This window comes from Oncorhynchus mykiss, chromosome 13 (assembly GCF_013265735.2).
Source record: "Oncorhynchus mykiss isolate Arlee chromosome 13, USDA_OmykA_1.1, whole genome shotgun sequence".
Taxonomy (NCBI): domain Eukaryota; kingdom Metazoa; phylum Chordata; class Actinopteri; order Salmoniformes; family Salmonidae; genus Oncorhynchus; species Oncorhynchus mykiss.
The window spans coordinates 38,272,168-38,553,829 of record NC_048577.1 but is presented as its reverse complement, the minus strand read 5'-3'; the positions used below and the strand labels follow the sequence as shown (position 1 = coordinate 38,553,829).

The following is a 281,662-nucleotide window of genomic DNA, read 5'->3' as shown; positions in this document are numbered from 1 at the left end:
AAAATCTCAAATATGCCTCTGCCCTCGAAAAAATTGCTTTCCCACTCTCAGTCCAACTTTGGAAACCGAACAATTATGACATAGCCTAACCGCAGTGGTGTAAAGTACATGATAAAAAAAATACGTTTTAGTACTACTTAAGTAGTTTTGGGGGGGTATCTGTTCTTTACTGTACTATTTATATTGTTGACCACTTTTACTTTTACTTCACTACATTCCGAAAGAAAATTGGGTACTTTTTACTCCATGCATTTTCCCTGACAGCCAACAGTACTAGTTACAATTTGAATGCTTAGCAGTACAGGAAAAAGGTCAAATTCACACACTTATCAAGAGAAAGTCCCTGGTCATCTCTACTGCCTCGGATCTGGTGGACTCACTAAACATAAATGCTTCCTTTGTAAATTATGTCTGAGTGTTGGAGCGTGCCCCTGGCTGTCAAAAAAAGTAATAAAAAATGAAATTGTGCCATCTGGTTTGCTAAATATAAGGAATTTCAAATCAAATCCAAATCAAATGTATTTATATAGCCCTTCGTACATCAGCTGATATCTCAAAGTGCTGTACAGAAACCCAGCCTAAAACCCCAAACAGCAAGCAATGCAGGTGTTGAAGCACGTTGGCTAGGAAAAACTCCCTAGAAAGGCCAAAACCTAGGAAGAAACCTAGAGAAGAACCAGGCTATGAGGGGTGACCAGTCCTCTTCTGGCTGTGCCGGGTGGAGATTATAACAGAACATGGCCAAGATGTTCAAATGTTCATAAATGACCAGCATGGACAAATAATAGGTCTGTGACAGGTAGCACGTCCGGTGAACAGGTCAGGATTCCATAGCCGCAGGCAGAACAGTTCAAACTGGAGCAGCAGCATGGCCAGGTGGACTGGGGACAGCAAGGAGTCATCATGCCAGGTAGTTCTGAGGCATGGTCCTAGGGCTCAGGTCATCTGACATAGAGAAAGAAAGAGAGAATTAGAGAGAGCATACTTAAATTCACACAGGACACCGGATAAGACAGGAGAAGTACTCCAGATATAACAAACTGACCCTAGCCCCCCGACACATAAACTACTGCAGTATAAACACTGGAGGATAAGACAGGAGAAGTACTCCAGATATAACAAACTGACCCTAGCCCCCCGACACTGCAGCATAAATACTGGAGGGTGAGACAGGAGGGGTCAGGAGACACTGTGGCCCCATCCGATGATACCCCCGGACAGGGCCAAACAGGAAGGATATAACCCCACCCACTTTGCCAAAGCACAGCCCCCACATCACTAGAGGGATATCTTCAACCACCAACTTACCATCCTGAGACAAGGCCGAGTATAGCCCACAAAGATCTCCACCACGGCACAACCCAAGGGGGAGCGCCAACCCAGACAGGAAGATCACATCAGTGACATTTACTTTTACTTTGTACTTTTACTCAAGTAGTATTTTACTGGGTTACATTCACTTTTACTTGAGCCATTTTATATTAAGGTAGCTTTACTTTTACAATCGAGGACTTTTTCCACCTCTGCCTAACCATAACTTGATTTGAAAAAAAGAACTAGCCAAATCAAAGAACATCTCTTTGAGGACCAGTGCACCAAATATGTTTATTGGATATTGATATACAAATGTGTATATGATTATATTATAACCAATTTTAACTTGTTGTTCGTTCAATGGGTTCAGAAGGTCTAAAGGTTTGAAGGGTGATTTGTCTCCTCCAATAGATCCTGAAGGAGAGAAAAAACAGTCAAGTAACAGTCAGGGACCCTAAATTGATCATTACAAACACGTTGTTATTGTACAGTGTGTGTGTCAAAATGATTTCCTGGATAGAGCCCAATAGTTTGTTCATTTATCCCTTTACTAAGCAGGTCGACTCGACAACTCGCTCTTACTTAAAATATGCCTGGGTGTGTGCAGCTTCACCATCTTGCCACCAGAGGCCACTAAGACACAAATCATTTGCAACGAGATAGCGGCGCTGCGTAAGGAGTGGGGTTGTTGTGGGTGCGAGCGGGACTGCAATCTGCATCGGATGGTGTGGAGGTTGCAGCGTCGTAGTCCCCTGAACACTTCACCGGATTGTTGTTCATCTTTAGTGAATGAACAGGAATAGTTTACTTTAAACAATTTAGCAATACAGTAAAAGACTTGGTAGTCATCAAAGCATTAAGGAAAATTGAAGAAAAGACAAAGAGCGCAAATGGAACTGGAGCAACCACGGATATATCCGCTAAGCTCGTTAGCAAGCCAACTAGCCCGCTGCTAACTTGATACACGAGTAACAATCAACTGGCTATGACTGATAACGAGGAAAGGACAGTCAAATTGTAATCCAGAATGAATTATTGAGAATCAAATCAAATGTTTTAGCTACGCATTTTTTCTTACGAAAGTATTTGAATGGATTGGATGCGTTCTGTAGAATTGCTCAACAACAATAGTTAGCCGGCTAGCTAGCCAAGGTTACTTGCATGTTGAGTTGGGAAGCTATCCCGTTAGCCAAATAACGTTACGTCATCTGTACAGTAGTTAATAACTAGACGGCCAGGCAACTACAAGGTGGATGGACGGTCATCTGCGTGGGTGTGTTCGTGAAGTTAACGTTAGTTGACTGGGCAGCCCATTATTCCTCCTTCGGCTTTTTTCGACACAGTTTAGTATTACACATGACAGAAGTGAACATGTGAGTGTTATAGGGCAATGGATATAGTTAACTGCCGGTTTGTTAGTACCGTAGGGAAGAAGTGACAACCGATATCTCAGGTACAGTTTAACGGTGGACCACAATGAATTAGGTCTGACGTTCTGCTTTCGGACATAGGACTCTCTGGTTTGCTGGACCGCTTGCTAACAAGAACTTTATGACGTGGGCTCAGTCCTTTATTTAATTATTGACTGACCACACAGGTCACCGTTAACCTAAAGCGTCCACAGCCCTCATACCATGGCAGCGGTTGTCAACTACTCACCGCCGTGGTGGGTCAACCTGCTACACCGACTCCCTCATTTCAACCTTCAATTCGAACAAACAAGCAGCGATTTTCGCCCGGAGGACTCGTCCTATCAACAGGTAACTTTATGACATACACTTACTTGAACTGTGCATTGTGAATCAGAAACAATAAATGTCTGTCAAACATTATACGTTTGTAAACAAGGGAGTTGCCAGTGGGTTGCTGGTGTTTGAGGTATGATAATATTCTGGGGTGATGCAATTGATTGTGGATTTTGGGACAGTCATCAGGACAGACCAATGCAATGTTATACCCCTGTGCACTGACAATGCAATGTTATATCCCTGTGCACTGACAATGCAATGTTATACCCCCGTGTACTGGCAATGCAATGTTATACCCCTGTGCACTGGCAATGCCTATTCAACTTGTTTGGGTCAGAGCCTTTGTAAGAGTACTCAAGACTCCTTATTAACTGTGGTTCCCTAGGCGGTGTACAGTACATAGACCTAGACCCTACTGAGACTGGGGGGTGACGGACAACTACTCTTGCAGGCTATATTTCTCAAACTGTTATCATGTTGAGTTCCCATTGCAGAAACAGCCACTGTTACATTCTGACAAGACATGACATGTTTGGATTCCAGGGATGGGTGGAGATGGACTAAAGACAGTGGTCTTTAAATCGAGTCATAAATTGCCACATAATCATAGCTACTCATCTAGGCCGGTTCTCCTAATTAAGTGTGTGTGAGGGGCAGCATAATGCCCATTTACTGTGTGGCCGTTATGGCTTTGGCCTGTGCAACAGCAAACAGAAACTATGGACATTTTTAAGTTCGCTAATCACAGGAGATGGGGATTTCCAAAATGAGCTTGTCTACTTCCAAAGTGTATGGAGGAGGACAGGATTAACAGATGGCTTCCCCTTCCCTGTCAGCTGCTGTGGGTATCACGACGACAGTTGTCTCAACAGGCTCTAAAAAGAGGGCTGTATTTTCTGGCACAGGGTGTGACTGTCAGTTGAGTGCTCAGGCAGAAGGGAAAGGGAGATTGCCAGAGCTGCTCATTCACAGCTTCTAGGACCAAGATAACCTGTCTGTTATCAGACTTAATACTGGGCCATGCATGGGCCTGCAGTCCAAACGCTTCATCCAGCCGACACTTCATCCAGCCGACACATCTCAAGATAACCCCAGATTAAGTCATGCTGAAGGAATTTAATGTACTATCCCTGACCTACATAGTTATTTCTCAAATTTACGGGATAACTCTGTCCTGACCAAAGCAAGCTGTGGGCCATGTCATTGTGAATGAGACTCAGTTATGTCTGTAATGTGCCATGTGTTAGCTGATGATTAGTATGTTAGGCATTATTTGCATTCTTTTCTGCATTCTTGTCATACTGTAACTCTGTTCTTCGGGTGACAGAGCCCAGCACCAATATGTCATTGAGACCTTGAGGTATGACCTTTGACCTGAGGTTGTGACTCCAAGGTCGTCTGGCTGCCCGATTTTTTTTCATTTTAGTCACTTAGCAGGCACTCTTATCCAGAGTGAATTAAAATTAATGCATTCATCTTGAAGGGGAATTTCACTATTTAGGACCCTAATCTGTATTTTTAGGTTCCAGACAGTTTTATTTGCAATTTCACTTGATTTGGAGAAACTTATCCCACCAGCAATTGACTTCCTGAGCCTTCTGGGATTACAAGGCATCCAGAAAACATGAACTGATGCTCCAAATACGTCCTTTTACAAACGGCAAAGCTCTCATTATCCTGATGCAGGTTTTTAGATGTTGTACACATTACATTTTGTCATACTGAACTTTATCCACAGCTTTATAATATATATATTTTTTTAACTCAAGCGGTAATTTCTAGTGTGCAATATTGGCGTGCATGCGTCTACTTCCTTGTTCCTCTTGCTTCTGCCTATACCTCAGTGACTACTGTGTGCGTATAAGTTGGGGCGGGGGGAGCGTGTTTCATAAACACCCTAGCCAGTCCACAACAACGTGTCCACTGTAAACGCAGAGCTGCTAGCTAGCTGCCGGTCGCTAATCTACCAAGCAAGCTAATTATTTTTTATTTTTTTACTATGCTACCAACATGTCTGACTAGAAAATACGAGGAGGAAATGTTCGAATTTTCAGGTGAGCCTTATTTACTTGAACCGGCATACACAGACGATCTTCAACAGATGGAGGATGACCGAGAAAGGAGAGGGCGGGACGGAGCAGGCAGGGGCTCAGGCAGATATTCAACCAGCAGCTGAGATGCGACTCAGGACCTCTGGAAACTGGTGGTATACCTGTGGGCAATGCCAAGCGATGCCGACTGTTGACAAGTGTCTTTGCTGCGCAGAGTTGGACCTGCTTATACCAGCTTTGGAAAATCTATACTGAACAACAATATAAACGCAACAATTTGCGTTACAGTTCATATAAGGGAATCAGTCAATTTAAATAAGTTAATTAAGCCCTAATCTATGGATGTCACATGACTGGGCAGCGGCACAGCCATGGGTGGGCCTGGAAGGGCATATGCCCACCCACTGGGGTGGCAGACCCAGCCAATCAGAATGAGTTTTTCCCCACAAAGGGACTTTATTAAAGACAGAAACACTCCTCAGTTTCATCAGCTGTCTGGGTGGCTGGTCTCAGATGATCCCGCAGGTAAAGAAGCTGGATGTGGAGGTCCTGGGCTGGCGTGGTTACACGTGGTCTGCGGTTGTGAGGCCAGTTGGACGTGCGGCCAATGTTGGGGGTAGCTTATGGTAGAGAAATAAACATTAAATTCTCTGGCAACAGCTCTGGTGGACATTACTGCAGTCAGCATGCCAATTGCACACTCCCTCAATACTTGAGATGTGGCATTGTGTGACAACTGCACATTTTAGAGTGGCCTTTTATTTTCCCCAGCACAAGGGGCACCTGTTACATTTTTCATATGCAAAAAAATATAATTTCTCTCAAATTCTGCCCACAAATTTGGTTACATCCCTGTTAGTGGGCATTTCTCCTTTGCCAAGATCATCCATCGACCTGACAGGTGTGGCATATCAAGAAGCTGATTAAACAGCATGATCATTACACAGGTGTACCTTGACGGGATCCTGAGGCCCATTGTCGTGCCATTCATCTGCCGCCATCACCTCATGTATCCGCATGATAGTGCACGGACCCATGTCGAAAGGATTTGTACACAATTCCAGTTCTTCTATGGCCTGCATACTCACCAGACATGTCACCCGTTGCAATGTTCTGGATCGAGGTGTACGACATCGTGTTCCAGTTCACACCAATATCCAGCAACTTCAATGGCTACAGCCATTGAAGAGGAGTGGGACAGCATTCCACAGGCCACAATCAACAGCCTGATCAACTCTATGCGAAAGGAAATGTTACGCTGCATGAGGCAAATGGTGGTCACACCAGATACTGACTGGTTTTCTGATCCATGCCCCTACCTTGTTTTTAAGGTATCTGTGACCAACAGAGCTCTGTATTCCCAGTCATGTGAAATCCACAGATTAGTGCCTAATTTATTTATTTCAATTGACTGGTTTCTTTATATGTACTGTAATTCATGAAAATCTTAGAAATTGTTACATGTTGCTTTTATATTTGTGTTCAGTATACATCTCTGTCTTAATGTCCTTATGTGCTGGTGCAGCTAATTGCTAGATGCGTGGGAGTGTAGAGCGCTGTAGGCTATGGCATTAGTAAAAATCATGTTTCATCTGTGGACTTTCTTTTATACAATTCATGTTTTCATTGCTTGCTAGTCATTTTATATAAATCAATCTTTAAAAAAAGGGTTAGATGTGTCTAATTCATTATTTGACAGCAGTCAACAAGGTTGTTCTGGCTCTGAGGCCTAATGTTGTCTAATGTGTTGTGGTGAAGCTGACTTAGTAGCTCTCGTCACAAACGATTATCATTTATTTCCCCTTCTAAATTGTTTAGGGCGTTCATGTTTCTACGTATATCTAGTAATTAATTTATTCTAAATGTGTATACTGTTTCCTCTTTTGCCAGTGTCGTGGTATTTACCGTGTGCAAGGCTAATTATGTGTCGAGGGAATGTTTGGTCGAGTTACATTGTGACTCGTTTCATATTTAAATGCAGTTATTAACCATTTTTGCAATCCTCCCAGTGGATGCGATGTTCAGGTGCCCACGAACACTTGCTACACTGGCGAGAAATAAGTTTCTTTCCATATTAATGTGTCCCGTGTTTTGAGGTTATGCATGTCTCGGAACTCCATGTCTTGTTGGTTTTCTCCATGCATAATGGGAGTGTAACTCCTAAAGTAATGTTTTGAGGTTATGCGTGTCTCGGAACTCCATGTCTTGTTGGTTTTCTCCATGCATAATGGGAGTGTAACTCCTAAAGTAATGTTTTGACAGTTATGCATGTCTCGGAACTCCATGTCTTGTTGGTTTTCTCCATGCATAATGGGAGTGTAACTCCTAAAGTAATGTTTTGCCTCCTGTCGGCCTGCAGAACTATTGTTATGAATTGTGTGTTCATTAATGGACAGTATTCCCGCATATTATTTAGACAGATTATTTTGATGTAGGTATAATGAGGATGTCTGTTACATGATTTAATATGCCATATTTGGGTTAATGGTAAGGTTCATAGGAGGGGCCATAGGTGTAAAGGTACCTATTTCACCTGTGAGCTTCAGTTATGTTGTAGCTCTGCTATGTGAGCTGTGTGGGGAGGCTGTCCATACACCCCAACCTGCTATAGTTGGTTTGACAGGGTAGGCCTGATTTGAGGCTTAGGTTTTTGATTCATATTTAAAACTGTATTTTGAGTCTGTTCACTTTGTAAATATCTTTTGTACGTTATGTACATTTTCATTGCATTTCGTCATTCACCGGAAATGACCTGTCACTGTTACAAAACTGGACACTTTTTTGCACTTGATCCTACTACTGACTGCCCTCAACGCTGCTCCAACATGTGCCTAACGTTGTGTCAAATGGACAAAGAATGCACCAATCCTCTCCAACTTGGCATGGTGAAGTTTGATACGGAATATTTTCTTAATTTATAGACTAATCAACGGTGGTCAGGCCCGGTCCTGGCCGATATGTCGCCCTAGGCGGAACAGCAACAAAAACTACCTCCCTCCTATCCCCGCAGAGTAGAATAGTAGCCTAGGCTATACTGTCGGCCTGCATTTCACTTTTTTGATTGTCCGTGTAGCATACCGTTTGTAAAACAGGCAATTTACCATTCATTTATGTTAATACATGTATTAATACATTTTGTTTGCCGAGTTCAAAACCTCCTACACTTGTGAGAAACAACTTTTGGTTTATTTCATAACATTATTGACATGCTCCATATGAGCATGTGTCTGGTTTCTCTGTCCTGTTAATGTTGACGGAGCACGCATAGAAGTACCTGGCTTACTTCTGGCAAATGTAAAATGTAGGAAAGTGCCCAGCTGGGCTTTTCAGTTTTTCTTCACCTCACACAGTAAGTCAACAAAGTCTGTTTTTTAAATGTATTTTAACATCCATTCAAATGTATAGTAGTTCCTCACTGCATTCGAAAACTCCAACACTCTCCCGCTCGATAATAAGCTATGGACATTGGATGTATTCGTTTCTATTTTAATGATGGTCAATTTAATCTTCGTACTATAGCAGAGATGTCGCCATTCATACGCTAATTGTCAATTCATTATTTTAGTCTACTTTCTAGAAAGCCTAAGGTAGGCCTAGGTTTTTTAAGACGTTTTAAGGAAAGGATATATATTTGCTCTTGTGCCTGACATACGCCAGTGGCTTTGATTGACGGGTACTTTTACGGGGGTGTGTGAGTACGCTGATTCTCTCTATAAGCCTTTATGTCCATTCAGAAAGTTTCCTAAAATAGCCTGTCTGGACTCCATCTCTTTATTAAGAGTCAAACGCTCCCGTCTTGATTGAATCTTGTAAACGGCCTGCTTCCGTTAGCTTAGGCTACATTATTTCTCTCATTACAGCGTCCTCTCATTGAAGAACGTATGCCACTGCCATCGAATGACAGCAGAAGCAGGGTTTGTGACGTTATGTAACTATTACGGGAAAGGTGGGAGAAAAACCTTCGGACTTCGCTTGAATGTTGTTGTGCATCGAAATAGGATCCGTATTAGAAAATGTTATATGCAGAAAAGCCAACAGACAAGGCAGGCATAGATCTTTATTTTGACTTGTTCAATTTGTGTCAATGTCCTCTCCAACCTGGCATTTCTTAATTTGTTGATTTAATATTTCTAAGTAATAGCCTGAAATAATAATTAAATGACATGATAATAACAAAGTCTCAATTAGGTTTTTATTAAGATGCATATCTATGTCATCAAGTGTACAAACAATTGTTACCTCTCCTTTTTTTTATTACAATTTGTGTGGTGGCTGAGTTGGCACCAGAGTGGGAATGTTCATTTTGTCCTTTTGGAGCGACGGTGGTAAGGGGCAGGAGTCCGCTACAATCTGGGCCTTGTCTGGTCTTGGAACACTAGCTATGTTCTTGGGTGGTTGTTTTGGAAGTTGTACATTGGAAAGTGGGACCTTGTACACCACTGTCTTGTGGCACAGCTCTACCAGGTCCATCCGGAAGGTCTGTTTTGTTGGCTCGTAAATGTTGAGCAACCCATGCTTTGTTTTTTGGGGGGAGAACCTTACTGTACCTGGGTCTGCCTGAGGAGAAATGAAACCCCAATTAGCAATTTTCTCACTTCCGCATAAGATTTACACACTAGTCTGCCTGGTGTGTAATTTCCTGAAAATAAGATTCTAAAGTATGCACAATGACAGTAACAAGCATTACTGGAAAGAGTGACATTGTGTAACTTTCAAGTCTACAAAGACATGAAAACAATGACAATGTGATTAGCTTCTCCCTAACCCTAGACCGTGTCTCCAGTGACCATGGCCTTGTATAGAATCCATGACCTCTCCATTACAGAATCCATGATCTGTCCATTGAAAAAGCATCACATTTTACCTGCAGCAGTGGTTACCTGTCAGGTGTTTTTGTCCGGGGCTGCATTAAAAATGTGTGGTGTGGGGGGTTAAGTGTGACCAGAGTTGGGGAAACATTGATGTAAGGTGCAAATTAGAACACGTGTTAAAATCCGAAAAGCTTGTGAGAGTACAATGTAATCCACTGACTTGTGGTGCAACTTAATGGGTTGGTTCTGGATGACATGGAGCAGTGGTCAATAAACGTGAAGTTTCCTGTGACATAAAATCCCCTATAAACAACAAGACAACAATGCCAAATCAGTCTTTTATACAAACTCAGCAAAAAAAGAAACTTCCTCTCACTGTCAACTGCGTTTGCTGAAAATACACTTAACATGTGTAAATATTTGAATGAAGGTAACAAGATTCAACTACTGAGACAAACTGAACAAGTTCCACAGACATGTCACTAACAGAAATTGAATACTGTGTCCCTGAACAAAGAGGGGGGGGGGGGTCCAAATCAAAAGTAACAGTCAGTATCTGGTATGGCCACCAGCTGCATTAAGTACTGCAGTGCATCTCTACCTCATGGACTGCACCAGATTTGCCAGTTCTTGCTGTGGGATGTTACCCTACTCTTCCACCAAGGCACCTGCAAGTTCCCGGACATTTCTGGGGGGAATGGCCCTAGCCCTCACCCTCCGATCCAACAAGTCCCAGGCGTGCTCAATGGGATTGAGATCCAGGCTCTTCGCTGGCCATGGCAGAACATTGACATTCCTGTCTTGCAGGAAATCACACACAGAACGAGCAGTATGGCTGGTGGCATTGTCATGCTGGAGGGTCATGTCAGGATGAGCCTGCAGGAAGGGTACCACATAAGGGAGGAGGATGTCTTCTGTATTCTGAAAAATGAGGGGGTAAGCAGCGTTCTGTATAAGATGAGGTCGTACTCTATGGATGCTGTAGAGCATGCAGGAGCAAGTTACTGGTTGGATATTTGCAGAGAACAGTGTCCAGGGTCACACCAAGGTTATTTGCACTCTGAGAGGGGGACACCATGGAGTTGTCAACTGTGATGGAGAGGTCTTGAAGCAGGCAGGCCTTCCCCGGGAGGAACAGCAGCTCTGCCTTGTCAACGTGGTGCGTGGACATCCACGTTGAGATATCTGTCAGGCATGAAGAGACGCGTGTTGCCACCTGGGTGTCAGAAGGGGTTAAGGAAAAAAGTAGTTGAGTGTCGTCCGCACAAGGTGCACCTGTGTAATGATCATGCTGTTTAATTAGCTTCTTGATATGCCACACCTGTCAGGTGGATGGATTATCTTGGCAAAGGAGAAATGCTCACTAACAGGGATGTGCACAACATTTTTGAGAAATTAGAAATGTTGCATTTACATTTTTGTTCAGTATTGTAAATTACAGATATCCCCAAAAACAACTCAAGTAGTGCTTTAAAGTATTTTTACTTATGTGCTTTACACCACTGGATGTTAGACAGTGTTAGCAGGCCTTGCTTCATGTTGTCCAGCACACTCTTCACTAGGCTAAAATGTACTTTCAGTCTTCAAATGTCTTTCAGCGTTATGGGACAGCTTTTGTCTTGGGCCAAGTATGTCAGGGAATAATTAGACAGTCGGACAGATTATTGATGCTGACATTCTTGCTGTCCCTGGTGACTAAGGTCTTACCCTCTCCAACATCCCTCACTCCAGTCTTTCTTGACGCCTCCTAAAAATATTCTACCCATCTTCTACTCTCCAACCCAACTCTTATCTATACTTACATATGCCATACCTCACACCTGTAAACGTGATTTAAACATACAGTATATGACCATCAGTATCCTACCTAATTTCTGCACCGGCAGAGTTCTCTCTAGTTCAAGCAAGGTAATGGCAACGAGGCATACTACTGTAACGAGTAAATCCAGATTTTTGTTGAATACAGTGTGGGTGTAATGCTTTAGTTGATAAATGTACTAATAGGAATATAATTTACATTTTCGACTTTCAAATGTTACCACATAGCTTATTGGAGATCCACACATCAGACAATGTTTACTTGAATGGATATAATAAATATATATATCCTCTGTAGGAAATCATAGAAATATAGATACTACATACAATAGGCATGATCATTTAAATTGACATTGCACAGTGGGTGGACCGATGGCCATCTTTGTGGCACTAATTAGAAGTTAAAATTGCAATTCACTTAAAATGTCAAAGGTGTTGCAGTGGTCTGAAGGGATAGGTCCATTCTATGAATTCTATTTCTAGGAAATGTATTCAACAGCATGTATTCAACAGCATGTTGTGTCTCAACCGATGACCGGCACAACACTAAAACCTCAGAGAATCTAAAGTAGAGTTCAAGCTAAAAACGTATGCGAATATTTGAAAAATCGGACATTATCCGTTTTTAGATCAATTACATTAAAAGTTAAAAATGTAATACATTTTATTCAACAACAAATAGCAAATGTAGAATTTCTGAAAGTTTGACAAACCTGTTTTGTAAGCTTTTAAACAATATCAAACTCAAGTATTTATATTTTCCAGTGAGGAATACATGGATCTCATGATATGGTGGGGTATGCAGAACTTTGAGTACCTCGATCTCCTGGATGTGTTGGCCTTCAGGTCCAAAAAGTCACTTCTTCCATGGGCAAACATGTATGGAAAGTTTTTTTGTTTTGAATCAAAAGAGATGCTGTCAAAAAGTGATATATATATTTATATGGATTTACCCTAAGGTCATTTGCATGCAAGAACTGCCCTGGCTATTGTCCATCACCAAGTCCCACTACCATAGATTTAGAGGTTAAGCCAATGAGTGTGTAGTAGAAGATGAGTGAGTGCAGCAGCCCAGTGCAAGCGAGCTGCACAGCTGAAGATTGGGGAGGGGAGAACCCCTCCTGCACTCTGCAGCATGGCACTTGTTCAGAAGGTCAGAATTAATGGATATTCTCAGCTCATTTAGTTGAGGGTTTCACTCAACCCTCCCTGAAGTAAAATCCACTGTGTCCTTGATGCACTGATCAGTGAATTTTTTCCCATTTTCTCTTTTTAACGGCAAGTGCTAAGAATTTAGTGTTGAAGTGGATTTCAAAATGAGAGATAATTGCCAGTCTGTCGACAGGGTACGACAAGAGCCAGGATTTGTTTTACCCCCCCTTCAAGTGTCCACACATTTTGAGTAGGCCTATATTGCCAAGTACGCCAATTTTCCCCTTAACCTCTGATTTGGCCCACAAAGGAGATCTATAGGCCTAACCAGGCATATATGCAACATTTGTCCTGAGGCATACATACAGAAATCACACCTTTCATTCTGATATCCAATGATGTCTTAATGATGACAGACAGTCATCCAGTTTCTTCATTGGTGCTTTATAAAGGAGTTTGAAACGATTTGGCAATAGTGAGAAACGAGTGAAGATGGCTGTCTGACAAATTCCTTCTCGTCAGAAGGACAACATGGAGGGGGGGTTGTCAAGGGGCAGCTTTTGTAAGTTGTGGACCAGAGCCAGGGTTGGCGAGGTGGAAGAAGAGAGGCAGTCTGTTGCCATTGTGATGGATGGGAGTGGGACTGGAGCTGGGTTTGTTTGGGTGTGGGCAGACTGGGGTGAGGAGAGTAGACAGAGCCAGCATGCTTTCAGCCTCCTACCTGGGTCAGAGAACCAGGAGAGAGCCCATGCTAGCCTGAGGAGTGGGACAATATATATTCTTTAGATGTAGACCATACTTAGCCATAAATATATTTTTTAAAGTAGGCTACTTTGGTTAGGGCAAATATGTTGACATCCACACTGCCGATAGCACAGTGAGATATAGGTGTACGGGAGAACCGATTTTTATGTACCTGGTGTGGTGGAGTGTGTTGCACATTAGCCAAAAATGTTCATCAAGCAGTTAATTTTGAATGTGGGGAATTTGACCTGGAAGTGAAACCTGATTGTAAAGGACAAAGTGGACAGTTGAGTCAGCATGTGTTACTTCCTCTCCTCTCTTCCCTTCTTGTCTTGTGATTTGGGTCTGCTATTCTTTCATGGCAATGTGTCTAATTCAAAGCCATACTTAAGTGCCCTTTAATGGAACACAGATGTACCACGATTTGCTCTTTTGACTACCGGTATGTGAAAAACGGAACTCCCATTCCTGATATTTGAATCGCAACATAAAACAAGGACCATTTCCTTTTCTTGACAATGGGGAGTGAAAATTAAAGAAATCTAAAAGGTAGAGAAGGACTTTTAAATTTTAAGGTCGTTATTAGTCAGCATTGAATTCCCATTGTCTTGGATCAGAAGCTGGGAAGATGAGAAGGGGTTGTAACAATGCCAGCATCCTGTTCACAGGATGGTACGGCTCCTCTCCAGCCCCTTTGAACTTCACTTAGTCAGACAGTGACATTGCCTATTTTCCATTTATTTAACCACTCACTGTATGAATTTTCCATACTTGCATTTCAGCATATGTACAATTTTTTAAATGTTTGCACAGTGTGTCCATGAAATAGTGGTATAATATCACTAGGTAACACAGATGGCTGCCCAGGAGATGGAGCTCAGTGAGATACTGTAATTTGAGTTCAGATTTTGTTTCTCCAGGGTGGGGAAACGGTCTCGATAAAGCGCTTCAATGGAGAGGCCTCTATTCACCAAGAGCCCAGGGGCAGCCTGTTAGGCTGATCTTACTGAAAAATGCATCTGTTTAGAGAACCAGGGTGCCGGTATTTTCCTGTTTTAATATATCCGCTTCTAGGGGAAGAAAAACGGTCTGGATTGAAATCTGTGTAATTACAATGAACTCCCAGCCTGTGTGAACTACATATGAAGTGCCTGCCCTCTCCCTATGTGCTGCAGGTTGAAGTATGGGACTGGTGCTGGACCTACAGTACTCAGCAATAGACCCGTTTCTTTAGCACAATACCTAACAGGCCGTGAGATGCATTTGATAATGTGTTATGCTGTTTCTGTTTGATCATATTTAGCCTAAGCTGGGTCACTTAAGCTATTCATTTTGTTAGTTCACTCACTGACACGCCTTTTCATTACTTAAACACCTCGCATTTTCACGTGCTCGTGCTCTCTCTTCACCTCTTTCTTTTTCTTTCTTTCTAGCCTAGTGGTTAGAGCGTTGGACGAGTAACCGAAAGGTTGCAAGATCGAATCCCCGAGCTGACAAGGTAAAAAATCTGCCGTTATGAACCTGGCAGTTAACCCACTGTTCCTAGGCCGTCATTGGAAATAAGAACTTGTTCTTAACTGACCTGCCTAGTTAAATAAAGGTCAAATAAAAAAATTCAATTCGAGAGGCTTCATTGGCATGGAAAACATATGTTAACATTGCCAAAGCAAGTGAAGTAGATAATATACAAAAGTGAAATAAACAATTCAAATGAACAGTAAACATTACACTCACAGAAGTTCCAAAATAATAAAGACATTACAAATGTCATGCTATGTGTATATATACAGTATTGTAACGATGTACAAATGGTTAAAGTACAAAAGGGAAAATAAATCTCTTTGAAACACACACACGTTCACCCTAAGACTTCCAAGGTTCAGCAGATGGGTGCCTTTTCACATCAAAGCTCTATATCGTAAGATCTGATCCCAGACCATATGACATCTATCTACCTTGCAGCCTAGCCAGAACTTTATGTCAGTATTGAACCCACTTTCTTATCATTTCGATCCACTTTACCTGTGGGTGAATAAAGTGTCCTACTCCTACATTAATTGTCTTGCTGATATGATTTTACACTCCGAGTAGAGAAAGCTACACCGCCAATAGAGAAGACAAGCTCTTGCTATTCTTTCGACATTAGGCTAAATCAGGGGAGCAGGCATATCTTCATTGACACTGGCCGTGTTCCCAGATTGGCTTGTTTTAGCTGCATTCCTGCTCAGTTGCAGCTTTCCGTTTCCCGTTCACTTTTGCCTTACTTTTAAACCAGTTGGCAGTTTCCACATAGAACCTTGTTTTCTTTTCCTTGTTCTGAGATGAGGCGATGTGAGAGAGGTTCATTTGCCACTATAGCACACTCCAAATCATGTCTTGATGGTTGATTCATGCTTTATAAAGCTCATAACTAGCTCTGCTCAGTTGGTTACAATTATCAAATCTAACTTTATTTGTCACATGCTTCGTAAACAACCGTGAAATGCTTACAACGACGCAGAGAAAGTAAAAAGAGACATTATAGGAAAACTTGGTTGTATACACTGGGTGAATGTGCAGGGATACGATGTAACTGAGGTAGATATGTACATATACGTATGGGTAAAGTGACTAGGCAGCCGGATAGATAATAAACAGTAACCCGAAACTCATTTAACACCATCCAAAATCATTTGTTAATTTAAGCAGCAAGGCACAGGGGTGAGTGGTATATGGCCAATATACTACGGCTAATGGCTGTTCTTAAGCACGACACAATACGGAGTGCCTGCCAATCAGCTGTCAGCCAATCAGCATTCAGGGCTCAAACCACCCAGTTTATAAAAACGGATAGTTACCAGCTTCTGTGAATATCCTTTTTCATTTAAGGACTGTGAATTATTTGTTTTCCAAACAATCTTTACTTGGCATACAGTTGGCAGTATAAAGTCTCTCTTGTTTTTCCTGTGCAAGAATGAATGCCTTTTTGCCTGAGATTTGCTAGATGCATCTAAAAACTCATTAAAGTTATGAAGTCTTAATGGATTTACTTCGAGAGCCTTCATTTCCCTTTATCTACTGTTCCATTTTAGGGAGAATGCTTTTTTTTGTTCACTTTTCACTGTCCGCACGCATGAACAGCAGACTGGAGCCCAGGCAGTGCCTAAAATTAGATCCTTATTTAGCATTTGCCCAAAGGAGCTGGGCTGTCTTGCATTTTGGAAATAATTTCCTATCTCAAAGGAGCTCAGAGCGGCTGTTGTTGAGGGAACGTGCGGTAATACTGGATTAATTCTCATTTTAAGGCGTTACAACAACAGGAAAAGGTGGAGAAGAACAAACCAAAAGACCATTTCCTATGCACATTTATTCTCAACTTGATATCCATGAGTAGTGAAGCCAAATAATTACCACTGCTATCTGGGCATTTTAATCATATACAGTATTGTAATGGGCGATTCACTGCAAATGTACATCTGACAGCAGTAAAGAGCGAGTGAGCGGTGCTAAGCCCAAACAACAGTTGCTTTCCCCTCAGTCACACCAGGGCCCTGGTCACTCAAGACTTTGACTGTGTCACTCCACTCCAGACATTTCTCTCTTCCCTCTGGTGAAGTACTCTGCCTCCTCACACGAACCCTGACTATCTTTTACCCCACTTCCTATAAAGTCACAAGCTCTCTGATCTGGCCTGAGCCGACACGACGCTCTCTCCAGCACCCCGTACTGGATGCCCACACAGAGTAGGTGAGACGAACTTTGCACACGCTGCAAGGGAAACGATGGCACCTTGTGAGCGTCAAAAGATTCCAGTCATTTTGAAGTGCTCACATGGAAACAGGAGTTCACTGGGTCCACAAAAAATCTAGTTATTTGATATCGAGCCCAAATTTCGTACAGGATATATCCATTACGATGAATCATGAGACTGAAGTTACTGTACAGCAGACAGATTGGGAGCATAATCTGCTTTACAGTAACTTCTGTTTTTATGATTCATCGTAATGGATATATCCTGTATGAAATTTGGGCTTGATTTGAAATAATTGTGGCCTTCCCCTATATTATGAGAACTGGTTTTAAGTGAAACTTCAAAATGAGGCCAGGGAAACACACACTTTATTCATGTGTGATGACGTTCGGGACTAGGATTATATGGTTTCTATGCGTTTCAGTAGGCTTTGTCAGAGTATGCGTCTTGTGGTGGTGTGTTTATGCTTGTTCATGATGGGGAGTTTTAATGAGGCTTGAGGTTTTTCTCCTCTGCCTTCTACGTTATTCTCAAAGTTATGACGATAGCCCTTAATTAACTGTGATCTGGTGTAAATGAGCTATGACGAGCCAAAGGGCATAGCTAATAAACAGAGAGACCATCTCATTACCATGTGATTCCTCTGGGTGGTCAGAGTGTGTATCTGCTTTAATAGCCTCTCATTCCTTGCAGACTGGATGCGCAAGATAGCCTAGCGGTTAGAGAGTTGGGCCAGTAACCAAAAGGTTGCTGGTTTGAAGCCCCGAGCCGGCAAGGTGGAAAAATCTGCCGTTCTGCCTTTGATCAAGGCAGTTAACCCCCAACAACAAATGCTCCCTGGGCTCTGATGATGTGGACGTCCCCTGCACCTCTCTGATTCAGAGGGGTTGCGTTAAATCGGAAGACACATTTCGGTTGAATGCATTGTTGTGCAACTGACTAGGTATGCCCTTTCCCCCAATATCATTCCAACAGGCAACAGCTATGCAGTACAAATAATAATAATAAAATGGTCTAAATTAGTTCTAGGACCACAAAATGGATCCTGGATGCTTGGCTCCTGTATCTCTACATTCTACATAGTCTCTCTGAAAGCTTACACACAAACAACAGCGGTTGTATGTGTGTAATAACCACAAAGCGTTCCGTTGCTATGAGTCATTATGTGTGTGAGATGACGTCTCATCGCCCTCTTGTTCCCCCCCCCCAGTCCATCCTGCTGCTGGGAGGCGTGGCTCTAGCCTGCCTGGCCCTGGACCTCCTCTTCCTGCTCTTCTACTCCTTCTGGCTGTGCTGCCGGCGGAAGAAGAGCGAGGAGCAGCCCAACGCCGACTGCTGCTGCACCGCCTGGTGTGTCATCATCGCCACGCTTGTCTGCAGGTGAGTCCCGCGTGGAAAGACGTAAGGCTCTGATCACTCATTGGTTCACTACCCAAAATACAGGCCTCGCTGTAATGAGGTGGGTCATCTCTAATTTCAACATGTAAAGCCTGGGACTGCAGATAACAATGCAAGGATTAGCCATGTTCACCATTACCCCTTAACCTCCTCGGAATAACCATGTTCACCAGCACCCCTTAACCTCCTCGGATTAGCCATGTTCACCATCACCCCTTAACCTCCTCGGATTAGCCATGTTCACCATTACCCCTTAACCTCCTCGATTGGCCCTGTTCACCATTACCCCTTAACCTCCTTGATTGGCCCTGTAAGCGCATTTCATGCATGATGGAGCAGTTTGTGCCTTTTTAATCTCCTTGATGCCTTTATCTAACACATTGCCAGCAGTCTTGCTCTGAGATGAATGAGCACCACCCACAGTGTCATACGTGACTGGTTTTAAGACCTCACGCATAGACTGCTGGAGGGAATTTATTAAGGGTTTAACGGTACATGTATTCGTACCGAACCGACCTACGTCTCTTGAGTACATTTCAGGCTATTCCGTTAAAACAGCTAGAGCCTTTGCTCACGTGTTAATCAACATTTTAATTTTAATTGGCGCATATCGAACTGTCCTTTTGTGAGGCGCTTAAGTTAATTATTTTTGTATGATGGCGAGTGGTGGGGTTGATTAACCAGAATTGGAGGATCTTCATTCGTTGTTTAAATCTCCAGTTTGGGAACATTTTGGCTTCCCAGTAGATTCCAGCGCCGATGGACAGAGAGTTGTAGATAAATGCTTAACAGTATGTCATTCTGCTCAAGGAGAATAGCCTATGCAGTTGCCAACACCTCATGTTGACACCCCAGTATACCGGAGCAAGACTGAAATGCTAAGAAACAACAACAACATCGTCTCCCCTCTGCATTCAAGCATTCTTTGGCAGCTGATTCTGACCTGGCCAAAGAAATTCCCAGAACGATTGGTAGACTGTTTTATTTTTTGCTGTCTTCGGTTTATAACCCCGGACATGCGCCCATTCACGGTGGTTGAGAATGGGGGGTTTTCAGCCCCTCTTAAAAAATGCTCGAGCAACTATCATGGTGCGTTCAAAACCAAGAGGGAAGGGTATATTTTATATTTACGGCGAAGAATCTACTTGAAGGGCCCTCCAACTGGTAATTAGTAGTTGGAACATTGTGAATGCTGAACATTGTGAATAGCATTTAATGTTCCCGCTGTACCGAAACCAAACTTAAACGTGACTCCAAAACCTCAATACGTACCGAACCGTGGGTTTGGGGGACCGTTAGACCCCTAGAATTTATGGATAGTTTACTCTGCCGGAGGCTGAGCTCTAAGGAGAGCAGAGCTGTGACATTGACATTGGACTTCACAAACCATGGGTTGCATGCTGTGGTCTGGGGTTGACAGACAGGACCCCCACAATTCTTCTGAACTTTGACCTGTAAACTTAATCCCATTGAGAAATGATTCTGTCTTTGTGTAGGCAAACAACTTCTCTGCAGTGGAAGGGATGTAGTGTTTAAGTTTGTGGTAGAGTGTAGCGTCTGAAAGCTGCTGGTTTAGTGTCTAACTACTGTGGTGAGATGGTATTCTCCTTACTTCATTGGAGCTCTCAATTGGAGGGTACTTGGGCACTTGCTGCTTTTCTTTAACCCCTTCCTTATCTGGTGTTCGCATTTTTTTTAAAACAATCTTGCATCTGTAAAATCTGCTGAAGCAGAGAATGAGAGGTGCACAGGGTTAAAAGGCTTGAAACCACAAATCCCTCTAGGTACTTTCTGCAGTCTGCCTCAAATGAAATAACCCTCAGTCACGGATACTTTTTTATGTCTAGGCTATTAGCTTTCCTTTCTTAGTCTAGGTTATCTAACTATTATACTTATATATTATATATCAACAGACAACGCTGCAATAAAAATCACATATGTTTAGTCTAACTAGGCCTAATCAAGGATAAGCCAGGTCTTTCTGGGATTCTCAATGAGTTTCTTGTGACTTCCTGGATTAACATATGTGGATTAATTATAGTGGGAGTGGTATTGATTTGTTTAAAGCTGATGAAGTGGTTGTTGTCTGACTGAGAGACGCTGTTATGAAGATGAGGACATATTTGATTCTATTTCTGGAGTAAGTTGATGCCACAGAACACTGAATAAGTGGAACGAGGAAGTTGGAGAGGCATTGTTGTGTCATGTAATCTGTATGATTATGAACAGTGAAGAGTTCACAGAACATTTTTTGTGGTCATGTGATGGGTCTCAGCTGTTGAACGGGTCTCAGCTGTTATTTTTATTTATTTAATTTAACTAGGCAAGTCAACTGTTGAACAGCTCTAGACTGAACCACAACTTGTTTTAATGGCCAGCCATCCATATTTAGGCTTTAGTTTGCGTCATTGGTATACGCACGTTCCTGTGCTGCACTGCAGTCAAAATTGCCATAGAATCATGCCAGTTTTCAGCGTCTGTCTGAAATGTTTGTTCCTTACCAAACACCATGCCAACGTCCCTATGCTCTGGGATAGACATGATAGCCATGAGCTTGTGAGGCCTCGTCTCTGCAGGTAGTCCTCAAGCAATGTACTGGAAAGTCATGAAAAAGTTAGGAAAACAAAGGATTTCCCACATTCAAACTGAAATCATGTGACAAATGAGGCCCCACCGTAGTTTCCATGGCAACATTCTCTCCGGGGCCAACTCAGGACACAGAAGAAGACCCAGAGGACTGGCTCAGAGCAGGCAGAGGGATACTCAAGGACTCTGGTGGTTTGGAGTTAGAACCCTTTGAATGACAATAAAGTGGTGGTGTATTTTCAGGAATTAGGCTACTCCAAGAATTCTGCAAAAGTGTCAATCTTGCAGAGCTAATCACACTAGATGACCTATATAGTATACAAGATCCCAGACATATTCCATACGCACAAAAAGCTTATTTCTCTCAAATATTGTGCAGAAATTTGTGTACATCCCTGTTAGTGAGCATTTCTCCTTTGTCATGTCAAGAAGCTGATTTAACCAGCATGATCATTACACAGGTGCGCCTTGTGCTAAGGACAATAAAATGTGCAGTGTTGTGTCACAACACAATGCCACAGATGTCTAAAGTTTTGATGGAGCATGCAATTGGCATGCTGACTGCAGGAATGTCCAACGGAGCTGTTGCAGGATAATTTAATGTTAATTTCTCTACCACAAGCCACCTCCAACATTTTATAGAATTTTTCAGTACTGTGCTGAGGATTATTTATGTCTGTAATAAAGCCCTTTTGTAGGGAAAAACTCATTCTGATTGGCTGACCATGGCTCCCATGGCTGCGACCCTGCCCAGTCATGTGAAATCTATAGATTATTTATTTATTTATTTCAATTGACTGATTTCCTTCTATGAACTGTAACCCAGTAAAATCTTTGAAATGTTGCATGTTGCGTTTTATATTTTTGTACAGGATACTTCAATGGGATGGCAAAGTACCACATTAGGGTAAATGCTAAGGACAGTATGCCCTTTCACTATCAAAGAGTAGCTCTGTGTATAGTACAGTGGGAAACCAGACCAAACTGTTGTCTGTTTCTGAGTCCTTCCTTCCAGAGTCCCCAACCAATGATTTACACGGCTGTCTGGAAGAACGACAGGCGAGTCCACCCACAGTCACACAGACAAGCTTTGGAATCCCTGGGTCTCACAAAGGGTCATGTTCTGAGTGGCAGTGACAGATAAGGGAATGAACAGTGCTGTCTGTCAAAATAATGGACCTAGAATTCCTAGAAAAACCTTCCTTTTTGATTATGCAGCCCCTTTGTGAGTGATCTCTGAAGACAAAGCTATTGGCCAGAATGGAGTGGCTGAGGTCTGGGGCACAGCCCCGTATTTATGACTGATGAAGGGTTTTTCGTCTTCTCACCTCAGGCCCATCCGTCTGTGGGATAGGCACTTCCCAGCCTTCTGTTTCAAGGTGCTGGGACCCAGATGGAGGATGGTACCTCTCCCTGAACTGTAATTGCATCTCTGGCTGAATCTGAATGATGGATATCTCGCCTCCCTGAACCCCCAGTGAGTAATGACAGTCTGCACCTGCTGCTGCCATAACAGTGAGCTTCTGGAGTCTCTCTGCCTGCCTCTCTGGCCCTGCCCCTCCTGTGAGAACGAATCCATCCACATGATGCAAGTCTCTGCAAGCCCAGGCAGCTGAAAATATTTCTTCCCGGCTGTGGGAGTCTTATCGACTCCCATCTATGCTTGTAGGGAGATTTACCGAAAACTCACTTCGCCCTGCCCTCCTTTCACAGGCTGAGAGGGTCTCTCCCCATTGGGAAGGAGCACAACCCATAATAAGCAGCAGAGGTATCATGAATTGAGCAAGACTACGCTCTGTGCTTAATGCTATTGTATAATTCATGTGGTCTGTGCTAGGGAAGGGCCCGATTTAATCGCTCAAACGTTAGTTTTTGATTATTTGTGAGTGTACATTTTTTGCTGCAAAAAAGGTATAGGCCTATTTTAACATTGAAAAGGCTTTGCCTGAATTAACTCAAATGATCCATGATGTGACATTCCTACATACAAGTATATACCGTGACATTCGACATTCTTCATTTAATAAAACAAACTTTTGAATATAGTTTTTATGATGTGTGCACTATAAAAAAAGAAACCCCGGTAGCCTTCACACATTTCACGCGTGTAAATCGGTAGCCGATATGAACAAAACCTTTTAAACAGGTCAACATTCACAAAGCTGCTGGGCCAGACGGATTACCAGGAAGTGTACCCCGTTCCGCTAGCGGAACCCCTCGCCAACAGCCAATGAAATTGCAGGGCACCAAATTCAATCAACAGAAATCTCATAATTCAAATTTCTCAAACATACATCTCATAATTCAAATTTCTCAAACATACAAGTATTAGACACCATTTTAAAGATACAATTCTCCTTAATCCAACCACAGTGTCCGATTTCAAAAAAGCTTTTCGGCGAAAGGTCAGCAACTAGTCACAGAAAGCATACAGCGATTTCACTGTAAAGTCTAAATTGTTTAGTCAGCCACCAGTATTTAGTCAGCCACCAATTGTGCAAGTTCTCCCACTTAAAAAGATGAGAGGACTGTAATTTTCAAAAAAAAATCCAGAAAATCACATTGTAGGATTTTTTATGATTTTATTTGCAAATTATGGTGGAAAATAAGTATTTGGTCACCTACAAACAAGCAAGATGTCTGGCTCTCACAGACCTGTAACTTCTTCTTTAAGAGGCTTAAGAGGCTCCTCTGTACTGCACTCGTTACCTGTATTAATGGCACCTGTTTGAACTTGTTATCAGTATAAAAGACACCTGTCCACAACCTCAAACAGTCACACTCCAAACTCCACTATGGCCAAGACCAAAGAGCTGTCAAAGGACACCAGAAACTAAATTGTAGACCTGCACCAGGCTGGGAAGACTGAATCTGCAATAGGTAAGCAGCTTGGTTTGAAGAAATCAACTGTGGGAGCAATTATTAGGAAATGGAAGACATACAAGACCACTGATAATCTCCCTCGATCTGGGGCTCCACACATGATCTCACCCCGTGGGGTCAAAATGATCACAAGAACAGTGAGCAAAAATCCCAGAACCACACGGGGGGACCTAGTGAATGACCTGCAGAGAGCTGGGACCAAAGTAACAAAGCCTACCATCAGTAACACACTACGCCGCCAGGGACTCAAATCCTGCAGTGCCAGACGTGTCCCCCTGCTTAAGCCAGTACATGTCCAGGCCCATCTGAAGTTTGCTAGAGAGCATTTGGATGATCCAGAAGAAGATTGGGAGAATATCATATGGTCAGATGAAACCAAAATATAACTTTTTGGTAAAAACTCAACTCGAAGTGTCTGGAGGACAAAGAATGCTGAGTTGCATCCAAAGAACACCATACCTACTGTGAAAAGCATGGGGTGGAAACATCATGCTTTGGGGCTGTTTTTCTGCAAAGGGACCAGGACGACTCATCCGTGTAAAGGAAAGAATGAATGGGGCCATGTATCGTGAGATTTTGAGTGAAAACCTCCTTCCACCAGCAAGGGCATTGAATATGAAACGTGGCTGGGTCTTTCAGCATGACAATGAGCCCAAACACACCGCCCGGGCAACGAAGGAGTGGCTTCGTAAGAAGCATTTCAAGGTCCTGGAGTGGCCTAGCCAGTCTCCAGATCTCAACCCCATTATAAATCTTTGGAGGGAGGTGAAAGTCTGTGTTGCCCAGCAACAGCCCCAAAACATCACTGCTCTAGAGGAGATCTGCAGTGAGGAATGGGGCAAAATACCAGCAACAGTGTGTGAAAACCTTGTGAAGACTTACAGAAAACGTTTGACCTCTGTCATTGTCAACAAAGGGTATATAACAAAGGATTGAGAAACTTTTGTTATTGACCAAATACTTATTTTCCACCATAATTTGCAAATACATTTATTAAAAATCCTACAATGTGATTTTCTGCATTTTTTTTCTCATTTTTCTCTTTCTTCATAGTTGAAGTGTACCTATGATGAAAATTACAGGCCTCTCATCTTTTTAAGTGGGAGAACTTGCACAATTGGTGGCTGACTAAATACTTTTTTGCCCCACTGTATATATATTATATTAATTGAATAGTGAAAATATCCATCCCTAGTCTGTGTACATGGAATCCTTTTTGGAAGGGGAGAAAACAAATCCATTCTTCCATTAATTATAGAAACAGTAACCAAAGTAGTGGGTGGTTTTGTAACAGAGACCCACTGTGGAGCCAAAGTGAATCTTAACTGTCATATGCACTTTGTGTTGTGTGTTTAATAATCTGCCAATAAAGATTTGGGAGGATGAGGAAACGGCTCCTTCAGCTTTAATTTAGAAGAGCTTTGTGTTGTGGGTTCAGCCCCCAGACCACCCAAACAAGTAAACAGTTTAGTCTGTTTCCTATTTGTTTAGTACTTCTCAGGTCATGGCATCATTGTCTACACAGCCAGGAGTCTCAAGGCGCTGAAATGGAAGTCGTTCTGCTCATCTAGGGACGCACAGACGGACACACAGACAGCAAAATGTAGACAGTCACATAGATGATCAAAGCGGAAATAGGAAAGCAAACGCAGAGAAAAATGGCCTCGTGGCAGGAGAAGGAAGGAAGGACAGACAGACGGAGAGATATTAAAAAGGGCCGATATCTTCTGCTCATGATCTTAGTCAGTGTTTTCCTGTTCGTCTGTTGACCACATGGAAAAAGAGGCCTCGGCTCTTCACGGATCCACCCAAATAAATGCAATGAGTCAGTTTAATGTATTGCGCTGCGTTCAAGGACACCTTTTTCAGAATCCAACCATCTGCTTTGTGCAGTTTATGTTCAGCATTGTGGAGGTGTGAAAACACAGCCTTAAAAAAAAAATCCACTACAAATCTGCCTGGAAACAAAGCCTATTCTCTCATGTATAGATGAGACCATCATTGTAAATAAGAATTTGTTCTTAACTGACTTGCCTAGTTAAATTAAGTTAAAATAAATAAAAAAATATCTATAATAATTACTATTTAAGTAATCCTCTGGAATTTGACTGTTAGGCCAGATACTTGTATAAGCATGCAGTCTCAGAGGAGTCATGAGAAAGGGAAGAACAACATGAGAGCAGAGCGAAGAACTCCCACGCATACAGAAAACTGAAAAATGTGGAGGATGCCCAAGAGAGAGAGACATTAAAAGCTTCCAAATCCCCAATAAAGAGTTAATTTATATGGGAGAGCTTGTGAAATCCAAGCATGAGCTTCTTTGCTGACTCAATTGTGGAATCTTCCTGTTTTTGTCACTGTAACACTGGGCTTCGCCAACTCCTGTTTTTACTTCCCCTGAGTTGGATCAGTTCAGAGCCATCTTGTTGGATTCAACTGAAATCACTGCAGAGCGGCGCACAAAAGCATGGAGACTTGATGAGCATGTGGGCTGCATGACAATTACTCTCTCCGTGTGTGTGTGTGTGTGTGTGTGTGTGTGTGTGTGTGTGTGTGTGTGGTGAGAGCGCGAGCAAAGTGGGATTAGAGCAGTGAGTAAAAATGCCCCGTGCGGTATGTCAATTCAGTTTAATGCAACATGAATGACAGGCAGTGTAAATTTATGGTCCAACTGTCAAGAAACCTGAGAGAATCTTGATGCATTTTTTAAATCTTTTTTTCTGAAGTCTTGCACAAAGCTCATGATTTGAGGGAGTCCTCACAGTCACATGCCCATCCTCTCTCACTCCTGTTACGTTTTGGCTGCGTAACTTGAGGTTGTTGAGATTAAAGGAGTTGTTGCTGCTTGCCTAATTTAAGATGATGGAAAACCCAGGCAATAGCCTAGGAAGCAGAACTGCCTTTCATGTAAATCCGTTTTTAGGCTTGACATTGAGTATGCGATACCATCTCTCTGGTTTGTCTTCAGCCTACTGTAAACGCACTGTGCTGGTCGATGACAGGGAGATGGAACTCAGATATGTCATTTCTGGCATTGTCATTTTGAACACCCAAACGTAAAGCACTTAAAAAGTCATGTTACAAGCTCAAACTATCAGGGCTAGAAGTCGACCGATTAATCGGAATGGCCGATTAATTAGGGCCGATTTCAAGTTTACATAACAATTGGAAATCTGTATTTTTGGACACTGATTTGGCCTAATTCAATTTTTTTTTATTTAAAATGTATTTAACTAGGCAAGTCAGTTAAGAACACATTATTATTTTCAATGGCGGCCTAGGAACGGTGGGTTAACTGCCTTGTTCAGGGACAGAACGACAGATTTTCACCTTGTCAGCTCGTGGGATCCAATCTTGCAACCTTACAGTTAACTAGTCCAACGCTATAACCACCTGCCTCTCGTTGCACTCCACGAGGAGACTGCCTGTTACGCGAATGCAGTAAGCCAAGGTAAGTTGCTAGCTAGCATTAAACTTATCTTATAAAAAAACCAATCAATCAATCATAATCACTAGTTAACTACATATGGTTGATGATATTACTAGTTTATCTAGCGTGTCCTGCTTTGCATATAATCTGACTGAGCATACATGTATCTGACTGAGCGGTGGAAGGCAGCAGCAGGATCGTAAGCATTCATTCAAACAGCACCTTCGTGCATTTTGCCAGCAGCTCTTTGTTGTGCCTCAAGCATTGCGCTATTTATGACTTCAAGCCTATCAACTCCCGAGATGAGGCTGGTGTCGCCGATGTGAAATGGCTAGCTAGTTAGCGTGGTGCGCGCTAATAGCGTTTCAACCGTCACTCGCTCTGAGACTTGGGAGTGGTTGTTCCCCTTACTCTGCATGGGTAACGCTGCTTCGAGGTTGGCTGTTGTCGTTGTGTTCCTGGTTCGAGCCCAGGGAGGAGTGAGGAGAGGGACGGAAGCTATACTGTTACCCTGGCAATACTAAAGTGCCTATAAGAACATCCAATAGTCAAAGGTTAACCTCTAGTGACACCCGTGAACGGGACCGGTGTCATTATCTGACACTAATTAGCATAACGCAACGGACATACATCTTCCTAGAAAATATTCCTATTCATGTAAATCACAAGTGAAATATATTGGAACACAGCTTAGCCTTTTGTTAATCACCCTGTCATCTCAGATTTTCAAAATATGCTTTACAGCCAAAGCTAGACAAGCATTTGTGTAAGTTTATCGATAGCCTAGCATAGCATTATGCCTTGCTAGCAGCAGGCAACCTTGTCACAAATCAGAAAATAAATCAAATTAAATAGTTTACCTTTGAACTTCGGATGTTTTCACTCACGAGACTCCCAGGTAGATAGCCAAAGTAAAAAAAATTCCCAAAATAATATTTTTGTAGGCGAAATAGCCCTGTTTGTTCTTCACGTTTGGCTGAGAAATCGACCGGAAATTGCGGTCACGACAACACCGAAAAATATTCCAAATTAGCTCCATAATATCGACAGAAACATGGCAAACGTTGTTTATAATCAATCCTCAAGGTGTTTTTCAAATATCTATTCGATAATATATCAACCGGGACAATTGGTTTCTCAGTAGAAGCGATTGGAATAATGGCTACCTCTGTATTTTACGCAATAATTTATCTTGGAGCATCAGGCTCAATGAAGCCGCCTACGGGTATTCTTCAACATAAATGCGTAAAACTACGTCACAATGCTGTAGACACCTTGGGGAATACGTAGAAAGCGTAATCTGGTTGATAGGGCATTCACAGCTCAATAGGCACGCATCGGAACGCAGGGCTTTCAAAAGATGAGTCACTTCCGGATTGGATATTTCTCAGGCTTTCGCCTGTAACATCAGTTCTGTTATACTCATACTCTTCTGTAGACTATATTTTTACAGTTTTGGAAACTTTCGAGTGTTTTCTATCCTAAGCTGTCAATTATATGCATATTCTAGCATCTTGTCCTGACAAAATATCCTGTTTAATTTGGGAACATTATTTATTTATTTATTTGAGGCTAATTGATTTTATTTATGTATTATATTAAGTTAAAATAAGTGTTCATTCAGTATTGTTGTAATTGTCATTATTACAAATAAAAAATGGCAGATTAATCGGTATCGGCTTTTTTTGGTCCTCCAATAATCGGTATCGGCTTTTTTTGGTCCTCCAATAATCGGTATCGGCGTTGAAAAATCATAATCGGTCGACCTCTAATCAGGGCGGTCGAAGAGAACACTAAACCAACAAACTAGTGGGGCTGTTGTGTATTTAATCCCTGTCTGTTTTTCCTGTTTGAAGTTTCCACCACAGTTTACCAGTCCCCAGAGGGAGATGTGCTTTGTTTGCCCTGATCACAAACCCATAGCTCCAGCTCACCTTTCCATCCTTCAGAGTATGAGAGGAAGAGATTGCCCTAGTTAGCAGCAGATCAGGAAATTGCCAATCCCATCCACTCATTGGATGCAGGGTGAAGAGGAGTGGACTGGCTCCCATTTTAACAGGAGGTGTTTCCCTGGTCAACATGCCATTTGATTTAATCCCCTCTGACGTCAGATGCTCTTGTGTAAAGAGGACTGGGAGAGGGACTGGGGATGTTATGTCACAGGCATGAAGGGGGGTGGTTAAAATCTATAGATTTTATGCAGGGGGTGATTTAAAAGTCTTTCTCCAGGTTTGTTCTGAGGTAGTTTACCTTGCCTTATGTCTATAATGATTGACTCTGCTTCTTTCTCTCCTCCCTGAGGTAATTGTCGTATTGTACAGCTTTAACTTTGCTCAAAAGTGGTTGCCATGGCAATGTCATAAGTCATTGATGGTGCGTCAATGTGATATCACTGTTGCTGTGGCTGAATTGTAGAATTCAGTTCGACTCTGTGTTTAGAGATATTCTCCTCATCCGTCCTTGAAGATTCTCTACTTCAACTGAGACATTATGTTGAGTAAGCCTAGTGTCTGTTGATGTAGCCTAGATATTGCTGCAGCCTTAAATGCATGACACTCAAACTTCTCTTTTGAAATGTTCAAGGTTTTGTTCAGCACCATTGGTGCTGAACAAGCTAGATGTTTATCAATGCCAGAGGAACCCTTTGTTTGGCCTTACCCCAGATTCACACCCTATACAGATCATCCTGGCAGATGTACTGCCTTGCAGGAATGATGGGAACTCTGCTACGGCTGCAGGAAACCATGTAACCATAGCCTTAGGAAGATCAACTGAACGTACCTGCTGTTAACATACTGTAGGATAATGACAGTGAAGCTTTGAAATCCTGCAATACAATGTTAAAAGCCAGTCTGTTTGACCAGAACGTCTCTCTTGATACATTGCCCTCAGACCTTCCATCTTGCTTGTACAGTCCCTCCAACTGCCGTATAATGATGTCATCATGATATCGGCCTATTTGCTTTAGTTTATAGCGCTGAAGGACTCTCTGTATGGAGCCTGTCCTCCATCTGATGTCACGTGTGTGAACTGTAAATGGACTGTCCTTCACATGGAACTCTCCTCCAGTTTGCATGTGTTCAGCTGAGAGTGACCATATGGTCAATAGGCTATTGTTTGGGCTGGCTGTGTGGCTCGGCAGTCTCTCAGTTAGCAGGGAGGCAGGGATTGTGACGCCTATTCAACTGCTCACAATGGGACGGAATTAAAGAATATTGATTATTTTATTTATGTTAATATTGTAAATCTCCAAAGTAAGCTTTGGCAATATGTGCATTTTTACGTCATGCCGATAAAGCAAATTGAATTGAGAGAGAGATATAGTGACCCCTGGTGGTGAGGTATTTGTTTCCCAAAGGGGAAAGAGGTTAAAAGTAGTGACAACTCCTCCTTAGACAAGGATACCCCCTGATATCATTCTCATTATTGATTCAAATAATTACCCCCCACACATGTATTGAGCAACAGTCTCACTCTCACCAGGTCTTCAGTTCCTTACGAGTTTCTTGGGTTGCATTCTAATCTAAAGGACAACACAGACTTCTAAAAGCCTACTGGTAGTAGTTTTTAGTAGGTAGCTAATATTTGGAATGTTAATGTAAGTAATTAGATATTCAGCGTTGGATATTGCCACCTCTAATGCATTTGATTCCACTTGTTTATAGGTTAGCTCATTGGTCCCCATGCCTGTCTTGACCAGTGGTTCCCAACCTTTTTTGGCTACGGTACCACCATCTGAATTTTGCTCTGCCCAGAGTACCCCTGAAGTATCCCCTCATGTGCATTTTACCAGTAGACCTATGGTCTCACGAGTCTTCTCAAGTACCCCCTGTGGATAGAGCAAGTACCCCCAGGGCTCCTGGTAATCCTGGTTGGGAACCACTGGTCTAGCACTAGCTGGGAGGCAGTAGGTCTTTGTGATTGCCAGGGCGGCTCCCCCTATAATCTCCGGCCTCCATGAATGGGCAAGGGTTGATCTCCTGTGTCAGTACAGCCTTTGTCAGCTCTATGGTGGGGCTCTGGGCATTGCTGACCCATTCCTCTTGGTTGCTATGGATTCTGTATAGAGAGGCTTTCTGCTGGAGCTCAATGCTGCCTGTTCAGTGGCATCTATCCCTGGCAGGAGTTGACGCAGGGTTCACATGCCTACCCGCTTCGTCTGTCTGTCTGCCATGCTATGCCGACCTCTCTTCCTCCTCCTAACCGCTTTCTCTCCTCCCCTTTGTCTCCCTTCAGCGCCGGCATTGCTGTTGGTTTCTATGGGAACGGTGAGACCTGTGATGGAGTGAACAGGCTGACGTACTCCCTGCGCCACGCCAACCGCACGGTGGCAGGAGTGCAGAAACTGGTAATACTCAGAACTCTGATTGAAACAATGACACCCCAGCAAAATCTCTACTGTCACAGCCATAACATGGGCTGGGTCCACCATTCACAGTCATCATACTGTTGGTCACTATAAGGAGCAGTGATTCCCCTGCTAACCCCACGTAGATACGATATAATAAACACTATTGATTTTGTCTATCCCCATAAGGAGTGGGTTGTTTGTGACTTTGGGTGTCCCTCCCTGTGCCTACTACCTAGGTATCAGACGGCACGGGCTCCCTGAAGCAGACGGTGGATGGCAGTCTGGGGCAGCTGGAGGGCCAGTACGCCAAGCACACAGACTATCTGTCTATCATCCAGAAGCTGCAGGGCCAGCTGGACGAGCTGGTGAGGCAGATGGTGGAGATCCCCTTCTGGGGCAACAGAGAAATCTCCCTGGAGGAGCTGGCCGTCAACATCGAGCTCTACGACTGGTACAGGTGAGAGATGGACAGACTTGGGAGGCTCAATATATGACATCTCAGGACATACAATTTCTATTGTTCACCAAAATAGTTACCAGAACTGGGGCCTGTTTGTTTTAGAACATCGTTTGTCTATTTTAGATGAATGTAGTTGGAGTTTGTTTTCCTGTCTTATTGTATTATACATTGTTTGTATTTCACGTTGGGGATGAGGGAGTTTTTATTATTAGCTGCTTTTGCTGCTGCCTCATTTACATACAGGAGCTCACAGCAACCTGGGTTTAATGGAGTGTGAACAGAACTACACAGCTTCCACTCTGAGAGGAATCCTGCACTATAGGATTAGCAATTTACGCAACCAGTACGTCATCCCTCATAGATGTATGTTTATGCTGGTGTCGTGCTGCAGAATTCCACTGCTAGGCCTTTTAGAGAGAGAATCATCTCAGTTGATACTCAGAAAAAGCTAATATGAACCATATCAGAGCTCTGATTTTTCTGAGAAAACCCTTCGAATGAACCACGTAGTGGGAGGAGACACTGGATGAAACACACAACACAGTCCTCCCTCCTGTAACTCGTGTTAACAACCCTGCAGTGTAAGATAGTTTATATATCCTCAGTACATTTCACAGTTAGATAGTTAATCTCTCTCCTGGTGAGGCCAGCCAGCCAGCCAGTCAGTGATGGTTGGATCTGTATGAATGTAGTTAACGGAGACGGCTGCAGTCAACTGTGGAAACGCCTTTACAGTTAAATCAGTCTGATTCAGCAGCCGGCCCTCCCTGCTACTTCCTCTCGACATCTCAAACACTTCCTCCCTCAGCATCTCGCAGGGGAAGTGGTCTTCAGATCACATGTTTTTGTTTGATGTATGTTTGAAGCCATCCCCATGTTTGTATCCTTTTGATTTCTTTAGCAGTACCGATGTAATTTGTACACTGGTCATAGATCATTTTTTCTTGCTGTACTGTGCTGCGTTTGTCAGCAGGTGTTGGGGTTTCTTCAGTCAGTCTGTCTATAGTTCCGTTGTGTTTGTGGTTGAGTGTTGGTTTCGTGACTGTTGTTGTTTCCCACCTCAGGTGGCTGGGCTACTTAGGCCTGCTGCTTTTCAACATCCTCATCTGCCTGCTGGTGCTGTTTGGCCTCATTCGCAACTCCAAGGGAACACTTATTGGGTGAGTCCTACCATGTGAGGGAGTGAACCAAAAAGAACTGTGGGGAGCGGGACCATATTCTGCTAGGCCATATATTTATAGCAATTGTCATGCTATTGAATTATTTAAATAAAATGAAAGCCTCCAATGTGTCAGAGGTTTTATCTCATGTATCACTTTGTACGCCCGTTGCAAATTACGTTTGACTGTACGCTGAATAACCTTGTCATTGCGATTATGTGAGACGAATTCACGCTTCATAAAGTGTCAGCCAGTCACAGTCCATTTGGCACGTGCTTTAAAACTAACCTCTCAGAAAACTCTGCAGGACCGTATGTTAGATCCTTTTTGAAAGGCATCAAGGACACAAGCTCAGCGCTGCCTGCCCTCCTCTTCAGTCCCTCCCCTTCTATTTCATTTAATGATCTGTGACTGTGGATACAGTGGGGTCAGTTTGGGTGGCTCATTGTCATGTGAGTCAGTTCCAGAGCATTGGGCTTCATGGTTACCCCAGCCAGGTCCCCCTCTCCTATCCCTCCTATGTCCTTTCATCTCACACATCCTCAGTGAATCAGACCCAGGTCATCCTCAAGCCCTGCCCAGAGACCAATGAAGGGGTACTTCCTCTGACATAATTAACCCTAACTCTCCTTGTGAGATGAGGGAAACATTATCCCAAGTCCCTGTGGGTGTTTAGGGTTGAAATCAAGGTTTCCTTTTTTATAGCTCAACATTAAACCCACCAGCATTTTATTTAGATCAGTCAAAATGTGTAATAGCCTTCGTTTGGGGTTAAGGCTAAGCAACTCCCAGTCTCATGGAATGAAGGCCTGTATGATAGAACAGGTATTTCAATTGTTATTCCATGCTAAAATGTGGCCTTAATGGAAGGCCAACATTATGATCAAACAGCCACAGTAGGCCACAAGTAGCCCACTTGGCCACAAGTAGCCCACTTTTTTTTGCGGCATTGAGAACATTTTTGTCTCCTTGGTGCAAACTTGAATGTTTTGAAAATTCTGTGCAACTTCCAGTGCGTTTTTACTGTGTGAACTGAGGCTGTACCCAGTTTTTTGGTTAATTTTAACAGTGGCCAAGTGGGCTACTTGTGGGCTACTTGTGGCCTACTGTGGCTGTTTGATCATAATATTGGCCTACCATTAAAAAGAACTATGGAGAAAATGTGTCCAAAAACATTTTAGCATGGAATAACAATTGAAATACCTGTTCTATCATACAGGCCTACATTCCACTTTTGAAAACATGCAGGGCTTGACATTAACCTGTTTTGGTTACTTGTCCTTCAGACAAGGAGGTGACTGAAACTGTTGTTGTATTGTGTTTGATGCAAAAGGCCACTTTACAAAATAAAATGGATTATTATTCCCATAACATTATTATTGTTATTATTTCAGAGGATCAGACAAATATGTATGCTACCCTCTGCAATATTGCCTACTTAGCTTATTCAAGCCTGTCTTAAAATACAATATTGAAGACTTGCTTTTCAAAGAGTGCTAGAAATGTACACATTTTGTGAAGGCTGGGAATTGCCAAGGACCTCACGATACAATGTTTCATGGTTAGGTGCCTATGTGATATGTATTGCGATTCTCACGATTCTATATGTATTAGTGATTCGATACTGTCATTTTATTGCGTTCAGAACATATTGCTCACAAGGGAGAGCCATGAGAAAATGAGTTTTGAACAGTCATGGAAATAAAAGTGCATAAAACAAATGGGCTCCCTGTTAATAAAGAAGATGGAGAATCAGCTATGAAGGACAAGTACTGGAGTTGTGCAGGTACAGCCAACTAGCGCAAAAAGAATAATTGCGATTGTCAAAACGATACGAAATATCATAAATAATATATCGGTTATGTAACTCTTATTGATTTTTTTTTTTTTTTTTTCCCCCCATCAATAGTTTTGTGCTCTTGTAGGAAACAATCACTCCTTCATTGCTTACCAAAAATGTGCTACAGTATAATTTGGCAAAAAAACTCACTAACTATCAAAGTATAGGCCTATGAACAAATGTGCTAGAGCTATCCCCAAAGGGGGAAAAAAAATAAAAAATTATTATAAACTTTGTTGCCCGAGAGTCGTCTGTTCTTTCGACCAATCTATTGGTCAGAATATTTAAACATGTATTTTTCATAAATAGACACATCCTATGTGTGTTAATCAAATCAACGATATGCACTGAGCTTGTCTGATGCTTTAAGCACACTGTTTCATTAAATAATTAAGACACACAAATGACTAGAGGGAGTCCGACCGCAATTGATTTGATTGTGCCAGACTTGCTGCTCTAACATCAACAGAGTTTATCGATCTGTCCATGTTGTTGAAGATGCAACATAATTACAACCATTTCTGACTGAAAAGTTCTGTTACCTAAATCCCTAATTTGTTTCGGAAAAACATTCCCTACTTGCTTGACCCTTGCTCTTAACGTGACACGTGTATGCATCGGATGCATGTGACCAATAGGGCCTAACCTATAGCATATCATAATTACATCAATCAATTAGTTATAACAAACTCCGAACACCGTAACACGTGACAGCAAAAGGGATGCAGAGGACGTGACAAATAAGCTTGAAACAGGAATGTTTACTGGTTGCTCAGGAGGTAAAGGGGAAGTCAGATGTGTGGAATAAATGTGACTAGTTGTGGAAAATACTAGAGATCAAGAAAAAGAAGGTAAGGAGCAAGCACTGAGTGCTTTTATTTAATTTTTTAACTCAAATGCTTGATTGCATTTCAAATAATTAATGACCTGTATGCTGTGCGATGACATGAACAGCTGAATGATTGATTGATTGATTGATACAGTACTGTAGCCTATTTAACTATTGAAATATAGTCCTAAGTAAGTTACGGTATTAAGACTAAACAGGAGGTGCTCTTAGGCAAGCATTCTAATGACATTACTTATTATTATTATTATTATTATAATGATGATCATAATAGTAATAATAACAGGGAGATCAAGAAAAGGGATGGTTGTTATTATTATGATTATAAATGTGATTTTCCTGACAATTTGGAACTGTGTAAACACTAAATAAATGATAAATAATACCAGAGAGGCTGTTCTAACGGAAAAAAATATGTAAAGACTTTATTACAGCATAGCAAAGATTAAAAAACAGCCGGATCTGTGAAATTGTTTATCCGACTTGTTGTGGTTGCGTGAGGCTTGGTGCTAACGGAATCAGTAGGCTATTAAGCAAACACTCAAACAGGCAACAGAAACAGGATCTGTCTTATTTATGTGTGTGTGTATATATATATATATATATATATATATATATAAATCATCCATATATATATATTATTTATATATATATATATATATATATATATATATATATATATATATATATATATATATATATATATATATATATATATATATATATATATATATATATATATATATATATATATATATATATATGGATGATTTATAAAGCCTTTAACATTTAGGGCTATTGATTATAGACCTAATTAAGTTTCCTCTCTCCTCACTTTTCTTAGTCAATTAAGGCAAGAGCTGTTTTCTCGTCTCCAGACTCTGCTGCTGCCTCCCACATATGCTGGCTAACTTTGCTATTATGCACATAGCAACAGGGTTTAGGAAAAGCACCAATTCAACAGCGTACTATTTCAGAACCACGGACAGCAACCACTATCCAACGCGGGAGAAAGAGCATTTGTTATAAAGTAATATTATTTTTATTAGTGTTGCATCATTGTTCTTAGGTAATATAACCATATACAATTTCAGTAGCACGTCTTAGTGATGGACTGTGCCATCCCCACTGATTCCACAATGGATTAGTCCACACAGACAGGTGCCAATCAGACAGATGTCTTGTAGACAATGATGATAAATAAAAACGAAAGACATCTCGAAAGAAATCCCGAAAATGTGAATGCGGATACATGCGATTCTTCACTTTGATCTCAAAAGTGCATCAACTTGAGGTCGCTGGTGCCTGTCAATGCAATAGAATCCTCCTCCGATGCGCTCTGCCTATAACAAAATCTCACTTTTTTTCCTGGTATGTTGCATTGAAAGGGACATATTATGTTGATTCGATCACAATTCCCACAGTAGAGGGAAACGTTGCAATTGTAAACTAACGGGGTGATTCTGTCGTAAAGTTGAGTGAAGTTGAATCTCGTGCTCCTCTGTGCGGGCTGGTATGTCTTCTGGGCAGCAGTCCTGTTCTAACCTCTGTCCTCCCTCTCTCTGTCTCCTTCCCCAGAGTGTGTCTTCTTGGCATCCTGGCTCTGGTTATCAGCTGGGCCTCCCTGGGTCTGGAGTTGGCTGTGTCTGCCGTGAGTGTCTCCATGGGAACATGGCTCTATATCTCTATGTTGAGGCTTGGAACCCAGAGCTCAGTCCAAGTAGTGTGGGAGTTAGAACCTGTACAACCCTTTACCTGAGTCACTGCAGTGGGCCAGCTGACACTGAACAAAAAATAATGTTTGGCATGAGGTACTATTATCAGTATGATTCATGGAGTTAGGTTTGTTAACACTTGCCAAGTTTATCTAGGGACAATTGCGAGGCAGACTAGCTACTACAATTTATAGCTGGTACAGTGTGTCGTTCATTGTGCGCGGCATGCCTTTATCAAATATTTAGGACCCAGTGGGATCTGTCTTTATGCAAATCCCCCTCCCACACCATTTCAAATGGATAATTCCCTCCCCTGCATATGAATCAGAGATGACCCCCTGCCTCGTCTTCCTTCCGGGACACAATGGTGCATGTGATCTTTATTATCTCCTAATGGAATCCTCCAGTGAGACTGATTATCCTACAAACTGAGCATTCTCATTATTCTAACTACTGTGTTGTTGGGGAATGTCCTGTTGTGCTTTCTGACTGTTTGGTTTTTCCTACCGTGTGACTGTGTTTTACTCCCTCTCTGCAGACCTCCAGTGACTTCTGCGTTGCTCCAGACATGTTCGTCACCCAAATGACCGAACAGTATGGAGTGCTCAATAAAGGTATAGATTCATTAAGAGGAATCGCCAGTGTCTTAGATTTGTCACGTTTATTGTTTATTTTATTTTATTTTATTTTTTTTATTTCACCTTTATTTAACCAGGTAGGCTAGTTGAGAACAAGTTCTCATTTGCAACTGCGACCTGGCCAAGATAAGGCATAGCAGTGTGAACAGACAACACAGAGTTACACATGGAGTAAACAATTAACAAGTCAATAACACAGTAGAAAAAAGGGGAGTCTATATATACATTGTGTGCAAAAGGCATGAGAAGGTAGGCAAATAATTACAATTATGCAGATTAACACTGGAGTGATAAATGATCAGATGGTTATGTAAAGGTAGAGATAGAGATATTGGTGTGCAAAAGAGCAGAAAAATAAATAAATAAAAACAGTATGGGGATGAGGTAGGTGAAAATGGGTGGGCTATTTACCAATAGACTATGTACAGCTGCAGCGATCGGTTAGCTGCTCAGATAGCAGATGTTTGAAGTTGGTGAGGGAGATAAAAGTCTCCAACTTCAGCGATTTTTGCAATTCGTTCCAATCACAGGCAGCAGAGAACTGGAACGAAAGGCGGCCAAATGAGGTGTTGGCTTTAGGGATGATCAGTGAGATACACCTGCTGGAGCGCGTGCTACGGATGGGTGTTGCCATCGTAACCAGTGAACTGAGATAAGGCGGAGCTTTACCTAGCATGGACTTGTAGATGACCTGGAGCCAGTGGGTCTGGCGACGAATATGTAGCGAGGGCCAGCCGACTAGAGCATACAAGTCGCAGTGGTGGGTGGTATAAGGTGCTTTAGTGACAAAACGGATGGCACTGTGATAAACTGCATCCAGTTTGCTGAGTAGAGTGTTGGAAGCAATTTTGTAGATGACATCGCCGAAGTCGAGGATCGGTAGGATAGTCAGTTTTACTAGGGTAAGTTTGGCGGCGTGAGTGAAGGAGGCTTTGTTGCGGAATAGAAAGCCGACTCTTGATTTGATTTTCGATTGGAGATGTTTGATATGGGTCTGGAAGGAGAGTTTAGAGTCTAGCCAGACACCTAGGTACTTATAGATGTCCACATATTCAAGGTCGGAACCATCCAGGGTGGTGATGCTGGTCAGGCGTGCGGGTGCAGGCAGCGAACGGTTGAAAAGCATGCATTTGGTTTTACTAGCGTTTAAGAGCAGTTGGAGGCCACGGAAGGAGTGCTGTATGGCATTGAAGCTCGTTTGGAGGTTAGATAGCACAGTGTCCAAGGACGGGCCGGAAGTATATAGAATGGTGTCGTCTGCGTAGAGGTGGATCAGGGAATCGCCCGCAGCATGAGAAACATCATTGATATATACAGAGAAAAGAGTCGGCCCGAGAATTGAACCCTGTGGCACCCCCATAGAGACTGCCAGAGGACCGGACAGCATGCCCTCCGATTTGACACACTGAACTCTGTCTGCAAAGTAATTGGTGAACCAGGCAAGGCAGTCATCCGAAAAACCGAGGCTACTGAGTCTGCCGATAAGAATACGGTGATTGACAGAGTCGAAAGCCTTGGCAAGGTCTATGAAGACGGCTGCACAGTACTGTCTTTTATCGATGGCGGTTATGATATCGTTTAGTACCTTGAGCGTGGCTGAGGTACACCCGTGACCGGCTCGGAAACCAGATTGCACAGCGGAGAAGGTACGGTGGGATTCAAGATGGTCAGTGATCTGTTTGTTGACTTGGCTTTCGAAGACCTTAGATAGGCAGGGCAGGATGGATATTGGTCTGTAACAGTTTGGGTCCAGGGTGTCGCCCCCTTTGAAGAGGGGGATGACTGCGGCAGCTTTCCAATCCTTGGGGATCTCAGACGATATGAAAGAGAGGTTGAACAGGCTGGTAATAGGGGTTGCGACAATGGCGGCGGATAGTTTCAGGAATAGAGGGTCCAGATTGTCAAGCCCAGCTGATTTGTACGGGTCCAGGTTTTGCAGCTCTTTCAGAACATCTGCTATCTGGATTTGGGTAAAGGAGAACCTGGAGAGGCTTGGGCGAGTAGCTGCGGGGGGGGGGGGAGCTGTTGGACGAGGTTGGAGTAGCCAGGCGGAAGGCATGGCCAGCCGTTGAGAAATGCTTGTTGAAGTTTTCGATAATCATGGATTTATCGGTGGTGACCGTGTTACCTAGCCTCAGTGCAGTGGGCAGCTGGGAGGAGGTGCTCTTGTTCTCCATGGACTTCACAGTGTCCCAGAACTTTTTGGAGTTGGAGCTACAGGATGCAAACTTCTGCCTGAAGAAGTTGGCTTTAGCTTTCCTGACTGACTGTGTGTATTGGTTCCTGACTTCCCTGAACAGTTGCATATCGCGGGGACTGTTCGATGTTAGTGCAGTCCGCCACAGGATGTTTTTGTGCTGGTCGAGGGCAGTCAGGTCTGGAGTGAACCAGGGGCTATATCTGTTCTTAGTTCTGCATTTTTTGAACGGAGCATGCTTATCTAAAATGGTGAGGAAGTTACTTTTAAAGAAAGACCAGGCATCCTCAACTGACGGGATGAGGTCAATGTCCTTCCAGGATACCCGGGCCAGGTCGATTAGAAAGGCCTGCTCACAGAAGTGTTTTAGGGAGCGTTTGACAGTGATGAGGGGTGGTCGTTTGACTGCGGCTCCATAGCGGATACAGGCAATGAGGCAGTGATCGCTGAGATCCTGGTTGAAGACAGCGGAGGTGTATTTGGAGGGCCAGTTGGTCAGGATGACGTCAATGAGGGTGCCCTTGTTTACAGAGTTAGGGTTGTACCTGGTGGGTTCCTTGATGATTTGAGTGAGATTGAGGGCATCTAGCTTAGATTGTAGGACTGCCGGGGTGTTAAGCATATCCCAGTTTAGGTCACCTAACAGAACAAACTCTGAAGCTAGATGGGGGGCGATCAATTCACAAATGGTGTCCAGGGCACAGCTGGGAGCTGAGGGGGGTCGGTAGCAGGCGGCAACAGTGAGAGACTTATTTCTGGAGAGAGTAATTTTCAAAATTAGTAGTTCGAACTGTTTGGGTACGGACCTGGAAAGTATGACATTACTTTGCAGGCTATCTCTGAAGTAGACTGCAACTCCTCCTCCTTTGGCAGTTCTATCTTGACGGAAGATGTTATAGTTGGGTATGGAAATCTCAGAATTTTTGGTGGCCTTCCTGAGCCAGGATTCAGACACGGCAAGGACATCAGGGTTAGCAGAGTGTGCTAGAGCAGTGAGTAAGACAAACTTAGGGAGGAGGCTTCTGATGTTGACATGCATGAAACCAAGGCTTTTTCGATCACAGAAGTCAACAAATGAGGGTGCCTGGGGACATGCAGGGCCTGGGTTTACCTCCACATCACCCGCGGAACAGAGAAGGAGTAGTATGAGGGTGCGGCTGAAGGCTATCAAAACTGGTCGCCTAGGGCGTTGGGGACAGAGAATAAGAGGAGCAGGTTTCTGGGCATGGTAGAATATATTCAGGGCATAATGCGCAAACAGGGGTATGGTGGGGTGCGGGTACAGCGGAGGTAAGCCCAGGCACTGGGTGATGATGAGAGAGGTTGTATCTCTGGACATGCTGGTTGTAATGGGTGAGGTCACCGCATGTGTGGGGGGTGGGACAAAGGAGGTAACAGGGGTATAAAGAGTGGAACTAGGGGCTCCATTGTAAACTAAAACAATGATAACTAACCTGCACAACAGTATACAAGGCATATTGACATTTGAGAAAGACATACAGCGAGGCATACAGTAATCACAGGTGTTGAATTGGGAGAGCTAGCTAAAACAGTAGGTGAGACAACAGCTAATCAGCTAGCACAACAACAGCAGGTAGAATGGCGATTGATTAGGCAGAGAGGGTCGGGTTAACTACACACAGAGCCTAAGTGCGGCTGGGGCCGACAGATAAAACATAAACAAGCAGAATGAATTACCGTGATTAATGGACAGTCCAGCATGCATCAGCTATGTAGCCAAGTGATCAGTGTCCAAGGGGCAGCGGTGGATGGGGCAGGGAAGCTGGACTGGCGAGTGATATCCAGGTTAGAAAACTAACAATGACCAAATAGCTTGTAGCCAGTTAGCTGGTTAGCTTCTGGAGGTTCTTGAGTGTGTTCTAAAAATGTAAAGATAATAGCGGTTCCGTATCACATTGGGTGAGGCAGGTTACCGGAAGGTATAAACAAATCAATAATCGAAAAGGGATAGAAAGTAGATATGGGTTCAGTGAGTGTTTGGGACGCGGCGATTCAGACGGTTAGCAGGCCTGTGCTAACAAGCTAACAGTTAGTAGACGGTGCTAAACACGGTAGCAGTTAGCGGACCGGGCTAAACAAGCTAGCAGTTAGCAGGCCGAATTTGCAAGCAAGGAGATAGCAAGGGCTAGAGAGTTAGCCTTTGGGGACGTCGCGATGGGGGTATCTGTTTATTCCTCTTCATGCAGTGACATCGATGGACCGGTCGTGGGTCTGGATATTGTAGCCCAGGAGCTCAAAATGTTCCGTTTGCGATGGGAATCCGGGGATGAAAAATAAAATAAAATAATAAATAGGTCCGTTATGCTCTGGTTAGAGTCGCGTTGTTCGAACTGGCGAGAGCTTTCCGAGCTAAAGGTTAGCTGATGACCGGTTAGCTGAAGACCGCTAGCAATGTTTTGCTGAAGCCGGTAGTTCGTTGGCTAGCTTCAGTTGAGGGGTTCCAAGGTCCGAAGTAAATATAAATACTTTAGGAAAAATAGCTACGTTGGGTGAGGCGGGTTGCAGGAGAGTATTTAGAAGAAGTTGAGGTTCAGCAAAAAGTTTTAAAGATATGTGAAGAAAAAAAAACGAAAACAAACGATATATACAAGGGACACAACACGACAATACGTCCTACTGCTACGCCATCTTGGTTCTGATTGTGAGATCGATCATAAAGTGAAATACAGACACTGCTCTCTGTGAGATTCACATCTTACGCTACTTTTTAAGTTGTTTGTGCAAGAACGCTGAGAGGCAAGTGTTTGTTAAATTTCTCGGTCACAAGCTTTCATGTCCTGTTTGTTTTGGAGGAGAACCGTCTGCTGACTATGAATTGCGTTCTCTCTTCAACTTGACAGAACACTACAGCAGTTGTAGTAAATCGTTGGAGGGGGAAATGCATAACACCAATGACAAGTCTGGCTCTAACACTCTGTCTGTCTGTGATAAAATATAAGTGTTTATTTTTGTCGTGGGGTACTGTCATCTGGATGTTTTTGATAGCTCTGACAAATGATTGGATTCATTCCCTTCAGTAGCATACACACTGGGATATGATGCGGAAATAATGACAGAGCAACGACACAAATGCCAAAAGCGCTTTAATATGTGCCAGACAAGCCCAATCACTGTGATGCTCAATCAATCCCCCATCCCACCCTGGGGAGAGAGATAAACCTGTTTCTATTCTCTGGCCAGTGGTGAAATGTATTGCTTTCAGATTTATGGACCTGGGCTGGGGTGCATGAGCTACCTCCTCAAACCTGTAATAGGACTCAATAAATTACCTCCAGAGCATCAGTGGCCGGGCAGACAAGCCAGGGGTGACGGGCTGCGCTGCGTTTTAAGTGTCTAATACAGCCCGTGGCGTAATTGGCCAATCTGGTCCCATGATGAGGAGAGAGAGATGGAGCCAAGTGTGTGTGAAGTAGTGTGTGTGTGAATGAGGTAAGACCAGTGGAGGAGGGGGGTGAGGAGAGACATGTTATGGTGCGAGAGGAAGGCCGGCAGTGTGCGCGCGTGTGTGTATGTGTGTTTCTACTGCAGTCGACGGTATCTGTGGATAAGTACTGCGTAATTTAACACAGTCACCAGTAGGGCTGGGAATTGCCAGGGACGATATAATCACGATACTTAGGTGCCTTGCGATTCTCACAAGGGAGCCATGAGAAAACAAGTTTTTATCAGTCATGGAAATAAAATGTGCTGAAAACATGTTGGCTACATTTTTCATATAAGAAGCTATGGAGGAAAAATACTATAGTTTTGGTGCAGGTACAGCCAACTAGCGCAAAAATAATAATTGCCATATTGTCAAAACGATACATGGTTAAAAATACCCTGATATGTAACTGTATCGATTAACAATGTTTTTCCCCCGACACTAGTGTCCAGTTAGTGTCATCCTCTTTCTAAATCACCACTCCATTGTCAAGTCATTGCTGGAGAGAATAGAGCTCTCTACCCTGTCATTGTGAATGCCTCTCTGTCTACTCTCAATAGGAATACTAGAGGAGGGAGCTGAACATTTATATGGCATTGCGAGATTTTAAATTGTCTCTCTCTCTCTTCAACATGGTGTCCAGTACATGTTTGTGACCCTTAAGAATGACCTTGCCTTCCGCCCCTAAGTTTGTTGTTCTCAATTCGCAAACGGCAGCCTTTGAAAAGGTCCCCCTTTTCGTTACCTTTATTCCGTTCTGTCCTTATTTCAAACCTGAAAGTGTCCGTCCTGGACAAGCCGTTGGTTTTATTACTGCACGCGAATTCCTGTTTTATTTTACCCTGGTAAATGAACCCTACAGGTTATACTTCACTCTGCAGCAGCTCGGGTTCCATTCTTCATCTTATCTGTTGTTCCTCGCTGGCTGTAATATGTCTGTCTTTACTGCCCTGTCTGAGCCCCAACAGAAAGGCTGTTCTATTCTCCCGCTTTCTGCTTAATGTTTTCGCCCGTTGTTTCTCTTATACATCACTCTGCCGTTATGGTAGTAAAATCCCGAACCAAATTATTGAATCTTCCACAAAGATAAGTTATGAGTCTGTCGTCTCTGACTGGCTGCTTTAAACACTATTACAAGCCGTAAATGAGAGGTCTTCTATTCAGCCTGTTGTATCTGGCCATCCAAGGATATCATTGAACGAGCAGTTCATTTCCTTCGTCAGTGCCATAATTACACTGTTTATGAGTTTAGAGGAGCTATGGCAGATAGCTGGCGCATCCATAACCAGAGCAGACTTGTTCTTCTCTCTACCACTCTCTGTGTGCCCACTTGACTGTGTGGTAATCAGTGAACGTCACAGGCCAGTGTGGCATCAGAAATAGGATGCCATGTGTTATGTTGGTGATGCTGGTGATATTCTCTGTGATTAATACTGGGGACCAGAAGGAGAGCCACTCTGATTCAAACCTCTGCTGTGCTGTGTTTGAGTCACACACTCCCAAATATCATTATTTATTAAATGTCATGAGTGTGTGTGAGAATACATGTCTCCTTCTCACACCGTCCCAGATTGAGTTCCCTAAAGCAGGATACTGTTAATCCTACTGGTACAGTGTGCCTGAGCGTGCTGCTAGCTAACCCATTAGCATTGTTTACGGAGCTCTGAACTGTCCCCATCGACCCAGGTTCTGTCCCAAATGGCACCCTATTCCCTATATAGTGCTCTACTACTATTGACCAGGGTGAAGGGTAGGGTGCCATTAGAGACGCAGCCCCAATCTCCTCTCCTCACGAGCCCCCGGTCTCCTCTCCTCACCAGCCCCCGGTCTCCTCTCCTCACTAGCCCCCGGTCTCCTCTCCTCACTAGCCCCCGGTCTCCTCTCCTCACTAGCCCCCGGTCTCCTCTCCTCACAAGCCCCCGGTCTCCTCTCCTCACAAGCCCCCAGCTAATCAGCAGCCATTGATTACTCTGCAGGCCCTCCCAAAGATCATTATTCACCCTCCTTCAGAAAAGCAACCCCAAAAAATAACCCAATCTCTGTCCGTCTCTCTCTGTCTCTGGGGAAGCTGACCTGAGATGATACCACATCACTGTAGGTTATGGGGTTCACCAGCTGACATTCAGTAGCCTGGGCACTGCTTCAGGCAGTGGCATATAAAGGCTATGGGATGTCAAGGTCAGGGAATAGAAATACCATCCAGTAAGTCACCATGGTGGTGAATGACAGCTCCCACATACTGCAGCTTCTAAAGGACCTGCTTTCACAGGGGGAATGGTTGGAGAGAAAACATGATGGCCCCTGTGAGAATGTGTTCATGCAATTCACCTTGTAGCAGTGACTGTCACCGTACTACAAGAACTAACTAGACTGAGGTTGTCTGTGGTACTTTTCACATCATCTGATCCAGGCCTGTTGTGTGTGTTTTTCCACAGACATTTTGCAGTACTACATGACGTGCAGTGTGGGCCAAACCAACCCATTCCAACAGGTAGGCTACTTCAAACAGACTTTTTACTGGCCATCATATTTTAGCGAAGCGCTTTCATATAGGCCTCACAGACACCAGGGATGTGTTGTTTTTCTAACATGTTTAGTATTCATATCTTTTTCAGTATACAGTACATGCGTGATTCAGGCTAGCCTGTACCTTTGATGCAGGTTATATAATTTATCCGATCTAATGAGGCTGAACCGTGAGGTGACTCATCTAGCTGATGCGTCTCCCCACGTGCGTACATTTGTATAATGTATGCACATATCTTCTCTCTCATCTATGACCTCCGAATGACCTCTGCGTGTAAATGAGGCGATCCCATTGGACGAAAGGAAGGGAGATGGTGATCATGCGCAGCCTTTATAGATTCCTCTGTGGACTTCCGTCCCAGATTAGCATTTCACACCAACACCTCGGACCCAGCGGGCGAAGTTGGTGGAAATGACGTCATTAGAACCTGTTCTGGCTGAAAATACAGTCTTAAGAGGAGTAAGACTAGTCAACAACCGCTATTTCAGAGGGAAAATATTGTCTTTCCACTTAGACTTCTCAGTGCAGCACAAGCCCAGCCTAGCTATCACAGGCACGTCTGTTAAGAAAAAGGGTTGATACGTAATGAATGTAATATATCTGACGGGTACCGGGGTGTGAATGTGCCGACATTGGGTTGAGTGTAAAGGGACATATTTGACTATCAGAAAGGACTAGAGTTTGCTAGCAGGGTTGTTTTTTTAACATTTTCTGTGTTAGGGTCAGGAGTTTTTCTTACCGAAGACATTGAACAAGTAGCGCAGTACTCGGTGCCATGTCTGAAACAGGCGGTCGTGTTTCCCCTCTTGTGTTATAGAAGTTGTCCGGGAGCCACAAAGCCTTAGTGGAGATGCAGGACGACGTGTCTGAGCTGCTCCGCTCGGCCACCAGAGAGTACCCCCAAACTAAGGTGAGCGTCCTGACTCCTGACATCCGTCACTTTACTTCCTGCTGTGAACGCCACCTGCCAGAGTACTGATACTGCTGTATAACCTGCTGGCTCAGTCACGCCACACAAACACACCCAGCCTTTTCCCCCTGGTCTGAATACACCGGCTGTACCATTGTAGCAGTTCTAAGGGTTGAACAGTCCACTGAATGGAACCAGTGGACCAAGAGGCAGAGAGAGGGAGGAGACGAGTGCACCTGGCCACAAAAGGTCTACTGGTACTTCACCTTTGCGTTATGCTCATGTTACTTTCACTGTCGTCCTCTGTGTACAGCCCTGTGTTGTATTGTCCAGCGCTGATCTTTCCGCTGTGTGGAAAGAGCAACAAATGGGGCCTGACATTTGGGACGTGTTGGAAAATCGAGGCCTACTTCAGTGGCAGAGTGAAGAGAGAAAATGCTGAGTTCATGGGAACATTTCACATACTGTTGGGCTACCAGAGATGGAGAACTCCATCAACACTCATCAGCCCTCGTGTCCCATTTAGTCATTTAAAATAGACGTCTGGACAGACGCTGTTCTCTGCCGGCCGTTACAGTCCATAGGAGAATCCGGACGTGGTTTGTTATTACACCTCGTGCAGACAGACGGCGGTATAGGCTAAGTTTGAGGTTTCGGAGGAAGTTTTTATTTTTTTATTTTTTTTTAACCTTTATTTAACCAGGCAAGTCAGTTAAGAACAAATTCTTATTTTCAATGACGGCCTGGGAACAGTGGGTTAACTGCCTGTTCAGGGGCAGAACGACAGATTTGTACCTTGTCAGCTCGGGGGTTTGAACTCGCAACCTTCCGGTTACTAGTCCAACACTCTAACCACTAGGCTGAGTACCCTCATTTCAATGGAAAAACCTGGAGTCTGTCTGCACAAGGCTTCAGGGTTGCTGACTCTGTTCTGGTTTGGGAGTTTCCTCAAAGTTTCGCCGACTCTCTACTTTTGTTAACGTCATACCAACCTTTACTAGTTTAAGTAGGACACAAAAATGAAGTACTGCCAGTATCTCTCTCATACACTCGCACACACGCTCACTGAGACAGTGGTCTGGCCTAATTTGCTGTGTTAAATGTCGACTTGGCCTTGTTTTAAAGCGTTTGTGTGTTTGTGTGTGTCTTGCAGGGGAATCTAGAACAGATCCAGGGGGTGCTGAACACCACAGAGATCGGCCTGCATCAGCTCACTGCCCTGGTGGACTGCCGAAGCCTTCACATGGTGAGCTGCCTTCCTGCCTCGGACACCAAGGGGACCATGGCTAACATCCTTACTCCATAGGGGATGTCGTATGGTCTCGGTGTTGCGTGGTCACGGTCTACATGTGTACGTATCCCTCTCTGGGATGTGGTTGTTAGTATGTACGGTACATTGTGCGGTACATTCGGTGCATGTCCAGTCCGATGATGTTTGCAAGCTGTGTCTAAACGGTCCAGTGAGTCGTTGTGTGACCCGCAGTTGGCTTTCCCTCTGCCTGTGTGATGGAGAGGACCACGTTCACGGTTCACACTCCTGTGCACGTGCGTTTGTGCTCCGCTCAGCTGAGCTCAACTCTGCTCCACTGCTCTTGGTTCAACCCTGTATTCAGACCTGCTCCTCTCTGCCTGCAGTGCATCCGTCGCCCTGGGCTGAGCTGCATATCTCTCTGATCTGTAGTAGCAGCCCTCCCTGACAGCTCTTCACGTCCTCCTCTGTTAACCCCTATGTGGCCGGTGCCCTGGGCTGAGCTGCATATCTCTCTGATCTGTAGTAGCAGCCCTCCCTGACAGCTCTTCACGTCCTCCTCTGTTAACCCCTATGTGGCCGGTGCCCTGGGCTGAGCTGCATATCTCTCTGATCTGTAGTAGCAGCCCTCCCTGTTAACCCCTATGTGGCCGGTGCCCTGGGCTGAGCTGCATATCTCTCTGATCTGTAGTAGCAGCCCCCCTGTTAACCCCTATGTGGCCGGTGCCCTGGGCTGAGCTGCATATCTCTCTGATCTGTAGTAGCAGCCCTCCCTGTTAACCCCTATGTGGCCGGTGCCCTGGGCTGAGCTGCATATCTCTCTGATCTGTAGTAGCAGCCCTCCCTGTTAACCCCTATGTGGCCGGTGCCCTGCCTGGGTCTCACTGTTCCTACTGTCACTCCCACTCTCACCCCCACCACTCACAGCGGAGGGCAGGAGAACCTGAGCCAATCAAGCAGTAGCCCAGGAGCTTACGTTCGGCCTAAACCAGGGCCACTTTCAGTAGCACATAGAAATGTCATGACGTGAATAGAGCTGACATGGCTTGTTCTTCTACAGAGAGGGATGTTTGTTCTGCATCGTATATTTCTTTCTGAACATTGTGCTGAGCGTGGAGGATGGTGTAACGCGCCTGCCTCTACATCACATGTAAACATGCTGTACCTAGAGGGAACAACCAAGACGTCTCTCAGTGCAAATGTAGGAAGCAGAAGCGGTCGTCATGAAATGTTTTCATTAAAAGCTGGACAATATTATTCCCAACTTACTCTGCTTTGGTCATGTTGAATAGCACTCCCGGGTATTGCGCATGTTGTCGCGCTACTTCCTCTCGATAATGACTGTACTTTGCTTGGCTCTGAAGCAGCACCGTCTTGGCCTGCTTTCTCACTCCTCCACGCCATGTATCATTAAATAGTCATGTCTAACCTCCCTCCCCCCAGCATGGGTGTCAGATAGGGCGCTGTGTACAGTAACCCTGTGTGGCAGGCAGGCAAAATGTAGCATCTGTTTGGTAGGTTAGTTGTGTCTCTATGACGTGATGTGAACCTCTAGCCTGTGCACTAGTTGTCATGGATACATGTATATGACATGGCAACCAGACGGCAGTGATGAGAGGAAAGTTCCATGTAGTTACATAACGGGTTATTATTGTTTGAAGGTATAGCTCATAGTTTTCACAATATCGCAATATTATTTTTGCGCTAGTTGGCTGTACCTGCACCAAAACAAACTCCAGTATAGCTTGTTCTCCATCTTCTTTTTAAATAGAGAGCCCATTTTGTTTTCAACTTTTTTAAGTGACTTGTGATCAATTCATTTTCTCATGGCTCTGTCTCGTCCCTCTGCAGCAGCAATATTTTTGAATGATCGACTCGCAGTACATATTAGAATTGTTAGAATCGCAATACATATCGTATCGGCACCTAAGTAACGCCCTACTAGACAGTGGAGTGTACTATGTGCAGACAGATCTGTGACCGTGTTAGTGGTATTGTATCCAGGCATTGCAAAACTTCACATTTGCTCATGCACAATTGCATCACTGTCCTGTCATACAGGCCTACTATATATGTATGTGTGTGTGTGTGTGTGTGTGTGTGTGTGTGTGTGTGTGTGTGTATGTACATTTCAAATACATTTCAACTAATTTTTTCTGACTCACAATTCCTGACAAGGCGTCATGAGGAAGGAAAATAATGTGGATGTATTCGCATTCGTATTGTGCCGCTAGAGGTGAAATTCTTGGACCGGCGCAAGACGGACGAGAGCGAAAGCATTTGCCAAGAATGTTTTCATTAATCTGTACGTACAGTTGAAGTCGGAAGTTTATATACACCTTAGCCAAATACATTTCAACTCATTTTTTCACAATTCCTGACAAGGCGTCATGAGGAAGGAAAATAATGTGGATATATTGAAGCAACATCTCAAGACATGTCAGGAAGTTAAAGCTTGGTCACAAATGGGTCTCCTGACAAATGTCAGGAATTGTGAAAAACTGAGTTTAAATGTATTTGACTACGGTGTATGTAAACTTCCGACTTCAACATGTCTGTTTGTATGACATCTACTAATGATCTAACGTCATGCACCATCACATAATTGAAGAGACTGATGCACTGTACCACCCTGTGCATACCGTGATCATAAATAATGTCAGGTATCATTATAAATTACTTGTCTGTTGCTGTGTTCCAGGCTATAACAGGCTTGTGTTGTGTTCCAGGACTATGTCCAGGCTATAACAGGCTTGTGTTGTGTTCCAGGACTATGTCCAGGCTATAACAGGGTTGTGTTGTGTTCCAGGACTATGTCCAGGCTATAACAGGCTTGTGTTGTGTTCCAGGACTATGTCCAGGCTATAACAGGGTTGTGTTATTAACTGTGTTATTGTGTTCCAGGACTATGTCCAGGCTATAACAGGGTTGTGTTGTGTTCCAGGACTATGTCCAGGCTATAACAGGGTTGTGTTCCAGGACTATGTCCAGGCTATAACAGGCTTGTGTTGTGTTCCAGGACTATGTCCAGGCTATAACAGGCTTGTGTTGTGTTCCAGGACTATGTCCAGGCTATAACAGGGTTGTGTTGTGTTCCAGGACTATGTCCAGGCTATAACAGGGTTGTGTTGTGTTCCAGGACTATGTCCAGGCTATAACAGGGTTGTGTTGTGTTCCAGGACTATGTCCAGGCTATACCAGGGTTGTGTTGTGTTCCAGGACTATGTCCAGGCTATACCAGGGTTGTGTTGTGTTCCAGGACTATGTCCAGGCTATAACAGGGTTGTGTTATTAACTGTGTTATTGTGTTCCAGGACTATGTCCAGGCTATAACAGGCTTGTGTTGTGTTCCAGGACTATGTCCAGGCTATAACAGGCTTGTGTTATTAACTGTGTTGCTGTGTTGTGTTCCAGGACTATGTCCAGGCTATAACAGGCTTGTGTTATGATGGACTGGAGGGCCTGATCTACCTGGTGCTCTTCTCCTTCGTCACGGCTCTCATGTTCAGCTCCATCGTCTGCAGCCTACCTCACACCTGGAACAACAAGAGGTCAGAACCCTTCTCCCGTACACACCACTATCCTCCAGTACCACATACAGTCCGTCCAATTGGACCTCGATGCTATTTCTGTTTCTATGTTAGTGTTCCATGTCTATGAGCAAAATGGTTCAGAAAATAAACTGTTTTAAGTATTTCATGGTTAGAGAAACTATTTAGAATTGCTTCCAATAGAACTCATACATTAGTTAATAGAGCTTTTGCCTGAACCACGGACTGTAGCCTCTTGACTCCCATTTTTACATTACACAGAAATGACTCAAATGATAATGATTTGCCTGTAGACAGACAGAGACAATACTATTATAGAATTTAATCGTTTTTTTTTTCTGAAGAGTTTCTAAACCCCTGACTAAATGTGTTCGCTGCTTTACGTCTTCCGTTGCTAGTGTGTAGAACACTGGCAGTGTGTTCCATCAGACCTGGCCAGGAGGGCCCAGCTGCTTCCCCAAAAATATCACTTCCTGTTATCCCCCTCTCCCTAATCGTGCAAAGCTTTGCCTAAATCTATTGCAACCATTGCATGGAGTGGTGTAATTTTGGAGGTTGACGTTGTACTTTATGAAATCCATCTGATTTCCCTCCGCTGGGTGCCCCTATCAGCAGCAGATGGATAGGATGAATCATAATGCCTTGTAAGAGAGATGAGAGTTAGCTGTCCCAGGCCACGCCTCCAGTTTAACTCCACTATGTAATTAGCAGAGTTCTGAGGATACTGGCGGATATGTTATGTGCTGCAGTTTGATCTCAGCTCGCTGTTCCTGTTATACAACAAAGGGTTTTGCATAGGAATGCATCTTCTAAATGACATAGTTGTTTGAGTAATAACTCATTGTTTTAATGACGCATGTAGTTCTTAATAACCCAACATTAAGCTGTACTGCTTTTAATGCCATAAGCCATTCCATTGGTATGTTTTATATATGAACACCCCCCCCCCCCCCCTACATACTGTTTTTGTAATGTTCTGTATGGGTGAATGCGTGCTGCCCTGAATGGGATGATGTCATTAATTAGCTGTGTGGAGGAGAACGCTGTGGGTGGTGTGTTGAACACTAGAGGGAGACAAGCACCACCATGTCATCATCATCATCAGCGCTATTCACTGCAGCGCCACAAGGGCTATTTTTTTGTCTTCTTTTGTGGTCCATGTTTTATACCCTGACCGTTGTGCTACAGGGGGAAATGTCTTTGTTTGTTGGAAATGTGACGATGTGGGCTTTCAGTGGTGCCCTTGCGCTAGTCACGATCACAGCTCCTGTTTGAACAGAAATGGCAAAGTAAAACCAAATCCATATTGTAGCAGATCAATCTGTAATATTTGTGTGGAAACTGAATACATGTTTATCTTAGTGGAGCGTGATTTTATTCTTTAAGCTCAGTGGGGATTTGCTCATTTCCCTTTCTCAAAGAGAACACACTTTCGTCTCCCCTTGGGCAGTGAAGAAATTGACTAGAAACGTGGCTGTGGATGAATGCAAAACGTGACTGTGAATGTGCCTGTTATTGTGCTGCTGCTGCTCTCCCCGTCAGTGGGAGAGGGGCTCCACCTTGTGGCCGTTTGTCACTCTGCAGGGTTGAAGTCAATTCCATTGCAATTTGGAAATAAACTGTCATTCCAATTTTTGTCCCCCACGATGAAATTGAGAATGGGACTGTGGATGTGTCCTTGTCTGTTTGTACGTTCGTCACATGCAATAGCCCGAGTTTGACAATTTGGGTGAATGATGCGTCTTTCCATAGAGATCTGACATTTACAAAATGACACTGATTTGCCCAAGGCCTGAGCTATAGTAATTAACTGAAATGTGTTAGTCACATGTAATATCTCAATTGGTCCAAGCAGGGGGTGCTGCATCCTTAGGGTATGACATGTTTTCTGTTGCCTTTTCCTCAATGATTTTCTATGAGAAAATGTGGAAGTCAGATTGGAATTTCTGTTTTATTCCTGAATTGAAATGGAATTGACGCCAACCCTGGTAGTATGTGTCCTGGTGGATGTGTGACTCAGCAGTGTCTCTCTCTGTGTCTCTATAGGAACGAGGCGGACAGCGAGGACGAGTCCGTGTCCCACGGCGGCAGACTGCAGAACCACGACAACCTGTACCGCGTCCACATGCCCAGCCTGTACAGCTGTGGCAGCAGCTACGGCAGCGAGACCAGCATCCCTGCTGCAGCACACACCGTCAGCAACGCCCCCGTCACAGAGTACATGTGAGTACAGTAACACCAGTCCCGTGGAACACTCGTCTCAAAGAGAATCGCTGGGCAACAGTGGGTGCACTTCCCCTCCACTTTCTCAGTGTTGAAAGGTTCAAAGCAGGCTGTGGTGGTGAGGGTTGAGGAATGTGAGATACCATGTGACCCAGGGCTGTACTAGCACAGCCTCCACGTTTAGGGCACTGCTGAGAAAGAGAGGAGCGGTGCTCTGCTCCCCCGTAGAGGGTCACATTCTGGCGGCCATGAGTGATGCAGCTGTTGCTCTCCAGCTGTGGTTCTTTGAAACCCAACAGCCTTATGAATGGACCTCTTAGGATTTAGGATGGGGCCTGGGGGAGGGGATTTGTTGGTACTTCTGGTTTTGGTGGATTGTACAGTACAGCCATGGATGTTCTGTGGGGATCTGTGTCTGTGGTGCCTGTAGCGGTTTAAATGGTATCATGAACTATTTGTATATGTGGGTGTACGTGCTTCTGTGGCATGGAAAGTATATTTTGAGGGTCAGTAAGTCATGTACGTGTTTGTGCACCTGTTTCTGTGCGTGTGTGTGTGCGCGCGCACAGGTCCTGCAGCTGTAGTTCCATCCCCGCCTGTGTTTAACCTTGGAAGTGTGTGTTTGTTCTGTTACACAGGACCCAGAATGCCAATGCCTTCCAGAACCCGCGGTGTGAGAACACCCCACTGATAGAGAGAGAGTCCCCTCCTCCCTCGGTAAGTGTCCCAATGTCTACGTTATACACTGATGGACAGAACACCTCCACTGACTGGGTCATTTGGCAGCCATTGTGTAGGACACGTAATGACGATAATGAAAGATCTTTCCGACGAGATCTTGTTTTAAAGTAAACCGTCTGCCAACGGGGCCTGGTTTTGGAACTGATGTCTCGGTGTAGTCGGCGTTTTGTTTTTGCCTCTTATTTTGACATATTCAAGTGAGTTTGGCTCACAGTAAGAGCTAGAATCAACATGACGATCCTAGCTACCAGTCTCCACAGGTTGTGTGTTGTAAGTCAACCTGAATCCCTCTGTCAGTGGTCCCTGGTCCTCCCTGGCCGGTCGCCCTCCTGTCCTGGAGGCTGAGCCCCTCCTTGGTGTCCGTGTGTCTGCTTGGGCCTAGACTCTGCGCTGTGTATCTTCTCTATACTGTCTTGTCGCTGTTGTTTTCTTTCCTGCAAACCCACACAGTTGTATTTGACTGCCGACATGGACAGTTACAGCCGCAACAGCTGGCAGTTAAAGCCCTCGGCGAGTGAGAGATCGTTTTGGTAACCTCCTCCGCTATGCTAACAGGTACAGACAATTCCCACCCACCCACCCACCTTCACTTACTGGCCTGTGTTCCCCCTAAACCAAGTCTACTCCCCCCCAACCCCAACCACCCACGCCCTATCCAGAGTTACCTGCCACCCCACTGCCCTCCTGTGTCTTGCTAGTGTGACCCCTCACCTAACGCGTGTCCCCTGACTGTGGCCTTGGGCAGCATGCCTTCCTATCCCCCAGCACTGCAGCTGTTTTAGGTGGTACACGTCACGTTCTTGTCCTGCCTCCAGGCCCACCATGGCCTTTCTTTCAGGAACATTTAAGCCTACGTCCGATAGAAAACGGCATTCACGTAACTGCGTTGCAGTCTGCCGAGCCCTTCAGACTATTGCATTCCACTTTCCACCGGAACCAGGGAGGGTCTGGTAAGGAGTGGACACTGTGAATGACCTCTGAGTGGACTTTTTTAGGGATTGACGGTTTTGAAAATGGAACGAGTTAATTACTATAGAAGAGAACAACTTTATCCATTTTGTTGCCAGGAGATTCCCCTGGTCCAGGACTTGTACTGGTTCATTTTGGAAGTCTTGAGTTCTTCTGTGAGCCAGAACATCTTTCTGCTATTGTCAGGTTGTTCCACCTATGTGTCCGTCTCTCTCCTGGCCTTCAGAGCTCATAGATGAACACTATAAAGGGTAGAATGGCTACTGAGTGTGGAGTGGGATGATCTCCACCTCACTTTACCTCTAAGTCTAAGAGACTCCCATTGAAAGTCACGATGATCTGGCAAGGCCACTTTTCAGTACAACCGTGTGCAGGATATAACGTCTGGTTCTATCCAGTTGGCCGAGCATGGCGCTGGCAACGCTGATGATCATAGGCGCACACATGACTGCAAGTCGCTTTGGATAAAAGCTGAATGGCATGTATATTCTATAGGAGTTATAGGCAAGTGGAATAAGTCCTGTTTGTTCTGTAAACCTGTCACATCCTTTCACAGAGTATGTACTGCAAGTGCACCTGGTTTTGTGTCTGCTCCTTCCTTTGCAATAAATACATTGTAATGTACACAGATGTGACAACCCAACCCAATTCCAGTATGGTTTATTATCTCTAAGTACAGTATGATAAGCCCTTACTTTCCCATGTAGAAACATACTATATATACACTGGATAGATGGGTGGGTAGGTAGGTGCGGTAGATACGGTAGATAGGTACAGTTGAAGTCGGAAGTTTACATACACTTAGGTTAGAATCATTCAAACTCGTTTTTCAACCACTCCACAAATGTCTTGTTAACAAACTATTGTTTTGGCATGTCGGTTAGGACATCTACTTTGTGCATGACACAAGTAATTTTTCCAACAATTGTTTACAGACGGATTATTTCACTTATAATTCACTGTATCATAATTCCAGTGGGTCAGAAGTTTACATACACTAAGTTGACTGTGCCTTTAAACAGCTTGGTAAATTCCAGAAAATTATGCCATGGCTTTAGAAGCTTCTGATAGGCTAATTGACATCATTTGAGTCAATTGGAGGTGTACCTGTGGATGTATTTAAAGGCCTACCTTCAAACTCAGTGCCTCTTTCCTTGACATCATGGGAAAATCAAAAGAAATCAGCCAAGACTTCAGGAAAATAAATTGTAGACCTCCACAAGTCTGGTTCATCATTGGGAGCAATTTCAAACGCCAGAAGGTACCACGTTCATCTGTATAAACAATAGTATGCAAGTATAATCACCATGGTACCACACAGCCGTCATATCAGGAAGGAGATGCGTTCTGTCTCCTATAGATGAACGTACTTTGGTGCGAAAAGTGCAAATCAATCCCAGAACAACAGCAAAGGACCTTGTGAAGATGCTGGAGGAAACAGGTACAAAAGTATCTATATCCACAGAAAAACGAGTCCTATATCAACATAACCTGAAAGGCTACTCAGCAAGGAAGAAGCCACTGCTACAAAACAGCGATAAAAAAGCCAGACAATGGTTTGCAACTGCACATGGGGACAAAGATACTTTTTGCAGAAATGTCCTCTGGTCTGATGAAACAAAAATACAACTGTTTGGCCATAATGACCATCGTTATGTTTGGAAGAAGAAGGGGGAGACTTGCAAGCCAAAGAACACCATCCCAACCGTGAAGCACAGGGGTGTTGGCAGCATGTTTGGGGGGTGCTTTGCTACAGGAGGGACTGGTACACTTCACAAAAAATATGGCATATTGAGGAAAGAAAATTACGTGGATATATTGAAGCAACATCTCAAGCCATCAGTAAGTTAAAGCTTGGTCGCAAATGGGTCTTCCAAATGGACAATGACAACAAGCATACTTCCAAATTTGTGGCAAAATGGCTTAAGTACAACAAAGTCAAGGTATTGGAGTGGCCATCACAAAGCCCTGACCTCAATCCTATAGAACATTTGTGGGCAGAACTGAAAAAGCATGTGCGATCAAGGAGGCCTACAAACCTGACTCAGTTACACCAACTCTGTCAGGAGGAATGGGCCAAAATTCACCCAACTTATTGTGGGAAGCTTGTGGAAGGCTACCCAAAACGTTTGACCCATGTTAAACAATTTAAAGGCAATGCTACCAAATACTAATTGAGTGCATGTAAACTTCTGACCCCCTGGGAATGTGATGAAAGAAATACATTCTGAAATCAATCATTCTCTCTCCTATTATTCTGACATTTCACATTCTTAAAATAAAGTGGTGATCTTAACTGACCTAAGACAGGGAATTTTTACCAGGATTAAATGTCAGGAATTTAGTTTAAATGTATCTACCTACAGTATCTACCACTAGTATCTACCTACAGTATCTACCACTAGTATCTACATACAGTATCTGCCACTAGTATCTACCATGAGTATCTACCACTAGTATCTACCACTAGTATCTACCACTAGTATCTACCTACAGTATCTACCTACAGTATCTACCACTAGTATCTACCACTAGTATCTACCACTAGTATCTACCACTAGTATCTCCCACTAGTATCTACCACTAGTATCTACCTCTAGTATCTACCTCTAGTATCTACCTACAGTATCTACCTACAGTATCTACCACTAGTATCTACCACTAGTATCTACCACTAGTATCTACCAATAGTATCTACCTACAGTATCTACCACTAGTATCTACCTACATTATCTACCACTAGTATCTACCTATAGTATCTACCACCAGTATCTACCTACAGTATCTACCACTAGTGTATATACCACTAGTATTTACCACTAGTATCTACCACTAGTATCTACCTACAGTATCTACCACTAGTATTTACCACTAGTATCTACCTACAGTATTTACCACTAGTATCTACCTACAGTATCTACCACTAGTATCTACCTATAGTTTCTACCTATAGTATCTACCACTAGTATCTACCTACAATATCTACCACTAGTATCTACCTACAGTATCTACCACTATTATCTACCACTAGTATCTACCTATAGTTCCTACCTATAGTATATAGGTAGATACTGTAGGTAGATTTCTGATCTCACACAGACTGTTCAGAGCCAAATCTGAGGGTAGGGGAATCTGCGATATTCTGAACATATTGCTGATCCTAGGTTTCCACAATAGGCTGTCCAAATGACTCCCAGGGTGACATTCCCACAATGCAAAGCCCCGGTGCTGTATCGCTAATGTACTCTGCTCAGTGACTCAATTTCAAATGAATTAATGGAGACTGAATGTTTTCTCTGTTGGTGTTGTGATGTGTGGAGCTTGTTCATTTCTCCAGCCCTCACAGCCAACCCCTCTCTATTGATTTGTTAAGGTGACCTGTTGTTCTCAGCTTGTTACATTAGTCATGCTTTTTTGATGTCAGGGAAAAGACCTGCACTTTCAAACATAGAACATATCAAATATACACCCCTGAGGCAGAGGCAACATGTAAAGACTTCTGTCTTCATTACAATGTTTTCCGGAGGCCCTTTCATGACTTTTCAATTTTTATATAGTTCTCTATTGGATGAAAATGTTTTATCTGTGAATACACGGGTCATCCCCTGCTGTTTTGTTACGCCTACATGTCTCTTTCTCTCAACAGTACACCTCCAGCATGAGGGCCAAGTACCTGGCCAACAGCGGACCGGGTCCCAGTACCTCCACCCCCGTACCTCCACAGCACCCATCACAGCACCAAGAACACGACTCTGCACACCACTCACGACAGCACACTCCACACCGCCCACCACATCACCCAGCGGCGCAGCTCTAGACAACACCAGGGGCGTGACCCACCAACAGACACACCAGTCTGGAACCACCTAGCCTCTGGAAACTCTTCTCCAATGCCCCTCAACATCTCTGTGACGTCATCGCCATCCTCATCCAGTCTCCTTTCCTCTTCGCTCTTACTAGCCCTCTCCCCCAGCAACAACTTCAAACATCTGAGCCAAATATGTCTTTTGAAGTGTGCTTGATGGCAGAGCAAAGAAAGGAACGCGAGGAAGACGCATCGTGTAAATAGTTCTGTCGTCATTACAATGTTTTCCGTAGGACCTTTCATGATGTTTCCAGATGGCCAGTCTGGGCTGGGCCACAGCAGAGCAGCTAGCCAGTGCAGGGTGAGGGCCAATGGGAGGTTATTTCCAGCATCGTGTGATCTCTGTCATCTTCTTCATGGGCTGCTAGTGGACTGACTGAGTGGTGGCCCTTGTTCCCCTGCTACCCCCTACCACCGCCTCGCCTCAGTGCTGGGCCACAATACAGACTAATGAGGCAACTGGCCTCCAGCTCTTCGTGAAACATCTCTGCTCCTTTTCCACTCCTCTGTCTGCTCAGTCCACCAAATATCATCTTGAACGGAGTGATATTGTCTTCCGTGAGGATATGTTGCTCAAACAACATCTTTTGGTTTTATTTGTCTGCCACTTGTGGGGTCTTCCTGTATTTGATATTGTATGAAAGAGACATCCACCATCAAATGGTCTCCATGTTACCCACTGCAAAAACCACTGGTTATGGTGCTGTGAAGGAGAGAACACCTGAGATAATGAAACTAAACCCCCATTGCTTTGGTGAGGACTGAGACAGTTATGGGAATATCTAGCACTGATTACTATTGATAGTGATTTTGTTCAATATGTTGCTACGTACTGTTCTCTCTCTCTCTCATTGCTGTAGGATATGTTGAGCAATGCCTTACACAGAGAGCTGTGGAAAGGCCTAGAAACTACTGTTCTCTCACACCTTTTTACAGAACTTGGCCTCTGTCATAGCAAGTTGGGATCCAGGCACGGTTCCTCAACGGCCGGATGTACCTCAACAATACTATGGCCCTGATATGTCTGAACGACAAAGACCAGTGTTTCTCAAGCATTCCGTGTTCCGGGTTCTTCATAATAGTGAATCATCTCAGTTCCTCATGTAATCCTGTTATCTGGAGGACTTGCAACACGACCAGTAGAACGCCGGATCGAGGAAAGGGCATTAACATCAGTGGTATTATCCGTTCTCTCAATCCATGTGTCTGACGAGATCACACTGATATATCGTTACTACTGTCTAACCAGCTGAGACTGCTGATTTCTTATCCACGTAGACATCAGCTTGTTATTGCATTTGTCTCAGACTGTGAGTGGGACCAGTTATCTCATTTCATAATGTCTTATAGTAGTAGGTCTATGACTGGAAAAGACTGGGACCTCTTAACTCTTACATTAGTCCTGACCTGCATGTTTGTGGCTGGGGGAGTGATCTAGTATGCCACTATTCCTGAAAAATGACTGAAGCTACATGGATTTTGAACTGGAGAGTTTTGCTGTGGAAAACAAGTTTATTTTCGATTCCAGCGTCTGCTCTTGGATGGTGTGAACTGAAAAGACGGATGGCGCTCACTAAAGAAGAAGAGCTGTGAACGGTGGGACCCGCTGTCCTCTCATCAATACCACAGACTGCTGGTATCAGAACTGCAATTCTCATTACATCCAAGAGTTTGGTCAATTGAGGATATGCTTAATAAAAGGTCCTTATGAAACTAACAGAAGCACAAGCTTTTTTTTTTCAACAGACAGATATGAGGACTTGTTCCAGGTTGCTGAGAGACCAAACAAAATAGGAGTTTTCCTCCACCATTATAAGACTCATTTAAAAGATCATTTGCAGTGCTCTTCTGTTAGCCAGGTATCTTGTGCTGGTGTTGGTGTTCGTCTGCGTACAGTGGTCGGTGTGTTTGCTTGCCCAGTCTCCTGTCCTCCCAACAGATCTCTGACCGCCTCGCACAGTTCTCCTCTGCTGAACCCTATGGATATAGTCACAGACTGTAACATCACGTTACATCCAGTGTCTGGAGGCTGTGTACATGTATTAGTCTGTATTTCTTCTAAAGAGGGGTAGAATTCATGTGTTCTAGTATACGGTTATGCATGTTACAACAGCCAAGACAACTGCGAAATGGACGTCCTAATGCACCAGCATTTCATGGTCACAAAGATGTGTTTTAGCATAAAGAATGATTTTGGAGAGAGGAAAAAAAATACAACTGCGGTAGTTGTTTCACAATGGGTGAATTGAAGGAATGCTGTGGTGACGCGGGTTCACTTGTACCATTTACCTTTTCAGCAAGAGCATCCTACTTTCCTGTGGACTCTTAAAGCATGGTGCCCCTTCAAACGTAGAGTGAAATATTGTTGTACGTTGTTGCTACCGACGCTTCTCTTGGCGCCCCTTCGTCCTGCGGTGTGATCAATATGAGAGGTGTGGTCCTTTCTTCAGACTGTGCCAATAACCAAACACAACACCTTACCTTTACAAGGATCTTTTTAAATGTCTCACGTAGGCCTGTTTGTACAGTTCACAGCACTGCGGTTGCCTGAGCAACCAAACGAGGAGAATGAGCCCTACATTTTGAACTGAAAATGAATTGTTCTTTTATTCCCTGTGTGAAAGACCATTTATTATAGTAACGATGCATTTTTACTGTGTTTAGAGTAGTCATATTCTCTTTGTTAATGTTGTAATGCTAGACCAATGTACAGACTTTAAAGGGATACTTCGGGATTTTGGCTATTAAGCCCTTTATCTATTTATAGTCAGATGAACTAATAGACCACCGTCTCTGCATCCAGTATGAGTTAGAGGTAGATCTGCGAGCCAATGTTAACTAGCGATAGCTGAATGAGTGGAAGTGTATGGTATCTACTAGCAAATGCACTAACGCTAGTTAGAAACTTCCTTCAAACTGCACGCAGAGACAAAAAAAATTGATATACCAGTGCATCGGACTATGGGGCAGTAGATAAAGGGATTCGTTGCAAAAATGCTGTAGTATCCCTTTAAAACATGTTTGCTAAATGAGCTGGTGAAGTTGACATTTCCTTTGTCATTGTGATGAAATCTTTTTTGCTTCATTTAAAAAAAAAAAAGTAATTTACCATTGATTATTTTTAGTGCTCATTGCATATATTACGATGTGTAGCAAGCAGAACATTTGTGTTGCTTTTATGGGAATACGATATAGTTTTTGTCTTTCATTGCTTTGTTTTGATAACATTTCCCTGTTGATTTACTCATTTGTTTTCATATTATTTTAAAGCAATTACTAAAATATTGTACATGTTAAACCTGTGGTTTTATTGAGCTTGAACTCAGTGTTTTGAAATTAAACCAACCTTAACTGTTGAACCCTGACTTGTCTTTACATGTAGTGAAGAATAGACCATGTTGATCATAACTGTTTTCAAATGGACAGAAATGCATGATTTATATGAGAGTTTGATTTTAACTCAGGCTTCCACTGTAAAATAATGTAGGCTATGGGCAGCTACGAATGGTGAACAAAGATAAGATTTATTGCTCCACTTGGCTGACATTGTGACTAGTAGCACTAGGTAGCAGCAGAACTGCACAGTGTCTCAGTAAATATATCTGCGCTATAGTACTCTGAGGTGATGGTTGTTTGTTGATACAAGTATTTTGATATACCAACACAGCAGGCTTTGTTACAGGCAGTAATATAGCTCAAATGTATTTCTGGGCTGTGCTATTGTTCTCTGTAGTGTGCAGATTGAAAGGCTATAGGCCTGGATGTCCTGTTGACTGGAGGAGAAAGGCTGTGTTGTCTGTGTAACCTCACTGGGCCGACGGCAGGCGAGAGGCCAGTGTCACAAACAGGACAGAAGTCCAGCATTGTCTCCTTCCTGTAGGGCAGAACGTCAGGCAGCTGCTGTCTCTACAAGACTGGCGTCCTGTCTAGTCTAAGGGGGGTTGGAGGGATGGGAACGGGGATGGATGAGTGAATGGTCCCTCAATCCTGAATGATCATGAGCCAAAGTACTTTAATCCTAGTATTTTGTTCATACCATTTTACTACAAATGTGACGTTAGGGACTCAGCCTTTACGATACATGAATTTAACAAACATGACAGAAATGTCCAACAAATCCTTTTAAATCAAATCGGTTTTGTCACGTGTTCTTCCAACATAGTATGAACAAAGAGAACTGGTCAACACTTCTTCCTGGGTCGTAGGATGATGATAAGTGAACAGCTGGAGAAGTAGATGAACTCAGCAGCTGTCCATTCCTTCTGGCCACTCACTGCACTGTCATCAGTTTGGAAGGTCCATTTAGTATCTCGCACCAGATGTGAACTTTGGTAACTCTTTAGGGTATACGTTAAGTATGCATGGAGACAACGATGCATATCAGATTATCTTATTTTGGTCTTACATGTAAATGGTTAATGATGCTTAGGATATTCGATAATTTTTTTTAATGACTTTTTCTAATTCTTGTCTGAATATGCAGCAATCACATCTACCTCCTTCCTTCCCTGCTTCTCAAACGTTTCAGTTTGACTGAGAAGTAAAGAAACTAAGCAGAACGGTGTTTAAATAGTCTTGTTTCTCCTGAAGAGGCAGCCAAGTTTTTCACAAATGCACCGGAAATGTATTCAGCGAGAAAGAGCGCGCTAATGAAATTTCACACAGTCTTACTCTTGAGGAAATTGAATTACTCCCCTTTGTTGAATTGGAGGAATGCATTGCTAATGCATTGAGGTGGAGGGCTGAATGACGGAGCTGGGCGAGATGGTGCCAGGGCCCTCTGACCCCCAGCAGATACTTCCTGAGTCGGGCCTGGGCGCGCAGCCAGATGCTCCTACACTAGCACAGCTCTCTCTCCTCTGGAGGATTCTAACCCCAGCTATCTCTCTGGAGGATTCTAACCTTAGCTATCTCTCTAGGACTCCGAGCAGCTGCATGACAGACCAGACAGAAGAAGCCTATTAGTGTAGATGCCTCTCTAAATTGTCATCCATTTTAGCTTGAATTAGAAAAGTCTAATTCTAGAGGATGTCTCGGTGTATTCTGATTCACTCTTTTTTTTAACACAATGTACAGTAGTGTCCTTTGGGACTGAGCCAGGCAGAGAGCAGTGAATGCAGGTCCCAGGCATCTGACTGGAGGGACGTCCTACCAGGCACATTGTAGTTGGAGTCATGGGAGGGCCTGGGAGTCAGGGAGACAGGGTGTGTTGCTTGTCCCTCCTTTGTGGCTGGACTCAAGAGAGAGGCATCTGTATCCTGGGGGGGGGGGGGGGGGGGGGGTGTCTGTGTTGCTCACATCCCAGCAGCTCTTTTACACACATCCCCCACACACCAGGAGGGAGAATGAGGGATCGCTAGAGCTACCCTGTTGCCCCCTCCCTAACCTTTTATTCCATGGCTGTGCTCAAAGCCAGTCATTTTGAAAAGCAAGCATTGGTATTGGTGCAGGGTAGTTATCTTCTCAAGCAAATCTCCTCCTCCCTCTCACTGTCCTACTTTTTACATTGATCTAAACCGTATCCCTCTTCGTTCCTAGGCTTTGAGGAGAGTCTGTCTTGAACCAATGTTTTTCCACCACCTCCGGTTTAACAGGTTTAACAGGTACATTTTCACATTAGTTTGCCACACTTGCTGTGAATGTGGCCACATTCCTCCTGTAGAAGCAACAATGGCTGGAAATGGCATTTACAGAACGAGCTATTGTGTTAGACGGCAGGGTGACTTGTATATCGCTACAAAGAACTGGTCTTCCTCTGTGATGACGATTGTCTTTTTGCTGGTTGGTTGCTGGTTGGCTCTTAGGCCTAATACATAAATACTGCAATGGAATGATTGAACTGAGCCCCATTTGAAGTGTGGGCACACCCATAACAGTAATCCTAGATTACAGATGCATTAGTTGGATTTGGTATACAGTAGGTTATGAATAAACAGCATTATGCAATAGCTGTAATATACTGTATTTAACTGAAAATCTCCGGACCTAGCCAGTGGCTATGAGGCATGCATGGCAGTAATCAAGCTTCAGTCAACACTCGTAGCTTGGAGTCATATCTCTCGAGTGTCTGCCGGGGCAGAGGCCTGGAGAAGGTCCTGTCTGTCCGGAGAATTAATTTTCCTCCTGATTTGCATTCCATGCAAAAGCTTGTGTCTCGCACACCCCTAAGACACTTCCACAAGAAAAAACGATTTCTTCAGTTCGATATGTGCTTGAGTCCCTAAGTTAGGACTGTTTTTCCCTAAATGTTTTCAGGAAATGTTATATTTTGTTGCATCCACTATCAAATTGACCTTACCTGCATATCTCTGCTGAAGATCTCTTTGGTGTTCCACAGCAAGAACAGGCCTTCTTCCTTGTGTACACTTCAGAATGTGTTGTAATGGGGGTCAAATTACTTTAGGCGTGTCAACCTAGTGTCCAACTGGTAAAGATGATGGGTCTTCATCTCGCCAACATCCAGCATGTCTTACGCGACACAACCTGGGGTGTAAGAGCTGACGGTGATATTTGCATATCTGAGAGTAGCATCAATATTGAAATGCTGATCTCCTCTGGTGCTACTGTTATGATGTTAACGCTGAGGGTGTGGGCCCACGTGTCACTCAACAGCCCTGCAGGTGCCAATGTTGTCACTGTAGATCACTGGACTGGGAAGAGTATTAGACCCCAGGGCATACAGTACGAGATGATCCTTCACGAGATGATCCTTGTTCCCCAAGTATAATGGAGTTAAGTGTTCCTGCCTCACAGTGGAGTTCCCTTGTACACAGAGTATACCAGACATTAGGAACACCTTGAGTTGTACCCCTCCCCCTTTGCCCTCAGAACAGCCTCAATTTCGTCGGTGAATGGACTCCACAAGGTGTCAAGCGTTCCAAAGTGGATGCTGGCCCATGTTGACTCCAATGCTTCCCACAGTTGTGCCAAGTTTGCTGGATGTCCTTTGGGGTGGTGGACCATTCATGATACACATGAGAAACTGTTGAGCGTGGTAAAAACACAGCAGCGTTGCAGTTCTTGACACAAACCGGTGTGCCTGGCACCTACTACCATACCCCGTTCAAAGGCACTTCAATCTTTTGTCTTGCCCATTCACCCTCTGAATGACGCAATCCTTCTTTAACCTATCAAATCAAATTGTATTGGTCACATACACACGGTTAGCAGATGCTTGTGCTTTTAGTTCCCACCATGCCGTAATATCTAACAAGTCATCTAACCTAACAATTTCACAACAACTACCTTATACACACAGGTGTAAAGGAATGAATAAGAATGTGTACATATAAATATATGGATGAGCGATGGCCGAACAGCATAGGCAACATGCAGTAGATGGTATAGAGTACAGTATATACATATGAGATGATTAATGTAGGGTATGTAAATATTATATAAAGTGGCATTGTTTAAAGTGACTAGTGATACATGTATTACATCCTCCCATTCCTCTACAGTGATTGAAGTGGATTTAACAAGTGACATTAATAAGGGATTGTAGCTTTCACCTGGATTCACCTGGTCAGTCTATGTCATGGAAAGAGAAGATGTTCCTCATGTTTTGTGTACTCTGTGTATGTTTCTTTAAGTGTAGGAAAGTACTTTGGGCCTTGGGCAGCGATGGTATATGAGTGAGGAATGGGCGGGGCAGCCTTCCATGTCTTTGATGAAATAATGGGATGTTTTCAGATAATTCAAATGATTAAATTAGGACAATGTCATGGAAAGTGTTTGAGTACATTATCATTGTCACTCTTAAGACTGTTGGTGGATAATTCAATTACAGCTTGTGCCAACAGGAATGAATTGCCCAGCACTCAGATCAAATAATTCTATAATCATGAGTTACAGGCACAGCCTTTCCGAGTCAATGTGGGATGGATGTGAGATCAAGCTATTGGCTGAACACACAGGAACTGTTTTTGCCTGCTGTGGGACACTGTAGAAGGTCCCTAATGTATTACCTTACCCAATGGACCTTTCAAGAGGCTATGGTATATGGATGGATCGGTCTGGGAGGAGCCTGCAGCACTCCTCTGAGGCTGGATCTTCACTATAGTCTGTTCAAGGACACTGTCTTCACAAGTAATAGCCACTCTGAAGTTCAAGCAAGCCTTCACTTCTAGAGATATTATGACACCTGGATTATGGTAAAGACAGCTTTTGAGTATATGTTGAGAAAGTGGATTAAGCCCTCAGCCAGTTGCTGTGAGTGCTCCCTCCCAGTGGGGCTATACAGAACTGTCCTGCCACTCCAGCCGCTCCTAATCCCACAGACACTGTGGGCTGTTAATTGGCTAGGTGGGTGATCTGCAGGGGAAAGCCACGGTGACAGCGTGCGAGTCACCAGCGTCTCCGCAATCCCCGGCACGCTGTGGAATGTTTGTCTCCTGGCAGTTGTTCCCATGTTGGACGCCTTCCATACCTCGCCAGATTTTAGCCTTGTGCCAGGATTCACCATGAACATCACTGCAGGAGTTTCCTAATCCACACCACCACTGCCCCACCATTGGCCCAGCGTCGTCCGGGTTTGGCCAGTGTATGCCGTCATTATAAATGAGAATTTGTTCTTAACTGACTTGCCTAGTGAAATAAAGGTTCAATTCAAAAAATATATTTAAAAAATGGAATTGAAATGATGTGGAAACAGCGTTGATTCAACCAGTGTGTGCCCAGTGGGTATGAGTGAAAACGAGGCAGACCTCCCTAATAAAACATACTTTTTGTGTGTGCTTTGACACATCTGAACCAACAGCAAGCAGGGAGGTGCGAGATGTAACACCTATGAGGCTATAGATTCTCCGAGGTGTTAAAGTGTCTTGTCAGCACTGTACAGACAGTTCCAGATCATCACCGTCTATAGCCATCTCTGACACTTCTCTGTAGATAAAATGATCGTTGGATTAACTGATGAATGTGTCCACCAAATGAGTCCGAGTGAGTGTTTAACAGGTTTGCTTTCACATTTCATTATCAAGCCACCAGTTGTTCTGGCCTTTACATTGCACATTTGTGGGGGGGGGGGATTTCATGATTTAAATATAGTTATAGTTGTAATGTTTGGAACCCTACTCACTCTATTATTGGCCTACACATTCTCAAGTAGGTTGTGAGCTTTTTTAGACAGGAAGCACCCATTGAATGGACCGTCTGGGAAAAGGCGGAACTCAGACCGTCTGTAGCGTCTGAAGTGGAGGGGACCAGTCAAAACAAATAGGAAACCTTTAAGTCCATGTGTGTTTAAAGTACTTATGAATTCATGTCAACTGCCACATGGGAATTCTCAGGACTAACTATCATTAAAAGGGTGGCACAGCAGACAGACAGAGTCTAGATACATCAGCTATTCATGATGACTGACGCCCAGGGTTAAAGCCACAAGTACGGCGAGGGTGAGAGCAGACAGTTTGACTGACACGATTCTGGAGATGCTAACACAAGGAAGACTGGAGATCGAGTGTCGACTGGCATCAGTGTGTGGGGAAACAACAACTATGCGGATAATTCATCATTTAAAAACGGAATTTGGATAGAGGACTGGTTTGGTTCCTAAAGCCTTTATCAGTGATAACAGGATGTGGCACAACAACACCCCCGGTTCTATTTCAACATTATGTCTCGTCACCAGAAGAGATGAGGTTACAGGGCTGTAGCATCCTGTTGTTGCTCTCTGATAACCCTCTCACCAGTTACATGTCTTTCTGTTTGTCATCTGTCACCGTCTGTTGTGTCTGTAACTACACGTCTATGGTTGTCTGTCTCTTACACTCAGGCTACAGTCCCACTGAATGGAAGTCCTCTCTCTCTCAAAGCATATTTTAATCTTTTGATTTACAGTCATTTGTCCATTTAGAAAACATTTCATGTGAAGGGATGAAGGACCCGTCAGTGAAGCTGAGCATGTGAGACAAATTACCAGAGAAAACATCCAGACCACAAAGCCATAATCGTAGCTTGGCTTGGTGATATGTAGTGGGAAAAGTTACAGGCCCTTAATGTGTCGGAAGCTCAGTTTCAAACAGACATCTGTCATCAAGCTCTCTCTCTCTGTTCTCTCCTTTCCAGTGACACATGAAATAACTGCCCCCCACCCCCAATCTTTATGGAGGTGTGAAATGTATTATATGACCCAGGCATGTTAAAGCCATCACTAGTAACCGTATCCATTTAACCAGTGGTGGTAACCATTGGTTGGGTTAAACTTTATCCAGACTAACCCAGAAGAAGGAACGGGTTTCTTTACTGGCACTGGACCCATGTGAACAGCATCAAAATGGCTAAAGTATATGAACTCTTGTACAATTAAGGGGTAAGTCGCGGATGTGTCCTCGTAATAACGCGTCTTCTTTGGCACCGAGAGTGGTTTGATATTTCACTTAGAAAAACCAAGGTTTTACATGAATAACAAATCCTTAATTGAAGAGTAATGTGATCTCCTACAGCTTTTGGGCTCTAAAGTCTGGTCTGACTCACAGGGTTACAGAAACGTTACCTTGGTCAGTCGTTTCTAAACCTAGAGGGATGGAAACTTCTGAGAAGCTTTTCTGCGCTATAGGTGAGACCGCATTGGTTGAGTGATGGACGTTGGGTCTAATATCTTTCAGATCAGGCAGGGCTGTTTATGTACTGTAAGAGGGGTACAATGCATTACCCACAATTCCTCATTGCCAAACTGTTTTCCCACACTGTATGATTTCCTCCATCTTTTGCATAGAATTCTAATGTCTGAAGAAAAGCAGTGGCTCCGTCTGTCAGAAACACAGGAATGTCACGTCTGATCACAACCAGTGGAATTAGGATTGTGACACATGGAGAACGGTGGTTCCACACTGCGGGTCTGTTTATTTCCTCACAATCCTTTGTGACCGCAACAATGTCCTTTCCCATACCCAGTGTTATAGACTAATAAATAAAGTCTGTTGTGGCTTTTAAGTGTGTCCCATTAGCATTGTAATTTACACGCTGGGCCTCAGCCAACATTCAGACTCACTGGGAGAGGTTGTTTGCCTAAATGCTTTATTTAGTGAGACAAGCACAGAGCTTTAGACCGAGTACATACGAATTTGGGCATTGCCATTTCTATACAGCCCTTTTCTATGGCATGGTTGTGAGAGATGACTGAGTTTACAGTGATGGTTTTTAATCTTCATGCCTGGGTGTGCCTTCTAACAGACGGTTACATACAAAACCATAGCAAGGTATGTATATTTCATCCCTTCTAAATAATGACGTGATTGAATAGGCTGATTTTGGTCACACACACACACACACTAAAAATTACAAGGATGGTTTATTCCATTCGAACCTTTTATGTAGAAGTCGATCTGTAATCTCATGCTATGAATGAAAACAAAATACGAAACAAAAATAGTTTCTCAGTGGTTATCCAACTTTATTTCAAAGCGTCATGTTCAGGCACCACAGTGGTGGCTTCCCTGAGAAGCAAACAGACCCATCCAGACACTGGAGGATAAATAACAGCCCTTTAGCGCAGTTACAACAAGCAGTAAAAAACATGTCCAGGTCATCAAAATCATTTACATTCTAATCCGCAATATACACATTTAGCATTTCAACAGAAAAAGCCACAGTACACAAGTACTGCTTTATAATCAACATATACAAGCCTACCCAATATGGGTCATTTACAGAGGAAGAGCACCTCTGTGTGTGTAAACACTGGTGTTGCTCTTGCAAAGCTCAATACCAAACCAACTCGCATACTCACTGAGGAATAAATTACACTAGTGTACATGGCTCTCCGTCAATCCATTTTGTGCAAAAAATTATCAGAGTATTACATGTGTAGATGGTAATCTAAAAAGTAAATAAACTCTCAGTGGAAGACTTGGAGGTAATTTAGCTACTTCACAAGAGCAAGCAAAAGTTCATTTGAAACCCAGCTGTGCAATTTTTAAAGAAGACCATCTTCAAACAAATCAACAGTTGATTGTAACAGAAAAAAAATCTATAGCAAAGATATATATTATTTTCCCTGATTCTATCAAATGCAAGGAATGTTCTTAAATACAATCAAATCTAGAGATATTGATATTTTGGGGGTTATATCATTACATTGTTGTTTTTGACACAGCTGTGAAACATATCTGAGGACGTCAATTCATTCATTTCAAACTATCAATAAGGGAGAAAGTGCTTATTCCGGATATACCTCAGATTTTATAACCTGACGGCACATTCGGAAAACTGCCTTCTGCCAGCTCAAATCATATTAGTAATAACACTGACAAACCATTAACAAAAAGCACCAAAATATCTTCATATTATTGTTTTTGTCCGGAGTCTGAGATGAACAAAAAAAAATAAAACTACAACCAAAAATCCCAAAATGAAAACCATTTCCTCCACAATCTCAGAAATTCTGACCGTCTGATTATTTCTATAGAACCTAAAAGGATCGTCTTGAATGGCTTCCAAAACCCAGAAGAAACTAAAAGAAATTGAGCAATAAGGGAAATAATTCTGCGGAAATTCAACAAATGAATCATGTAAAGCTGGCAAAAGGCTTGGATATATAGGTAGTATATTCTATAAGAATTGCAAATACATTTACAAGCAACATTTAAAACAAAGCACTGATTGCCTGCAAAGCCATAATGCTGAAAGCTCCTTCCCACTAAGTGCCTGCCTGGCTCCTCTGCCCCTATGCCAGGGGAGGAAGCCGAGACACCACACAGGAAAAGGAAATGTCCCAAGGCGGGCCGCACAGCAGCCCAGTAAAACTATCAGAGTCCGTGTGCCACTGAAACAAAAATACAGTGACATCACAGTCCGATACCAAACACGGGTCCCCACCAGCCTTTCAGATACCGAGGCACGGCGAGGACGAGGATACCAAAGGAGCCGGTCACCTAGTAGGCAACCTGAAGCGGGCACCAAGGGGTGTCTGGGTACAGCAAACAGTGCACAGACTTAAACCTGGAACACAAGGAGAGAGAGACATGGAGGTTAGATTAACAGAGAAAAAATATATATACCCTCCTTACAGTCAAGATAGTTCAAGTAGAGTTGGATCGCCATTTGTGTATTAGTTGTCATGCAGAGGTCATGTCTCACCTTGATGGGTCTTCCTCCACTGGGAAAGCCCCTTTCATATTGATGATGTTCCTCTTGTTCTCAAACATTCCATAACTCAATGTGATCTGGAATAAGCAAATACAAGAAAGAAATTAGCACCCCTGCCCAATAAGTTCAGATAAATGCTGAAACTCTATTCTCACAGAAACAACAGACAGACACACATGCCCATCTCACCTGTTTGTGAAGCTCAGATCTGGACACCTGTTGCAGGTTCTCCAGATGGGAGTGGAAGAAGTTGCTGCGGGTCAGAGGCACCCCCAACACCGACTCGATGATGTAGCCGATGGTGCAGTCGTCAGGCAGACGAATCTTCTCTGCCGTGTTCATAAAATGGCCGCCACTGGCCCATGGGCTCATCTTCAAAGCCAGGCCTCGACTCACACAGAAGCCGGCTCCCCCAGTAGCAAACCAGAAGTTTACTGGTCGCTGGGGAATAAAAGAAGAAAAAAGACAACGAGCATGTTAAGTTGTTGTTATGCAACCCTTCTGAAGCATCTCAAACTTTGAATAACCAATTGAAAAGTTGTTATAAGCCAGGAGGGCTAAGTCCACCTACCATCTTGTTGTCTCCTAGCCTCTCTGTGGCCTCGATGGGCCGGTCCAGGCTGGGCTTGCCAATGTACATGTCCTGGGTGTGGGGGTAGTGGGACAGCAGCTTCACCAGAGTCCTCGTGTTAACGTAGTTATCATCATCCACGTGACAGAACCACCTAAGAGGGGAAAACACTGTTCAAGAGTTCTAATATTTAAATTAGAACAATAATCACTATCAAATCTAGAATGACATACAGCCTGGGTAAATGCAGCACTTTAAATAGACACTTACTTTTTCCCAGACTCAATGAACTTGTCGTACTCCACAGCCATCTTGCAGGATAGAGCTTGGCGGCTGTGTGCTGCTGAACAGTTGGTGTTGATGGCGTGACTCCCTGTAGGAACAATGAGGGAGGTGAGTTAATAGTGAGGGAGGTGATAGTGAGTTACAAACTAGTACCTTACAAGCTAGCTAATGCAAGTAATTGTAGCTATAGCGCTGTTAGAGCCTTAACCCCATCTGCCACTAAGACTACATGCCCCAGGAGCTCAAAGCAACAAATTCCATGGGGATTAAAATAGGGGCTTGGTTTCTCACTATCAAATCTGGACATTTAATGGTGAACTAATCCCAGCTACTGTTCAGGTTAAGACAAATATAAAATGATTACTAAAATGTTTCTAAAAAAAAAATCTAAAACTCACCCATTTTCTTCTTCAGCTCCTCATCTTCTCCGTCTGTGAAGATATATGTCTGAAAAGGAGGGAAAATACATCAGATCACGTTGTGGGAGTGGAAATCCATGAAATCAAAGCCCCTCACAGTGCAAGTGGTGGCACAAGAGTCCGTTGGATTCCAAACTACAGTATATGTCTGATGTCCTTGTTCACCATACTGCGAATTCAGTGTGATGACCATCTATCAGCAGTCTTTTATGCATGTGGAAAACACATGGCGTTAAACAAGCCCCATTCTAATAAAGACAGCAGCCAAAGAATAAAGCTGTCAAGGGTAGAACGCTGCAGGCTGGTGTTTAGTTAACAACAAAAGGCAGCCTCAGTGGCACACTTAAAAGAGCAGGTAGGGATTAGGAGTTGTTTTATGGTGGGTAGGGCTTAGCAGGTGCTAGGCAGCCCTCCCCCAGGCAGACAGGGCTGATGAAAGGGCCCCCATGGCCTGTTTGTGTCTGCCGTTGCCTGTTTGTGTGCGTGTGTGTGTCTGCCCGTTGCCCGTTTACTTTTCGTGCCCCAACACGCCAGGTAGCAGCGCCCACTCAGCCCCACTCCCTCCTTCCCTTTCTCGCTGCTCGCGACCTCCCAACAGCTAATGACAACTGAACCAACCCCACATTCCCACTAATTGATTGCTGCCTCTGACTGTTGAGCAGCAACAGCCATCTGAGATCTGTATCTTAACCGTGGGGCTGGCTGAGTTCGTGCCAGAGGGCGATAAGGCAAAGACATTCACTTTTCTAATAACTCCCCTCCCATTTCTACACTTCAGTACTATCTGCCCTCGGTGCCAAAGCTTTATCTGATTGGTTTGCACAACAAACTGGGAGCAGATGTTGTGCGATGGATGCTGCAAGGCCCTGGGCCTGTGTTTGTTTAAGGAAGGGTGGTGGTTTCACTGGTAAAGGGATCAGAGGCTGGCGCTGCTTGCTTTAAGTTCCTTCTGAATGGACAGCCTAATCACTGAAGCAGCTGCCAGAGCGGCCCGGGTACTGACAGAAAGGGGTCGAGAGGGGCTGATGGAGGTGGGGGGGGGGGGGGGGGGGGGGGGGTCTCACTGCTGATTAGTAAAATCGAAATCTGTGTGTGGTCATTCACCCCCACTTCAAGCCCCTACCCACCCCCCGTTCTCACCACCCCATACGCTGCCCCTCTTCAATAGAACAATGCCGGGTGTTTTCATGCTGGTTAAAGTCCTCCACTGGGTAAATTCTAACCATGTTTGCTTGTATTTGCATACAGCTGCAGCAGTTAACTAAAAGAGAAGTCTCCAAAGGGCTAAATGGCTTTTGTCTTAACTGAAACATTAAAGAAAAGTTATCACTCAAACGGAATACTAATTCATTTACCCCCGTAGTTTGATGAATCCTGTCCCGTGAGGAGAATAGAACATTTATTATGATGACTGTCTGAACCACAGATGAGGGCTGGGGTTGGGGGGGGGGGGGGGGACTGCACTCTTCCCCACTAAAGAAAGGCCTGGCACGGCCCAGTCTGAGCATGGTGCCTGGCTGGCTGTCTCAAGATCCCCGGGAAGGAAGGGCACGGACTACACCCCCCTCCACTCATCTCCCTCCAACAACCACCTACACCCCCCCCCCACCCCCCTCACTCAACCATGCCGCTTTCTCCCTTCCCTTTAGCACAGCACTAAAGTCACTGGAGTGTGGACTACAGTACTGGACAGAGAACAGGCCACCTACAGACACACAATGACACTTTCCCACTCTGACCAGCTGGACATTCACACACTCATTCCTTCATACTGTGCAGGGCTATTTGATTAACTCAACAACGGAGCCAAGTCTTCTCTTCTCTTCTACCAGACGTACAGACGCTCGTTTTGCGAGTGCTGGCGAATTAATATAATCTCAATTAAAAATGGAATGCATATCAAACCACTATGCCAGGCTACCAGCTGTCCTGTCCAGACACAACCAAAGTCAATACCTTTATAATGCCCATTGATGTGTAGTTTAGAGCTAGATTTCAACCTGTGTTTGGTTGCTAGTTATATACTGCAGAGCCCAGAGTACTACTAGCCAGAGAATGCTGTTGCTGCACAGTTTGTTCTCTCATTGTTTTGAGGCTCACTCACTAGGGAAGCTGCATTGTTCCAGGGGGGAAATCTGCTGAAACACCGGAAACAAGGGCCTACTATTTGAACATAATAGCAAGTTGTAAAAAAAAAAAAAACATTGTATTTATCATGTTATGTCACAGTACTTTTGCTTACTCACTAACTTATGACTCATTAAAAAACAAACAATTGGGCCTTTCACTACAACGATTCTCTGAACCAAATAATTTCCCCCCCCCAATAACTTCTTTAATTTGGTGTAATAAAAAAACGAACTTCTGACCATAATACTAAATCAGATATATTATTCTGCCAGACACAGTAAGCCACAGGCACATTTCTATCATGGTAATCACAGATTGGATCTACCCTCTCTATTTACATGTAAACATGATCTGATAGCAAGTCCGTTGGCTTAAGGAAACAGAAAGTGTATATCCTGTGCTGGAAATACTAATCAGGGCTCTGATCTGCCCAGTGAACCAGTGCACAGTTCTAGTCAGGCCTCACCTGCTGGCAGAATGCCATGATCTCTCTACCAGCTTCAGATACCAGCATGATCAACTGGATGCAGTCAGCTGAGCTCCACAGGTGTTCGTCAGTTGAGCATTATCATTTAACCTGGGTGCAGATGTCCATATGTGCTGGGACCGGATTCCTATGACTGGCATTAGAACCATCTTTTGTTCTCTAACTTCTGGCCACCTGTCAGCCTTCCTCCAGGAACTCCCATTTGTATTGTGGGCCCAGGCTGGCCTTTATGCCTGCACTGGCTCCCACCAGCTGCCTGATTAAACCCTGCTGTTAACCCATCTCAGAGAGAGAGAGAGTTCACTCACATCATCCACTACGGTAAGCACAACACACTCAACTCCCCATACTCTATTGACAGCCCATCTTCCTGAGCATAAACCTGTCCTGAAGAGTGTGTGTGTGTGTGTGTGTGTGTGTGTGTATATTTGATAATGTATTGGATTTTGTAATGTATTTGATAATGTGATGCATCTTATGTGTTCAAAGTTGGCAACAGACTCAACGCACTCCACTTCCTCTGCATACAGAGAGAGGGACAGTGTTGCCATGACTAACCTTGCCATTTTCAAAACGCCCAACACAGAGTGGGGTTTGGCTTGGGATGGAGAGAAGAGTACCCAAAAGAAGGTGGATAAAGAATGTGTGATTGTGCCCGAGGAGAATTTAATTGACTTTTGAAAAACATGCGTGACAACTCTGGGTAGTGGATAAAATCACTTTGACTAGCCTCGGTTTCCTCTCGGCGATGGCTGTGACTGCCTTTGTGCACCAGTCTAAAAGAGCTTGGTTCTCAGGACTGAATGTTCAAACTCAGCGTGCTACTCCCAGCACAAACCTCCCTATAGATGCACCCCTTTGTCCCAAGCATCCCCTTAACGAAGCCCCCGTTCTCCCATCCCTTGGCTGCTTGACCCAGACTCAGCTCCCACGTTCCCATGGAGCGGCTGAGACAAGGGGGCTGGGAAAGCTTTTCTTCCCCCCCTCAGAAAGACGCTTTGTTAGACCCTGGAAAGGGGACAGCACTGGAGCTGCTGCTGTGAGACATACATTGCACCAGGGCATTCACAGGGACACCCAAAAGAGTGGGATAAAAGAGAGAGGGGGAAAAGGAGGGGGTGCAGAGTCCTGAAATTGCTCCCTGTGTTCTCAGGGGCATCACTCAAGGCAAAATACAAAGTGACAGAGCCTAAGGAACTCTGAATAATTAAGAGGGTAATATGGACAGTTCGGGAACAAACAGTTACCTCACCTGACATGAGTGGGACAGATGTTTCAGTGGGTCAGCAGTAACACTTAACTCTCATTGGTGGGTTGTTGTAAAGCATCTTTGATGGGAGAAAATGAGGCCTTTTGCCCATTTTTTGTAAAAGCATTGTGTGCTATGGTAAATTGCCTAGCCTAAGCCTACTAAAAGGAAACCTAGTGAAAATATGTGATTGTTTTATTCTAGACTTTATCCATGGAAGATTTCAAATGAACCGTTTTCTTCTGATGTAGTAGTGTTGGCTTACCTGCTGCATGTTTCTAGAGATCCAGGTATCCAGAAGGAGATTCAGTCGAGACTGATGGAATTTCTTTGTGGTCTTGACAGCGATGAAGATGTCATCTGCACTGATGTCCTCTGCGGGGGAGGCATCTGTCGCTGACTGAGCGGACCCTGCAGGCTTGTCCGCCTCTCTCCGTCCCCGGGTCAACTTGGAAAAATACGCAGAGAATCCTTTTTTTTCCTGAGCCTCCGAGTTGACCTGTTGCTGAGCAGCCTTCACTCCGTCCGTAGCCAAGGTGTCCGTGCTCTGGAGTGAGCGCGTCCCCATCTCTCTCTGGTTTGGAACCTCATCTACCTGAACTCTTTGATGCTGCGCGACCACCAAGAGCAACAGAAGGCAGGTGAATCCTGCACTGGTTATAGAGATAACCGTTTTCTTACCAGAACTTGTCGACATGTTGATATATTTCAAAACTACAACATGTAGTTGTATACTGAGAATCACGTATATTGAAAGTCCATATAGTAATTCTCTCCAGAATGAACAAATAAATCAAACAACTTTCCCGTGCGTCTGCATTATTGTAATACAATGCAATTTTGTTCTAACCCAACTTTATAACCTGCCCGCCAAGCTAGCCACGCCTCATGGGCGGTCTGTAATGTGCCATTGCGCTCTATTGTGGGGACGCTGAGAAAAGACTCTCCCCCGGGCGGGATCTACATCGTAGACACGCCCACGTTTGGAGGGCGTGTGTGTGTGTGTGTGTGTGTGTGTGTGAAATACATTTTTGTAAGCCCATTGTTACTTTTGAATTCCTTGCCCGCCAAAGTTTTCACATTTCGCCTTTTCACATTCTGCCTTAACTATTTTCTATAGGCACTTTGCTTGTTCTTTGAATCTACTATAGTTAGGCCTTTATAGTAATTTGGTAAATATAACATAAACATATGTTGCTGTGTGAGCATGTGACATAGACGTTTGAATAAAGAAGTATTGTTATCTGGAGGAGATTAAGGATGGCATCAGATCCTAAGGTTTTCCTTATCAGGGAAGTCCCATGGCAGCCACAGATAAGAGGGAAATATTTACTCTAAGAAAGCAGCAGGTGGACATTGTTCATGTTTTCAGTTAGCACCTTGTTTGCAGCTGCTGGTGGTGAAAAGTAGCATTTTTCAAGTAGGCTTGAATAATCAACAACCCTATCTGTCTTTAGTTGGCCTGTTTGTGATTGTCATCAGAGCCTCACAATCTACAAGAGATGGTGCCTAATTGAATAAATCTTGATTATATTTAGGCTACTTATACATCCTTGTGATTTTTTGTTTGTTTGGTTACAGAGCAGGCTTCTGAGTTTACAATGATTGATTAGGCCTACCATTGGAAACTTCAATTTTGAACCGGTGGATTCTGTAACATTTGGCTACGTTCCACGTCTTACAAATGTCTCTCAGATATAAAAAGTTGGACTCCTCATTGAAATTCTTTGTGAATTTATTCAAATTCTGCCAAGTGTGGACAGCTTGTTCACCAGCCAAGCAAATGCAATTATTCTGCATTGACCTTTTAAGGGCTTTAAACAGTTGGCAATTCCTCAGCCCTTGTTATTTAAATTCTGTCTCTCAACCAGTGGGGTGGCTGACCCCTGGACGTGACATGAGTTCCAGCAGACCGACTGCCATGCAGCTGGCAGTGACAGGTCTGAATACCCACACTCACTCCCACCAGTCTCAGTCTCAGACCAGAGAATGGCCAATGGACCAATCAAACTATTGGATGAGAATTATAATCTCATGTTTCTCAATAAATAAATAAAAAACAGTTTGATGTGAAAAAGCATGTGAATCATGTGAAATCATATTTTGGTTAGAGGGGTTAGCTTTAAAGTCATATGGAGAATAGTCCAACACGGACTGTCCTTATTTGCAAAGTCGTCTAGCTAAAGCCCTACCCCACCACTTCTATTGTTGAGCTAAGTAAACCAGAGTAAATTGGTATGGATACAACCTTTATACTTCTAGTCCTCTTTTTTTACCTGACATGGTTGAGCCAAAAGAGAACGCACTGTAAAATGGAGGAGAAGAACCAGTTAGAGAACACACTGTGAGATGGAGGAGAATAATCAGTAAGAGTGAGATGGAGGAAAAGAACCAGCAAGAGAACACACTGTGAGATGGAGGAGAAGAACCAGTAAGAGAACACACTGTGAGATGGAGGAGAAGAACCAGTAAGAGAACACACTGTGAGATGGAGTAGAAGAACCAGTAAGAGAACACACTGTGAGATGGAGGAGAAGAACCAGTAAGAGAACACACTGTGAGATGGAGGAGAAGAACCAGTAAGAGAACACACTGTGAGATGGAGGAGAAGAACCAGTAAGAGAACACACTGTGAGATGGAGGAGAAGAACCAGTAAGAGAACACACTGTGAGATGGAGGAGAAGAACCAGTAAGAGAACACACTGTGAGATGGAGGAGAAGAACCAGTAAGAGAACACACTGTGAGATGGAGGAGAAGAACCAGTAAGAGAACACACTGTGAGATGGAGTAGAAGAACCAGTTAGAGAACACACTGTGAGATGGAGGAGAATAATCAGTAAGAGTGAGATGGAGGAAAAGAACCAGCAAGAGAACACACTGTGAGATGGAGGAGAAGAACCAGTAAGAGAACACACTGTGAGATGGAGGAGAAGAACCAGTAAGAGAACACACTGTGAGATGGAGTAGAAGAACCAGTAAGAGAACACACTGTGAGATGGAGGAGAAGAACCAGTAAGAGAACACACTGTGAGATGGAGGAGAAGAACCAGTAAGAGAACACACTGTGAGATGGAGGAGAAGAACCAGTAAGAGAACACACTGTGAGATGGAGGAGAAGAACCAGTAAGAGAACACACTGTGAGATGGAGGAGAAGAACCAGTAAGAGAACACACTGTAAAATGGAGGAGAAGAACCAATAAGCCTTTCTCCTTAAATACAAATAAATCAAACAACTTTCCCGTGCGTCTGCATTAAAAAACTGCATCTGCATGCATAAAACAAACTGAAAGGTGGGCTTTTTATCAAACAAAAATCACAAAACGTTCCTGAGAAGTTATCCTTTCACTTCGATTTGTTCCTACGGACAAGTTATTTTGTGCATCTTTTAAAACTGCTCACCAAAAGGCAGATAAAAAAACAAATATAAGAAACCAGGGATAGGGGGTTGTCTCCCTGGCCCTCATTCTTCTTGGATCAACAGGCTCTTTCTCCTGGTTCTGCAGGAGATTCGTCCCACCTCTAAAAAGGCTTTTGGTCAGACTCCTGGGACAATGGCAGTTGTTAAAATGGCGGGTGAAATGTACTAAGTGAAAGTCCTTCTTCTATACCAGCTTTATGCCAGCCATCCATCCCCCTTTTTGCTCCTATCTTCCCTCCACTGACAGCAACAACAGAAACATAAAACCTTCTATTCCCTTTAAACTACCCACCACACTAAACAGCACCCCATTCCATCCCTGAGCCCTTCTAACGATGTTACCGCTGAATTCCAATGAAATGAAATCCCCTTTGTAAAGAGTATCCCACTTCCACCAGAGAGTGCCCACAGACCCACCAATAAACACAACAGCGCTTGATCTCTCTCTGAACATCTCTGGGGATCTGAATAGAGAGGGCCTGGGGGGCCTGAGTGGGGTGGTTGTGATTAGAAGGGTGCTATTTATATTCCTAATTTACTGTAGGATGGATGCACAAAGGGGAGGTAAATCATTCCCGTCAGTTCTGAGGTCAGTTTGAGAAATAATACTGTTGTTTTTTATGTTTGTGTCTAGCCACAAAAATGTCTCTGTCAGACCTCTTATTGTTAAGGCCTTGTTCTCACCACTGAAACTTACAAAACACATCCACTCAGCGCTGAAAGATTGCACACTCACTGATAAAACTGACTACATACAGTTTCACCTTGCTCTGTGCGTCATAGGAAGCATCTGTACATGGTAAAGAGGCTGCATATCGCTCTGGGCAATTCCTGTACTCATACGTTTTCTATTTATTTCATTTACATCTTCGCTTCACATCCCCTTCAGCATTTGACAAAATGTGCTGCTCTTGACTATGAACAGACACATACAGTGCCTTCGGGAAGTATTCAGACCCCTTGATTTGTACACATGTTGTTACGTTACAGCCTTATTCTAAAATTGATTACAGAGACTTGTCCCGAAGCCACTCCTGCGTTGTCTTGGCCGTGTGCTTAGGGTCGTTGTCCTGTTGGAAGGTTAATCTTCACCACAGTCTGAGGTTTTAAGTGCTCTGGAGTAGGTTTTCATCAAGGATCTCGCTGTACTTTGCTCTGTTCATATTTCCCTCGATCCTGACTAGTCTCCCAGTTCCTGCCGCTGAAAAACCTCTCCACAGCATGATGCTGCCACCACCATGCTTCACTGTAGGGATGGTGCCAGGTTTCCTCCAGACGTGACGCTTAGCATTCAGGCCAAAGAGTTCAATCTTGGTTTCATCAGACCATAAAATCGTGTTTCTCATGGTCTGAGAGTCTTTAGGTGCCCTTTGGCAAACTCCAAGCAGGCTGTCATGTGCCTTTTACTGAGGAGTGGCTTCTGTCTGGCCACTCTACCATAAAAGCCTGATTGGTGGAGTGCTGCAGAGATGGTTGTCCTTCTTGAAGGTTCTCCCATCTCCACAGAGGAACTCTAGAGCTCTGTCAGAGTGACCATCTGGTTCTTGGTCAACTCCCTGACCAAGGCCCTTCTCCCCCGATTGCTCAGTTTGGCCGGGCGGCCAGGTCTAGGAAGAGTCTTGGTGGTTCCAAACTTCTTCCATTAATGAAGGATAGAGGCCACTGTGTTCTTGGGGACCTTCAATGCTGCATACATTTTTAGGTACCCTTCTCCAGATCTGTGCCTCGACAGAATCCTGTCTCAGAGCTCTACGGACAATCAATGATTGGTGGACTCCAATCAAGTTGTAGAAACATCTCAAGGATGATCAATGGAAACAGGATGCACCTGAGCTCAACTTCGAGTCTCATAGCAAAGGGTCTGAATACTTATGTAAATAAGGTATTTCTGTTTTTAAATTTGCAAAACATTCTAACAACCTGTTTTTGCTTTGTCTTCATGGGCTATTGTGTGTAGATTGCTGAGGATTTTGACTTATTTAATCTATTTTGGATTAAGGCTGTAACATAACAAAATGGGGTCTGAATACTTTCCGAAACCTCTGTACAGTCACGGAAACATACAGTAATGATAAATAATGATAATGCTTCTCTGAGGAGATCATCTATCAATCACATGCTTAGACTTGGCCAAAGACTTCAACTCATTAGTCAAAGGGATTGCACACTTTGAAAAGAACTGAAAACTGAATATGTCTTGTGTGAATATAACTATACCAGTGTTGTAGTTGACCACAATTGAATGCATCCTTGCCTTGCCTCCTTTTATTGAATGAACTGTGTGCTGTATTTGAGTATTTTATGAGCTCTCTGTACCTCTGGATTCTCTGTGAGGTCTGGAAAACGTTGAGCCTCCTGTAAGCCTTGAGGCACGGTCATGCTGTTGTTCCTGAATATGGTACCAATAAGCGGAAATGAACACAGCTCTGAGTCTGACAGGAAGACCTTCTCAAACCACTCCTCTGTCTTCTTGTCATCTTCTCTCTGTCGGTCTCTTTGAAAAATGGATTAGTGGTAGTAGCCACAGTGATAAAATACATATTTTCCTACCTTTGATGCATTGTTTCTTGACACAGACCTGCTTAGACACCCTGCTGATAGAGTGTCTTTCTGTTCTCTGCTGGGTGAGCAGGAAAACACTACTATCCCACAGAGGGAGTGTCCCAGACCCAGACCTGACTTATGGCCTACTTTACAGAGAAATCCAACCCATGTATGTCTCTTTGGAGCGGTTCCATTCAACTTAATGGAAACTCTATCTGTATAATGTGGACCGATATAGAAAAACAGGCTCTATTTATTTGTCTGTCAAGCAGTGAGCCATTCTGCCTCTTATGATCCTGCGGAGAGCATCCTCTAATGTTGCATTGGGGACAAGGAAATTGAAACCCTCTTCTGAGGGGCCGACCCGTACCCTGGCTCTCACTTCTGGTGTGACCTGTAATCCTATCACTGCTAGTGTGTCCATGCTGGGAGAATAAGCAGAGGCAGGGGCTTCTCCTGCTGCCTGTTTCTCATTTACTGGTTCTCTGGCCCAGGCCCACATGCCTTCTCTGAGAGAGAGAAACAAACGTTCACTGTCACATATTTTATAGACATACTAGACTGAGTTTACTAAACATTAATATTGAGTTGCCTTTTTGCCCTCAGAACAGCTTCAGTTCGTTGGGGCATGGACTCTACAAGGTGTCGAAAGTGTTCCGCGGGGATGCTGGGACATGTTGACTCAATGCTTCCCACAGTTGTGTCAAGTTGGCTGGATGTCCTTTGGGTGGTGGACCGTTCTTGAGACACCTGGGAAACTGTTTAGCATGAAAAACCCAGCAGCGTTGCAGATCTGACACACTCAAATCGGTGTTCCTGGCACCTACTACCATACCCCGTTCAAAGACATTTACATCTTTTGTCTGGCCCATTCACCCTCTGAATGGCACACACACACAGTCCATGTCTCAATTGTTTCAAGGCTTAAAAATCTTTCTTTAACCTGTCTTCTCCCCTTTCTCTACACTGATTGAAGGGGATTTAACATCAATAAGAGATCATAGCTTTCACCTGGATTCACCTGGTCAGTCTATGTCATGGAAAGAGCAGGTGTTGTTAATATTTTGGACACTCAGTGTATAACTACTATTCTAAGTCTAAGATACACTACATGATCAAAAATATGTGGAAACTTGCTCGTTGATCATCTCATTCAAAAATCATGGACATTAATATGGAGTTGGTCCCCCCTTTGCTGCTATAACAGTCTCCACTCTTCTGGGAAAGAATTCCACTAGATGTTGGAACATTGCTGTGGGGACTTGCTTCCATTCAGCCACAAGAGTATTAGTGATGTCGGGCATTGATGTTGGGCGATTAGGCCTGGCTCGCCATCGGCATTCCAATTCATCCCAAAGGTGTTTAATGTGGTTGAGGTCAGGACTCTGTGCAGGCCAGTCAAGTTCTTCCACACTGATCTCGACAAACCATTTCTGCATGGACCTTGCTTTGTGCACTGGGGCATTGTCATGCTGAAACATGAAAGGGCTTTCCCCAAACTGTTGCCACGAAGTTGAAAGCACAGAATCGTCTAGAATGTCATTGTGTACTGTAGAGTTAAGATTTCCCTTCACTGGAAATAAGTGCCAGAACCATGAACAACAGCTCTAGACCATCACTGTTAGCACTATGCATTCGGGCAGGATGCTGGATCGAATCTCAGAGCTGACAAGGTAAAAATCTGTCTTTCTGCCCCTGAGAAAGGCAGTTAACCCACTGTTCCCCGGGTGCCGAAGACGTGGATGTTGATTATGGCAGCCCCCCGTACGTCTCTGATTCAAAGGGGTTGGGTTAAATGCGGAAGACACATTTCAGTTGAATGCATTCAGTTGAACAACTGACTAGGTATCCCCTTTCCCCCCAATAACAGCACTTACAGTTGCCCGGGGCGGCTCTAACTGACTGGTTAAAAAGGTGGCATCCTATGACGGTGCCACGTTGAAAGTCTCTGAACTCTTCAGTGAGGCCATTCTACTGCCAATGTTTGTCTATGGAGATTGCATAGCTGTGTGCTTGATCTTATACACTTGTCAGCAACCGGTGTGGCTGAAATAGCCGAATCCACTCATTTGAATGTGTGTCCACATACTTTTGTATATATTGTGTATCTTCCACTTTCTCAACTTTCTCAAACACTTGCAGATGTGAATTATTTTTGTTTTAAAACAAGTTTGATTTATACATTCAATTCTTTGGTCATGACGGAATATTTCTAGATTTTTGGAAGTCATTTTCTGCATGCGTTGGCAGTGGGTGCCTTGTGTGGTTCCCAGTTGCAGTTGTTGTGTGCGGCTTGTGCTATATTTCCAGCTAATCTAATTGATTACAGTACTATGACAGTGGATCTACTACAGCTCCAGGTCAGGTTACACTCGGACATGTCCAGGCATGTTCAACTGACTCCATCTTGTTCTGCCATAAAGGCCTGGGTGAAACTCTTCTATTCAGCTTGCAACACTAACATATTGCTATGGTACCCATGTCGGGCAGAGTGAAAACATTTTGTCGACTCAATTACACCCCAAACAGCCTTCTTCCAGAAGTTACTGCTGCATTACTGCTACAATTATTGTGATATTTGGAAAGTGTTAGAAAGAGGGAGAAAAGTGAGAATAAAGAGATTTATTACAGCATCTATAGTTTTAATTGTTCTGTAATCGTCAGAACTTCTAATACCTGTTGACAAATGTAATTTATATTTTATGCTCATGGAACTATAAGTGATGAGAAAGTTGGAAATGATTCATTTGAACTGTGTGGGTGCTGGCTGTGGCAGATAGGGCCTGAAGACAAGTGGTCTCTGTTGGAATGAATGGCTTTTCTTCAACCTGTACAGTGTCGTTTTGTCCCCAGCCGGCCACTAGCTACCTTGCTGGGTCTTCACAATGGGAGATCCAGAGGATAATGCAACATGTCACTGTGATGACTGGATTCCATTAAGTACTCAAGCGTGACTGCCCAGTGCTCTCATCAGGCCTATTCTCATTCAAATGGCCCAATGCTGCATGCCTATGTGGGAACCAGGGCCAACTACTGTGTAGCAGTCGAAAGGTGTGTTTAGACTTTAGAGTTAAAAAAAAATATATATATATATTTTTTGGGTGGATGGTTTTTCCAGTCTGATCTATTACAGCCATCAAGTAAGGCATGTTGTAATCCTTGGGTGATTTATGTCTTCAAACATGAAATAGATGATCGTAACTATTTACATTGGTGATCTAACATTAGACTACTTTATGATCATTCTCACTGTCGGGGAGCTCTATTTGGAAGCTTTTCGACCACTCCCCAAGCCACTTGAAAGACTTTGTTGTAATAAAAATGACCCGTCCATTTAAAAATGCATTTTTGTTTTTATTGTTTTCCCCCCAATGTTGTGGTATCCAATTGGTAGTTACAGTCTTGTCCCGTCGCTGCGACTCCCGTACGGACTCGGGAGAGGCGAAGGTCGAGAGCCACACAACCTAGCCAAGCCGCACTGCTTCTTGAGACAATGCCTGCTTAACCCGGAAGCCAGCCGCACCAATGTGTCGGAGGAAACACCGTACACCTGGCGACCGTGTCAGCATGCACTGTGCCCGCCCCGCCACAGGAGTCACTAGTGCACGATGGGACAAGAATATCCCTGCTGGCCAAACCCTCCCCTAACCCAGACGACGCTGGGCTGATTGTGCACCGCCCCATGGGTCTCCCGGTTGCGGCCGGCTGCGGCATTCGAACCAGGATCTATAGTGGCACAGCTAGCACTACGATGCAGTGCCTTAGAACACTGCGCCACTCTGGAGGCCCAGGGCACATATGATGTATGATCTGGATCCTGGAGCATTTGGTACTCTGATCGCTATAAATGATGTGTAAAAAGTTAGCATTTGTAACAGTGGCCAAGTAAACAAAACCAAAATATGGATTGCTGTCCTACCTTATCCATAGACTGCTTAAGGAAACCAATATGTCATTTTGATGTCACACCTTGTCCATAGACTGCTTACAGGGTAAGGAAACCAATATGTCATTTTGATGTCACACCTTGTCCATAAACTGCTTACAGGGTAAGGAAACCAATATGTAATTTTGTCATTTGGTTGAACTATCTCTTTAACCATAAAAGTGCCAACTTAAAAACGTAATACTTTTGCCTTTTATTTGATCCTTCTAAAATGTTAGGTCTTTGTCAACCAAGTAGTTACCAACAAACCCCCCACCATTTGCTATGATTTCTGTGTAAATATGGAGGAATGAAAAGAGGTAGAAATAAAGAGCCACCCCGGATTTGGCCCCTGGGTTCCTGGGCAGCCGTTTTTCTATGGTAACATTGTTGGACAATTCAGGAGGACTATTTTGAGAGAAAGGCACCAAATATGTCACAGAGATATATTTATGGAGAGAGCGAAGTCTAGCTATAGAGTAAATCTGACTCCGATAGCTAGAATTTTGTTACGTTGTCGTAGCCCACTGTCATTGCATTCAATAGCCCTCAGGCACCAACAGTCTTCTGGCTCCCCTTCTAAAGGAGATGTCTATGTAGTAGAGGTTCCACTAAACCCCTAGAGCCCTTAAATTCAAATATGGACCCCGAAGCCAGTTCCACTCCTTTTTTTCACTCTCTCTCTCTAATCAGGGACTGATTTATAGCTGGGACACAATTATCAGATAGAACAGAAAACCATCAGTAGTCTGGACCTCATAGGGTAAGATTTTAATTATCCTGCCCTAGAGGATAGACTGTATTTCTCAAGAGACACCTCGATTAAAATACTTAAATTTGTATCCTATTTTAGGCACTTTCTTACTTTCTTAAATTATAGTACCCATAGTTTGCCACTATATCTGCAAAATACAAACACATATTTACCCTTATAAATACAACATTTTATCAATTGCTCTATACCAAGTTGAGAATGTCATCATTCAGATGAAACTAATGAACAGATGAAGCAATTGAAACTGAGTTGAAAGTTAGAGCTAAAAGTCGTATATGGCACTGGCAGCCAAATCTCCAATAACGGCAACCATCTTAGGTCATACCAGTAGGCCAGGCACGTGCACAGATAGGGCTCAACCAGTGCCCGAGCACCTGCCCTTGTGCCCTCCTATGAAAAAGTGCCCTCTCAGCTCGGTGGATTTGTGTCATTTTATGAATTATTTAGTCATTTTGAGTACCTTAGCATTTTTATTTTTAATGTAACGAATTGCACATCAAAATAGCTAATTTCGTGAGCTCTTGAATCTCAGAAAATACCCCCCACCCCAAGTGCACAGTCATCTGACTTGCATGCGGTGGCCATGCAAGGCCCTGTTTTTAGCACCTGTCGTCCCAAAGGTCTGTCCATGACCCTGCAGTAGGCTGTCAGATAAGCTCAATTGCCAATTACTCTTCCTCTGAGTATGACAGAAACACAACACTTTAAATGAATAACAGAAACATTTTCATTAGAAGTAGCAATGGATGAAATTTATCAAAATAACTGTTAAAAACACAAAAATCTGTCTATTTTTAAACATCAAATTTAAACATAAATGTGTGATTTAAGGGAAAAAAAATAAATACATGTTTGTTTTGGGGAATTTCAACCATTTATTTGTCTTACAAAAGGTTACTGAATCGCAGACAGTGTCTGGAATGAGGGGGGCTGCGCTAGAACGGTGTGTGTGAGACAAGGGAGGATCTCGAGCAGTTGTTCTCACGGAAACGTCTGTAAAAGTCTAACGGTTTGAGCTACAATCTATTATGACCGGTTCAGCTCGACGAGGGGGCTAAAGGGGGCTTAGCCCCTTCAGTCAAACTTTAGCACCCTCACTTTTAGTTTTATGTCTCTATATAATGGACAGGGTGCACTGTGGTGTGTGTGTATCACCTATCCATAAAAAGAGTGGGAAAATGCTTCTCCTCTCTCTTCTTTGTGGTAGGCTAAGTGAATAACGTGATACACCTCTGCCTGTAATATTTGAGTTTACCATTGAAGCTGCTTCACTCTTAGCTAGCTAGCTGTAAAAAGCAAGACTGCTATTACCCTTAGCCTATTTAGCTAGCTCGAACCGGCTAATCTGCCATGATGGAGTTCAGAAAGTGGCTACGTCAAAGTACCAAAACAAAGGAGAAGGAGAGCGATGAGCAACAGCATCAAACCACCGAGGCCACCGCCAAGCCCAACAGCGATGATGCCAAGCTCCAGCTATCTCCTTGTGCAGAGCTTACCCACCCTTCCACAAATGCCACCAGAACAATAGCTCCACTGCCGCCTCCACCTCTCCATATGCTCTCCACTGTGTGTACAGACTACTATCTGACACCGTACATACCTGTGCCTCCTGAGACCACCACCCTCCCACCAGAGTCCAGACTCCTTGATTGGCCCAGTATGAGGCTGAGGCAAGTCTCTGAAACATGGGCTAACATCACTGTTCAGATCCCCCATCACTTCAAGAGGATGTACAGCCTGGGTCTCTACAATAACAGCTTTTACACTGATACTCAAAACCTCAAAATTCAGAATGAGGACGTTGAACTTAAAAACCTGAAACCCCATACTGACTACACGTACTGTGTTGCTTCTATAAGCAATGCTCTTAGAGTGAATTATACTTGTCTGCTATTCTCTTGAAGTTTTTAGCTGTTACAGAACCATGCAACAGCTATCCACTGCATTATGACCATCCTAGGTTGTCTCTTTAGTATGGTGATTGTCCTAGGGGTGGTCTACTATTACTTGCGTTAAAAAAATGTCAGCAAGATGAAAAGCACTGTATCGATGCTCTGACGTCATCGATGCTGTATCGATGCTCTGTGTCCACCCAGGAGCCTCAGCTGGTCCTAATAACAGAGCAGCCGCAGAGCAAGTCTAGCTTCCTATCCCCGGTGTATTATATAGAGTGAGCGCTTCTCTCCTCAACCCTCCTCTTCTCTTCCACAACTATAGAGGTGCACAGACCATTTGCATAACTGTTCAGACTCCCACTGCCCCCCCCCCCCCCGTCCCCGTCCCGTCCCGTCCCTGTCCCTGTCCCTGCCCTACTTCCACTCTATCAACCTAACTAACGCTTCCCATAACTTTCCCTTTGTCTAACCCCATGTTGTCCTGGGAACCACTGCTGATTGACAGGTTACACTGGGAGAGATCTAGTCTACCCTTCATAAGACTATAGGGTTCTGGGGGAGGGGGAGGGACATAGGAAAATAGTGAGAACTTCAACTGTCTTTAGTTGGACAGTTCTAATTATGGATGCTGGAGGGGACACTGAGTGTCAAGTTTTGAATTTGTTTGGATTGTTTTCAATTGTCACCCATGTTCCTGGGAGGGCTTTGTGTTTTGTATGATGTGCAATCTGAAGAGATGCAGGCTGGGGACCCGGTCTGCCTGTGTATTATGGTGGAAGAATGGAGCTCTGGGAACTGATACTGTATAAATGACCAGGCATGCCAATGTGTGAGAATCTCACAGGACTGACTGCTGAGCTGGCCTGGGAGAGATTCAGATGGGACACTACTGAGGTTAGGTGTGGGTGGATATGTATACTGTGTGAATTACATAATCTCAAATGGAAATTAGTTTTAATTCCATAGCACCCCCCCTTGAAATTTTTTTATAAAAATACTAACACCTTTGACTTTCTTGCACTCACTGACTTTGTTAATAGCTGCTTTATTGAGGAAACTTTGCCTACTATGACTGTATCTACCTTATTATGAATGCACTAACTGTAAGTCACTCTGGATATGAGTGCCTGCTAAGTGACTAACATGTAAATGTTAAATGAAATGGGAACAACTACATGTTGGATTAGTATTAACAATTTATCTGAGGTGGTTTTGGTTCAGACTAGCAATGAAACTTGTTGGGCTACCGCGGGCACCCCCCCGATTCTTCGTTGAATCGTGTAACTTCCTACCAGTCTCCTTCCGACCACAGGTAAAAAATCTTCCCTCGATTCTCACTCTTCAGAAGGGACTGATACATGATCTGTTTGGAAATGACCAACTCTGTGTGAGTCCCTAGCTTCCCTACCCTCAGGGGCCCGGGGGCTCCCAACAGGCAGAGGGGAGACACTGTCTACATCAACAGAGGCCCTGTCTGTAACGTGTGCGATACTGAGGGCCTTCGGCCTGCCAGAGCTCTATCATTGTGTCCTTCATAATACGCCACAGAGAACAATGACGGATGGGCCAGGTTCTCTGGGTCAATTATCACCACAATCTGTGATATTATACTACATCTGTACTCTATTTAGAGCTTCACAGATACTTTTAATACATCTCCACAGTGTCCGTTACACACTCATCATTTTGGGAGTCTACTTAATTTTTTCAGTATACTCAGGCTTAAAAAAAGGATTGCTAATTTCACACAAAAACAACAACACTCGCACTTATTTTCCTACTAGCACTGTCTTTGCGGATAACTACTTTATCGAGGATAAATGTACTTGACTGTGATATGTGGTTGTCTCACCTAGCTACCTTAAGATGAATGCACTAACTTGTAAGAGCATCTGCTTAATGACTAAAATATTATTTCATTGATGTTGTTTATCAAGCAGTTCCTGATTGATAACCGTCTGGCTTGTGTCTTGTAAGGTATTTTTTATTTTACTATGTAAGTCAGTTAAGAACAAATTCTACCCCGGCCAAACCCCAACCCAGACAACGCCGGGCCAATTGTGCGCCGCCCTATGGGGCTCCCAATCACGGCCGGATGTGATACAGCCTGGAATCAGAACCAGGGTCTGTAGTGACGCCTCTAGCACTGAGATGCAGTGCCTTAGACCACTGCGCCACTCCGGAGCCCAATCTGGAGAGTAGCATCCCTCTATCATGTCCTAGCAGAGACACTGAGTAGAGAGCAGGGTTTAATGGATAGCACCATGGGAAGCCAGGGGAATTACCAGCCGACAATGTAAAGCAGATGTGATTGTAAGGTTGTTAAATTACTTTACTGCCTTGTGAAAACCAGTGAAAGATGACACAAAGAGGACTAGCTAATTACTAAGGACTAACTGGTAATTGAACTGACATGGGATACTAAGACTGCATTTCCTGTTGTAACCCACATATAATTTATGTCAAGTTACTCCCATTTGTCCTTTTGTGATAAATGACACAAACCACTTCTTGGCTCCTCCATTAGCAAATTGAGTCCAACATAATCACATAAATATTTGTGGTTGTTGTTATGCCAAACTCTTTTTTATTCCAATGCCATCTTGTGATGCATAATTTAATGCAAGACATGCATATGGCTCAATACTGATTAGCCATTCTTCATTAATAATTCAACGATCAAGGACCACACGTAAACAAGGCTTACTGCAGTCATGCTTGGCCGTCTGTGTGACTGGGGTAGAGCCAGCCTGGCCACATGCTACATGCTGAGGGTACAACCTGCTTAGCAGAAATGCCAGTCTGTCTCTCAGTCTGGAATATCAGCAGAACAGAATGATAATGAGGTGTCCCCCACAAACACACGTCTGCACTCAAGTGAATTCACCGACACTCATACACACATACACCCGCACACACACAAACACATACACACATACACACATACACCCGCACACACACAAACACATACACACATACACACATAAACACATACACCCGCACACACACAAACACATACACACATACACCCGCACACACACAAACACATACACACGCATATGTTTTACTATCCTTGTGGGAACCTACTATTTATTTCCATTCAAAATGATATTTTCCCTTATCCCTAACCCTAAACCTAATCCTAAACCTAACCCCTAATCCTAATTCTAACGATAAACCCTGATTGTAACCCAAAACCTAAACCTAACACCTAAGCCTAAAATAGCCTTTGTCCTCGTGCGGACCATGTTTTATACTATCCTAGTGAGGATTTCTGGTCCCCGCAAGGATAGTAAAAACCCAAAAAAACACACAAACACAGAGAGACAGACACACACGCACAGCCTTCTGCTCCCCAGACTGTTCATCCTAGTCAGCTGAGGGAATCTTCTGCTCTATTTGCTGCTGAGGGAGGTTCATTCCTGGCACGGCTCCATCGAGGGAAAACAATAGCACCACCATGTCGCCATCACACAAGGCAGCAGTCTACCCCTTGTGGAGGGTCTAACAGAGCTGATCCTCTCGTAATAAGTGGATTATCCAAGGCCTTGTTTAACTGTCAGCCTTTAATGAATACAACAGGGGCATGTCTAAGTTTACTGACTTTGCTGATGACTACTTTATTGAAGAACAAAAACGACTTACTATGACTGTGATGTGTGATTGTCCCACCTAGTTATATTAAGATGAGTGATCTAACTGTAAGTCGCTCTGGGTAAGAGCGTGTTCTAAATGCCTGAAATGTACATGTAAACTGTTGTTTGACTGTCAGCCTTTACTGAATGCAACAGGGGCTTATCTAACTTTACCCTTTATAACATAAAGAATAATATGAAATGAATGCATATGATTAATATCATATGCAACATTCCTTTTATTAATTGAAAGTAGTAAATAGATTATGAATCGTTGTATTGTTTGTATTTTGGGCTTTTACATTTGGCTATGGTTCCGACATATTACCTACGTGGTATTAGGAAAACATACTGCATATCTGACCCCTGTGTTTAATCAGACTTCTGCTAAGCCCTCATAGTAACCGTGGGAAACTGTAGGATTATTGCGAGTTACAAGCATTTTGATTTCCCTCAAGGAGCATCAATGAGGACCAGGTTCGGTTAAGATCCTGACGCAACTATATGGTCCATTATATGACTGGACAGAACAGATCAAATTACCTATAGGAAAGATCCCATGGAGCAGGTCAGTCAAATGAGAAAAATAATCATTTCTCTAGAATAAACACCAATAACCACAGACTACCATCACAACGATGTTATAATATATTTGTTTGTTATACTATGACATTGCACAATTGTCAACTAAGAATTCCTCGCGTGTAATTAGATGCAATGTATTGTGATGAAATAGTATGTGAGCCAGACTTGCAGCATTGCATGGGGTGACTACAGTCCCAAAGCCAGATTAGATAGTGTTAGTTTATGGAGATGCCGGGTGTTTTTAGGAGAGCCTGTGTCTCTGGTAGGCTAGTCTGTAGAGTAGAAGAGCAGCAGGTGCCCCTCCCTCCCTATGCTTGTATAATAATCTCCTTCACAAGGCAGTGACCCCCTCAGACTACTCCATACGGGCGCCATGCTAATCACAGTCACAGCCCTGCCTGCCAGCCACACGGCCCAACACAGATGTGCCTGAGATCAGACTGAACATAAACACCCCGGCCCAGGCCAGCCCAGAAGTCTGGGTTTGGACTAGGCTGTAGAGCCTGGGTTAGCCTGTGTTTAGCTAACACCCCCTTAGCATGGCTCATGGGGAGCAGGATTAGCCTTCACTGGGACATAGGCCTACTGCATGCATACCTCTGTATCTTCAAGTGTCATCTCCCCACATTTTGGTTCTTCCTTTTTGACAGAACATTTAACTATATCAGCTTAAGTTTGTCAAAGTAAAATATCCAATCAAACACTGTCATTTTCCCCTCAATGCATATTTTTTGAAGGCAGCTCTATCTGGGGACCAAGGAGAGAGCGAGAGATCAGGTAACATCTGTGCTCATATGACCTGGTGATGTGGTGGGGGAGGGCACGATCGCTAAAGCTCCCTCACTAAGGCCTCATTAGCAAACACACACGCAAACACAGTAACCCAAACACACCATCACTTTTGTCCCCAAGACAAGTTGTGACCGAGACTGTGATGATGTCACCTCCCCACACTGAGCCCATTGGTTCTGTTGGACACCCCCCGATACCGTTAACCTCCGCAGAGCCATTCACTGTGACCAGTGCCAGCCCCAATCGAGGCCACACTCGCTCACTGGGCCTTTCCCACAACCTCCAGGCACCTTGGAGGAAGTCATCCATGGCTAACTGTGCTCCTTAATCAAAGACTGAATGTAGAAGTTGTCCCGGAGGTTGGCTGCTGCAAGTGCGGCATTAAGCAAAGCACATGCTCTCCTTTCAGCAGGAAACAATGGCACCCATTGTCTTGGTGCAGAACTGTCCATTTTGATTTAGAGTAGCTCTTTCCAGCAGATAGACAATACAGAGGGGCTATATTTGTCCCCAATACACCAGTACACTATTGGGACAGGACTTCACGGCATCAGAAAATCAAAAGAGCTCTCTGCTTAACGTTTTTTATTTGTTATGTCAAATGACTCATATCCTTCTTTTCTAATGTTTATCCAGGAAACATTATGAATGACAGTCTTTTATTCTGGGGAAAAAATTGTCACTCAGAAGAACAAAAGTTATACTTGTCGTTGATGCATACATGATGCTCTCCGAAGCTTGCTGTAATAAAGTAAGCATATCAGCAGGCTATTGACTGGTGTCTCGTCTTATTGAAGGGGGTCCCTTTATTCAGTGTGTTGTTGTTGTGACAAGATGGATTCTACTTAGAACTGATGTAACGGGCTCAAGTGAATGTCACAACAAGGGCTAACTGTGACAAATGGATGTGGGGAGAGACAGGACAGGATTCCGGCCTGGGTTTCCCCTCTGATAGCAGTAGGTCTACACTGTCTCTAGCAAGAGTGGAACGCTCAGGTTACCCTACAACAAAAGAAGGCAAGAAACGCTCCCAGTAAAACACTCTTTTGAATTGGTCTTTAATCCAGACTAGCAAAGACATACAAACAGAATGTGGGAGCCATGCCTTAAAATCAATTGAATATAAATATTCACTTTTAACTGTTGTGCTAAAGCCTTGTCTCATGTTGTTTGACCTATGGCTTCAGTTGGTTTATTAATGGCACTAACCCACACACACACAAAAAAATATGTTTTGTCCATTGTGTTCCCATCCGGGTACTGTCCTCTGCCATTCTCCGGTAAACATCCTGCGAACCGATCTAACTGACCTATTACCACTGACATGGATGATGAGAGTCCTTTTGTCTCAACGGGGATTTCATCATGAAGATGAGCAGCTAACCGATCGCTGCAGCTGTACATAGTCTATCGGTAAATAGCCCACCCAATTTTACCTACCTCATCCCCATACTGTTTTTATTTATTTACTTTTCTGCTCTTTTGCACACCAATATCTCTACCTGTACATGACCATCTAATAATTTATCACTCCAGTGTTAATCTGCAAAATTGTAATTATTCTCCTACCTCCTCATGCCTTTTGCACACAATGTATATAGACTCTCTTTTTTTCTACTGTGTTATTGACTTGTTAATTGTTTACTCCATGGGTAACTCTGTGTTGTCTGTTCACACTGCTATGCTTTATCTTGGCCAGGTCGCAGTTGCAAATGAGAACTTGTTCTCAACTAGCCTACCTGGTTAAATAAAGGTGAAATAAATATCAATAAAAAATATATGGTCAAATGAACTGTCAAACTAAATGTCTTCTTTGTCGTACGGAAATAAATCTGGGAAAAAGCTGGGATTATGACCAGAGCTATTTCTATCTGATGTGTAGTGAAATAATATTTGTTAACATGTTTGGGCGTAACCATGGACAACAGTAGTCCACATGATTGAATGTGTTTGGGAAACATTTAAAGGAAAGTTTACAGTGCTGGACTGTTTCATGGTTTGGTTTTGTTTGGTCACTCTCCTGGTGGGACAGCTTGAAGCAACTAATTGTAACTGGCACTTCTGAAAACAATGTCCTAGAACATCAGTTGCTTGACATCACTTTTCATCGTGTGGTCAGTTAAGTGAAATAAACATAGCATCATCCTGTCAAACCCTCATCTATCGCTTGTTGTGTTTTACAAATCAACCCCAGCCTCCAAACAACCAACTTTGGCTTTAAATGTATATCTTTACGCTTTGTTTACACTTATCATTGACATGTTTTTCTCTTTTAATGTTATCGCTGTTTATTGCACCGTTTGGGTTTAGATACCCATGTCCTACGCCATAACGGTTGTCTTTGAGGTTGCTGACATGTTAACGCAAAAAAAAAAAAAAAAAAGGGGCCAGCTTTTAAAGGGAGAACATAAAACTTGGTCAGACATGGTTTCTTTTCTCTATGTGATTATGCTCCGTATCAGACTGTTTAAGAGGAGCGTTTTAAAGGGAGCTTTAGGGACTTATGTTGTGTGTGTGTGGGGGGGGGGGGGGGTCTGAAGTGGTGGTTCTCCATTATTCTCTTTCACTGGGGGCTGCCATTTTCATTGAAATGAAGGCAATCAGGGGCCCGTACAGCTCTTTTCACAGCAGAATAAAGGGTCCGCTTTAGACAGACCTGTCCATGGGCTGCACAGACATGGGACACAACAGATGTGTTAAACACAGTGAACCCTCTGACAAGAGTTCAGAAGGGGGACTTCTGCGTCCTTTAAGAGGGGCAGCTTTATGCTAATTGCTGAATAGAGTTGCTCAAAGCTGGTTCACCTCTGATGCCTTTGGTCAGCACGTCCGAGGACTCCCATGACACAAAGCAAAAAGAGTAGCTGTCTCTTCCCTCCATTTTCAGGTTGTGAGGGTAAGTGAGGTTGTTCGAGAAAAGGCTTAGCATGAGCTTCTTCCACTCAGTGAAATGCAATGATGCCGTAGATGTTTTGGTATACATTTCATTCAGTAAAAGTAGTGCACACCATACTGTCCTGTTTTTCCATCTATTAAATCTATAAACCTAGTATAGAATCTTAAAATCAATAGATTGTTATCCTCATTTTAACACGTAGCATTATATTGAGCTGTTGTAGTCTGGGGACAGACACATTGTGTAGTCAGGATCACATGTTTTACTATGGTGCTACGTACAGCCTGAAGCCATGTTAGTGCTGGAGCCTAGCCTGGCTCCTACTGTGTCAGAGACTCCCGTGGGAATAAAGGTTTCGCACTATCCATGTGAGAATGCTGCCTACTCCACAATGTAAATCCAACCACACAAAGCAACACTCCCTGTGTTGTTTCAATCTTTAACTTTCTTTAAATTTCTCATCTTAAAAAGCAAGTCATATCCCTAAACATTCAACGGGGTGTTCGAGAAAAACCAAACTCATATATTTCATCTTCTACATTTAAATGTCACTTCTTTGGCGCTGAAGTGGGAGGAGTGAAGGTCCCGGCTTAAACCCAGGGGTTAACAATGGGAGCTTGGCGTGGACAGCCCAAGGCAAGCCATCTGCCATGGAAAGAGTGGAGTCTCATTGTCAGTCATTGTGGAATGTGTGGCCAGATTGATGAGGGTGATTCCTTCAGGGTCCTCCGAGGCAGCAGACAGCACAGAGAGAACACCATGCACAGGGCACACCACAGAGCACACCACAGAGCACACCACAGGGCACACCACAGGGTGCAAACCCTGGCTCCCTCCCTCTCCCTGTCCCTCTCCCTGTCCCTGTCCACACACACATCCACCAATCACAGGAGGATTCAGCAGCAGGGCTTTCTGTGCTCTGTAAATATAGAGGGAATGTATTTAATGTGAAGTTAGCCTACATAAAACCAAGGTTATCAGTGCTCTCAACGGTCATTTTCCACTTCAGTGGAACATTGTGGACATACCACAAGAGATTAAGCAGGTGCTTTGTGGTTTGTAAATGTAGTTCGTAATACCCATTGAAATTGAGCAATTTCTCAAAGTTGATAGATGAAAGTAGTTTAAGAGAATTAATCCTCTTACATGTAGAATGGTTGAACCCATCATAAGTTTCAAAGTGAATTCCTTGTTATAAACCCTGTTAATGCCCGACAGCAGATCTTTCCAGCAGTGCACGGTCATTCTCTGTGAAACATGTTTTTGATCGGTGTGTTTTTTTGTGAGTGACCTTTCGGGAACCTTAGTCGATAACAAAGAGCCTGGTTCCTCTCTAGGTTTCTTCCTAGGTTCCTGAATTTCTAGGGAGTTTTTCCTAGCCACCGTGCTTCTACATCTGCATTTCTTACTGTTTGGGGTTTTAGGCTGGGTTTCTGTACAGCACTTTGTGATGTCGGCTGATGTAAGAAGGGCTTTATAAATACGTTTGATTGATTGATTGAACAATTTGACAGATGACTTTATTGGTTGATAATCGTCCAAAATATGTTTTATTGACTGTAAAAGACACAGTCAGGAACTAGAGAGAGTGTATGACTTTCTCCTGAACATTGGGAGAGTGGGAAACCCCAGGCCCACCATTGGTTGACAGGAGGCTGGAGTCCTGCTGTGTTGTGGGTAATGTGCGCATGCCTTGGTCGGCGACCCCTGACCCTCTCAGCAGGTGTGTGTGGCCAGGCTTTATTGAGAGAGACGCCCCCTCTGGCCTTTCCTAGAGGGGGCGGGTCAGTGGTGGGGGAGGAGGGGCCTGCACAGGACAGATGTTGTATGTGAAAACCTCCAGGGAAAGTGTGCCGTCACTAAAGAGGGGAGGGCAGAACAATAAGGCAGATCTCTGACACAAGCAGCCACACAACACACAAGCCCCAGGTTTCCATGGCAGCTTGTTGCTCTGGCAGCAGTACTAAGACCCGTGTGTTCACTGTGACATTAATGCCCTGGGATCCGGGATCCCCAAAAACAAAATATGCCTTTATTCCACTACTGCAATCATACAACCATGTCTGTTCTAGTTAGAATCGCACAAAATGTATCTGCTTAGCTTCTCACTCAACGCCCTTGATACGGTCAAAACCCACAATGTTTTTGTAAATTGTGAAGTCAGTATGATGAACCAGATAACACTTCACACAGAGCAATGTTGCAGCCATATGGTTTCATCATCTCTCTCACCATCTGTTTGCATGTGACTTCATGAATAGATCATGCCTGCACTACTCATTTGTATAAAACCAAAATGGAGGTTGCACAATATGGTTAACTGTGCCACAATTGTAGAGTAATTTCCATTATGTGGGATGATGAAAGAAGATCGGTTGCATTTGAACCGTCTCTGACAAACAAACAGTTTTGTGTCCACTGGGCAGTCAGAGAGTCAGTGTTCTGCAGGGTCCTGGGCCCCTGTTCATAAAGCATCTAAGAGTGGAGTGCTGATATAGGATCAGTTTAGCCTTTTAGATAGAGGTCGACCGTTTAATCGGAATGGCCGATTAATTAGGGCCGATTTCAAGTTTTCATAACAATCGGAAATCGGTATTTGGGGATTATTTTTTTTTTACAACTTTATTTAACGAGGCAAGTCAGTTAAGAACACATTCTTATTTTCAATGACGGCCTAGGAACAGTGGGTTAACTGCCTCGTTCAGGGGCAGAACGACAGATTTTTACCTTGTCAGCTTGAGGATTCAATCTTGCAACCTTACTTTTAACTAGTCCAACGCTCTAACCACCTGCTTTACATTGCACTCCACGAGGAGCCTGCCTGTTATGCGAATGCAGTAAGAAGCCAAGGTAAGTTTCTAGCTAGCATTAAACTTATCTTATAAAAAACAATAAATCAATCATAATCACTAGTTAACTACACATGGTTGATATTACTAGTTTATCTAGCGTGTCCTGCGTTGCATATAATCGATGCGGTGCGCATTCGCGAAAAAGGACTGTCGTTGCTCCAACGTGTACCTAACCATAAACATCAATGCCTTTCTTAAAATCAATACACAGGTATATATTTTTAAACCTGCATATTTAGTTAATATTTCCTGCTAACATGAATTTATTTTAACTAGGGAAAATGTGTCACTTCTCTTGCAACAGAGTCAGGGTATATGCAGTAGTTTGGCTCGTTGCGAACTCTGTGAAGACTATTTCTTCCTAACAAAGACAGCAAACTTCGCCAAACGGGGGGTGATTTAACAAAAGCGAATTTGCAAAAAAAGCACAATCGTTGCACGACTGTACCTAACTATAAACATCAATGCCTTTCTTAAAATCAATACACAGAAGTATATCTTTTTAAACCTGCATATTTAGCTAAAACAAATCCAGGTTAGCAGGCAATATTAACCAGGTGAAATTGTGTCACATCTCTTGCATTCATTGCACGCAGAGTCAGGGTATATGCAACAGTTTGAGCCGCTTGGCTCGTTGCGAACTAATTTGCCAGAATTTTACGTAATTATGACATAACATTGAAGGTTGTACAATGTAACAGGAATATTTAGACTTATGGATGCCACCCGTTAGATAAAATACCAAACAGTTCCGTATTTCACTGAAATAATAAACGTTTTGTTTTCGAGATGATAGTTTCCGGATTCGACCATATTGATGACCTAAGGCTCGCAATTTCTGTGTTATTATGTAATAATTAAGTCTATGATTTGATAGAGCAGTCTGACTGAGCGATGGTAGGCACCAGCAGGCTTGTAAGCATTCATTCAAACAGCACTTTAGTGCGTTTTGCCAGCAGCTCTTCGCAATGCTTCAAGCATTGCGCTGTTTATGATTTCAAGCCAATCAACTCCCGAGATTAGGCTGGTGTAACCGATGAGAAATGGCTAGCCAGTTAGCGGGGTGCGCGCTAATAGCATTTCAAACGTCACTCGCTCTGAGACTTGGAGTAGTTGTTCCCCTTGCTCAGCAAGGGCCGCGGCTTTTGTGGAGCGATGGGTAACGCTGCTTCGAGGGTGGCTGTTATTGATGTGTTCCTGGTTCGAGCCCAGGTAGGAGCGAGGAGAGGGACGGAAGCTATACTGTTACACTGGCAATACTAAAGTGCCTATAAGAACATCCAATAGTCAAAGGTATATGAAATACAAATGGTTTAGAGAGAAATAGTCCTATAATTCCTAAAATAACTACAACCTAAAACTTCTTACCTGGGAATATTGAAGTCTCATGTTAAAAGGAACCACCAGCTTTCATATGTTCTCATGTTCTGAGCAAGGAACTTAAACGTTAGCTTTCTTACATGGCACATATTGCACTTTTACTTTCTTCTCCAAAACTTTGTTTTTGCATTATTTAAACCAAATTGAACATGTTTAATTATTTAGTTGAGGCTAAATTGATTTTATTGATGTAATATATTAAGTTAAAATAAGTGTTCATTCAGTATTGTTGTAATTGTCATTATTACAAATTAAAAATAAAAATAAAATCGTCCGATTAATCAATATATTTTTTTTGGTCCTCCAATAATCGGTATCGGTATCGGCATTGAAAAATCATAATCAGTCGACCTCTACTTTTAGATCATATGCTTATATGGACAAGTTCAGCCAAATTATGAAAACAGGCCCAGGTCCTATAGTTGCAATAGACTCCATCTTGAATCCTGGCCAACGCACATGGACAGAGTGTCTGAGGAATGCACTGTGTCTGGGGACAATTCCAACATGGAATTGCTAAAGCTTCAAAGCGGTGGGGTGTAGCAGACAGCACAGCTTGTTGTCCTGTCTGTTTACTGCGCTTGGGTCGTTTCCTTTGAGGAGATGGCTGCTGCAGAGGAATGTGAGAGTCTGCCACTGTCTTTGATCAATCCACGGCCTAATCAGGTCATAGTACACAACAAATGGGCAGTAAACCAGTCACTTCAATAGCTGACAGCTCTTTTCAATTGAGTAGTAATGCACACAAGCACATTGCATCATTACTGTTGTAAAGCTTCATGGACAGGAGAGAGTCTCTGCAGCCAGTCTAGATCTAGTTTCTCCAGCCTGGCCACCATAAAATGATCTTGGAAGTGACATGTTTTTTTGTACCTATATTTAACTAGGCAAGTCAGTTAAGAACAAATTCTTATTTACAATGACGGCCTACCCCGGACGACACTGGGCCAATTGCGCACCGCCCTATGGAACTCCCAATCATGGCCGGTTGTGATTCAGCCTAGAATCAAACCGGGGTCTGTAGTGACACCTCTAGCACTGAGATGCAGTGCCTTAGACCTCTGCGCCCCTCAGGAGCCCAAGATTGATGAGGGTGATTGGAATGGAAGGTGCGTGGAATGTTATGAAACCAAAACAATACAATGATGAAAGATATATGAAAGACATGGGGGATAATACATGGAGAAACTGATGCTGTTCAGCACTCCCCAGTGAGTGATACAGGATGACTTTTCACTCAGACAAATCTGTGGGCAGACCTTGCATTGACTTTTCTCCGTGCTGACCTGTTTTTGTTGCGTTGAATTTACATTCAGAGAGCATTTGAACTTAGTTTCTGGGAGTTTTTCACATGAATTGCTCAAGGGGAAATGGAGGGAGAACAGGCAACCTCTAAGAATAAATGGTAATCAGGCAGGAACCGAGGAGAAAAGTCTTAGGAAGCAGTTCTAAAAGGAAGCTGCTGTGAGTAGAAAACATTGCCTCACTGTGCTAGTGTGTTTTTTCCTTTTTCAACATGACCTTGTCTATAAAATATCTTTGTTCATTTTGCCAGGGGTCTCTGCTCCTCTCTGCCTCCAGGACAATGTTCGGAGGGTAAACGCTGGTGCCTTGTATGGGAGATGTCAGTCCAATGACGCATGACATTTGTATAACATTACTGGGTTCACAGCCTGGGGTCAAAGTGACCCAGGGAAAAGAAAGAGCCAAGGCCAGGCCTGAGGATAAATCGTGAACTTCAGCCATCAGAAAGAAAGCACAGGTCAAACAACCCTTAGATGCGCATCTTGGCTTTAGCTCGGCGATCAAGTCTTTGAAACGATCTAAAGATTATTGCTTTAAACGTTTTGCCGCAAAAGCCATGGTCATCATCTCCCATGGAGAGAGATCGGGCTGCAGCTGCTGCTAAAGGTCTGCAGAAGGACACCAAAGAAAGCCCCTTCCAAACAGGTGTAGCATATCAAGAAGCTGATTAAACAGCATGAACATTACACAGACGCACCTTGTGCTGGGGACAGTAAAAGGCCATTCTAAAATGTGCAGTTTTGTCACACAACGCAATGCCACAGAAGTCTCAAGTTGAGGTAGCTTGCAACTGGCATGCCAACTGCAGGAATGTCCATCAGAGCTGTTGCCAGAGAACTGAATGTTAATCTCTCTGCCATAAGCCACCTTCAATGTCGTTTTAGAGAATTTGGCAGTACGTCCAACAGGCCTTACACCCGCAGCATGTTACCATGCCAGCCCAGGACCTCCACATCCTGCTTCTTCACCTGCAGGATCTTCTGAGACCAGCCACCCCGATAGCTGATGAAACTGTGGGTTTGCACAACCTAATAATTTCTGCACCAACTGTCAGAAACCATCTCAGGGAAGCTCATCTGCGTGCTCGTCGTCCTCACCAGGGTCTTGAACTGACTGCAGTTTTGCGTCGTACCCGACTTCAGTGGGCAAATGCTCACCTTCGATGGCCACTGGCATGCTGGAGAAGTGTGCTCTTCACGGAAGAATCCCAGTTTCAACTGTACTGAACTGATGGCAGACGGCGTGTAGAGGTACCGTGACAAGATACCGTGACGAGGTCCTGAGGCCCATTCATCCCCCGCCATCACCTCATGTTTCAGAATGATAATGCACAGCCCCATGTCGCAAGGATCTGTACACAATTCCTGGAAACTGAACATTTCCCAGTTCCTCCATGGCCTGCGTACTCACCAGACATGTCACACATTTAGCCCGTTTGGGATGCTCTGGATAGACTAGTGTTCCAGTTCCCGCCAATATCCAGCAACTTCGCACAGCCATTGAAGAGGAGTGGGACAATATCCAACAGGCCACAATCAACAGCCTGGTCAACTCTATGCAAAGGAGATGTTTCAGGCTGCATGAGGGAAATGGTGGTCACACCAGATACTGACTGGTTTTCTGATCCACGCCCCTAGCTTTTGTTTAAGATATATGTGACCAGCAGACACATATCTGTATTCCCAGTCATGTAAAATCCATAAATTAGGGCTGAAGGAATTTATTTCAATTCACAGATTTCCTTATATGAACTGTAACTCAGTAAAATCTTTGAAATTATTGCATGTTGCGTTTATATTTTTGTTCAGTGTAATTTCCAGTAGTTCAGAGTGACCAGCACCCTGGCTATGTTGAGGGATTTAAAACAAATTGAATGAGATTACATTGGAATAAATCATTGGTTGAGCACATGAGCTAGGGTGCTCAGTAGCAAGCCAGGAGCATTACGATCAATCCTCGTGTCTGTGTTTTTCAGTTTGAGCCAAGTCAAACATGGAAACCTATTCATAGTGTGAGCAGAAGTTAGGCCCAGGGAGGACCCCTTCCTGTCAGCCAATCTCCTCCTGATTAGTGGGAATAAAGGGTCATCCTCTCCCTGACATCCCTTTGTGTCTGTATCGACGGGGGAAAAAATCCTATCCACTGTTTCCCCTCGGGGATATGATGATCTCTACTGTTGGCGGAACCATCGCTGGTCCAAGCCAAGGAATGTCTGATGTAGACCTGGCTCATCTTGGCAGGCCTGAGACCTGCTGTGAGACCATATGGACACGGTCACATCTGCAGGAAGACTCCTGATTAGGATTAGACCTTTGTGGTCAGCATGGGTTCCTCTCGGGTTCTTCTCCCATTTCCTCCTTACCGTGGGCACAGGCTTGCTTCATGTGTATCTCTGATATGTCTCCACTATGTATGCAGCGTGTGCATTTTACAAAGAGTGACTGAGGCTAGGGCGTTCAAGTTGAGGCGGTGTCGCCTTTGAGAGTCCTTGTCCTTTCATGCGTTCAGTGGTGTTCATGTTTTCAATCTGTTATTTCCCACCATTGTCTGCTGTGAAGGCGTTTTCTGGGAAGCATCAAGATATTTGTTTATCATCTACTTTAACTCTTGCCTCGTCCAAAGAAGCCACTGCTAAATATGTTTGTTTAAAGGGTCAGGCTATCTGTTTAGAAATATATATCTGGAGATATATTTAGCAGCTGGGGGTGACCCTTTGCTATTGTAGACAGGATGAAAATAACTTCCCAGAGTGTCATTATTCAGGAACATGGTTGTGTACATAGCCTACATCTTGAAGATACTGTATGCACAGTGAATATAGAGAAACAGAAACTGAGAAATACACCACTGTCTGTGTAACAGAAATAGTCCAAACACTAACAAATTCAAATCACATGAGGATAAGGGATAGTACACAAAATAGTCCAGAAAACGTTTGTTTACAACTTCAGTAAATCGGAAGTGAGCAAACAAGAAATTTGGCTGATCTGGGATTTAATCCATTTAGCCTGTTGGTTTAAAATCTTCAAAGTGTTAAAGGGTTTGCTACTGGCACCGCCATGTTGTCTTCTGGATCTATGGTCTATTGTACACTGTTAATACCAGCTTAGCAGGAGAGCCTTGGCTAATTATCCTGGTTAACCATCTCTATGTGACATTATATGACAAGTAGCTCTGATGACCAGAAAAATCTGTACAGTTATGTGACCAAAAACAATCATGGGTGGACTCAGGCCATGACCCATTACAACCAAACCTTACTCGTATTTTTGCATCCTCATAGAGAGAAATGAAGTCTATTTGTGAACAAAACGTTGTTTTAGATGAGTTTCTCACCATTTAGGACAGTCCTGTCTGTGTGAGCGGGGACGAGGGAGTGGAATAACTAAATTGTGAGTAGGATGTGAGCACCCAACTCTGACCTCCCTCCCCACTGCTTCCTCTCCCAACTCCCTGGGTGGGTCTCCCCCCAGGCTGCTAGAAATCACACATATCTACTGTTCTCATGACCATTGTCTTCAATTATGCTAGCCATGCGTTCTCTCGCTCTCTGCCTGGCTAGTGTTTCTCTAGTTAGTCGTCTTAGGAACTGGGACTGAGAGATAACATTTATTGCCTAGCTGGAGTTGCAGGGAGGGAAATCTGTCAGTTTGTTTCAGTTGGGTTTCTGCCATGGGAGATATTAATCTGCTGTTTTTAAGCAGGAAATGAAAGGTAATCCTTAAAATACGCAAAAAGGGTGAAACAGTTCATGAATCCTCTGCCATAGCAATAACACTGTGGTATGTCCCTGTTTTCTTTTATAACCTTCCCTTATTATGATCAGAGTGACTGCGGATTTGAGAGAGACCAGGCCTTGGTAAGAATGAAATGGTGCATTCGGAAAAATAAAAAAAATCATGAATGAATGTATAATAAATGACAAAAAAAAGTATGTCGGTATAGTCCAAGAACCTTGTGACATTTCCTGCCTCATACGTGTCACTGAATTTGACATAGCTCACGTTGTCATATCACACCGTAACGCGGTCCGCGTCGCACACAATGTGTTGACAATAGGTTTGGACGAGTACCCGTTTCCGTGCACAAGAGCGGCATTGAAAAGGACACATGGCTTGAATTTGTATCAGTGAATTGTTTGCCTGTGGAGAGGCCTAAGCTTTAGGAAGAAGAGGAGGCTTCTATCTGACGGAGCTCTATCTCTGTAGTCTCAACCCCCCCAGGAAGCGTGTGCACCAGTTTAACCATGGAGAGTTTACACTGCTGCTGAACAGATCAGTGTTTACGTTGAGGCCTCAGTCGGAAGCAGTGTAGCAGTAGTAGAAGCAGTGGTGGTGGGCTTCGACTCCCTGTGTCATCAAATGAGTCACTGTTTCCACTTAACACAAAGTACAAAGCAAACAGATTGATTCCGCTGTTATTGGCAGATCACAGGATGTGACTCTGCTCTAGAAGACATCAGAGAGTTGTTGAAATTCCAAAGGAATGTTATAATGGTTAATTGACTGGCTATGATGTGGGTTAGTAGTGTGTATGTATGTATGTATGTGTGTGTGTGTGTGTGTGTGTGTGTGTGTGTGTGTGTGTGTGTGTGTGTGTGTGTGTGTGTGTGTGTGTGTGTGTGTGTGTGTGTGTGTGTGTGTGTGTGTGTGTGTGTGTGTGTTTGTGTGTGTGTATGTATGTACGTATGGAAAAGATACGCTGGTTCTGTAAAAGGTGTGTTGGACCTCAGCTGCTGGTTGAGGATACATGAGGCCAGAGTGCAGATAACAGGATGGAGGTTTGGTTTCAAGCAGGTTTCCTCCCACAAAACACACACTCATCACTTTTACTGTTGAGAATAACTGAATGCTGGATCAGGTCCAATATAGATGTTTTTATCTCAATATCATAATCATTTTGGGGTAACAGTTAAGCACCTTACTGGAATTGTTTCCAATTCAAATGGTCAAAAGGAAACAAAATAGCAATTCCTCAAGCAAAAATGTTGCTAGGACTGTCTGGGACTGGTCTGAGTGTAGAGGGGAAAACTGAAAACTAGCTGTTATTGGCAGAGAGGGTTGGAACTCTCTTTCTTATTGGTCTATTAACTAATTTGCCGCCTGGGGATGTCACAGGCAGGTCAAAAATCCATCCCACCAAAACAGGCTGACATTTCTGGCAGTCTTTTCAAACAGCTCTTACACTAAAAGGGCATTATCATCATTTTCACAATTTCACAGTATAATTTCAACATCATAGTGTGGAAATATATATAAAACACAGGCAAATCACATTTTTAACAGCACCGGGACTTTAAAGCTATTCGGGAAACGTTTCCGCATAGTGTGCAATGAATCTCCGTAACTCTATCATGATTGCCTCAAATCAGTTTATTTGGTGCCATACTCTAATATACTCTTCTTTGTATACAAGAAAGAGATGGAAATGTGTTAGCTCCCTGTCCCCTAGGGCATTAAAATACCCAGAAACCCCTCATTATACCTACCTTGAATTGCTGTGGGTCCAGAGATGCTATCTGTCTCCAGATAACAGGAGATACTGTGTGTTTTAACATAGCACAGAATGGGTGACTTGTTTGCACGTTTGAGATTTTCAGTCATCTATTTCAAGCCTGTCACACCACCATGGGCTGATGTGAGAAATGTTCTTCTGGCAACAAATACCGTAATATTTCACAGAGCCACAAGGGCTATTTGTTGCTGTCACTTTACTGCCTCCCCTGAGAATGACTTAACAGACAAACGCTCATGAACCCCCCCCCCCCTCCCCTCAGTTAGTGACCGATCACAGCTCTCATTCCCAGCATGCAGGGGATGTCACGGACTGCTGCCTCACTGCCACTGCAAATATCAGAGCTGACATGGTGGTCAGCTGCAAACTCTTACACTTTTTGTACCACGTTACCATGGGAACCGCAAATCAACCACAGTCCCCACTCATTGTGCTAGTATACATATCTGTAGAGTCATGTAAAACCTTGGATGTGTTGTTAAATGCTGAGCTGCAGCAGATTCCTGACCCTACCCCAGTGGAGCCATGATACAGTGTTCTCATTGAGCCTGGTCTGAAACAAGGTTAAGTCGAAAGCCCTTTCCCCCCCCTTTTTCTCGGTCACATTATTCTTTTGTCACTATGATGGGATCACAACCTGAAGGTTCTCAGAGAACACTTGGGTGTTGCTGTCAGCATTTGATCTCTATTGTTCACTCTTTCCCTCTACAATTTGCTGAAGGAACAAGACACAGTTTCTCTCTCCTCTCCATAGAAAGTACCTCGTTTGTGGAACTCCATTGAAATGTGACTTTTTGCCTTTTTTGTCCACTTCAATTTCATCAATTGAGTTGGTTGAAAGACTCTCATGGATAGATTCCACTGGGCACACACTGGTTGAATCAACAATGTGGAATAGACTCTGAATCGTGGGATTGCTCATGAAGAACCAAAATGGAATCAGCTATTTTATTTCTGCTCCTAAAGGTGGATGGTTAAAACAGTAACTTCAGTGATTTTATTTGTTGGGGGTCTTGTTTGAAGGATTATAGTTTTTTGTTGTAAACGAGAACAGTGTAATTGATGGACTAATGATCATAGGAGAGCGGTGGGAATGGGGACACTGGGACAGTCACTATCTGATCGAGATATGCTGGGGCATGACGTTGTATCTGGCCTACATATGACCATTTGTTTTGGCATCTTGGGGAAAATGTCCTGGGTACTGGCATATCTTATTGTCATGGTAATGACACTGTATGCATTGTGCGCATTTTATTCAAAAGGCATCAGTCAGCTGTTTCCTTCTAATTTATAGTTTGGTAAGAATACACAGAGATCCTCTTGGGGCTAGCCCGTTTTCTTCTTGGGGAAACACTATTGTTATGTGGTTAGTCTCTGCTACTCTTTCTTTCTCTCCATTGTTTGGCTTGCACTGTATTTACACTATATTTGTCTTGTGTAACACATCAGGAACAAAAGACAGAACAAACTACAATATCCACCTACTCTTATCTAGGATCACATAGACATAGACTAGACTGGGAGACTCAAATTAGTATGATACGTTTGGTATGGTTACATAAGACAGATGGTTACTTAAAGCAAAAACAAAAGTAAGGTGGTTGTGGGTATAACACGAATGTCAACTTTTGCATTTTAGCTAATTACCAACTGTTCAACGACTTACAACTTTTTAGCTACTTTGCAACTACTTAGCATGATAGCTAACCCTTCCCCTAACCCTAGCCGTAACCCTTTAACCACAATCCTAAACTTAACCCTAATATTAACCATAACCCCTAGCCTAGCTAGAATTCATAACGTATCATACACTTAGCAAATTCGAAACACATTGTATGTTTTGCAGATTGGTAAATGTTTACATATGTTTACGTATAATATGAATTGTGGCTCGTAACATATCATACAAAATGGGTGATGGACATCCACAAATGATTACATACCATACGAAATGTAACGTATCATAAGAGCGTTGGGCCAGTAAGCAAAAGGTTGCTGGATTGAATCCCCGAGCTGACAAGGTAAAAATCTGTCATTCTGCCCCTAAGCAAGGCAGTTAACCCACTGTTCCCCAGGCGCCGAAGATGTGGATGTCGATTATGGCAGCCCCCTGCACCTCTCTGATTCAGAGGGGTTGGGTTAAATGTAGAAGACACATTTCAATTGAAGGCATTCAGTTGAACAACTGACTAGGTATCCTCCTTTCCCCTAAATGGAGTGTCTCTGATTTACGTAAAGAATAATACCAAATGCTCTGAGACCAGGTTGAGCCTCAGCAAAAACCTCATTACAAACAATCCCAAGTATCTACACTGACACCCAAAGTTGTAAATCAACAGATTCCACTAAAAGCATAGTCTTTGGTAGCTGACCTCAAATAACAGCAGCAGCAGGAGCAGCAGTATCTAGACTAACCGTGTGCTGTGATAGGAAACGAGATACGCCACAGAGGCAAGATGGAGAGATTGGGCCTGTGTGCTGATTACCCACCAGGTTCCCAGGGTCTTGTCTCTCTCTGGGGAGAGACCTGAGCACAGCTTGGGTCTCCCCACTGTCATTACTGCCAGTGAGTGCCACAATAGGTCAGGGAGATGAGATAACATTGTGGGTGAGGAGCAGCAGGTGAGAAGCTCAACAGGGCATTATTAGGTATCCGGATCCCAGGGTGTAGCATTGCTGCTGACCTCAGGGGTTATGACTCACCATCTGCCACAGAGAATTCCTCCTGCTCAGAGCTCAAGCCCAAGGGCCAATTCAACAGGGAAACTAAATGTTTGTGTTGTTTTGGCTTTGGTTTCTCTAGTTTCTTTGTCTCTTTTTGTAAACAGATGAATGATAACGAACATGCTTTCAAAAGGTTTGATCTATAGTAGTGTCTGTTTATCAAAGCCTTAGTGGCTGTGAAAAAGGAAAAACAGATTTTTAGCATTTCAGATGTATTCTATCTATATAGTCATAGGAGCTGACCTGTAGAACACAGTGCATGAACTGTGGAACCTGTCCTTCTGCCAGTCAGATATGTGGCCCACATTATATGGGTTTTCAGATTCTCAAATTCCAGTCGGTTTACAGGACCATCAGTCACTGAGAGCACACCCCAGGGATGCTCTGATGAAAGCCATGTTGGATGGTTCACACACATGACCCCAGTGTGCTGACGCTGGGTACACCCTGTACCTTGACCTCTGACCCCAGCGCCTGTTTGATCTGAGAACCTGGTGTAAAATCAGAGGTGCCCATCACAGCCACACATGCCAGCCATCCGTCCGGTCTGAGAGGCAGACACGGCAGAACCTGGGAATATTGAATTAGGACGTGCTGCTTTGACCGAAAAGCAGGAGCCAGTTGTTAAGAGGATGAGGCTGGCCCCATGCCCGTCTCTGACCAGCCAGCTTCAAAAGCAGCTGGTAACAGCTATCAGCTTTCACGGACAGGCCAGGTGAAGTAGAGTTGAAGTCTGAAGTTTACATACACCTTAGCCAAATACATTTAAACTCAGTTTTTCACAATTTCTGACATTTAATCAGAGTAAAAATGCCATGTCTTAGGTCAGTTAGGATCACCACTATATTTTAAGAATGTGAAATGTCAGAATAATAGTACAGAGAATGATTTATTTCAGCTTTTATTTTTTTCATCACATTCCCAGTGGGTCAGACGTTTACATACACTCAATTAGTATTTGGTAGCATTGCCTTTAAATTGTTTGACTTGGGTCAAACGTTTTGGGTAGCCTTCCACAAGCTTCCCACAATAAGTTAGGTTTGAATGCCTCCTTGCTCGCACACGCTTTTTCAGTTCTGCCCAAAAATCTTCTATAGGATTGAGGTCAGGGCTGTGTGATGGCCACTCCAATACCTTGACTTTGTTGTCCTTAAGCCATTTTGTCACAACTTTGGAAGTATGCTTGGTGTCATTGTCCATTTGGAAGACCCATTTGCGACCAAGTTTTAACTGATGTCTTGAGATGTTGCTTCAACACATCCACATCATTTTCCTGCCTCATGATGCCATCTATTTTGGGAAGTGAACCAGTCCCTCCTGCAGCAAAGCACCCCCCAAACATGATGCTGCCACCCCTGTACTTCACGGTTGGGATGGTGTTCTTCGGTTTGCAAGCCTCCCCCTTTTTCCTCCAAACATAACGATGGTCATTATGGCCAAACAGTTCTATTTTTGTTTCATCAGACCAGAGGACATTTCTCCAAAAATAATCTTTGTCCCCAAGTGCAGTTGCAAACCATAGTCTGGCTTTTTTTATGGCGGTTTTTGAGCAGTGGCTTCTTCCTTGCTGGGCGGCTTTTCAGGTTCTGTCGATTTGGGACTCGTTTTTCTGAGGATATAGATACTTTTGTACCTGTTTCCTCCAGCATCTTCACAAGGTCCTTTGCTGTTGTTCTGCGATTGATTTGCACTTTTCGCACCAAAGAACGTTCATCTCTAGGAAACAGAACGCGTCTCCTTCCTGAGCGGTATGACGGCTGTGTGGTCCCATGGTGTTTATACTTGCGTACTATTGTTTGTACAAATGAATGTGGTACCTTCCGGCGTTTGAAATTGCTCCCAAGGATGAACCAGACTTGTGGAGGTCTACAATTTGTTTTCTGAAGTCTTGGCTGATTTCTTTTGATTTTCCCATGATGTCAAGCAAAGAGGCACTTGAGTTTGAAGGTAGACCTTGAAATACATCCACAGGTACACCTCCAATTGACTCAAATTATGTCAATTAGCCTACCAGAAGCTTCTAAAGCCATGGCATCATTTTCTGGAATTTTCCAAGCTGTTTAAAGGCACAGTCAAGTTAGTGTATGTAAACTCCTGACCCACTGGAATTGTGATACAGTGAATTATAAGTGAAAGAATCTGTCTGTAAACAATTGTTGAAAAAATTACTTTGTCATGCACAAAGTAGATGTCCTAACCAACTTGCCAAAACTATAGTTTGTTAACAAGACATTTGTGGAGTGGTTGAAAAACTAGTTTTAATGACTCCAACCTAAGTGTATGTAAACTTCCGACTCCAACTGTATAATTATTGTGCTTTTCTATTAAATATCTCACTGTTCAAAACAAACTTGTAACTTTGTTTTGAGAGTAAATGCACCAAATTTGAAGTACCTGCATTTTCATTTGCATTGATTTATAAATAAATCTTTACCATTGAATACGGAAATGAAAACTTTGATAAGATTATGCTCACTTAATGGATGCAACTCAAGCCATTTCATAACCCAAATTCAGAGATTTATTTATGGGGTGGATATCACGTTTTGATGAAATGAGAGAAGGGTAAGCCCCATCTGCAAAATATTTTTCAAATCAGTTAAAGAGTCGACCTCACACTTCTAAATGCACTGCTGTTGTTGGTACCAGACACCTCAAGTCATGACCAGCACCTCTGACCTTGGCCTCATATATTCTGACATGCTAATGATCAGCACATCAACTACTTTCACTGGCACCAAACAACTTATATCAGCTCACCCTATATCATCTGCTTTTAAGGGGCGGCAGGTTGGTAGATTGAATCCCCGAGATAAAAAGTTGTCGTTCTGCCCCTAATAAGGCAGTTAAGGCACTGTTCCTAGGCCACCATTGTAAATAAGAATTTGTTCTTATTTAAATAAGGGTGTAAGATATGGGTGTCTGATTGTCTGTTATTCTATTGACATCCTTGTCTTTCAACAGGAAGTTGTTAGACACAAATATAGTTGATTTGATCCAGGGACAGTGGATATCTTTGTGCACATCTGAAGGCCTGATGCGTTGTCCAGATGTGGTGTGTGACCCGGCGCTGACCCACAGTGCCCCAGAAGACCGCCCGAGCCCGGAAAATGTACTCCCCTTTGTGAAACAGAAAAGCGTGCAGCTAGACATCAGCAAAGCAAATACTTGCTAATGATTTGTAACATCTCAAGAGAATGACAAACATCAACAAAGATAAGAATAAAAACTGTACAAAAAAGCACAAATGTTCCTGCATGATTACATTCTCATGTTGAGAGTCCTCTACAACAACCCTTAACATTCACATAATCAAACATAAGCCACCAGGGCATCATAGTAAGACAATATCCTCCTCCTACGTGCAACCTCAGAGCTCAGTACTTTGACAGCTCTGTGTTGGTAACCCCAGTAGAGCAGAGGACTCAGCCCCTGCCCCACCCCCGCCTCTGGCTCTATGCTGACTGCTGACAGAGGGCAGGGGGCCATCTGAGGGGCTGCTGATGCCAGGGTCCATGTTCCACTACGTTACAGTATACAACCCTGCTCTGCTCCCATCTGCTCAAGTCATCAGGCCTCCTGCACTGCTGCTGGAAAAGAGTTTGTGTGCTGCTTGCTGACATGTCAAAACAAACCAAGATGAGGGTCCAGTGCAACACTGTGACCCCTCCTGCCACCTGCCCAGACCCCTGCTGGGACACCATAAGGCCCATGTTTTACTTTCAGACATGACCCTTACAGAGGTGACCCTCTGGACTAACATCCCTGCTGCTGAATAGACAAGTAAGAAAACCTGTGTGCATGCTCAGGGACACTAGGTAAACATGTAAACCTGCAAGGCACTGGACTGTTAAGTGGTGGACAGTAAATGTTGTGGAGAGGAAAGGAAGCCTGGCAATGCAGGGCAGTGATCTGCTATGGGCTGTAGTGCCATCCCACTGGGACCAAACTGGTTGAATCAACAATGTTTCCACTTTATTTCAACAACAGAAATAAATGTGATGACTTTGACTCAATGGGGAAAACTGATTGGTTTTGCAAAAAGTCATCAATGTAAAGGAATTTTGGATGTTGTTATGATGTCTGTGCCACTGTTTAGAGCAGCTCTCTATTGCCCCCCTGGCAGTCTAATCTGAACCTGCTACATGCCTGTGATGGATGGTCCATTCACTTCTAACCCTCTCAGTAGTGCTTAGCTGCACCTATTGGGACTTTTTCCAACTGGAAAGTGTTGAGCTCTTGAGCAGAGAAATTCAATGGACAGGGACAGGTTTGCCCTGGGCCCTCTTTCAACAGTATCCTCACCTGGAGAAATAGCTAGATTTTCCATCAGGATGTTACATAGAAATGATCCCCACTCCATCAGTATGTTACATAGAAATGATCCCCACTCCATCAGTATGTTACATAGAAATTATCTCCTCTCCACCAGGATGTTACATAGAAATGATCTCCACTCCACCAGGATGTTACATAGAAATGATCCCCACTCCATCAGTATGTCACATAGAAATGATCCACACTCCATCAGTATGTTACATAGAAATGATCCCCACTACATCAGTATGTTACATAGAAATGATCTCCACTCCATCAGGATGTTACATAGAAATGATCTCCACTCCATCAGGATGTTACATAGAAATGATCCCCACTCCATCAGTATGTTACATGGAAATGATCTCCACTCCATCAGTATGTTACATGGAAATGATCTCCACTCCATCAGGATGTTACATGGAAATGATCCCCACTCCATCAGGATGTTACATGGAAATGATCCCCACTCCATCAGGATGTTACATAGAAATGATTCCCACTCCATCAGGATGTTACATAGAAATGATCCCCACTCCACCAGGATGTTACATAGAAATTATCCCCACTCCACCAGGATGTTACATGGAAATGATCCCCACTCCATCAGTATGTTACATGGAAATGATCCCCACTCCACCAGGATGTTACATGGAAATGATCTCCACTCCATCAGTATGTTACATGGAAATGATCTCCACTCCATCAGTATGTTACATGGAAATGATCTCCACTCCATCAGTATGTTACATGGAAATGATCTCCACTCCATCAGTATGTTACATGGAAATGATCTCCACTCCATCAGGATGTTACATGGAAATTATCTCCACTCCATCAGTATGTTACATGGAAATGATCCCCACTCCACCAGGATGTTACATGGAAATGATCTCCACTCCATCAGGATGTTACATGGAAATTATCTCCACTCCATCAGTATGTTACATGGAAATGATCTCCACTCCATCAGTATGTTACATGGAAATGATCTCCACTCCATCAGTATGTTACATGGAAATGATCTCCACTTCATCAGTGTGTTACATGGAAATGATCCCCACTCCACCAGGATGTTACATGGAAATGATCTCCACTCCATCAGGATGTTACATGGAAATTATCTCCACTCCATCAGTATGTTACATGGAAATGATCTCCACTCCACCAGGATGTTACATGGAAATGATCTCCACTCCATCAGTATGTTACATGGAAATGATTCCCACTCCATCAGGATGTTACATAGAAATGATCCCCACTCCATCAGGATGTTACATAGAAATGATCCCCACTCCACCAGGATGTTACATAGAAATTATCCCCACTCCATCAGTATGTTACTTAGAAATGATCCCCACTCCATCAGTATGTTACATAGAAATGATCCCCACTCCACCAGGATGTTACATGGAAATGATCTCCACTCCATCAGTATGTTACATGGAAATGATCTCCACTCCATCAGTATGTTACATGGAAATGATCTCCACTCCATCAGTATGTTACATGGAAATGATCTCCACTCCATCAGTATGTTACATGGAAATGATCCCCACTCCATCAGGATGTTACATGGAAATGATCCCCACTCCATCAGTATGTTACATATAAATGATCCCCACTCCACCAGGATGTTACATGGAAATGATCTCCACTCCATCAGTATGTTACATGGAAATGATCTCCACTCCATCAGTATGTTACATGGAAATGATCTCCACTCCATCAGTATGTTACATGGAAATTATCTCTACTCCATCAGTATGTTACATGGAAATGATCCCCACTCCACCAGGATGTTACATGGAAATGATCTCCACTCCATCAGGATGTTACATGGAAATTATCTCCACTCCATCAGTATGTTACATGGAAATGATCTCCACTCCATCAGTATGTTACATGGAAATGATCTCCACTCCATCAGTATGTTACATGGAAATGATCTCCACTCCATCAGTATGTTACATGGAAATGATCTCCACTCCATCAGTATGTTACATGGAAATGATCTCCACTCCACCAGGATGTTACATGGAAATGATCTCCACTCCATCAGGATGTTACATGGAAATTATCTCCACTACATCAGGATGTTACATGGAAATGATCCCCACTGGAATGGGCTGTACTGTACAGTACCAGTTGACATACCAGTTGACAGTTGATGTTTGTTTAGTGGAGACTTACAGCCACATTACTCACAGCTCAAAAAGTAGCAAATCTCATGAGTCAGGTTACCTAACTAATGACACAGTGAAGATTGAGACATGGAAGTAAATACAAATGAGATGATATTGTAGCGAGAGAAAATCATCTTGAGGGTATGGCATCTTAATTGAACCTATACAAAACATTGAAAACTTACAAGAAGAATCATTCAGTCCCATTCTACCCACCGAAAACAGTTTCTGACTGAGAAGGAACCAGAAGATGAGAACGATATAGAATATCTGCATCTTCTTCCTGTCTTTTTGCATTGTTAACATTTATTTTAGAGTTACATTTAAACTGAACTAACAGCTGCGGCAGGTGTGAGCGCAAGATGCACGTATCAACATGGACTAACAATGAGGCGTGCTCCATAACAGACAGCTTTAACTGCCATGTAATAAATGAAACTGATATGCTTTGAACTGCTGCAAGCGGTTGCTTCTCAAGTTGTTACATAAGTTAATATTTCCTTGCCTGATTGCATTGTTGTGTGCACCTTGGATAATGAAATCAGGCACTGGAGTTCCCCCTGTTTGCCAACGGTTTGGTCAGAAAACCTGCAGTACAAAGTTAATGTACACAAAATCAGAAATGGGTAACTTCCAACTGGGCACAAACTGGTTGAATCACCATTGTGTCCACGTCATTTCAATGAAATTACGTTGAACTAACAGGGAATAGACTATGAATTGACATCTGTGCACAGTGGGTTACTGTACCATGGTTATATGTATTTTTTATCCACTACAGAAACTAAATCAAGCTGGATTTATGAAAGAGATTTTCATTTAAGGCCTTATACAGATGATATCATAAAATGTTCAAATATTCTTTCGCAAAACGCATTGCAAAGGTCAACGGCTATATCTATTTTATGAGGATAGAACAGTGGTGACACTGTCTTCCCCACCTTAAAAACCTCCACATCCTTTGATCTCCTGTAATTTATGGACCTGTCCTCATCAAACTGAGACCTGTGTTTATGATTCATAATAAAACCAATCTCTATAAAGTGTCTTTAGTTCCAGAATCCTCCATCCCCCACGGGAAACTACTTGCAATTGATTGCCTTAGCAAATCACCAACTAACACCAAAACAATGGTGCGTAGTGACCATTTTAAAAATGAGGCTAAAAACTATTTGTCCGTGATATAGTGAGCTCCAATTTGAGGGTATTGTCATCCATATCGGGTGAACCGTTTAGAAATTACAGCAGTTTATGGAGTCCCTTTTCTTAAAAATATTAGAGAATATGTTTCTTAACACTTCTACATTAATGTGGATGCCACCACGACTACGGATAATACTGAAATAAGGTTCACAGTAGCATTAAAGAGAACAAAACCAGATGGACACTATGACTGCTCACTAAACAAACTCACTAAATGATGATTCATCGCTCTTGCCTCCCCTCAGTATGGATTCATGAGCAGCTTGACCATTGAGGGGTCATGGTCAGGTCTCTCCTTCCTCTCAACTGGGGTGTCTGTGCGTGAGAGGAGCCATGGTCCACAGATCACCCCTGGGGCCTGTCCTAACCACATTACACAGTCCCCTGTCTATGGAGGCCTACGGAGTGGCGACCCCAGCATTGGAGACCAGCCTTGCTGATGAAGTAATGCAGTTGGCCCTGTAGTTATTTTTTTTATCCCAGTGTTTAGAAGGATTTCCATTGAACTGATGTGTCATAATCTTGGGAGTTGACAAAAACTCTACCCTGTTGTTTCATTTATTTATTTCTGTTCCTACCTTTCTTGAGAAGCTGTATTGTGTGCCAGGATTCTGCAGTGATTAGGAGTCAGACAACAGTCTGGTAGAAGGTTTAGGGCTGGATTCAATCTGTATATCTGAAGTATCGCGGAAGATCCGCGTTTACCGTGAATGCAGTCTCTGCGAACACGGGAACAATTGCCTTTACATTTCTATAATGTGGATCTTCCTCGATACAGATTGAATCCAGCCCTTCATCCGTGACTAGGTCAAATGGGAGGTGGGCATTAGCAGAGTGGCCCAGGCTCAGGGATTCTATGGGACTGCAAGTTTCCTATGAATGCTGTCTAGCAAGGTCACTTATGGGTCTGGCTTCATCAGTATGTCTACAATGTGAGAACATGCCCCACTCAGCCCCCTACCATGGCTGGACTCACTCACATCAGCAACATGGGCCTTCCACGTCACCACCATATGGTCCACATTCACATAGGCACTGGGAAAGCAGCACCCTCAGCATCATTATGTAAATGTAGACGCCAAGGCCTTGGTAGACCCAGGCAGAAAAGTAGACAGAAGCCCAGCCTGAAGGAGGGGCTGAGGGGCTCTCTCTCTCATTCCCATGCAGAGACACTGAGGGGTAGGCTGTCAAAGCCACATGATAATGCCTCAGCTGATGCACGAGGGCCATTTAGCATGTATTGCATATGTTTGGGTATGTTTTCTTCTGGATCTCAGAAGCCATTGTGCGTACAGGCCTACAGCAAAACACCTAGGAAACAATGGAACAAGCTGAAAAACAGGACAATACTAGAATGAGTCCAACCAAGGACTTGTGTACGTGATTTTTTGTTTGGGTTCAAATGTATATGGTCTCGTGGGAGAAATACTATCTTGTGCATTATTCAGACCAACCGAATTTAGGGCACAATAAAAAAAAGAATAAAATCTCACACTGCCAGTTCGAAAGGGAAAGCCCCACTGGCAGTTGAAACATTTGAAAGTTTGATTTCTAAAAGCATTTCTTTGGTATTCCACATTGCAATGTTTCTTTGTATTCACATTTGGGAGTTTCAGGAGCATGTCTCAACTCACAGCACATCTCTCCCATGAATACTTTGAATCTTTACTGTTACCCTGTACCCTGTCCCAGGGTGTAAATCTCATCAGTACATTTTGTTTGGATTTAAAAATAGGTGTTAGTCGCCCTCTGTTGGTTAACCATAGAACAAGTGTTGTTTTTTGCATCATTGTAAACCTGCCACACACAAACTATACGATACATTTATTAAACATAAGACTGAGTGGGAGTTTTTGTCACAACCCGGCTCGTGGGAAGTGACAAAGAGCTCTTATAGGACCAGGGCACAAATAATAATAATAATAATAATCAATAATTTTGCTCTTTATTTAGTCATCTTACATATAAAACCTTATTTGATCATCGAAAATGGTGAATAACTCACCACAGGTTAATGAGAAGGGTGGCACAACTCTGCAATGTTGGGTTGTATTGGAGAGAGTCTCAGTCTTAAATCATTTTCCACACACAGTCTGTGCCTGAATTTAGTTTTCATGCTAGTGAGGGCCGAGAATCCATTCTCACATAGGTACGTGGTTGCAAAGGGCATCAGTGTCTTAACAGCACAATTTTCCAATACTCTGAGCGCAGCCCAATCCAGAAATCCGGCAGTGGCTTCTGAATAAATTCAGTTTTCACAAAACTGCTTGTTGCAATTTCGATGAGGCTCTCTTGTTCCGATATCGGTAAGTGGACTGGAGGCAGGGCATGAAAGGGATAACGAATCCAGTTGTTTGTGTCATCCGTTTCGGGAAAGTACCTGCGTAATCGATGCTTCACTATATCACATTTGACATTGTCCGTAAGCTTGAGTTCATTTGCACACAACAAAAATCAGACAATGATGGAAAGACCTGTGTGTTGTCCTTGTTAATGCAGACAGAGAAGAGCTCCAACTTCTTAATCATAGCCTCAATTTTATCCCGCACACTGAATACAGTTGTGGAGAGTCCCTGTAATCTTAGATTCAGATCATGCAGGTGAGAAAAAACATCACCCAGATAGGCCAGTCGTGTGAAAAACTTGTCATCAAGCAAGTGAAAATTATGGTCAGTAAAGAAAACTTTAAGCTTGTTACAATTTTTAAAAAATGTGTCAATACATTGCCCCTTGATAACCAACGCACTTCTGTATGTTGTAAAAGCATTACATGGTCGCTGCCCATATCATTGCATAGTGCAGAAAATACACGAGAGTTCAGGGGCCTTGCTTTAACAAAGTTAACCATTTTCACTGTAGTGTTCAAAACCTCTTTCAAGCTGTCAGACATTCCCTTGGCAGCAATCAAATCTCTTATTATTGGTGTCCTTTAGTAGTGGTTTTTGATCAAGAAATTCAACCATGAAGGCCTGAATCACACAGTCTCCTCAGAACAGTTAATGATGAGATGTGTCTGTTACTTGAACTCTGTGAAGCATTTATTTGGGTTGCAATCTGAGGTGCAGTTAACTCTAATGAATTTATCCTCTGCAGCAGAGGTGACTCTGGGTCTTCCATTCTTGTGGCGATCCCCATGAGAGCCAGTGTCATCATAGCACTTGATGGTTTTTGCAACTGTTCTTGAATAAACTTTCAAAGTTCTTGACATTTTCCGGATTGACTGACCTTCATGTCGTAACGTAATGATGTAGTGTTGTTTCTCTTTGCTTATTTGAGATGTTCTTGCCATAATATGGACTTGGTCTTTTACCAAATTGGGCTATCTTCTGTATACCACCCCTACCATGTCACAACACAACTGATTGTCTCAAACTCCTTAAGAAGGAAAGAAATTCCGCAAATCAACTTTTAACAAGGCACACCTGCTAATTGAAATGCATTCCAGGTGTCTACCTCATGAATCTGGATGTTAGAAGGCCAAAAGTGAGCAAAGCTCTCATCAAGACAAAGGCTACTTTAAAGAAACTCAAATACAAATATATTTTGATTTGTTTAACACTTTTTTGGTTACTATATGATTCCATACAGTGGCAAGAAAAAGTATGTGAACCCTTTGGAATTACCTGGATTACTGCATAAATTGGTAATAAAATTAGATCTGATCTTCATCTAAGTCACAACAACAGACAAACACAGTGTGCTTAAACTAATAACACAAAGTATTGTATTTTTCTTGTCTATATTGAATACATAATTTAAACATTCACAGTGTAGGTTGGAAAAAGTATGTGAACCCCTAGGCTAATTCCTTATCCAAAAGCTAATTGGAGTCAGGAGTCAGCTAAACTGGAGTACAATCATTGAGACGAGATTAGATATGTTAGTTAGAGCTGCTCTGCCCTATAAAAAACACTCACAACATTTGAGTTTGCTATTCACAAGAAGCATTGCCTGATGTGAACCATGCCTCGAACAAAAGAGATCTCAGAAGACCCAAGATTAAGAATTGTTTACTTGCATTAAACTGGAAAGGATTACAAAAATATCTCTAAAAGTCTTGATGTTCATCAGTCCACAGTAAGACAAAATGTCTATACATGGAGAAAGTTCAGCACTGTTGCTACTCTCCCTTGGAGTGGCCGTCCTGCAAAGATGACTGCAAGAGCACAGCGCAGAATGCTCAATGAGGTTAAGAAGAATCCTAGAGTGTCAGCTAAAGACATACAGAAATCTCTGGAACATGCTAACATCTCTGTTGACGAGACTATGATACTTAAAACACTAAATAAGATTGGTGTTCATGGTAGGACACCACGGAAGAAGCCACTGCTGTCCAAAAAAAACATTGCTGCAAGTCTGAAGTTTGGAAAAGAGCATCTGGACGTTCCACAATGCAACTGGCAAAAATATTCTGTGGACAGATGAAACTAAAGTTGAGTTGTTTGGAAGGAACACAACACTATGTGTGGAGAAAAAAAGGCACAGCACACCAACATCAAAACCTCATCCCAACTGTAAAGTATGGTGGAGGGAGCATCATGGTTTGGAGCTGCTTTGCTGCCTCAGGGCCTGGAAAGATTGCTATCATCGACGAAAAAATTAATTCCCAAGTTTTTCAAGACATTTTGCAGGAGAATGTTAGGCTATCTGTCTGCCAATTGAAGCTCAACAGAAGTTAGGTGATGCAACAGGACAACGATCCAAAACACAGAAGTAAATCAACAACAGAATGGCTTCAACAGAAGAAGATACGCCTTCTGGGGTGGCCCAGTCAGAGTCCTGACCTCAACCTGATTGAGATGCTGTGGCATGACCTCAAGAGAGCGGTTCACACCAGACTTCCAAGAATATTTCTGAAATGAAACAGTTTTGTAAAGAGGACTGGTCCAAAATTCCTCCTGGCCGTTGTGCAGGTCTGATCCGCAACTACAGAAAACGTTTGGTTGAGGTTATGGCTGCCAAAGAAGGTTCAACCAGTTATTAAATCCAAGGGTTAACATACTTTTCCCACCATGCACTGTGAATGTTTACAAGGTGTGTTCAAGAAAGACATGAAAACGTATAATTGTTTGTGTGTTATTAGTTTAAGCAGACTGTGTTTGTCTATTGTTGTGACTTAGATGAAGATCAGATCACATTTTATGACCAATTTATGCAGAAGTCCAAATGATTCCAAAGAGTTCACATACTTTTTCTTGCCACTGTATGTATTATTTCATAGTTTTGATGTCTTCACTATTATTCTACAATGTAGAAAATAGTAAATATGAAGAAAAACCCAAGAATGAGTAGGTGTGTCCAAACTTTTGACTGGTACTGTATATACAGTGCCTTGCGAAAGTATTCGGCCCCCTTGAACTTTGCGACCTTTTGCCACATTTCAGGCTTCAAACATAAAGATATAAAACTGTATTTTTTTGTGAAGAATCAACAACAAGTGGGACACAATCATGAAGTGGAACGACATTTATTGGATATTTCTAACTTTTTGAACAAATCAAAAACTGAAAAATTGGGCGTGCAAAATTATTCAGCCCCTTTACTTTCAGTGCAGCAAACTCTCTCCAGAAGTTCAGTGAAGATCTCTGAATGATCCAATGTTGACCTAAATGACTAATGATGATAAATACAATCCACCTGTGTGTAATCAAGTCTCCGTATAAATGCACCTGCACTGTGATAGTCTCAGAGGTCCGTTAAAAGCGCAGAGAGCATCATGAAGAACAAGGAACACACCAGGCAGGTCCGAGATACTGTTGTGAAGAAGTTTAAAGCCGGATTTGGATACAAAAAGATTTCCCAAGCTTTAAACATCCCAAGGAGCACTGTGCAAGCGATAATATTGAAATGGAAGGAGTATCAGACCACTGCAAATCTACCAAGACCTGGCCGTCCCTCTAACCTTTCAGCTCATACAAGGAGAAGACTGATCAGAGATGCAGCCAAGAGGCCCCTGATCACTCTGGATGAACTGCAGAGATCTACAGCTGAGGTGGGAGACTCTGTCCATAGGACAACAATCAGTCGTATATTGCACAAATCTGGCCTTTATGGAAGAGTGGCAAGAAGAAAGCCATTTCTTAAAGTTATCCATAAAAAGTGTTGTTTAAAGTTTGCCACAAGCCACCTGGGAGACACACCAAACATGTGGAAGAAGGTGCTCTGGTCAGATGAAACCAAAATTGAACTTTTTGGCAACAATGCAAAACGTTATGTTTGGCGTAAAAGCAACACAGCTCATCACTCTGAACACACCATCCCCACTGTCAAACATGGTGGTGGCAGCATCATGGTTTGGGCCTGCTTTTCTTCAGCAGGGACAGGGAAGATGGTTAAAATTGATGGGAAGATGGATGGAGCCAAATACAGGACCATTCTGGAAGAAAACCTGATGGAGTCTGCAAAAGACCTGAGACTGGGACGGAGATTTGTCTTCCAACAAGACAATGATCCAAAACATAAAGCAAAATCTACAATGGAATGGTTCAAAAATAAACATATCCAGGTGTTAGAATGGCCAAGTCAAAGTCCAGACCTGAATCCAATCGAGAATCTGTGGAAAGAACTGAAAACTGCTGTTCACAAATGCTCTCCATCCAACCTCACTGAGCTCGAGCTGTTTTGCAAGGAGGAATGGGAAAAAATGTCAGTCTCTCGATGTGCAAAACTGATAGAGACATACCCCAAGCGACTTACAGCTGTAATCGCAGCAAAAGGTGGCGCTACAAAGTATTAACTTAAGGGGGCTGAATAATTTTGCACGCCCAATTTTTCAGTTTTTGATTTGTTAAAAAAGTTTGAAATATCCAATAAATGTCGTTCCACTTCATGATTGTGTCCCACTTGTTGTTGATTCTTCACAAAAAAATACAGTTTTATATCTTTATGTTTGAAGCCTGAAATGTGGCAAAAGGTCGCAAAGTTCAAGGGGGCCGAATACTTTCGCAAGGCACTGTATGTGCGCCATTCGGAGGGTGAATAGGCAAGACAAAAGATTTAAGTGCCTTTGAACGGGGTACGGTAGTAGGTGCCAGGCGCACCGGTTTGTGTCAAGAACTGCCACGCTGCTGGGTTTTTCATGCTCAACAGTTTCCCGTGTGTATCAAGAATGGTCCACCGCCTAAAGGTCATCCAGTCAACTTGACACAACTTTGGAAAGCATTGGAGCCAACATGGGTCAGCATCCTTGTGGAATGCTTTTGAAACCTTGTAGGGTCCATGCCCAGGCAAATTGAGACTGTTCTGAGGGTGTAACTCAATATTAGGAAGGTGTTCTTAATGTTTAGTACAGTCAGTGTGGGCTATATAATATATATACCCTGAACAAAAATTTTAATGCAACATGCAACAATTTCAACAATTTTATTGAGTTACAGTTCAAATAAGGAAATCAGTCAATTGAAATTAATTCATTAGGACCTAATCTTTGGATTTCACATGACTGGACAGGGGCACAGCCATGGGTGGGTCCTGGGAGGGCATATGCCCACCCACTTGGGAGCCAGGCCAACCCACTGGGGAGCCAGGCCCAGCCAATCAGAATGAGGGCTTTATTTCAGACAGAAATACTCCTCAGTTTCATCACCTGTCCGGGTGGCTGCTCTCAGATGATCCCTCAGGTGAAGAATTCGGATGTGGATGTCCTGGGTTGGCGTGGTTACAAGTGGTCAGCTCATAAAGCAACACTTGCGTTGCGTTTGTTGCGTTTATATTTTTGTTCAGTATACATGGGTTTAATCTCTACTCAGCTACCATTTGGAGTTGTTTTAATTTTATTTGGAATTTTAGGACCCCTTTAAGTATATATATATAAAAAATGATAAAATATGTAATTTGTCCTTTAATATAGCCCATAGAAATGCATTGAATAACACATTCATAAATGGCAAAAAAGACAAGTCAGAAAATAAATAATAAGGAATGAAGTGTCTGTGGGGTATCGCCAGTCTCCCATTTCTACAGTGGGTTCATATTAGTTTAGCCCAGAATGGGTCTGAAGCTTGACAGAAGTTGGCACATCAGCTTTACCGACTTCAGACGAGTCCGGTGGGAGTCGTAGAGCAAAACCATTGTGTTCGTGAGAGTCTCGTCTTTCCATAGAGTAGTGATAGTGGTTTGTAGGAGAAAATCAATTGTCGGGATGTCTCGTGGTCTGACAAACACCGCTGTAGCTCGGCCACCTTCCACTGCAGATAAGGAAGGCTGACATCTGCGGATTCAGTGGATTTGAGACGCATCCAATGTAAAAAGAAAAAAAGCATATCTCTCGTCTAAATTGACAGATTTTTTTTATTTGTGTTACTTAGATTGACAAGACTATTAAATTGCTGAGACGTTCACATTATATTAATGGCTGAGCCAAAAACGCAAAATACTCAATGCAGAATACTGTTCCAAAGAAAATAGTAAATATAGAGACATTGTGTATAATGTATTTTTTTTCTTCGCCTAATACAGGCGAATTCAAATCTGAACCTTGAAGCCAGTTCCACTGCTGATGTTCATGCTTCCCATCAAATCAAGGACTGATTTACAAAGATGGTGGATAAATGAAGATCGTTCACCCAGAACATTTATCATTGAGAAAAATGATACGTTCCAGTCTACTTAACTGGGTGTCTCCCTCATAGACACCAACGCAATAGCAGCTGGTTCTGGTCTAGTTAGTTCATTGACTTTAATTGAACCAAACAAAACTATATTCAAATAACAGCGTGTGGGGTGTCTCACTTCCAATTCAGTCTCTGTGATTTAGACCTGGGACACCAGCTGGACACAATGTATCACGTAATACAGAAAACCAGCAGTACTCTGCACCTATAAACAGATTTGAATAGAACCAGCCTAGATTATCAGATCATTGCAGATCCCATTACAATAAAACTAAAGTATGCCTAAGTATAACTTGATCTGCAACAGAGACCGTTTACTCCAAACAGAAAACGTTTTGCAACAAATGCTAGTTTATTGAACAGATTCAGGTGGGGGACATACCCGAAATAGTCCAATAGAAACTAGTTTGCTGCAAAACGATTGTTGGGCATAAATGTTTCCATTGCAACACTAACAAATATACCGAACTTAAAAAGAAACTCCATCACACTTGTCTTGACGGCCCACAATTTAATGGACCTTTAAAGGAATGAAAAGATTTGGCATGGGTCCTCAGAACCTCAAAAGGTTCCACAGCTGCACCATCGAGAGGATACTGACTGGTTGCATCACCGCCCGGTATGGCAACTGCTCGGCCTCCGACCGCAGGCACTACAGAGGGTAGTGCATACGGCCCAGTACATCACCGGGGCCGAGCTTCCTGCCATCCAGGACCTCTATACCAGGTGATGTCAAGAGTAAAGCCCTAAAAATGGGCCAGAACTCCAGTCGCCCTAGTTAGACTTCCTTCTGCTACCTTCGACTAGGTCCGAAAGGCTTTTCAACAGTTTCTACCACCAAGACTCCTGAGCAGTTAACCAAATGGTTATTTGGACAATTTGTATTGCACCCCCCCCCCCCCCTTTACACCGATGCTAGTTTCACTTCACCAGCATGTACATATTACCTGAATTACCTCAACCAGTACCCCTTCGGGGTAGCCCCCGTATAGCCTAGTTACTGTGTTGCTGTTATTTCTATTTTCTTTGTTTACTTCAGTCTATTTAGTAAATACATTTCTTAAATCTGCATTGTTGGTTAACGGCTGGTAAGCAAGCATTTCACTGTAAGGTGAAATCTGTTGTATCCAGCGCATGTGACATTAAATTTGATATGGGTTACAATTACATTTATGTAAGAACCTATACATTTGTGGAGCAGCTAGCTCACTGAACTGGAGTATCATTACTTCCAAGAAAAACTCAGGCTTTAAAAAAGACGGACAAATGGCCCTGTGGTTGGAGACACCAACGGAAAGAACTGTCCAGCAGAACGCACAGTAAGTCAGCCTCAGCCACTACAATTATTTTACAAAAGACAGGCTAGAAGACCAAGATACAGAACATTCTTTATTTAAGATACAACAGAACAGGTCAGCCTAGAAAGAAAGCCTTCCTGTCAATTGGTCTCAGCTCCTGCACATCCTAGATTAGAACTTCTGGAACTGCTTCTTCGCGCCAGCGGCCTTTGTGACCTTGAGGACGTTGAACCTCACAGTCTTGCTGAGGGGTCGGCACTCTCCGACGGTAACAATGTCTCCGACGGAGACGTCTCTGCAGAGAAAAGGAGGGAATTATTGGAGCATAATCCTGAAGTGACCGAGGCACTGCTTTTGGAGGTATGACAACATCAACCAATGTGCCATCTCATGTGATAGGTAGGCCAAACTGCATCAGTGTTGCCATTAGGCAGTGTCGTCAGAGCCACATGGGCTTGGAAGACCATCGTGAGAAAAACATCATTTGCAGCCAACATCAAATCTGATTTAATAGAACTTCTACCCTTGCAGTAGGAAAGGCACAATGAGCCAATTATTGGATACAGCCTGGTCAGAAAGAACACATGCAAGGAAGAGAGGTTGGAAAGGCTCAACAGTATGACAGAGATCCTCTTACCTGAAGGCAGGTGAGAGATGGACCGACATGTTCTTGTGCCTCTTCTCAAAGCGGTTGTATTTGCGGATGTAATGCAGGTAGTCACGTCTGATGACGATGGTCCTCTGCATCTTCATCTTGGTCACCACGCCTGAAAAGGCAGAATCGGGTCAATGTGAGGTCAATCTTAGAATACATCTAAGCACTGATCTAGGGATAGGAGTAGACCGTTGAATAGGGTGAGCAGGGGGTTTGGGTCGTTGCATCAGTAATGCCATAAGGCATTGTCGTCATAACCAGAAGGCTTGGAAGACCATCGTGAGAAAAACATCATTTGCAGTAAAGTGAGAAAACAAAAGCTGACTGTTTTACATCCAAACCAAAAACAATAAACAGCAAGGAACGTAAAGACTAACCGGAGAGGATACGACCACGGATGGAGACATTTCCAGTGAAGGGGCATTTCTTGTCAATGTAAGTGCCATCAATAGCCTGTAGAAACAAAATATGTTAGGTTCTCTGCAAATCCTTCCAAAACCCAGGTAAATAATACAAAAATAAATCCAACATTGAACAATTAATGATTTTACTGAGGTTGAGTACATAAGTCGATTGAAAAAAAATTAGGCCCCAGTCTTTGGATTTCACATGAATGGGCAGGGGCACAGCCATGGGTGGGCAAGGACCCACCCACTGGGGAGCCAGACCCAGAAAGTTTCCCCCACAAAAGGGCTTTGGACAGAAATACCCGTTTCAGCTGTCAGGGTGGCTGGTCTCAGACAATGGTTACACGTGGTCTGCAGTTGAGGCTGGTTAGATGTATTGCCAAATTCTCTACAACGACGTTGGAGGCAGTTTATGGTAGAGAAATTAACATTCTATTTTCTCGCAAAAGCTCTGGTGGACATTCCTGCAGTCAGCATGCCAATTGCAAGCTCCCTCAATTTCAGACATCTGTGGCATTGTGTGACAAAACATCCTATTTTAGCGTGGCCTTTAATTGTGCACAGCACAAGGTGCACCTGTGTAATAATGTCATTTAATCGGCTTCTTGATATGCCACGGGTGGATGTATTATCTTGGCAAATGATAAATCCTCACTAACAGGGATGTAAACAAGTTTGCGAACAACATTTTATGGAAATAAGCTTTTTGTGCATATGGAACATCTCTGAGATCTTTTATTTCCACTCATGAAACATGGGACCAACAGGTTACAGCTATATTTTTGTTCAGTATGGATGCCAAAAGCCCTCCTATAACTGCATCAGTGTTGCCATTAGGCAGTGTCGTCAGAGCCTCAGGCTTGGAAGACCATCGTGAGAAAAACATCATTTGCAGCTTGCAAAGAGCAGTTAACCATACAAGCTAATTGACCACTAGATACAAGGCTCTATTCAAAGATTAACCATACTGCCCATAAGGAGCACAACTGTAGATTTAGGATAGTTTAGGTTGTTGGGTAAGTTACCTCTCTTGGAGTTTTAAAGCCTAGCCCAACACTCTTGTGGTAGCGTGGGAGCTTCTCCTTGGCCTCCTTGCCACCTTCACCAACCAGAACACGCTTCTTGTTCTGGAAGATGGTTGGCTGCTTCTGATAAGCCCTCTCCGTCTGTGGGGAAAATACATAACACCAGGTCAAAAACTGATCTACGCAAAGTAACACGTCACTCCATCATGGAGCTGAAAAGACCCTTCTTCAAGTTACACTGCATCAGTGTTGCCATTAGGCAGTGTCGTCAGAACCTCATAGGCTAGGAAGACCATCGTGAGAAAAACATCATGTGCAGGTAAATCGATGTGCATTTTGAAATAGACGCTACTAGAGAAGCAGTAGATCAGACAGGATGCACTAGCAAGACTTACAATCTATGAAGCTGACCATAATGAAAGTTCTGAATAACTAGGTAGCTAGCTAAACAATAGCCATAAAAGTCTATAACATTTGGAATATACAAGTTGAGAAAGAGGACCGCTGAGTTTAGTCAACTAACGGGTGATCTGGCTAGCTAGCCAAATTCGCGTTTAAACTAACTTAACTGCTATAGCTTTTGCAGTACGCTAAGCTCCTCGCGCATACATTTATCTAGCAATGACATGTTTTAGTTATCAACTCTGCCATAAATCAATATACTTCGATTATCAACTACAGATGAAGCATGCTCCCAATGCTGTAAAGGCCTAGTTAGAAAACTTCCTACTGGATCTCCGACAAAGCTCACCACACAGCACAGGGCCTGGAACGTGAAAGTCGAAGTAGATAATACCGTTAAGGGCCCAGTCTACTTCAATCGCATGCTTTTCGCTTAACAAACGTTATTTGTTGTAGGCTACAATGGCATTATGTTTATTTTTCTATCTAAAAAGCACATTAATTTCACCACGCTGTTTTGCTGAACGTACTTGTGCGTCCGCCATCTTTGCCAGCCGAGTCGTAAAGAGAACTAAGCATGCGCGCGACGGACAGAAGTCAGAAAGGACAGGATATGACGTTTAAGAAAGGGCAAAGCAGAAGCGGAACGTTGGATTCCATGTGTCAAAATATTTGTATTTATTGCTAATTAAACTTGCTGTAGTTTAAGTATTTTGTAAATTGACTACTCGTAAATATTATTGGCCTTCTACATAGTGCTCTTGCAAACTGGAATTATGTCAGATGACTGCAGGCGGAAGCAGAATCAAAGTAATCTTAGTACAAGATGGCAGAGCTGTCGAGAGGAGGCGATTCAGGTAAGTGACATGACTATGATAAACACAATCGATACGGAACCGTGGTACTGATATCGTAATTATCGTGAGCCGGAACGAAAAGTATTTGTCACGAAACTATTGTTTGTTGCCGGTTGGACCCAGGCGTGTCGAGCTAACATAACACCCAGCCCTTACACATAACTTGGTAAACTATCTAGGAAAGCTACATTATTGTTTTCTAGCTGTTCAACTGGGGGAAAGTGTTAACTTGTTTCCTTCTCATCAAGCTAGCTTAAAATCCTGTATGTGATAGTCAGTAATAAACAATGTGTGTGTGTAATGTATTTAACCAGGTAGGCTAGTTGAGAACAAGTTATTTACAACTGCGACAGCCCAATCATTTGTTTTATGTTGGATATTCGTTTTTCACTCGTCAATAGCTATTGAACCAAGCATGCCATGACAATGAATATTGTATATTCTGAATCAGGGGATTTGAACCAGGGACTGTAGTCACGCTGCTTGCACTGAGATGCAGTGCCTTTGACCACTGCGCCACTCAGGAGCCCAAATATAAAATGGTAACAGAGGAGTGGTTTCGTTTTCACTAGATTGAGACAAGATTGTAACTACTAACAATTGGATACCACGAAAAGGGGGTAAATAAAAAATAAAGCCAGTCAGTTGATTATTGACAAGTTTTCCCAACACTTTTGTTAAACAGGGCAAAATAGAAAAAGGCCTATAACATTTAGGATCAGCTTATGAATCGTGGCTGCCTTCCAAGCAATGGGAACCCCCCCAGAAAGGAGAGACAGGCTTGGCGATGATAGGGGCAGCAGCCTTAAAGAAGGGTCTAAACCATCTAACCTAGATGTTTTTTGGGGGGTCAAGTTTCAGTTGCTCCTCTAGCACCTCGGACTCAGTGACTGTCTGCAGGGAGAAACTTTGTAGCAGGGCAGGGGAAAAAGAGGGAGAAGCATCGGGGACAGTCGCATTAGAAGGGGTGGCAGACGAGGAAATATTGGATGGGCAAGAAGGCATGGCTGAGTCAAATAGGAATCCTGACTTAATGAAGTGGTGATTAAAGAGCTCAGCCATGTGCTTCTTGTCAGTAACAACCACATCAACTTTAAGGGACATGGGCAGCTGTGAGGAGGGTTAATTCTCCAGGTCTTTAACAGTTTTCTATAACTTCTTGGGGTTAGACCCAGAGAGAGAGAACTGCTCCTTAAAGTAATTGACTTTGGCCTTCTGGATAGCCTGAGTGCACTTATTTCTCATTTGCCTGAACGAGAGCCAGTCAGCCTTTAAAAACATAATACATTCACAGATTTCGCGACACACTGTGTGCCCTCCGGCCCCTACTCCACCACTACCACATATATACAGTCCAAAATCCATGTGCACGTGTGTGTAGAGTCAAATCAAATTGTATTTGTCACATGCGTCAAATACAACAGGTGAAATGCTTACTTACAAACCCTTAACCAACAATGCAGTTAAGAAATTACCCCCCCCCCTCCCCCAAAAGTTAGTGAAGAATAACAAATAATTAAAAAGCAGCAGTAAATAACAATGTTGAGGTAATATGTAGGTAGAGTTAGTGACTATGCATAGATAAGAGTAACAGCGGCATAGAAGAGAGGGGGGCAAGAAGAGAGAGCGGCAATGCAAGTAGCCGTTTGATTAGCTGTTCAGGAGTCTTATGGCTTGGGGGTAGAAGCCTCTTGGACCTAGACTTGGCGCTCTGGTACTGCTTGCCGTGCGGAAGCAGAGAGATCAGTCTATGACTAGGGTGGCTGGAGTCTTAGGCAATTTTTAGGGCCTTCCTCTGACACCGCCTGGTATAGAGGTCCTGGATGGCAGGAAGCTTGGCCCTGCTGATGTACCGGGCCATATAGGGAGAGGTATGCTGTGTTGTCGGTGATCAGGTTGTCATCAGCAAACTTAATGGTGTTGGAGTCGTGCCTGGCCGTGCAGTCAAGAGTGAACAGGGAGTACAGGAGGGATTCGAGCACGCACCCCTGAGGGGCCCCTGTGTTGAGGATCAGCGGGGCGGATGTGTTGTTTGCTACCCTTAACACCTGGGAGTGGCCCGTCAGGAAGTCCTGGATCCTGTTGCAGAGAGAGGTGTTTAGTCCCAAGGTCCTTAGCTTAGTGATGAGCATTGATGGCACTATGGTGTTGAACGCTGAGCTGAAGTCAATAAATAGTATTCTCACATAGGTGTTTCTTTTGTCCAGGTGGAAAAGGGCAATGCGGAGTGCAATAGCGATTGCATCATCTGTAGATCTGTTGGTGCAGTATGCAAATTGGAGTGGGTTTAGGGTTTCTGGGATAATGGTGTTGATGTAAGCATTTCATGGCTATAGATGTGAGTGCTACAGGTCAGTAGTCATTTAGGCAGGTTACCTTAAGTGTTCTTGGGCACAGGGACTATGGTGGTCTGCTTGAAACATGTTGGTATTACAGACTCAGACAGGGAGAAGTTGAAAATGTCAGTGAAGACACTTGCCAGTTGGTCAGCGCATGCTCGGAGAACATGTCCTGGTAATCCGTCTGGCCCTGCGGCCTTGTGAATGTTGACCTGTTTAAAGGTCTTACTGACATCGGCTGCGGAGAGCGTGATCACACAGTTGTCCGGAACAGCTGATGCCTGTGTCAGTGTTACTTGCCATATTTCAGTGTTACTTGCCTTGAAGTGAGCATAGAAGTTATTTCGCTCGTCTGGTAGGCTTATGTCACTGAGCAGCTCTCGGCTGTGCTTCCCTTTGTAGTCTGTAATAGTTTGCAAGCCCTGCCACATCCGACGAGTGTCGGAACCGGTGTAGTACAATTCGATCTTAGTCCTGTATTGACGCTTTGCCTGTTTGACGGTTCGTCGGAGGGCATAGCAGGATTTCTTATCTTCCGGGTTAGTCCGAGTAGCTTTAGCTTAGTGCGAATGTTGCCAGTATTCCATGGCTTCTGGTATGTACGTATAGTCACTGTGGGGACGACGTACTGGATGCACTTATTGATAAAGCCAGTGACTGATGTGACCTACTCTTCAATGCCATCAGAAGAATCCCGGAACATATTCCAGTCTGTGCTAGCAAAACAGTCCTGTAGTTTAGCATATGCTTCATCTGACTACTTTTTTATAGACCAAGTCACTGGTGCTTCCTGCATACATTTTTGCTTGTAAGCAGGAATCAGGAGGATAGTTATGGTCAGATTTGCGAAATGGAGGGAGAGCTTTGTACACGTGTGTGTGTGTGTGGAATAAAGGTGGTCTAGAATTTTTTTCCCCCTCTGGTTGCACATTTAACATGCTGATAGAAATGAGGTAAAACTGATTTAAGTTTCCCTGCATTAAAGTCCCCGGCTACTAGGAGCACTGCCTCTGGGTGAGTGTTTTCCTGTTTGCTTATGGCGGAATACAGCTCATTGAGTGTGGTTTTAGTGCCAACATCAGTCTGTGGTGGTATGTAGACAGCTACGAAAAATACAGATAACTCTAGGTAGATAGTGTGGTCAACAGCTTATCACGAAATACTCTACCTCAGGCGAGCAAAACCTTGAGACTTCCTTATATATCGTGCACCAGCTATTGTTTACAAATATGCATAGGCCCCCGCACAGTGTCTTACCAGAAACTGCTGTTCTGTCCCGACGATAGTGTATAACCCACCAGTTGTGTGTTCTTAATGTCATCCTTCAGCCACGACTCGGTGAAACATAAGATATTAGTTAATGTCCTGTTGGTAGGATATACGTGGTTTCAGTTCATCCCATTTATTTTCCAGCAATTGAACATTAGCCAGCAGGATGGAAGGCAAGGGCAGATTAGCCACTCGTCGCCTGATCCTCGCAAGGCACCCTGATCTTTTGCCTCAAAATCTCAGTTTCCTTCTCCAGCGAATCATGGGGATCGGGGACTGGTTGGGTGTTTGCAGAAAATCCCTCGCGTCAGACTCATTAAAAAAATAACTACTCGTCCAATTTGAGGTGAGTAATCCCAGTTCTGGTGTCCAGAAGCTCTTTTCAGTCATAAGAGACGGTAGCAGCAACATTATGTACAAGACAAGTTAGAAACACAAAACAAAAATATAGCATGGTTGGGCCGAAAAGCCGATAAAACGGCAGCCCTCCCCTCCAGCGCCATTTTCCTTGGTGCGCATGTTATCGTGTATGCCTGTGTTGCTTCACAGTCCCCGCTGTTCCATAAGGTGTTTAAATGGAATTTTACTGCTTGCGTCAGTTTACTTGAAGAGGAACAGAGTTCCATGCTGTACTGTGCACCTTCCATAATCGTGTATTAGACTGATTCATCAGACTAGTGGGGTTTGGGGTTTGATGTTTTCAGAAGATGGGCAGGGACTGCTGTTTTCAGAGAAGCTGGTTCCACCATTAGGGTGCTAGGACACAAGTGCTTGGACTGGGCTGAGTGGGAGCTGCCCTCCTGTAGGGGTGGGAGGGCCAGATGTGGCAGTCTGAGTCTTTGTACTTCATACTTAATTGTTGTCATTCTAGAAACATCATAGACAACTAGCCTAACTGCAGTACATCTTGGACCAGTCCAGCTGTTACTAATGTCAGCTGACAAGTCAACTTCTGAAAATGAGCCAGCTGGTGTTTTAACTGTTTTACATGAATTAATGTCACACTGAACTGGTCATGAGACATGCATACTTCAGTAGCTACTTGTTCAAGAATATCTTTGTGTCACATTTCAAACATGTTTAGAACATTACATCATATTTTATGACGGCCCAGTTTCGTTATGACAGACACGCATACATTAGCCTGGCTGACGCTACCCACGTGACTCAGTCAGGAGGACTTCAAGAATTCAGTATTTGCCAGACTACCCACACATAGGCATTGTCTTAAATTGCCTCTACCTGCCCTTGATTTATGTCCTGGTAGTACTGACTCCAGTGCTGCTTTGTGTTCTCAGGTAATGGAACTGATCAGGTACTAGAACTGGGAAGAACATTACTGACAGAGTGAGTATACCTTCATGTTTACTCTTGAATTAGATCTTTATTCACATTTGTCTGATTTAAATCAGGCTGTAATACAATTTAATCAGTACATACAGCCTGAAACATTGGAGCTGTTAATGTTCCTTAAAATCACATTTTTACTTTACCAGTTGTCTGTGTGGTTTGTCCTTAAGAGCAGGCCATTTTCAATGTCTCCCTAAAATGACATACCCAAATCTATCTGCCTGTAGAAAGGATATGCATATTCTTGATAACATTTGAAAGGAAACACTTCGAGTTTAGAAATGTGAAATGAATGTAGGAGAACACAGATCTGGTATAAGATAAGAAAAAAACTTTATATTTTTAGTTGTTGCATTATCTTTGACATGAAAAGAAAAACCACACATTCAGCTAGGAAGCTGGAGGTAATTTAGATGGTGTCCACAAGAGGGCAACAGTGTATGTGCAAAGTTCCAGACTGATCACTTCAAGAATGAGTAAGCAACCTGACATTTAGTATGAAGTCATCCAGGTGTCCCTCAAGATTTGCCCAAGTGTAAAAACTTAACTACAGTAAACATACAAAAATGCTATACTAATAAAATATACACATTTACACACTCCCAGTAAGGCCATGCATGATGGATCATTAGCTACCCTACATAAAATGTACTAAACAGGAGATGTGACAAGAATGCTGATCCAATATCTCCAAACACTGAAATATTTAAGGGCCAAGTTAGCAGCCAACACAAACAAAGTTAAGAAATAAATTGTACACACTAAGTATTTAGAAACCCTTTCTACACAATGTTGTGCTGCTGGTCCCAAGTCTCTTTCTGCTGTAAAGCACTTACCATACTCTAATTGTAGGCTGGCTAGGTATTGACATCTCTAGAGGGCCGGGCGGTGGTTTGTTGTGGAGCCAGAGTGAGCAGCAGTCAGGCTGTGGGGAACAGAGAATTTGAATGTTGTCTCTTTGAAGTCAGTCTTTACCACAATTGCATTCGATTTTCAGATATCTTTCTTTGCAAGTTGAACGAGTGGAAATAAAATCGACTGTGCATACTATATGGACATGAAATTATTTTATCAAAACATGTTATCTCTAGGACCCTCAGGATGACAAATCAGAGCAAGATTACATCATGCAAGTACGTTACTTACCTTCAGATAGGAATGTATCAAACCTGTCGCGTGATAAGTGTTTTGTTATGCACTCAAAATAGCATAGGTATTCACTGTAATAGCTACTGTAAATTGGACAATGCATTAACAGGAATAAGCTTTCTGCCCGTATAAGACATGTACCGAAAGAAAGTTGTGTAAAACGACGTAGTCACATTATGCATATTGAGCAACAACTGTCCTTTAGACGGGACACTGATCCATAAGAAGATTTCTACCAGACTTTTTAGAGAGCCGGTAGGTATATGGTTCAATGTAAGTAGTCCATGTGGCCATTTGATGAATTGTTCAGCAGTCTTTTGGCTTGGGGGTACAAGCTGTTAAGGAGCCTTTTGGTCCTAGACTTGGCGCTTCGGTACTGCTTGCCGTGCTGTAGCAGAGAGAACAATCTGACCAGGGTGGCTGGAGTCTTTTGCAATTTTTTGGGGCTTTCCTCTGACACCAAGTGTATATAGGTCCTGGATGGCAGGAAGATTGGCCCCAGTGATGTACTGGATTGCACGCCCTACCCTCTGTAGTGCCTTCCGGTCAGATGCCGAACAGTTGCCATACCATGCAGAGATGGTGCAGGTGTAGAACTTTGAGGATCTGGGGACCCATACCAAATCTTTTCAGTTGCCTGAAGGGGAAAAGGTGTTATCGTGACCTCTTCACGACTGTCTTGGTGTGTTTGAACCATATAGTTAGTTGGTGATGTGGACACCAAGGAACATAATTGTCAACCCACTCCACTCCAGCCCGTCGAGGTTAATGAGGGCCTGTTCGACCCACCTTTCCCTGTAGTCCACGATATGAGCTAGTTATTTACCCGGGACCCTCTTTTCGCAGTTTCATCTACGAGCGGGTTCGTCGCCATGCTGACAGCAGTACTCAGTTGTCAGTGTCACGGACCCAGTTGGGCGGGAGTGAGCTGTGTGACCCCAACCACAAGAAACTGGCCCTGTGCCTGGAGCAGATTAGAGATGAGCTGGATGGCAATACACAACTCCAAAGGTATCTTAAACCAAGGTCTTAGAAAGGGACTCAGCTCTTTGCTTGAATTCACTTTAAATTGACCCCTGGAGTTTGTACAATACTCAGAGCATCTCTTGTTTTCCCCTTCAGTATGTTAAATGATACTGCACTCCAGCCCAGCCATGATGTTTTTATGAGAGTGGCCCGTGAGATCTTCTCTGATGGAAAGTTCAACTGGGGCAGGGTGGTGGCACTTTTCTACTTTGCCTGTCGGCTGGTCATCAAGGTGAGGGTGGAGAGTGGTAGTATTTTATTTAGCTCTCCTTTCTCTCTCAATCATTCTCGCGCTCTCTTGTCCTCTGTTAGACAAAGGAAACAGGGCTCATCTCAGTCGGAATAGAGTCACTTTTGTAAACCGCAGCGCTTGGAATGGAACTGCAATTTACACGTTTTGGGATGAGTTGGCTTCTTCGTTGTGCAATAAGACTGCATCGTCTTTCTCTCCTTAGGCTCTGTTGACCAAGGTCCCCAAATTCATCAGAACCATTATCAGCTGGGCTACAGACTACCTGCGAGATCATGTGATCAACTGGATCAGGGTGGCTGGGTAAGGAATCAGTAGATGTGCTTTCCCCACATTGACATGTTTTTTATAGATGTCTTCGAAATTGTGGTGATGGTTGAAGACAATGGTGTCTCTTCCTAATTCTTAGGAGGGAATTCGTTCCTACTTTGGCACTCCCACCTGGCAGACCGTGGGGGTGTTTCTCGCTGGAGTTCTTACCACTGTGCTGGTCATGCGCAGGATGTGAGGGGGAGGAGAGCCTGAGAGAAGGACATTGAGGGGTGGGACATAAGACTGGGTAGTAGAGTCAGACATGTGAGGGTGAATGGAAGATGCTTCTGGGGAAGGAAAAGGCGAGGAAAAAGAGTTGGATGGAAAAACGGCAACGTTTGGAGCTGATCAACCACTCCTCTTTCCTGCCCTCCATCGCAAAGGATTGAGTCATGGTTCTTATCGCTGTTCCCTACACCGCTGAAAATGTGAGCGGCTCTTGACCGTACATACAGGAGAGAAGGAGGTGTGTAGAGACTCGGCCAGGGCACATCTTTTAATGAATTTTTTTATGTCTTACAAATAAGTCACTGCATGTCATTTTGTTGCTTAAGTCTTATGAACTGATGACAAATCAGCCATGAGAATCTGCTGTGCTTTATTTCTGTTGCACTTTTCTTCCATTGAGTCTCTCCTTTTTCCTATCTGATCATTCTCCCTCCCTCTATGGTATCTCTTTGCTAGAGTATGCATTTTGGGGTGTCAGATCCTTTATGTGTGACCGTAGGATCAGATGTTGGAGGTACGTGTTTGTGCAATTCTACTGCAGACACATGGTCCTCTCAGATGTTTACCTCAGCATAGTGTTCAAAGTACTGTATTCTATGGTGGGCTATTTAAAAGCAGACCATACCATAATCCTTCAATCAAATGCTCTTTTTATACACCTTGTTAATGTGTTAACAAATAAGGTAACTTTCTTATTTTAAGTTGTCAGTGCCTTGGTTATTTTCTACAATAAATTGCTTTGATATTTTTCACATTTCTTTGCTTTCTATCGTTTAACACTCTTGTCCCCCAGAATATTTTTGCAGTAACATTTGTTGGTTTTGTATGTTTTAATATGAACATAAAATAAAAATGAATTATGGATCGCGATCATTATTAAGCTGTGCTTTTCTTGGTATAACAACTGCATCAGTGTTGCCATTAGGCAGTGTCGTCAGAGCCACATGGGCTTGGAAGACCATCGTGAGAAAAACATCATTTGCAGTAAAGTGAGAACAAAAGCTGACTGTTTTACATCCAAACCAAAAACAATAAACAGCAAGGAAATGTAAAGACTAACCGGAGAGGATACGACCACGGATGGAGACATTTCCAGTGAAGGGGCATTTCTTGTCAATGTAAATGCCATCAATAGCCTGTAGAAACAAAATACATGTTAGGTTCTCTGCAAATCTGGCTGGTCTCAGACGATGGTTACACGTGGTCTGCAGTTGAGGATGGTTAGACGTATTGCCAAATTCCCTACAATTGGAGGCAGCTTATGGTAGAGAAATTAACATTCCATTTTCTTGCAAAAGCTCTGATGGACATTCCTGCAGTCAGCATGCCAATTGCAAGCTCCCTCAATTTGAGACATCTGTGGCATTGTGTGACAACTTCATATTTTAGTGTGGCCTTTAATTGTGCACAGCACAAGGTACACCTATGTAATGATCATGCTGTTTAATCAGCTTCTTGATATGCCACGGGTGGATGGATTATCTTGGCAAAGGAGAAATCCTTTGATTTAAACAAGTTTAAACATTTTCTAGAAATAAGCTTTTTGTGCATATGGAACATTTCTGGGATCTTTTATTTCCACTCATGAAACATGGGACCAACAGGTTACATCTATATTTTTGTTCAGTATGGATGCCAAAAGCCCTCCTATAACTGCATCAGTGTTGCCATTAGGCAGTGTCGTCAGAGCCTCAGGCTTGGAAGACCATCGTGAGAAAAACATCATTTGCAGCCAACATCAAATCTGATTTAATAGAACTGCAACTTTAGTGCAACAGTGAGTGACAGCCATCCTTGCAGTAGGAAAGGCACAATCAGCCAATTATTGGATACAGCCTGGCGAGAAAAAACACATGCAAGGAAGAGAGGTTGAAAAGGCTCAACAGTATGACAGAGATCCTCTTACCTGAAGGCAGGTGAGAGATGGACCGACATGTTCTTGTGCCTCTTCTCAAAGCGGGTCTATTTGCGGATGTAATGCAGGTAGTCACGTCTGATGACGATGGTCCTCTGCATCTTCATCTTGGTCACCACGCCTGAAAAGGCAGAATCAGGTCAATGTGTGGTCAATTTTTGAATACATCTAAGCACTGATCTAGGGATAGGAGTAGACCGTTGAATAGGGTGAGCAGGGGGCTTGGGTCGTTGCATCAGTAATGCCATAAGGCATTGTCGTCATAACCAGAAGGCTTGGAAGACCATCGTGAGAAAAACATCATTTGCAGTAAAGTGAGAACAAAAGCTGACTGTTTTACATCCAAACCAAAAACAATAAACAGCAAGGAAATGTAAAGACTAACCGGAGAGGATACGACCACGGATGGAGACATTTCCAGTGAAGGGGCATTTCTTGTCAATGTAAATGCCATCAATAGCCTGTAGAAACAAAATACATGTTAGGTTCTCTGCAAATCTGGCTGGTCTCAGACGATGGTTACACGTGGTCTGCAGTTGAGGATGGTTAGACGTATTGCCAAATTCCCTACAATTGGAGGCAGCTTATGGTAGAGAAATTAACATTCCATTTTCTTGCAAAAGCTCTGATGGACATTCCTGCAGTCAGCATGCCAATTGCAAGCTCCCTCAATTTGAGACATCTGTGGCATTGTGTGACAAAACTTCATATTTTAGTGTGGCCTTTAATTGTGCACAGCACAAGGTACACCTATGTAATGATCATGCTGTTTAATCAGCTTCTTGATATGCCACGGGTGGATGGATTATCTTGGCAAAGGAGAAATCCTTTGATTTAAACAAGTTTAAACATTTTCTAGAAATAAGCTTTTTGTGCATATGGAACATTTCTGGGATCTTTTATTTCCACTCATGAAACATGGGACCAACAGGTTACATCTATATTTTTGTTCAGTATGGATGCCAAAAGCCCTCCTATAACTGCATCAGTGTTGCCATTAGGCAGTGTCGTCAGAGCCTCAGGCTTGGAAGACCATCGTGAGAAAAACATCATTTGCAGCCAACATCAAATCTGATTTAATAGAACTGCAACTTTAGTGCAACAGTGAGTGACAGCCATCCTTGCAGTAGGAAAGGCACAATCAGCCAATTATTGGATACAGCCTGGCGAGAAAAAACACATGCAAGGAAGAGAGGTTGAAAAGGCTCAACAGTATGACAGAGATCCTCTTACCTGAAGGCAGGTGAGAGATGGACCGACATGTTCTTGTGCCTCTTCTCAAAGCGGGTCTATTTGCGGATGTAATGCAGGTAGTCACGTCTGATGACGATGGTCCTCTGCATCTTCATCTTGGTCACCACGCCTGAAAAGGCAGAATCAGGTCAATGTGTGGTCAATTTTTGAATACATCTAAGCACTGATCTAGGGATAGGAGTAGACCGTTGAATAGGGTGAGCAGGGGGCTTGGGTCGTTGCATCAGTAATGCCATAAGGCATTGTCGTCATAACCAGAAGGCTTGGAAGACCATCGTGAGAAAAACATCATTTGCAGTAAAGTGAGAACAAAAGCTGACTGTTTTACATCCAAACCAAAAACAATAAACAGCAAGGAAATGTAAAGACTAACCGGAGAGGATACGACCACGGATGGAGACATTTCCAGTGAAGGGGCATTTCTTGTCAATGTAAATGCCATCAATAGCCTGTAGAAACAAAATACATGTTAGGTTCTCTGCAAATCTGGCTGGTCTCAGACGATGGTTACACGTGGTCTGCAGTTGAGGATGGTTAGACGTATTGCCAAATTCCCTACAATTGGAGGCAGCTTATGGTAGAGAAATTAACATTCCATTTTCTTGCAAAAGCTCTGATGGACATTCCTGCAGTCAGCATGCCAATTGCAAGCTCCCTCAATTTGAGACATCTGTGGCATTGTGTGACAAAACTTCATATTTTAGTGTGGCCTTTAATTGTGCACAGCACAAGGTACACCTATGTAATGATCATGCTGTTTAATCAGCTTCTTGATATGCCACGGGTGGATGGATTATCTTGGCAAAGGAGAAATCCTTTGATTTAAACAAGTTTAAACATTTTCTAGAAATAAGCTTTTTGTGCATATGGAACATTTCTGGGATCTTTTATTTCCACTCATGAAACATGGGACCAACAGGTTACATCTATATTTTTGTTCAGTATGGATGCCAAAAGCCCTCCTATAACTGCATCAGTGTTGCCATTAGGCAGTGTCGTCAGAGCCTCAGGCTTGGAAGACCATCGTGAGAAAAACATCATTTGCAGCCAACATCAAATCTGATTTAATAGAACTGCAACTTTAGTGCAACAGTGAGTGACAGCCATCCTTGCAGTAGGAAAGGCACAATCAGCCAATTATTGGATACAGCCTGGCGAGAAAAAACACATGCAAGGAAGAGAGGTTGAAAAGGCTCAACAGTATGACAGAGATCCTCTTACCTGAAGGCAGGTGAGAGATGGACCGACATGTTCTTGTGCCTCTTCTCAAAGCGGGTCTATTTGCGGATGTAATGCAGGTAGTCACGTCTGATGACGATGGTCCTCTGCATCTTCATCTTGGTCACCACGCCTGAAAAGGCAGAATCAGGTCAATGTGTGGTCAATTTTTGAATACATCTAAGCACTGATCTAGGGATAGGAGTAGACCGTTGAATAGGGTGAGCAGGGGGCTTGGGTCGTTGCATCAGTAATGCCATAAGGCATTGTCGTCATAACCAGAAGGCTTGGAAGACCATCGTGAGAAAAACATCATTTGCAGTAAAGTGAGAACAAAAGCTGACTGTTTTACATCCAAACCAAAAACAATAAACAGCAAGGAAATGTAAAGACTAACCGGAGAGGATACGACCACGGATGGAGACATTTCCAGTGAAGGGGCATTTCTTGTCAATGTAAATGCCATCAATAGCCTGTAGAAACAAAATACATGTTAGGTTCTCTGCAAATCTGGCTGGTCTCAGACTATGGTTACACGTGGTCTGCAGTTGAGGATGGTTAGACGTATTGCCAAATTCCCTACAATTGGAGGCAGCTTATGGTAGAGAAATTAACATTCCATTTTCTTGCAAAAGCTCTGATGGACATTCCTGCAGTCAGCATGCCAATTGCAAGCTCCCTCAATTTGAGACATCTGTGGCATTGTGTGACAAAACTTCATATTTTAGTGTGGCCTTTAATTGTGCACAGCACAAGGTACACCTATGTAATGATCATGCTGTTTAATCAGCTTCTTGATATGCCACGGGTGGATGGATTATCTTGGCAAAGGAGAAATCCTTTGATTTAAACAAGTTTAAACATTTTCTAGAAATAAGCTTTTTGTGCATATGGAACATTTCTGGGATCTTTTATTTCCACTCATGAAACATGGGACCAACAGGTTACATCTATATTTTTGTTCAGTATGGATGCCAAAAGCCCTCCTATAACTGCATCAGTGTTGCCATTAGGCAGTGTCGTCAGAGCCTCAGGCTTGGAAGACCATCGTGAGAAAAACATCATTTGCAGCCAACATCAAATCTGATTTAATAGAACTGCAACTTTAGTGCAACAGTGAGTGACAGCCATCCTTGCAGTAGGAAAGGCACAATCAGCCAATTATTGGATACAGCCTGGCGAGAAAAAACACATGCAAGGAAGAGAGGTTGAAAAGGCTCAACAGTATGACAGAGATCCTCTTACCTGAAGGCAGGTGAGAGATGGACCGACATGTTCTTGTGCCTCTTCTCAAAGCGGGTCTATTTGCGGATGTAATGCAGGTAGTCACGTCTGATGACGATGGTCCTCTGCATCTTCATCTTGGTCACCACGCCTGAAAAGGCAGAATCAGGTCAATGTGTGGTCAATTTTTGAATACATCTAAGCACTGATCTAGGGATAGGAGTAGACCGTTGAATAGGGTGAGCAGGGGGCTTGGGTCGTTGCATCAGTAATGCCATAAGGCATTGTCGTCATAACCAGAAGGCTTGGAAGACCATCGTGAGAAAAACATCATTTGCAGTAAAGTGAGAACAAAAGCTGACTGTTTTACATCCAAACCAAAAACAATAAACAGCAAGGAAATGTAAAGACTAACCGGAGAGGATACGACCACGGATGGAGACATTTCCAGTGAAGGGGCATTTCTTGTCAATGTAAATGCCATCAATAGCCTGTAGAAACAAAATACATGTTAGGTTCTCTGCAAATCTGGCTGGTCTCAGACGATGGTTACACGTGGTCTGCAGTTGAGGATGGTTAGACGTATTGCCAAATTCCCTACAATTGGAGGCAGCTTATGGTAGAGAAATTAACATTCCATTTTCTTGCAAAAGCTCTGATGGACATTCCTGCAGTCAGCATGCCAATTGCAAGCTCCCTCAATTTGAGACATCTGTGGCATTGTGTGACAAAACTTCATATTTTAGTGTGGCCTTTAATTGTGCACAGCACAAGGTACACCTATGTAATGATCATGCTGTTTAATCAGCTTCTTGATATGCCACGGGTGGATGGATTATCTTGGCAAAGGAGAAATCCTTTGATTTAAACAAGTTTAAACATTTTCTAGAAATAAGCTTTTTGTGCATATGGAACATTTCTGGGATCTTTTATTTCCACTCATGAAACATGGGACCAACAGGTTACATCTATATTTTTGTTCAGTATGGATGCCAAAAGCCCTCCTATAACTGCATCAGTGTTGCCATTAGGCAGTGTCGTCAGAGCCTCAGGCTTGGAAGACCATCGTGAGAAAAACATCATTTGCAGCCAACATCAAATCTGATTTAATAGAACTGCAACTTTAGTGCAACAGTGAGTGACAGCCATCCTTGCAGTAGGAAAGGCACAATCAGCCAATTATTGGATACAGCCTGGCGAGAAAAAACACATGCAAGGAAGAGAGGTTGAAAAGGCTCAACAGTATGACAGAGATCCTCTTACCTGAAGGCAGGTGAGAGATGGACCGACATGTTCTTGTGCCTCTTCTCAAAGCGGGTCTATTTGCGGATGTAATGCAGGTAGTCACGTCTGATGACGATGGTCCTCTGCATCTTCATCTTGGTCACCACGCCTGAAAAGGCAGAATCAGGTCAATGTGTGGTCAATTTTTGAATACATCTAAGCACTGATCTAGGGATAGGAGTAGACCGTTGAATAGGGTGAGCAGGGGGCTTGGGTCGTTGCATCAGTAATGCCATAAGGCATTGTCGTCATAACCAGAAGGCTTGGAAGACCATCGTGAGAAAAACATCATTTGCAGTAAAGTGAGAACAAAAGCTGACTGTTTTACATCCAAACCAAAAACAATAAACAGCAAGGAAATGTAAAGACTAACCGGAGAGGATACGACCACGGATGGAGACATTTCCAGTGAAGGGGCATTTCTTGTCAATGTAAATGCCATCAATAGCCTGTAGAAACAAAATACATGTTAGGTTCTCTGCAAATCTGGCTGGTCTCAGACTATGGTTACACGTGGTCTGCAGTTGAGGATGGTTAGACGTATTGCCAAATTCCCTACAATTGGAGGCAGCTTATGGTAGAGAAATTAACATTCCATTTTCTTGCAAAAGCTCTGATGGACATTCCTGCAGTCAGCATGCCAATTGCAAGCTCCCTCAATTTGAGACATCTGTGGCATTGTGTGACAAAACTTCATATTTTAGTGTGGCCTTTAATTGTGCACAGCACAAGGTACACCTATGTAATGATCATGCTGTTTAATCAGCTTCTTGATATGCCACGGGTGGATGGATTATCTTGGCAAAGGAGAAATCCTTTGATTTAAACAAGTTTAAACATTTTCTAGAAATAAGCTTTTTGTGCATATGGAACATTTCTGGGATCTTTTATTTCCACTCATGAAACATGGGACCAACAGGTTACATCTATATTTTTGTTCAGTATGGATGCCAAAAGCCCTCCTATAACTGCATCAGTGTTGCCATTAGGCAGTGTCGTCAGAGCCTCAGGCTTGGAAGACCATCGTGAGAAAAACATCATTTGCAGCCAACATCAAATCTGATTTAATAGAACTGCAACTTTAGTGCAACAGTGAGTGACAGCCATCCTTGCAGTAGGAAAGGCACAATCAGCCAATTATTGGATACAGCCTGGCGAGAAAAAACACATGCAAGGAAGAGAGGTTGAAAAGGCTCAACAGTATGACAGAGATCCTCTTACCTGAAGGCAGGTGAGAGATGGACCGACATGTTCTTGTGCCTCTTCTCAAAGCGGGTCTATTTGCGGATGTAATGCAGGTAGTCACGTCTGATGACGATGGTCCTCTGCATCTTCATCTTGGTCACCACGCCTGAAAAGGCAGAATCAGGTCAATGTGTGGTCAATTTTTGAATACATCTAAGCACTGATCTAGGGATAGGAGTAGACCGTTGAATAGGGTGAGCAGGGGGCTTGGGTCGTTGCATCAGTAATGCCATAAGGCATTGTCGTCATAACCAGAAGGCTTGGAAGACCATCGTGAGAAAAACATCATTTGCAGTAAAGTGAGAACAAAAGCTGACTGTTTTACATCCAAACCAAAAACAATAAACAGCAAGGAAATGTAAAGACTAACCGGAGAGGATACGACCACGGATGGAGACATTTCCAGTGAAGGGGCATTTCTTGTCAATGTAAATGCCATCAATAGCCTGTAGAAACAAAATACATGTTAGGTTCTCTGCAAATCTGGCTGGTCTCAGACTATGGTTACACGTGGTCTGCAGTTGAGGATGGTTAGACGTATTGCCAAATTCCCTACAATTGGAGGCAGCTTATGGTAGAGAAATTAACATTCCATTTTCTTGCAAAAGCTCTGATGGACATTCCTGCAGTCAGCATGCCAATTGCAAGCTCCCTCAATTTGAGACATCTGTGGCATTGTGTGACAAAACTTCATATTTTAGTGTGGCCTTTAATTGTGCACAGCACAAGGTACACCTATGTAATGATCATGCTGTTTAATCAGCTTCTTGATATGCCACGGGTGGATGGATTATCTTGGCAAAGGAGAAATCCTTTGATTTAAACAAGTTTAAACATTTTCTAGAAATAAGCTTTTTGTGCATATGGAACATTTCTGGGATCTTTTATTTCCACTCATGAAACATGGGACCAACAGGTTACATCTATATTTTTGTTCAGTATGGATGCCAAAAGCCCTCCTATAACTGCATCAGTGTTGCCATTAGGCAGTGTCGTCAGAGCCTCAGGCTTGGAAGACCATCGTGAGAAAAACATCATTTGCAGCCAACATCAAATCTGATTTAATAGAACTGCAACTTTAGTGCAACAGTGAGTGACAGCCATCCTTGCAGTAGGAAAGGCACAATCAGCCAATTATTGGATACAGCCTGGCGAGAAAAAACACATGCAAGGAAGAGAGGTTGAAAAGGCTCAACAGTATGACAGAGATCCTCTTACCTGAAGGCAGGTGAGAGATGGACCGACATGTTCTTGTGCCTCTTCTCAAAGCGGGTCTATTTGCGGATGTAATGCAGGTAGTCACGTCTGATGACGATGGTCCTCTGCATCTTCATCTTGGTCACCACGCCTGAAAAGGCAGAATCAGGTCAATGTGTGGTCAATTTTTGAATACATCTAAGCACTGATCTAGGGATAGGAGTAGACCGTTGAATAGGGTGAGCAGGGGGCTTGGGTCGTTGCATCAGTAATGCCATAAGGCATTGTCGTCATAACCAGAAGGCTTGGAAGACCATCGTGAGAAAAACATCATTTGCAGTAAAGTGAGAACAAAAGCTGACTGTTTTACATCCAAACCAAAAACAATAAACAGCAAGGAAATGTAAAGACTAACCGGAGAGGATACGACCACGGATGGAGACATTTCCAGTGAAGGGGCATTTCTTGTCAATGTAAATGCCATCAATAGCCTGTAGAAACAAAATACATGTTAGGTTCTCTGCAAATCTGGCTGGTCTCAGACTATGGTTACACGTGGTCTGCAGTTGAGGATGGTTAGACGTATTGCCAAATTCCCTACAATTGGAGGCAGCTTATGGTAGAGAAATTAACATTCCATTTTCTTGCAAAAGCTCTGATGGACATTCCTGCAGTCAGCATGCCAATTGCAAGCTCCCTCAATTTGAGACATCTGTGGCATTGTGTGACAAAACTTCATATTTTAGTGTGGCCTTTAATTGTGCACAGCACAAGGTACACCTATGTAATGATCATGCTGTTTAATCAGCTTCTTGATATGCCACGGGTGGATGGATTATCTTGGCAAAGGAGAAATCCTTTGATTTAAACAAGTTTAAACATTTTCTAGAAATAAGCTTTTTGTGCATATGGAACATTTCTGGGATCTTTTATTTCCACTCATGAAACATGGGACCAACAGGTTACATCTATATTTTTGTTCAGTATGGATGCCAAAAGCCCTCCTATAACTGCATCAGTGTTGCCATTAGGCAGTGTCGTCAGAGCCTCAGGCTTGGAAGACCATCGTGAGAAAAACATCATTTGCAGCCAACATCAAATCTGATTTAATAGAACTGCAACTTTAGTGCAACAGTGAGTGACAGCCATCCTTGCAGTAGGAAAGGCACAATCAGCCAATTATTGGATACAGCCTGGCGAGAAAAAACACATGCAAGGAAGAGAGGTTGAAAAGGCTCAACAGTATGACAGAGATCCTCTTACCTGAAGGCAGGTGAGAGATGGACCGACATGTTCTTGTGCCTCTTCTCAAAGCGGGTCTATTTGCGGATGTAATGCAGGTAGTCACGTCTGATGACGATGGTCCTCTGCATCTTCATCTTGGTCACCACGCCTGAAAAGGCAGAATCAGGTCAATGTGTGGTCAATTTTTGAATACATCTAAGCACTGATCTAGGGATAGGAGTAGACCGTTGAATAGGGTGAGCAGGGGGCTTGGGTCGTTGCATCAGTAATGCCATAAGGCATTGTCGTCATAACCAGAAGGCTTGGAAGACCATCGTGAGAAAAACATCATTTGCAGTAAAGTGAGAACAAAAGCTGACTGTTTTACATCCAAACCAAAAACAATAAACAGCAAGGAAATGTAAAGACTAACCGGAGAGGATACGACCACGGATGGAGACATTTCCAGTGAAGGGGCATTTCTTGTCAATGTAAATGCCATCAATAGCCTGTAGAAACAAAATACATGTTAGGTTCTCTGCAAATCTGGCTGGTCTCAGACTATGGTTACACGTGGTCTGCAGTTGAGGATGGTTAGACGTATTGCCAAATTCCCTACAATTGGAGGCAGCTTATGGTAGAGAAATTAACATTCCATTTTCTTGCAAAAGCTCTGATGGACATTCCTGCAGTCAGCATGCCAATTGCAAGCTCCCTCAATTTGAGACATCTGTGGCATTGTGTGACAAAACTTCATATTTTAGTGTGGCCTTTAATTGTGCACAGCACAAGGTACACCTATGTAATGATCATGCTGTTTAATCAGCTTCTTGATATGCCACGGGTGGATGGATTATCTTGGCAAAGGAGAAATCCTTTGATTTAAACAAGTTTAAACATTTTCTAGAAATAAGCTTTTTGTGCATATGGAACATTTCTGGGATCTTTTATTTCCACTCATGAAACATGGGACCAACAGGTTACATCTATATTTTTGTTCAGTATGGATGCCAAAAGCCCTCCTATAACTGCATCAGTGTTGCCATTAGGCAGTGTCGTCAGAGCCTCAGGCTTGGAAGACCATCGTGAGAAAAACAATTTGCAGCTTGCAAAGAGCAGTTAACCATACAAGTTAATTGACTACGAGACCAGGCTGTATTCCAAAGACAATTCAACAAATTAATCATACTGCCCATAAGGAGCACAATTGTAGTTTTAGGATAGTTTAGGTCGTTGGGTAAGTTACCTCTCTTGGGGTTTTGAAGCCTAGCCCAAAGCGCTTGTGGTAGCTTCTCCTTGCCACCTTCACCAACCAGAACACGCTTCTTGTTCTGGAAGATGGTTGGCTGCTTCTGATAAGCCCTCTCCGTCTGTGGGGAAAATACATAACACCAGGTCAAAAACTGATCTACGCAAAGTAACACGTCACTCCATCATGGAGCTGAAAAGACCCTTCTTCAAGTTACACTGCATCAGTGTTGCCATTAGGCAGTGTCGTCAGAACCTCATAGGCTAGGAAGACCATCGTGAGAAAAACATCATGTGCAGGTAAATCTATGTGCATTTTGAAATAGACGCTACTAGAGAAGCAGTAGATCAGACAGGATGCACTAGCAAGACTTACAATCTATGAAGCTGACCATAATGAAAGTTAAGAAAAGTCAGAGCTAGCTATAATCAAAAGCAGAGCAAAATAACTAGGTAGCCAAAAACAATAGCCGTATAAAGTCCATGACATTTGGAATCCACAAGTTGAGAAAGTAGACAGCTGAGTTTAGCCAGCCAGCCAATCTAGCGTAAAAACTAACCTATGGGCTATAGGCTTGGGCCCGTGGGCCCGTGGCAGTATTTGGTATTTCGGATCACTGTCGTGCCCAAAGTAAACTGCCTGTTACTCAGGCCCAGAAGCTAGGATTATGCATATAATTGGTAGAATTGGATAGAAAACACTGATGTTTCCAAAACTGTTAAAATAATGTCCGAGTATAACACAACTGATATAGCAGGCAAAAACCCAAGGAGAATCCATCTGGGAATATCTTCTTTTTTTTGAGCTCACCACTCATAATGGCTGCCTATGGGAATATCAAAAGAATACCTTCCAGATTGCAGTTCCTAGGGCCTCCAGTAGATGTCAGTCTTTAGAAAGAGTTCCAGGCTTGTTTTTTGAAAAAGTTAGCTAGAATTTGTAGTTTTTCTAAGTGGCTCCCATTTTGGCACGCCCGTCAGTGAGGGTGTGCACATCATTATCTATCTCCGGTAATTAACATAATATTCTGTCTTAAATTGTATCGTTTATTTACATATTAGGGTACCTGAGGATTGATTAGAAACGCTGTTTGGACGAAGTGTATTGGTAACCTTTGGGATTCATTTGTATGCATTTTGAACAAAAGAAACAGGTGGCTTACTGAATCAAGCGCACCAACTAAACTGACTTTATTGGGATATAAAGGACTTTATCAAACATAAGTTCCATTTGTTATGTAGCTAGGACCCTCGGGATTGCAAAAAGAGGAACATCTTCAAAAGGTAAGTGATTTATTTTAAAGCCATTTCTGACTTTAGTGACGCCTCTGCTTGGTTGGAAAATGTTTAATGCTTTTGTAAGCGGGGCGCTGTCCTAAAATAATCACATGGTATGCTTTTGCCGTAAAGCCTTTTTGAAATCTGACAACACGATGGATTAACAAGAAGTCTTTTAAACGATGTAATGCACTTGTATTTTTATGAATGTTTAATGCTAAGATTTTGTATTCGGCGCGCTCCGATTTAACCGGATGTTGTCGAATTTGATCACGGAAACCAGATTTCCGCTTGAAGAGGACTGTGCTTCTCGAGCATACATTTATCTAGCAATGACATGTTTTAGTTATTAACTCTGCCATAAATCAGTATACTTTGATTATAAACTAGATGAAGCATACGCCCAATGCTGTAAAGGCCAAGTTAGCAAACGTCCTAGCTGGATCTCCGACAACGCGCTCCACACAGCACCGGGCCTGGAACCATAAAACAATTAAGGGCCCAGTCTACTTTGAAATTTCAATCGCATGCTTTTCCGTTTAACTGAGGCTATTTATTGTACGCCATGATACTTTTTTCTATCAAAAAAGCACATTCATTTCGCCACGCTGTTTTGCTGAACGTACTTGTGCGTCCGCCCTCTTTGCCAGCCGAGTCGTAAAGAGAATTAAGCATGCGCGTGACGGACAGAAGTCAGAAAGGACAGGATATGACGTTTAAGAAAGGGCAAGGCAGAAGCGGAACGTTGGATTCCATTTGTGTCAAAATATTTGTATTCATTGCTAATTAAACTTGCTGTAATTTTAAGTATTTTGTAAATTGACTACTCATAAATATTATTGGCCTTCTACATAGTGCTCTTGCAAGCTGGAATTCGTGAACGAGCAAAACGAAGCCACTCCTCTGGTACTGTAAACATATGTCACATGACTGCAGGCGGACGCGGACTCAAAGTAATCTTAGTACAAGATGGCAGCGCTGTCGGGAGGAGGCGACTCAGGTAAGTGACATGACTATGATAAACACAATCGACACGGAACCGTGGTACTGATATCGTAATTATCGTGAGCCGGAACGAAAAGTATTTGTCACGATTTAGCTTACTTGTTAAATAATAGATTTTTGTTGTCGGTTGGACCTAGCCGCGTCGAGCTAGCCAGTCAACGAGCTAACATAACACCCATCCCATCTCTGAAACATGCCCGTACACCTGACTGGGTAAGCTAGCTACCTAGGAAAGCTACATTATTGTTTTCTAGCTGTTCAACTGGGGGAAAAGTGTTACAGTTTACTTGTTTCCTTTTCTCATCAAGCTAGCTTGTAAGCCTGTATGTGATAAACAGTTAATTGGTATTTACATATACAGCCCAAACATTTGTTTTGGATATTCGGTTTTCACTCGTCAATAGCTATTGAACCAAGCATGCCATGACATGGAGTATTGTAACGTTATATTCTTAATCAGGGGAGGATGGAGAGCAATCGACAACTTTTGTGTGTGTAAATCTTACATCTTTTTGAAGATTGTAATCTGAACCGAATTTGAAATTCATACAGAAAATGCTCTGGATTATTATCCATCCTAAATCTGATTTAGAACATTTTAATTGTCATGGAATGCTTGGTTCAATAGCTATTGACGAGTAAAGCGAATATCCTATATAAAACCACCTTTACCTTGGTACTGAACCATATACAGTTGAAGTCGGAAGTTTACATACACTTATGTTGAAGTCATTAAAAGTTGTTTTTCAACCACCACAAATTTCTTGTTAACAAACTATAGTTTACAGACAGATTATTTCACTTCTAATTCACTATCACAATTCCAGTGGGTCAGAAGTTTACATACACTAAGTTGACTGTGCCTTTAAACAGCTTGGAAAATTCCAAACAATGATGTCATGGCTTTAGAAGCTTCTGATAGGCTAATTGACAAAATTTGATTCAATTGGCGGTGTACCCGTGGATGTATTTTAAGGTCTTCTTTCAAACTCAGTGCCTCTTTGTTTGGCATTATGGGAAAATCAAAATAAATCAGCCAAGACTTCAGAGAAAACAATTGGAGACCCCCACAAGTCTGGTTCAGCTTTGGGAGCAATTTCCAAACACCTCTGAAGGTACCATGTTTATCTGTACAAACAATAGTACGTAAGCATAAACACCATGGGACCACACCGATGTCATAACGTTCAGGAAGGCGTCTCATTCTGTCTCCTAGAGATTAACGTACTTTGGTGTGAAAAGTGCAAATCAATCTCAGAACAACAGCAAAGGACCTTGTGAAGATGCTGGAGGAAACGGGTACAAAAGTATCTTTTTCCACAGTAAAACCAGTACTATATTGACATAACCTGGAAGTCCGCTCAGCAAGGAAGAAGCCACTGCTCCAAAACCGCCATTAAAAAAAGCCAGACTATGGTTTGCAACCGCACATGGGGACAAAGATTGTAATTTTGTCTTCTGGTTTGATGAAACAAAAATAGAACTGTTTGGCCATAATGAACATCGTTATGTTTGGAGGAAAAAGGGGGAGGCTTGCAAGCTTAAGAACACCATCCCAACCGTGAAGCATGGGGGTGGCAGCATCTTGGTGTGGGGGTGCTTTGCTGCAGGAGGGACTGGTGCACTTCCCAAAATAGATGGCATCATGAGAGAGGAAAAGGATGTGGATATGTTGAAGCAACATCTCAAGCCATCAGTCAGGAAGTTAAAGCTTGGTCGCAAATGGGTCTTCCAAATTGACATTGACCCCAAGCATTTATTTTGTTGTTCACCTTTATTTAACTAGGTAGGCAAGTTGAGAACAAGTTCTAATTTACAAGCCTACTCCCAAAGTTGTGACATAATGGCTTAAGGACAACAAATTCAAGGTATTGGAGTGGCCATCACAAAGCCCTGACCTCAATCCCATAGAAAATGTGTGGGCAGAACTGAAAGTGTGTGTGAGCAAGGAGCCCTACAAACCTGACTCTGTTATACCAGCTCTGTCAGGAGGAATGGGACAAAATTCACTTTACTTATTGTGGGAAGCTTGTGGAAGGCTACCCAAAACATTTGACCCAAGTTAAACAATTTGAAAGCAATGCTACCAAATACTAATTGAGTGTATGTAAACTTGTGACTCACTGGGAATGTGATGAAAGAAAGAAACTGAAATAAACCATTCTCGGTACTATTATTCTGACGTTTCACATTCTTAAAATATAGTGGTGATCCTAACTGACCTAAGAGATTGAATTTTAATCTAGGATTACATGTCAGGAATTGTGAAAAACAGAGTTTAAATGTATTTGGCTAAGGCGTATGCAAACTTCCTACCAGCTCTCTAAAAAGTTTGTTAAACAACACTTTCCTGGAGATATTTTGTCTCAAATCTCAAGCAGGTGAAGGACAAACCACACAGACAATCGGTATAGTAAGTTTAAATTAAAGGTTATTCAACATTCTGGAAAGGAACATTTACATGATTTTGCAGGCATTTGTTTCAGGCTGTATATACCAATTAATTGTGTATTACAGACTGATTAGTCAGATTAGTATGTGAGTGCTAGCTAGCTGTGTTTAATTAGCATTTTAGTAATTTTGCAGACGAGCTCATCCAGAATGATTTACAGTTAGTGTACTTATTTTAAGATGGCAAGGTGGGACAACCACATATCACAATCATAGGAAAGTACATTTTTCCCTCTATAGTGGGGGGGGGGGGGGGGCTGTGCGATTATTTAAGATACTCTTTAAAGGGGTAGGGTTTCACTGGTTTTCAGAAGATGGGCAGGGGGAAGCTGGTTCCACCATTAGGGTGCTAGGACACATAAGTGCTTGGACTGGGCTGAGTGGGAGATGCCCTCCTGTAGGGGTGGGAGGGCCAGATGTGGCAGTCTGAGTCTTTGTACTTCATACTTAATCGTTGTCATTCTAGAAACATCATAGACAGCTAGCCTAACTGCAGTACATCTTGGACCAGTCCAGCTGTTACTAATGTCAGCTGACAAGTCAACTTCTGAAAATGAGCCAGCTGGTGTTTTAACTGTTTTACATGAATTAATGTCACACTGAACTGGTCATGAGACATGCATACTTCAGTAGCTACTTGTTCAAGAATATCTTTGTGTCACATTTCAAACATGTTTAGCCCATTACATAATATATTTGACTGCCCAGTTTCGATATGACAGACACCCATACCTGGCTGACGCTACCCACACCTGGGTGACGCTACCCACGTGACTCAGTCAGGACTTCAAGAATTCAGTATTTGCCAGACTACCCACACATAGGCATTGTCTTAAATTGCCTCTACCTGCCCTTGGTTTATGTCTTGGTAGTACTGACTCCAGTGCTGCTTTGTGTTCTCAGGTAATGGAACTGATCAGGTACTAGAACTGGGAAGAACATTACTGACAGAGTGAGTATACCTTCATGTTTACTCTTGAATTAGATCTTTATTCACATTTGTCTGATTTAATCAGGCTGTAATACACAATTTAATTGGTAGATATAGCCTGAAACATTGGAGTGCCAAATCGTGTAAATGTTACTTACAAGCCAGAATGTTGAATCAATTTTCATTGATACTTGCATTACCGGTTGTCTGTGCGGTTTGACCTTCAGACGCTCGAAATTTGAGACAAAATTTCCACAGGGAAATATTGTTTACCAGACTTTTTAGAGATCTGCAAGGTATATGGTTCTGGTGTGTATTTTCATTCTACTGACATAGGTACACTTCAACTGCGAGAGACGGAATCTAAAACAAAAATCACGTATGATTTTAAGTAATTAATTTGCATTTATTGCATGTCATAAATATTTGATCACCTAACAACCAGTAAGAATTCCGGCTCTCACAGACCTCTTAGTTTTTCTTTAAGAAGCCCTCCTGTTCTCCACTCATTACCTGTATTAACTGCACCTGTTTGAACTCGTTACCTGTATAAAAGACACCTGTCCACACACTCAATCAAACAGACTCCAACCTCTCCACAATGGCCAAGACCAGAGAGCTGTGTAAGGACATCAGGGATAAAATTGGAGACCTGCTCAAGGCTGGGATGGGCTACAGGACAATAGGCAAGCAGCTTGGTGAAAAGGCAACAACTGTTGGTGCAATTATCAGAAAATGGAAGTTCAAGATGATGGTCAATCACCCTCAGTCTGGGGCTCCATGCAAGATCTCACCTCGTGGGGCATCAATGATCATGAGGAAGGTGAGGGATCAGCCCAGAACTACACGGCAGGACCTGGTCAATGACCTGAAGAGAGCTGGGACCACAGTCTCAAAGAAAACCATTAGTAACACACTACGCCGTCATGGATTAAAATCCTGCAGCGCACGCAAGGTCCCCCTGCTCAAGCCAGCGCATGTCCAGGCCCGTCTGAAGTTTGCCAATGACCATCTGGATGATCCAGACGGAATGGGAGAAGGTCATGTGGGCTGATGAGACAAAAATAGAGCTTTTTGGTCTAAACTCCACTCACCCTGTTTGGAGGAAGAAGAAGGATGAGTACAACCCCAAGAACACCATCCCAACCGTGAAGCATGGAGGTGGAAACATCATTCTTTGGGGATGCTTTTCTGCAAAGGGGACATGATGACTGCACCATATTGAGGGGAGGATGGATGGGGCCATGTATCGTGAGATCTTGGCCAACAACCTCCTTCCCTTAGTAAGAGCATTGAAGATGGGTCGTGGCTGGGTCTTCCTGAATAACAACAACCCAAAACACAGAGCCAGGGCAACTAAGTGGCTCCGTAAGAAGCATCTCAAGGTCCTGGAGTGCCCTAGCCAGTCTCCAGACCTGAACCCAATAGATAATCTTTGGAGGAAGCTGAAAGTCCATATTTCCCAGCGACAGCCCCGAAACCTGAAGGATCTGGAGAAGGTCTGTGTGGAGGAGTGGGCCAAAATCCCTGCTGCAGTGTGTGCAAACCTGGTCAAGAACTACAGGAAATGTATGATCTCTGTAATTGCAAATCAAAGGTTTCTGTACCAAATATTAAGTTCTGCTTTTCTGATGTATCAAATACTTATGTCATGCAATAAAATGCAAATTAATTACTTAAAAATCATACAATGTGATTTTCTGGATTTTTGTTTAATAATTCCGTCTCTCACAGTTGAAGTGTACCTATGATAAAAATTGCAGACCTCTACATGCTTTGTAAGTAGGAAACACTGCAGATTTAGCAGGTTATCAAATACTTGTTCTTCCTACTGTACCAGTTAATTGTTTGTTACAGCCTGATTAATCAGACAAGGATCAAAATATACTAGCTAGTTGTTTACCCGGGACCCTCTCTTCGCAGTTTCATCTACGAGCGGGTTCTTCGCCATGCTGATAGCAGTACTCAGTTGTCAGTGTCACGGACCCAGTTGGGCGGGAGTGAGCTGTGTGACCCCAACCACAAGAAACTGGCCCTGTGCCTGCAGCAGATTGGAGATGAGCTGGATGGCAATACACAACTCCAAAGGTATCTTGAATCAAGGACTTAGAAAGGGACTCAGCTCTTTGCTTAAATTGACCCCTGGAGTTTGTACAATACTCAGAGCATCTCTTGTTTTCCCCTTCAGTATGTTAAATGATACTGCACTCCAGCCCAGCCATGATGTTTTTATGAGAGTGGCCCGTGAGATCTTCTCTGATGGAAAGTTCAACTGGGGCAGGGTGGTGGCACTTTTCTACTTTGCCTGTCGGCTGGTCATCAAGGTGAGGGTGGAGAGTGGTAGTATTTTATTTAGCTCTCCTTTCTCTCTCAATCATTCTCGCGCTCTCTTGTCCTCTGTTAGACAAAGGAAACAGGGCTCATCTCAGTCGGAATAGAGTCACTTTTGTAAACCGCAGCGCTTGGAATGGAACTGCAATTTACACGTTTTGGGATGAGTTGGCTTCTTCGTTGTGCAATAAGACTGCATCGTCTTTCTCTCCTTAGGCTCTGTTGACCAAGGTCCCCGACATCATCAGAACCATTATCAGCTGGGCTACAGACTACCTGCGAGATCATGTGATCAACTGGATTAGGGATCAGGGTGGCTGGGTAAGGAATCCGTAGATGTGCTTTCCCCACATTGGCATGTTTTTTTACAGATGTCTTTTTGAAATTGTGGTGATGGTTGAAGACAATGGTGTCTCTTCCTAATTCTTAGGAGGGAATCCGTTCCTACTTTGGCACTCCCACCTGGCAGACCGTGGGGGTGTTCCTCGCTGGAGTTCTTACTACTGTGCTGGTCATCCGCAAGATGTGAGGGGAAGGAGAGCCTAAGAGAAGAAAGGACAAAGAGGGGGGGACATAAGACTGGGGGGGAAACTGGGTAGTAGAGGTAGACATGTGGGGGTAAATGGGAACTTTCGGGGGAAGGAAAAGGTGAGGAAAAATAGTTTGGGATGGAAAAGCAGCAACGTTTGGACCACTCCTCTTTCCCACCCTCCATCCATCAATGGCAAAGGATTGAGTCAGATTCAAGGTTTTTCTTGCCTCTGTTCCCTACGCTGAAATATGTGAGCAGCTCTTGACCGCACACACAGGAGAGAAGGATGGAAAGAGATGTGTAGAGACTCGGCCAGGGCACATCTTTTAATTAATTTATTTTTTTATTTCTTGCAAACAAACAAGTCGCTGCATGACATTTTGTTGCTTAAGTCTAATGGCACCCCCCCCCATGTCAGCCATGAGAAACTCCTATGCTTTCCTCCTGTGCTTTATTTCTGTTGCACTTTTCTTCCATTGAGTCTCTCCATTTTCCTATCTGATCATTCTCCCTCCCTCTCTTCATGGTATCTCTTTGCTGGAGTATGCATTTTGGGGTGTGTGTCTGTGATTATTTACGCGTGATCATAGGATCAACAGATGTTCCAAGTACGTGTGTGTGCATGCGCGCATTTCTACTGCAGACACACAGCACTGTCCTTCTCTCACAGATGTTTACCTCTCTCTCAGCATAGTGTTCAAAGTACTGTATTCTATGGTGGGCTATTTAAAAGCAGACCATACCATAATCCTTCACAATCAAATGCTCTTTTTATACACCTTGTTAATGTGTTCAAATAAGGAAACTTTCTTATTTCTTTTAAGTTGTCAGTGCCTTGGTCCTTTTTTCTTCTTTTCTACAATAAATTGCTTTGATATTCACCTTTTTTCACTTTTTCTATATCTTTTGTAAAACTCTTGTCCCCCAAAACAATCTTTTTGCAGTGACACTTGTTTGTTTTTGTATGTTGTAATATGAACATAAAATAAAATGTTTTATGGATTGCGTGACAAGATTGTGGGGTGTGAATGAGATTAATTTAAAACTACTGCCTTGCTTGTACCCTAATTCCCAACTGGAAGCATATCTAAACAGTCTCCAGTAGTAGTTGGATTGAATCTTTCCTATTGATCAGCAAATGGATATGAAATACTCCAGAGTACAGCTTTTATTTCATGACATGATTCCATGTTACTGTAAGGTTAACATCTCATTGGCTCAGTGCTGTTGTTGGGTGTGCTCTAGCGAAATCTAGAAAAGGGCTGTCGTTTCTGGTGTATAAAATTATGCTAGGTTTACAGTATTGGACTTTCCATACCTTTGAGAAAAGGCAGTTGTAGCTTATTCACATGAACCATTTTCTCTAAAGAGGATACTAACACCACACGTGTGTGTGTGTGTGTGTGTGCTCCTGTAATATACAGGGATATCCATTTATAAGAAATGCATGACATTTATCCTCTACGGGATTGGTGTCCCGCTAACGTAAGTAACATCCAACTATCCAGGACAAACACTTATGTGCAGAAAGCTTAAATTCTTGTTAATCTAACTGCACTGTCCATTTACAGTAGATATTACAGTGAAAAAATACCATTCTATTGTTTAGTGCACAACAAAACACTTATCATGGCAACTGGTTTCATACATTCACCTCTGAAGGTAAATAATGTACTTACATTCAGTAATCTTGCTCTGATTTGTCATGAGGGTCCCAGAGATAAAATTGAGCATAGTTTTGTTTGAAAAAATACATTTTTATACTCCTATGTCAGAACTGGGTTCTAGAGTTTGAACCCCTGCTGTTAATATTCTCCTACATTAATTTCACATTTCCAAAAACTTGAAAGTGTTTAATTTCAATTGGTATCCAGAATATGCATATCCTTGCTTCAGGTCCCGAGCTACAGGCAGTTAGATTTGGGTAAGTAATTTTAGGAGAACATTTAAAAAAGGGTACGATTCTTACAAGGATTAGACATAACACAGTTTGATAAAAAGCAGGATATACTGAGACAGGCGTACAAGAGTGAGTTCACAGTCCTGATGCTTGAGACTGCTACCGATGAGTGGGGGGAGTTAATGGCTCAGTCACGAGTCTCCAGCACCCCCTCCTTGACCCTCCATCGCCAGGCCTGGCAGTAGTCAGGAGCAGGGACACAGCGGAGCAGGAGGCCAGAGTCCTGTACCTCCTCATCATGGGCCACTGGCTCCCGCTCCTGAGTCTCCATGGTGAACACCCTCTCAGAGATCTAGAGGGGAGAGAGAGACACAGGTGGTGTATTGAAGGCCTGTGTGTAGTCGCCTGTGAAAAGGACAAGAGCATCAAAATGAAAATATGGTTGTGCACGACTTGTTGTCAGGGGAGGCATATTGAAAACTCAACCATTAGTCCTCACTCACCTGGTCGCTGATCCCCGTGGCGATGTGGCCCACCTTCACCCTGCGTTTCTCTCGTATCCGGATGCTTTGCCCATTTACGCCCGTGATGCAGACGTTAACTCCTGAGCCAATCACAGTGCAGAGAAACAGCCAACATGAGTGCACTGCACATGCTTTCTCAGCATGAGTGATATCACTATGGGAATGAGGTCCTATCCAGTGGGAAACAATATGACATGATCCTCTTATCTAAACATCCTGAGCTGTAGCACCTTCTAGGGTCAGCTAACGAGAGATGTCGCTCACCCTCAAAGCATTGGGGTGGAGACAGGTGGCTTTGGTGAACCAGCCAGTCCATACTGAGAATCTGTCCATCCGGTTGGCTGTTGTAGGAGAACACACCGGAGCTGAGGTCGTCACCTGGGCTGATGGACCAACGGCCAGAGTCCTGTAGTTAGGGGAGGAGGGAGACAGGGAAAAGAGAGGGAGAACCGTGAATGGGCTGATTAATGTGACCTGAGAGACCCATATATCAACCTACAGAAACACATTACACACTCTACAGCTGTTCATATTATCTAACATGGCAGGCTTATATGGTGGGTTACCTTTCTGTCCCATAAGTCCCTGTTGGAGTAACAGTCACTGCTGCTCAGGCAGGACAGTAGCTGCTCCTGGGTTTCTGCTGAGTGCAGCTGAGACAGACTGGTCAGGTAGAACTCTGCAGACAAGCAGATGAGGAGCGGTAAGAACAGAGGAGTTGATATAGACACATAGATATACAGTGCCTTGCGAAAGTATTCGGCCCTATTGAACTTTGCGACCTTTTGCCACATTTCAGGCTTCAAACATAAAGATATAAAACTGTATTTTTTTGTGAAGAATCAACAACAAGTGGGACACAATCATGAAGTGGAACGACATTTATTGGATATTTCAAACTTTTTTAACAAATCAAAAACTGAAAAATTGGGCGTGCAAAATTATTCAGCCCCTTTACTTTCAGTGCAGCAAACTCTCTCCAGAAGTTCAGTGAGGATCTCTGAATGATCCAATGTTGACCTAAATGACTAATTATGATAAATACAATCCACCTGTGTGTAATCAAGTCTCCGTATAAATGCACCTGCACTGTGATAGTCTCAGAGGTCCGTTAAAAGCGCAGAGAGCATCATGAAGAACAAGGAACACACCAGGCAGGTCCGAGATACTGTTGTGATGAAGTTTAAAGCCGGATTTGGATACAAAAATATTTCCCAAGCTTTAAACATCCCAAGGAGCACTGTGCAAGCGATAATATTGAAATGGAAGGAGTATCAGACCACTGCAAATCTACCAAGACCTGGCCGTCCCTCTAAACTTTCAGCTCATACAAGGAGAAGACTGATCAGAGATGCAGCCAAGAGGCCCATGATCACTCTGGATGAACTGCAGAGATCTACAGCTGAGGTGGGAGACTCTGTCCATAGGACAACAATCAGTCGTATATTGCACAAATCTGGCCTTTATGGAAGAGTGGCAAGAAGAAAGCCATTTCTTAAAGATATCCATAAAAAGTGTTGTTTAAAGTTTGCCACAAGCCACCTGGGAGACACACCAAACATGTGGAAGAAGGTGCTCTGGTCAGATGAAACCAAAATGTAACTTTTTGGCAACAATGTAAAACGTTATGTTTGGTGTAAAAGCAACACAGCTGAACACACCATCCCCACTGTCAAACATGGTGGTGGCAGCATCATGGTTTGGGCCTGCTTTTCTTCAGCAGGGACAGGGAAGATGGTTAAAATTGATGGGAAGATGGATGGAGCCAAATACAGGACCATTCTGGAAGAAAACCTGATGGAGTCTGCAAAAGACCTGAGACTGGGACGGAGATTTGTCTTCCAACAAGACAATGATCCAAAACATAAAGCAAAATCTACAATGGAATGGTTCAAAAATAAACATATCCAGGTGTTAGAATGGCCAAGTCAAAGTCCAGACCTGAATCCAATCGAGAATCTGTGGAAAGAACTGAAAACTGCTGTTCACAAATGCTCTCCATCCAACCTCACTGAGCTCGAGCTGTTTTGCAAGGAGGAATGGGAAAAAATGTCAGTCTCTCGATGTGCAAAACTGATAGAGACATACCCCAAGCAACTTACAGCTGTAATCAGCTGTAAATAAATGTGGCAAAAGGTCGCAAAGTTCAAGGGGGCCGAATACTTTCGCAAGGCACTGTACATCAAGTAAAATGAACTTAGATACACAGACTGACAGACAGCAAACACACAGAATGTTTCAACAACCCTTACCTCTCTCCAGCTTGCGCAGTTCAAGCTCAGACACGTTGGAGGTGACGTCGGTCATCTTGGGATTTTGCCATTCATGGAGTTGTGTCAGTAGAGAGCGAGGTGAGGCTGTCTCCTCTGTGTCTGCCTCACTGCCTTCCTCCTCCTCATCATTGTTCAGCTCCTTGCTCCCTGGGTTCATGGATTCCAGCCATAGCTCAGGGCTCTCCTCAGAGCAGGTGTCTCTGCTAAACGGTGGCCAGGGCTGGCTAGACTGGCTGGGGCTGTCATCTATCTGTAGGGGCTCCTTATAGGACCCTCTAATGGGGCTGCTGAGTCCTCCCACTAAAGACACACAGTAGGTTAGTTAGTCAGTTATAAAATCTAAGGACTGATCTAAAAACAGTGGTGGTGCTATACCCTCACCTTCTCTCAGAGCTCTGGCTGCTCTTCCCTTGAGCTCCGAGGCGGAGGCCCTCTTGGTGGGCTCCTTCTGTAGTCCCACCTTTATGACATCAGCAGTGAAGGGACTGCAATCGGGCGGGATCTCCCTCAGAGGCGGTGGTTCATTGGCTATCTGTAACCATAGCCACATGAACAATCAATCCACGACACGAAGATTCAATCCAATCGGAGGCCTAATATTTTTTTTTAAACATCAAAAGCTACATATGTGTCAGACGTCAAGTATGAAGACAGGGTGGTGTTGTGTTGAATGATACCTTGAAGTACAGTGGGCGGGAGTAGTATCGTGTCCAGGGCTGGCAGCCATTGAGCATGTGCAGTAACATGCAGCAGCTGCTCCACACGTCTGCTTTGGCTCCGCGGCAGGTTTCCCCTTTCACAATCTCCGGGGCCATGTGTGTCTCTGTCCCCTTCAGATCTGCTTCCACGCACATACACAGAGTATACATTCAGACATGACAACCAGGTCAAACACTTTATTGTTTTAGGTGTATCCCCCTTTTTCGTCTAGTGGGGGCTTGAGTTCATATTTTGCTACCTCCTTGGGATGCACTTAGGCTCTGTCCACCGATGTCCATTCTCTCCGATTGTCCAAAGTCACACAGAAAAGTGTCCCTCCCATCCTCTGACAGCAACACATTGTCCGCTGCAACACACACACACACACACGCACACATACACACACACACACACACGTTAATCTATGGGTATATACTGGATTTGGTTATTGTTGTTCTATAATTCTGGGATGAGACAGCCATATTTAGCAGCACTGTAGCTATGCAGGCGGGGCAAGGTTCTGGTAACCAGGAGGGGGAAAAAAGAGTCAAATCCAAGTCATGTTGGCTATTAAGAAACAGCTGTTAGGGAAGGAATGAATCTGGGGCTTATAGCATAATAGACAGGCAGCAGGTGACTTGGCAAAACCTCCCTGTTGTATCTGTGCCTGTGGTTTGGCATATCTGACACCAGGTGGCATCTGAGCACTGAGCCATGTGGTTCCAACTGTCTATCCTTTGCTCTGTCGCTCTCTCTCTTCCTCTAGTTCTGTCTCTCCCTCTCTCTGGCTGGCGAGCGCATGCGCCCTCTAAAAAGTAGCGGTGAGTCACGCTGTGGGAAATTCCCGGCTTGGCGCGTTCTCAGCCTGTGGTGCTCTGGTTTCACAACACAGGTGCGGGAGATCAAGACACAATCTGCGACTCTTGTGTTCCACATAACAACTGCAAAAACAGCAGAGAAACAACTTACTCTCACCAAGGCAACATATGAATCCAAATATGAATATCCTGAACATCTGCTTCTTCTATTCCTCTTTACATGTCAACTGCCTGCGGCTATGGAACCCTGACCTGTTCACCGAATGTGCAATCTGTTCCAGACCTGCTGTTTTCAACTCTCTAGAGACAGCAGGAGTGGTAGAGATACTCTTAATGATCGGCTATGAAAAGCCAACTGACATTTACTCCTGAGGTGCTGATTTGCTGCACCCTCGACAACCCCTGTGATTATTATTATTTGACCATGCTGGTCATTTATGAACATTTGAACATCTTGGCCATGTTCTGTTATAATCTCCACCCGGCACAGCCAGAAGAGGACTGGCCACCCCTCATAGACTGGTTCCTCTAGGTTTCTTCCTAGGTTTTGGCCTTTCTAGGGAGTTTTTCCTTGCCACCCTGCTTCAACACCTGCATTGCTTGCTGTTTGGGGTTTTAGGCTGGGTTTCTGTACAGCACTTTGAGATATCAGCTGTCAGCTGATGTAAGAAGGGCTATATAAATCAATTTGATTTGATTAGACAAGTCTTGTAGTTACTGTTTTAATATCTGCCATAATCAAACCTAGTTTGAAAATGCCTAGTAAGAGTCAGTGTACGTGCCCAGGCATTCAGTTACCGTGTGTTTTATGAACCCTCTGCTGTGGTTTTGTTCATAAGTCAGCCATTTTCATTATCTCAGGCCTCGGCCTACCCTTTATGTCCAGATGCAGCACTCGTCTCTTCAGCAGGTGTTCCAGCGCCTCAAGGACCTGACAGTGGTAGTGTAGGGCCAGGTCCTCAGGTAGCCGACCCCTCTCTTTAATAAGCTGACCCACAGAGCCTAGAAGCAGATAATAGAGAAGAGGGCAGGAGGGGTCAGTGGGTGATGGAAAATCACCTCAAAATCATAGCTGTGATTTGAGGCATCCTTTGAGAAACTCTTAACAGAGGTGTCTAGTAGTGATACCCTGGTTGACTCACAACCCGGACGGGTTTAGGGTCATTAAATATTGTGTGGATGAAGGGCGGGTGGGTAGTGGGCGGGCGGGTCGAATAATGAGAAACAATACATGTAAAAAAATCCATACATTTATAATTCCTGTGCAATCTATATCTATAGGCTACATTGAGGTTGTTCTTTAATTATTTTATGCTATCATGCATTAGAGCATAAAGAGGACTTCAAATAGGGAAGTTCAAGGGAACTGTAGCCTACTGTTCCGATGGGTTTAATGGAAACTGAAATCTGGACACTGACTCTAGGTCTATAACCTCACATAGCCTTAATATTAACTCCTGCATAATTAAGGATTTCTTGCAGTAAAATGATACACCAAATGTAGGCAAAATTCTGACTCAGGAACAGGAGTGGAGAAATAGGATTTCTTTCTTTCAGCATCTTGAGAGAATGCAAATGCTCAGTTAGTACCTCTACAGATGGTATCTATCTTTATCAGCATCATAAATGCTGATAGTATTTCAACCATGTAAAATATGCATCCAAGCCAAACTGAAATCTTATCAAAAACATGTTGGGTTGTTTTCACAGCTTTCTATTTCCTTACACCCGGTCAAACTGATGTCATTTGGAAATTTAGCACAGAAAATCGTTCTCCTTTAAATTATTTTTTGGTCTCTAAACATTTTTGCTCCACGAAAGAAGATGACAGAGAAAAACTCTACCGATGTCAACTAGATTAAAGCATTCATTCTATTGATTTATGACAATCTGGTGAGCAGGGGTTAATTTAGTCTTTGAGGGCAACATATAATGACAGAAGAGAAGCTGCATGTATCTAATTATAGTTGACTAACAAATAGTCTACCAAAATGTCGGAAATTATAAGCTGAAACATATCTAAAATCAGGAGAAAATCTGCACCCCTTGTCAAAATTTTTTTTTTATATCGTCTTTGGCTGTAGCCTACAGCATTTTTCTATTTTATAGCGGGTTAGGGTCAGGTGCAGGCCTCAGATTGTCACTTTATCACATATAGTCTTGTGGTTGCGGATGGGTTATTAGCTATTGCAGGTGGGTGAGGGTGAACAAACAGCTGGCCAGCACATAACTAGCGTCTAGGTCACTGCCTGAGATCGAGGTACAGTATAGTGTATAGCTCACCAGCTTTGAGGTCCATGAAGAGGACGACGTAGGGCCCCTCTCTGATCACTCCGAAGAGTTCCACCACGCGAGGAGACTTCAGGGCACTCCACGTACCCACTTCCTCACTACTAAAACTCTTCAGGAGAATCTGGGAGGAAGGAGAGGGAGAAGAGAGTTCAATAGTTATCAATAGTGAGAGATAACACACAGATAATGTACACACAGATAATGTACACAGAGAGTGTAAGTGCTGTTGTACCTTTTTGGCACCAAATCTAAAGTGTGTTCTGTTGTCTTGCACACTGTGCACTTCCCCGTATGACCCTGTGTTGATAGACTTGCAGAGGCTGTAGTCCTTCCCCTCCCTGTACTCATAATTCACAGGCTGAATATTCTAATAGGAAATAAGAAGGAACAATTGGCTGAGTTAATAAGGAGGAATCAGAAAAAGCCACAAGTAAACAACCGCATTTATCGACAACTACTGCAGTCTGGAAAGTTACCTTATTGAAGATCAGGCCCTCGTTGGTGTCAGTCTCTGAGACTTCTCCCTCCTTCTCCCTGACATCTCTTTCCACGTCTTTGCAGAAGTCTTTGCAGAAGGGACCTGCGTAGCATCGGTCCTCCTGACTGACACTGCCCCTGAGCCCTGCTAGGGCTAACGAACAGTCTCCCACACTGCTGAGAGGAGAGTCTGAGTCACTCTCCTGCCCATAGGTGGAGAGGTTGGAGGGGTGGCTAAACACCTGGGGACCCCAGTAGAGGTGGGAATGGCTGGGGCCCCTGTTGCAGTCCTGGAGGGAGTAAGGGGGGCGTCTTCTGTCATGCGCCTCTAAACTCAGGATACTGCTACTGTATGAAGTGCTGATGTTACTTTGGTGCTCTGAAGCGTCCTGCTAAAGGGGAAAAAGACAAACCCACCACCAGGTGATTAAAGGTGACTGTCTGCCAGGAAAGAGCTTTCACCTTCAGGTAATGATACTGACACAGACACCTATCTGTGTGGGTGAGGCTTCAAGACTATGGACACCTGAAAGGAAGCTTTGTCTCAGACAGTCAAGAGTTCTCTGAATCACTTCCTCCCGGTTGGAAAGCTAATGTTTGTGCTAGGATGTTTGCTGATAGAAGCTCAAACACTATATGAGACTGTCTACGGTTCATACTACAGACTATGAATCACAGGAAAGGCACTTCAAGTTCAACTAGAGTTCAACGTCATCCATTTTGTGTCTGACGGTAGGATGTTACAGGGAGAGTGCTCATCTTACCTGGATCTGGATCAGTTGAGGAGAACTGCCAGTCTGGGTCTCCTGCTCAGGGACACCAGAAGGTACTCTACGTCTCTGTCTCTGCTTCCCTGTCTCCCTCTGCCCCCCTTTCTTCTTCTGTTTCTTCCTTGGCTTCTTCCTGGGGGAGCAGTGGGCCGGGGAGCCTGGTTTGTCCTGGTTGGAGGCGGCGGTGGAACACGACACATTGTTGTGCTCTGATGAGTCCCTGTGGAAGACATAACAGCAATGCCTGTGTGAATGCAGTACTGTCACGAAAACCCAAACTGTAAGAAGACATTAGTGGTTTAACCAATGCTTTGTAGCTAAAGAAGAAACCCAAAGATTGAGAGAGTTGTAAGAAGAGATAATGATGGAGTGTGTTATGGAGGGATAGGCGAGGTCATACCGGTTGATTAAACAGTTGGGGGACGCGACAAAGGAGCGTTCGGAGCAGGAAGGGCTGAACTGCTGGGAGTCTTGGGTTTCACCTGGGGAAGCACAGACAGCAGGTGTTAGCTTGGTGCCATTCTCTCTCTCTCTCTCTCTGCAATTAACCCTATCAAAACTAGTATTGCCCGTCCTTAGTATACTCACATTCAGCCTGGGCTATGAACGAGTTCTTCTGATAGTTCAGTGGACCTGCTTCACCCACTTGTTCTGCTGTGCCCTTCGTTAGGACTTTAATTATTCTGGGTTTTAAACAAGGCATGAAGTCCCCTTTGCTCTCCTTCCCCTCCTCGTCACTCGTCCTGTCTTCTGGGCTGGGGAGGCTTGGGTAAGACCCCTTCAGCTCTATTTGGGGTGACCCTGAGAACGGTCTGGTCGAGTTAAAGATCCTTCGCCTCACTGCCATCTCACCTGCTGGAGAAGGAAACAGAAAATGATGTAAATTCAGAATAAAACATGGTCTTATCCTGTTTACTAACTTCGCTGTTGGTTGAACTATTCAAAACGGTCCGTCCTTGAACAGCTCAGTGTACAGCACTTCATTTGAAGCACATCTCCTCAACTACCAACTTGCTGATCTAAGCGATCCTCACACCTGTCCATTAGCAGAGAGCAGAGCAGAGCTTGTGATTGCAGGGACATCGAGTGGGTTATCAAAAACTCCAGTATAGCTTATTCACTTCTGGAAAGAGCCTTCCTCATGTCAACTGAACTTTGCACCTGCTAAGAACAGAACAATGTCTGGCTTTGTGTGGCGGTGAAACAAGTCAATCTAGTAATTGTTTATCTCTGCCTTGTATTGCGCCTCGTTCCAAAGTTCGAAAGCAAATATTTTTCTTGTGACCAATACATTTGATTTGATTTGAAACACATCACTTTCTCAACATGGAGGAAGTGTATGCTTGACACAGAAACTTGATCGCAACTCCTTCTCTGCTGAAACGTCATGTTTTGCGGTGAGCGAATGAAACAGGAAACTCGATCACGGGCCTTGTTTTGACAGTTACAACTGTGTAGTTAACACCAGGAAGTAGTTGTGTTGTGAAGACTGCTACATGGCATGTTCAAGGAACAGGCCTGCCTCAGTTCCACAGAATAGAAGGAGTGTGTGTTGGAGGGTGCAATATAGGTCGAGCAGCACAAAACAATGTTGCACAACCCCTGCCAAGATGTACACCTTAAGTTGAAACTCTCTGACAGCCTCTATGCAAAATAAAATACACATGAAAACTGCTGGGATAACATGCAATGAGCTAGACTGGTCAAACATGGCATAATTTATGTTTGTACAACAACAGTATATAGGTGTATGATGTATTCCTGTATTTATTGTCAGTTAACAAGCATCTAGCATGGAGTATGTCTTTCAAATGAAAACCCCTCTGATCTGAGCATTAATTCAGTAGAGAAATGCCAGAGAGGCTTTGGACCTTGGCCTGCTTAGTGAACACTGTAAGCTTAGAGCTGCAGAGCTATAGGGTTGCTGCATGTTGCATCAGTGTGCCAGCACTTCACAGGAGGTTTATCTTTCCCCCTCACTTTTGATCTTCCCTTAGACAGGTGCCATGTTCCCTTTATGACACACCAAGCTCAGGTTGACTGCCAGGGTAAATGCCAAGCAAATACTCAACTACGCTGCTGAACAATTAATAAAATTGCCTCCGGACAATTTACATTGAACCCCCCCCCCCCCCCCCCCCCCTTTTGTACACTGCTACTACTTGCTGTTTGTTTGTTTGTGATCTATGCATAGTCACTTCGCCCCCACCTACATGTACAGATTACCTCAACTAACCTGTACCCCCGCACACTGACTCGGTACCGGTGCCCCCTGTATATAGCCTCGTTATTGTTATTCTTACTCTCCACTTTCCTGTCTATCTCTCTGTCCCCTCCTCCACACACTTTGTCTCACCCAGACTCTGACCAGGCACACCAGCTTTCTCATTCACTGATCATCACTTCCTGCTAAAGCGAGACACATGCACACGTACCCCTCCTCCAATACACAGCACCACACCCCAACTGAAATCAAGTGGAGTGGTAGTAAGAACAGGCCCTTTGACAAAGAACTGGACGGAAAAATAGACATTGAGGAAGGAAACATAGACCTACCGACAGAGGCAGGTCTGAATTGCAGGTCTGCAGTCTCTTCTGGTTATCCGTTTTTCACTAAACTAAAGTCAAATATTCTGCTCGCATATACCCCTATCCTTACAAATAATAACTCACTCTCTGTAATATAGGTCTCGTTCAACTCTCTCTCTCTCTCTCTACTTCACTCTGTAATCTTGCTGTGTATCTCGGTTGCTTGGTGTCGCTTCATCCCACTGGCCCACTGCCAACCTGGGTAGGAGCTGTGATTGGTTGATGGTGATTTACGGGAAATCCATCTCACTTCCCCACATCCCCCCTCCCTCTTTTCCCTGCAACAGCAGGGCTGTCTTGCTCTTTCTGCACTTTCTCTCACTCATGCTCAGTGTCTTTCTGTCCCATTTTCACTCTCCTTAAATAATAGGAAAATTAGAGCACATTATTAAAAAGCGCACTCAACACTGTCCAAATCTAACCCGTCTTAACTCTCCAAATGTTCATTTGGAACCCAAAACAACAAACCCTGAAGATCTAATTCCCCAAAGTAAGGGGCCACGTGTTAGTTATTTACTAGACTATGTTATACTCTTTGGCCACACTTTAAGCCTCTCATTGTGCTGTGTTGGGGCTGCAGAAAGGGGTCAAGATTCAGGGTTATGCTCTTAAAACACACTCAGGGTCAAATACCAAGCAAACGATGATGCATGAATAAGCCACTTGGTTCCATCCTGCCAGAGTAGTCGCATCAATCATGTCAACAGGAACACCATGGTTCTGTTCTACATATAACCAAAGTTATGTGCTCCCATAAATCAATGATGCTGCTATCAATCCCCTCTGTCTGTATAATCTATAATATATGATTTTTAGTTATGGTGTGTTGAACTCCCAACCTTTTAGCCCCTGATGTTTCTCCTTATTATTATAATCATTTGAATAAATAAAACATCAGAATGACCCATGAGGATTACATGTGAGAATTGTAAGGTTTTAATTTATAGCAGGGATAAGGTCGGCCTCCTTTTTGAGGTTGGGAAAATCTCAGTTCCTTTTTTGGTTTCCTCTTTTTTTGAGAGAGGAACAACAAACTACTCAGAACAGAGCCACTAAAGGGCAAGGAAACTCAGGGACCACATTTGGACATGTCAAACAGCCAACTCTTGTATCAAATCGCTTAATAAACAGAGTGAATGTTATCATTTTCTATCCTGGGATTAGCCTACATCCTCTGGCCTTGATGGGTCACTCACAAGTAATTTGCCCTCTTAAAAAACTCTTGAAGAGGTTAAACTATGAAAACTACAGGCTAATGATAGGTTGTAGAGCTGCACTCCACAGCCCAGAAAACCACTCTGACCATAGGGACCAGTCATTGTGATACATAAAGTAAGTCCTCCCCTAGCTGTGCTCAGCATTTGGTAAACTGTGTGCAGATTCAGTTAGTTATTTCTCCATGTTGTGTTATTACAGCAATGTAACAATTTTGTTATAACAATGTAGGCCCCGGCCTAACTGTCAACGTGACAATGTAATTGTGCTTAAGGGACCTGTCGACTCCCTATCAAAAACACATGCATGAAAAACATGAGCATGATACTCAGTGAGCAGATGGGTGGGGGACAGTTGGAATCTTGGTGGAGGAGTGAGATAATGTGGGGGCAGAAAGGACAGGAACGGGGGAGGGGTGCAAAGGGGATCCAAAAATGGCAGCTAGATTCTGGGGAGTGAATGTAGACTGTAGAGGATACAACAAAGAAAGGAACAAATAGAGGAACTGCTGAAAAGATTCAGGATGGATACACACAGACACACAATGACCACTGACTCATATACGCCCACTCAGATTAGCAGAATACCAGAGGCTTGAGTAAGGACAGCCGAGGGATCTATCTTTTGCAGGACCTGGATAATTAAACACACCAGTACGCCTTCTGGGCCCCCCAGTCCCTCACAGAGCACTGTTACGAGGCATTCATTCAGTGCCTTGCAAGCAACTCATGGGAATCAAAAAATGAATGTCTCAATGAGTGAATGACACAGGGTATCAGAGGGGGTGAAGGCCTCTGTGCATAGCAACACATCCTTCACCCGCCAGAAAGACAACACCTATTTACTTTGTGATTAAAAATGAATCATAGACATAGAGAAGGACAATGCTTCTCTTAGTCATTTCATCAGGTTCGCGTCTGGTCCCTGAGTGGAAGACTTTAGCCCAGTGGTGTAGTAGGGGAAAAACGCTGTATACCCACTATTCTTTTCAGTTGGCATTGTGTATACTCACTTTTTAATCGCCACTAATGCTGTTCTCTGTTTTGTTCTACAACCCCCACAAGTGTCACAGGACTCTTCTGAAGGTAACCAGGTATCAGTTAACTTCTTTGGGGTAGGGGGCAGTATTTTCACGTCCGGATGAAACGCGTGCCAAGAGTAAACTGCTTGCTACTCAGGCCCAGAGGCTAGGATATGCATATTATTTGTAGATTTGGATAGAAAACACTGTAAAGTTTCTAAAACTGTTTGAATGATGTCTGTCAGTATAACAGAACTCTATTGGCAGGCAAAACCTGAGAAAAATCCAACCAGTAAGTGGGAAATCTGAGGTTGTTGTTTTTCAAGTGATTGCCTATTCAATATACAGTGTAAATGGGGTCAGATTGCACTTCCTAAGGCTTCCACTAGATGTCAACAGTCTTTAGAACGTTGTTTCAGGCTTCTAAAGTGAAAGGGGAGCGAATAAGAGCTGTTTGAACCAGTGGTCTGGCTGAAAGCCTTGAGTTTAGTCATGCGCGTTTAGTCCGGTTGGAATATTATTGAAGATTTATGATAAAAACATCCTAAAGATTGATTCTATACATCGTTTCACATGTTTCTACAAACTGTAATGGAACTTTTTTTACTTTTCGTCTGGACTTAGTGCCCGCGCCTTGTGCATTTGGATTACTGGACTAAACGCGCAAACAAAAAGGTATTTGGACATAAAGATTAACTTTATCAAACAAAACTAACATTTATTGTCTAACATGGAGACCTGGGAGTGCCATCAGATGAAGATCATCAAAGGTTAGTGATTCATTTTAACGCTATTTCTGTCTTTTGTGACACCTCTCCTTGGTTGGAAAATGGCTGTATGGTTTTCTGTGGCTAGGCGCTGACCTAACATAATCGCATGGTGTGCTTTTGCCGTAAAGCCTTTTTGAAATCAGACACTGTGGCTGGATTAACAAGAAGTTTATCTTTAAAATGGTGTATAATACTTGTATGTTTGAGGAATTTTAATTATGAGATTTCTGTTTGCACTTTCACTGGTCCAAATGCACAGGTGGGACGCTACTGTCCCACTGGTGCCAGATAGGTTAAAAAATGAATGGGTTAAATATGTGTTAAAAATAAATTTAAAAAATAAGAAATCTCATAGATATAAGACATTTACTTCAAAATCGTATTCCTCAGGATACATATTTTGACTGTCTGTTTTGCCATTTATGAACGTGTCATTTAATGTGTTTCTATGGGCAAATTCTATATTTTATCAAATAATTTGTAAATATATGTATTTCTTTTATACCTACAGGGTCCTTAAATTCTAAATCAGATAGCTAAATGATACATGGTATGTCCATCTTAAAACAATTCCATATGTTAGGCAAGTATAACCTCCCCCCCATACCGACCTTGTGCCATCATACCGACTTTGTGCCATACCGTAATACCGGCAATAAAAAACAACAGGGGCACTATTTCCAATCAGAAGGTTTTCAATGCTAACAAGTACATGTAAAATCCCATAGCAAATGCTAGCTAAATGCTAACATGAAAACCTTTTACACAAACTATTTGGAGTACAGACATCCGAGCTCATACAGTTATACAAATAACTCAAAAATGCTACTCAAACAAATATTAGACAGCAAGCCTCTTGATCCAGGAGGGGATTCTCTTCTGTTACCAAGAGGAGCTTGATTGCAAAATGCTAACCACTTAAGCTTACTACAAGCTCTACGCAGACATACGATTCGTAGTGTTGCAATGTAATTTTTCGTCACAAAAGGGCCGTATCTTTGTAATAGGCTCCGTTTTTTTACTTACATTTTTACTACCTGAAAATGAAGACACGCTGTATCATTCCTTCCACAGTGGGGGCAGTGTTGTCGCTTGGCTCCTTGATCTGATCTATAGGCTATACAGACGATTCATCAAAGCAGGGATGGGCATGAGTAATCGAGTATCCGAACGTCAAAGCTCGTTCTTTAACCAGAGATCACAGTTCCATTTTGTCCCAATTGTTTTATTTATTTTGTCTTGAAGACCATGTTAATTTGCTTTGCCTCTAGTGTTTCATTTCTACAAGTGCATTTGTGAAGCTGGTTGCACAAATGTGCATTTGTGACTACCTCATGAAGCTGTTTGACAGAACGCCAAGTGTGTGCAAAGCTGTCATTAAGGCAAAGGGTGGCTACTTTGAAGAATCTCAAATATAAAATATATTTTGATTTGTTTAACCTGTTTTTTGGTTACTACATGATTGATTCCATTTGTGTTATTTCATAGCTTTGATGGTTTCACTATTATTCTACAATGTAGAAAATAGTTTAAAAAATAAGAAAAACCCTGGAATGAGTAGGTGAGTCTAAACTTTTGATTGGTACTTTATATGGGGCAATTTAGCAATTAGGATTTGTTATCTGTAATGGTTATGATAAATTAGGCATGTTGACACAGGCCTATAGATAAATATGCACGCATTTCTTTCCAGCGCAGGCCTTGTGTTAAAAAAACTGAGTACCCAAAAATGTAAAATGCCCATCCCCACATTAAAGTAACCTATTTTGCATTGATAACCCAATATAATCTCAGTGACTGTTGAAACAGTAAACCAAACAACAAGAATCCACCCAAAAAGGTATTTAGTTTAAAAGTAATAACTAGTTATTATTATGAAATGGTAGAACCTGCTGTAGCCAACGAGCTAGCCATGTGCTTTTTTTCTCCAGTGACCAAAACATGATGGCATTCTATTTTTAGTTGATATGGGAATTGATGTATTTATTTCACCTTTACTTAACCAGGTAGGCCAGTTGAGAAGAAGTTCTCGTTTACAACTGCGACTAGGGTTGCCAACTTTCTCACTACCAAATAAGGGACAAAAGGTGGCGTGCCAGTGCACGGTGCCACGGTGGCGTGGGTATGGTGTTGTGGGTATGGCGGTGTGGGTATGGTGTTGTGGGTATGGCGGTATGGGTATGGTGTTGTGTGAATGAATGAATATACAGTGTATATTCATATTCATATTCAATTGGAAAGGCAAAACATTTGTATATTCCATTTAGCCTATAGCTTTACTAAAACTGTATCATTATGTAAACTTATGTGAATAAACCTCAAAATATATTATCAAAGAAATCACAATTTGGACCTTTACAGCAAAAAAATAATGAAAAACTTCTCAGATGCAAAAGAGGGGCATGAGTCACTCACCAAGGCTACATACTTGACTGATTCAAGCAGTCCTCTTGCAGAGCCAGAGAGAAGTCATTACATGACAAGTCACAGTTCCCAGATATGTGAAGTTCATTTTTGATCAGCTCTGTGCTACATCGGTTTCTTGAGTCTGACCATTTAATGGTCATCAGACAGAAAATCCTCTCTACAAAGGCATTTGAGTCTGGCACACTGAGGACAAATGAGACAATCCTGAACATGTTGATCAAGTTGGCTTTCCCTAGGTTTTGGTAAATTGCCACCTGCTTCTCACTGGTGGATTTTGTGGCATCCTGTCTGGCTTTCTGTATTTCCTCCCGGCTAGTACAACACTCTTTATAGAGTTGGTCCATACTGACTGTCTCTGTCATTTCGAGGGCAACCACCACCTGCTCCAGGTCAGTGAAGGAGAGCTCTTCATAGAAGCCGATCGGTTTCACCATTACATTTTCTGGTGAGAAATCAAGCCACTTGTCAATGTATGTAATGACAGTGTCATAGAACGTCAAAGTCCTGTTTCTGCTTGTACCTTCATGCTGACAATTGTTTGTCCCATCAGCTGCTTGATCTGGTATCAGAAAAAAAACTGTCCTGTTTCAGCTGAAGCATCTTAAATGTTGAACTTTTGGACTTCCTCGCAAAACATCTGTGATGCAGAGCGTTGTTTCCTCCAGCTTTTTTACGAGTAGGTCAAAAACACACCCACTTTGTGGAAAAAGCACAGATAAATCTCAGCAGCTTCTGTTTTTTCTTCATTCTCAAAAATACTCTTCAGTTCCACAGGACAGGTCTCCCTAAGGGACCTGAAGTATGATGTAAGAGCTGGCCAGCTTTGCTGGAGACGATGGACAGCTGGATGAAGAGAGAGCCATCGTGTGCAAACATGTCGCAGGATTTCAAGCCACTCAATGTCAACAAAGGCGAAAAAAATGTGCGTAGTTCCTCTCTTCGGGAAGCAGATACTGATAAGTGCCTGTAGATCTGTAAAACAATTGTCTCAATATCCACTGACAGCTGATCGCAGGCGTGCTTGCAGGCATTATGAGCTATGTGAGCTGGGCAATTAGCTTACAAGAATGTGATTGTTGGCACTGCTCAATAACTGGTAAACGGAGAGGTGTTTTCCAATTATGTCAGTTTCCTCAGTAGACGTCACGAAGAATGCACCAACATTGCTAGCACCTTTAGCTAGCGTGGCCTTGTGCATTTCTGTGGATGCATGCTGAGTTAGGTCATTCTCCCCTTCATGGCCAATTGAGAATTCCCGACGCATAAAGTACAGAAAGCTTTCGTCGAGTCACCACGGACGGGCTTAACCCATGTCTTTTTTGCTTCACATTGTTTGTTGTATCTGCATGTTTATCCATTTTTCCTTGATATGCCAAACCGACCAAACAAGAACAGAAATTACTTTGCAGGAATTGGCGCGTTTACACTATACTGTGATTGGATGAATATACGGAACAAGGGAGGTCCCGTATGGGACAAACCAATTTAGCCCAATGTGATGTATGTGAAAATGTGTAGATATATGTGAATGCACTCCTTAGCACCCCGACCCCTCTCCCCATGCACAGCTGTGGGTTATATTTTTAATGACGTTCTTTTATCCCTCTTTTTCTTTTTTCTTTTCTTTTTTACCTCTATTTTTAAAACAAAACACCACGAACTCATGTCGGGAAAAGCAAAAAGGCTAAACTAATCTACAACCGTTCTGATAAAAACCTTTGGGCATTCAGCCTCGGGGGATGCCCTGCTGACCACACCCTTCTTCCTTGTTCCTAGCCTGCCCTGCCTCTTCCACCAATCCAATTGTTCCTTATGGACAGAAAAAAGCAGAGGCTCTGAGCTGTCCGATCAGGTCCATTGTCTACTTGTCTACGGGACAGTTGGCAACCCTAACTGCGACCTGGCCAAGATAAAGCAAAGCAGTGCGACAAAAACAACACAGAGTTACACACAAACAAACGTACAGTCAATAACACAATAGAAACATCTATGTACAGTGTATGCAAATGTAAAAGAGTAGGGAGGTAAGGCAATAAATAGGCCATAGAGGCGAAATAATTACAATTACAATTTAGCATTAACACTGGAGTGATAGATGTGCAGATGCTGCCCCTGAACAAGACAGTTAACCCAGTGTTCCCAGGCCGTCATTGTAAATAAGAATTTGTTCTTAACTGACTTGCCAAGTTAAATAAAGGTTTAAAAAAAAACTAGCAAGGAAAGCCGATTCTTCCTTGTTTTCACAAAATGAAAAGACAAAATGAAAAAACATTGCTATCGCCCCCTTGTGATTGGGAATGAGCCCGGCAAGGACATCTTATTACAAAAAGGTTTTCGCTCCTCCAAAAATCCCACTCCACCCACGTGCACGCACGCACGGAGATCAATGGAGTGAAACTTGATAGATACCTAGCTACTATGTCAGCAATCCAAAGAGCATTTAACACATTTTAGACAGTTAACTTAATAGTTATATCTAGCAGCAAACATTTAGTTGTGAATTCCATACTGTAACTATAATATGGTGTATGCTGCACAACAATGAGTGAATCAAAAGGCTTCGGTCTCTTGTCTTTGTGTGCTTGTGATAACAACATGTGACTGAGGACTACCAGTAAGCTTCATAATGTAAAATAATGCGCAGGTACTGTGTGTGCTTGTACAGACAACTGGTAGAGGGTTGATAAACCAATTTGGTTTATCAAATTCAGCAGCTTGTCCAAAAATAGCCTACTAGACAATTAAACTGCTAGCATGAAAAAAACATGTTTTGAGGGAGCGTGCAATTCTGACTGCAGCACTGAAAATCAGAGCTGTTGCCAGAGAATTGAATGTTCATTTCTCTACCATAAGCGGTCTCCAACATAATTTTAGAGAATTTGGCAGTACGTCCAACCGGCAGACCACGTGTATGGCGTTGTGTGGGTGAGCAGTTTGCTGATGTCAACTTTGTGAACAGATTGGCAAATGGTGGCGGTGGGGTTATGCTATGGGCAGGCATAAGCTACGGACAATGAATACAATTGCATTTTATCTATGGCAATTTGAATGCACAGAGATACTGTGACGAGGTCCTGAGGCCCATTGTCGTGCCATTCATTCACCGCCATCACCTTATGTTTCAGCATGATAATGCACGGCCCAATGTCACAAGGATCTGTACACAACTCCTGGAAGCGGAAAATGTCCCAGTTCTTCCATGGCCTGCATACTCACCAGACATGTCACCCATTGAGCATGTGCGGGATGCTCTGAATCGATGTGTAAGACAGCATGTTCCAGTTTCCGCCAATATTCAGCAACTTCGCACAGCCATTAAAGAGGAGTGGGACAACATTCCACAGCCCACAATCATCAGCCTGATCAACTCTATGTGAATGAGATGTGTCTTGCTGCATGAGGCAAATGGTGGTCACATCAGACACTGACTGGTTTTCTGTTCCAAACCCCAACTTGTGACCAACAGATGCATATCTGTATTCCCAGTCATGTGAAATCCATAGATTAGTGCCTAAGGAATTTATTTCAATGGACTATTTCCTTATATAAACTGTAACTCAGTAAAATCTTTGAAATTGTTGCGTTTATATTTTTGCTCAGTATACAATTGCGATGCTGTGTTTTAAAGTTGAAAAAAGTCAACAATCATGACTTTCCAACCGGTTTTCGAAACACATGTTCATATGCCCCTTGTCTTTCATATCAGCGAGAAAGAATCATTCAAATAAAAAAATATACACTTACTGTAGAGTTTTGCACAGATCCACAAGCTGTGCAAAGCCCCCAGTTGAGGAACTACACTTCCTCCCCAATTACACTTACACACAGGTGTTCGGAGCGCTATTTAGCACAGGTGGCCACCTATGTCTTCAATAAACAAGTATATTGACAATGTATATTGGAGATATATTTGGACGTGTGGGAACACTAAGCCTATAAAGGTGTGTAGTAATTTAACATTGTGTTTTATCAAATTTATTTCTCTCTGATATGGAAGATCCTTATGTTTCCAAAAAACGTTCCGCAAGCGTCCGAGGCTCTTAACAAAACAACCGGGTCAGGAGATACTATCGTCAACAGGCGGTGTACTGTACTGTAATATCTATCAATATCTACTGTAATAGCCTATATGGCAACTTCGTGCATAACATCTACCTGGGTCATTTTTTTAAAATCTTAAATGTAACAACTAAGAAGTTCTTAAGTAATGAACGTTTTGTCGTTGCATTAAAACAATGTCATTATGCTATGGTCGAGAAAATGTTGACGCGACTTCACTTCACCTCCTTTTCCTCCGCCATTTCAAATGTACTTCAACCCATTTTTTAAGAAAGTTATTAATCTTGTGGGCATATTCAATTCTGATATCTTTATAGTTGATATGGGCTTACCTTTTGTTCAAGTATGTTGTTTTTGCAATGATAAAAGGCGTCGGCTGTTTTCAGGATCTAGACAGTTCGCTAAAAATGTCCAACGTTGAAAATTACGATTGCGTCACCGGAGGGGTGTGGATATGAAAATCGAAAGTACATTATCGTTTTCGAAGTTAGGATTGAATGGAGGAAGTGTGTGGTTATTGTGTACAATTACTTTCGTAAACATCAAGGCTGCGTTTAAACAGGCAGTCAATTTCAGATATTTTTTTCCACTCGTTTGTATTTTCTCACCAATCACATCTTTTCACATCAGAATTTTTCAGGTGCGATCTGATTGAGAAATCTGAATTGGGCTGCCTGTCTAAACGCAGTCTAAATGTTTTCACAATGTCGGAAGAACTTTTCTAAACTAAATTATATCGAATTTGGAAGCTATGGATAGTGAGGATCCATAGCGACCACTAGCGGCTGCCCAGGCTAATCCAAGCGCTAGCGGAGGTTTCTCTGACAAGGCATGCTCGTTGGCACCCAAGTATGGGAAAGTGTGCATAAAGCGAAGGGCAAGCAGCAGTGCGTGGGTAAAATCACTGGGGAAGCTAAGTCAGGAAAAAAATAGCCATTTTACAACCTATGTGCTGTGATAACTGCGTTTGCTCTATAATTCCCCCCCCCCCACCCTGTGCCGTGATGACAGCTTTGCACACTCTTGGCATTCTCTAAACCAGCTTCATGAGGTAGTCACCTGGAATGCATTTCAATTAACAGGTGTGCCTTGTTAAAAGTAAAAGATGTGGGGAATTTCTTTCCTTAATGCATTTGAGCCAATCAGTTGGGTTGTGACAAGGTAGGGGTGATATACAGAAGATAGCCCTATTTGGTAAAATACCAAGTCCATATTATGGCAAGAACAGCTCAAATAATCAAAGAGAAATGACAGTCCATCATTACATGAAGACATGGAGGTCAGTCAATGCAGAACATTTCAAGAACTTTGAAAGTTTCTTCAAGTGCAGTCGCAAAAACCATCAAGCACTATGATGACACTGGCTCTCATGAGAACCGCCAAAGGAAAGGAAGACCCAGAGTTACCTCTGCTGCAGAGGATAATTTCTGAATAATTCGATAATTTCGAATTTCTGCAAAGAAACCACTACTAAAGGACACCAATAATAAGAATAGACTTGATTGGGCCAAGAAACACAAGCAATGGACATTAGACCTTTGGTGTGATGAGTCCAAATTTGAGATTTTGGGTTCCAAGCACCGTGTCTTTGTGAGACGCAGAGTAGGTGAAAGGATGATCTCTGCATCTGTGGTTCCCACCGTGAAGCATGGAGGAGGAAGTGTGATGGTGTGAGTGTGCTTTGCTGGTGACACTGTCTGTGATTTATATAGAATTTAAGGCACACCAGCACACTTAACCAGCATGGCTACCACAGCATTCTACAGTTATACGCCATCCCATCCAGTTTGCGCTTAGTCCCACTATCATTTGTTTTTTAACAGGACAATGACCCAACACACCTCCAGGCTGTGTAAGGGCTATTTGACCAAGAAGGAGTGCTGCATCAGTTGACCTGGCCTCCACAATCACCCAACCCAATTGAGATGGTTTGGGATAAGTTGGACCGCAGAGTGAAGGAAAAGCAGGTAACAAATGCTCAGCATGTGTGGGAATTCTTTCAAGAATGTTGGAAATGCATTCCAGGTAAAACTGGTTGAGAGAATGCTAAGCGTGTGCAAAGCTGTCATCAAGGCAAAGGGTGGCTACTTTGAAGAATCTCAAATATGAAATATATATTTTGATTTGTTTAACACTTTTTTGGTTACTACATGATAACATATGTGTTATTTCATAGTTTTGATGTCTTCACTATTATTCTACAATGTAGAAATAGTAAAAATAAATAAAAACCCTTGAATGTGTAGGTGTGTCCAAACTTTTGGCTTGTGCTGTATGTATTTATAAATTTTTTGGTGTGTGGAATTTTCATTGTTGGACATAAAATGCTAAAAAAAACACCAGGAAATTAGCTCTAAGTGCTTTTCATTTATAAAATCTGTTCAAAAGTATTTCCACACAAAATAGAGAGACATGACGTGATCATATACAAATGTAACCAATGTTTGAAATTATTCTGTTTAGTCAAACATATTTTTGGGGGGCTTCTTGCGTTCAATTTGCAGTCTACAAATGATGTGTAGTTATGTTACGATCCCCGACCATCCGCTCAAGAAGAAATCATCCCCAGGCTGAATGTAGTAGATGATCCCTGTCATATGCCTTGCCACCATGATATATAGGCCTAACTCCTTGATCACACCTACAGGTTCATTACGCAAAATGGTACGCAGCATCTGGATATGTGTCCAATAAAAGTTCAACATTCACCTGCTACCATTTCTGTCAAGCCCACTACCATACAGTTTCATGCATACATTCGATAAATCCAACGACACAGAACGTACTGCAACGGCCTCTGCAAGGCAAACGCAGCGTTCTATTGGAAATGAATGTATTTCTGGTGTACCAAAATGCAATGATGCTAACGCACCGATCACAACGACAGCATCATTGCATTTTGGTACACCAGAAGTACATTCATTTCTAATGGAATGCTTAATTTTCCTTGCAGCATTGTGTTGGAGAGGCAGTTGCATTGGATGTATCAAACGTATGCGTCAAACTGTATGTGTATAATGCTTTGAACACACCGACAACATCGTTGAGCAAAATAGTAAGCAGCATCATCTGGATATTTATGCAACAAAAGTTCAACATTCACCTTCTGCTACCATTTCTGTCAAGCCGTCGATTGCATACAGTTTGACACATAGATTCCAACTTAAGCACCACACCAAACGCACGACAACTGCCAATGCAACGCAATGCGGTAAGGCAAACACAGCATTTCATTGGAAATTCATGTAATTCTGGTGTACCAAAATGCGATGCTGTCAGTGTGATCGAAGTGTAACTTAACAGAAATGGTAGGAGAAGGTTAATGTTGAACTTTTGTTGCACACATATCCAGATGATGATGGTACCATTTAGCACAATGACACTGTAGGTGTGATCAAGGGGTAAAATGGCACAGTGGCAGAATAAATTCAACACATGTGTGTTTCATCACAAAACCAGAGTGCAACATCTTTCGGGTGAAGTCCACAAAGCATATTGCATGTAACAAACAGTTACATTACCTACAACATGGTCAGGCAAGTTAAAGTTTCTGACATTTTTCTGATTACTAAACAACTATTGATTTAGAGCCATGGAGAGTTAGGCTACCACAATTAAGTCGCAAAGAAAACAGGAGCTGCCTCCACTATTCCAGCACCATTTCAACTTCAACATTTCAACATAATAAAATGATCTATGCGCAAAATGGCTGTGAAAACTAAAAGATACCAAAAACAATACACTCCAATCAATGTAAGCTAAATATGATGTGGCTGTCCATGGTACAGCAGATAAGTGTTGAGATTAGTAATTGTCATGCTGTGTTTAAAGTAAAAACATATTTTCTCAGCTTTTTTCTCAGTCTATGTTGAGGAGGTCAGAGACCTGGCAGAGTGGTGCCAGGACAACAACCTCTCCCTCAACATGGGCAAGACAAAGGAGTTTATCGTGGACTACAGGAAATGGAGGGCAGAACACACCTCATTCACATTGATGGGGCTGTAGTGGAACTGGCTGAGAGATTCAAGTTCCTCAGTGTCCACATCACTAAGGACCTATCATGGTCCAAACAGATTTGACATGGGCCCTCAGATCCTAAAAATGTTCTACAGCTGCACCACTGAGAGCATCTTGACAGTCTGCATCACCGCTCACTCACTCACACATAACATGTACACACAACTATATGTACATATCTACCTCAATTTCCTAGTACCCCTGCACATCGGCTCGGTACTGGTACCCTATGTATATATCCAAGCTTCTGTATCATTGTGTATTTATTCATTGTGTTACTATTTTTTATTTTTGTTGTTGTTGTTGTTGTAAGCATTTCACTGTTAGGTTACACCTGTTGTTTTTGAAGTGTGTGACAATTAAATGCTGTTTGTTGTGTGGCCTTGTCGCTATTCAATGTATTGGCCACGAGATGGCATGGGAACCTAGCTTAATTATTATCCAGGTAGAGTTTGTGGAAATGTGTAGTCTCCCATTGAGTTGTAATAACAAAGTAATAATGTAATGTATAGCTAGCTAGCTTACTGCTCTCTTTCGACAGCAGAAAGTAAAATAATAGATTATAAATACTAACAAAGTGTACATGAGTGGTATATGTGTGGGATATAAATGTAGACTAAACCAAATGATATAGATTGTCATATGAGGGCGGCGGTTGCTGGTTTATGAACCAGCTAATATGTTTGGGCACGCTTAATAACAATAAGTTACACTGTTTTACAAATTTGCAACGTTGTTTCAAAGTTTACGTCAATCAACGCATTTGCGAGTTACAATTGGACAGTTGCTTTGTTGGTAACTCAGTAGGCGTTTCCATGTCCAGCACTAAGAGAGACGAAAGAAGCTGCTGCGTACAGAAAATGGCTGACAGATTTTCTAGGTTCAACGAAGAACGTGATTTCCAGGTAATGTTAATAAAATATTTAGCAACTAAATACAATGTAGTATAAATAATATCACGATAATAACTGTGCACCTTAATAACACATTTTAAAATGAGTCAGGAATCTGTAGTTAGGTTCATAGCCTCGCACTATTCGAGAAGTCTGCAGGTATGCTAGCTAGGCTAGTTAGCAGCAACTTGATAGTCCAGTGTTCGACGAGTTGCATTGCTGTCGAGCTCGTCTTGGCCAGCGAGCAATGGATTGAACCCACAACTACCAATGCTAAGCACGTGCTTAGTGGATACAAATAATGTGTAATTTTGACAAAGTGAACCGAGTGACCTTGGGGAAATTAGCTAACTACATCGAGCTAGCTAAGGTTAGTTGGCTGGCTAGCTGTCACATTGTTGGTATGACAATGACGACAATGTACATGTAACATTTTAGTCAATTAGCAGACGGTCTTATTCAGAGCGATTTACAGTTCCTGCATTCATCTTAATAGGTGGGGCAAACACATCACAGTAACATTTTCCTCACGGTAACGTTAGCTATCAGCAAAGTCCGAGTTAGTAAGAGGGCAACATGGGTTCTACTGTCCCGTAGCCACCATCCATGGAACTACATACCTGGCTGTGCAACATTCGGGCGAGTTGAGAATATTATGTGTAATATTAGCGCTAACTACATGTATCGTTTGCAGCTAGTTAGCTACTGTAGCTAGCTACGCCGCTTGTTGGAGAATCCTGCACCCACAATGTATTCGCTTTTGTTATTTAGTGGTAGGGTACACAAGCTTAGCGTATTCCCGTCTCAGTTGCTCGGCAATGCTGGGTGTGTTTCGCTTCTGTTCTGTTGATATCGGATTTACCAGTTATGCCAACTAGATCACGCATTTCTTGGCATGTTACATCTAATGGGCTACAATTTTAACTGTATTGCTGGCAGAACCACAACACCAACTATTAACCTCAACATATGCAATTAATGTATTCAGATTAGTTGGTTTATTGCTTAGCCTGTCTGAAACCCAAGACAGGATGGGGTTGAGTTGGTGTCCTGTTCAGTTTCTGCCTGCGATTGACGTCACCCTTATAATCTGTTGGTCTTCCAGTGTGTAATTTCGGCCTCTGTTACAAGTGAATACATACAGTATTATGAATTTTAAAACATGTCAGTGATTATGTTGTGGTCTTCAGCAATGTTACCTAAAATGTTTTTAGGCTCTGAGCAAATTTCAGGTCTGCTGAGCACCAACTTGAACTTTGTGAAAATTCTGTGGAATTTCCCGTACGTGTTTACTGTGAACACTGAGGATGTACCTGATTTAAGTTACAATTTTAACAGTGGTAATGTAGGCTACTATGGCTATTTGATCATAATGTAGTCCTACCAGAGTGGCCTACCATAAAAAAAACAATGGAGAACGTGTATCCCATAACATTTTTAACATGGAAATAGCTGTTCTGTCATTCAGCCTGCAGTAGCAGCCACTGTCTGGTGTTCAATGTAGGCCTTCATTCCATGAGACTTTTGAAAATAAATATACAAGGCTTGACATTAACCTGTTTATCCACTTGTGCTTCAGACAAGGAGGTGACTAAATATGTTGTTTGATCTAAGAAACCACTTTACAAAATGCATTATTATTCTCATACCATTATTACAGATCATCAGACAAGTAATGCTACCCTCTGCCTATTGGCTACTTAGCTTATTCAAGCCTGTCTCAAAATACAACAGTGCCCCTTTAAGGCGTAAATAAAGCTCTTTACCTGACTCGGGTTTCAAAGATGTCTAGAAATGTACACGTTTTATTCTCTTGTGGAAGCAGTCACTCCACTATTGCTGACTACAAATGACTGGGCTAATAACTCACTAACTAGCAAAGGATATGAACAAAATGTGCACACGTGGCTACATGCAGCTCTAGCTTTGATCTCAAAACAAGCACATCTACTCTCGACCCCTCATGCTGCAAACACAGTCCAGTTCAAAGTAAATGGCACCGATCCATATGTCAATGGTCTAATTGCATATAGGCCTACTGCAGCTCTGATTGTTTATGCCGTACGGGCAGAGTAGTGTGTGTCAATGCAATAGAATCCTACTCCGATGCATTCTGCCTACAACAAAATCTCTTGCATAGTTTGTTTTGTTTCGGTATGTTGCATTGAAAGTGGCTATTGCATTGATTCGATCACATTTGCCACAGTAAAGGGAAATGTTGATAGTGTTAACAGGGAAAACTCTAGAACAGTGGTCACCAACCTATTCTGAGTCAAGATCAATTTCAGTTCAAATACAACCTGTTATCTAACATGACTTAAAAAACGTAAACCCATGCAAAATTAACCGATTAAAAACAGTACTGTAGCAATGAGGTTTGTGCTGTAAGCTATAGGCCCAATACATTATCACAATACATTGCATTAAACGCTATTATTACCCCGCTAACTAGCTAGCCATTTCACATCGGTTACACCAGCCTAATCTCAGGAGTTGATAGGCTTGAAGTCATAAACAGCAGAGCTGCTGGCAAAACGCATAAAAGTGCTGTTTGAATGAATGCTTACGAGCCTGCTGGTGCCTACCATCGCTCAGTCAGACTGCTCTATCAAATCATAGACTTAGTTATAACATGATAACACACAGAAATACGAGCCTTAGGTCATTCATATGGTTGAATCCGAAAACGATCATCTCAAACAAGATGTTTATTCTTTCAGTGAAATACGGAACCTTTCCGTATTTTATTTAACGGATGGCATCCATAAGTCTAAATATTCCTGTTACATTGCACAACCTTCAATGTTATGTCATAATTACGTAAAATTCTGGCAAATTACGCGGCCCAAACTGTTGCATATACACTGACTGCGTGCAATGAACGCAAGAGAAGTAACACAATTTCACCTCTTTAATATTGCCTGGTAACCTGGATTTCTTTTAGCTAAATATGCAGGTTTAAAAATATGTACTTCAGTGTATTGATTTTAAGAAAGGCATTGATGGTTAGGTACACCGCATCGATTATATGCAACATAAGGCAGGACACGCTAGATAAACTAGTAATATCATCAACCATGTGTAGTTAACTCATGATTATGATTGATTGATTGTTATTTATGAGATAGGTTTAATGCTAGCTAGCAACTTACCTTGGCTTCTACTGCATTCGCGTAACAGGCAGGTGCCTCGTGGAGTGCAATGTAATCAGGTGGTTAGAGCGTTGGACTTGTTAACTGTAAGGTTGCAAGATTGAATCCCCCGAGCTGACAATGTAAAAATCTGTCGTTCTGCCCCTGAACTAGGCCGTCATTGAAAATAAGAATGTGTTCTTAACTGACTTGCCTAGTTAAATAAAGATTAAATAAAGGTGTAAAAAAAAAACTTGTCCAAATTGGTGTCCAAAACTACCAATTTCCGATTGTTATGAAAACTTGAAATCGGCCCTAATTAATCGGCCATTCTGATTAATCGGTCGACCTCTAGAAAGGACAGTCATTATTTTCATATGGTGCCTATAAATTGTGCAGAGGCCAAAGTGTTGCTCTGTCACTACCCTATAGTAAAGTCCACTACTACGCTATATAAAGCAGGGCCATGGATGTGTACTACCAGTTTATCGTACACTGCATAGTGTTTTCTGTTCATTGAGTTCTCATTGTCAGAGAGAGATTGTTTCCAAAGAGTCATGCCACAGTCTGTAATGCTCGCTAGTTGCTAGGTCACAAGGTAATATAACTCTGCAAATACAAAGTGTTCGTGATACAGAAAATGATTAAATGATGTGCTTTGATATAGACTACGTTTACTTTCTTTATGGGCTGTGTCTGTGATGAATTATGTCTTGCCCTTCAGTCCTCCAATGACTGTCTGTGGCATACTTCCATCTCAAATACCTGCGGCCTATTTGGTGAATGAATGAATGAATGAATTTAGCTCAAGATGTCTCTTAAATATTCATGCCAACACGTCTCTTTTGCAGGGTGTGAGAGAAGGTAGAGTTTGGGGGGTTGTCGCTGCAGGTTACACTGCGCAATTGAATGTTGAACGTTTCCCATTAACTCGCCTAAATCTCCCTGCTCTGCTCTCACATGCCCTTGCAAGCAAATCTAACCGTCTGCAAAAATGACACATCAGTCATGCCCCTGTCTCATGCTTGTTATGAAAAGCTGTTGTTTGTGTTTCATACTGGTTATTTTCTAATGTTCCTGAACCCAGCATAATTCTGCTTTCCTAGTGAGGCTTAGAAGACGTTGTGCTAACTGCCCTGTTTCATCACTGTTTGTTTGTGTTTTTCTTTTCCCTGTCACTGACCTAAATTATGGCGACGGGCCAGGCAGCATAGAGGACAGGACAAGACAGGGAAATGGACAGAGAACTCTTTTGACCAGGGCCCTCCAATATTTTGTAGCATGAGAGCTACTTTTAACAAAATGAAATGTCACAGGCAACTCATTTTTTCTAACTTTCAAATAGGCATCTTCTTCTTTTCTCCCCCCTTCTAGAATTCTTGCTACATCTTTGGTGTGTTTTGATATTTATAAGTCTGTGATCAATTTAGTTTTTTTGTTTAAGCCATGTCTAACTTGACACATCCCTTGAGTGTTTTTAGCAGCCCATAAGTGAGATATTTTGACAGATGACACTAGGGGCTTATTTTTCTAAGTGATGCAGCACCTATTTTTGGATGCAAAGTTTTTCTGTTTTTTTTATTCGCTTTTGGGTGCCCTAATCCAAGACCTGATTGAATGATCCAAGATATAATACCAGATAAAGAATGTAGAACAGGGGAACAAGGAAATTACACAAGATTCTGTTTCCAAACGGTTAGTTACCTAGTGTTCAGCATGGTCGTCAGCTTCTCTGGACCAGAAACAGCACTTCAACATTATTATCTTTGTTTTAGTGTGGACAACCACTGGCCACTCTCATGGTTTCCACAGATCTGTCTCTGTGGCGGGGCATCCTGTGCAGCTGCCGTGGAGGGGGTGGGTTAGGACTAGGAGTGGCAGTACCAGCACACACAGTCTGTTGTGTGGCCTCAGGGCCCAGTGAAGACTGCTCCAGTCCAGATGTCCCCAGCATGCAGTCTGCCAGCCAGAGGCCCAATGAGGCCTCCTCACACCACGTTACCTCCTGTGAGGAGTGGAAGACAGAGGCGTGAGGTCGGCCCAGCCTCACGCACCCAGAGCCCGGCCAAGCCAGTCTGCTGCCGTGATTACTGCTCAGTCTCAAACTGTCGCAGTCAGTGTTCACACTCTGCTGCCTTCATTCCCTCTGAAGCATTCTGAATTTCCATGATCTATTGTCTCTCCAAACACTCTGGGTTTCCAAGAATTTGTGAACTATCTGCTGTCCTGGGTTCCATCATAGTGGTTTCTCCGAGCTGTGCCCATACACCCAGTCTTATTTTCTCCCATTAGAACAACACTACCTCAACACTATCTCCCTTGATGCAGTTGTTGGCTTGATTTCCCAGAGATAATGAGTGGTTTGAATTGTTCTTTTATGAATGTAGACCACAGAACAAGCGGTCTATCGTACCTCTAATACTCCCCTAACTGATCAGCTCTGTGGTGGTTGGATGGTATGGGATATTGGGATTATGGGGTTGAATGGTTCTGGTGAATACAGACCCCGGGGGAAAGTGAGGCTCTTATCATCTGCCTTCTCTCCAGTTGGAGCTCATTCCTCACATGCTGCTGAGGCCAGCTTTTTCCCCTTTCAATGTTTTTTTAATAGGGATGCACGGCATATTGGCGAACGTATCGAAATCAGCCAATATTAGCTAAAAATGCCAACATCGGTATCGGCCGATGTCTAGTTTAACACCCGATGTGCAAAACCGATGTCAAAGCTGACGTGCGCACCCATATAATGACGTAATGACGCCGCTTAAAATTTTCGCTACACAGCATACCCAAACTAGCAGTCATTTGAAAGAGTAAAACAATTTCAGCGAGACAACTCAAAGGTGAAATTCATTGAAGCCAAGATAATGGAATTCATTGCCCTTGACAATCAACCGTTCTGTCGTGGGGGATGTTGGCTTTCGCCGACTGGTCTAGCACCGGTTAACACTACCAAGTGCACTATTTTTCAGTAATGGCGTCACTGTTATTAGCTTCACGACATGCATACATGGAACACCGTTTGGGTCTTTGCGTGTCAAAAAACATACAGTAGTACTGTCAAAGCTGTGCAAACACCGGCCACAAACGATCTGTTTACAATACCACATTGGTAATAAAGCATAATTTGTTCTACCGCAACTTCTGGGGTAGCTAGCTTTAGCTTGGTTCCTAGCAAGCACCAATACAACCAGCATGCAAACAATGAGCAGTAGAAACTGCAGTCCTTTAAATGATTCTTAGCAATGATTTAGGAATCCTTGTGAATTAGTATTAGCTAAGTTGCCACTTGTTGTTCGCCCATTGAAATTGTACTTCAGTTCATGAAAATAAATAGCTAGCCAGCTACTTAACCCTGTTGCCCAAAGCTAACGTTATAAGCAGCCAGCTAGCTTATGTGTTGTGATGCTAGCCACAATAAGGATTAGGCACAATAGTGGAATTAGCGGTTTGCCTTCAAATTAAAAGTATGTAATTGACAGTGATGCAAATGAATACAAATAGTAGAATTATGCAGTACTTTTATTTTGAAGGCTAACTGCAAAGTCCGCACTTGTGGCTAATCCTTATTGTGGCTAGCTTCACATAGATGGGTCCGACCACTAATAAGTTCAAATAAGAACTGTCTTATAAAAAGGTTATTTCAGATGACACCTATCCTATATAGTTAGCTAGCTATAGCAACTGAAACAGATTGTCGTTTTTGCTATGTTTTTGGGGAAGAACATTGTTTGCATCCATGAGTTAACTAGCTTTTTTTTCTTTTTTAATGACCAGCACTGCAGGTGCACGAGACAACTTTACCAGCATCATAGCATACGTATAGATGAATCGTTGTGACATATGAAATGCGAGTGATAGTGTAATCAATGTGTAATAACTACGTAAAAAATTAATGAACGCGTTAAATTATGTGACATGCAGGCATATTCAGGTCCTGATTGGTCAACAAGCTTATTTGACACGTTAAGTAGTATGTTTGGACTCGCGAAGACCCAAATGGTGTTCCATAGAAATCCTGGTTGAGAATGAAACGACTGTACAAATGAACAACGAAACAGCACAGCAAGTAAGTGAAAGAAATAGGTTTTGATTATGTTTGCAGCTAACCGGTGGGCTATTTACAGATGGACTATCTACCTCATCCCCATACTGTTTTTATTTTATTTACTTTTCTGCTCTTTTGCACACCAGTATCTCTACTTGCACATCATTATCTGCTCATTTATCACTCCAGTGTTAATCTACTAAATTGTAACTGTTCGCTCCTATGGCCTATTTATTGCCTACCTCCTCATGCCTTTTGCACACACTGTATATAGACTTTCTTTTCTCTACTGTGTCATTGACTTGTTTATTGTGTTATTGGCTTGTTTATTGTTTACTCCATGTGTAACTCTGTGTTGTTGTCTGTCGCACTGCTTTGCTTTATCTTGGCCAGGTCGCAGTTGCAAATGAGAACTTGTTCTCAACTAGCCTACCTGGTTAAATAAAGGTTGAATAAAAAATAATGGGGACATACGTAAATGGCAACAAAATAACTTTTTGGTGTGTGTGTAACCTTTATTTAACTAGGCAAGTCAGTTAAGAACAAGTTATTTACAATGACAGCCTACCCCGGCCAAACCCGGACAACACTGGGCCAATTGTGCGCCGCCCTATGGGACTCCCAGTCACGGCCGGATGTGATACAGCATGGATTCGAACCAGGGACTCTAGTGACACCTCTTGCACTGAGATGCAGTGCCTTGGACCGCTGCGTCCGTGTGTGTGTGTGTGTGTTAACTATTTAACTGTACTAGAATGCTTAAAAGGCTGCAAAAATGTTAAATATTGGTCATCGGTATCGGGTCTTTTGGCAAGGAAATGATCAGGTATTGGCTAAAAATGTCATCGGTGCCTCACTACTTTTTTAAAACTCTTGTTAGATGATGATTTTAGAAAGTAATGTTGTGTGTGCATGAGCTTGTATGTTACGCTACTTAGTAGGTCTGGGAATTGCCAGGGACCTTCCAATACGATATTATCATGATATTTAGCCTAGGTGCAGTTAGAATATGTATTGTTATTCTCATGATTCTATATGTATTGCGTTTTGATACTGTGTTTATTGTTTTACTGGAGTTTTGGTATCTACAATTGTAAATACGATGTATTGTCAAAAGTAATATCAAAATATGTAACTATGGAGTTACAACTATCATCAGTCCAGGATACCCAGGCTCTCAGTATTCTCCAGGTGTATCTCTCCTGGTCTACACGAGAGCCCGCTGCCAAGCAACATGAACACCCAGAGAGAAACTAACTTCAGCCTGTGTACACAGACATAGTCTCATCCCACCCATCTCATAGAAAGCCCATTGATTTAGACTAAATTGTCTTTGGGGTTCAGGCATGTTGCATGTTATAACACTATGCAGAGCATACTGCTCAGTATTCAGAGCAGCCACCTAGTCTCTCTTCTTTCTAGTCTCTTCCATCAGACTCGGTCTGAGCAGCAGACTTCCCCTAATGTGGGGTCATTCGAGGTAAGCATTCATTATCCATTTCAGTGTAGGCAGTGGTAGCGGGGAACCCTCAGTTACAAGTTTAGATGGATGTTTATTTATGCCAAAATATTTATTTAGCTTTTGTGAGTGGTGAAATTAGACCGGAGGAGAGATGAGAGAGGACCAGCAGGCAGCAGTGGGAAGATGAGATTGTGGCAGTAGCTGCAGCTGGTTACACATTAGGCATTCTGATCACTTCAGAAATTCAAGAGTCGTGTGTGTGTGTCCCAAATGTAACCCTATTCCCTAAAGAGTGCCCAACTTTTAATAAGGGAAATGGAGGGGAGAGGAGGCAGCCATTGATTTGCTGGTAAATAACCCCCCCCTTCGCTCTGTTATAAGGAACTGCCTCTCCCCAATGGATAACTCCAAAACAAACACGCTGATGCATCTTTTCCCTTGCAACTGAAATAATGAGGGTTGTTTGTACCTGTTTTTAAATCGGTCAGGCTAGTGTCATCCAGGGATGTCATGTAAAGCTTTACTGTGGTACTAATCATGTTGTCTGGGTAGAAATAAGGGAACAGGTGATCCGTTTTGAATTTAATCCTGGTTTTGTCTTGAAGGTTTGAGCTAGGATAACGTGATCTGTTGTAGTTAGGCTAGTATCTGTGTTCTTCAGTGGATCCCCCAGTTGGAAAGATGAAGCGGTAGTAGAATCAGTAGGTGAGTAGACAGTCACTGCTGCTGGCTGCCGCCTCTACAGACTTCAGAGCACATCAGTGTCATCAGAAGACGTCCCGCAGGTTCTAACCCACTTCGGCTTGATGTTCTGCAATAAAAAGGGATTAGAAATGGCTCCTCCTCTGAGGTTGTGTGTTAAACTCAATAAGCCCCACAGGGCTCTACAGTGAAGCGATTTGACTCAAATATTTGTCATCGTGTTCCTAAATTTCTCAGTGTGTGCCAACATTTTTCAACTTAGGCGCACACGTGCTCCTCGTAACAAAAGGTCAGCGTATAACCCTACCTCGGTCGTCTAAACCCATTTGATGAAGTCAGTACCGCAGCTCGAAGTCTCAAATAGTCTCGAAGTCTTGAACACACTTGAACAGTGGCTTTCAGTCAGTCTAATTGAACACATTGAAGGAACATTGCCTTGTGTCTTTCAGTCATTCAGTCTCAGCAGGTTGAAGGTCAAAGAGGAATCTCATCTGCTTTCCAAGGTGACCTTCACGTGCCATTCTGCTGCCTCTGCTTTGAGGGGTAATGTGTCTCGTCTGGGAACGGAGACTGTATACAACACCCACCTTCTGGAAGGAGTGACACGCTCATCACTCGTCTCGTGATGACGTCCTCAGGTCAAGGACCCTGTCTCGTACAAATAGGATGCCTCGTTTTTGCATCCTGCTGCCCTGAAAAATACAAATGACTCAATTAATGACCCAATCAAATGACCCAATCTGTTCCCCCTCATTGCAGACAGGGAAGTGAAATGGGTTAGATCTCTGCACTGACCTCATGGCATTTGAAATGTTGTGGTAATATAGCTACACACACACACACACACTAGCCTATTATTTTGTACCACCGTAACCGGTTTAACCACACAGGGTGAAAATGAGGTTTCCATCTGTCTTGTAAGATATGGTTCTCTTCAGCTGTCAAGCTTAGGCAGTAGAGAACCTTATCTCAACAGTGCGTGCATTAAGCTATGTCTTTGGCAGGAATCTATATGTGTTTTAACATGTCCATTTCATCCCCTTTTGATTGTGTGTGTGTGGTTTCTGTGTAATTGTGAAATGTGTTTTAGCCTCTTGGGAGCTGAAATGGTTTCACTTCCATCAAGGGAACACAGAAACAGTAGGAGCGCGCTCTCTCTCTCCATCTCGCTCGCGCTCTCTCTCGCTGTCTCTCTCTCTCCATCTCGCTCGCTCTCTCTCTCTCGCGCCATCTCTCCTTGCGTTCTCATGCTGTCTCTCTCACTGTCTCTCTCACTGTCTCTCTCACTGTCTCTCTCACTGTCTCTCTCTCTCTCTCTCTCTCTCTCTCTCTCTCTCTCTTGCTGTCTCTCTATCTCTTGTGTGTGTTAGCTGTCTGGTGTCTAACCCTCTGTCCCCATGTCTTCTCTCCTAGGGGGGAAATCACTTTGACCAGTATGAAGAGGGCCAGCTGGAGCAGGCGTCCCTGGACAAGCCCATAGAATCGGTAAGGCCTCATCCTTCAACCCTACACCTTTTTGGACAAGCCCAACTTGAAACTGTGTGAGTGTGAGAGAATTAATGATTGGTCCAGAGAGAGAGCAATAGAGCCTCACCCCCTTCATTCACCCTGTACTGCCTGTGTGATAGACACATCCAGTGTTCCCTTGACAACCCATTCTCCCTACTCAATCAGTAGAATCACTGTAGACCCCCTCCCTTCCCAAGCCCTCTGCTTCCTGTGCCATTTCCTGTGTGATAGCTCTTAGCTGGATGAATAGGATTATATTTTCACTATTATTCATTATTATATTTGACTTTAATCGTAGCTCTTTACTCTGAATTTGCGTGTGTCTTTTTTAAGCCCGTTTTCAGTGATCCAGGCACTAGTTCACCAGATTGTTAGAGTGGAGTGGATAAGGCACTGTTACCTGTCTATAGTTGAAATAACTTTCAATCACTCTGTTAAAAGGGCAGTGTACAGTAAAATGTCATTTGTGTATGTCCTCTTGGGAAGCGTGAGGTCCCTGAGTTTAGTAGTGGAAGTTTGCTTATCCCTGTTTGTCTCCTTTGCCCTCGGTGCTAAATTACACCGTGGCTATTTAGCAATAAAGGCCATTTGTACAAACCTCTCTAGCCCCCTCTACAACACATCTTTCAGACACACAGACACACACACACACACACACACACACACACACACACACACACACACACACACAAACTCTTCTTATATATTTAAACACACACACAGTTAATTATAGCTTGCTAGCACCCTAGCCACTGAAGCACTATCACGAGATGGACATATTCACGAGGGGTCCTGTCGATAAATAACATCTAATCTAATACTCTCTGGGCTAACAAGATTAGAAGCGTAGCACACAATCGCATACTCACACACATGTTCACAACACACACACACTGGGGGGGGACAGGCGAATCAGATGTGGTCTGATTGTTCTGCTCTGACCTGATTTGGGAAAGGAAAGGGACTCGGTGCCTTATCCACTCCACAGCAAGAGAAGAGAAAAGGTGTAGGCTTGGAGATGGAAGTGTGTGTTTAGTATTTGTGTGTGTGTGGCGTTTGTGTGTTTGTGTGTATATAGGACAGTTATCTCAGAACATTACAGTATTGTACACAACTTGGGGTGTTCGACATTTCTCTCCTGCAGCGAATTGGCCCCTATTAGCTAAGCAGCAATGACCCGGTTTGTATTTGCACGCTCTGCTTTCCTACTCCCATCTTTTTAGGGTTTCCTTGTAACGCTTCTCTTACTGTCTCTCTGTCTTCACATCGCTCTACCTCTTTCTGCTCTCTCTCAATCCATCTCCCCTCTGTTCTTTTTCATGCACCTATGTTCAAACAATGATTTCTCTCTCTCTACTACACAGTGATTCGGTGTTCAGTACCCTCTGTCATTCTGTGCTGGCATGGTGCTTGTGCAACTGGGACTGCATTTTTCGCTGACGAGGCACATGGATAATATCGCAGGCAGCTCTTTTCTCTCGCTCCCCCTTCCATCTCTCTCTCTCCCTCTGTCTCTCCGTGTCTCTCTCTCTCTCTGAAGCACTGCGGAGAGCAGGCCTGAACTCCACTCTTGTCTCCACAACGTCTATCCCCTCTCCTCCTCAGGGCATAGTGGATGTCCTCTGACTGCAACTATTGATCTGATTCTGAGCATCTCAAGGCACAGCAGAACAGTATCTTAGCCCAGCTGCATTGAGAGTTCATGGCGAGAGTTCCAGCTGCATTGATAAATAAATCTTTAATTACAAGAAGGTACGAGGAGGGTTTTTAGGATTTTGTTTTAAACTATATACCGCCAGTCTGCATCGAAACGGCACACACCCACACAGCTATACCGCTAGACCATGAAAGCTTGCCTTAAGCATGTAGCTGTAACAAAGCCAAATTATTCAGCCAGGCACTCTGGTGTAAATAATCCTGTGTCTGTTCTGTTGTGAGGCACATAGACGGCAGCAGTAACAACAGCGGTAACAGAAAGGTCAGTCTGTCCTTCTCCTAGCTTTGCTGTTGTCCTGCTGCTCTGAAAGCTTTACTAAGCCATGGTACAAATGCTTCCTTGATGAAATGTGAGGGCGAAAATCCTGATATATATATATATATATATATATATATATATATACACACACACACACACACACACACACACACACACACACACACACCCTGACGGGTTGTCATGGTGGGCGGATTGATCAAACCAAGCTTAGCCACGTAGCACCAACCCACTCACTGGCTCAGGAGCCCACTGTGGGTGGGCAGTGGAGAGGAGAGCAGGAGAGGTGGCCTGCCTGCCTGGGTAAAGTGGCTCTGTTGCTCCTGCGCTATTGTCTATGGAGGGGCGCTGAGAGCCGGGCTGCAGCACGACAGCTCCTGACACACGTGGAGAGAGAGAGAGGACTGTCACTTCCACCACAGACGCATGCGCTCACATAATGCGTATTTCACACACACACACACACACACACACCAACCTTTAATTCCAGTGAAATTGCAGTTGATCAGCTTCGAAATTTCACAGCTCCACTTAAGTTTGTCAGACCCCCCCTCTTACTCCAGCAGCAGTGTCATGGCTCTGGGGTGACGGGGGCAGGGACAGTCATCAGCATGTCTCACGTCAAGGTGCTGGCTGTGTTTGCAGCGCCTCTCTGCGCCCCTCCCCTGCCACTCGTGTGTGTGTTCTGATCTGTAGGCAGCAAGAGGTCTGTGGTACTTTACTGGGATCTGTTTTCTCTCTCTGTCTTTCCCCTCTGTTCTCTCGCTCTTTCTCTAACATTGTTTTTTGCATTGCATGTTTTAACTGGCTATCATTCGGTGCTAGCTCTCTTGCTGTCCTAATCACACCTTTTCCCCTCCCCCATTTCTCCAATGTCCTCTACCCCTGTCCCCCCCCCCCCCTTCCAAATCCCTGGCCCTGAGAGAGAGATGCAGTGGGCAGCCTCAGACACACATACACACACACACAAGAGCAAACTCTATTTTAAAAAAGCACCTGTGCACAAGCTGTTCTGGCCTCAAACTTGAGTTGGAAGATTGATTTCACACCGTGCCATTTCACGTGATGCCTTCCGGCCTTTTACCTTTGACTACTGAGACACTGCACCAAGTCAGGGTCAGCTACATCACAGCATTACTGGCAACAATATTCAGAGTCAAACCTCAGTCAGATTAGAAGGAAATGTACATGCCCAGGGATTTATGACAGGTCAAAGGTCGTACATCACCCTTTCATGGTGCGGTATGACTGCAGTAACACACTGACCCCTGCCCACCCTCCGTATGTCATCACGGGTGCTAACAGCCATTTGGTGTCTCTCTGTTCTGGGTCCAGGTGCTGACATCATCAACATGAGGTGGGTCTGACAGACTGTGACAGTGTACCAACTGCTTAAAGGCTATGTTGTTGTTCACATCCATGTATCAACAGAGCTGTAGGTGTCTTTGAAATGATCAACCTTGTCTAGGTGTTTTTGTTTCACTGCCAACCACACACACCACAACAACACACACACACACACACACACACACAGAGGGAGCCTGGAGGAACACACACAATTATACGCCACAGACTACTGTGCTGTTGCTCAGGCACCAGCTGTATCTTTCCTCTGTTCCGTGCCGTGTTAGTGTTACACTCCCACCGCCTCCCCACCTTCATTTGGGAAAATGAACCCCTGGAAGATTACCAAGGGAAAGGTCATCTGCTGTCAGTCACTCGTCCCCTTTACAACCCTGACCCCGCCTAGGGCTCCATCTCTATTCAGCACCAGCTCCAACACTGCAGGAGGCAGACTGACGAGGTCAGTTAGATGTTTTTAAGGTCATTGATGGTAATGGTCCTGACCAAGTCTGTCCACCGGTTAAGTCACAACTCCTCAAGGTCAACTGAGCAGACCCAAGGTTAGGTAACAACTGCTCTCCAATATGGTGGTGCTAAGAGGGCAGGTCCTTGTTTGGAAGATGTTCTATTTGGCCTGAGTCCCTTGAGGCCCATGCAGGGGCTGTTGTTTCCATTTAGTCACACCTATCTGAGCCTCAGCAGGGAGGAATGTGAGCGTGCAAGGCAGACAGACAGAGCGCCAAGGACAGCAGAGCTGGAAAAAGAGCTTTACAAGGAAGAGGAGAGCTGCCCCCCTGCTCTGTCCAACAGACCCGGCTCCACAAGACTCCTGTAAAAACACACATTCTACAGGGGGACAAGAGCGGGTGACGCCTGACTGCGACCCTCTGTTTTGTACTGTCACAGTTACTAGTCTCTCACTCTCACTCACTGAAACCTCACAGAGATAATCATATAAAATATGACCCAAGTTTTGGTTGATATTTTTTCTGACATTTTCTGGTTAAGTGGATTAGCGTGCTGTCTGTTCTGTAGGTTAAGGCCTCAGACAGTGATGGTGCAGTAATCCCTATTTAAAAACCTCCCATATAATGCAAGGAGCTTCTGAACCCCTCCGTATGAGGCTCACACACAGTCAGCGTCTACTGCACACACACACACACACGTACACGCACACACACCATCAGCATCACAAGGTTTGAAGACCCACACACTCTGAGGTTCCTGGTATGGTGCCCCCTGTATACCTCTTCCTGCCTTTACCCCCCCCCCCCCCCCCCCCCTCCCATGCACTGTGTCAATGACAGCACAATGCACATTACCCTCCCTACCAACACTCTCAGTGTGGATTTCTCTTGTTTGGATAACATTTTATTTTTATTTCTCCTATATTAACAGTAATCATTAAATCAGTGAGTTTATTGACATGCCTAGTTACCACATTTCTGTTTTGTGTACAGTGTTTTATACATTTTTTAGGGCAAAATAAAGATTTTAGCTCTTTTTTTTTTTATATAAGAAAAAGCTCTAAAACAAATTGCAGTTGAAAGCGTTAGTGACTGGCCGGTTTCTTACATTGTGTCACGTGTGACTGTTCTTTTGACAGCCCAGTATTTTAAAGCCAGGTTCGTATGGAAATGCCTTCACTCCACTTGCATTGCTGTTGGAACTCGCCGTCGTTGCTTTTCATCGTCCGTCTGTCTGTGTTCTTCTTCATTTAGTGCATTCATTCATCTGTTGTTCAGCACACAGCCTGCGCCTCATCTCCGCCCTCTCACTCTGCTCAGTCCATTCTGATTGGCTCATTGATCAGTCTCAGCCGTTTTGGACTGAAGTTTCTCCCCCACACCAGCCCCACCTGGTTTTCCTCATTCTGATTTACAGACACTGCTAGAGTTATTTTGGGGGAGGGTTACAGACTATTGGCTTACATTTGATTCCCCCCATCAACTTACATAACCCCTGAAAGGTGCTATTAGATCAACTACTCTCCTCAGCCAGTGCTTGTTTTTCTGTGTGGGTTATTGCAGGCAGATACAGCACCATCCTGCTGCGGTGAGAACTAAAAGCATCCCCAGTATCTCTTTGTCAATGGGAGCAGGGAAGAGCCCACTGCAGCACCATCTGCAGTGCAGAGACGAGGCTGCAGAGGATCATGGGAGTTGTAGTCCTCCAGCCCCTCTTTTATTTATATCTTCTCTGACTTGATGTGTCTAGCAACCAGCATGAACATGTTTATATGGTGACACCATGCTAGGTGATGTATAGCCCCAGTTATTATAAGTACACATGCGAGCCCTCTCCCCAGAATATGAGGCCCAGTATGAATTCCTCTCTTATCTGTGCTTGGAGCGGAAGATCTGACCGGCACACAGACACAGCTCATATATCCCTCATTCCCAGGCTCTGTTCTACTGGGTCTTCCTGTCTGGAAATAGACATGGAGAAAAACACAACCAAACAGAGCTAGGAAGTGGTGCAGTTCAACTTTTCCCTGGGGTAAGGTAGGAAAACGCATATTTGTGTATTTTATCAGCAAGGCCCTAAAACAAGTGCTGTATATGAGGGAGATTATCAGTGTCTATGGAGGGGAGTTGCCATTTCAACAATATTTTGTGGCCCACTTAAAACAAACCAATTAGGTAATGACATTTTAGTTAACGATAAGCAAGCGGGGAGCGTTGACTTAGTTATACAGGTTGGGGGGGGCACTAGTTTGGGTAGAAATACCACAGGGACTCGATAAAATGGACTAAAATCCATGACTTGGACAAAGGCAGACGGGCAGAGATGCAGCATGTTCTGTGTGTGACAACCACTACCCCTTCCACATGCACTAACCCATACTGCCCCACACCACCACCCGTACATCTCCATCCACTTCCACTGCTTTCTCTCTGTCAAGACGATCTACAATGACCCAATCCAACCATCACCTCTGTGCTTGAGCCCATCTCAGACTAACACCATTGGTCCGTTGGCCCTCTGATGACCCTGCCCTTCTGTATATGCATCATCATATACAGTCCAGTACTAACATCGTCTCCTTTTTGTTCAACTCTAACAAAAAGATGCATGCTGTTTTACTGTTTGGTTTCAATCCCTCCCACTTGGTTTTCTGTTTGTGAAATTTGACATCTACTCTCTTTGTGATTATAAATATCCTTTTTTTGGGGTTGGTTTGTATGTTTTTGGTAGAGTGCAGCACCCTGGTGAATGGTAGTAGAAAAGCTTGGAATAGTTATAATCACAACTGAAACGCAACCTTTTAAATGTTTTATTTTTTTATTTTTTACAAATCTCATTGTTTCTGTTTTCTTTGTGCTTGATGAGTGCTGTAGCTTGTGGTGGTGCGACAGTCTTGCATTTCACTTTTGTTTTACTGCCGTCCCATAGCGTTATAACAGTCTCAGTCACGCACCTGATGTCTTCCTCTCTCCTACACAGTCATACACACTCTCAACCCTGGGCCTTGTAATGGTAACCCAAGGCCCTCTTAGCACTTTCTCTCTCTTTTTTCCCCCCTCTCTCGCTGTATTTCTCTCGTGACAGCTGCATATCTTTCGTGGCGCTCCCCTCTGTCTTGGTTATGGAATCACAACAAGCTTGGGAGTTTCTGGTCCTCCTTTCTGTTAACGCAAAATTTCCATTCCTCGTTTTTGTTCCATTTGTCTGTGTACGATAGATCTCGCTATATAGCGGTTCATATATGTATACGCGTGTGATACATATATTACCGTCTCCTCTTCCTCCCTCCCCTTCGTACCTCCCAGACATCTGATATTCTCTGTGTTACAACAACGAGTAGAACATGGGACGCTTCATCCCCAGTTTGTAAGCTTTCAAGGTTTTAATCACTTCATGTTAGGGTAGGCTCCTTCTCTAAACCCTCAGTGTGGCCATAAGGATGTTAGTACAGAGACTACGCACTCCTTCCCTCCCTCCTCACCTCCCCCCTGTGCTGGAAGACACTGATGTCACATGGTGGTGGAGGTGGTGATTGGTAGTAGTCCTGTATGTGTTTGTGACCCGTGCCCACGGGAAAAGCTTTTCTTATTATTGGAATGTTTTTGGTCTTTTTCTCCTCTGTTCTGTCTGCCAGGATAACATTGGGCACCGGCTGCTTCAGAAACATGGCTGGAAGCTGGGGCAAGGACTGGGCAAAACCATGCAGGGTAAGAAGACATTCTCGCCCCCTCTCTCTCTCTCTCTCTCTCTCCATACTCCTTTCTCAAATGTGTGCTAATACCTCTCAGTACTCCTCCTCTTTGCCTCCCCTTTCTCCAGGTTTTATTTTGTGCTTGTTTTGTTTCTTTTCGACTGTTTCCTTTCTGTTTTCTGTACTTCTTCTGATCTCTGTCTTCCTCTTCTGGTAGGTAGAAAGGTATCAGAGGATTTGGTGCATGACCCCGGTACAGTTGTCCCTGTCGGTCTTGCCCTGGTCTTCGCCAGAACTAGGTGTAGAAAGGATAGTGTAATGCACCCTGGGACAGGACAGGAGGGGGGGGGTGTTCCTTGCACCACTGCTGTTCCCTACGCATAATGTATTTAGCCTAGAGCAGATTTGACTAAAGTGGGCTCGAGTTTAAAAAATTTTTTTTAAGGGGATGTAGAATGCGTGCCCACCCCACACACACTCACACTGATGCTCATTGCTCCCTTGAGATACACTGCCCTCAGCCAATGGGAGCTGCTGTTAATTCTCCTCCAAAAAATACATTATTTCTCATGGTGGAATGCCTGTGTGTACCCAGCTTGGTTCCACTGTGACGTGTGTCGCAGACAGTCCAGGTCTGCTTCTCAGATGTTCCGCTGATCAAGAGTCGAGTTAGTTTGCCTTGGAACACCTGTGTCATGTTTGGAATTTCACCTCCGTTTCTAGAATGTCTGGGCTTCATAGCTGTGGTGATTAGGACAGTGATACTAGGCACAGTAGGGTTGTGTGCTCGTAGACGATTGCGGAGTTATTGTAACTGATGAGGTCTGTATCTAGCTAGGTATAGTCTAATATAATCACCCATGTCATGCCTTCGTGTTCTACCCTCCCCAGTACTTAGTCAAAATAATTCAGTCAATATGTTGGTTAGATTTAAACTGTTAATCTCACTCTCTCCCATTTCCGTTATGGATCTCTCCCTGTTATTAACTGGCACTTTATTTAAATGAATTTGAAGCTAATCTGGTTATCTGTTATTTCAGGATTTCCATGGTAATGAACTATTAACTTTTGATTGGAATTAATTGTATTGATGCATTTTGTGTGCACTGATTGACCACAGCTCATGTCAGATGGTGTTTTTAGTTGGCTGACAAGGGTTTGAGCATAAAAGCCTCTGTGTTTAGCAGTGACAGACAAGACAGTACAGCCAATGCTCTCAGTGTCTGTCTCTGCAGTTCCTCCTCCCTTTAGGTCTGTAATGTCCTGGTGAACTTTCATTAGACAGCCCAAACACGTGTTTGCATGTTATCTGCCTGCACTGCTGTGCTAGTACAAGCTTTCACGTCTGTGTCTGTGTGTAGGACTGTCTTGGTCTGAAAACGGCTTTCAGAACCTCACGCAGCAGCAACACTCGGTGCAGGATGCAGAGCTGTTGGCTGTGGTTCATGCTGTTTTTCCTCTATAGGCAGGGATTGGCTGGCCCAGCATTGACTGGTGCTGTGCAGGATGGTGGGGTGCTTAGGCCACCTCAGCCTCTAGTTCAGCACACGGCCTCATTTACTTGGTCCTGGTGGTGCAGCGCCCCGGCTTCTCTCCACTCAACTCCTGCCTGCTACACTAGATTATCTTCCCTCGCTCGCTCACTCTCTGCCCCTCCGGTCTCTCTCGTACTCATACCCTCGTCCTCTTTCTCTCCCTCTCTCCGTCTCACTTCTCCCCGGCTCTCCCTCTCCTTCCCCCTGCTCTCTCTATAGAGGGTGATGAATAGCAAGTCTCTACGCTGGCCTTTAAAAAATAAAAATTGTACATGTAAAATTGTAGGCGCACGCGAATACATTTTGGAGCACAGTGCAAAATATTTTAGGTTAGAAAGCTAGAATCCTACATTTGTCTAGGCGCACTGGTGCTAGGCAAAGGTCGCACAACAAAATATTTTGGTGCCTATGTGAGTAAAATGGTTGCACTGTAGAGCCCTGTGTCGTGTTGTTTCCCTTCAGCTTTGAATGATGTCATAGTTGGCAGGCTGGTTGGTCCATGTAGTCTATTGAGAATTGGTTTAGAGTGAGTGTGTCTACTTCACGAGGAGCCTTAACCTCTTCACCCAACCCCTTTCACACTCATTTATTTCCGCCCAGAGCTAGCTACACAACCCGGACCCGTCTTTCACCCAGCCTTTTCTCATCCCTCCATCGTTCCTCTCTCTCGCCCCGTTCCCTTAGTCACACCAGCCTTTCCCTGCCCACCCAGCAGGAAGCATCTGGATTACAACACGCTAATGGGAAACGTCCCAGTCTGCTCATTCTCTGTCTCCTAACACACAAGTCTTGTTTTCAACCGGGACACAGTGCCTGGATGCCTTCTCCCTCTCAAAACCGTACACTACTGGAGACTTGTCCTCTTGTTCAGTCTGACACCCTGAGCAGGTGATTGTAACAATGTGTCGAATGCTACATTTGCATCTTAATGTCTTACTAAGTGGATAAATAGGCCCGTGTTAGAGAACCTTGTTTTTATACTTGCTTTTAGAGGAGGATGCCGTTACAATGCTGCTTATGCAACTGTAGACTGCCAGCCTCCCTGCAGTAGTAGCCTCAGGTGCAACATGAGGATCTACACTGAGTTAAGACCTGCGTCAGTCAGGTCAGCTGGCTATTTGTTTTAAAGGAGGCGAGTAGTGTACGTAGCGCAGGGCACACTGCATTCTTTTAGTGTCTGCTTTTCTGTCTGTAGTGTTTAGCCATGGCTCATCTAGCTGGGGATCTGTCCCACCCTCCCATTTGGCAGCACTGTGCTAAACACAACAGTCACACAGAGGAATGCCACACACACACACACACACGGCAAATGTAATACCAACAACGCTCTCGTATGCTAAGGAGATTTGAGGACGTTGCTACACTTGTGTCAACGACTCGTCATCTCTGGCCTTGAAGAGAACACAGCCGTGGCGTCTTGCTTGCTGAGGGTCTCGACGCTGTCCCATGAGGAATGGTGGATTGAGGCTAATGCCAGGGACTGGTTGTAAGGAGGTTGGCAGGGGTTCCTGGTATTTCTCCGCTCTCACCTCTCCTCTGCTCATGGACATGTAGGGCTTTCAGTCCACTTCTCTGTCACCAGTTACCAGCCAGAGGCCCTACAGTCCAGGACACTGCCTCCTACAGGGCACAACACTGCCTCCTACAGGGCACATTGGGAACTACCTGTCTGAGTGTGAAAGCACTGCGGTGACCCATGACTCTGATGCGTTGATAACGGGATTTAGGCAGACAGTACAGGGTGTTTTGTTTTTAAATATGCATTTTAAAACCGGACCTGCTGTCTGGTTGTCAGTAGTCTAGTGAATAAAGGGGGTTGTGTTTGTATGTTTGATGTGATAATCTGTACATGTTTACGGCTTATGTACTAAGCGGCATGTAGCCTTCTGGTTAACAGAAACCGAAAGGTTTCGAATCCCTGAGCCGACAATCTGTGCCCTTGAGCAAGGCAGTTGACACTAATTGCTCCTAAGTCGCTCTGGATAAGAGCGTCTGCTAAATGACTCCAATGTAAAATGTTTAAGTTGGAGTGTAGCTCTTGTGTTGTTGCTGTTTGCATGGTGTCAGTACAGTGTGGTTATGTAAGCAGTGGCCTCTGCTCTGTGGGTAGACGAGTCTGTCTGTCTGGCGCTAGCCTGCCTGCATGTCCAATTGTTGTGGATATTAATGGTCCTGTGTCTGAACCCAACAACTGTGGACAAATATGGTCATCTACTGTACTCCGGAGTGGACTTATAACACAATCACAGTATCACGCCATCACATCACTATAGAATGAAGCTGTGGGATCATATTCTAATGATGATAATAATACTACTACAGGATTATACTCGTTCTCTCCCCTCCTGTCAGAACAGAAGCTTGTTTGACTTGATAGCAATGTTTCCCCTGTGCTTTGAGTTTTCACTGTATTGACTCTGTTCTTATTTCTTCTTTTGTTCTTTTTGCCCCTTTTTTAGGTAAGGTTTGTTGGATTCCCTCTGTATGTATGTATGTATGTATGTATGTATGTATGTATGTATGTATGTGTGTGTGTGTGGGTTTCTCCCACTCTACAATTGACCTCAATGTAACACCGCCCTTTACAACGTAGGCTAATACTGGCCTCTCTCAGCTTTTCCTCTTGGCATTATAAACCACTAAACTATTATTTCACTTTTCACAATCTGCTCACAAGTACCTACAGTGCTTTGATTCCAAGTACGAAAAACCCAACCAAAATCCAATAAAAATCAAGGTAGATCCTAGTAACAAAAGATTGCATCACATCCTGTAGAATCACCAGCTCCAAGTCTCTTTAGATTTGTGTTTTTCCCTTTGAGTGTCTGTGGCTGCCATGGTTGGAGGTTCTGATTGGCTGTGACCACGGCTCAGTCTTTTGAATGGCTTTCAGAGTAGCCCCCCCCCCCCCCCATCTGCCTGTATTTACCTTCAAACCTGTGGAGTGAGTGTGTACTGTATGTATGCGTGCGGTTGTCATATGGGACTGAGACGTGTGTATTTGGGTGTGTCAGTCACTGACGCGGGGGCCCTAGGGAAAACTTACAGGGAAAACCTCACTCCCCCCTCCTTCACCCAAAATGTGTCTGCCCCTCCCTCCCATGTCCACCAACGTCACACACACCCATCATCCCTCTCCTTTTGGCCTTCCTCCCCCTGCACAGCATGCCTGTCCCAGAGGTTCAACCCTGCCTGCCTGGACTGTCAGTCATCTGGGGATTTAAGCAGTGCTCTGTATAGGCTACCGTGCTACACTCAAAGAACCCTTCATATGCTCCATGGAGTACTTCAAATTCAGCCCTAAATAATAATTTGACTGTTGTTTTCCTGTTGTTGCACACTTACAGTGCTAGACCAAGTCTCCTAAGCACTGCTCAAAGCCCTGTGGCCCCCCTTTTTCAGGTACATTTCATGTCTATGTTCACCATCCTGGGGGTAAGCATGTCCCAAACTGAGCTTGCTGACCGTGGGACAGTGAGGCGATTTGGGGGAATCTAGGCTAACCAGGCTGACAAGACAAACATCTGTCTGTGAGGCTGACAGAGGGGAGAATGGTGGCTGTGTGTCGAGTGGTGTTCTGTTGTCAGGGGCAGCTGATTGGTTGCATGCTCGTATCAAATGAGGCATGGTCATTCCTCTTTACTGTACCAGATGCGATAGATAGATATTTTAACACGCTACATTTAAAGCATGATCTGTAGGACAGCCGGACAGGGAACCTCGCCCTGTTCTCCTGTTCCAAGTGGATCTGTCCTCAGATTCAGCTGTTTAAACAATCATCCCCTACCCTGAAGAACAGAGTCCAACTCAACTCCCCCAGAGCTCTTATCTGATGGGGATGTTATTGAAGCCAACTGCTGGCTCTAGCTGTCATTCTTTGGGGTAGGGTGAAGGAAGAGTGAGGGGTGTTGGGAGTTACTTACCACAGATATGGGGCATACAGGAGAGAGAGGAACAAGGGGTCCAGGCACTCATGGAATATTGGGGTAGTAAGAGCCAGGATTGGGGACTGGGACGGTGGGGGAGAGAGTGTGGTGGTGAGAGGAGATCCCTGTAAGCACCCAGAGGGCCAAGGGTGAAGAGAGGAGAGGAGGGCTTTAATCCCCCCCCCCCAACTCCCATCCCCACCACATTCGCCCTTCTCTATGTGCCTCGAATCTTCCTGCTTAACCAATTGGTGTTTCTTTTTTACAGTGATTTGATCCTGCCCATGTTGTGCTGATGGTAAACTTAGTGGTAAATGTTATTTTTCCCCCCCGATTGAATTGTTTTTATTTTGTTTCATTTCTTTCCTCCCATTTCTTTCATTTGTTGTTTTCCCGTCATCAGAGCACCAATGCTACATAGGCTTTCAATTCTCTCTCAGTATTAGTACTCATTCTGCTGTTTGTATATTATCATGTATATACATCTACATTACTCTTAGAAACATTCTCATTTTGTTTGTTTTCAGTTTTTTTTATTTTTTTTTACCTTGTGATTCACACTGTGATTTAGATGCACACCTTTTTGTCCGGTCCCTTTGTTGTCCACTGGAATGGGTAATGCTGAAGGTATTGTCACTGTGTTTCTAAAAATGGTTATAGTTGGGGACATCTTCTGTAATTGTTAAAAAAAATTAAAAAATGGTATTTCATGAAGATTAGGTGCCTGGATTGTGACTCCTCCCCCGTGTTCTCAGGGTACTGGTCCATTGGTGGAGAGCTTTACTGCAGTGGCCTGTCTGTCTGTCCGTGGGCTGGTCTCAAGCAGTCCCCCTTGTGGTTGGACTGCTCAATATCCACTCTAATAGTCTAGGTCCATCAAACTCAACTCTGGACCTCGAAGCTATATTTCCACTGTTTTTTTTTAATTGTTCCCCTCTAATTGGGGACTGATTTAGACCTGGGTGTCATTAATTATCAGGTAGAATAGGCGCTGCATTGTCATTTGGACGTCTGCATTGACTGTGCAGCATTTATGGTGATACGGCCTCTGCGCAGGTCAGGACATTCGTACTTCTTGCGCTTCGGGGAGCAGAGCTGTTGTTGAGGAAGTGAGTTTGTTTTTATACAGGACCTCCCACCTACTGTCAATCAATCATGTCAATGCGGAGCTATTCGGAGCCTTCAACATTATTCCAAAATTATGAGGGGCACACGGCGATGCGGTACGGAGCTCAATTTGGCAATTGCGTCACACCCTCCACCCTGCCTTAAAGTGTCCAACCGGCAGACAGACACTGTAGTGGGGTTTGGAGTCCAGACAGGCCCTTATTTGATACACATGTGGCTATAATTTAAGAATTAGGATTATACCATTGGGCTGTGACCATAACAATGATACAAGAACAATTCAGAGAACAGACAGATGTTAACAGAGAGGATTCAAATCAAATAAAAATTGCCCCATGGGCTAGGAATGAATTTGTCTCACATCTGTATTCTGGCACTAATGAATACATTAGGTATGTAAGCCTATGCTGCTGCCCTGTTATGCTGATTATCACGCTGGCTTCCATTGCAATAGAAGACTGTAGTCACTGTTATCACGAGCCCCTTTTAATATGTCTGGTTTTATGCGATCAGACCGCTAATGTCGTTATGGCCCTAACATTATTAGTTATCACATGATTTAAGATGTAAACCAAATCTGCTCTTTTAGTTTCCGAATGAGAGACTACAGTCTCTCCTCCTCGCTAGTGAGGCATGTGGATTAGAAATAAGCAATAAGGTACAAGGGGGTGTGGGATATGACCAATATCCCACGGCTAAGGGCTGTTCTTAGTTACGACGCAACACAGCGTTCCTAGATTCAGCTGTTGGCTGTGGTATATTGGCCATATATCACAAACCCCTGAGGTGCCTCATTGCTATTGTAAACTGGTTACCAATGTAATTAGAGCAGTTAAAATAATTTGTTTGTCACACCCATGGTATAAGGTCTGATAACCACGGCTTTCAGCCAATCAGCATTCAGGGCTCAAACCACCCAGTTTAATATGGCTAATAGGTTGTGCTATGTGGTAATAATAGTTAGTCGTCATTTGTTTCTGATTGTGGATTTGTTCATTCCTAGCCCTGTTAACTATAGACAAGCATCTTTTTAAAATGTTCATAATCACTCTTGCCCAAGGGTATAAACTGAGTCTAAAATTGATCATGAGGATAATAACGTAATCTTGAAGTAAGAAGAGAGAAAAAAAACTGAAACCAAACTGAAGTTCTGATTGGACTCTTATCTGATTTACTGTGAACCTGGCTGCCAACCAACAGCCACTGCTGCAGCAGACTAGTCCAAATTCTGTTTTGTGCCTTTTTTGTTTTGAGAACCCCTGTCTGTCCAACCCCACCCCATACCCTATTTTCTCAGGTAAGTATCCCCTCCCCTGCAAAGTCACCATGGCGATTCCTGGCCTGTGACGTCACTCCGCTGTAGTTCAGTGCTTGTCCTTTATTTACTCTCTCTCTCTCTCTGCTTCGTTTGGCTGATTATGAGTGGATTAAGCAAAATTACGTGTCAAATCTCCAACATAGTTTTGATCTTTTTCTGTTTCATTCTGTTTTCTGGTTGTTTTTGGTTGGTTCATTTATTTTTCTGAAGTTAATTTCCTTCTGATCTAGCTCTTTTCACAGCTTACGTAACATGGCTTAAGTAGACTGAGGGAAGGGGGGGGGCAGAGAATGGGTCTCCTATGGGACAGTACAGGGAGTTGTGGGGTCAGTCACTGGGCAGTTCAAAGCCGGGTGATGGGGAGGCTGTACTATGTTGTCGCAGTGGTGTTCTGCTCAGTAATCTGTAGCAGCTGCGTCAGCCAGCCCCTCCGGCAGTATTGTCCTTGGTAAACTTGGCATTCTTGTTGAAACGGACTGCGGTACTGGATGAGGGAGGGGGGAGAGAGGCTACGCTCAGCAGTTTGAGACTGGAGGGAGACACGGAGATACTGCGACAGATACAGGCTTAAACCCTGTCCTTGCCACTCCGTTTTTCTCCAGTATACTTTATCCCTCCGTTTCCTTGTCCTCTCCCCCTCCCTTATCCAAATGGACGTCTCTGAACTGCTCATATGGCCTCTGCTGGTTACGTCTCACAACTAGGATCAGTGCAGCAATTTGGATGCGTCTTTCTAGAAAAGAGAACCCAGCTGAGAAGTAGTCAGGGTACTTAAGCTGTGCTGTGCCTGGTGGCTATGGTAAGCTGTGAGAATGGCTGGTTTTTGGTTCACTGTAGCTTTTCTGGTCTCTTTGCACTTCAAGGCAATATTCTCTAACCCCAGCACCCTGTGCTCTTTAGGCAGGCTGTCCCCGAGCTGTCCCCCCGTCCCAGTGTCAGAGCCTCACCTCCCCCTCTCTCTGTCTCTCTCCCCCCAGGACGCACTGACCCTGTGCCCATCATCCTCAAATATGATGTCATGGGGATGGGACGCATGGAGATGGAGGTAAGACACTGTCAGTGGCTCGCAAAATATCCATATTCTACATTTTGTATCCTACGACATGCACTGTGTAAAATGGGTCTGTGTATTTGTGAGTGCTGTTTTAGTTTGTTCATAGCGAGTTTGTTAACTTACATATACCGTGTGTGTGTGTGTGTGTGTGTGTGTGTAGTTGGACGTTGCCGAAGATGCTACAGAGAAGAGGAAAGTGCTGGAGGTGGAGAAGGAAGTCACAGAGGAATTACAGCAGAAATACAAGGTGAGACTCCTTACTAGCTAACTCAGTCCAGCCATACATACGCCTCTCTTCTCAAGGTCCTCGTTTCAACAATCTCTCACTAGCATTCGTTCACTCGCTTCAAGGTGACCCTGTTTCCTGCATTTACATACCTTCTTGCTTTTCTCCTGTGCCAGTGACTCATAGCCTTGTCTTGTTAAGATTCTGCTGCCGTTCTGTGTCTCAATGCAGTAAAATCGGCCTTGGAGAATCATAGAGCTTCTCCTGTTCCTCATCTCCCACTCACTTGCGCTTCTTTCTAGTGGAGAAAATTGGATGACTTCATATGAGGAGTTGCTGTTTGTGCTGGTGTGAGATTCAGAATATATGAGATAAACACAGACATACGCTCAGTCAATGGAACACTTATACTGTCATGCATGTGCCAAATCATTTATTTTAGCGGGTTACCGGTATATCTGCGGAAATGGCATATGCCAGTGCATTTGGAAAGTATTCAGACCCCTTGGCTTTTCCCTCTTTTTTTTATATATTTTTTAATGTCCCACATCAATCTAGACACAATACCAACTAACGACAAGCAGAAACAGGTTTTTAGAAATGTTAGCAAATTCATGAAAAATGTCAAACTGATATCACATTTATTTCAGACCCTTTACTCAGTACTTTGTTGAAGCAGCGATTACAGCCTCAAGTCTTCTTGGGTATGATGCTACAAGCTTTGCACACCTGTATTTATGGAGTTTCTCCCGTTCTTCTCTGCCTATCCTCTCAAGCTGTTTCTTCAGACCAGAGAATCTTGTACAACTGAACGCATTTGACCCTCTGAAACATCGAGGTGCGGGGGGGGCTGCCATAATCGAGATCCACGTCATCGGGTAACAGTGGGTTAAACTGCCTCGCACGGGCAGAACGACAGATTTTGACCTCGTCAGCTCGGGGATTTGATCCAGCAACATTTCAGTTACTGTCCCAACGCTCTATCCAATAGGCTACCTGCTGCCCCTTCAATTGATTGACTCTAGGAAGAGTCTTGGTGGTTTCAAACTTCTTCCATTTAAGAATGATGGAGATAACTGTTTCTCTAAGGGACCTGTCAGCTGTGGGACCTGTCAGGTGTGTGCCTTTCCAAATCATGTACAATCAATTGAATTTACCACAGGTGGACTCCAAGTTGTAGAAACCTCAAGGATATTTTTGTAAATAAGGTATTTCTGTTTTTAATTCATGTGCAATTTGTTTTTAATTAAATAAAACATTATGGGGTATTGTTTGTAGTTTGTGAGGGGAAAACAATTATTTAATTTTAGAATAAGGCTATAATGTAACAAAATGTTGAAAAAAAGGGAAGGGGTCTGAATACTTTACGAATGCACTGTATAAAAACAACCTGCAAGCACAATCCTTGTACGCTTTGTTACCTTATGTGATTGATTTCTTTCGGTTATTGGACTTTTAACCTCAATGATAAACAACCATAGAGTTTCCTGTGGATTACTCAACCACTACCGAGCCCTATGATAGGAGAATAAAGACCAGATTATACTGGCTCTAATCTCAGGATATTATTTCATCTTTCCATCTCTAATCTGTATCAATGTCACTCACATCTCCTGTCTCCGCCCCCTGCCCTCCTTGACCCCAACAACAGGACCAGGTGGAAAAGGAGAAGGCCATCGCCAAAGCCCTGGAAGACCTGCGGGCCAACTTTTACTGTGAGCTGTGTGAGAAACAGTACCAGAAGCACCAAGAGTTTGACAACCACATCAACTCGTACGACCACGCTCATAAGCAGGTGAGGAGGACCTCCGCTTACCCCCACGCTGCTACAGCCCTCCACACACTGGGTATACTGTCACCGTGTACACGAGCTCAGAGAAACCCCAAGCCTTAAATCCCAGACACTCTCAGTGGAGAGGGCTTTGCAGATATAAAACGGTCTTGTTGAATGATGTTGCTGCACCATTGACCTTAACTGCTCTCTTTCTCTCCCTCTTCTTCATCTGACCCAATCTGTCTTTCTCCCCCTCTCTTCCCTTCCACTCTCCCGCCATCCTGCCCTTGGTGTGCTGCTGCAGAGGCTTAAGGAGCTGAAGCAGAGGGAGTTTGCGAGAAATGTGTCATCACGCTCCCGGAAGGGTGGGAAGAAGCAGGAGAAGCTGCTACGCAGGCTGCATGTGCTGGCTGAGCAGAGGAAACAGCAGAACCGGTGAGCACATGCTACAGTATATACTGCACACTCAACCGCCCTCTCCTGGCTGAAGTGGAGGCTGTAACCCAATAAATAATATCACATTTTTATTTTATTGGTCACATATACGTGATTGGGTTAGCAGATGTTATTGCGTTTGTAGCGAAATGCTTGTGCTTCTAGCTCCGACAGTGCAGTAATATCTAACAAATGACTTAACATATACCCAATACACACACATCTATGTAGGACTGAATTAAGACTATATACATATGGATTAGCGATGTCAGTGCGGAACGGACTAAGATAACGTAGAATAGTATAGAATACAGTATATACATATGAGATGAGTAATACAAGATATGTAAACATTATTCATTGACTAAGATACCGTAGAATATAGAATGCAGTACAGTGAGGGGGGAAAGTATTTGATCCCCTGCTGATTTTGTACGTTTGCCCACTGACAAAGAAATGATCCGTCTATAATTTTAATGGTAGGTTTATTTGAACAGTGAGACAGTCAAAAATGTTATAAATTGATTTGCATTTTAATGAGGGGAAATAAGTATTTGACCCCCTCTCAACCAGAAAGATTTCTGGCTCCCAGGTGTCTTTTATACAGGTAACGAGCTGAGATTAGGAGCTCCTAATCTCAGTTTGTTACCTGTATAAAAGACACCTGTCCACAGAAGCAATCAATCAATCAGATTCCAAACTCTCCACCATGGCCAAGACCAAAGAGCTCTCCAAGGATGTCAGGGACAAGATTGTAGACCTACACAAGGCTGGAATGGGCTACAAGACCATCGCCAAGCAGCTTGGTGAGAAAGTGACAACAGTTGGTGCGATTATTCGCAAATGGAAGAAATGCAGAAGAACTGTCAATCTCCCTCGGCCTGGGGCTCCATGCAAGATCTCACCTCGTGGAGTTGCAATGATCATGAGAACGGTGAGGAATCAGCCCAGAACTACACGGGAGGATCTTGTCAATGATCTCAAGGCAGCATAGTCACCAAGAAAACAATTGGCAACACACTACGCCGTGTTGGACTGAAATCCTGTAGCGCCCGCAAGGTCCCCTTGCTCAAGAAAGAACATATACATGCCCGTCTCAAGTTTGCCAATGAACAGCTGAATGATTCAGAGGACAACTGGGTGAAAGTGTTGGAGCTCTTTGGCATCAACTCAACTAGCCGTGTTTGGAGGAGGGGGAATGCTGCCTATGACCCCAAGAACACCATACCCACCGTCAAACATGGAGGTGGAAACATGCTTTGGGGGTGTTTTTCTGCTAAGGGGACAGGACAACTTCACCGCATCAAAGAGACGATGGACGGGGCCATGTACCGTCAAATCTTGGGTGAGAACCTACTTCCCTCAGCCAGGGCATTGAAAATGGGTCGTGGATGGGTATTCCAGCATGACAATGACCCAAAACACACGGCCAAGGCAACTAAGGAGTGGCTCAAGAAGAAGCACATTAAGGTCCTGGAGTGGCCTAGCCAGTCTCCCGACCTTAATCCCATAGAAAATCTGTGGAGGGAGCTGAAGGTTCGAGTTGCCAAGATCTGCAAAGAGGAGTGGGACAAAATCCCTCCTGAGATATGTGCAAACCTGGTGGCCAACTACAAGAAATGTCTGACCTCTGTGATTGCCAACAAGGGTTTTGCCACCAAGTACTAAGTCATGTTTTGCAGCGGGGTCAAATACTTATTTCCCTCATTAAAATGCAAATCAATTTATACAATTTTTGACATGCGTTTTTCTGGATTATTTTTTTGTTATTCTGTCTCACTGTTCAAATAAACCTACCATTTAAAATTATAGACTGATCATTTCTTTGTCAGTGGGCAAATGTGCAAAATCAGCAAGGGATCAAATACTTCTTTCCCTCACTGTATATACATATGAGATGAGTAATGCCAGATAGGTAAAATTATTAAAGTGACTAGTGTTCCATTCCTTAAAGTGGCCAGTGATTCCTAGTCTATGCCTAAAGGCAGCAGCCTCTAATGTGCTAGTGATGGCTGTTTAACAGTCTAATAGCTGCAGCTTCCTATCAGTGCAGTGTTTGCAGATGTATGTGCAAAGAAAAATTATAATTTAAAATAATGTGTTCTGGATGAAACGCATAACACATGAAACACGTCACTTTAATATGTTCTTTATCGTTGTTTCAGTACCCCGGGAAGTGGTCCCATGTTCAAACCCACCACCGTGGCAGTAGATGGGGAGAAGGGTGAAGAGGGGAGTGCTGTAACCCCCGAGTATGTTCCCCCTACAGACACTGCCATGGAGGGCTTGTCAGGGGAGGAGAAGAGCAGTGGGGGTCAGGCCTCCCCCAAACCAGCCCCCACCGTCAGCTTCTCCCTGGGGAAGAGCAGCTCATCCCCGGCCGGGGCCTCCAAGGTCAGCGTGTCCTTCTCCTTCGCCAAGAAACCCCCAGTGAAGCTGGAGACTGTCGCAGCAGTGTTCGCTAAACTCCATCAGGATGACGAGGAGGAGGGGGGACAGGAGGAGGGAGGGGAGAAGGCCGCGGGACAGGAGGAGACCTCCGGCTGCAGCACCGAGAGCCCCAAGGGAGGAGGAGGAGGGGGGAATGGAACTGCAGGGCCGGAGGAGGAGGAGGAGGAGCAGCAGGAGGAGCAACTATATCAAGAACAACCAGAGCAGCAGGAGGAAGAAGATGATGGCGCCTCCCTAGCCTCCACTCTCAACAAGCTGAAGATGATGATGAAGAAGGAGGAAGGCTGGGCCGGCCAGGAGCCTGAATACTACCACTACATCCCACCAACCCACTGCAGAGTCAAACCCCGCTTCCAGTTCCTGGTGTTCATGAAGGCCACAGACCAGTGTGAGATCAGGGAGCAAGAAGAAGATGAAGAGGTGGAAGAGAAGGAAGTGAAGAAGACCGAGAAGGTGGTAGTCGAGGTTTCTGAGCAGACACAGCCAAAAGCTACTGAGTGCAAATCAGAGGAGCCAGAGAAGACTCCTGCAGCTCCAGTCACAGAGCCCACTCCCACATCACCTAAACTGAAGACTGAAGAGGCCTCTGCCAGCTTAACAGACCCCCCACCCACAATGGCCCCCACCCCAGTACCAGGCAGCAAGCAGGAGACCCCAGTCCCAGAGCCCAACTCGGGCCCCAAAATCCCCACCGGCCCCTTCTTCCTGGTCCTGAGCAAAGACGAGAGCACCACTCTGCAGTGGCCCTCGGAGCTGCTGGACTTTACCAAGGCTCAGCCCGCCCTCTCTTACAGCTGCAACCCCCTGTACTTCGACTTCAAACTGTCCCGCAACAAAGGGGGACGAGCAGCCAAGTCCTCCAAGCCCGCTGGTGAAGGAGCTGAGAAAAAAACCAATCCTGAGGCAGCTGCTGCAGTCAATGAGGGGAATGCTGCTGCTGCCACCACCACCACCACCACCCCTGGGCCCAGCACTGACAACACTGGTAAGGAGCAGCCCTCCTTAAAAATAGAGGGTTCCCAAGGGGAGACTGAGGAACAAAAGCTACAGAGTAGCACAAGCGGAGCCAAGAAGAAGAAAAAGAAGAAGAAGAAGCATAAGAAATCTGGGAAAGGCTCCAAGCGCGAAGAAAAAGAGAAGGGAGCCATAGTGGACGGGGACGCGGAAACTGAGATCCTAGGAGAGAAAACCAAAAAGAAGAAAAAACACAAACGAAAGAAGAGCAAAAACAAAGGTGAGGAGGGGGAAGAAGGAGGTGGTGGTGATAAGGAAAAGCCTAAAGAGGATAAAGCAGTAGCCGCAACGGTTTCTAGTGCTCCCCCAGCACCAGCAGGAACAGGATCTACTACAGGAGTGGAACCTGGGAAGAGGAAACGACCAGCCAAAGAAGCACTTCAGAAGTCCGGGGCAGAGGAAGGTGGGGCAGGGAAAGGTTCTGACGAGGCCAAGCCCTCTGAGGAGCACAACGGCACCAAGCGTCTGAAGACAGACCCCAGCGCCCCACCCAGCGCTTCCTGCTCCTCCTCGGCCCAGAAGAGCCCCGGGCCAGGCAGACCACCCAGCAGTGAGAGTGAGGAGGAGGAAGGAGGTGGAGGCTCAGCTTCCCGATCCAGCCGCCGCAGGTCCACGCCCCGGGAGGGGCACCGGCACCAGAGCGAGGACTCCGGCCGCTCCCGAAGCCGCTCGTCGCGTCGGGGAGACGGGCGAGGGAGCAGCCGGCGGCGGCACCGCGGCCAGGCCTCCCGTAGCCAGTCAGACTCCAGCAGCTCGGAGCGCTCCTCGAGCGCCTACAGCCGGCGCAGCCGCAGCTACTCAGACAGTTACAGTGACGACAGTGACGGAGGCCGCCACCGGAGACACTCTAAACGCTCCTCTGACTCCGAGTACGATCGACGGGGAAGCGGCGGGCGGCGGCGCTCCAGAAGACGTCACTATTCTTCCTCGTCCTCGGAGGACTCTCGCTCCCGCTCACGCAGCCACAGCCGCAGGAAGAGGCACCAGCGGCGGCACCGGAGCAGCTCTCGGAGCTCTAGCAGCAGGAGCCGCAGCAGCAGCGCCAGGTCGTGGAGACGCAGCTACAGCCGCAGCCACAGCTCAGCCAGCCGCTCCTCCAGCTCTACTAAGGGCTCCCCTCACCGGGGTCGGGGAGGCCAGGGGGGCCACAGGGGCCGGGCAGACAGCGCTACACAACGCCGAGACTTCAACCGCTCCTGCATCTACCGTTCCCAGTCCCCCCGCTCTGCCTCGTCACGAGCCCCAAACCGCAACAGCAGCTCCCAGAGCCAGAGGGCAGGGGGGTCCCGGGGAGAAGGAGGAGGAGACCAGAGGAACTCTTCCTCACACTTCACCGCCCGCCAGCTTCTGGATAAGATCCAGTCCAGGAAGGGATCTGATGTCCCAACCACAGGGACCAAGACTGGCGCCAAGATCAAGGACCCACCATCGGGCTACTTTGGGCCCAAACTGCCTCCAGCTCTGGGCAATAAGTCCATGCTGCCCCTGTTCGGTAAGCTGCAGGCAGGGAAGAAATTCCCTGCGATCCCCCTGACCCGGCCCGATGGTGGAGAGAAGTCATCAGCAGGGAAAGGTTCAGATGCTGTGGCAGAGGTCATCCTGATGGAGCCCATCCGGGAGTTCCCCCCACCGCCTCCCCCTCCACCAGCTCATAAGAAGGTGGAGGAGACGGTAGTAGTTGTTCAGGAAGCCCGCCACCTCACCCTGGACGCACGGGTTCTTCATGAGCCCCGTCCACTGTTCCATCAGGAACCCTCCATGCTGATGCCCCCATACCAGGGCGACCCGGGACAGGACCCCTCCCAGAACCCCATGATGGAGTCCCTCATCCCCGACATGCATCAGCAGCCACCCCCCATGCACGCCTACCCCAACTACCCCCCGCCCAGCCTGGAGGATGAGGACATGGGCGTGGAGGCAGAGGAGGACGATCTGGCCCCGCTGGAGAGCCAGCCCATCACCTTCACCCCAGAGGAGATGGAGAAGTACGGCAAGCTGCAGCAGGCCGCCCAGCAGCACATCCAGCAGCAGCTCCTGGCCAAGCACATCAAGACCTTCCCCTCAGCCGCAGCAGCACAGGCTGCAGCGAACATGGCTGCAGCAGCGAACCATCTGCAGCCGGCACCCCCCCCTCCCCAGCAGCAGATGATCCAGATCCACCAGCCTGCTGTGTCTGCAGCCTCGGCTACCTCCATCACCACAGTACAACACCTCATCCAGCAGCACCATGCTGCTCAGGCTGCAGCCATGGGCATCCACCCACACGGACCCCACCCGCACCCCCAGTTAGCCCAGGTCCACCACATCCCCCAGCACCACCTCACCCCCATCTCCCTGTCTCACCTGGGACACTCTCTAGGCCACACTCTGGGCCACCAGTTGGGAGTGGGACACGCTGGACTGATCCCTGCCCACCACACGGCCTTCCTCTCTGGCCAGCCCATACACATTATCCCAGCCTCAGCACTTCATCACCACAGCCCCTTAGCCCTCCACCACATACCACACTCATCCCTCTACCCAACGCTGTTCGCCCCCCGGCACTCTAACGCAGCTGCGGCAGCCGCACTGCAGCTCCACCCCTTCCTGCACCCCATTTTCTCAGGGCAGGACCTCCAGCACCCCCCTAACCACGGCTCCTGAGGAAGACCTTCACTAGAGCCATGTGTCCACATCAGAGGAGGGTGTTTTGGCCAGAGCAGGCCTGGTTAAACATGGAGAGAGGGAGATGTAGTGGCACCATTGTGCAGCAGATGATGATGAGAATATCATCAGACTGGCCACCATTAGACCACTGGCCAGACAGAGGTGCTGTGATATGCTGCCTGTGCAGAGGTAAACAGCAGACATTTACTGTGGGCACTTTGATGGACCGCTCCTAACAGTTGACTGAGATTCACCCTGAGGTTTCTGGACAGGGTGGAGGAGGGTTTGAGGCAACCTCAAATCTAAGATGTTTTGAATGGGAACCCAGTTTTTATTTTTTTATTTTTAAAGCAGAAACCTCTGGAGTAATTTATTTTTTTTTGTCCCACATTTTATAACTGATTGTCACTGTCAATGTTCTTCTTTGTTTTTACAGCCAAAGAGACACAGTGGCTGAAGCCATAAGCAGGATGGTGTTGTGGGAAAGGAAAGGGGAGGTGAGGACAAGAGGGGGTTTAGGGTGACATCCATGACTGGAAACAGCCTTGACTTTGTAATGTAATCTGGTGGCTCTAGTCTACTGCCTGAATTCTGTTGTCATTAATATCTCATTTTCTCACGACTACTTGCTCTCTTCATGACCCGTAATATTCACCAACAATTTGTAATACAGTATAGTGTACATAGATCACTGAGCAATGTGAAGTATCCCTCTAATATGATGGGCATTTAAGGGATGTTCTTTATTACTGACTAATGAAATGTTGCCCATAAGGAAATTAAAATGGTCACTGGTGGGGGAACACCGATAAGAGGTTGGGTGAAGCTCAAGTTTTATTGGAGGTACTGTGGGGGGGGTCATAGCCTCTTAGTGCTGTAGGGTTAAAGGTCATGTTGTTCCAAGTGGTAGTGGTTGTATATCGAAATGACTTGCACTGAAATCTGTACATCAAGATGCTGCTTTCGCATCATGTAACAAATGTATGATTGTAGTATACTGCAATAATTATTATTTTTGTTTTATTTCTAAATTATTTTCCAAAATGCTCCTCAAAAAGATGTTTTTCCTCTTGTGTAATTTTTGCTCAATGTAAATAAAATTGTTTGTAGTTAACCCCACTAACATTCTAGGGGTTTGTTGCTACTGTAAAAAATAAATAAAAGAACTGAAGGAATGAAGATGGACAAGAATACTTTAGAGGCATTTTCTGAACTATTATCCTGTATGGGGAGGATTGGGTAATGGCACTGCCTTGTAAGTGGCAGCAATGGTATGTCTTTTTTAAATATAATGCGTCAGCAAATAAAGAGTTTTGAGTTGCTACATGTCTGTCTTAACTTTGTTTGTCTGGTGAAGAGTGAGTAGTCTGCAGTGGTATGGAGTAAGGGTTGCGAGCAACACAAAGATAAATGTCCAGTATGGTACATTATAGGCAGATTACATATAGTAACATACCAGCACAGACATGCGTTCTTTACTTACTGTGGTAAACGGCTTCTGAAACTGCAATGGGAAGGGAATTTCTCATTCTCAGCATATTGCATGCAGCCCTTTTTAGAATGGAGGACAAGTCTGCTAGGCTAATGAGGCTAGAGGATTTTTACATTGCTTTGCCTCTCCTCTGGTTATGGAATGCTGAGCTGTCACTAGATGGCGCCAGAGCTCCGTTTTATGTAGTCTCACAGCTAGCTGAACAAGACCAGGAGTCAGACTTTCTAATTTCAGCGTAAAACTTTATCCATAGTTTCTCATCTACCTGCTGGAACATTCCATGCTTATTGGTCTCCCAGGATTGTATTTGAACTAAATGTATGCACTCAGTACTGTCAGTGGCTCTGAATAAGCGTGTCTGCTAAATCACTAACATGTCAGATGTGATGGTAGGGGTTCCTATGCACAGTCCGGATAGGTCCCCAGACTAGGGACCCTCAAGTACTAGTCTTGAAAATAATCGTGTTTCAAACAATCGTTTTACTGTTGTAAATGTAAACTCCATATTATATGACAGTTTGACATCAGTGAGAGATTTATTTAAACTATGCTTTATGTCCATTGTTAGATTTGACCCATACCTAATTCAATTGCTAGATTCCATGGACAATGATGTACACTTCAGAGACAGATTAAGACAATTTTTAAAAACTTATCTCCAGAGAATTACAATTTGAACCTTGGTTGCACTAACATAGTGAGACTAGGGCCAAGAAAATGTCCAGATAATTTACATTTTGAAAGTGTGACAACAATACACTTTGTTCAGATAGTTTCACAAAACACGTTTCGTTCTCATTATCGGTCTGTATCTTGGGCACAGGTCCCTGTTAACTGCCCTCTTCCTCCCTGGACTAAATACATGTATTGATTCATCTGACATAAGTATTCTCCAGGCAGTGTGATGAGGTAAGGTAAAACAACAGCTTTATATCCATTTCCAGAATCATCCTAATTTGGAAACAATGAAGCATCATTTTACTGTTTGCTGCCAAATAGATGGTTTAGATGAGACCACAATTGGATGCCATCCACAAGGTAACGGAGAACTCATTATAGGGGAGACTAAGGCAAGCAAGTGGAGAATTGGTTTGAAAAAAAGGTGACCAGTCACATTGAAATGTGCTTCACACAGAGGCTGGCAGGTGGATGACCGGCAGGTGTCAGTGAGCTGGAATTGTGGTTGCAAGGTTCCACGTTCAGTTTGAAGTCAAATTAACGTTTTGCACTCAGTGTCTATACTTTAAGGACACCTGCTCTTTCCATAACAGACCGACCAGGTGAAAGCTATGATCCCTTATTGATGTCACTTGCTAAATTCACTTCAAGCACTATACATGGAGGATATGTTTTTTTTTTTTTAAATGTAAGCCTTGAGACATGGATTGTGTATGTGTGTCATTCATAGGGTGAATGGGCAAGACAGAAAAGTTCCTTTGAACAGGGTATGGTAGTAGGTGCCAGGCGCACCGGTTTGTGTCGAACTGCAATGCTGCTGGGCTTTTCACACAACAGTTTCCCATGTGTATCACTATTGGTCCACCGCCTAAAGGACATCTAGCCAGCTTGACAACTGTGGGAAGCATTGGAATCAACATGGGCCAGCATCCCTGTGGAATGCTTTCAATACCTTGTAGTGTCCATGCCCAGATGAATTGAGGCTGTTCTGAAGGCAAAAGGTGCAACTCAACATTAGGAAGGCGTCCTTAATGTTTTGTATACTCTGAGTTTAGGTCTTGCTTAGCACCCATTTTACTGGTGCAAACAAAGAGTGGTTGAAATAGAAGTGGGTGACAAAACCCATGGAAATTAAAAGACGGATAATTCCTCGCCTTCCGATCGGAACCAAAACTTTCAAGGAGCTCTCCGATTTGAAGACGATCCTATTTTATCTCCGTTCACGTATCTTATGGGCTTACTGTGCAAAAATGTCCAAGACCAACGCAAAACTGTGGTTGCAGACGCGGTCATGGTCAGCCCAGGTACTTGACCACCAGGAACATGACCACACAGGTGAGCAGCATCCCTCCAATCATGATGAACTTATCCTGGGTGGCCCTCTTCTCGATCAGCCTCATCACCGTGTTGGACAGACCCAGCATGTTGGCCACATCCAGCATCTTCTTGTGGGTCCCCTGGATTTAGGGAAGACATCAAACGTTAGCTGCTGAAGTTCCATTGATTGTGCTGTTGTTTCCTGAAGAACAAGCTGAAGTTGGTTATTAATGGGTATTCTGCTTCATTGCTGTTTGTGGGAATACTGTATACACAGTCGTATCATAACCTGCATTTAGCCTGGTCATGACAAAGCTCTATTCAACTGATTAGGGAGAGGCTGTCTGAGGAACCGCACCCAGCCATTCTGTCCTCCCGGTCTGTCCCTCGGACGTTTCTCACGGCCAGCCCATCTGATCACCAGACGCCCTGATAACAGGAGGCCCACAGCAGCCTCCACCAGGAACACCATCTCTTCTCCTCCCTGGAAATATGTACTTAGCCTGCTGCTGACAACCAGCACCACACACACACACACACACTTCTACTACACATAGTGATCATTACAGAGACAGAAACCGGGTCAGCCAGGGTTTGTCTTGGGAATACTGATTCCTCTCTCTGGGATACCGTCGACAGGGACCTACCTTGCCGTGTCACGGTCAGTGTACCTTGGCAAAGTGTCAACAACAAAAAAACAGATCCTCAAAACGTTCTACAGCTGCACCATTGAGAGCATCTTGACTTGCTGCATCACCACTTGGTATGGCAACTGCTTGGCATCCACTACAAAGAGTAGTGCGTATGGCCCAGTACATCGCTGGGGCTGAGCTCCCTGCCATCCAGGACCTCTATACCAGGCGGTGTCAGAGGAATACCCTGATAATTTTCAAAGACTCCAGTCCCCCAAGTGGTAGACATTTCTGCTACCTCACGGAAAGCGGTACCGATGCACCAAGTTTGGAACCAACAGGACCCTGAACAGCTTCTACCAACAAGCCATAAGAATGCTAAATAGTTAACCAAATAGCTACCAGGACTATCAGCATTTTGCACTCTTTTGAATCATCACATACGCTGCTGCTAGTGCTTATTATCTATCCCGTTGCCTCATCACTTTACCCCTCCCTACATGTACATATCTACCTCAATTGCATCGTACCCCTGCACATCAACTCGGTACTGGTACCCCATGTACTGTATATAGCCAAGTTATGGTTACTCATTGTGTATTCATTCTCTCTCCATTTTTTTCTCTCTGCATTGTTGGGAAAGGCCCATATGTGAGCAAACACACACACCTTGAGCGTGTCCCTCTGGTCCCGGAGTCCTGTGAGGATGCTGCTGCCGCTGCCCAGGAGGTCGTCCATGCCTCTGTGTGCGTTGTTCAGGTTGGAGTTTAACTGCAACGTCTCGTCTATGGGGATGGAGGTGTCTGCATCCTGTAGGGGACAATACCGTGTTCCCCTAATAAATGTATTTCGGTTTTATTGCCCATGTTACACCAGTTGTGGTGTGTCAAGCAATAGCTTGCATGCGTGTTTTAGGTTATCATTACATGAGTGCAGACATTACTGTAGTGCTACATGGGAGACGAGTGTGTTCTGGTGGTTACATGTGGTTTTGGAGTGGGCCACTACTACTGACGTTGGTGGTGAAGGTACGACTCATGAGCTCCTCCCTCTCTCGGTCCTGGGTCTCTCGTGAGTAGCGACGGTGCTGGAAGTTCCTCAGCGCCGTCTGGAGGTGCTGAACATCATACTTCAGCTGGTCTACCCGCCTGCGGAGGGGACACAGACAGAGACCACATTCTTCTTACCCCCCCAGCCGAATAATGGCAGAGGAAATCTCAGAGGGTAAAAATGTCAGCCTCCAGCCCCATCCAGCATTTCAGGACTGTGGTTCAGTCACTCCTTCTTCACTAACTCATGACATCTGTGTCATGACATCTGTGTCTTCTAGTTCTCAATAAAAGCTTTCTATCGTCACTAAGATAAGTCAACATGCCTCCCTTCTTCCCAATCTGACTTACTTCTCCACCTGGCTGAAACACCCGAGGGCCTGTCTCCCTCCACCCTTCTCTCCCGCTCCTCCTGAGCATCACCTGCTCGTGGCTCAGCCCTGCGGCCTCAGCGTACTGTAGCTGTCCTGAGATCAGAGGAGAGCTGTGGGACGGGGCGCAGCAGTTTGTCCCCTGGGGCCTGTTTACCCGGCTCTGAAGTGACGCCTTGCCCAACGCGGCAGGAATGACGGGGCTGCCGAGGGAATGTTTTCACAGAGCCGCGTTGCCACAGGGGATGAGAAACACACTGCCCGTTTCATCTAGCTGCGATCTCGTCCCGGTCCCACCCATCTTTATGAAACATTCATCGCCACGCCACCTCTGGTGTATTTGGGTCACCGATGCAGTTTATGAGTACTCACAGTTTGACGTTCTGACGGCGGTTTGGCGGTTCTTTGCCAGCCAGGATTTCCAGACGTTCGAAATGGCTGAAGATCTGGTCGATTCTGGCCTGCAGATCGTTCTCCAACACTGGAGAGAGAGCGCGCACACAGACACAGACACACACACACACAGAAACTATTAAACACACCCTGAACAGTTGTTTCACTCCCCAAATAGGCCCATCTTATACAAAATAAAATGTTAAAGTTATGTTCATTCTAATAAATCAGACAAGATTTCCTTATGCCATGTTGCCATGGAATATAGCCCCGTGGTTTCAGGTGAATCCAAGAGAGAGAGATGAAAGCAAATATGTTACTTCCTCAAACTTCGCAGAGGAAGTTAATCCACATTGAAACAAAGGGCCTTGTACATCATCTCTTCATGAAGACAAATCAGCCACTGATTCTTATTTGAAGTCAGATATCTATCGTTACACCCGTTTCATTCTCAGACTGCTGAGATTCTAGATAGCATTTGATTCCAAGGTGACAGCAGCACTAGGCTTGTGGGAAGCTTTTATCTGCCCTTTAAAAGGACTTGCACCATCTTGTCCCCCACCCTCTCCCTCTACTGAGTGACTCCTCGCTCGGACGCCTGCTGCATCCTTCCACCCTCTAACATGCGAGATGATGTCATTGTCACAACTGGGCGGCCGACTGGCTGCCACCATTATCTTTAGAGAAGACTTCCCGGTCGTCCCTCTGCTGCCACCCCTATGCTTCCTGCCCTGGCACCAGCCTGGCTCACAGAACATTGCCCGCCCTGCTCACCTCCCAAAACAATCAGTAGGGAGGGCAGGGTACAGCTTGGCTCAAAGGGCTGCGCAACACTGGAGAAGGGGGAAAAGATGTAAATACTGCCTAGTTGTAAATTCCAAATTTATAATTAACAAAAATATAAAAACGCAACAATTTAAAATATTTTACTGAGTTACAGTTCATGTAAGGTAATCAGTCAATTGAAATAAATTAATTAGGCCCTCATCTATGGATTTCGCATGACTGGGAACACAAATATGCATCTGTTGGTCACAGATACCTTTAAAAAAGGTATCATAAAACCAGTCAGTATCTGGCCAGCATTTTCTTCATGCAGAGCGAAGACAGAGTTGATCAGGCTGCTGATTGTGGCCTGTGGAATGTTGTCCCACCCCTCTTCAATGGCTGTGTGAAGTTGCTGGATATTGGCGGGAACTGGAACGCGCTGTCGTACACGCCGGTCCAGAGCATCCCACACATGCTCAATAGGTGACGTGTCTGGTGAGTATGCAGGCCATGGAAGAACTGGGACATTTTCAGCTTCCAGGAAATGTGAACAGATCCTTGCGGCATGGGGTTGTGCATTATCATGCTGAAACATGAGGTGATGGCGGGGTTGAATGGCACGACAATGAGTCTCAGGAACTCGTCACAGTGTGCATTCAAATTGCCATCAATAAAATTAAATTAAGCTACGGACAATGAGCACATGCCTTCCCTTACTCTAGCCCTACCATGGGGCACTCTGTTCACAACGTTGACATCAGCAAACCGCTCGCCAACACACCTTCTGCAATCTGCCCAGTACAGCTGAAACCGGGATTAATCTGTGAAGAGCAGACTTCTCCAGCATGTCAGTGGCCATAGAAGGTGAGCATTTGCCCACTGAAGTCGGTTACCACGTTGAACTGCAGTCAGGTCAAGACCCTGGTGAGGACGACGAGCACACAGATGAGCTTCCCTGATACGGTTTCTGACAGCTTGTGCAGAAATTCTGCGGTTGTGCAAACCCATAGTTTCATCAGCTGTCTGGGTGGCAGGGCTCAGACAATCCTGCAGGTGAAGAAGCCAGATGTGAAGGTCCTTAGCTGGCCTGGTTACATGTGGTCTGCGGTTGTGAGGCCAGTTGGACGTACTGCCAAATTCTGTAAACGACGTTGGAGGCGGCTTATTGTAGAGAAATAAACATTAAATTCTCTGGCAACAGCTCTGTTGGACAGTCCTGCAGCCAGCATGCCAATTGCACACTCCCTCAAAACTTGAGACTTCTGTGGCATTGTGATGTGTGACAAAACTGCACATTTAGAGTGACCTTTTATTGTCCCCAGCACAAGTTGCACCTGTGTAATGACCATGCTGTTTAATCAGCTTTTTGATATGTCACATCTGTCAGGTGGATCGATTATCTTGACAACGGAGAAATGCTCACTAACAGCGATGTAAACACATTTGAGAAATAAACTTTTTGTGCATATGGAACATTTCTGGGAGGTTGACACTTGCAACATTCATTGAATGCAGAAGATACATTATTTTGAAATAGTGAACTCACAGTGGACAGACTGACGTTCTGTGTTCTCCAGGCGTCCCATGAGCGACTGCACCTCCTGGATTTGCCTGATCAAAGAGGAGAGAGAGCAAAGATATATAATTATTCCTAGGCTACCGTAAATATTAAACAGAGGTCTATATGGAAGCGTAATATTAGATAAGGGTCTATTGAATAGATAAGGAACTAGACAATGGTATGTGGCAATTTAATACACACGCTAGATACGTAAACTACAGACAGTGAATTAATGGTGCTTTCAAGACTACTGGGAACTCGGGTTTGGGGGGCAAAACAAGGTAAGATCATGACGTCAGTGATCTTTAGGTCAGAAAATCGGAACTCTAAAAAGATGCTCGAGTTTCCGACTTGGAACTCAGAGTTGGATGACCGTTCAAAACGATGTTTCCCAGTCAGAGCTAGTTTTTTTTCCCCCGAGTTCCTAATATTCTTGAATGCACTGAAGTCAAAGATTTCTGAGTTCCCAGTTGATCTGAACGCGGCGTACCGTTACAGTAGTGATAGTTAAATATTGTTGGTCATGGATCTATGGCTATCTATTAGCTGGTTGGCTAGCTAGTTTCCTGTTGACATCATGACCACTAATGGAAGGGGTTAGTTAAAACTATATTTTGTTGTGAAATGTTGTTAGCTAGCCAGCTAGTTACAGTAACGCGGTATTTCATAAGGCAAGTGAGCTACGTTAGATGTCTTCTTTTTTTGAAAGAGAACAGAAACACTCACTTATTTGTTTGATGGTACAATGTCTCCATTTTCCTTTTATGTTTCAAGACACAATCCACAAAAAAATACCCTCGGTCTATAGAAGAATACCTTTAGCCGGTTTTATTTATAAGTGGATTTTTGTGCAACGCACACGTCATCAGTTGAGAAAATGTGTGTACGGAAATGGAATAGCGGAAGCTCCACCGAGTGATAAAAGCCAAAGAACTGCTGCAGCGACACTACGAGGCAGGTACAGGTAGCTCGACAGCTCCAATCAAACAATGAAGAAGAAATGTAGGAAAATGCTAAATAAAGTGATTTAAAGTTAGTGCAATTTAAACGATGTTCGTGTTTCCTGTCTTACATTTCAACACCAAAATATGGCATGATAATAGTTTATGAAGTGGAAGTGAGCTTTCTAGATTTGAGTGATTCTTTTAAATCATGTTTCTATGTTGGTTCATTTGATGCTTAGACTACCGTAACAAAAGTCATATTTATTGAACTACATCTATTTTCAGCTTTTTACATGTCATATATCATACCCTTAATCTGAGATCACAGACAGTGTGCTTTCTGTTCCCACAACAACAACAAAAAGCATCCTCTCCCCCTCAATCCAACCAGGGCTCATCTGTTGACGGGGAGACTAATGTAACTGGAAAGACTTAATGAGAAGACGTCTCCAGGCAAAGTTTTGTCAGCTCACCCTGGGTTTTTCCAATTATCCCCTTTTTCCACAGATTGGTGTCAGAATACACCTGTCTGTCCATCCTGGATTCCCTCCTCAGCCCGCGGATACAGACAGACCAACAATAATGATATCAAACTTTCCACGGGTAGATGAGATTGGGAGAAGTCACAAATGTCTGCACCCAGGATAAATGAGGATGAGGTAAGGTGTCAGATTGTTTGTTAAGCTGCCAATCAAATTCTCTCTCCCCTTCAATGAGTGTGTGAAAACAGACGTGGTTTGAATACTCAGAATTATGCTGCCCCCTGAGATGTTAACAATGGATCCTTAGTGATGCAGAAGAGAGAATCATCCTGGGGCTATCCCTGGCACCCCTACAAAACCACACCTCACATCAGCTCTCGCTCTCTCCCACGCTCCGTCAGCCTACCACTGGAGATGCATGAGGGTATGAGCAGAGCAGCCAAACAATTGCAGGTGTCCCATTGACAGATACTATATGTTCAGGGGAATTGGCTCTAAAGTCTCTATAATGTGTTATTGTTTACCCCACACAGCACAACTGACCTATCATGAGAGAGATGGTTTGCTGGGCCTGTTGGTTGATGGTTGACACTTGTCTCTCCAGGCTACTTGCTTCTCAACAGAGGCCTGTTTTAACCCACCCCCACATGTCAAAAAAACATGATTCATGTTCAAGCCACTTCTTGCTCTTGCTGCTCACCATTTTCGGTTGTCATAACACCTCCTCAGGGCAGTGGTGGGATATGTTTAGATTTAACATGTAGCTCAGACAAGTAGAGAAGGAGAGGAAGGGCCCCTACGAGCCCTTTGGCAGATTATGTTGGCTGCACTGTCTGTGCTCTAACCCTAACCCTGGAGAAAGGAGGAGCAGAGTTTACCGGTCTTCCCCCCACACCTGAGCACTACAGGCAGATACTGACACCTAGACTCCAGATGTGGAGCATGCTCACTTCACTCTGATTGACCAAGTCATCATCATGTGTCCGTTTCAACCCCGCTCCTGCTAAACTCCCCTGTTCTGTTACATTCAGGTACATCAGTCACTGAACACACCTATGGGGAAAGAGACAAAGAAGGAATGTGTAGGTAGGGTTGAGTTAGGGTTTGTTGTTGTGGTTTTCAGGATAGGTCTAGTGTGAAGATGGATGTGTGAGATGTTTAGCCCTGTATATGTGTGTGTGTGTGTGTGTGTGTGGCCCCTTTTCTGAACCACCAGTAAGACACCCTATTTCCTGATGCCAGCGCTGGATCCCTGGGGCCGTCAAAAGCAGTTTCCTGGAACTAGAGGATTTTGAGCCGGATCAGTCTCCCTCTCCTGGCTAGACACCATGGCAGCAGCACTGTTGTTAGGTAGAGGAACTCACCCGTCCCACTGAATGAATCCCCTATGCCTTTGTTTTAAACATAAAGGGAAAATTATATGTTATTAAATCACTTATATTTAATGCACTGAACGATCCTTCTCAGGCAAAATAATACATTATAACTCTACAATCATAAACCCGGAGAGACAAAATGAAGAGCCCAATTATGACGAGCTAAATTGCTTCAGGGCAACGATGTTTGGATTCCAGTAATTTTTTGGAAGGCAACTGATCTTCTCATTCTCCTGAGGGAAATTATCAGTTTGCCTTTGAAGCCGTGATGAAAGGTTGAATGAAAGCAGATGAGTACCTGTCAAAAAAGAGAGGGAGAATTCATAATGTCTCTGTCTATGGGGACCAGGGAGAGGGGTTCGACTGGCATTTGTTTCTGCTCTTTGGCTGTAATGGAGGTGTGGAGGTGAGAGGGGCGTGCCCACCCAGAGAGAGGAGGAGGTGAAATGACTGCCCTGAAGATACTGGTGAGTCTCTCTCTCTCCTCTCTCATTCTCTCTCTCCCCTTCTCTCTCCTCCCCCCCCCTCTACCTGCTGCCTTTCTGGCCTGAGAGAGCACAGGGAGCATGGATCATGCAGCCGTCAGCCTCACACACACACACACACACACACACACACACAGCCCTGTGGCCATACCACCTAGGAGTGGTGACACCTAGACCCCGGAGCATCCGCTCTGCTGTCTCGGTGAGGATGAGAGATCATGTCCACCCCCATGACTGGATGACATGCCGTCTCCCTGCACTCTGCTCTCCCAGGGAGAGAAGGTAAACAGCAACATGGCACAGAGAGGAGCACAACATAGCACCTCACCGGGCTTCCCCTGCCTGCCAGTAGCATTACACAGAGTGACAGCTTCCTACCCACAGTCATGCACCAGGGTTTAATCACACTCTCATCATCAAGTCATATGTGTCAATGAGTCTTAAAATGTGGTTTTGAGGAAGTCAAAAGAAAAGATAGATGATAGATTGATGAATACTTTAATTGTGATACTGAAATGAATGACTTGGTTCTATGATGAAAATGTAGATATCGTAACTAACACTTATGTGTCCACATATTTGATTATTATCCAATAATTTAGAGGTTTGATTTTACAGATGTAGGATCTTAATGTGATCACTCTTTTGTTATTGAGAATTTTCCCACACAGCAGGAAATGCAAACTTATAGTTTATTCAAGGTTTAAAAAGTCTTCTAAAGTTTGTATTTTCCACTTTAAAATGTCAGACTTGATATGCCCTAATGAAAAATGTATCAAGCCTGGCAAAAAATGTCCATTAATTATAATCCACATAATAATTCACATGTCCTGTTGCTGCAGGATTATTTTCCTGGTGTAGCAAACTGGTTCATAATAAGATCCTACATCTGTACAAAGGGTAATCTTTCAACAACAAAAAATCTTAGTTTTACAATCAAATAGAATTTCAGGTGATACCACATGAATGTAAATATCCCATACAGTATGAATACACGTATGAGTTCATAGCAGCACCAGATGTCATGTGTTGAGAACACAGAGCTCTGGACCTTATCTCTATTTTCCTGTTCTGGACTTTGTTGATCTGGGAAAACTTTGTTTGTGCTTGTAATGGAGGTCAGGCCTACACTGTTGCGCGTGCGTGTGTGTGTGTGTGTGTGTGTGTGTGTGTGTGTCAAATCAAATTTGATTTGTCACATGCATCGAATACAACAGGTGTCGACTTAACCGTGAAATGCTTTGTTACAACGATGCAAAGTTGAAAAATAGTAACACAAGAAGAATGAAATACACAAGAATGGAGATATATACGGGGAGTACCAGTACCAGATCAATGTGCAGAGGTATTTGAAGTAGATATGTACATGAAGGCAGGGTAAAGTGACTAGGCATCCAGATATCAGATTATAGATAATAGTAGGAGTAAATTAAAGAACAGAATATGAGCAGCATATGATTAGTGTACAAGTGTGTGTGTGTGTGTGTATGTAGTCTATGTGAATGTGTGTGGGTTTTGTGTGAGAGTGTCAGTGTAGTGTGTGTGTGTGTTGTGCTTCTTTGTATTTGTGTGTGCACATCATGGAGCTGAGAGAAAGGGGGAGACAGATAGGGAGGTATAAGGGGGCTTATCGTGGTCTCCTATCACCCTAGCTGCAGAGCAAACAGCTGTGTTGGTACTCCAGGTGTTCCTCCACTGCAGCCATGGGGCTCATGGGAACAGCCTCCCCCACCAGTTTCCCAGCCCTCAGCAGCCCTCAGACATGGAGGAAAGGATTGCCAAGGGCTTACAGATGTAGGATCTTAATTTGAGCAAGTTTGCTCCAGCAGGAAAATAATCCCGCAGCAATAGGAAATGTGAATTATTATGTGGATTATAATTAATAGGACATTTTTGAAGGGGTTGATGCATTTTTTTGTTAGGGCTAATCAAATCGGAAATTTTTTAAGTGGAAATTACAAACTTTAAAAGCCTTTTTAAACCTTGAATGCAGTACACGTTTGCATTTCCTGCCGTGAAGGAATATTCTCAGCAACAAAAAGTTGAGGAGGGGGTTGGGGGGCGAACACAGGCTGAGGGGATGGGAGGCATCTTTGCTGTGTGAAATTAATTCACTAAAGCAGTTGTTGTCATCTGTCCTGCATCATATCTACTGTCTATTTATGTTTCTCTCCTCTGTGTACTTGTCTCTGAGGCCTTGGCTCGGTCTCCGAGGAACCACACGGTCTCCCTCAGGGTGCTACTTCAACCCTGCATGGAAAACTGCACTGTTTGAGACGTGACAGTGTCAGAAAACAATGTCGTAAAACTCGGCTTTACACAAAACAAACACAGCATAGGTATTCTCTCACATGGGACTTTCATGAGTTCTACCTGTGAATTCTACCTGTAGAACCTTCAGTAGAGCTCACTTTTGCCTCAAAGGTCATCAGTAAAATGCCCATGTCTCCTCTGCTGACACCCATGCCACAGCACAAGTTACCCTAACACCTATTTGTATCCAGACTCATCAACAGCCTCCCAGTCAACCACCAGTAATAACTCCCCATCCAGCCACCTATACTTCAGTGGTAGGCCCCTCCATAGAGGTATGCACTCAGCCTTGTCATGGCTCTAGGCATTGCATGTTCTTGTTGTGGGTTGAGCAATTGCATTAGTCATTTCACATTCCAAATTCCTACCCCATGCCGTATTCCCCAACCCTCTCGCTCTCTCTCCCGCTCTCCTTCACTCAATCCATCGCTCTGTTCACCACTTCCATTTTGCCAGGGCTGGGTAGGGTGTGGCCTGGTTTGGTGGTTTGGGCATACACACTGATGCTATCCTGCAGTACCCTCTCCTTAGAGGAGGAAATGTGACAGAGACTAGACTTTTGACCCGAGGGTTCAAATTACAGGAGGGGACCTTGCTATATGTACAGTGGGGCAAAAAAGTATTTAGTCAGCCACCAATTGTGCAAGTTCTCCCACTTAAAAAGATGAAAGAGGCCTGTAATTTTCATCATAGGTACACTTCAACTATGACAGACAAAATGAGAAAAACAATCCAGAAAATCACATTGTAGGATTTTTAATGAATTTATTTGCAAATTATGGTGGAAAATAAGTATTTGGTCAATAACAAGTTTATCTCAATACTTTGTTATATACCCTTTGTTGGCAATGACAGAGGTCAAACGTTTTCTGTAAGTCTTCACAAGGTTTTCACACACTTTTGCTGGTATTTTGGCCCATTCCTCCATGCGGATCTCCTCTAGAGCAGTGATGTTTTGGAGCTGTTGCTGGGCAACACGGACTTTCAACTGTGAGAGCCAGAAATCTTGCTTGTTTGTAGGTGACCAAATACTTATTTTCCACCATACTGTGCAAATAAATTCATAAAAAATCCTACAATGTGATTTTCTGGATTTTTCTTTCTCATTTTGTCTGTCATAGTTGAAGTGTACCTATGATGAAAATTACAGGCCTCTCTCATCTTTTTAAGTGGGAGAACTTGCACAATTGGTGGCTGACTAAATACTTTTTTGCCCCACTGTATGTATGTATCCTGGAGCAAGGTACCTAGCTACCTAACCCACTTTGCTCCAGTTAACATCTGCTGTACTTGTACAAATAAGTAATATATAATCCTGAAAGCTGTGTATGTTGCTATGGATAAGGGCATTCGCTAAGCAACGCAAATGTATCATACAAATACATGAATCAAAATGTCCAGGCTCAGAGCTCAATTCGTCTTCATCCATCAGAGCATGACACATTTCCACAGCCCAGCCCAGCATAGTCACCACCCACTGAACCCGGCTAACAGAGACACAGGGCGGATAGTGTTACTGCCACCGTCACCCTACATTGTGTATGTCATTCACGCCTCTGTTGTGTTTCAGGATGACAGTGAAGAGTTTAAGCACATCCAGCCTTCCTGGCCAGCCTCACACACTCGCACATGAACACTGGGACTATAAACACACACGAACACCACTCTCATTATGCTAACCACAGTTGCACACACACACACATATGCAAAAACAATTATCTTCCCTCACCCTGCTGTTTTCAGTCTGCACATAGAAATACAATCACACACACGTGTATGTTTACCCCCCCTTCTGAAGCTCTCCAGACTCCCAACTCTGAGCTGCCTCAGTCCTGTCCCTGGGGGCTTGTGCGTGAGAAGATGGCAGTGGACTCAGCAGCCCCCTCCACTCAGGGCAGTGGGGGAAATGAAGGCTTTAGGAGTTCATTATAAAACAACAACAGCAGCAGCAGCAGCAGGAGATCAGCCTCCTGGGCTCCAAACGATCCCCCCCCTCTCATCCTTCCATCGACTTCTCTCTCTTTATGTTTCTCGCCATATCTCTCTTTCTCCCCTCTTTCACCTCCTTCCGTCTTGTTCTTGCGTTCCTGTCCTTTCTCTCCCCCTCTCTCTCCCTCTTCACCCCCTCTTATTGTAAAGCAATTGTATGTAATAAAGGTAAATATTGATAAACAGTCATTATGTGGCGTCCTATATGAGCCAGCAGTCTGCTTGTGTCAACCTGTGACCTGTTGGATGTTTTAATAGAGCAGAGCTCATTATGTTGGAGCAGAGAATGCTCATGTCTAATCACTGTGATCGGAGATAAACATCAAAAGCTCCAGGACTCGACACAGTCTGTAAATGTAGCAATATCTCAAACAATAAGCCTTTGTGTGATTTGGTTCCCAGTGGAGAGCCTTCTCTCACAGGTACGAATATTTAATTTCTAATCATTAGCGTTCGATATGACCTTTTACCCTTTGAGGGGCGCACTGTATATTGAGGTCAAAGGGGGAAAAAACATTCTGCAGACAACATTCTTCTACATCATCGTCTTTGACATCATCATCATTATTGTTGTCATCATGGCTGGCCTGTTGTGCCAGAGGCAGAACACCTGTATGTGTGTGCTGCTCTCCTCCCCCTGCATGTGTTGGGCAGTTGGTGGTTGAGAGTGATGCACTGAGACCACAGTCCTTTCAGATGAAAAGGAGGGCAGGGCAGCACAATCAAGAAGTGGTTTTGCTGGAGAGAGACTGCTCGTGTGTGGAGCTCACGGCAGGTGTATGGCCGTGGCTTTTGTGACTGTGATTCTGTGATTGGTATGTGCGTGTGTGTGTGTGTGCATGCGAGAGAGAGAGAGAAAGACATACAGAGAAAGGATGACAAATTGATCAGGATGAAAGAAAGAGAAGTTACTGCCACAAGGCTCCCGTACTTTCATTTAAAGATGAGAAAGTAAAATATAGTAACAGGTAACAAGCTTGATCATTACTTATAGTGACTATGAATGGAGACAGAGACATTTTTTACAAATGTATATGTTGATTTATTTGAATTGCTTTTAAATAAGAATATACAGTATGTCAAAATGTAAATCATATTGTTACAGTATACAGCTATGACCCAGTTTAAAGGAATTGTACGTTGATCTAAAAGTTTGACTTTAGTTTCGTGACAGACACAAGGAACTATTTGCAAGGCAAATAAATCATTATGATAATTGCCCAAAGACCAGATGAGGTAGAGATATATACGATTCCACTGTCTAATATGCTTTGAGCCTGATATCAGTTATATCCATGTACATAACTCTATCTCTGCATAAACAAGAAAATAAACACTGGCACAGGGAACTGAAACAATTGTAAAAAAATATTGGAAACATAAATGGGTGCCTAAAAACCCTAGGGGCAGATATGGACCTTCAACCCTAACCCACGGACAGAGGTCTGGCATGGAGAGCTGGAGGAATGGTGGAGTCAAATACTGCTATTTTCTCTGATTGGTAATTGAGAAAACAAGCAGCATGATTGGGCCATTTCAAAGACATTAGAGAACAAAGATGTGCCTGAATTAGACTGTAGAGAAAACGGTTTGATTTGGTCAGGGGAACACACTTGAAAGCACAGCACAGTGCGTGCAGACATGCCCACTTATAAATAAAAAAATAGAGCAAAGTTCTTTACAGTGTCAGCCAAAGAAGATCTTTGCATAGCCGTTTTTAAGGACAGTGTTTGGAGTTTCCCTTAGTTTGAGTGCAATTTCCTTTGCATTTTTCCTTTACTGTATTAACAATGTCAAACATGTAGTATTATCATAGACATTCTCACAAGAGACAACGGGTCTACTTTACCACACAATAACCTTATGACTGCGTTTAGTCATAAATGACATACTAACTCACTGTGATTATAGGCAACCTGTACTAGCATTCCATATTCAGACATCCAGTGATTCAATGGGACTTTTTAAGGTGTGTGGTGGATATCAGTATTGACCCAGATACATTTCTCACCTTAAAGCAAATGAGTAAAGTACTACACATAACATAGCCAACATAAGTGCTTCATTTTTCTATTATCAATGAATGAACCCTTAGACTGCTCTCACAGCAAACAAAGAGACAAGCAAAACAGCAAATGAGACGTCAAGAGGCTCTAGATTCCTTTCTGGCATTTTCTGCCACTTTGGAAATGCTCTAAATCTTGATTTAAGCACTACAGCATAGTAGCAGTAAGACAAACTGACTAAGGAACCGACCGACAAGAGGACAGGACCAATGGAACTGTCAGGGCTCCCACAGAGATGTTGCCAAATAATGATGGTGACCTACTGTCCATTCCAGTACCTTGTGAAGAGCCCATTCCCTGCCCATAACTGTCCAGCAAGGCAACCCTCTCTCCCTCTCACTTAAGGTCTGTGATGTCAGTGCATTCAGTAAGAGCAAAGCAGAAAGTGGTCTTGATACTGCCTCATCTGAGGAGACAGCGCATGTTCGATTCCAACAAGTGGCAAACTACCAACAACATTATGACCTTGTTCCATTTCCATGCTTCCCAAAACAGTTCTCAGTTCAGAACAGGCATTTGTAAGGGTATGTTTAAAAGTCAAACCCTTTAATTTATCAAGAGTAATGTCTGAGTGGTTCTAGTCCTGCCATTTTGAATGTTCTCGTTTTCCTCTCCCCATCTTTTTCTCTTTTTGTCTCCATCTCTCCCCCTTTTCAGGTATTTTTGCAGGTGTACACTTCCTCCTCCCTGACACAGGTCTGGCACTCTACATGGCAGCACCAGCGCACCTGGCAGTGGCAGGAGAGGGTGGTGAGGTGCATGGCCGTGTTGTAGCCGCGCCCGCAGCAAAGGCTCTGGCAGCTGGTGTCCTTGGCACAGGAGCGTCCGGCCGTGCCGGGAGAGTAGCGTGACGGCCTGCAGAAGCTGGGGGAGTCCTCCAGGAACACCAGGTCAGTGGAGCGGTGGCTCTGGCCGTGGCGACGCGGCCCCGCCAGCTCCGTCTCCCCGGTGGCCGCGTTGGTGACACTCAGCACACGCACGGCCGTGTCGTAGCGGAACTTGAGCAGCCGCCCGGTGTCGTGGAACGGGGACAGCTGCTTCCAGCAGGTCCGCACGGCACAGGAACCGGAGACGCCGTGACACTTACAGGTAGTCTTCAGGCCACTCTTCACTGCCTGAAAGGGAAGGAGGGGGGGGGGGGGGGTGGGAGGAGGGGAAGAGAGTGAGATGTCAGTTTCTTCAGTCTGATTCATTAACTGGGCTCTTATCTTCGGTGCCTATCTAGACAGAGGGAACCAGTTTCCTGCAGGGTGGGTTGGTGGGGTGGGGGTCAGATGGTATGGGGCTAGTCATCCTTTAGTTTAGCTCAGTATGAACGGTTGAGATGATGGATTAGGGAGACTGTTCGGCATGCAGTATTTCATTCACCTGACGTCTCGCATTGAGACAGCGCCTGCGGATTAGTTTTTTTCAATGTGTTGAAACTAGCTCTTTCTCGCTGCTTCTCTCCTCTCTCTCTCCTATGAAGCCTAAGGCATTAGAGACAGGCATCACAGACAGACAGCAGAATCTTTCCACCCTGTCCTTTGTGTGTGTGTGCACGGAAAACGATCATGAGAGCTTAAAAAGCTGAAACAGTTAGAGAGTTTGGGTTAGCAGCCAAAGGATGGTGTCCTGCCTTCGTTCAAAAGTTCACTGAGCTTGGTGGTGGTGGGGTGGGGGTACCAGCGCTGAGGCACTCAGCCAGAGAGACTCTAACTGGGTGGGGGCCAGAGACAGGTTATGCTGCATGGGGGTCATCCTTACGGGGAGGGGGAGACCCAGGGGCTACTTCAGGGTTGAAGAGTTCTGCCGAGTTCCGCCCTACGCAGGTATGAACCCCTCAGGGGCATCTCAGAACATTACTGAGGGATGAGGGTTAGAGGGGGGGTGTTGTGAAAAAAACAACCACCTCCGGGTCTCTACTGAGCCGGATAGGTGGAAGATGAGGAAAACACCACACTCAATAAAGATAAGATAGACTACTTCAGTTCATCCTGTTGTTTGTATCTCTCCCTCTCTTCCTCTGAATGGCCTGCTGTCTCAGGTGAAAGGTAAAGGGGAAGAGCCTTGGGGCTGGCTGTTTCTAAGCTACACACACAAATACACACATAGTGGTTACCGTATGAACATTATGTGGATTTATGGAGAAGAGCACAGTTCAGCGCCATACAGTATGTGGAAAAAAATGCTTGCTCGTATATTAAAGGAGGCAACAGTTATAATTGTTCTCTCTGACGGGAGACCTTTAATTTTCTGTGGGCCCGCACAGCAAGCTTTATCATGCCTGCCTTGGAACACCTGGCTCCAGGGATCTGACAGCAGTCTGTCTCCTCTCCTATCCCTGTTACTTGCTGCCTCCTTCAGCCTCGACCAGCCCAGGCCCAGTAGCTATCTATCCACCAGGGCTACAAGAAGGGAAACACTATGCAGGGGGAGTGGGCTACTGGCACTGGATGAGATATATGGGCAAGGAGTCAGGGCTAGATCTGGTAAAGTCACACAGTCCCTGCTGCCTCTGTTGTAAGAGTTCATTGTATGATGAGCAGTGTTGGGTTTGTCTTCTGTTGGTGGGTCTAAAATTGAGCTGTTATAGGCTGATATGTTTATGATGTCGTCCTGAGCTTGGGAGGAAACTACTCCCTACTGGCATAGGCTAATATACCTTCTATTTTGAAAAAAATGAACTTAAGCCACAGTAGTGTCACTCACAAATGCTTAATGGGCTTCTTGTTGTTTTTCTTGAGCTTATGCACATGTCAACACTCACTCACCCGGATTCCAACGTTAATGTTGTGGGAGTCGATCTGCGCCCTCAGGTCTTTGCTGACCCTCTTCTGGCCCAAGAACTTCTTGAGAAATTTGGTGCTGTATTTCAAGTTGTCACCGCAGACCCCCCACTGCCATGCCTCGCGATGCTGTATTCCTGGGGAGTCATCGCACGTGCACCTCTCCATTCGGCCTGAGCTGCAAGCCTTTGCTAGTGCGTGGGACAATGCCGCTGAAGACACCGCAAGAAGAAAGGCCGTCTCCTTGAAGCCTGGAATAGACAAATGACATCAACAATTAATAATAGTCTACAATAATTTTTTTTTTATATATTTGTTTCAAATGTTGTTTACTCCTCATACATTGGCTAGACCCAGATATGCAAAGACTAGACTATCATCCAAGCTCATGAGATACATATTTTGGTTACATTCTACTCCCATGTTTCTACTCCAGTGTTCCATTTAAAGAGTTGTGTCATGATTTCGCACTGTTATTTGCTTAGCCCAGAGACATCGCTATGATGTATTTTAACCCAATTAATTCTTATTTTGACTAGGAGGGATTTTTTTCTCAGATGAAAGTGAGTAATCACGCCGCCCTTTTCCTCTGGTAACTGGGCGGTTTGGGGAGATATAAATAACCACTGGGCCCTCGTGGGCCCCGCCGCACCGGGCTTTTTGGCTCTTCAGCCCTTAATTAACTCCATGCTGACCTGTTCATGGCTCTTCGTGCTGATAGCATAACCGTGCTCTGAAATTATTTTATAAGTGGTGGAGCGTTAGCCGCTGACTTTTTTTTGTAGGCTATAGACTAGAGTTTAGCCTGGCTCTTTATTTTGAGATCACTCAACTACCCCACAACAGTCAATTTATCAATTCAATATACATACATTTTTAATCAATTGCATTATTGCACTTGATAAATCATTTGCATCATCAAGTAGTAATTTGACCCTTACGATATTCACAACACAACAGCAGTCTAGGCTATTAGGCCTACATGTTTACATGCTTCCCATGATGCGTCCCTCCAGATTGAAATCTTTCCCTCATATCTCTCTGTGTGTAAATACATGGAACTCTGTGAATTGATGACATATTATTGCACCTCTTTTCAGAAGACTCCCGCGGCCGTCCAAGCTACAGTTCCAGCGCTCGTTCCGGAATTGATAACGGCACTCCAAGAGGCTGAGGCGCACTGATTCACGCAGCGTCTCGGCCAAACCCGGCTCGCGGCGACACATTCGTTTCTGCCTACGGGTCAGGGTCATCTGCTCGCATTGTTTTAGGTGAGCTTTTCCCGTTGGGGGTTCATTGGAGAACGGGGCAGGCAAAAAGACCAAGGGCTCTCGGCCTGTCAGCCTTTCAAAGGAGACAAATGTATACATTCAGTGCAGTATAATTATCACTGCCGTTACCAAATTCAAAAGGAAAATGTCATATGAATAATCTTATCAAGAGAATATAAATATGTAGACCTATAAATAATAACCAATGTTCTGGTGGTCCTGGGAATAAAGAAAACATGTTGTTCGAGAGTAATTTCTATAACATGTGTCCATAACAATTACATTTTGTTTATAGAGCCATAGCCTATAAATCGAAACAATATGTCTAGTTTTTGCTGACTCTACAAGCTTTTAACAACACACATAGGTATACGCGCAATTAAGTATAAACGTAGTAAGTCATATCAAAATGTCGCACATATCGGCCTATATTTGACTTATAATAAAAAATAAAACGGAGTGTAGGATTCTAATTTTAAAATAAAATATTAAAACAAATCTGTTTTATGCATGCAAATGAGCTCCCTCATACAAATTTCGACTATTGCCAAAAAGTGAGAGAATTGAGGTGGTGCCAAACTCGAGAGGTCAGGAGACCGTGAGAAACCATTCACACTCACAGCAAGTCATAGATTATACAAAGGCTATCTTACATATTCAAATATTCTGCTCTGAGACTTATTTGGCAAATGAATAATCATCAATAATATTATTATAAGATGTAGTGGTATCATAAGGATGTAGGCCTATTTGAAAAATTGTCACACAGCCTTGTAAACTAGTCTACTATGTTTACTTTTAGATAGCAGAAAAATGCAATCATAAATTATCTCTGTGGACTTGAACATCCAAACAAGTCAACATTTACAGTCCTACAGTAAGGTCTCGTGCGTAATTGCGCACGATAGTCATGGAACGCTGGGCTTCCATCATATAAGCAGGCTATGTACGTCGCATCACATGCATTATTTCCTACCGACATCGATCTGCTGTATATGTTAGAAGCAAGGAAAAGACAATACAACTGCAGAGACATAACAGTAAAGGAGTTGTGGCTGACCCAAAATATGCTGCAGTGTGCGAGAGGAGGATGCAGAGCTCAATGAGTCGCAGTAGGCAGGCGGTCCTTGGGAGCCTAGAGCACATGATGACGGGTCGACGCTGCTCTTCATCTCGCTGATTCTGCACTGGGAAAGTCTGTGCCGTCTGGCAGGCTCACCTCCTAAGTGGCCCACACAAACTTCGGTCCACTGCGGCAGGCGCGGTCCCAAGGGAGGCAAGGCCTCTGGGGAGCGCATCATCGTGCCACACGCCCATTGGCCTCCCTTGTCGTCCCACCCCAACCATTGAAACGCCCCACACTTAGATGGAAGTGACAGGTCGGAAATCTACCTGTCTGTGATGAGCATTCGTCTGGGTTTTGTCATTATCGTGCCTCATATTCAAACTTGCTGGTGCATTTTCATTCTACCCACTGACAGATCTACTGTGCCATGTGGATATGGATGTGTGGATACACCAGTAGCAAGTGTATGGGCATATACCAGAATAAACTATAGGCTATAGGATGTGGCTGGCTATAGAATGACAATAACCGAGTGTGCTCCTTTAAGAAGTTCTGTGGCTGCCTGAGAAGGTAGACATAGCCTACAAATAGAAACATGCAGATACACTTGTTATAGCAAAAATGGATCTTGGATTATAGGCATAGGATTCCATAGGAATATATTAAGCAATACATACTTTTATACAGTTGAATCTCCACCATCACTTGCTGAATATTTTCCATTGCCAGCAAAGACTCGCTGATGGTCTGTCTCCTTCTTCATAATTCTATTTTCATTTTGATCATAATGTTTACAATCCACCAAGGCTCCAATCTAATTTTCCCTACCTAACAGTGTTTTTTTTTTAAATTCTTATTTACTGTTTCATAGCAGTAGGGAAAAACGTCTATAAATACGTTTTTGTACTCAACTGGATAACATCTTTATTTTGTAATATATTTATGCTCACGTGGGCACTTGACCAAACACCTGCAAGGAGAAGGAACACATTGTGGCATAGACAGCCCTAGACAACACACAAACTAATGACAAGTGGTATTGCCCACTGCCTAGTCACGGTGAATAATACTGTACAAAAACACATACAGACAAACATCAACAATAAGCTTTTATTTTAATGCAATGCATCTCAAGGCTTATACCCCCTAATTAAAGGATATTCTGTGCTTCATGACACCTGTAGATATATCTGCCTACCACCCATGATGTCTCAGTCCATAAGCCATTTTCATATAAAATCCCTTTTGTTCACTTCATGTCCAACAGCAACAGCAACAACAACAACTCTGGTTTACAATTACCATGTGGATGAATGGGTAATCAAAGATCTAGTTGTCTGCTCAGTGCTGCACCTGCATAACTGAGAGGATCCGGACAACCACCTGAATTAGCTAACCATGAGCACAAACACATGAAAGGTGGACAAACTTCCACCTGATGATATTGCACTCACATAGGCCTATGCCTATAATTTCAGAGTGATTGATTTATGGAAAGGAAACAAGTAAACGGAAACTATTGGCTTTGATTTATTGGGACATTATGACGCAGCATGGAGACGGCCCCATCTAGTGGATTTAATATGAACAACACACATTGTGAGCCTTTAACGATGACCCCAACAACCTTGATGAACGCTTGAACCCTGATGCACCTTGAACCTTGCAACCCACTTCTCCCCTCTGCCCACCTCCAGGGCCCCCCCAACTCCAGGGTACCTACCTGTTGGCCCTATAGACCTAGCTGTCATTGTAGACCTTGCATGTTAGTGATATAGATCCCATTAAATTGCTTAATTTGTATTCTAATTCCTATTTCTATGATGTTGGCTCTGACTCGTTCAGGCTGTTTAAAAGATGAATGACAGAAACAGGCTGGAATTCTTTGATCAGAAATGTAAATTGTAGGCTGTTGCTTATTGATTGAGATGATAACCTCTATGACATTATAGGCAAGTGGCCTAGCCATAAGGCATATAAGGCAGCACTTGCTTGCCATATATAATGTAAGGCTATACACACCCATGGTCCTTTATTTTCCGGACGTTTTTTTTAATGATTCTGGTTTGAACAATTCAACCGGTTTGTTTTGTTTGCTCTCCTCCCCAATGATAATGGGTTGGGCCAGTGGCAAATTTCTCCTGTCTCCATTGAAGCCGGAAACAGGGGGCGGGGAAGAGGCGGGGATGCTTGATCCTACGGGAAGCTTGACTGGTCTTTCAGTTTGTAGGGCAAACTGGAGGAGGGCATTTTGTAAATCTCCGCCCTCAACATTAAATGTTGTTGTATCGATTGGTCCGCAGCACAGCAAGGTACGTTTTTGTGACTTGCATGGATAACATGATTGGTGAAGATTTTACGATGTGCAACGTCCATGACGCGGCTTTCTTGACACTTCTGAAAGACGCCATTTTGTTGTTAGCGGTGAATAGGAGCGTAAAAGAAAGATCGAGAAACCGCCACTAAAAGGTAAAACATGTATTCAACGTAGCAATATAATATGTCATTTATAGTATTTGTTTTTTTCATGGATCTGGAATGTAAACGATTGCTTATTTGCTTTCGGGTTGACCGCAAGCTTTGACAACGAATCCCCCTGCGTAGACTCAAACCAAACGAGGATCATCTGCCGTCAATAGCTAGTTAACGTTAGCTAGCTCGCCCGGCATTATATTCTCACGACCTGTAAAAGTCGTGAGAGCATTATTCCGCTAACTTTACTGACATTGTGTCAGTAAGTATTCGCTGGTCATTGTGATTGGACATTCAGCTTCCTCCTATTTTGATTCATTATGTCGATCCGCTTCGATTGCTTGTGCTAGCTAACGATGTAAGCACAATTAACGTTAGCTAGCTAGCTACGCCTATTTTCTGACTGCGTAACGTTAATTTACGTGGATTGAGATTTGAGTCGTCCACCGCTTAACTAGCTAACCAACGTTAAACACGTCTCTAAATCAATGTAGTTACCTTACCGTTTAACCCACAGGCTGGTTAACTTGGTCGTGGTGGTCTCTATGGCCATCTAGCTGGGTAACTAAACTGTGCCGGGAAGCTTTAGCTAGCTTAACTGTTGGTACTGTATGGTTAGATTTGGTTTTGGAAACTTGTCAGTATCTTCAAACTGAACGGGTCACATGGTTAGTCACTAGCTAGTGTGTTACAAATTAATGTAGCTAACTAGCTAAACCCTTATGTTAGACCTAAGTCATATTAATGGACAGAACTGAAGCAAAATAGTGTGTGAGATGCATACAACGCTACACTCATCTTAGTGTTCTTTATGACTGTGACACCCATGTCTGTCTTCCATACATTTCCATTTTCCAACATTGAGTTCTCTAGGAATCTCTGGCAGATGTTCCTACTTTGTTCAGGTCCTGATGAGGGGCTGATCAAACAACCAGTGTAGCAGGATAACCCCAGCATGCTTGACGTTTCAACTTTCCCGTATGGAAAAACATTGCTAGACTTAAAAGAAAAATGTCCACTACTTGCCTGTCCAACCAGAAAATGAGCCTCCATGATGCTCCTAGTGTTCCCTCAATATTAATGTGTTGCTGAAAATGTTTTTTAAAGATTGTTCAGGACAAGCGCAAAAAGTCCCGTCTGCCACATTTGAATTCTAGTGACTGTCATAGGGACGATGTGTGTTTTGATAGATTAACACGGACTGTCGATGCACCCCAAAAAGACTCCACCTCAGGCAGCCTTTATCACATGCATACTGTGATAAGTTCACTTAACTACTCTCTGATGACTTGCTGCTGGCTTCCCATACCCCTCCCCTATCATTCCTGTTTTCTCTGAGGATGATGCATTCTGAGTACTTCCTCTTTGCTTTAGGACAATCCCGATTCAAATGAGCTGCCATTGTTGTGATGTCATTGTTAGAAATTGGCAAGCTATGAGCTTTTCTAGTTCTGAAACTTCCCTCTATGGAATGTCTGTTGGCTAGAGCTAGATTCGTTGTCACATTCTGAATCCAGGAAGGCACTTTGTGAAACTGACAACTCCCTGTGTTCATGATGTTAGAACTCAAATCACACCCCTCCTAGCTTTTGTTTGCCTACAGTCGTTGTATAGTTTATTTCAGAAGTGCTAGGGCATGTGTCATATGTAAATGGCTTTAGCATGTTTCCACCAAAGAACACCTTTATGAATTATGTTAATTTCTATACCATTTGCCACACAATTGTCTTGAAGGGGTGTAATAATACTGTGTTGGTGTTATCTTATGCTATCATTTGTAGGCATGTGTTACTGGGAGGTGTTTTGCACAAGATCAGAGTTGTGTAGCAAAATGTTTCATTATTTTAGAAGTCATTCGTGTCCTTTGGAGAAAGACCTGAGTGTTCAATAGCCTGTTTTTGGTATGACAGGATCATTGTTTCCCTGTCTCTCTCCTGGTTAATTCAGCAGTGTGTCTCTGCTTACAGGTGTGTTGTTACCTCTCCCATATCCAGCCTCCAGTACTCTGGTTCCTCTGAGCGCTGACCTATATTCGCCACATCACTGGCCTCATTGTGTGCTTTTCCTTGAGCTCAGCCTGCATGCTCTTCGTTTCACCAACAACACCTGTATGTTGTTTTTTTATAATGCGGTCCCATCGTCCCCTACTCTTGTCCAGTTTCTATTAAGACCGCTAACTTGTCTCATATTAATCTGTTTTTGTCATGGTGTTTAGGATACACTATTTTTCTGATGTAGTGAGCCTGTTTCATCATAGGCCGTGTCTTAAATCACATGATTCTGCGATATGCTTGGCAACATATTGAATAATAGGATGGATTGTCATTGCAATGTATATGACTGATTAAATATGAAAGTCAACAATTGATACATTTGCGGGTCATTCCATGAGTGACTTTTGCGACCCTTCGATAATTTAATTAGAAATTGTGCACCAATATTGTATTTTAAAAGCCTGTTATATTAAATGCCCTTTAATATTATAGACAACATGGAGAATTCAATAAATCTACTAAAGTGCCAAAATACAGCATTTTGACGTCGCTCTGTCAACTCTCACTTATGACAATTCTAACCCACTTAATCCCTAAACGTCTTCATGGTTCAGCATCATTGTAAAGCCCTAGTCATTTTTGCTAGACAGTTATTTCTGAAGATGATTGTTTATGTGATGTGATTAATTGAAGTATGTCCCTCAACCCTGTTATGTGAAATTAACTATCTTTTTAATATGGTAACACTGTCTTATAAAACATTGAACATTTAATAGTAATATCTTTTTGGCAATTTTGTGGTGCAAAACTGAGTGGGTCGAGCATAACATGTCAACCCTGTTACCCATAGACTACAAATGTGGTAACAATGTTGTTTTTTTTGTGTGAAGCTTGCATTCAATTGCCCCTCCTGGTTGCACACACGTTTCTGTGACAGTTTCCCTGTCATAGGTGGATTTTTTTTTTTTTTTTTTTACACCTTTATTTAATTAGGCAAGTCAGTTAACCTTTCTATAGCGGAACCCCCGACAACATTCCGCTGAAAAGGCAGCGTGCGAAATTCAATTATTATTTTTTTGAAATATGTAACTTTCACACTTTAACAAGTCCAATAGAGCAAATGAAAGATAAACATCTTGTTAATCTACCCATCGTGTCAGATTTCAAAAATGCTTTACAGCTAAAGCACAACATATGATTATGTTAGGTCAGAGTCAAGTCACAAAAACACACAGCCATTTTCCAGCCAAAGATAGGAGTCACAAAAAGCAGAAATATAGATACAATTAATCACTAACCTTTGATGATCTTCATCAGATGACACTCATAGAACATCATGTTACACAATACATGTATGTTTTGTTCGATAATGTGCATATTTATATCCGAAAATCTCAGTTTACATTGGCGCGTTATGTGCAGTAATGTTTTGATTCCAAAACATTGGTGATTTTGCAGAAATACTCATAATAAACATTGATAAAAGATGGAAGTGTTATTCACAGAATTAAAGACTTAACCTGTATTCAACCGCTGTGTCAATTTCAAAAAAGCTTTACGGAAAAAGCACAATCTGAGAACGGCGCTCAGAACCCAAAACAGCCAGAGGAATATCTGCCGTTTTAGCGTCAGCAGATGCTAGAGAAAACACTAAATATTCACTTACCTTTGATGATCTTCATCAGAAGGCACTTCCAGGAATCCCAGTTCCACAATAAATGACTGATTTGTTCCATAAAGTTCCATAAAGCCCATAATTTAGCCACTTGTTGTTAGCGTGTTCAGCCCAGTAATCCAGGCGTGAGCACTTCCTCCAGACAAAAACTCAAAGTTCCGTTACAGTCCGTAGAAACAAGTCAAATCATGTATACAATCAATCTTTAAGATGTTTTTAACATAAATCATCAATAAGGTTCCAACCGGAGAATTTCATTGTCTGAAGAAAAGCATTGGAACGAGAGCAAACTCTGTCGGGAGCCCGCGTCATGAGACCAAGGCTCTCTGCCAGACCACTCACTCAAAGAGCCCCTCCTTTATAGTAGAATCCTCAACCCAGTTTCTAAAGGCGGTGACATCTAGTGGAAGCCCTAGGAAGTGCATCCTCATTCATATCTCACTGAGATTTCAATAGGCACTGTTTTGAAAATCGATTTCTCACTTCCTGTTTGGATTCTTTCTCAGGTTTTTGCCTGCCATATGAGTTCTGTTATACTCACTGACATCATTCAAACAGTTTTAGAAACTTCAGAGTGTTTTCTATCCAATACTAATAATAATATGCATATATTAGCATCTGGGACAGAGTAGGAGGCAGTCTGGGCACGCTATTCATCCAAAAGTGAAAATGCTGCCCCCTATCCCAAATAGGTTAAGAACAAATTCAAATTTTCAATGACAACCCACTGTTCCTAGGCTAACTGCCTTGTTCAGGGGCAGAACGAGAGATTTTTACCTTGTCAGCTCGGGGATTTGATCTTGCAACCTTTCAGTTACTAGTCCAACACTCTAACCACTAGGCCTGCCACCCCAAATGTTATGGTAGATGTAAGAAGAAATCATCAACCCTATTACTTTATATTTGCACTAAGTTAGGCACTGCTTATAAAAACAAAATGTACCTCTTGAGAGAGGATTTTTATTTGTATTTTTTCATGAAGTTGAAATTGTGAAAGTTACACTTCTCAAAAGGCACCAAATTGGTGGAAAGACTCGTGTACATTTAGAAACGCATTTCAACAGTGAGAAAGTTATGTTTTAAAAAAACATGAATTATTTATATGGTGTTGTTAGACATATATGTAGGCTTCTATTTGGGACTGACTGGGCTATTGCATTCTAATCGTTGTGGCTGCTGTTACAGAGCCGGTTTGTGTTCTTGCTTGGTGGGTGTTGGGCAATAGGTGTTCAGGTGGCGCTATGTTGTAACCAGCCTCTACCTCTGGATCATGTCTCTGGTCAGTGCTCTGCCAGTCATGTGATCCACTTCTCTGCTCCCGACTATGGGTAAACAGTTGCCTGCCACTCAGAACAACACTGACCTACAGCCCCATCAGCCAAGTCCTGCTCGTGCGTGGTGTGAGACTCAGAGGCGCCGCTGTGAGGGCCCATTGTTAACACGCAAAATAAACACAGACAGCGACTGAATGCTTTTCTCAGCACTTTTTCTCCCCCTCATGAATTTACTCTCCGTGGTTACCCTTTATCAGAGATAAGGAAGCTTAGCCTGACATTATTACCATCACAGGTCAAAAATCATAATGAAATTACCAAGGATGGGAACCAGTATATACATTTATAAATGGATTCATAAAAAATGTGTTGTTTTACACCGATCCCACACCACCCACGTATGTGGGAGCTGTGCAGAATATTTTAACGTTAATGAATCATTTCATCCACACTGCTCACATACGTCAGCAAGCGTTTGTGTTACCGAACACGTGGACACACATATACACGAACGGTTTAGCCCTGTGATAAGCACAATGAATGTTGTACGACTACTAGCTTAACCGTTTTGGTTTCTGTCTCCCTTCCTCCAGATTAGCCAAGATGGGGAACATGTTTGCAGGCCTGTTTAAGAATCTCTTTGGTAAAAAAGAGATGCGGATTCTGATGGTAGGGCTGGACGCTGCTGGCAAGACCACCATCCTGTACAAGCTCAAACTGGGAGAGATCGTCACCACAATCCCTACCATCGGTGAGTAGCTTAGCCTTATCCCTTTTACCCCTTCTCATCACACACTCCTCACCTAGGTACAAAACCCTCCTGAAATGCTCCCCAATACCTTGCTCCATGTGATTTTCATGAGGGCTAGGCTCCCGTTTGTTTAGTTGTAGGGGAGTGGAAATGAATGTCATACATACAGCCATGTACTTCCTCTGTCCCCATCTCATCCGAACCCTGATCACTGCCCACATGCCCAGAGTAGCTGCCTACATCAGCTGCAGAGCTCCCGCAGGCAGGCAACATCCTGCCATGTTGCTGTTGTCATAGAGATTAAGTGACTTTTAAATATAGGAATGAATGGCGCTCAACAGCCCCCCTGAAATGTTGCATTATATGAATGTAACACAAGGCTGATGACATTACAAATTCCAGTAGATGTTCATTCACTTTGCATATTTTATTCAAATATACATTTTAATTTGCAGCTACATTTGAGCAAAGACATTTCATGCAGGCATTTGTGTTAAAGGAGCCTGTTTGGGATTGCTGATATGTCATCTCACACAGCCTCTTGGAATGTTAGTGTCTTAGGTTTCTGACGAAACTGATCTCTCTCGCTTTCTCAGGTTTTAACGTTGAGACGGTAGAATACAAGAACATCAGCTTCACTGTGTGGGATGTGGGCGGTCAGGACAAGATCAGGCCTCTGTGGCGGCACTACTTCCAGAACACCCAAGGTGAGTGGACACTTTCACCAGAACCCCCTCAGCACCATCTTCACTATTTCTGACTTTTTGAGTCAAGACTGTCCCAGGTAAATGTTTTTGTTTTCCTCACCCTCCATCCTTTCTCTCCCTCTGCTTCTCTCAGGTCTAATCTTTGTGGTGGACAGTAATGATAGGGAGAGAGTGAATGAGGCGCGGGAGGAGCTGACAAGGATGCTGGCTGAGGATGAGCTGAGGGACGCTGTGCTTCTTGTGTTCGCTAACAAACAGGTGAACTGACTAACTGGGGAGAGACACAGTAGTTTATTTTACCTGCTACACTGGATATGTAAATTTAGCTTGACACGTAAAGAGTGGGTCACTTCAATCAAGTTTTCTTGCGTGAGCTGTGCGTCAAATTCTTTAAAATGGAATCAGAGCGCAATTTTACACTGAGCAGAGCGAGACTAACAGGTGATCTCTTTTTCCACTAATTTGGTCTTTTGACCAATCAGATCACTAATTGGGCAAAAGATCACAATTGGGCTGCCTATGTTAACACAGCCCAAGGCTTCACCAGTAAACTGCATCTGTAATTGGTATTACAGTATTATTATTCATATGGTTTGCAGATACTAGTAGTTAAACTCAAGGTCATACAATGGACTCCCTCTATGCTAAGTAGAGGTCAACCGATTATGATTTTTCAACGCCAATACCGATTATTGGAGGACCAAAAAAAGCCAATAGTGATTAATTGGCCGATTTTTTTATGTATACATTTGTAATAATGACTATTACAACAATACTGAATGAACAATGAACACTTTTATTTTAACTTAATATAATACATAAATTAAATCAATTTAGTCTCGAATAAATAATGAAACATGTTCAATTTGGTTTAAATCATGCAAAAACCCGGTGTTGGAGAAGAAAGTAAATGTGCAGTATGTGCCATGTAAAAAAAGCTAACGTTTAAGTTCCTTGCGCAGAACATGAGAACACGAAAGCTGGTGGTTCAAATTCCCAGTTCTTTAATATTTCCAGTTAAGAAGTTTTAGATTATAGTTATTATAGGAATTATGACGCATCAACTATTTCTCTCTACCATTTGTATTTCATATACCTTTGACTATTGGATGTTCTTATTGGCACTTTAGTATTGCCAGCCTAATCTCGGGAGTTGATAGGCTTGAAGTCATAAACAGCGCTGTGCAACAAGCATTGCTAAGAGCTGCTGGCAAACTGCAGTAAAGTACTGTTTGAATGAATGCTTATGAGCCTGCTGCTGCCTACCACTGCTCAGTCAGACTGCTCTATCAAATCATAGTCTTAATTATAATATAATAAACACAAATATAAGCCTTTGGTCATTAATATTGTAAAATCCGGAAACTATCATTTCGAAAACAAAACGTTTATTCTTTCAGTGAAACACGGAACCGTTCCGTATTTTATCGAGCGGGTGGAAACCCTAAGTCTAAATATTGCTGTTACATTGCACAACCTTCAATGTTATGTCATAATTATGTAACATTTTGGCAAATTAGTTCACAGTTCGCAACGAGCCAGGCGGCTCAAACTGTTAGCACTGAATGCAAGAGAAGTGACACAAGTTCCCTAGTTAAAATTGCCTGCTAACATGAATTTCTTTTAACTAAATAGGCAAGTTAAAAAAAAATATATACTTCTGTGTATTGATTTTAAGAAAGGCATTGATGTTTATGGGTAGGTACATTTGTGCAACAATAGTGCTTTTTTGCAAATGTGCTTTAAATCATCACCCGTTAGGCTGTGATTCGATGATAAATGAACATGGATTATATGCAACGCAGGACAAGCGAGTTCACATAATCACTAGTTTACTAGGTTAAGATTGATTGTTTTTATAAGATAAGTTTAATGCTAGCTAGCAACTTACCTTGGCTCCTTGCAGCCACAAGGTCCTTTTTGATGCTGCTCTCGTGTAAGAGGTGGTCAGCCTGTCACGCAGTTTCCTCTTGGATTGCAATGTAATCGGCCATAATCGGGGTTCAAAAAGGCCGAGTACCGATTATGAAAACTTGAAATCTCCCTATTTAATCGGTCGACCTCTAATACTAAGATGGCTTGTGAAGGTCTGTTGCAGACATATGTTTTCCTGGGTTAACCCTTTTCTCTCCACTCTTCAGGACCTCCCCAACGCTATGAACGCAGCGGAGATCACAGACAAGCTAGGCCTGCACTCCCTGCGCCAGCGTAACTGGTACATCCAGGCCACCTGCGCTACCAGCGGGGACGGGCTCTACGAGGGCCTCGACTGGCTCTCCAACCAGCTAAAGAACGCAAAATGATCCACCATTCCGCCGTCTGTCTGCGTCTTCGTCTGCGCAGTGTGTTATGGGCGACAGCGCTGGTCCCAGCCCCTCTCTCCTCCCGTCTCTCTCACTCCACCCCCTCCAACCATTGGGGCTTTGACCAGTGATACCCCACATACGCGTGTGTGTGAGAGTGCAAGTGTTTGTGTGGATCTTAATGTGTATGTATGTGTGGGTGCATGTGTGTGAGCCGGGAGTGGGAGCAGCCCTGCTGTGCCTTCAACAGTCACTCTCACCCGTGGAAATGACAGCATGGCTAACTCTAGCGCCCCCCCATCCCTCCCCTCCTGCCCCACCCGCAGTGGCTCTTAAGACACCCTGGTTTTCACAAGGCAAAGAAAGACCCGGGATGCTAAGTCTTATGTGTAATCTGAAAAATGAATAAAGTTTATAGATTAAAAAAACAACTTTGATTTTACATCCAGTAGTGTTGCGATCTGTCAGACACTCTTGTTAAACTGTTGGTTTGAGACCCCACACCATGAAATAAATCTCAATGTAACCTGTATCAGGTTGGAAAAAAGACCAATAAAAATAGCTTTTCCATCCTAGATCCTTCTTTGCATTCTTTGGAAAATCATGTTGTATTGTTCTGGCTGTCTTGGGAACACTAGCTAATAAATTATTAGCTAGCATTCAGTCGCTGTCCTAACCCTCAAACATCAATTGAAGCACAACATATTAGTGATGTCACCATGCCCCTCGTCCACTCGTTTCCACCTTAGCCTGAATGATGGTGGTGCTTGATAAGACCTGCAGGACTTTAGGGTCAGCTGTTTGGTAGGCATTACTGACTGAAATGAGTTGTTACTATTGTTTTCGGTTTATTAGAATGGAGCAATACTTGTCTGCTGGCTCCATGTCACTAAGTTGTTGTTCCAAAAGGTAACCATGGTGACCAGTTGCTGACCCTGCTGCCCTCTAGGATCAGAAGTGATGGCCTCTATCACATTGCATCTTTATTGGTGGCTAACACCACTAAGTGATGTTCCTTTCACAGGGCCTTGTGAGATCATTGATAATGTTTTGATTGAGTGAAAGATCCTTACTGCCGGGTATGGAAAACGCAATAAATTGTGTGTGTGTTTGTGTAGTACTATACTACCTATGCTAGGCAGAGGGTCAGTGTAGTTGAGTGTAGCTAGCCACAGCTCTGCTAGTGTACATGGGATTAGTTGGGTGTTTTCAGCACCGTTCCTGTCCACTGGAACAGCGAGGCCTTTTGAGAGTTGCTCCCACTCTGGCTTTCTCCTCATTACATTTTCTGTTGTCTACTTTTTTCCTTTTATATGTTATTTACATTGTTCTTTTTTGTACAGATGACCTGGTTCCCTTGGTCTAGCATGAGCTGAGGAGCCAGGTGTGCAGTCTTTCAATCAAAATGCTTTAGGATCCTTTGGGTTTGACTAATGAAGGGCAGGTTGTGTTTGGGTTAGCTTTTAGGATGTTTGCTGCAGAGTTGGGCTTTCCTGCAGGGCATGGGGTGGGCCTGATGGGTCGCTTCCAGCAGAGGAGGTTGGTGGGAGGAGCTGTAGGAGGATGGGCTCATTATAATGACTGGAATGGCATAATTGGAACTGAGTCAAATGTGGTTTCAATATGTTTGATACCGTTCCATTGATTCCATTCCAGACATTACATTAAGCCCCTCCTTTAGCGCCTTCCGTCAGCCGCCACTGACTTTCAGCTGAGCTAACACGGCACTCTTCTCCAATTCCTCATAGTGCTGTGTTGTTATCAAGCTCTCATGGCATTCAATGCATTACGCTTTACTTCAGCCTACAATCCACACTCTGAATTGTGAACACACACCCTATTCGGGGCTTTCTAGGTTGTTTGATCTTTATGTGTCGTAGGGGTTAGTTATCCCGGTTCTGCTGCACAGGTAGAGTCACATCTTCCCCTTCGCTCCATGTGAAACATGACCAGCATGCACTATAATACTGTAACTAGACCATGGAAGGTTGCCTCATCAACCTCTTTACAACAAGCAGCGGGGGGAAAGCTTGAGCTTTCTGCTCACATCAGCAATGCTCTCATTGACAACTCTCTCCCATCGGCATCGCCATAGCAACTACACCAGCAGACAGTTACCATGTGCAAATTAAGCCGCGGCTGTTCTCCACATCAACACACAGCTTCAAAATGCACACGATAACTGACAATGGTTTTCTGTACATGCCATGTATTCCAAAGGCTACTGCTAATTTAGTTGACAAACCCTTAGTACACTGTACTGTACACACCCCCTGCTGATTGAAGATGACCCTAAGGTCCCAGCCCCATACTGACCTCTTGAGGGAAGGACTGACCTTTACCCTTGTATCTGTGTACAACTGGACAATTAGATATTTTCTTATTTTTCTTTTATGAATTGTTCCAGAAAATGTTTTCAACAAATGAATAACTCTAATCTAATTTTTGGCCTTTTTCCTGTAATGATATTGTAGAGTTTAGTGCTGAAAGAAAACCCATTGAATTGAATGATGAGCGTCACTTCCGGCATATGGCAGGTAATTCAAGTGTATATGAACTTCTGGATGAACATTTATTTTAACTTGACAGTTTCATTTAGCTAACCTTGTTCAGATGTGAAGCTTTCATTTTGCGATCATTTTCTGTGCAAAAGACACAAGGTGTGTGTGCATGTGTTTTCTTTTACTTAAGGATTTCCCTTTGTTTTTAGCTTGTTTTTAACCCATCTTGTAACATCTGAGAAATGCACTATAATAAAGAGATCTCTATTACAAATCTCTTGTATATTTATGTCATGAAAATATCAAATAGATGCTTAGTTACTGAAACACTAGGCTAAAATAGGCTTAGATACTGAAACACTGGGCTAAAATAGGCGTAGATACGGAAACACTGGGCTAAAATGGGCTTAGTTACTGAAACACTGGGTTAAAATAGGCTTAGATACTGAAACATCAATTCCATCACAGTAAGAAACTATTCATTACCTTGGAACAGAGATCATATTCAACAAGGGTTCACCTTTAAGGTTTGCAGGCTAACATTAGTGTTTTTGAGTTACATAAATCACAAAGGAATGTCAAGAGCACCTGAGGCAGATTTTCCTAGGCTGTAATTATGCCTCTTAGTCACAGTGTGGCACTACCTACAAAATAATAGTATTATGTTTCTCTCTTGTTTCAGAGAATAAGTGGTGCAGCATGCTTTCTCCCACTGACAGAAAACGCTTTCATAGCAGGCGGTTCAGGGAGGCTTGGCCTGCAGAGGCTCAGTCTGTCTTTTCCTGTAGTGTCTGCTAGAGAGAACTGGGGTGGTTTTTAGGCCATGTTTGTGTGTCCCCTCAATGGCAAGGTAAACCACACACATCAATTCTATGCTAGCTTTTGTGTACTTTTTCAGTAAAGAAAAAAAGGTGATTGTTTCACCATCTCATTGTCTCAGGTCCATTGACCCGCCCAGAATTATGGTCAATAATGTGGTTAGAGCTGGGCAATATATCTGGAATACTGGTATACCGATATGGATTTTTACAATACTGTAACGATATGTTGATGCAGTGATAAATAAATGAAAAGTTTTACAAAGTGGAATTCATCACTGACAATTTGGTCCTAGTTTGGTTGAGTATAAATAGCCTAATCAGAATGGAGAAAGCCCATTATAACCACTTAGAATTCATTTGTTGCCACCCTAGGTTCACATAACATATTTAAAACTTGTATCATTCAAAAACATTAAATACTGTTAAATACTGACACATAAAATAATGTGATATGATATTTTGGCTACGTTGCCCACCCCATAATGTGGTTATTCAGGAATAAGTGTAATGACCTCTGGAATTCCCCTGTTGAATCAATAATATGTGGCATGTACACTTTGTATCGGTTAACCCGAAGTCAAAAAATGATGCTTTCAAAGAACGCTCGGAGCACCTTTACCTACTTCTGTCATCATTTGACAGGTGATCTATCGCAATATAATTTCTCAATTTCCTCAGACCAGGCCGGGATTGAGTATTAAGAAAGTCAATATCCCAAAGAATGTCCCTATGTGGAGCTTAGAACAAGCCTTTAGATATACTTGACAAGGGACCATATCCCATTTGCAGTTATATCTTCTGAAGGGGTCCATACGGTTTAGGTGAAGCTCATGCAGACGGTTCATTATCCTCTTTGTTTGGGTTCCCCAAATTCTACAAAGGATTCAAGGAATCAGGTCGAGGTATCTGGTTTCGATTTAGATTTTTACATGCCCAATGTTTTTCATTCTGATAAGAAATCTTCATTTCCTTTCCTTCATCTCATAAAAAGGGAGGATATAACATTGGAAAGGAGTCTTAGGGAATGTTCCTCATATGAAGCGAACGTTATTGGAACCCCCTTGAAGTATAGCGACAATATCAAATGACAATAGAGAGTGATCTCCCCTTGTTTCGCCCTACATCTTGGCTGGCTGATGTACAGGTCATGTGACATGTGACATATTGAAGTCAGTGTGATGGACTAGAGTCTTATCCCCATGCCAACTGACACTTGTCCCCTTGGAAACGTGCCTATCTCACCTGTCATGCATGTAGCAATTTACACCGTTTTCAAGTACCTGCCATTGAGATTGAAAACAAGGGGATGTTGATCACAAAGGAGAGACGGCATGTTCTTTCCCTTTGTGAGGTGACAGCCACTCAGCAGCAGGAGAGGGTTTGATCACACATACTGCATACTATTTTTGCTCTCATAAAAATTCATATGCATATCCATACGAAATGGAATCTATATCATTATGCACCTAATGAAGACCATCTGACAGTGGTGCAGCATGTATGGCTTTGTTACTGTCACTGTCAGAGTCATATCACCATGCAGATATAGTAGCTACAGTGGATATTGGAATCCCCCATAATCCTCTCTTTCTCCTCCAGACCAAATTTCCATGATTTGCTTTTAGTGTTCCATCAGGAACTAAATTAGATGATTAGTGTTGATGGACTAATCATGATGATTTAATTTGTCTCTTTGATGTTTGTTGTGGTATTAATGCTCTGTGTGTAGCTGGGTAGGGGGTCTGGGAAAGGAAGGGCATTATATTCACATTAGCAGGCACCTGGCTCAATTCTCTCAACAGACGTGGCTGTCATGATTCTAATGACGACACCTGAGAAGTCTCTCCAAAGGAGATCTTGTTCAGTATGGCCCTTCCCAAACTCCTCAATAGTTTAACTGTTGACCTTTCCTGACAAGGCCCACATGGGAGAGCTGTTCTGACAGCGAGAGAGAGAAAGAGGGTAGAGAGAGACCTCCTATCCCCCAGATGCCCACTTGAATCATGTTTATTTATTTAACTAGGTAAGTCAGTTAAGAACAAATTCTTATTTACAATGACGGCCTACCCCGGCCAAACCCTAACCTGGAAGACGCTGGGCCAATATGGGACTCCCAATCACGGCCGGTGGTGATACAGCCTGGAATCGAACCGGGGTCTGTAGTGACGCCTTTAGCACTGCTGCGCCGCTCAGAAGCCCAATATATATCTCTACCACGTTCTCCATATTTCTCTGCCATGAAAAATCTCCCATGATTGAGAATCCTATTTATTCCATCTTTCAGATTGAAATTGGATTGGTTTAGTCAGGTTTTAGAGGGAAAGACATTGTAATTAGAGATGACAGTGGTGTGTATGGTAAAACCAGTGTGTCTGTCCATCCGTCCGTCTGTGTCTGTGTGTCTGCATGCGCGTGTGAATGTCTCCCTCCCACCTGAAGGGAGACCAGAGGTAGGTGTTACCTCACACTCAGTGACAGCCCTGTGTTTGAAAAGCCCACTGGCACTACTGAGAGGGAACTCAGAGAGACAGGCTCATCACCTCCTGCAGGGTGCCAAGCAGACTGCAGACTGTCTCCTTTCACATGCACACTACATCCCTCTAAACTAAATACCACAGCTTGGGAAAACACCTCAACTGTAATGTTGCTTAGGAAAACACCTCAACTGTAAGGTTGCTTAGGAAAACACCTCAACTGTAATGTTGCTTAGGAAAACACCTCAACTGTAATGTTGCTTATGAAAACACCTCAACTGTAATGTTTCTTATGAAAACACCTCAACTGTAATGTTGCTTAGGAAAACACCTCAACTGTAATGTTGCTTAGGAAAACCTCTCAACTGTAATGTTGCATATGAAAACACCTCAACTGTAATGTTGCTTATGAAAACACCTCAACTGTAATGTTGCTTAGGAAAACACCTCAACTGTAATGTTGCTTAGGAAAACACCACAACTGTAATGTTGCTTATGAAAACACCTCAACTGTAATGTTGCTTATGAAAACACCTCAACTGTAATGTTGCTTATGAAAACACCTCAACTGTAATGTTGCTTAGGAAAACACCTCAACTGTAATGTTGCTTGGGCAAACATCTCAACTGTAATGTTGCTTATGAAAACACCTCAACTGTAATGTTGCTTATGAAAACACCTCAACTGTAATGTTGCTTATGAAAACACCTCAACTGTAATGTTGCTTAGGAAAACACCTCAACTGTAATGTTGCTTATGAAAACACCTCAACTGTAATGTTGCTTAGGAAAACACCTCAACTGTAATGTTGCTTATGAAAACACCTCAACTGTAATGTTGCTTAGGAAAACACCTCAACTGTAATGTTGCTTAGGAAAACACCACAACTGTAATGTTGCTTATGAAAACACCTCAACTGTAATGTTGCTTATGAAAACACCTCAACTGTAATGTTGCTTATGAAAACACCTCAACTGTAATGTTGCTTATGAAAACACCTCAACTGTAATGTTGCTTATGAAAACACCTCAACTGTAATGTTGCTTATGAAAACACCTCAACTGTAAGGTTGCTTAGGAAAACACCTCAACTGTAAGGTTGCTTATGAAAACACCTCAACTGTAATGTTGCTTATGAAAACACCTCAACTGTAATGTTGCTTATGAAAACACCTCAACTGTAATGTTGCTTATGAAAACACCTCAACTGTAATGTTGCTTATGAAAACACCTCAACTGTAATGTTGCTTATGAAAACACCTCAACTGTAATGTTGCTTAGGAAAACACCTCAACTGTAATGTTGCTTATGAAAACACCACAACTGTAATGTTGCTTATGAAAACACCTCAACTGTAATGTTGCTTAGGAAAACACCTCAACTGTAATGTTGCTTATGAAAACACCTCAACTGTAATGTTGCTTAGGAAAACACCTCAACTGTAATGTTGCTTATGAAAACACCTCAACTGTAATGTTGCAAACACCTCAACTGTAATGTTGCTTATGAAAACACCTCAACTGTAATGTTGCTTATGAAAACACCTCAACTGTAATGTTGCTTAGGAAAACACCTCAACTGTAATGTTGCTTATGAAAACACCTCAACTGTAATGTTGCTTATGAAAACACCTCAACTGTAATGTTGCTTATGAAAACACCTCAACTGTAATGTTGCTTATGAAAACACCTCAACTGTAATGTTGCTTAGGAAAACACCTCAACTGTAATGTTGCTTATGAAAACACCTCAACTGTAATGTTGCTTATGAAAACACCTCAACTGTAATGTTGCTTAGGAAAACACCTCAACTGTAATGTTGCTTAGGAAAACACCTCAACTGTAATGTTGCTTATGAAAACACCTCAACACTAATGTTGCTTATGAAAACACCTCAACTGTAATGTTGCTTATGAAAACACCTCAACTGTAATGTTGCTTAGGAAAACACCTCAACTGTAATGTTGCTTATGAAAACACCTCAACTGTAATGTTGCAAACACCTCAACTGTAATGTTGCTTATGAAAACACCTCAACTGTAATGTTGCTTATGAAAACACCTCAACTGTAATGTTGCTTAGGAAAACACCTCAACTGTAATGTTGCTTATGAAAACACCTCAACTGTAATGTTGCAAACACCTCAACTGTAATGTTGCTTATGAAAACACCTCAACTGTAATGTTGCTTATGAAAACACCTCAACTGTAATGTTGCTTATGAAAACACCTCAACTGTAATGTTGCTTAGGAAAACACCTCAACTGTAATGTTGCTTAGGAAAACACCTCAACTGTAATGTTGCTTATGAAAACACCTCAACTGTAATGTTGCTTAGGAAAACACCTCAACTGTAATGTTGCAAACACCTCAACTGTAATGTTGCTTAGGAAAACACCTCAACTGTAATGTTGCTTATGAAAACACCTCAACTGTAAGGTTGCTTATGAAAACACCTCAACTGTAATGTTGCTTATGAAAACACCTAAACTGTAATGTTGCTTAGGAAAACACCTCAACACTAATGTTGCTTATGAAAACACCTCAACTGTAATGTTGCTTATGAAAACACCTCAACTGTAATGTTGCTTATGAAAACACCTCAACTGTAATGTTGCTTATGAAAACACCTCAACTGTAATGTTGCTTAGGAAAACACCTCAACTGTAATGTTGCTTAGGAAAACACCTCAAATGTAATGTTGCTTATGAAAACACCTCAACTGTAATGTTGCTTATGAAAACACCTCAACTGTAATGTTGCTTAGGAAAACACCTCAACTGTAATGTTGCTTAGGAAAACACCTCAACTGTAATGTTGCTTAGGAAAACACCTCAACTGTAATGTTGCTTAGGAAAACACCTCAACTGTAATGTTGCTTATGAAAACACCTCAACTGTAATGTTGCTTATGAAAACACCTCAACTGTAATGTTGCTTAGGAAAACACCTCAACTGTAAGGTTGCTTATGAAAACACCTCAACTGTAATGTTGCTTATGAAAACACCTCAACACTAATGTTGCTTATGAAAACACCTCAACTGTAATGTTGCTTATGAAAAAACCTCAACTGTAATGTTGCTTATGAAAACCCCTCAACTGTAATGTTGCTTATGAAAACACCTCAACTGTAATGTTGCTTGGGAAAACACCTCAACTGTAATGTTGCTTATGAAAACACCTCAACTGTAATGTTGCTTATGAAAACACCTCAACACTAATGTTGCTTGGGAAAACACCTCAACTGTAATGTTGCTTATGAAAACACCTCAACTGTAATGTTGCTTATGAAAACACCTCAACTGTAATGTTGCTTAGGAAAACACCTCAACTGTAATGTTGCTTGGGAAAATACCTCAACTGTAATGTTGCTTATGAAAACACCTCAACTGTAATGTTGCTTATGAAAACACCTCAACTGTAATGTTGCTTAGGAAAACACCTCAACTGTAATGTTGCTTATGAAAACACCTCAACTGTAATGTTGCTTATGAAAACACCTCAACTGTAATGTTGCTTAGGAAAACACCTCAACTGTAATGTTGCTTGGGCAAACATCTCAACTGTAATGTTGCTTATGAAAACACCTCAACTGTAATGTTGCTTATGAAAACACCTCAACTGTAATGTTGCTTATGAAAACACCTCAACTGTAAGGTTGCTTATGAAAACACCTCAACTGTAATGTTGCTTATGAAAACACCTAAACTGTAATGTTGCTTAGGAAAACACCTCAACACTAATGTTGCTTATGAAAACACCTCAACTGTAATGCTGCTTATGAAAACACCTCAACTGTAATGTTGCTTATGAAAACACCTCAACTGTAATGTTGCTTATGAAAACACCTCAACTGTAATGTTGCTTAGGAAAACACCTCAACTGTAATGTTGCTTAGGAAAACACCTCAAATGTAATGTTGCTTATGAAAACACCTCAACTGTAATGTTGCTTATGAAAACACCTCAACTGTAATGTTGCTTAGGAAAACACCTCAACTGTAATGTTGCTTAGGAAAACACCTCAACTGTAATGTTGCTTAGGAAAACACCTCAACTGTAATGTTGCTTAGGAAAACACCTCAACTGTAATGTTGCTTATGAAAACACCTCAACTGTAATGTTGCTTATGAAAACACCTCAACTGTAATGTTGCTTAGGAAAACACCTCAACTGTAAGGTTGCTTATGAAAACACCTCAACTGTAATGTTGCTTATGAAAACACCTCAACACTAATGTTGCTTATGAAAACACCTCAACTGTAATGTTGCTTATGAAAAAACCTCAACTGTAATGTTGCTTATGAAAACACCTCAACTGTAATGTTGCTTATGAAAACACCTCAACTGTAATGTTGCTTGGGAAAACACCTCAACTGTAATGTTGCTTATGAAAACACCTCAACTGTAATGTTGCTTATGAAAACACCTCAACACTAATGTTGCTTGGGAAAACACCTCAACTGTAATGTTGCTTATGAAAACACCTCAACTGTAATGTTGCTTATGAAAACACCTCAACTGTAATGTTGCTTAGGAAAACACCTCAACTGTAATGTTGCTTGGGAAAATACCTCAACTGTAATGTTGCTTATGAAAACACCTCAACTGTAATGTTGCTTAGGAAAACACCTCAACTGTAATGTTGCTTAGGAAAACACCTCAACTGTAATGTTGCTTGGGCAAACATCTCAACTGTAATGTTGCTTATGAAAACCTCTCAACTGTAATGTTGCTTATGAAAACACCTCAACTGTAATGTTGCTTAGGAAAACACCTCAACTGTAATGTTGCACTGTAACCTAACAAGCAAACACTGAATTTGGCTTTACTAGTGTGTGATGATGGGTAATTACCCCTCTCAGCCTTGCTGCTATGTAGAATCTACCCTAAACATGTCAGTGTCTGCTCTCACCACTAGAGGGTAGCAAAGTTCCATTTAGCTCACTGCTGGCCTTCTATTTGGTTTCTGATCTGCACGCACACACACACACACACACACACACACACACACACACACACACACACACACACACACACACACACAACACACAACACACAACACACAACACACAACACACACACACACACACACACCACACAGGATTTAAATGAGGGTCATAGTGGAACTGCCTAGCTCGCAGAAATGCTAAGAAGAATGTTGGGGCTATAATTATGAAATAGTGAATAATGTAGGTTTATGAGGGCTGAAGATCATGGTGGGTTGATGAGGGCTGAAGATCATGGTGGGTTGATGAGGGCTGAAGATCATGGTGGGTTGAGGAGGGCAGAGGATCATGGTGGGTTGATGAGGGCAGAGGATCATGGTGGGTTGATGAGGGCTGAGGATCATGGTGGGTTAATGAGGGCAGAGGATCATGGTGGTTAATGAGGGCTGAGGATCATGGTGGGTTGATGAGGGCTGAAGATCATGGTGGGTTGATGAGGGCTGAAGATCATGGTTGGTTTTGATTAGGGCTGAGGATCATGGTGGGTTGATTAGGGCTGAGGATCATGGTGGGTTGATGAGGGCTGAAGATCATGGTGGGTTGATGAGGGCTGAAGATCATGGTGGGTTGATGAGGGCTGAAGATCATGGTGGGTTGATGACGGATGAGGATTATGGTGGGTTGATGAGGGCAGAGGATCATGGTGGGTTGATGAGGGCAGAGGATCATGGTGGGTTGATGAGGGCAGAGGATCATGGTGGGTTGATGAGGGCAGAGGATCATGGTGGGTTGATGAGGGCAGAGGATCATGGTGGTTAATGAGGGCTTAGGATCATGGTGGTTAATGAGGGCTGAGGATCATGGTGGTTAATGAGGGCAGAGGATCATGGTGGTTAATGAGAGCAGAGGATCATGGTGGTTAATGAGGGCAGAGGATCATGGTGGGTTAATGAGGGCAGAGGATCATGGTGGTTAATGAGGGCTGATGATCATGGTGGTTAATGAGGGCTGAAGATCATGGTGGTTAATGAGGGCAGAGGATCATGCTGGTTAATGAGGGCAAAGGATCATGGTGGGTTAATGAGGGCAGAGGATCATGGTGGTTAATGAGGGCAAGAGGATCATGGTGGGTTAATGAGGGCAGAGGATCATGGTGGTTAATGAGGGCAGAGGATCATGGTGCTGGTGATGAGGGTCTGTTTATATAAAACGGAGCCCATACTGTGCTGGCTCGACCACTGCTCCATGGTTCTCTCTACAGCATGATTTCAGATGGACAATTCTCCATGGTGACGTTACCTTGGAAACAGCACCTTACTTATTTATAGAGAGTGGTTGGGCAGACATGGAAAAAGAAAGGAGATCAGGAGACATGGACTCTTTGCCACGGGATGTGTGTGTGTGGTGATAGTGGGCAGTTTTACATCTTAGTTTTCATGCTATTGTTGAGGGTTGCTTAACGAGGATGCTCTGTCAACGCTAAGGAGACTGACAGAGTCTGGCCGGCTGATTCAATGATTGGTTGATGTGGGTGAGATCTTGCTAGTCACATTTGATGCCTGGAATCCCTTGCTTATGGAGTGGGATTTTAGGAGTGATCTGCTAGTGGAATGCTTTTTGATTGTTCATTTTGTAACAGTGGATGTTGACCCTATATATGCAAAAAATAATGTATGATAAACATGCAGACGTAAAAAAATATATCTTAGCGTTCACCAAATTCACACGCAGACACACACCAACAAACACACTCGACAGCTTAACACCGGTAACACACTCTTTCCCTCTCACACATGGCCAAACAGCGGCCGGCTGAACCTAACCTTTAGAAGGAGGTCTCTGCGGAGTGCCTACGTCCAACTTGATCAGAGGCATCACACCCCCAATTTACCGGCACATTAATCCCTTACCCCCCCCCCGAGCACTGATCAGCATCTCTGTGACAGCAGCAGCACAGTTTTTCATTTGATCCATCCTGTCCTAATGTATCCCATAGGGAGTCACTGCAGGTCCATCTGAAGGGAGGGGTGAGAAGGAGAGAGGAAGTGAGGGAGAGAAAGAGAGAGAGAAGCATGCGTGACAAGCCTCTCTATCTGCCATTCCTTATTTCCTGTCCTGTCAAGATGGACTAAGAGCAGATGGAAGAGGGGGGCTGAGTGTGTGTGTGTTCTGTAGGGCTGTTAGTATGATCTTAGAGATAGCAACAACAATACATCTTCCAGTACATTTCTCTTTATTTTTTCCACAAACACCGCCTATAATTATCTCATTATTTCTCCCTCATTGATCCCACATACGTAGACCAAAACACCCTCTGCATGGCATGCCAGAATCACAGTCTGCACTCAGCCATGTGTCTGATCCTCATGAGCCCGCACGCACACACACACACACGCTCAAGTGTAACAGTATAACTTTAGACCATCCCCTCGCCCATACCCGGGCGCGAACCAGGGACCCTCTGCACACATCAACAACAGTCACCCACGAAGCATCGTTACCCATCGCTCCACAAAAGCCGCTACTACTTCAAGGTCTCAGAGCAAGTGACGTCACTGATTGAAACGCTATTTAGCGCGCACCACCACTAACTAAGCTAGCTGTTTCACATCCGTTACACACGCATGCACGCACACACACACACACACACACACACACACACACACACACACACACACACACACACACACACACACACACACACACACACACACACACACACACACACACACACACACACACACACACACACACACACACACACATCAGCATGCAACACAATCCAGTTCACATGGTGACAGACATTCATCCACCCACACTGCTCCACACACGCGCAAACACAGCCCACCCCCCAAGTCTGTCCTCATCCATAAAGACCACGACTCATCTCCTACCATCCACATCGCCATGGAAACACCGGATTTGGTCAGTTGATTGGCGGCGGCTTCGCCGCTGTATGTGAAGGAGGCCAAGTACTGGGGAGCAGCACACTTTGATTTGATAAGGGAGTCAAATCCATAGTCTGATCATGCTGGTGCTGTCTGAATGGTGAAACAAAAGAGATAGGACTGATTCCCACATTATCTCACTCTGTTCTGTGTTAACACTGAAATTGGTGCGACAATATTGACTGCGATGTTGCTGACTTGTGGGCAATCATGGGTAAAATGCAAATCAGGAAGCCCACGATGATGTTGCTCATTGGTTTAGATGGACAGTAGTCTCTATCATGGAGATGCACTGATGCCTATGGTATATGGCCTAGCTGCTACTGTGTAATACACTGCTCAAAAAAATAAAGGGAACACTAAAATAACACATCCTAGATCTGAATGAATGAAATATTCTTATTAAATACTTTTTTCTTTACATAGTTGAATGTGCTGACAACAAAATCACACAAAAATGATCAATGGAAATCAAATTTATCAACCCATTTATCAACCCATGGAGGTCTGGATTTGGAGTCACACTCAAAATTAAAGTGGAAAACCACACTACAGGCTGATCCAACTTTGATGTGATGTCCTTAAAACAAGTCAAAATGAGGCTCAGTAGTGTGTGTGGCCTCCACGTGCCTGTATGACCTCCCTACAACGCCTGGGCATGCTCCTGATGAGGTGGCGGATGGTCTCCTGAGGGATCTCCTCCCAGACCTGGACTAAAGCATCCGCCAACTCCTGGACAGTCTGTGGTGCAACGTGGCGTTGGTGGATGGAGCGAGACATGATGTTCCAGATGTGCTCAATTGGATTCAGGTCTGGGGAACGGGCGGGCCAGTCCATAGCATCAATGCCTTTCTCTTGCAGGAACTGCTGACACACTCCAGCCACATGAGGTCTAGCATTGTCTTGCATTAGGAGGAACCCAGGGCCAACCGCACCAGCATATGGTCTCACAAGGGGTATGAGGATCTCATCTCGGTACCTAATGGCAGTCAGGCTACCTCCCCCAAAGAAATGCCACCCCACACCATGACTGACCCACCGCCAAACCGGTCATGCTGGAGGATGTTGCAGGCAGCAGAACGTTCTCCACGGCGTCTCCAGACTGTCACGTCTGTCACATGTGCTCAGTGTGAACCTGCTTTCATCTGTGAAGAGCACAGGGCGCCAGTGGCGAATTTGCCAATCCTGGTGTTCTCTGGCAAATGCCAAACGTCCTGCACGGTGTTGGGCTGTAAGCACAACCCCCACCTGTGGACGTCGGGCCCTCACACCACCCTCATGGAGTCTGTTTCTGACCGTTTGAGCAGACACATGCACATTTGTGGCCTGCTGGAGGTCATTTTGCAGGGCTCTGGCAGTGCTCCTCCTGCTCCTCCTTGCACAAAGGCGGAGGTAGCGGTCCTGCTGCTGGGTTGTTGCCCTCCTACGGCCTCCTCTACGTCTTCTGATGTACTGGCCTGTCTCCTGGTAGCGCATCCATGCTCTGGACACTACGCTGACAGACATAGCAAACCTTCTTGCCACAGCTCGCATTGATGAGCCATCCTGGATGAGCTGCACTACCTGAGCCACTTGTGTGGGTTGTAGACTCCGTCTCATGCTACCACTAGAGTGAAAGCACCGCCGGCATTCAAAAGTGACCAAAACATCAGCCAGGAAGCATAGGAACTGAGAAGTGATCTGTGGTCACCACCTGCAGAACCACTCCTTTATTAGGGGTGTCTTGCTAATTGCCTATAATTTCCACCTGTTGTCTATTCCATTTGCACAACAGCATGTGAAATGTATTGCCAATCAGTGTTGCTCCCTAAGTGGACAGTTTGATTTAACAGAAGTGTTATTCACTTGGAGTTACATTGTGTTGTTTAAGTGTTCCCTGTTTTTTTTGAGCAGTGTATATAGAGCATAAGAGGTTAATTAATTAATTAAATGTTAGTCAGTATATTGGATCAGGCTGGGTTCACTGTGCATTGCAGTATTCATGTATCCACTGGCTTGACATCCATCATGTTCTCCACATGCACTACTATACCCCTACTCTAACCTCTAGTTCCCAAAGAAACCTATACTCCTACGGATTTATGTGGATAGTGAAGCTAAAACTCTTAATTTGGCTCTGTACTCCAGCATTTTGGTTTAAGATCAAATATTTTATATGAGGTGACAGCATAGAATGTCACCTTCTATTGGAGGATATTTTCATACATATCTGTATTACATATTTGTTTTTCTGTGAATAATGAGAAAGTTACAGACGCACAAAGACGATACCCCCAAAACATGCTTGCCTCTCACCATTACCAATAACAGGGGTGGTTAGCATTTTTTGGGGGGTATGATATTTTTGCCTCTGTAACTTACTCGCTCATCATTATTCACGATTCATTAATGATTATCCATGATCATGGTAGCATCCACATTAATATAGAAATGTTCAGAAACATATTATATTGTTATTTACAATGAAGATGACTCCAAAATTACACAATACATTATTTACCATTCGTTTCTATTGGGCCCAACATAATCTGAAATACAACCAAATCAAACTGCAAATGTGTCCAACAAGTTTGTAGTGTCACTAGTAGTCACTGTGTACCAGGAACATGGGACCAAATACTAAACTTTTGACCAATTGAATATTGAAGTGAATTTGTCCAAATACTTATGACACCTTCAAATGGGGGGGACTAGATACATAAAGTGCTTTCATTTCTAAATGCTAAAACATATATGTATGAAAATACATATATTCTGTGCTATTGCCTCAAAAAACATTTAATCTCAAATCCAAGATGCTGGAGTATAAAGCCAAATGAAACATCTTAGCTTCACTGATCAAATAAATATGTAGGGGAGTGTATATTTCATTCTATAGTACACTCCATCCAAGATGCAGGGTTATTGTGTTATTGGCTGGAGGTAGCTGTGAAGGTTACCGTTGAGAGGTGAGTGACTGAATGTGTGAGAGAGTGTAAGAGTGGTGGAGGCGAGGTTGAAGGATGATCGATGCACCCCCCCTTACCAAACATGTCCCCTCCTCGAGCATCCAGCCAACCACATTGTCATTGACATTCCCCTACAGTATCACCACTGGAGCGAGGGCAGATCTATTGTGCCACTGCTTGTACGGGTGAAAGGGTTTCTGGGCTGGTGAGCTCGCAATGCTTGGATGGAGAGAACAGAGAGGGGTGGTGATGAAGAGGATGACGAAGATGACAAACAGTGTTAGCCCTAGGGGACTAGCCAGTCTTATAAACTCAGCCCTGGGAAATGCAAAATGTCAGCAATTAACCTGTAGATATGTTTAGATGAATAGCATCATTGCACCACCTATTGTAACCTGCTCTATGAGCTATTGAAGAAGGTGGTCCCAAGCTGAATATTATCAAGTTGTTACGTGCAGTGATCAGCTCAACCTAAAAACATAACATCTAAACCATTTTCCAGACCCATTCTCCATGTATCACCAGGGGTGGATTTAGTGATTTGGAGGACCCAGGCAGAGGCCAGTCTGAGCCCCCCCCCCCCCCAATGGGTTTTATAGTAAAGACATGTAATTTAACTGTAAAAATGTATTACATTTTAATGTGAAATGAACACAACCAATTATTGTCAAACAAATCACTTGAAAAAGTAGGTTAGCTTCGCACGTCCATCCCATGTAATTCCAGCATCTGAACAGTGCACCCACCAACTTTCCTTGAATTCGCAAGTGACTGAAACTATAGGTAACTGCCAAAAGAAAGGAAACACCAACATGAAGTGTCTTAGTAGGGCGCTGGGCCACCACAACCACCAAAACAGCTCCAATACACCTTGGCATAGATTCTACAAGTGTCGGGAACTCTATTGAAGGGATGTGACTAAGGTTGCAAAATTCTGGGAACTTTCAATAAACGTTCTTTCTTCCTCTGCCCTGCTCTGCTGCTGTCACGTTGTCTAATGATTGGAGACAGGTGCAGGAATATTTAATAGGGGGTTTTCTTTACTCCACCCAAACAAAAGAGCGAGGTGTAAACCTCTAAATAATAGACGGGATGAGACCCGTAAAACAAGTGCACAATAACACGTAGCATGGAAGCCGATGCAACAGCACAGGTACTCACAGGACCAACGGACATGGTAACAATAACCGACAAGGACAATGGGGAACAGAGGGCACACATACAACACTTCTTCCGTTGCCTCCAACTGCTCTTAACCTCTCTAGAACAGGGGACGCTAGCGTCCCACTTAGCCAAAAGCCAGGGAAAATGCAGCGTGGCAAATTCAAATAAAATTATCTAAAAATAATTTTGTGTAGGCGCTACACAAAACGCAGAAATAAAATATAAATCATGCCTTACCTTTGACGAGCGTCTTTTGTTGGCACTCCAATATGTCCCATAAACATCACAATTGGTCCTTTTGTTTGAATAATTCCGTCCATATATATCCAAAATGTCCATTTATTTGCCACGTTTGATCCAGAAAAAAACAGCTTCCAATTTGCGCAACGTCACTACAAAATATCTTAAAAGTTACCTGTAAACTTTGCCAAAACATTTCAAACTACTTTTGTAATGCAACATTTTTAAACGTTAATAATCGATCAAATTGAAGATGGGTCTATCTGTGTTCAATACAGGATGACAACAAACCAACGCTACTTTTCAAGTTTTGCGCAACTCTCAACAGTGTTACCCATTTCCAAGATGGCTGTACTTCTTCATTGCACAAAGGAATAACCTCAACCAAATTCCAAAGACTGGTGACATCCAATGGAAGCGGTAGGAACTGCAAACAAGTGCATAAGAAATATCGTTTCCCAATGAGAACCCATTGAACAGACAGACCTCAAAAAATACAATTCTGAATGGTTAGTCCTCGGGTTTTGCCTGCTACATAAGTTCTGTTACACTCACAGACATGATTCAAACAGTTTTAGAAACGTCAGAGTGTTTTCTATCCAAATCTACTAATAATATGCATATCTTATATTCTTGGCATGAGTAGCAGGAAGTTGAAATTTTGCACACTATTTATCCAAAAGTGAAAATGCTGCCCCCTATACCTTAAGAAGTTAAACGCTAGTAAAACCAAATGCATGCTTTTCAACCGCATCCGCGCGGGCAGCGACAAAGCCTATTTCGCAACAAAGCCTCCTTCACTCACGCCGCCAAACTTACCCTAGTAAAACTGACTATCCTACCGATCCTTGACTTCGGCGATGTCATCTACAAAATAGCTTCCAACACTCTACTCAGCAAACTGGATGCAGTCTATCATAGTGCCATCCGTTTTGTTACCAAATCACCTTATACCACCCACCACTGTGACCTGCATGCTCTAGTCGGCTGGCCCTCGCTACATATTCATCGCCAGACCCACTGGCTCCAGGTCATCTATAAGTCTAAGTCTATGCTTCTTCACCTGCATTGCTTGCTGTTTGGGGTTTTAGGCTGGGTTTCTGTACAGCACTTTGAGATATCAGCTGATGTACGAAGGGCTATATAAAATAAATTTGATTTGATTTGATTTGATTTGATTTGATTTGATTTGTAAAGCTCTGCCTTATCTCAGTTCACTGGTCACGATAACAACACCCACCCGTAGCACACGTTCCAGCAGGTATATCTCACTGATCTTCCCCAAAGCCAACACCCCATTTGGCCGCCTTTCCTTCCAGTTCTCTGCTGCCAGTGACTGGAACGAATTGCAAAAATCGCTGAAGTTGGAGACTTTTATTTCCCTCACCAACTTTAAACATCAACTATCTGAGCAGCTAACCGATCGCTGCAGCTGTACACAGTCCATCTGTAAATAGCCCACCCAATCTATCTACCTCATCCCCATACTGTTTTTATTTGATTTACTTTTCTGCTCTTTTGCACACCAGTATCTCTACTTGCACATCATCATCTGCTCATTTATCACTCCAGTGTTAATCTGCTAAATTGTAATTATTCACTCTTATGGCCTATTTATTGTCTACCTCATCATGCCTTTTGCACACACTGTATATAGACTTTCTTTTTCTACCGTGTCATTGACTTATTTATTGTGTTATTGGCTTGTTTATTGTTTACTCCATGTGTAACTCTGCGTTGTTGTCTGTCACACTGCTTTGCTTTATCTTGGCCAGGTCGCAGTTGCAAATGAGAACTTGTTCTCAACTAGCCTACCTGGTTAAGTAAAGGTGAAAAAAAAAATAATCAAAAATATGTAACATACTAATCAGGGGGAATGGGAACCAGGTGTGTGTGATGAAACAAGACAGTCCGGGGTCGGTGGTATTGAGTCCAGTTCAGTGACACCTAGAAAGCCGGTGACGTAGACCTCAGGAGCTGGTGCATGGAATGAGCAGCAGTATTGGGGGATCCGTGACAGCTGCAGCTTAATTTCAATGAAAGTTACGTTTGCAATCATATCGTGTGAAATGCATGGGAACTTTGTCAGGGTGGAAGAGTCTATTATTTATCATGAACCAGTCCATAGGTGATTAATAACAGTTGTTTCTACTATTAGGAAAGAAAAGGTGGATTATATTTACATTTATTTGAAATATATGGTATGTATATATACTGAGTGGACAAAACATTATTGAGTTGCTCTTTGCCCTCAAAACAGCCTCAATTCATCGGGGCATGGGCTCTACAAGGTGTCGAAAGCTTTCCAGATGGATGCTGGGCCATATTGACTCCTATGCTTCCCACAGTTTAGTCAAGTTGGCTGGATGTCCTTTGGTTGGTGGACCATTCTTGATACACATGGGAAATTGTTGAGTGTGAAAAACCCAGCAGCGCTGCAGTTCTTGACACACACCACCTACTACCATACCCCGTTTGAAGGCACTTAAATATTTTGTCTTGCCCAGTAACCCTCTGAATGGCGCACATACACAATCCATGTCTCTATTGTCTGAAGGCTGAAGCCTTCTTCAACCCATCGCCTCCACTTCCTCTACACTGATTGAAGTGGAGTTAACAGGTGACATCAATAAGGGATCGTAGCTTTCATCTGGATTCATCTGGTCAGTCTATGTCATGGAAAGAGGAGGTGTTCCAAATGTTTTGTACACTCAGTGTATATGTATATGTTTGTATATGTATCAAGTGGAGCAACCGGGGTCTCAAGCGAAGAAATTATACATTTTTTAAATGAAAGATTACTTGTATTATTTTATTAAATTATGCCCAGCTCACAAGGCCCCTTGATGATGTGAGGCTTGAGGCAATTGCCTCTTCTGCCTAATGGTCAATTTTTCCGCTGTGCGTCCCCCCCAGCCAGCATGCAGAGAGACTTGTACTAAGAAAGTAACAAAGTGCAAGGCAGTTACTCAGATTTCCCCCCGATTGATGTGCATGTCCATTAAATTGACAGTGATGGGTATGTGGATTAGTTGTGTGGGTGGGGAGGATGGTTAGACCTACATCTCATTCACACATATCATTAAAGAGCCAACTGAAAAGCAATGGATGTCAAGGAGAGGAGGCGGTTCGGGTGGGTCTAGGTTAGGACAACATTTCACTACAAATTAAGTCAGCTCCAAAGTGAAGAGGCTAACAGTGTATGTCATGTTATAAGAAGGCATGAGCCGAGCCTGCAGTCCAGCAGAACACTGCAGGGCTGCTACGACGAAGCTCGGCCTCCTCAGCAATTTGCACAACAACCAGTTCCCTGGCCTCACCCAATCCACAACCACGACCTGATGAGAGAAAGCCCACCAGGCAAAACTCCTACTGGCTGCTGCCACCATTGCTTGCTGTTGCTGCTAATGGTAATGTTTTCTTCATCCACACACAGAGAACATATGTAACTTCATGCAAGCAAGAATCTTTAGGGACAAACATAACATAGATAACGTTTGCAACCTTTGTGCAAGGAAGGAACACTGGGGAATGAAACATGAACAAGGGGCGATATCATTATCATTGTTGAGCTGTTGGCTGTTCTAATAAAGAATAGGGCCCATTTTCTCTGGAATATAATTGTGAAAAACATAATTGCAGCCATGTTCTAGGAATTTCCAAACATCTCTGATGACATTTAGATCGCTGCCATCATGCCTTGTATGGGTGTCGAATTTGTATGCTGATTGAGGCCCTTGCAGACAAAGGCACAGTGGTGTACAAAGTTGATGAAGATGAAAAAGACAGTGGACTGTCATAAATGTCAGCGCATTTTGAGAGGCCGTGAACAATTGAAATTAGCATACTCTAGAGTCTAAATCCTCGTAGACGGAAAAGCTACAAATATCTCTCACTTAAATGTAGCCTTAGGTTGTCATGTATTGTCATGTTGTGTCTTTCTGTCCTTTCCTTTCACCCTGTCTCCCTCTGCTGGTCGTATTAGGTTACCTTTTCTCCCCCGCTTTCCCCCAGCTGTTCCTTGTCTCCTCCTAACTACCCATTCACCCCGTTTCCCACCTGTTCCCTTTTTCCCTCTGATTAGGTCTCTATATCTCTCTCTGTTTTTGTTCCTGTCCTTGTCGGATTCTTGTTTGTTGTGTTTCATGCCTGAACCAGACTGTCGTCATGTTTGCTGTAACCTTGTCTTGTCCTGTCGGAATCTGCCGGTCCGTCTGAGCCTACCTATGTTTGGTAATTAAAGAAGCTCTGTTTAAGTTAATTCGCTTTTGGGTCCTCATTCACGCACCGTAACAGAAGAATCCGACCAAGAATGGACCCAGCGACTTCGGATCCTCTCCACTCAGCCGTCGAGATCCAGGGAGCGATGATAGGCAGACACGAGCAGGAAGTGTCTGCTGCTCGACATGCCGTTGAGACCCTGGCCACCCAAGTCTCCAACCTCACAGAACAGGTTCACCATCTCCGCCTCGATCCACCGGCCACTTCCAGGGCTTTCGAATCTCCGGAGCCCAGAATCAATAACCCGCCGTGTTACTCTGGGGAGCCCACTGAATGCCGCTCGTTCCTCACCCAGTGTGATATTGTGTTTACTCTCCAGCCCAACACTTACTCCAGGAGCACTGCTCGTGTCGCCTACGTCATATCTCTCCTTATTGGACGGGCTCGTGAGTGGGGCACGGCAATCTGGGAGGCAAGGGCTGAGTGTACTAACCAGTATCAGGACTTTAAGGAGGAGATGATACGGGTTTTTGATCGATCTGTTTTTGGGGAG

At 43.5% G+C, this 281,662-nt stretch overlaps 9 protein-coding genes, 23 non-coding genes and 2 pseudogenes across 56 annotated transcripts; 5 read left to right on the top strand and 29 right to left on the bottom strand.

Moving 5' to 3' along the window:
- The first annotated feature begins 2,023 nt into the window (after positions 1-2,023).
- LOC110486297 (protein tweety homolog 3) lies at positions 2,024-63,712 on the top strand. Of its 2 annotated transcripts, none has more exons than XM_021557780.2 (14): positions 2,024-3,074; positions 18,579-18,748; positions 31,902-32,013; positions 32,253-32,473; positions 33,541-33,636; positions 37,902-37,974; positions 38,577-38,652; positions 46,754-46,809; positions 47,663-47,755; positions 48,909-49,001; positions 52,419-52,555; positions 54,602-54,778; positions 55,417-55,495; positions 55,970-56,079. In XM_021557780.2, exons 1-14 carry the CDS (start codon positions 2,949-2,951, stop codon positions 56,051-56,053), a joined length of 1,593 nt encoding a protein of 530 aa, XP_021413455.2. In that variant the 5' UTR covers positions 2,024-2,948; the 3' UTR covers positions 56,054-56,079. The 2 variants fall into 2 exon arrangements, with proteins under 2 accessions (XP_021413455.2, XP_021413454.2); XM_021557779.2 differs by lacking the exon at positions 55,970-56,079 and adding an exon at positions 60,135-63,712 and having other exon boundaries at positions 2,027-3,074.
- Positions 63,713-71,724: 8,012 nt separating this feature from the next.
- LOC110486296 (beta-1,3-N-acetylglucosaminyltransferase lunatic fringe) lies at positions 71,725-79,427 on the bottom strand. The gene is made up of 7 exons (XM_021557778.2): positions 78,849-79,427; positions 74,697-74,745; positions 74,284-74,386; positions 74,014-74,167; positions 73,632-73,883; positions 73,434-73,519; positions 71,725-73,295 (listed from the first exon to the last, which is right to left on the bottom strand). The coding sequence occupies exons 1-7, from the start codon at positions 79,278-79,280 to the stop codon at positions 73,229-73,231; spliced, it is 1,143 nt and encodes a 380-aa protein (XP_021413453.2). The 5' UTR covers positions 79,281-79,427; the 3' UTR covers positions 71,725-73,228.
- A 51,092-nt stretch (positions 79,428-130,519) lies between these two features.
- On the bottom strand, positions 130,520-144,096 carry rs11 (40S ribosomal protein S11). Of its 2 annotated transcripts, XM_036939717.1 has the most exons (8): positions 144,015-144,096; positions 143,621-143,750; positions 142,775-142,850; positions 139,586-139,674; positions 132,533-132,673; positions 131,478-131,553; positions 131,083-131,212; positions 130,520-130,740 (listed from the first exon to the last, which is right to left on the bottom strand). In XM_036939717.1, exons 4-8 carry the CDS (start codon positions 139,586-139,588, stop codon positions 130,617-130,619), a joined length of 474 nt encoding a protein of 157 aa, XP_036795612.1. In that variant the 5' UTR covers positions 139,589-139,674; positions 142,775-142,850; positions 143,621-143,750; positions 144,015-144,096; the 3' UTR covers positions 130,520-130,616.
- Positions 130,851-130,934, bottom strand: LOC118938588. Its single transcript, XR_005035796.1, has one exon. It is a non-coding gene; the product is annotated as a small nucleolar RNA SNORD35 (small nucleolar RNA).
- On the bottom strand, positions 131,318-131,400 carry LOC118938584. The gene has a single exon (XR_005035792.1). It is a non-coding gene; the product is annotated as a small nucleolar RNA SNORD35 (small nucleolar RNA).
- On the bottom strand, positions 132,320-132,401 carry LOC118938599. Its single transcript, XR_005035807.1, has one exon. It is a non-coding gene; the product is annotated as a small nucleolar RNA SNORD35 (small nucleolar RNA).
- LOC118938586 lies at positions 132,767-132,850 on the bottom strand. The gene has a single exon (XR_005035794.1). It is a non-coding gene; the product is annotated as a small nucleolar RNA SNORD35 (small nucleolar RNA).
- LOC110486295 lies at positions 133,569-142,590 on the top strand (annotated as a pseudogene).
- Positions 142,615-142,698, bottom strand: LOC118938589. The gene has a single exon (XR_005035797.1). It is a non-coding gene; the product is annotated as a small nucleolar RNA SNORD35 (small nucleolar RNA).
- LOC118938597 lies at positions 143,364-143,445 on the bottom strand. Its single transcript, XR_005035805.1, has one exon. It is a non-coding gene; the product is annotated as a small nucleolar RNA SNORD35 (small nucleolar RNA).
- On the bottom strand, positions 143,856-143,938 carry LOC118938583. The gene has a single exon (XR_005035791.1). It is a non-coding gene; the product is annotated as a small nucleolar RNA SNORD35 (small nucleolar RNA).
- A 509-nt stretch (positions 144,097-144,605) lies between the features above and the next one.
- On the bottom strand, positions 144,606-144,687 carry LOC118938596. Its single transcript, XR_005035804.1, has one exon. It is a non-coding gene; the product is annotated as a small nucleolar RNA SNORD35 (small nucleolar RNA).
- Positions 144,688-145,097: 410 nt separating this feature from the next.
- Positions 145,098-145,180, bottom strand: LOC118938582. The gene has a single exon (XR_005035790.1). It is a non-coding gene; the product is annotated as a small nucleolar RNA SNORD35 (small nucleolar RNA).
- Positions 145,181-145,847: 667 nt separating this feature from the next.
- LOC118938595 lies at positions 145,848-145,929 on the bottom strand. Its single transcript, XR_005035803.1, has one exon. It is a non-coding gene; the product is annotated as a small nucleolar RNA SNORD35 (small nucleolar RNA).
- Positions 145,930-146,339: 410 nt separating this feature from the next.
- On the bottom strand, positions 146,340-146,422 carry LOC118938581. The gene has a single exon (XR_005035789.1). It is a non-coding gene; the product is annotated as a small nucleolar RNA SNORD35 (small nucleolar RNA).
- A 667-nt stretch (positions 146,423-147,089) lies between these two features.
- On the bottom strand, positions 147,090-147,171 carry LOC118938594. The gene has a single exon (XR_005035802.1). It is a non-coding gene; the product is annotated as a small nucleolar RNA SNORD35 (small nucleolar RNA).
- Positions 147,172-147,581: 410 nt separating this feature from the next.
- LOC118938580 lies at positions 147,582-147,664 on the bottom strand. The gene has a single exon (XR_005035788.1). It is a non-coding gene; the product is annotated as a small nucleolar RNA SNORD35 (small nucleolar RNA).
- Positions 147,665-148,331: 667 nt separating this feature from the next.
- Positions 148,332-148,413, bottom strand: LOC118938593. The gene has a single exon (XR_005035801.1). It is a non-coding gene; the product is annotated as a small nucleolar RNA SNORD35 (small nucleolar RNA).
- A 410-nt stretch (positions 148,414-148,823) lies between these two features.
- On the bottom strand, positions 148,824-148,906 carry LOC118938579. Its single transcript, XR_005035787.1, has one exon. It is a non-coding gene; the product is annotated as a small nucleolar RNA SNORD35 (small nucleolar RNA).
- A 667-nt stretch (positions 148,907-149,573) lies between these two features.
- Positions 149,574-149,655, bottom strand: LOC118938592. The gene has a single exon (XR_005035800.1). It is a non-coding gene; the product is annotated as a small nucleolar RNA SNORD35 (small nucleolar RNA).
- A 410-nt stretch (positions 149,656-150,065) lies between these two features.
- Positions 150,066-150,148, bottom strand: LOC118938578. Its single transcript, XR_005035786.1, has one exon. It is a non-coding gene; the product is annotated as a small nucleolar RNA SNORD35 (small nucleolar RNA).
- Positions 150,149-150,815: 667 nt separating this feature from the next.
- On the bottom strand, positions 150,816-150,897 carry LOC118938591. The gene has a single exon (XR_005035799.1). It is a non-coding gene; the product is annotated as a small nucleolar RNA SNORD35 (small nucleolar RNA).
- Positions 150,898-151,307: 410 nt separating this feature from the next.
- LOC118938577 lies at positions 151,308-151,390 on the bottom strand. The gene has a single exon (XR_005035785.1). It is a non-coding gene; the product is annotated as a small nucleolar RNA SNORD35 (small nucleolar RNA).
- Positions 151,391-152,057: 667 nt separating this feature from the next.
- On the bottom strand, positions 152,058-152,139 carry LOC118938590. Its single transcript, XR_005035798.1, has one exon. It is a non-coding gene; the product is annotated as a small nucleolar RNA SNORD35 (small nucleolar RNA).
- A 171-nt stretch (positions 152,140-152,310) lies between these two features.
- LOC118938071 lies at positions 152,311-155,463 on the bottom strand (annotated as a pseudogene).
- Positions 152,550-152,632, bottom strand: LOC118938575. Its single transcript, XR_005035783.1, has one exon. It is a non-coding gene; the product is annotated as a small nucleolar RNA SNORD35 (small nucleolar RNA).
- On the bottom strand, positions 153,300-153,379 carry LOC118938600. Its single transcript, XR_005035808.1, has one exon. It is a non-coding gene; the product is annotated as a small nucleolar RNA SNORD35 (small nucleolar RNA).
- Positions 153,739-153,822, bottom strand: LOC118938585. Its single transcript, XR_005035793.1, has one exon. It is a non-coding gene; the product is annotated as a small nucleolar RNA SNORD35 (small nucleolar RNA).
- On the top strand, positions 154,507-162,947 carry LOC110486294 (apoptosis regulator BAX). Of its 4 annotated transcripts, none has more exons than XM_036941010.1 (6): positions 154,507-154,807; positions 155,657-155,801; positions 161,112-161,276; positions 161,377-161,512; positions 161,736-161,840; positions 161,950-162,947. In XM_036941010.1, the coding sequence occupies exons 2-6, from the start codon at positions 155,728-155,730 to the stop codon at positions 162,046-162,048; spliced, it is 579 nt and encodes a 192-aa protein (XP_036796905.1). In that variant the 5' UTR covers positions 154,507-154,807; positions 155,657-155,727; the 3' UTR covers positions 162,049-162,947. The 4 variants fall into 4 exon arrangements, with proteins under 4 accessions (XP_036796905.1, XP_021413450.1, XP_021413449.1 ...); XM_021557774.2 differs by lacking the exon at positions 154,507-154,807 and adding an exon at positions 159,161-159,209 and having other exon boundaries at positions 155,516-155,801; XM_021557775.2 differs by lacking the exon at positions 154,507-154,807 and having other exon boundaries at positions 155,513-155,801.
- Positions 162,948-163,208: 261 nt separating this feature from the next.
- Positions 163,209-184,374, bottom strand: LOC110486292 (mitogen-activated protein kinase kinase kinase 14). 8 transcript variants are annotated; one of them, XM_021557768.2, is made up of 16 exons: positions 184,218-184,374; positions 172,393-172,659; positions 172,205-172,286; positions 171,799-172,024; positions 171,034-171,426; positions 170,790-170,924; positions 170,549-170,678; positions 169,139-169,267; positions 167,707-167,814; positions 167,426-167,589; positions 167,130-167,280; positions 166,728-167,048; positions 165,042-165,154; positions 164,740-164,881; positions 164,455-164,555; positions 163,209-164,356 (listed from the first exon to the last, which is right to left on the bottom strand). In XM_021557768.2, exons 2-16 carry the CDS (start codon positions 172,649-172,651, stop codon positions 164,111-164,113), a joined length of 2,700 nt encoding a protein of 899 aa, XP_021413443.2. In that variant the 5' UTR covers positions 172,652-172,659; positions 184,218-184,374; the 3' UTR covers positions 163,209-164,110. The 8 variants fall into 8 exon arrangements, with proteins under 8 accessions (XP_021413443.2, XP_021413446.2, XP_021413447.2 ...); XM_021557771.2 differs by having other exon boundaries at positions 171,034-171,423; XM_021557772.2 differs by having other exon boundaries at positions 163,209-164,303; positions 184,218-184,373.
- Positions 184,375-188,680: 4,306 nt separating this feature from the next.
- LOC110486290 (G patch domain-containing protein 8) lies at positions 188,681-225,973 on the top strand. 12 transcript variants are annotated; one of them, XM_036940992.1, is made up of 8 exons: positions 188,681-188,807; positions 199,552-199,623; positions 207,087-207,159; positions 216,028-216,095; positions 216,265-216,351; positions 217,982-218,125; positions 218,409-218,539; positions 220,705-225,973. In XM_036940992.1, exons 1-8 carry the CDS (start codon positions 188,718-188,720, stop codon positions 224,645-224,647), a joined length of 4,608 nt encoding a protein of 1,535 aa, XP_036796887.1. In that variant the 5' UTR covers positions 188,681-188,717; the 3' UTR covers positions 224,648-225,973. The 12 variants fall into 12 exon arrangements, with proteins under 12 accessions (XP_036796887.1, XP_036796895.1, XP_036796892.1 ...); XM_036941000.1 differs by lacking the exons at positions 188,681-188,807; positions 199,552-199,623 and adding exons at positions 199,630-201,399; positions 204,591-204,609; XM_036940997.1 differs by lacking the exons at positions 188,681-188,807; positions 199,552-199,623 and adding exons at positions 199,630-201,399; positions 211,138-213,231 and having other exon boundaries at positions 204,591-207,159.
- LOC110486291 (Golgi SNAP receptor complex member 2) lies at positions 225,074-233,770 on the bottom strand. 2 transcript variants are annotated; one of them, XM_021557767.2, is made up of 7 exons: positions 233,638-233,770; positions 232,897-232,961; positions 230,562-230,670; positions 229,785-229,917; positions 229,439-229,579; positions 228,072-228,277; positions 225,074-227,974 (listed from the first exon to the last, which is right to left on the bottom strand). In XM_021557767.2, exons 1-6 carry the CDS (start codon positions 233,664-233,666, stop codon positions 228,116-228,118), a joined length of 639 nt encoding a protein of 212 aa, XP_021413442.2. In that variant the 5' UTR covers positions 233,667-233,770; the 3' UTR covers positions 225,074-227,974; positions 228,072-228,115. The 2 variants fall into 2 exon arrangements, with proteins under 2 accessions (XP_021413442.2, XP_021413441.2); XM_021557766.2 differs by having other exon boundaries at positions 225,074-228,277.
- Positions 233,771-241,531: 7,761 nt separating this feature from the next.
- Positions 241,532-247,859, bottom strand: LOC110486289 (protein Wnt-9b). The gene is made up of 4 exons (XM_036940991.1): positions 247,666-247,859; positions 246,425-246,678; positions 245,320-245,585; positions 241,532-243,681 (listed from the first exon to the last, which is right to left on the bottom strand). The coding sequence occupies exons 1-4, from the start codon at positions 247,749-247,751 to the stop codon at positions 243,220-243,222; spliced, it is 1,068 nt and encodes a 355-aa protein (XP_036796886.1). The 5' UTR covers positions 247,752-247,859; the 3' UTR covers positions 241,532-243,219.
- A 2,127-nt stretch (positions 247,860-249,986) lies between these two features.
- LOC110486288 (ADP-ribosylation factor 2) lies at positions 249,987-261,618 on the top strand. The gene is made up of 5 exons (XM_021557756.2): positions 249,987-250,140; positions 255,680-255,837; positions 256,434-256,544; positions 256,678-256,802; positions 258,686-261,618. The coding sequence occupies exons 2-5, from the start codon at positions 255,690-255,692 to the stop codon at positions 258,845-258,847; spliced, it is 546 nt and encodes a 181-aa protein (XP_021413431.1). The 5' UTR covers positions 249,987-250,140; positions 255,680-255,689; the 3' UTR covers positions 258,848-261,618.
- Positions 261,619-281,662: the final 20,044 nt, after the last annotated feature.

Bases quoted from the DNA above. Each gene is read 5' to 3' on its own strand.
- LOC110486297 (XM_021557779.2), top strand. From the start codon at position 2,949: ATGGCAGCGGTTGTCAACTACTCACCGCCGTGGTGGGTCAACCTGCTA. The intron at 32,014-32,252 runs GTAATACTCAGA...CCTACTACCTAG, and splicing joins TGGCAGGAGTGCAGAAACTG to GTATCAGACGGCACGGGCTC. The intron at 55,496-60,134 runs GTAAGTGTCCCA...TTCTCTCAACAG, and splicing joins GAGAGTCCCCTCCTCCCTCG to TACACCTCCAGCATGAGGGC.
- LOC110486296 (XM_021557778.2), bottom strand. From the start codon at position 79,280: ATGTCGACAAGTTCTGGTAAGAAAACGGTTATCTCTATAACCAGTGCA. The intron at 73,884-74,013 runs GTAGGTGGACTT...TTTATTCCCCAG, and splicing joins GGCTAGGAGACAACAAGATG to CGACCAGTAAACTTCTGGTT. The intron at 73,296-73,433 runs GTGAGACATGAC...CTTGTGTTCCAG, and splicing joins GTGGAGGAAGACCCATCAAG to GTTTAAGTCTGTGCACTGTT.
- rs11 (XM_036939717.1), bottom strand. The intron at 131,554-132,532 runs GTAACTTACCCA...TTGTTTCTACAG, and splicing joins GCTTTAAAACTCCAAGAGAG to GCTATTGATGGCACTTACAT. The intron at 130,741-131,082 runs GTAAGAGGATCT...TTTTCTCTGCAG, and splicing joins CATCTCTCACCTGCCTTCAG to AGACGTCTCCGTCGGAGACA.
- LOC110486294 (XM_021557774.2), top strand. From the start codon at position 155,771: ATGGCAGCGCTGTCGGGAGGAGGCGACTCAG. The intron at 161,513-161,735 runs GTGAGGGTGGAG...TTCTCTCCTTAG, and splicing joins CCTGTCGGCTGGTCATCAAG to GCTCTGTTGACCAAGGTCCC. The intron at 161,841-161,949 runs GTAAGGAATCCG...CCTAATTCTTAG, and splicing joins TTAGGGATCAGGGTGGCTGG to GAGGGAATCCGTTCCTACTT.
- LOC110486292 (XM_021557768.2), bottom strand. From the start codon at position 172,651: ATGGCAGTGAGGCGAAGGATCTTTAACTCGACCAGACCGTTCTCAGGG. The intron at 169,268-170,548 runs GTGAGCTATACA...ATCTGCTTCTAG, and splicing joins CTTCATGGACCTCAAAGCTG to GCTCTGTGGGTCAGCTTATT. The intron at 167,590-167,706 runs GTAGCAAAATAT...TGTGCGTGGAAG, and splicing joins CCTAAGTGCATCCCAAGGAG to CAGATCTGAAGGGGACAGAG.
- LOC110486290 (XM_036940992.1), top strand. From the start codon at position 188,718: ATGTCCAGCACTAAGAGAGACGAAAGAAGCTGCTGCGTACAGAAAATG. The intron at 216,352-217,981 runs GTGAGACTCCTT...CCCCAACAACAG, and splicing joins AATTACAGCAGAAATACAAG to GACCAGGTGGAAAAGGAGAA. The intron at 218,540-220,704 runs GTGAGCACATGC...TCGTTGTTTCAG, and splicing joins CAGAGGAAACAGCAGAACCG to TACCCCGGGAAGTGGTCCCA.
- LOC110486291 (XM_021557766.2), bottom strand. From the start codon at position 233,666: ATGGAGACATTGTACCATCAAACAAATAA. The intron at 229,580-229,784 runs GTCAGTAGTAGT...TGTCCCCTACAG, and splicing joins GTCGTACCTTCACCACCAAC to GATGCAGACACCTCCATCCC. The intron at 228,278-229,438 runs GTGTGTGTGTTT...CCCTAAATCCAG, and splicing joins ACCAGAGGGACACGCTCAAG to GGGACCCACAAGAAGATGCT.
- LOC110486289 (XM_036940991.1), bottom strand. From the start codon at position 247,751: ATGTGCTCTAGGCTCCCAAGGACCGCCTGCCTACTGCGACTCATTGAG. The intron at 246,679-247,665 runs GTCAGCCACAAC...CTCCTTTGAAAG, and splicing joins CACACTGCAGCATATTTTGG to GCTGACAGGCCGAGAGCCCT. The intron at 245,586-246,424 runs GTGCAATAATAT...TGTCTATTCCAG, and splicing joins CGGGAGTCTTCTGAAAAGAG to GCTTCAAGGAGACGGCCTTT.
- LOC110486288 (XM_021557756.2), top strand. From the start codon at position 255,690: ATGGGGAACATGTTTGCAGGCCTGTTTAAGAATCTCTTTGGTAAAAAA. The intron at 255,838-256,433 runs GTGAGTAGCTTA...TCGCTTTCTCAG, and splicing joins CACCACAATCCCTACCATCG to GTTTTAACGTTGAGACGGTA. The intron at 256,545-256,677 runs GTGAGTGGACAC...TGCTTCTCTCAG, and splicing joins CTACTTCCAGAACACCCAAG to GTCTAATCTTTGTGGTGGAC.